A 250184-nucleotide genomic window follows, 5' to 3' on the forward strand; every position below is an offset into this window, starting at 1 on the left:
GACCCAGAGTTACCTCTGTTGCAGAGGATAAGTTCATTAGAGTTACCATACTCAGAAATGGCAGCCAAAATAAATGCTTGACAGAGTTCAAGTAACAATCACATCTCAATATCAACTGTTCAGAAGAGATTGCGTAAATCAGGCCTTCATGGTCAAATTGTTGCAAATAAACCACTACTAAAGGACACCAATAAGAAGAAGAGACTTGCTTGGGCGAAGAAACACGAGCAATGGACATTAGACCGGTGGAAATCTGTACTTTGATCTGATGAATCCAATTTTTTGATTTTTGGTTCCAACCGCCATGTCTTGTGAGATGCAGAGTAGGTGAACGGATGATATCCGCATGTGTGGTTCCCATCGTGACCGCAGAGTAAAGGAAAAGCAGCCAACAAGTGCTCAGCATATGTGGAAACTTCTTCAAGACTGTTGGAAAAGCATTCCAGGTAAATCCCAAGAGTGTGCAAAGCTGTCATCAAGGCAAAGGGTGGCTACTTTAAAGAATATATTTTGATTTGTTTCACACTTTTCGGGTTACTACATGATTCCATATGTGTTATTTCACAGTTTTGATGTCTTCACTATTATTCTACAATGTAGAAAATAGTAACAATAAAGAAAAACCCTTGAATGAGTAGGTGTGTCCAAACTTTTGACTGGTACTGTAATGTAACAAAATGTGGAGTCAAGGGGTCTGAATACTTTCCGAAGGCACTGTATATACACAGAGTGTTCAAAACATTAAGAGCACCTTGCTAATATTGAATTGCACCCACTTTTCCCCTCAGAACACCCTCAATTTGTTGGGGCATGGACTCTACAAGGTGTCAAAAGTGTTCCACAGGGATGCTGGCCGATGTTGAGTCCAATGCTTCCCACAGTTGTGTCAAGTTGCCTGGATGTCTTTATGTTGGTGGACCATTCTTGATACACACAGGAAACTATTGAGCATTGAAAACCCTAGCAGCGTTGCAGTTCTTGACACAGTCAAACCGGTGTTCCTACACCTACTACCATACCCCTGTTCAAAGGCACTTAAATCTTTTGTCTTGCCTATTCACCCCCTGAATGGTACACACATACAATTCATGTCTCAATTGTCTCAAGCCTAAAAAATCCTTCTTTAACCGGTCTCCTCCCCTTCATTTACACTTACTGAAGTGGATTTAACAAGTGACATCAATAAGGGATCGTAGCTTTCACCTGGATTCACCTGGTCAGTTTATGTCATGGAAAGAGCAGGTGTTTCTGATGTTTTGTGTACTCGGTGAACATGTTATATGTCAGCGAGGTTTTGTTGGAGAAACTATGTTTAATATAACTAAATTATGTTGCAGGTGTTTTTAATGTTGTGTATTTCGTTTCTGCTACCATCCCAATATTGAACAGAAATGCGTCTTGAGATAAGGTTGGAGAAGCACAAGGTTTTAGTTGGTTGCATAAGTTCAGAGATGTTGTTGAGATGGACCCCAGGACATCACTGCAGGAGAAGTGCTCGAACATGACCCTGTGCTAGTATTTCTAGAGTCGCTGCTCTGACTGACCCATGTAAGGCCGATAGAGCAACAGACACTGGTTCTCAGTTTGTTGATGGGATGTAACGTCTTCACATGCACTCTCAAGTTCAAACAGGATGCTTGTTGAAGCCCAACTTAGGTTCAAGTATTTCAATCATTTTCTTCAGGGGATAACAGGAAAGGGGTGTTTTGCTAGCTTGTTGAAACAGCCTTTCCCTCCCTGTGTTTTATCATGAGATTTACAGTGAACACTTTGTGCGTCTACAGGACAGGATATGACAAGAGAAGTGAAGGATTTTCATAGAGGAAACATGTACAGGAAACTTCAAGTTGAAGACATCCCTCTCAGAGCACAATGTACTGTATGTGTATCAGCAGCTGCGCTTCCACTAGGTCCTGTCCTAGTCACCTATAGATTGATGAAACTTACTCTACACTGTTTAAGTGAGAGAAACAACTTACTCACAGGCTATAGTCATCAAGGAGTAATACAAGTATTTCATTCCATCAAATACAGTGCATTTCGGAAAGTATTCAGACCCCTTCACTTTTTCCACATTTTGTTACGTTACAGCCTTAATCTAAAATGTATTATTAAATAAAAAATGTTACTCATCAATCTACACACAATTTTACATTTTAAAATGAACCTTTATTTAACAGGTGTGTGCCTTTCCAAATCATGTCCAATCAATTTAATTTACCACAGGTGGACTCCAGTCAAGTTGTAGAAACATCTCAATGATGATCAATGGAAACAGGATGCACCTGAGCACAATTCTGAGTCTCATAGCAAAGGGTCTGAATACTTACTTAAATAAGTTATTTAAATGTGCAAAAATTTAAAAAAAAAACTATTTTCGCTTTGTCATTATGGGGTATCCAGGCTGTATCACATTCGGCCGTGATTAGGAGTCCCATAGGGCGGCGCACAATTGGCCCAGCGTTGGCCGGGGTAGGCCATCATTGTAAATAATAATTTGTTCTTAACTGGCTTGCCTAGTTAATATAATGTCCCACAGTTGACAGGGAATGTCTGAGCAAAAACCAAGCCATGAGGTCGAAGGAATTGTCCGTAGAGGTCCGAGACCGGATTGTGTCAAGGAACAGATCTGGGGAAGGGTACTAAAACATTCCTGCAGCATTGAAGGTCCCTAAGAACATAGTGGCCTCCATCATTCTTAATTGGGAGTCATTTGAAACCACCAAGACTCTTCCTAGAGCTGGCCCCGCAGCCGAACTAAGCAATTGGGTGAAAAGGGCCATGGTCAGGGAGGTGACCAAGAACCCGATGGTCACTGACAGAGCTCAAGAGTTCCTTTGTGGAGATGGGAGAACATTCCAGAAGGACAACCGTCTCTGCAGCGCTCCACCAATCAGGCCTTTATGGTAGAGTGGCCAGAAGGAAGCCACTCCTCAGTAAAAGGCACATGACAGCCCACTTGAAGTTTGCCAAAAGACACCTAAAGGACTCTCAGACCATGAGAAACAAGATTCTCTGGTCTGATGAAACCAAGGTTGAACTCTTTGGCCTGAATGCCAAGCATCACGTCTAGAGGGAACCAGGCACCGCTCATCACCTGGCAAATACCATCCCTACGGTAAAGCATGGTGGTGGCAGCATCATGCTATAGGGATATTTTTCATCGGCAGGGACTGGGAGACTAGTCAGGATCAAGGGAAATATGAATTTAGTTTTTTATAAATTGATCAACATGACATTACATAACACTAATAACAACAAAAACATAACACTCAACAAGACAGCAAACAAGACAGCACCTTTCAACCATATATCAGTGGTTGGAATATTAAACAGCAAATAAAAACAAATAACAATACTTTTTTTTAAATGCAAAAAACCCCACAAATTATATATATATTTGTTCTAACTTATGCCCTAGCTTCTCACCCGCACGTCCCTTATATCATTCAAAAAGTGTTCCCATATCTTACTAAATTTCCCTTTCCTCTCCTGTAATTTTGCTATCATTGATTCATAAGATGCCGTCTCCACCATGAGTTTGAGCCAATCTGTTGATTTCGGACTATCTGCGCTCTTCCAGTTACGTAGTATGAGTCTAGCCGCAGTAAGAAAACCCACTGAGGCAAGACCAAACTCTTCTTTGCTAATACCTGGTGGTAAAATATATATATCCCCTAATAAGCACAGCTGTGGGGACTTACAGAGATATTATTGGTGAAAACTTACTCCAGAGCGCCAGGACCTCAGACTCAGACTGGGGAGTGGCTTCGGGACAAGTCTCTGAATGTCCTTGAGTGGCCCAGCCAGAGCCCGGACTTGAAACAGATCAAACATCTCTGGAGAGACCTGGAAATAGCTGTGCAGCGACGCTCCCCATCCAACCTCCCCAAATACAGGTGTGCCAAGCTTGTAGCATCATACCCAAGAAGACTCGAGGCTGTAATCGCTGCCAAAGGTGCTTCAACAAAGTACTGAATACATTTCCTTGTTTTTGAAAGAAAGTTTAAAAAATGGTCCATTAAAATAACATCAAATTGATCAGAAATACAGTGTAGACATTGTTAATGTTGTAAATGACTATTGTAGCTGGTTGAGTATCTGGAGCATCAGCATGTCTGGGTTCGATTACAGGCTCAAAATGGCCAGAAACAAATATGTTTCTTCTGAAACTCGTCAGTCTATTCTTGTTCTGAGAAATGAAGGCTATTCCATGCGAGAATTTGTCAAGAAACTGAAGATGTACTACTCCCTTCACAGAACAGCGCAAACTGGCTCTAATCAGAATAGAAAGAGGGGTGGGAGGCCCCTGTGCACAACTGAGCAAGAGGACAAGTACATTAGAGTGTCTAGTTGGAGAAACAGACGCCTCACAAGTCCTCAACTGGCAGCTTCATTAAATAGTACCCGCAAAACACCAGTCTCAACGTCAACAGTGAAGAGGCGACTCCGGGATGCTGGCCTTCTAGCCAGAGTTGCAAAGAAAAAGCCATATCTCAGACTGGCCAATAAAAATAAAAGATTAAGATGGGCAAAAGAACACAGACACTGGAAAGAGGAAGATTGGGAAAAGGTGTGTTATGGAAAGACTAATCTAAGTTTGAGGTGTTCGGATCACAAAGAACATTCGTGAGACGTAGAAAAAATGTCAAGCATGGTGGAGTCAATGTGATGCTCTGGGGGTGCTTTGGTGGTGGTTAAGTGGGAGATTTCTACAGGGTAAAAGGGATCTTGAAGAAGGAAGGCTATCACTCCATTTTGTAACGCCATGCCCTGTGGACGGTGCTTAATTGGTGCCAATTTCCTCCTACATCAGGACAATGGCCCAAAGCACAGCTCCAAACTATGCAATAACTATTTAGGGAAGTAGCAGCCAGCTGGTATTCTGTCTATAATGGAGTGGCCAGCACAGTCACCGGATCTCAACCCGATTGAGCTGTTGTGGGAGCAGCTTGACCGTGTGGTACGTAAGAAGTGCCCATCAAGCCAATCCAACCTGTGGGAGGTGCTTCAGGAAGCATGGGGTGAAATCTCTTCAGATTACCTCAACAAATTGGCAACTAATTTCATGTATGTTTTCATGGAAAACAAGGACATTTCTAAGTGACACAAAACTTTTGAAAGGTAGTGTATGTAAATGTGACATTTCAGTGATTTTATTTTATTTTATTCATTTGCAAAAAAAAAAAAAAAACTGTTTTTGCTTTGTCATTATGGAGTATTGTGTGTAGATTGATGAGGGGCAAAAAATATTTGATCAATTTTAGAATAAGGCTGTAAAGTAACAAAATGTGGAAAAAGTCAAGGGGTATGATTACTTTCCGAATGCACTGTAGCTTTGTCTAAATACTAGGCCATTGTAGGCCATTGTTGCTTTGGATAGAATGTGCTGGAAATGACTAATGACAACAAGCTAAAAGGAATGCGGCAAAAACCGAGCACGATATGCATGTGTTCGACAAATGCACCTTAGAGCCAGCTCATTTCAAGACTGAATACTCTTCCAAATAAACAACAGCAAAGATCTCATTATATGTATGGTTCATCACTACATATGTGTTGTGCATTAGGGAGATGAGATGGACATAGCTCAATTAGGATTTTAAAGAAAGATTTTGAAAAACAGACGAGCGGAACAATGGAATGCCTGTGTGGAAGTCTGTATTTGTATCAGAAAGGCATGCCATTGTGGGAAACACTAATCAACTCAAAGAGATATTGCACAATGTTTACTCTATTCATGGCGTGTTTCCCTCCTGTCGTTCTCTATTTGTGTATCTGCGGGTAAACTGAAAACACACTACATGATTATCAGACAAACTGACTTAATCTGAAGATCTGCTTCCAGTTTTCACAAATATTACAGACTGCAGACTAAACTGGACTTGTAAACCTACATGATGGATTTGGTTTTCGTCCAAGATCTGTCAAAAACATCTTAGTCCTCACCGAAAATGTAATTGACTAAGTATGCCAACCATTAGGCAGAGAGAGAATGCCTGCATATTTATCCCTGCCAATCAAATGAAAAACTCAGTGAAACCAGCTCACCCGTGTTGCCACTGCATCAGGGAACACAGAGAGAACGCAGTGCTGAACCCATCAGGGGGGCATGGGAAAAATGCAGAGACTACTTTGCTATAATCAATTCCGAGGAACGCCGCAGCTATTTATGAGCACAAACCCAAGTTTGTGGCAGGCTGCGGCGCTAATCCTGGTTGCCCAGACCCCTCTGGCTGGGTCTGGTGGTGCTGAGGCTTCCATTCGGAAGACAACACATCCCGGCCGCCAACCCACCAACGCCTGCTCTGTGTCTAGGATGCTCCCTGTCAACTGGTCCCCATGTTGGACATCACATCACTACTTCCTGTTGTCTGTCAGCATCAACCAGCCGTCCTCAGATCTGTGATGGTGAACGTGCGGAGTTCGGTTTAGCCTCAACTCCTCTGGGTCTTATGCTACACAGTGCCAACATTTTCAGCAATTTTGTGTGGCTTAAATGATCATACATAATTCATGAATAAATGAATGAACGTGTAATCCCATCTCTCATTTTCCCTTGTATTGATTTGCAGGCCATTCTCTTCAATGTCAGGCAACAGGGGCGGTCTGTTTAAGACAATGCAGTTACAGTAGAACAGCTTTTGGGGGATTCTGTGGTCCAAATCAAATTATAAATTGGAGGGCTTTTATTTCTAGACCTCATTCTGCTTTGCCTTGAAACACTCTCGCAGATGCAATGCATTTTCTTTGCAGTCTAAATGGATTTTAGGAGTTTAAGTATAAAAAAGTGAAGACATTTATGTTCCCTTTAAGCCCCAAACCTCAGTCACTGTTTGTAGAGGAACCAGCTAATGTTTGCTGGAACTCTGATGGTCTATACACACAGTGATTCTTTCTCACACACCTTGTTCTGCACCCCTGGAGTTTCCAAGTCCATTTTTGGGAGGAATCTTTATTTAGTTGCACTTATTGTTGCTTGTGATACTTCCTTGCTGCTTAAAGGTGGGGTGAAGCTCCAGCTAGTCTGTCTTTGCAGACAGCATCCGGGCCATTGTTCTGCTTCTAGGTGAGAGGAGGTGCGGACGTGACCCACAGTCCACCTTCTCGGGGCAAGGGGTCTGGGAATAGTTATTGGGCATTATTGTGTGGTGGATGGCTTCAAATGGGAACATGATAGGATTTCAAGCTGCTTTAATTTTCCCCTGATGAAGGGAATGTGTTTTGGCATGGTTTCAGAAGGCCCTCAATGTGTCGCCTCTGTTATAGTGATTAATGTAGAATTCTGCTACGAGGGGGGCGTCTGTGTTTGTGGAAGTAGGATTTCAGGGAAGGGGGGAAATTTCATAAATACAATAGTTAAAGGAAAGAAAGGAAAACAGAGCTCAATAGGTGAGGCCCTTTAATTAGAGGCAAACTGGATGGTTTTTTTTAGGGTCCGTTTTTAGTTGTTGTTGCAGAGTCCATTGGGTTACCTGGGGCAACACACAAACTGTGACTAACAGCTTGTTTTGTGTTGGCTTACAGTCAAAGCATTGTATTAATGATGCTTCATCACAAGCCCTGGGTGCTTCAGATGGCAGATTTATGTGTTTTTTTGTCATCTCTGTGTAGGTGGTTTATTAGTCATGTTTCTGATCACCAGGCAAACAATATACTCTGGTGATGGTGGGCTATGCTCACGACCTTGAGGAAAGCTGTTTTAGGGGCAACGTTCATGAGGAAAGCTGTTTTAGGGGCAACGTTCATGAGGAACGCTGTTTTAGGGGCAACGTTCATGAGGAAAGCTGTTTTAGGGGCAACGTTCATGAGGAAGCTGTTTTAGGGGCAACGTTCATGAGGAAGCTGTTTTAGGGGCAACGTTCATGAGGAAAGCTGTTTTAGGGGCAACGTTCATGTTTCACTGTACTATCAAGATGGATGTTTTCATTTGAGAGGTTCTGTTATGAAAGACCACCGCCACTCAATTTATTTGGTTTCTGTTTTAACAATGTTTTATGTCTTTACTGGCAGAGCAGTTCCAGTAATTACACATTTCTCCTAGATCTATCCACTCATTGCATCATACAGTGCATTCTGAGACTATTCAGACCCCTTGACTTTTTCCACATTTTGTTACGTTACTGTCTTATTCTAAAATTGATTTTTTTTAAAAGTCCCCTCATAAATCTACGCACAATACCCCATAATAACAAAGCAAAAACAAATTTTGGGGGAAATATCAAATTTACACAAGTATTCAGACCCTTAACTCAGTACTTTGTTGAAGCACCTTTGGCAGCGATTACAGCCTTGAGTCTTCTTGGGTATGACGCTACAAGCTTGGCAAACCTGTATTTGGGGAGTTTATCCCATTCTTCTCTGCAGATCCTCTCAAGCTCTGTCAGGTTGGATGGGGAGCGTAGATGCACAGCTATTTTCAGGTCTCTCCAGAGATGTTCGATCGGTTTCAAGTCAGAGACTTGTCCCGAAGCCACTCCTGCATTGTCTTGGTTGTGTGCTTAGGATTGTTGTCCTGTTGGAAGGTGAACCTTCGCCCCAAGTCTGAGATCCTGAGCGCTCTGGAGTAGGTTTTCATCAAATAACTCTCGGTACTTTGCTCTGTTCATCTCCCCTCAATCCTGACTAGTCTCCCAGTCCCTGCCTCTGAAAAACATCCCCACAGCATGATGCTGCCACCACCATGCTTCACTGTAGGGATGGTGCCAGGTTTCCTTGGCATTCAGGCCAAAGAGTTCAATCTGGGTTTCATCAGACCAGAGAATCTTGTTTCTCATGGTCTGAGAGTCTTAGGTGCCTTTTGGCAAACTCCAAGTGGGCTGTCATGTGCCTTTTATTGAGGAGTGGCTTCCGTCTGGCCACTTTACCATAAAGGCCTGATTGGTGGTGCTGCAGAGATGGTTGTCCTTCTGGAAGGTTTTCCCATCTCCACAGAGGAACTCTGGAGTTCTGTCAGAGTGACCATCGGGTTCTTGGTCACCTCTCTGACCAATCATGTCTCGGAGCTCTACGGACAATTCCTTCGACCTGATGGCTTGGTTTTTGCTCTGACATGCACTGTCAACTGTGGGACCTTATATAGACAGGTGTGTGCCTTTCCAAATCATGTCAAATCAATTTAATGTACCACAAGTGGACTCCATTCAAGTTGTAGAAACATCTCAAGGATGATCAATGGAAACAGGATGCACCTGAGCTGAATTTCGAGTCTCATAGCAAAGGGTCTGAATGCTTATGTAAATAAGGTATTTCAGTTTTTTATTTTTGATACATTTGCAAAACTTTCTAAAAACCTGTTTTCATTATGGGGTATTGTGTGTAGATTGCAGAATAATTTAAGCAATTTTAGAATAAGGCTGTAATGTATGAAACTGTGGAAAAATTCAAGGGGTCTGAATACTTTCCAAAGGCACTTTAGCTTATTGCAGCAATGGTGTCACATTGAATTCTGCCTGTATTATAGTGCCATCCAAGGATCATGGATGCATGTTAAAGGAATTGGTTTGTCGTATATTTTGAATTAACACAATACAACTTCCATATCCATACTGTACAGTGCACATTATGATAATATTTTTTCAATATTCTGCACATTATTAGCTTCAAATGCAGTTTTTGCAATGTCAATTGTCTTAGGAGATTCCTATTTGACCTTACTCAGAATTTCTGACTGCTTAGTACTCACAAAAGAGGCATTGTCTGTCCGGTGACCAGCCCTGAAGAAAGGCCCAGGGAGGTTTTCCTGCTTGTGTCTGTCTGTGGAAAACTACAGATGTATGATCTTAATTTGAGCCAGTTTGTTACAGCAGGAAAATAATCACACAGTAATAGGAAATGTGAACTATTACGTAAATTATAATTCATGGACATTTTTGTAGGGTTTGATACAGTTTTTGTTTGGGCAAATCAAGTCTGAAATTTAAAAGTGAAAATGACAAACTTTAGAAGCTTTTGAAAACTTTTGCATTTCCTGATCAAATTAAGATCCTACATCTGTACTAGGTGTGTGCGTAAATACGCAAACCCTGATGTGTTAAGGTCCCTAACCCCCAACATGCTTCTATGTTTGTTTACACTCTATTTTCCAGAATCAGTTTACATCAGAGCTGAACTGCTTGGCTTGAGACTTCAATTATTCACTCCGTTGGTCCTGTACATCAGGAGTGTTTTTGTTAAGCATTCTCGATCACCTATCTGTAAACACAGTGAATCTCCAGAGTGATGAGCGGAGACAGTGGAGAGCCCAACCTGTTCTGCATGGCGTTCCCAGTGGACACACCCTGTGCCAGTAACATGGGTCGGGGGGGAAGCCCCCTGCGTGGTGACGTACCAGGATGATTAAGGGCCCCTTCCTTTCCCGCTTCGAGGGGCATTGTCCCGGTGACAGGCACATTTTGCCTCGCTCAGGAAGTGTGTCTCGCTGGTCCATGGAGCAGGACGAGGGGAGAGTAGCCTACTGATGACACACACCAACGGTGGACACACGCCTCACCCATCCCCACATTCCCAGCCAGAGACAAGTTGTGCTACACACATTTTTAGAGTCTGTACCGTTGTGCTAGGTGCTCAAATAGTGTTGATGACCTGGTGCCAGGACTTCAGAGGGTAGAAAACGGTAGAATGTCCTAGAGAAAGCTGAGGGTTGATATATTAATCAATGTTAGCAACTTCAGCAACTAGCAAAAAATATCTCTGGACTAGAAGTAATGCATAAATATATCGATCTTTATTCATTTATTCACTTCTTATGCTTAGTTAATAACACAAATACATTTAGAGTACAAAAATCTATATTTGATCGAAAACAAAATCAGTGCATACACTTTTTTCCTCCACAATGGACACAAGACCCAATCAGTCCACATTAACAATACAAACATCATTTGGCAGTATTTAAGGGTGTAGAGACAGCATTCATAATAAATCTTATAGAATTACGTATTGTGCGGCAAAATATTATCTAGCAGTTTACACACACAAGCTATTCCCTCTCTCATATGTGTAACGAAACACTAGCTGGAGTGACTGGAATTTTGATTGAACCAAACATTTTGAATTATCCAAACCTTTAGACTCTTCATCCTGATCTTTTTCAGCCTTGTTTTAAAGGCAAGTACGTAGGCTAAACGTGCTAAAGGAGTCACCAGTATAGTGACCAGCCTGGTGATAACAAGGAGGATTCCTGGAGCCTGCCCTGCAAGCTTTAGTCACACTTTTAGCACAACAAAATGCATCAGTAACAGAAGATTTCCATTACAAACATTCCTGCTTACAAACAGTACATTCCTTCATCTTTACTAATGTAATTATAGTGTATTCAGCAGTGCAAACGGAATATACATCTGGAATTAAATACTGGAATGTTACATATCGGGTTGTCAAGGAGGCAGCGGGTACAAATCCTTTGGTTAAATCTTCAGTGTGAAATTAATAAGTGACATTGTAGAATATAAACCTAAATAAATATGCATTGTTTATTTCACTGGTGCTTTCATAGACACTCTTCATATGAAATTGTAACCCAAGCTCATGTTTTTAACTAGCTTTGTACACATACAAATAAACCAGTCTCTCTCGTATCATCCAATTTCCCTTTTTCCACTCGGCCATAACAATAATACACAGAGTTAGTCCCATATCGGGATAGGGGAAGGAATCCAAATATAACTTTTCATTTCAAATGGCTTCACGGTTTAGATATAGTATTAAATCCAAAGCAGTGTGGTCTTCCTCTCTGTTCTGCCCTCTCCTGTCCTCTTCATGCCTTGACCCCATTCAGAGACGCTGGGAGCTGGGATTCTATTGGCTGTTTAAGCTATTACTACTCAGACTGAGCCTAAGGGACTATGGGCCATATCCATCTACTGTAGACAACCCTGTCAACCCATGTGTCTCTCCATCTGAGTTGAAGGGGAAAAAGATTCCAAACAACAACATGTTGACTGGGAATACTGGAGATTGGAGTACTCAAGTGAAAAATCTTTTCAGACGGGCACATTCGATTATTCACAAACTGTTCCTGTAATCTGTCTGACAGGCTCTTTTTTTAAATCAGGAGCTTTAGCTCAAGTCAACCTGAGGAATATGCTTGAAAAGATCAACTTTGTGACACAAATATTTCGTCAACCGTATATCAATAATCATTACATAATAAAATAAAATAGCACATTACTTTCCAGTTTTCAATTCTATAAAATATTTGTACAGAAATAAAATAGTATCAATGAAAACACCCTAATTCTCCCATCTTATTTCCTTCTCATCTACATTTTGTATCCCCATGGTAACACATTTTTCATTTACACTACAGTATAAAATGCCAATAATACATTTCATGGGACTGTCATTCGTTACAAGTCTGGAATCGGTTGTGCTTCTTGGTGTTGTTCACAGTGGATTATAGGAATACCTGAGGCTGTCTATAGGTCTACAGAAGTCTATAGGGATCTTTCTATAGGTAGCTGTATGTGTGGCTATCAGAGTGAGCTATGGAGAAGGCCAGCAGTACATAGGCGAACCTCTGGGTCAGGCTGAGAACTTTACAGAAGAGGGCAGGCTCTTCTTCCTCCTTCCTGCAGAGTGGGCTGATGGGAAGCAGGCAGGCTAAGTGCAGATCTACAGTAAGTTGTCTCAGAGTGTCCCTAAGTAACAGATCTCACGTTGTAATAAAGCGTCTCAAACGTGTCTCTCTCTCAAGCCTCGGGGAGGAGGAGAAATGGAAGAAGTTAAAAAGAGGGAGGCAGCAGCCATTTTACAGTGCGCTGTGAGGCCCGGAGACAGAGTCAGAACAGAGGAGAACAAAGGAAAGGCCTCGAGGCATTTAGTCAGATAGATTCTCCCTGGGGCGGAGGGTGGACGGAGGGGCGTCTGCCACGGCGACGGCGTGGGGCTACACAGGTGGGGTGGAGTAGCGCACTACATAGCTGTAGTCAGGGGGCGGGCTGTGGCACTCCAGACCGGGCTCCAGGGACGAGTCGTCCAGGGTGAAGTCCAGAGAGGAGACAGGATGAGGGTACTTGTCCTTCTCTCCCTCAGTCAGCACCGACTCCTTACTCCTACTCACTGCCTTCATCCTGGAGAGAGAGAGAGAGATGCAACGAGAGAGAGAGAGAGAGAGAGACAGACAGACAGACAGACAGACAGACAGACAGACAGACAGACAGACAGACAGACAGACAGACAGACAGACAGACAGACAGACAGACAGACAGACAGACAGACAGACAGAGAGACAGAGAGACAGAGAGACAGAGAGAAAGAGACAGAGAGAGAGACAGAGACAGACAGCGAGACAGAGAGAGAGACAGAGAGAGAGACAGAGAGAAAAACAGCACATACATGGTTAATAACAGACTCAGTAAAATATAATTGACTTAGCTGCTGCCTTGGCAGGAACTAATGGGGATCCGTAAAATACAAAAATATAACAATAATGCATTTCCATGGTAATTGTTCATAAAGCATATCATCAATCACGTTCTCTGGCCTCTCTCACGGATGTTGACTTCTTCTACTCCCGTAAATGCTCCAAATATGAGTAATTGACTACTATTGTCTTCTGGTTGCTAGGAGTTTCCAGAACCTCTCTCACAGGGGCCAAGGTCGGCTCTCAGTGGGGTAAATCGCATGACTGACTGGCTGCATTGACTATGAGAGTGGTGAAATGACAGGGTGGTGTATTACAATGATTATATTCTAGAATGGATCAGTAAATGTTAGATTGGCGAGTCAAGTACTGACAACAATACTATCCCAAGCATTTCCACACATCTACAAGGAGAGAGAGAGCTAGAGAGAGAGAGATAGAGCTATAGAGAGAGGGAGCTCTACAGAGAGAGCTACAGAGAGAGCTATAGAGAGAGCTATACAGAGAGAGCTATAGAGAGCTATAGAGAGAGCTATAGAGAGAACGATAGAGAGAGCTATAGAGAGAGCTATAGTGAGAGCTATAGTGAGAGCTATAGAGAGAGTTATAGAGAGAGGAATAGAGAGAGCTATAGAGAGAGCTATAGTGAGAGCTATAGTGAGAGCTATAGAGAGAGCGATAGAGAGAGTTATAGTGAGAGCTAATGAGAGAGCTATAGAGAGAGCTATAGAGAGAGCTATAGAGAGAGCGATAGAGAGAGTTATAGTGAGAGCTAATGAGAGAGCTATAGTGAGAGCTATAGTGAGAGCTATAGAGAGAGCTATAGAGAGAGCTATAGTGAGAGCTATAGAGAGAGTGAGCGCTATAGAGAGAGCTATAGAGAGAGCTATAGAGAGCTATAGTGAGAGTTATAGTGAGAGCTAATGAGAGAGCTATAGAGAGAGCTATAGAGAGAGCTATAGTGAGAGCTATAGAGAGAGCTATAGTGAGATCTATAGAGAGAGCTATAAAGAGAGCTATAGAGAGAGCTATAGAGAGAGCTATAGTGAGAGCTATAGTGAGAGCTATAGAGAGAGAGCTATAGAGAGAGCTATAGAGAGAGTTATAGAGAGAGCTATAGAGAGAGCTATAGAGAGAGCTATAGAGAGAGCTATAGTGAGAGCTATAGAGAGAGCTAGTGAGAGCTATAGAGAGAGCTATAGTGAGAGCTATAGAGAGAGAGCTATAGAGAGAGCTATAGAGAGAGCTATAGAGAGAGCTATAGTGAGAGCTATAGAGAGAGCTAGTGAGAGCTATAGAGAGAGCTATAGTGAGAGCTATAGAGAGAGTGAGCGCTATAGAGAGCTATAAAGAGAGCTATAGAGAGAGCTATAGAGAGCTATAGTGAGAGCTATAGAGAGAGCTATAGTAAGAGCTATAGTGAGAGCTATAGTGAGAGCTATAGAGAGAGCTATACAAATAGCTATAGTGAGAGCTATAGTGAGAGCTATAGAGAGAGAGCTATAGAGAGAGCTATAGACAGAGCTATAGAGAGAGCTATAGAGAGAGCTATAGTGAGAGCTATAGTGAGAGCTATAGAGAGAGCTATAGAGAGCTATAGAGAGAGTGAGCGCTATAGAGAGAGCTATAGAGAGAGCTATGGTGAGAGCTATAGAGAGAAAGAGCTGTAGAGAAAGAGCTATAGACAGAGCTATAGAGAGAGTTATAGAGAGAGCTATAGTGAGAGCTATAGAGAGAGTGCTATAGAGAGAGAGCTATAGAGAGACCTATAGAGAGAGCTATAGACAGAGCTATAGAGAGAGCTATAGAGAGAGCTATATAGAGAGAGAGCTATATAGAGAGAGAGCTATAGAGAGAGCTATATAGAGAGCTATAGACAGAGCTATAGTGAGAGCTACAATGAAAACTATAGAGAGAGCTATATAGAGAGCTATAGACAGAGCTGTAGTGAGAGCTACAGAGAGAGCTACAGAGAGTGAGAGATATATATAGAGAGCTATAGTGAGAGCTACAGAGAGAGCTACAGAGAGAGCTATATAGAGAGCTATAGAGAGAGCTACAGAGAGAGCTACAGAGAAAGCCATAGAGAGAGCTATAGAGAAAGAGAGGGCGCTATAGAGAGAGTGAGAGCTATAGAGAGAGAGCGCTAGAGAGAGCGCTAGAGAGAGAGACAGCGCTATCGAGAGAGAGAGAGAGAGAAGAGAAAGAGAGAGAAAGAGCAGAGAGAGAGAGAGAGAGAGAGAGAGAGAGAGAGAGCTACTACAGCCCTCCCTTGTAAACCTCCAGAAGGGCAAAGGTGACAGTGATCGAGCGGCGACCCAGTGAGGGTTCTCTCCCCTCAATAAATAGATCATTCTCTGTATACCTCTGGTGACTGGTTCTCCCATGGCAGCGGCCATGGCAACATGGGTAAGGCTGTGGCTGTGCTCACAGGTTGTGGTCTTGTCGCTCTCTGCCCAGCGTTGTGCATCACATAGGGGCACAGAGACGAGGGGAGCACTGTAAATGAGTTGATGGGTGTGTGGGGGTGGATTGTGGCTGGGAGGGTACAATGGTTGCCGAGGGAGAGGATCCAGAATGTTTTTAATCAAACCAACACCTTCTGGTATGTTCATTTGGGGTTCGGAAGAGTTTCATTAATCGTGGTGAAAGCCACCGGCCGGCCCCATAAAAATGATATCAAACTCCCTTTTATTTCACGCTCCCTTTCTGTCAGTTTAGGATTATTGCATAAAAAAAAAAATCCTTTGTTAGCTGTCCTTGCTCATTTGAATATGCATTCGTACTAATCTTTTTTTTTGTCCAGGGAAGAGGTGTTTGTGAGCTGGGCATTTGAAAGATCTATATATCTATTTTTCACGCAATTCTGCTCCTTCAAGTACACAATGGATAATGTGTCATTTATGGCTGGGAGAGTATCTGCAGCCTAACCCGTCCTCAGCCCTGGTTCCTCTCTATTCCACAGGTACGACGGGTTATGACAAGGAGTGGTAGTAACTGTAAAAGTGGGTGGTTGCTCGCTGTATCACGAGAGTAAACTCTCTATAACCCGAACGCATCCCCTTGTTTACTCAGCTTGAACGCTGCTCGTTCTCTGAGCATGTTGAGGACCAGAGTGTAAGGAGAGAGAGCCCAGGGGTGTGACCTGCTACATTAACCCTGCGATTGGCCGACATTCAAAACGATAAACAATCTCTCAGACCTAAATCATCCACACAATGTACAGGCTGATCTTGGACAGTGGGTGTCCAGTACATGCATAATTGAATGTTTTCTCTATCTGAACATCAGCTCTCAGGTCATTGCATAGTGGAGCCTCAAAGACGCAGGGCGATGGTAGACGTTTCCTCAGACACCACAGTCTGTTTATACCAGACCAGATAACATCCAGGGCGATAAGACACCTGAGTCCACAACTGTTCCTCAACCAATGACAGTGTTGTTCTGACGACATCTGTTATATTGACTCTGGACAGAGTCTGTATCACAAACCTCTTATGTCATCTCAAACTATGGCGGTTGATTGACGTATGAAAGACTGCCTCTACTCTGAACCTTGACAAGTAAGCTGTCGGAGGACGTCTCAATCAGGCCCGGGCAGCCTTTTGGCGAACGCCAAAGCGAGTTTTAGTGTGTGCTCTTAAACCACCCAGGCACTGAGTCACACTTCCACTGGGCTTTTGTTCCCTGTCGTTTGGGTTGTCACCTTGGGGCAATATTCCTCCCCCCAAGTCCTTTGTCTCGCTGGGGCTATAGCACGCTTTCTTTTGACAAAAGTGAAGACCAGTCATTGAGGTTAAGGGGGTGAGAGGGACTGTGTGTGTGTGTGTGTATGAGTGTGTGTGTGTATGAGTGTGTGTGTGTGTGACAATTCCAACATCGACATTCCAGGCCAGCAGGTGGGTTTCCAGGGCAGGGCCAGCGGCCTTCCTCTCCTTTTCCCCCTGGCACTTTCTGCCTCCCCTAACTCTTTATCCTGCTTCTCTACCCCTCCCTGCCTCCAGTGCCTCTGCATGTGGCTCCTCTGCCTCTTTCTGCCTCAGCCTGTGTCTCTGGATGCTGTCAGTGACAGGGATAATGTGGACTCACGCCAGGGCCATGATGCTGAGCGGTCGGGCCAAGGACTCCAGGCGCTTCAGGGTGTTCATATCATCAGACGACAGGCCCATCCCACTGTCCGACTGGCCCCCCTGCACGTGCAGACAGAGGGAGGGAAATGGGAAAGAGAGGGATAGAGAGAGAGCGCAAGAGAGAGAGAGCGATAGAGGGAGAAACAAGGATGAGAGAGAGGAAGAGAAAGTGTCAGAGTCCACCAAAATGGTCTTACATGTCTATTCTTATAGGCCAGATGTTTCACACCTTACTAACGGGGCAGCTCTGTACGCGTGGTTCAGAGAAATCACCATGTTAGCACGGCAAACCAAAATTGGTTCTGTGAAAGTTCCCAGAACATTCATTAGGTCGCGGCAAATGTTCTCATAAGGCAAAAACTTTCCAGTCTGCTGATGATCATAGAATGTTTGTATAAAACATTCGCCCGATATTGCGAGAACGTTCCTAGAAAAACATTTAATCTGTTCTTTAAAGGTTCCCATAATGTTTCATCAGGTGAATATTTTTTGCAACCTAAAATAAACATTGTAAATTCAGCAAAAAAAGAAACATCCCCTTTTCAGGATCCTGTCTTTCAAAGATAATTCGTAGAAATCCAAAATAACTTCACAGATCTTCATTGTAAAGGGTTTAAACACTGTTTCCCATGCTTGTTCAATGAACCATAAACAATTAATGAACATGCACCTGTGGAACGGTCGTTAATAAGACACTAACAGCTTACAGACGGTAGGCAATTAAGGTCACAGTTATGAAAACTTAGGACACTAAAGAGGCCTTTCTACTGACTCTGAAAAACACCAATAGAAAGATGCCCAAGGTCCTTGCTCATCTGTGTGAATGTGCCTTAGGCATGCTGCAAGGAGGCATGAGGACTGCAGATGTGGCCAGGGCAATAAATTGCAATATCCGTACTGTGAGACGCCTAAGACAGCGCTACAGGGAGACAGGACGGGCAGCTGATCGTCCTCGCAGTGGCATACCACATGTAACAACACCTGCACAGGATCGGTACATCCGAACATCACACCTGCGGGACAGGTACAAGATGGCAACAACAACTGCTCGAGTTACACCAGGAATGCACAATCCCTCCATCTGTGCTCAGACTGTGCGCAATAGGCTGAGAGAGGCTGGACTGAGGGCTTGTAGGTCCTCACCGGACATCACCGGCAACAACGTCGCCTATAGGCACAAACCCACCGTCGCTGGACCATTCAGGACTGGCAAAAAGTGCTCTTCACTGACGAGTCACAGTTTTGTCTCACTAGGGGTGATGGTCGGATTCGCGTTTATCGTCGAAGGAATGAGCGTTACACCGAGGCCTGTACACTGGAGCGGGATCGATTTGGAGGTGGAGGGTCCGTCATGGTCTGGGGCGGTGTGTCACAGCATCATCGGATTGAGCTTGTTGTCATTGCAGGCAATCTCAACGCTGTACGTTACAGGGAAGGGGTCCTCCTCCCTCATGTGGTACCCTTTTTTTATGAGTTTATAATTATCAACACCACTGGACAGTTTTTTGTGTTTTGGGAACATATCTTTTGTGATGTTCCCACAATGTTTCCACCAGACTCTTCCCACAACCTAATGAAACATTCTGGAAACTTTTAAATTACAGATAAAATGTGTTCTGGGAACGTTCTTGCAACATCAGGCGAATGTTTTATACAATCATTGTATAATAATCAGCACGACTTGACAGTTGTTGTGTTATGAGAACATTTACCGCAACCTAACGAATGTTCTGGGTACTTTCACAGAACCAATTTTGGTTTGCTGGGAAAACATTAACACTCGGCTCCCGAGTGGCGCAGCGGTCTAAGGCACTGCATCTCAGTGCTAGAGGTGTCACTACAGACCCTGGATCGATTCCAACATTCTTTGAATGTTTTTGGGATGTTATCATGCTAATGTTAGATACAACCCTAACTAGAACTTCATGGGAATCTTAGCTAATGTTCTGGGAATGTTCCCGGTTTGCTGGGAGGTTTGGGTCACTTGGTGTTCAGCGTGAGAGTGGGATAGGGGTGATGGGTTAATTCACCTCATGGTTGTCGTTAGAACCGTTCTCCATGGTAACCTCATCAAAGGTCTTCACACTTGCTGGACGGATCTTAATGTTCCTGAAAGAAAACAATTTCTAAAGTCAGATCCTAATGTAGGAAAAATGTCCCAGTCAGGGAAATCCAAGATTACACAGGCGCCAAAAAGCATTGAAAAAACACAATAATCGGGAACATAATCAATTCAATCAACAATTACATAGTCTCGGGGGAATTGATCTTTTAAAATAAACCCTATTTTCTTGGCTTTCCAACACAGAGAGAGAATCAAATAACTGCTTAATTCAGCTTAAGGGATAACTGACATTAAAGCATTTTAATACATTCTCAATAAACCCACTCGTAGGACCTGTGAAAATACGAGGGTTTAACAAATATTATTTTAAGTGGACATGTATCCTGGTGCAGGGTCTGTGGTTTGGGAGGAAAATCTTCGAAGGGGCCACAATGCTTTGGGCTCCCTCACCATCAGACTGCCAGGGTATATAGTTCTCATCCCAATCTTTATCAGGTCTTTCATTGTCCTCAAGCAGATCTACTTGCACTTCTTTAAGAGTAAGTACCTGACCCGCCAAGCAAAGCATATGTAAAGAAAATGGAGTGTGCTTTGGACAATGTACTGTATAAAGAGTGGGGAAATGATTGGTTGTTATCTTAACACTCAGTTCAGTTAAATATAACACAGATTTAAAGAGAGATTAACGTTACCATTAAGCCAAGATGCCCGTGGAGACATTACATTTCACTGTTGAAATTTCTCTATTAAATGGTATATAATGTACATAGACTTACGGCAGAATTCTTCAACTAAGCGCTCTTCAATATGTATATCGCTGAAGCGTTACAGATTGCGTGATAGAAATGTTAAGATAATTTCCCATTGAGCCGACTTATGCAGTGTTTACCGCGAATGCAGTCTCCACTAATGCGGGAACATTGCCTTTAGATTTCAATCACGCTGCAATGCTGAACTTCCACAATGCAGATTGACTAGAGCCCTAAATTGCAATACAATAAATGTGAGAACCTTATTCAATACTGTTGTGAGCCACAGGTGTGAGTGTGATCTTGTGTGTTAGGTTGAGGGTAATATCTCTCTGTTAGGTTGAGGGTAATATAGCTGGGTAATGTAGTGTACCGACTGGCCAGCTGACAGACTCATCCTTCTTACCAGGTGCTCCCTGAGTCGCGGTAAGAGAGTGGCCTGGTGTTGGTCTCCTCTGACAGGGCCGTATTGGAGGGGTCTCCCTCCTTAGACAGCAGGGCTGCTATAGGGATGTAATGCTTTCCCTCCTGAATGGACAGAAAGAGGAGAGAACACAACATGTCAGACCAGAGGCCTAGCTTGCAGCTATCATAGACGAGAGGTCTAGCTAGCAGCTATCATAGACCAGAGGCCTAGCTAGCAGCTATCATAGACTAGAGGCCTAGGTAACTGCTATCATAGACGAGAGGCCTAGCTAACTGCTATCATAGACCAAAGGCCTAGCTAGCAGCTATCATAGACCAGAGGCCTAGCTAGCAGCTATCATAGACCAAAGGCCTAGCTAGCAGCTATCATAGACCAGAGGCCTAGCTAACTGCTATCGTAGACCAGAGGCCTAGCTAACTGCAATCATAGACCAGAGGCCTAGCTAACTGCTATCGTAGACCAGAGGCCTAGCTAACTGCTATCATAGACGAGAGGCCTAGCTAGCAGCTATCATAGACTAGAGGCCTAGCTAACTGCTATCATAGCATGACGGAAAGCACATGCGTGTGAAGCTTAGGGAGATTTGAGCTTGATACTATTCGTGTGCTTCACAAAAATCCATCCAGGACTATCAGGGAATGTTGCCAAAGAAACCAAGGTCATGCCTAATAAATCCAATGTGGAATGTCTGAGGAGGGGGTGATGATGCTGGTGGAGACAACATCGCTGACTGGCCTGTAAAGGAATTAGTCTGTATGTAACAGACCTATATTAATGAAAGGGTTGAAATCCTCCCTGTTCAGCTCTTTTCTGTACTGTCAGGATGGGTTCCCATGAGGTTGGTTTTCAGCGAGAGTGATCTGTTATGTTATAGAGTGTTTTAGTTCTGTGGTTTTATTCTGATGGGAGGTCTGGCCTGCTATCATCTCTTTACTATCCCCACCACTGTCTGGTCTCATTTTAGTCCTGTCTGTGTGTGTCTGGTTCTGTCTGCAGTTAATGAACTATCTGGACCTGGGCCCAGTTGCATAAAACATCTTTTTTTTACATTTTTTTTTACCTCTTTTTTCTCCCCAATTTCGTGGTATCCAATTGTTAGTAATTACTATCTTGTCTCATCGCTACAACTCCCGTACGGGCTCGGGAGAGGCGAAGGTCGAAAGCCATGCGTCCTCCGAAACACAACCCAACCAAGCCACACTCCTTCTTAACACAGCGCGCATCCAACCCGGAAGCCAGCCGCACCAATGTGTCGGAGGAAACACCGTGCACCTGGCAACCTTGGTTAGCCCGGCCCGCCACAGGAGTCGCTGGTGCGCGATGGGACAAGGATATCCCTACCGGCCAAACCCTCCCTAACCCGGACGACGCTAGGCCAATTGTGCGTCGCCCCACGGACCTCCCGGTCGCGGCCGGCTGCGACAGGCATAAAACATCTTAAGTGTTACCTAAGTGAATTGTTTAATGACGTTGCATAGAGCCCCTCAAATATTTCCTTAGGTAAGGGCATACTTAAGGGGTTTTACGGTAGTTTCAAGGCATGTACGGCAGAAAGAGTATCTGTTTACCATGGATACGGCCTGAGATCGCATGTATTTTGTGAGATGGCAAAAAAGTACTTCTACAATCAAGACAGGATAACCAAATTGATTCAGAAGATAATAAAGCATGTTCTTGTAGGGATTTTTTCTCTCAACTTGTTTCTATTACTTTCTAGCACATCAAGCGAACTTACAGAGTAGCTAGCTATCTACGCAGCTACTATAGCTTTGTAGCCATGGATAGTGCACCTTCCATTGTTTAGCTAAGTAGCTAACTGTTAGCTAACTAGCTAGCTGGTTGATGTTTTCCTTTTGAAACCAGGGCAGAGGAAAGCAAGATTCACCTCCATTCTGAATGAAGCACCCGTAACTTGTTAACTTCATTTAAGGGGGAAATGCACCTTACAATATTTTGTGCAACTGACTTAAATTTAAGGAAACTTTAAGTTAAAATGAAAGCTAACTTAGGGTGTTTTATGCAACCGGGCCCTGGGCCTTATGTCTGGGAGAGAGGTGAAACTGGGAGCATGGCTGTAGATATCTGAGGAAGTCTCTTCCATTCTCTCAGTGACTTTGTTTTAAACTGTCTTTTAAACTCAAAGTTTTGGGCATTATAAGGACTTGATGGGAACCTATTGTTTTGTTCTCGCTGGGGAAACAGCCAATTTTCCATCAGCACTCACAATCGCTAATTTCCTTCTCCCTCTCTTGATTCCATCCCTCATTGTCAAAATCATTCCATTACCACAAAAGCAGCCCTTTCTTTATTGATAGTGAAGGAAAGTATAGCACAAGACTATGTTTTTGTGTCATGGTTTCATGGCCTAAATGATTTAGATGTGTTCAATCTGGTCATCTTTCAGCTGGTGGTTGGGGCTGGTGATGAGGAGTGATGGTAATGTGAAATCTGTAATCCTCCAGACCTTTGAGGACGATCTGTCAGTTTTTACGATAAAAAGTGATCCTCCTCATTCCCTGCTGGGTTTGGGATGTTTCCATTGTCATAAATGACCGTTGTGCTCAAGTTCTCCAATGTTAAATCCTCCCCAAATGTACAGCCTCCCTCCCACATATACTACTGCTGCACTAAATTGACCACATTGTGAATACCTTAATACAGAGCGTATGATATTGCATCATATTAGTATTACTGTTGTTTTTCCTACAGTTTTGAAGTGTGGTTCCTCTTACGCGCTAGCTACTTTTTCAAAGGGAGCCAAGGGGGTTGTTGAGTGTGACTTCCCCTCCAAGTTCCCGTGAGCACCCCCCTGGGCCAGACTCCTTCGCATCATCTCCAGTCTGTAGTGCTTTACTCAGAGGAGCCTGAATAGTTGCAATTTGTGTGAGTCACCATCCAGAACCAGGGACTAATTTCATTGTTAAAAGTGGTTTTGTAAGGACAATGTGGCTCAAGTACTTCACTGGGTTTTAGCTTACCCCACGGAAGTGGTTTTGAGCTATTTGCCTAAACTTGACTTACTTAAACCCTTTTACTCTGTGAGGAGCATACGTCATCCACAAATGTTCTCCTCCACACTGTTTTGGCTCTTGCCTCAGCTACAGACATTTACTGGTCAGAAGAAAAACAGTACGTCACCACAAGCCTTAAGCACTTAGATGAAACAAGGCCCTTCCACAACTCTGCTGACCTCTGATCTCCAGGTCACCTTGAACCTGGTCTTCATCATGTGACACACCTTAACCCTTCATGGGTTCAACCACCTTCACCTAGTCACTCATTTCAGATTAGTGGTACCCTCACGGGTGGAAGGAATGATAGAACAAAGCCATGGGGATCTTACCTGCTGTACGCTGGCCTGTAGCAGGTCTCCTAGTCTCTCCACCAGTTCAGTGAAGGTTGGCCGGTCTCCTGGCTCAGCCTGCCAGCAGTCCAACATGGTCTGGTATCTGAGGAAAAATACACATAATGTAATTATGCTGGCTCGCAAGTGCACATTAATAACAAAGACACACTGTGTAGCTATACTGTTGAGCTAAACTCAAATAAATTATGGTAATAACATGATAATCGCAAGTATTCACATCCATATAGGTTGCTAGACTTGCTTCGCTCTGCAGTGCCTTGAGAAATTTAACCATAAGGCAAACAATACTCAATCTTTTACAATCAGGAGTGTTTTGACATTCATAGAAACCCAATGCTCTCCTCCTCCACCAGACAGGCCCTGTGTGTGTGTGGACGCTGACTGACACGAGAGATGACCTGTAGCTGGCATTCACCCAAATCAACTGTCATCTACAATACTCATATACCAAATATTTCATTTTCCAACGATCATCTGGTCTCTGGGGCTGTATCTCGTTCTCTAGGTCTCGGTGTGAACATTAGGAACCCCCACCCCTCAGCTCTTTGACGAGCTGTCAGCGTCTCTGCCCATGTGGGAAGACTCAGGGCCGTTATGTGCTGTGTTTTCACTGCAGCAGTGGCCTGTAATAATGGCCGGACTCGGACGTGGAGGAATTCAGAGACGGAGCGCCGGACGCTGCTGCTGTTTAAATCAAACCCCATAGCCAACGTGGTGAACGAGCTCGGCCGGGGTGTTGATGAATCCCTAGCTCGCTTCATACTATGGAGCGCGGCCCCCAAACACAGAGGCCCTTACGTAAACACAGCCAGGTGCCCATTAGCTCCATTATGTTCCTCTGATTGGCACCAGATTGAGTCAATTTGAGTTTGGAGAAAATTACAGTAAAAAGCAGATGGTCCATTACGCCCTCGATCCTCCCCCATACCCTCGCCTTTTGCCCTCTCCATCTGTGTTTGTATTCAGGACACCTAGACCTTGGCTTGGCAAGACGTCTCCTCTCCCCTCTGTGCGGTGGAGATTGGCTGGAGGAAGCGGCTGGGCTGTGATTCCCATGTTCATGAGTGTCCTTGGCCAGGTGGAGGGACTCCTAACATCCTCAGTGACAGGATGGAAGCCCAGAGTAGACCACCATGGCCCACATGGCCAACAAATCAAGAGGAGGGGATGTAGACAGCATTGTAGACAGCACAATTTCAACCCTGCTTCCTGTCTGCTTCGTAATGGGAAAAAATTGGTTCCACCCCTCTTCTGTCTCTTTAGGGAATACGCTGCCGTGGGGGGCCATTGTGGTGGTACGAATTCCAAAGTCCACTTCTCTCTTCCCTGCAGGAAAGCTGTGGGACGTTGGGAGGTGGACATCCGTTTTTCTTGATTCCTGCGTCTTGAGGAGCGTCTTGCACATTCTGATGAGGATGCATCAGATCGGAGCGCCGTTAGGCTGATGGAGGAAGTGGACCTTCCAATCTTCTAAACGGAGGGACACATTCCTGATGAGCCAGTGCAGCAGCAGCAGGGTAGATTTACCACCCCATATCGCCTGGCCCTACGGCCCCTTTCATCATCCATATAACGGGGGGTTGGGGTCAAGGTCAGGGGCTCTGGATCCCAGGCTCCCACACACATGATCAACATCAGGCCTGGGAGGCTCTGAGGAGAAGTGTGGGAGACAGGGGGGTATTACCCCTGTAGAATAGAGTGCGTACCGTGTGTACAATAGAGTGCGTGCGTTTCCATTTAAACTGATATCAGCAGGTTGTAGTTCATGGTTCCTTGGCATGAGCTTAGCAGAGTGTTATCTGCTCTCTCTATCTTAATTCGGTCAATGGAGCACTTTGCTTTGAACCAGAATTGAAAGGATCTTAGAGAGGAGAACTTGGCACCAGTGGGTCTGACTGGATCTACAGAGCTGCTATTTAGTTCTATTCCCAGTCCCCACGCTCTAAGACTCCAGTCTGGATCATATTTTTGCAGGTCAACTCTAATCACCATCTCCCATGTCTCCGTGATACATCCATTCAATTGGCTGCAGTTGGCACAAGATGTTTTAAACATTCTGGACATCCCGGTGGTAAAGGGTTATAAAACATAAGTACAGGATTGATCCTTTCCAAATGAATAAGACAGAGGGAGTTTAACTCCACCACGCTTTGTCACAAATTAAAACCAAACGCTACGCACAGAGACACACACACACATAGATTGAGAGCAGTGCTCAGGGTGTGAGAGCGAGGGGTCCGTTGGGAGTAGGTTGTAAAACTCGCAGGGTTGGGTGCGTTACTTTCTAACTGTAATCCGTTACAGTTGCTAGTTACATATTCAAAATAGTAATTAGTAACGTCATTTTTGGATGACAAAAACTCTGTAACATAATCTGATTACTTTCAGTTACTTTTAGATTACTTTCCCCATAAGAGGCAATATTACCAATTGAAAAACATCTATTGCGGGATACATCAGTGTTAGAGTTTACATAGCTGGCCTTAAATGGATGTTGCATGTTATTTTATGGGTTGGTTATGTAGGCTTCTTCTAACCCATTGCTTTCTACTACAGATAATAATATATTAGCTAGGTAATATCTTTACATTAAAAACCAAAGTCTCTCAGATTTACAGTCATTCCAATTAATTTAACACACCTTGATCTTCAAGAATACGAATTGGAAATAAAATAATAAATAAAATGATTTGGGGCGTGCTTATATTTCGACTATTTCACACATGTTCAAGTGTGTATTAAAGCACGTGTGAATTGGCCTTTTTTTTATTTATTTTTTGCATATTCCACTCTCCCTGAGACACCCTCGGAGAGTGGGGTCACAACCAGGGGCTGACATTATCAATGGCAGCCCTGGAGCAATTAAGGCTATGTGCCTTGCTCAAAGGCACATTGACCTATTTTCACCTTGTTGTCTTGGGGATTCTAACTAGCGGTCTGACCTTTCGGTTACTGGCCTAACTTTCTCACTGCTAGTTTACCTGCCACTACCTGGAAATATAGATTAGCCAAATTGTTTTACCGGAGCATAACCCAAAAACTAAAGACTAATTATACTACTCTGTTGTTTATGATTTTGTTGTCATGGAGCAAGGTTTCCCAAACTCAGTCCTGGGGCATCCCCTAGGAGCATGCTTTTTTTTGTTGCCCTAGCACTACACAGCTGATTCAAATAATCAAAGCTTGATGATGAGTTGGTTAATTCAAATCAGCTGTGTTATGCTAGGGCAAAAAAATAAAATATGCACCCAGGGGGGCCCAGGACCGAGTTTGGGAAACCCTGTCATGGAGGACTGATTGGGCTCATTGCTTCAAGTTGAAAAATAAATGCTGCTCTTATGGAGTGGCATGCTTTGAGCAGTACCGATATCTCAATCATTTGCAGCTGTTGAAGTCTATCAAAAGTGTGCGAATTTGAGCATTTGTCCATTAGGCCTATGGATATTAAACAAATTATATCAGCAAGAATTAGATTGAGCAATAAAAGCCCCACTCGTGGTCTTCTTAAATGAAACTTGTTGTTGACACTGTGGAGCACAATACCACGAAGGAGTTTAGAAGGGAGGAACTCCCTCAAACTTTGATTCCACAGGCTGGGATCCGCACTGTGCAGCTGTTGCAAAAGCACATTTTCAACTGTCTGTCCACTGGTCGCAAAAACAATGATTGATAGGCAGCTTAAACTTCTTGAATTCAACCATCATTAGGTTAAAATACACTTTTGTGAACAGCCATCCACAACAACCACAATTTGCAAGGCGCAAAAAATAGCTAAATGAGAGAGTAGCAGAGTGATCCACATCTTTGCACTATGTACAGTTGAAGTCAGAAGTTTACATACACTTAGGTTGGAGTCATTAAAACTCGTTTTTCAACCACTCCACAAATTTCTTGTTAACAAACTATAGTTTTGGCAAGTCGGTTAGGACATCTACTCATTTTTCCAACAATTGTTTGTTGGAGGTGTACCTGTGGATGTATTTCAAGGCCTACCTTCAAACTCAGTGCTTCTTTGCTTGACATCATGGGGAAATCAAAAGAAATCCGCCAAGACCTCAGAAAAAAAATTGTAGACCTCCACAAGTCTGGTTCATCCTTGGGAGCAATTTCCAAATTTCCAATTTACTAGGATTAAATGTCAGGAATTGTGAAAAACTGAGTTCAAATGTATTTGGCTAAGGTGTATGTAAACTTCCGACTTCAAGTGTAGATACTATATCAATAATAAGGGATATCTGTATCGGCTGCACTCTTAGAAAAAAGGGTTCCAAAAGGGTTCTGCGGCTATCCCCAAAGGAGAAGCCTTTTTGGTTCCAGGTAGAACTCTTTTGGGTCCCATGTAGAACCTTCTGTGGAAAGGGTTGTACATGGAACCCCAAAAGAGTTCTACCTAAAAAAAACTAAAGGGGTTCTTCAAAGGGTTCTCCTGTGGGGACAGTCGAAGGACCCTTTTTGGTTGTCGTGAGCATCTTCTTTTTCTAAGAGTGTACACCACTGCTGTCGTCCTTACCTCCAAGCGTTGTATAAAGTGTATGTATAATCTTTGGACGCCGACATCAGTCGTAAGACATTAGCCTAAAAAAGGCTATTCCTTCTCTTTTCACTCGATCCATCAAACGCATTTTGTGAGTCATCATAGAGGTCTCTGACTTGTGGTCACACTTGCTCAGGGGGACCAAACAAAAATGTTTGTCTTTTTCAATTACGCTATTGTCTCATCGCTGCAACTCCCCAACGGGCTCGGGACAGGTCGAGTCATGCATCCGTGACCCGCCAAACCGCGCTCCTTAACACCTGCCCGCCAGCTGCAGCAATGTGTCGGAGGAATCACCGCTCAACTGACGATCGAAGTCAGCCTGCAGGCGTCCTACCCGCCATAAGGAGTCACTAGAGCATGATGAGCCAAGTAAAGACCCCCCGGCCAAACCCAACTGTGCGCCAACCTAAGAGATTACCGGTCTCGGGCCGGTTGTGACACAGCCTGGGATCGAACACAGGTCTGTAGTGACACTACAAGCACTGCAATGCAGTGCCATAGACCGCTGTGCCACTCGGGAGGCCAATATTTTCCCTTTTTTTCAATGTTGATTTGAATGTCATTGAAAAAACAGAAAGGTGTCATAGGTTCCTTTCTGAATTTAAAAGTAATCCTAGAAGTAATCACCTAGGTTTTCAAAAGTATCTGTAATCTGAATACAATATTTTTGCTGGTAACGTAACAGATTAAAGCTGCAGTTTAAAAGAAAATCTGTTACATGTAATCCATTACTCCGCAACCCTGTAAACTCGGACGTGTGCCATAGCCTGGGACAGTGAGTGAGAGAGAACCCCAGGACTTAGTCCTCCCTGCTGAGAAGCCACCCAGTCACCTCATAAAGGCAACAACAACCCCAGATCCCCCTGTCCAGTGACCTCATAAAGGCAACAACCCCAGCTCCTCCTGTTCAGTCCACCTCTCTGCTAGACTAACAGCACTGACACCACAGGGGCAGGAGAAACCACCCTAGACTCCCCCAAAGATATTCTGTTTCAGCAGCACCGTCCACATCTGCCCTGCGTCTGATCCCCCTTGTGTGGACAAGGGAGGGGAGTCTCCCGCTCCTTGCTCTCATTACCCTGTGTCCGGCTACCCCCTGGCCACTCCCCACTCCCACAGTCTTTAATGTGGGGCTCAATTACGACCGCATCGATGTCAGTCTGAAAACGGATCCGCACCTCGCCGCCCACCACACCCCTCGGTAAACTGCCAATCAGCAGCACCTGTCTCCCCTCCGCATTCAGAGCTGGATTACCCATGATGCCTATCAAGCCCTGTCACTCATTCAGACGAATGAAGGAGCAGATACAAGCACTCTTTTCAGCTCCAGTATATCGATATGGGAGGCTTTTCTTTACTGCCCTCTAATGTGTTGCCCTGAGTAAGAGTTCCTGGTGGATAATTACCCTCAGGAGAGGTTGGGGGATACGTTGAGAGGACTAGAGGCATGCGTCGGGGTCTTTACAAGTTTCACGAGCCAAGTGAGCTCGATGCATTATGCACTGCCAAGAGGTGAGAGAGCTTTCTGACATGGGCCACTCTTCAAACTGCAAGTGTGTTCTTTTTTTTGCCCTGAGTTAGATGGTGAGATTGGGGTTTGTATGTTAAGTAATGGAGTAACAAAGATCGCTTGATCCTTACATTTCAGAGGAGGAGTATTCCGGAGCTCTCATCCTGGTCCCTTCCTTCAGTCGGCAGCAGAAGTCCTCGTCGATGTGTAAGCCGGGATACGGAGAGGCACCTGGGGGGTGGGGGATTATCAGACACTTCAATCTCCCACACAGAGAGGGCCCGGATACTTTTCACAGATTAGACAAGAAAGCTTCATAAACAGTCAGTTAAGACTTCAACTGATTGACCTTGCACATGGACAATGTCATGACTCTCCTCACGACAACAATGATATTATTCACTGAATAACATCTAGAGACAGAAATATGATTTAATTGGACTATTGGGGCTGAAGTAAGACTCTTTCTAGAATAATTTGAATTTATGCTTGGCTCAGCCGAAATGAAAACAATAATACACGACTAAGCCAACTTGCATCGAATATCCAATCCAGTTGTGGTTTTGGAAAATATTGCCCACGCCATCTAATCCATAAAAATGTCCAGACTCATGAACCAATATTTTCATGTACCCGACTGACATCCCTGACACAATATCAGATAGCATCGAAAGCTCCAGAGCACTATGTCGATACGATGTAACATCTACTAGTACGCCATGTTATACTTTCTCTCCATCACATCAACCGAACATGCTAAGTAAATAGGCAGATTACTGCGTAACACGTCTAACACAGAAACCGAAGTGTAGTTGAAGGTTTGGCACCTAAACTAACAAGACGGTGAAATCCAAAAACACAAGGCAAAACTCAAGCTGCTAGACTGCGGGTCACGTTGCGATATGCATGTTCCAGCACCTTGGGACTGCAGCAAACTTTTGACCTCTAAACACCTATCTGTAACAGATTGCCAGACTTGAGTGTTTGAATTTTTTTTGCAGTTGTTTTCGTGTCCTAATTTATCTTTCTGAGACCATGTTAACACCACCCAGATGTGTGTGTGAGTGAGTGGTTCTTTGAAGGTACAGTGGGGAGAACAAGTATTTGATACACTGCCGATTTTGCAGGTTTTCCTACTTACAAAGCATGTAGAGGTCTGTCATTTTTATCATAGGTACACTTCAACTGTGAGAGACGGAATCTAAAACAAAAATCCAGAAAATCACATTGTATGATTTTTAAGTAATTAATTTGCATTTTATTGCATGACATAAGTATTTGATCACCTACCAACCAGTAAGAATTCCGGCTCTCACAGACCTGTTAGTTTTTCTTTAAGAAGCCCTCCTGTTCTCCACTCATTACCTGTATTAACTGCACCTGTTTGAACTCGTTACCTGTATAAAAGACACCTGTCCACACACTCAATCAAACAGACTCCAACCTCTCCACAATGGCCAAGACCAGAGAGCTGTGTAAGGACATCAGGGATAAATTGTAGACCTGTACAAGGCTGGGATGGGCTACAGGACAATAGCCAAGCAGCTTGGTGAGAAGGCAACAACTGTTGGCACAATTATTAGAAAATGGAAGAAGTTCAAGATGACGGTCAATCACCCTCGGTCTGGGGCTCCATGCAAGATCTCACCTCGTGGGGCATCAATGATCATGAGGAATGTGAGGGATCAGCCCAGAACTACACGGCAGGACCTGGTCAATGACCTGAAGAGAGCTGGGACCACAGTCTCAAAGAAAACCATTAGTAACACACTACGCCGTCATGGATTAAAATCCTGCAGCGCACGCAAGGTCCCCCTGCTCAAGCCAGCGCATGTCCAGGCCCGTCTGAAGTTTGCCAATGACCATCTGGATGATCCAGAGGAGGAATGGGAGAAGGTCATGTGGTCTGATGAGACAAAAATAGAGCTTTTTGCTCTAAACTCCACTCGCCGTGTTTGGAGGAATAGAAGGATGAGTACAACCCCAAGAACACCATCCCAACCGTGAAGCATGGAGGTGGAAACATCATTCTTTGGGGATGCTTTTCTGCAAAGGGGACAGGACGACTGCACCGTATTGAAGGGAGGATGGATGGGGCCATGTATCGCGAGATCTTGACCAACAACCTCCTTCCCTCAGTAAGAGCATTGAAGATGGGTCGTGGCTGGGTCTTCCAGCATGACAACGACCCGAAACACACAGCCAGGGCAACTAAGGAGTGGCTCCGTAAGAAGCATCTCAAGGTCCTGGAGTGGCCTAGCCAGTCTCCAGACCTGAACCCAATAGAAAATCTTTGGAGGGAGCCGAAAGTCCGTATTGCCCAGCGACAGCCCCGAAACCTGAAGGATCTGGAGAAGGTCTGTATGGAGGAGTGGGCCAAAATCCCTGCTGCAGTGTGTGCAAACCTGGTCAAGAACTACAGGAAACGTATGATCTCTGTAATTGCAAACTAAGGTTTCTGTACCAAATATTCAGTTCTGCTTTTCTGATGTATCAAATACTTATGTCATGCAATAAAATGCAAATTAATTAATTAAAAATCATACAATGTGATTTTCTGGATTTTTGTTTTAGATTCCTTCTCTCACAGTTGAAGTGTACCTATGATAAAAATTACAGACCTCTACATGCTTTGTAAGTAGGAAAACCTGCAAAATTGTCAGTGTATCAAATACTTGTTCTCCCCACTGTATATGTAGTTCTGTGTGTGTGGTTCTGACAGAGAAAGATTACGGGAGAGTGAGAGAGAAAGAGAGAAAGAAAGAGAGCGAGAAAGAAAGAAAGAGAGAGAGAAAGAAAGAGAGAGAGAGAGAGAAAGAAAGAGAGAGAAATAGAGAGAGAGAAAGAACGAGTGTTTGAATGCCCCCCATGTCTTGAGGTATTTGAAATGTCACACTTTCTTTTGGACCGAAGTCTTCGAAAATGATTGGCTTCATGGCAGAGGTTGAAGTGTAGATGCCCAATGAATCCTCAAGCCCTGAATCGATGTACTGTTCTTTCCTTACACTTTTGTAACATTTACTCTGAATGTTGTCCTTGCTACCTATGGTGACATTTGAGCATACAATATGTCATGTGGAGTCTTGCTATAGAACAGCTTGGTCGGGTGAGGTGCACGGTGCATAGACAGTCATGGACCTACATACAATGGTATTTTAAAGGTGTCAGTGGTTTCACAGCAGGGGCAAACATTTACATTGATCGGCTGCTTGGATACACGGCGTTTGCATTGCCAGCTGGGAAGGCAACGGCCGGCTTAAATGGGAGGTATTCTTTCTTTTTAATGGCCCTTGCCTGTGATAGAATTCACAGTCCAAGTTCACTAATGTTTTTGCAGGAGCAGCATGAAAATAGTTTTCGCAAGCTGACAATGCGCCCCTGTTTGTCCCAGAGGCACAATTACGCAGTAGCAGAAGCCAGTTATGACCCAGTGCATCTGGAGGAGCTGCATGGCTGGGGGCACCTTGCCTCGCCTGGCTAGCTGACTGGAGACTCGTCTCCTCGCTGAACCTTGCTGGCTGATGACAGAAAGAAACCTCTCCCTCCTTTGGAAGGAATACTGTGTGCAAAACTTTAAGATTATGTGTGCAAAAAATTATACAGACAATAGTTTTTTTCAAACTATTTTGTGACTATTTGATAAAAACAAATTATAAGCAGTAACATTTTTACAGAGTAATAAAAAAATCATAAATAGGGTGATAAGAATTCTCTGATAGAAATCCATTACAGGCCAGAAAAGATCAAGTGTGCACCAAAGCAGTCTATGTTTGCAGTTTCATTAACAATCCTAAAACAATAGTCCTCGTAGACGTGATTCAGGACCTACACAACAGAGGAAATTTGCATTGAATAAGTCTGTATTGTTCCAAATGGCTGTGCACAGATGTTTGTTAATTTTTGCTCATTCATTCTGCTAACGGGGAGGTCAGGTGAGGTATTTGTTTTTGTATTTGTATTTGTTATGGATGACCATTAGTTCCTGCCAAGGCAGCAGCTACTCTTCCTGGGTGGGGTCCAGCAAAATTAAGGCAGTTATACAATTTTAAAAACATTACAATACATTCATAACAGATTTCACAACACATTAAGTGTGTTCCCTCAGGCCCCTACTCTACTACCACATATCTACAACACAAAATCCATGTGTACGTGTGTGTATAGTGTGTATGTTATCGTGTGTGTGTATGCATGTGTCTGAGGGACTACAAGGCATGGTGAGTCATTCCTGGTATGTATATTTACCCAGAGAGAAGATCTCCCACATCAGAACTCCAAAGGACCACACATCGCTCTGAGTGGTGTAGATCTTATCAAAAATGGCCTCTGGCGCCATCCACTTGAGGGGCAGTCTGGCCTGTGAGGGGAGAGATGGAGATAAGAGACGAAAGCTCTTTTAAATGAATATCTCATCTCACCTGTGTGACTGGCTGTCTCATCAATACCATCAATAACCAACCTGTCACATCTGAGGAGAAGCAGAAGGGCTTGTTGAGTAAAGTAGGGTAAATGCCCTCATGGCATAGTACTACCAAACATCCTCAACAACCAAACGTCCTCTAGTCTATGTAGACAGACACGTTTAATAAATATTCAGACAAACAGTGAAATCTGCCCAGAATATCTGGCATTTCCCAGATCTCCTGCATTTATTCGATCGCTCTTTTGTTTTTGCCAAGCCGGTAGTAACAGAACACGTGTTCTGGTTCTTTTCCATCAAGCTGAGTGTTTTTGAATGTCTCTCTCTCTCACACAACAGGCGATAATCGACGTCAAGTCGTTGGTGCGTTTCATCACGTGTAATTGACTTATTATGTCAGATGAATAGTAGCACAGCATAGCATTGTAAAAAAGATCAGATTGCTGTTCATACTTACATCTCCTTTGCGAACGTAGTCTGGGTCTTTGTAGATGTCTCTGGCCAGTCCAAAATCGCATATCTTCACAACATTATTCTCAGACAGTAGGATGTTTCTTGCAGCCAGATCACGATGAATACACTAACAAAAGGAAGAGAAATCATCCAGTTAGATTTGGATTGACATCGATGCATGACTTTACATGAACGTTTGAGTTATGTGGACATATCTCAAGTTACGATTCAGCCTAATGTGATAAAGCATGGCTAGGACTATTTCCTGACCATGTGACCTGATAGGAAACACTCAATGCCCTGTGCATGTCAGCTAAGACAACCATATGGAACAGTCATCAATTGTATTCGGAATGCGAAGTGTTCCATACCCAGGTTAAAGCCTTCTCTCTAATATTGACAACAATGGGTTCACTAATTAGTACCATCCGCTCTCTCAGAGCTTGTGACAGACCTTTAAATCTGAATGAGTTTTAGACTGATTATAGCCAATAGACTCGCAAGGAACATAGTGTTCTATGAATAAAAAATGTGAACAAAACAACTTCCCCAGCTGTCAAAATACAACAGCCTTTTATTAAATCTAAAGTCAACTGGACTGAATAAAGCTTTATAAAGTGGTATTAGATTAATACCCAACATGTGTGTCACAAGACTACCTTTAGCAAAGTATTTTGATACTGTCATTTGCCTGGAGGAGGTGCATACCTTGCGTGAAGCCAGGAACTCCATGCCTTTTGCAACTTGGAAAATGTAGCAAATCAAATCTTCCATTGTCAGCACTCTCTTGTACAGATCCTCTGGCTCTGAGGGCAAAACGGAACATAAAGTGGAAATGAATACAAACTATTTTCATGAACATGATTTAGTACGGTGTAACACGTACAGTGAGCTCCAAAAGTTTTGGCATGAAATTATATGATACAATGACTATGAGGTTAAAGTGCAGACTGTCAGCTTTTATTTGATGGTATTTTCTTTATCCATATTAGGTGAACCGTTTAGAAATGACAGCACTTTTTGTACATAGTCCCCCATTTTAATGGAGCAAAAGAATTGGGACAAATTCACTTATATGTCTATTAAAGTAGCCAAAAGTTAAAATAAAAAATGTAAATATAAAATAAATAATAAATAAATTGGTTCCACATTCCTAGCACGCAATTATCACATTTGTCACATCAAGCTTGTGACTTTACAATTTTTATGCATTTGCAGTTTGTTTTGGTTGTGTTTCAGATTATTTTGTGCCCAATGGAAATGAATGGTAAATAATGTATTGTGTCATTTTGAAGTCACTTTTACTGTAAATAAGAATATACTTCTACATTAATGTGGATGCTACCATTATTACGGATAATCCTGAATGAATCGTGAATAATGGTGAGTGAGAAAATTACAGAGGCATAAATATCATACCCACCCAAAAATGCTAACCTCCCCTGTTATTGTAATGGTGAGAGGTTAGCATGTCTTGCAGGCATGACCTTTGTGCGCCTGTAACTTTCTCACTCATCATTATTCACGATTCATTCAGGACTATCCGTAATCATGGTCGCATCTAAATTAATGTGGAAGTGTTTAGAAACATATTCTATTCTTATTTACAACAAAAGTGACTCCAAAATGACAATACATTATTTACCATTCATATATATTGTTATATATTATATTTAAAATGGCCGACGCGCCAGCAGGCAAACAGTCAGGACAGAGGAGGATGTCAACAGAGGCCTCCTCCTCCACTCATTCTTTTCCTCCAGGCCCAGTGGGTATCAGCCCGGGGTTCCTGTCCTATCGATTTAATTTATGAATAGGAGGAGGAAACGTCCCATCAGGCCCAGGGAAGAAAACAATCAGGGGGCATGGGAGTGTGGGTGGAGGTGAGAGGGAGGGGTGAAGGGGGCGGTGAGGGGAAGGAAGACGCTGTTGGCTCATTTAGTTTACCTTCCTCCTCTTCCTCTGAGTCGCAGTAGCTCTTATCTTCCACAAAGCCGGAGCTGGCCGAGCTTCCGGTGCTGGCCACGCTCTCCAGGCGCCGCTTGATGAGCTCGCTGAGGTCACAGCCCGACCCCGACGTCACCACCTTACCGTCCTGGCTCTGACATACGAGACACACACCAGATCAAAAATACAGATGCAAACCTTGAGTCACTTTAGAAAACGGTTCTTCTGACAATCTGGGGTTTTCCTATTAGGTTGAGAAATGTACTGAATCATGAAGGTTTTGACAGCTAAGTAGACTAAATCATGAAGGTTTTGACAGCTAAGTAGACTAAATCATGAAGGTTTTGACAGCTAAGTAGACTAAATCATGAAGGCTTTTGATTTGATGAGAAAACATGTCACGCCCTGGCCTTAGTTATCTTTGTTCTCTTTATTATTTTGGTTAGGTCAGGGTGTGACGAGGGTGGTTTGTGTGTTTTTGTCTCGTCTAGGGTGTTTGTACTGTCTAGGTTTTTTTTTTAGAGTTATGGGGTTGTGTTCATTATAGGTGTTTATGTAAGTCTATGGTTGCCTAGATTGGTTCTCAATTAGAGGCAGGTGTTTATCGTTGTCTCTGATTGGGAACCATATTTAGGCAGCCACGTTCTTTGGGTATTTTGTGGGTGATTGTTTCCTGTGTCAGTGTTTGTGCCACACGGGACTGTTTCGGTTTGTTCACGTTTATTGTTTTTGTATTTGTGTTCATGTTCAGTTTTCTATATTAAAACATGGACACCTACCACGCTGCGTATTGGTCTGATCCTTGCTACACCTCTTCAGAGGAAGAAGAGGAAGAGAGCCGTGACAAAGCAGGATTTCTGAAAGCTGCTGATTTACCTTATAAACGATGAAATCAGCCCTCTTGCTTCTCAAGTAGTTTGATAAGTTTCCATATTTGCAGTACTCCACTATCATCATCAATGGACCTGAGAAGAAAGAAGCACGGAATTCAAAGAAGATTCCAAACAAGTAATGATTCATAAACAGTAAAAACAGGATTTTCTCTGAGATTCCAACAATTTATAAACGTACTTCACAAATTGTATGCAAGTCATACAGTGTGACTAAGTTTAAACATAAGAGTTAGCCCTCTCTCTCTCACCTCCAGGCTTGGTGCAGGCTCCCAGCAGGTTGACCACGTTCAGATGATGACCAATGTGGATCAGGATCTTCAGCTCCGACATCAGAGCCTTGCGCTCATTTGTCGTAGCTCCTCCTGTTTCAACATAAACACAGACTATTTACAGGGATGAAGGTTAAATGTACATGTCCTACTGCGGGGATACTGTTTCATACAACTCCACAAAAGAGTGGATGTATTTTGGACTTTAAATTAAATGTCATATACATTTTTTATCTTCGTTTAAGATTACTCCAACTGATGTACGTTCATGGACGTCTGGAAACCAAGCAGTATAGATGGAAAATAAAGAACAGATTTGTACACATGCGGAGGAGATTTTAGATAGGCAAGACATTTTTCACATAAGGTAACATGATTATCTGCATGAGAACATTCAATGTGCAAGGTTAAGATGGTATGCAAAGATGGACAGCGGGAAATAAATTAAGTCATCATGGGAAAAATATAGGACTTAAAACACAAACATCAGCATTCTCTCACTTTAAATGAGATACTTGCATACACGAGGGCACAACCCAAAGCACAGCAATACATTACATCACAATAAACACTGCAGCACACATGGACAGTCAATATGACAGTAACATTATTTTTTCCCAGAATATAAAATGAAGTTTTGTTTCTCAGTTGTATAGCCAGTCTACACATCATATAAGAGGCCGATATCTTGGTCAGGAATGCTATGAGGTCAGAGGGAGGGTTTTTCTTAACCACGTAAACTAAACACCATCAAAGTGACTCATCCTTTTTGGGGGGGGGGGCATCGACGCAAAGATTAACGGTCCCTCTAAACCTCTCAGTAACATTGATCTCAAAGACTGTGGAATACCAACTAGTCAATGTTGGGTGGCAGCCTAATGCGTCCAATGTGCCTGTGTAATGTCTCTCTTTTATTATCTGAAAAGCTCTTCTGGACACAGGTGGTTGGAGTTAGCAACGGTACCAATAATGTCCCTAACTGATAAACAGAATGAAAACATTGACTGAACAAAATGGTGTTGCGAAATAATCTTGCTCTCAGCCATTACGGACTCCCTGGATGTGATTTACTTTAACGGGGATTTTGGTCGGTTTAAATAATGAATCAACGACTTGAATTTAAAAAATGAATGGAGAACTTCCGATGACCAAATTACCAAAAAATGGAGGGGAAAAAACGACCAAATTGTCCTCTAGTGGCCTCATGGGTGGAAGGTTATTCATATTTTCCATAATTTCATAATTAATAAACATGAATAAACATGTTATATTTCAGTCTTCTGTGATGTATATAAAGTGTAATATTGGGATGCAAACTCAAAACGGAATACATTTCAACTCTATATCTGACATGGTACAGGTGTCTTCTTTTTAAAGCCCATAACCATGTGTGTGAGGTGTATACTTTATTTGTTTAGAACTACCAAGAAACACTCTGTGCGACCCTGATTTAGCCCACTGCAGTAAAAGGTTTTAAACAATGAATCAATTACTTGGATTTAAATAATAAATGGAGAACTTGTGAATTGTGGGACTGTACTTCTGCTCTATCTTATGTTGGCTCATCACAGTGGTCCCAGTCTGCTCTGGAAGCTGGAGCTGACTGACGGTGAGTCTGCACGGAGGGTCAGTTTAGGGAAGTGAGCTGCTTTTCATTATGTTTGACCTGGGGGGCCTGGAGTAGAGCAGTAGAGCAGCGTAGCAGCAGCCGGCCTGGTGAGCTTGGTTCCTCCATGATTAATGGAAAGAGATGATTAATGCCTTGACACTGACAGAAATATCTAACAAATGGCCTGATTTATCATCCCCATGTAGCTAGATCTTTCACAACACCATCAGCATCCATCTGTGGTCCCATTACTCTACAGAGTTAGAGTTGAATATCCTAACAGAACCAGGAGGAAAGTTAGTTGGACCACATCAACCCTAAGGGGATACAGCCAGTGTCAGTGATATTGGGCTGAAATGTTTATTCTGCTAAGATCACTAGGTAAAATTCCTTGGACAGTCTCTCTCTCTCTTCCCCTCCCTCCCTCCCCTTCTCTCGGAGTCTCTCTCCTTCTGCATTGCTTTTTACTGCTTTTTACTCAATTGTTGATGGGATAAATATGCTCTGCCAGATTTAGAAAGACTGAAAGGACCATCATTTATGGTGAACATAAATCATATGTGGGAAGCAGGTGGGGGGGGGGGGGTCATTGTTTACAATTGTTTGTGTATCTCCAAAGCATCTGGGTTACAATTATTAATAACCACTTTTATTTTTCAAACCTTTATTTTACAACTTTTTTGTTTTTTACACTTTTAAACTTTTCAATCGCTAACACCAAATATAATGCTATCCTGATTCCTGTCATATCTGCAGACTGTCATCCTCATCAGGGACACCAAGGTCCTAATCTCACTCAGGCCAAACAGTGAGAAGCAGCCAACGCACGCCTCCTTTGAACAAATAGCCTGTGCGCGACTGTCAATTACACGCACGTGTGCTAGCACTGCTTTTGAATTCATATCATGTACGAGAAACCAAATTGTCTGCTGAAATGACAGATGGCTGTTTTACATCTGTTACACCCAAAACAATGGATATTGTGTTTGTATTTGGCGAGGAGCACCTTTATCAGTACCATTTCCACCAGGTGTAAGCAAAAGGAAGCTATGTGGAAGACTTTTCAACATGGTTTTTCAACAGAAGTGCACATGAGAGTACTGTAAATTAGCATATATAAAATGTTCAGATGAAAGTCTTGATAATAATGTTTCTTCCATACCTTTCAGCATTTTGACGGCCACAGTCTTGCAGGTCGAGAGCTTGTCAATCCCAAAAGCAGAGGCCTCCACCACTTTCCCGAAGGCTCCATGGCCCAGAGTTTTGCCTGGAACAGAGAGCAAGAGAGAGAGAGAGGGGCCAGTGGGTTACAATAGGTCTACATGTAAATGAAAGTGGCTGGCCCCTGGGGAGTAGTAAATCTGGTTGGGTACTCTATCAGGGGAATTATGGGTAATTAAAACAACCTGATGAGGTTCTGACCACTGGGCCCGTGAAGCGCTCCTCCAGGGGATTTATAGTGCCGTTAAGTCCAGGCGACAGTGGAGGGTCGCTAATGAGCAACGACGCTACACCCTCTTCACAGGGGGGTGACACCTCTGCCACATACCATCCTCTCTGGCACTATATTTCAATGTAACGGGCAAACAGGGTCACACAGTTTAAGAGGACCCAGAGTTATGGGTGCCACCTTATCACCATGACATTAACCTGTGGATGTGAAATGTAGGCTGGACAAGTAAATACGCTTACAGTAGGTGCCAATTCATGGTGCGTATAGGCCTTTGAGTTACAGCGTGGTCATGGTGAGTGACTTCTTAGACTGTACCAGTGCTGTATGGTGTAGTAAGGTACTCACCCAGTCTGAGGCGGTCTCGGGGAAACTCCCACTTGCTGCCATCGTACTGCAGGCGTTCACACTGCTCGTCCAGAGGACACTCGTCTGGGTCAATGATGATGGATGGACCCATCATGTAGTCCGGCTGGAAGGGGGGAGAATAAAATAGAATGTAATAGAATATAATAAAATGGTGATGGAGCGCATTGTGCAGTAAGTATGTTAACTAAAAGACAAGAACACATGCTCTACTATCACTGTTAACATCAATATACTATTACGGAAACTATTCAAATCAAATCAACGTTTATTTGTCACATGCACAGAATACAACAGGTGTAAACCATTCAGAGAAATGCTTCCCCCCCCCAAAATAAAATCCAGAATAGAATAAAAAAAAAGCATGGACTGGCCTCCCAAGTGGTGCAGTGGTCCAAGGCCCTGCATGGCAGTGCTAGCTGTGTCACTAGAGATTCTGGTCTTCCAGTCGCAGTCGGCCGTGACCAGGAGACCCATGGGGTGGCGCACAATTGGCCCAGCGTCGTCCATGTTAGGGGAGGGTTTGGCCGGCAGGGATGCCCTTGTACGATCGCGCACTACCGCTCCTGTGGCGGGCCGGGAGAAGTGTACGCTGACACGGTCGCCAGGTGCACGGTGTTTCCTCCGACACATTGGTAACGGCTGGCTTCCGGGTTAAGTGGACATTGCGTCAAGAAGCAGCGCGGTTTGGTTGGGTTGTGCTTTGGGGGACATACGGCTCTCGACCTTTCGCCTCTCCCGAGTCCGTACGGGAGTTGCAGCGATGGGACAAGACTGTAACTACCAAACATATTTTCCAGATGTTATCGTGGGTGTAGCGAAATGCTTACATTCTTAGCTCCAACAGTACATATCTAACAATACAAAACAATACACGCAAATCCACCAAATCTAAAGAAAGGAATTAAGAAATATATATATGTATATATGTTAGAACGAGCAATGTCAGAATATAAATACAGTATACTGTATATGTACAGTGCATTCGGAAAGTATTCAGACCCTTTTATCCCATTTTGATACGTTCAAAGGAATAGTCCATAGAGCTCCGAGACAGGATTGTGTCGAAGCACAGATCTGGGGAAGGGTACCAAAAAATGTCTGCAGCATTGAAGGTCCCAAAGAACACAATGGCCTCCATCAAATGGTAGAAGTTTGGAGCCACCAAGACTCTTCCTAGAGCTGGCCGCCCGGCCAAACTAAGCAAATGGAGGAGAAGGGCCTTGGTCAGGGAGGTGACCAAGAACCCGATGGTCACTCTGACAGAGCTCCAGAGTTCCTTTGTGGAGAAGGGAGAACCTTCCAGAAGGAGAACCATCTCTACAGAACTCCACCAATCAGGCCTTTATGGTAGAGTAGCCAGAAGGATGTCACTCCTCAGTAAAAGGCACATGACAGCCCGCTTGGAGTTTCGCAAAAGGCACCTAAGACTCTCAGGCCATGAGAAACAAGACTCTCTGGTCTGATGAAACCAAGATTGAACTCTTTGGCCTGAATGCCAAGGAAACCTGGCACCATCTCTACGGTGAAGCATAGTGGTGGCAGAATCATGCTGTGGGGATGTTTTTCAGCGGCAGGGACTGGGAGACTAGTCAGGATAGAGGGAAAGATGAACGGAGCAAAGTACAGAAAGTTCTTTGATGAAAACCTGCTCCAGAGCGCTCAGGACCTCAGACTGGGGCGAAGGTTCATCTTCCAACAGGACAATGGACAAAGCCAACAGCCAAGACAACGCAGGAGTGGCTTCGGGACAAGTCTCAATGTCCTTGAGAGGCCCAGCCAGAGCCCGGACTTGAACCCGATCGAACATCACTGGAGAGACATGAAAATAGCTGTGCAGTGACACTCCCCATCCAACCTGACAGAGCTTGAGAGAATCTGCAGAGAAGAATGGGAGAAACACCCCAAATACAGGTGTGCCAAACTTGTAGCGTCATACCCAAAAAGACTCGAGGCTGTAATCACTGCCAAAGATGCTTCAACAAAGTACTGAGTAAAGGTTCTGAATACTTACATAAATGTGATATTGAAGTTTTTTTTAACTTTGTCATTATGGGGTATTGTGTGTAGATTGATGAAAACATACATATACATATACATATATATTACATATATACAGTGGGGAGAACAAGTATTTGATACACTGCCGATTTTGCAGGTTTTCCTACTTACAAAGCATTTAGAGGTCTGTAATTTTTATCATAGGTACACTTCAACTGTGAGAGACGGAATCTAAAACAAAAATCCAGAAAATCACATTGTATGATTTTTAAGTAATTAATTTGCATTTTATTGCATGACATAAGTATTTGATACATCAGAAAAGCAGAACTTAATATTTGGTACAGAAACCTTTGTTTGCAATTACAGAGATCATATGTTTCCTGTAGTTCTTGACCAGGTTTGCACACACTGCAGCAGGGATTTTGGTCCACTCCTCCATACAGACCTTCTCTAGATCCTTCAGGTTTCGGGGCTGTCGCTGGGCAATACGGACTTTCAGCTCCCTTCAAATATTTTCTATTGGGTTCAGGTCTGGAGACTGGCTAGGCCACTCCAGGACCTTGAGATGCTTCTTAAGGAGCCACTCCTTAGTTGCCCTGGCTGTGTGTTTCAGGTCGTTGTCATGCTGGAAGACCCAGCCACGACCCATCTTCAATGCTCTTACTAAGGGAAGGAGGTTGTTGGCCAAGATCTCGCGATACATGGCCCCATCCATCCTCCCCTCAATACGGTGCAGTCGTCCTGTCCCCTTTGCAGAAAAGCATCCCCAAAGAATGATGTTTCCACCTCCATGCTTCACGGTTGGGATGGTGTTCTTGGGGTTGTACTCATCCTTCTTCTTCCTCCAAACACGGCGAGTGGAGTTTAGACCAAAAAGCTCTATTTTTGTCTCATCAGACCACATGACCTTCTCCCATTCCTCCTCTGGATCATCCAGATGGTCATTGGCAAACTTCAGACGGGGCTGGACATGCGCTGGCTTGAGCAGGGGGACCTTGCGTGCGCTGCAGGATTTTAATCCATGACGGCGTAGTGTGTTACTAATGGTTTTCTTTGAGACTGTGGTCCCAGCTCTCTTCAGGTCATTGACCAGGTCCTGCCGTGTAGTTCTGGGCTGATCCCTCACCTTCCTCATGATCATTGATGCCCCACGAGGTGAGATCTTGCATGGAGCCCCAGACCGAGGGTGATTGACCGTCATCTTGAACTTCTTCCATTTTCTAATAATTGCGCCAACAGTTGTTGCCTTCTTACCAAGCTGCTTGCCTATTGTCCTGTAGCCCATCCCAGCCTTGTGCAGGTCTACAATTTTATCCCTGATGTCCTTACACAGCTCTCTGGTCTTGGCCATGGAGAGGTTGGAGTCTGTTTGATTGAGTGTGTGGACAGGTGTCTTTTATACAGGTAACGAGTTCAAACAGGTGCAGTTAATACAGGTAATGAGTGGAGAACAGGAGGGCTTCTTAAAGAAAAACTAACAGGTCTGTGAGAGCCGGAATTCTTACTGGTTGGTAGGTGATCAAATACTTATGTCATGCAATAAAATGCGAATTAATTACTTAAAAATCATACAATGTGATTTTCTGGATTTTTGTTTTAGATTCCGTCTCTCACAGTTGAAGTGTACCTATGATAAAAATTACAGACCTCTACATGCTTTGTAAGTAGGAAAACCTGCAAAATCGGCAGTGTATCAAATACTTGTTCTCCCCACTGTATACTAAGTTGACTGTGCCTTTAAACAGCTTGGAAAATTCCAGAAAATTATGTCATGACTTTAGAAGCCTCTGATAGGCAAATTGACATCATTTGAGTCAATTGGAGGTGTACCTGTGGATTTATTTTAAGGCCTACCTTCAAACCCAGTGCCTTTTTGCTTGACATCATGGGAAAATCAAAGGAAATCAGCCAAGACCTCAGAAAAAAATTGTAGACCTCCACAAGTCTGGTTCATCCTTGGGAGCAATTTCCAAACACCTGAAGGTACCACGTTCATCTGTACAAACAACAGTATGAAAGTATAAACACCATGGGACCACACAGCCGTCATACCGCTCAGGAAGGAGACGCGTTCTGTCTCCTAGAGATGAACGTACTTTGGTGCGAAAAGTGCAAATCAATCCCAGAACAACAGCAAAGGACCATGTGAAGATGCTGGAGGAAACAGGTACAAAAGTATCTATATCCACAGTATCGACATAACCTGAAAGGCTGCTCAGCAAGGAAGAAGCCACTGCTCCAAAACCGCCATAAAAAAGCCAGACTACGGTTTGCAACTGCACATGGGGACAAAGATCGTACTTTTTTAGAAATGTCCTCTGGTCTGATGAAACAAAAATAGAACTGTTTGGCCATAATGACCATCGTTATGTTTGGAGGAAAAAGGGGGAAGCTTGCAAGCCGAAGAACACCATCCCAACCGTGAAACACGGGGGTGGCAGCATCATGTTGTGGGGGTGCTTTGCTGCACGAGGGACTGGTACACTTCACAAAATAGATGGCATCATCAGGCAGAAAAATTATGTGGATATATTGAAGCAACATCTCAAGACATCAGTCATGAAGTTAAAGCTTGGTTGTAAATGGGTCTTCCAAATGGACAATGACCCCAAGCATACTCCCAAAGTTGTGGCAAAATGGCTTAAGGACAACAATGTCAAGTTATTGGAGTGGCCATCACAACGCCCTGACCTCAATTTTATAGAAAATGTGTGGGCAGAACTGAAAAACCTGACTCAGTTACACCAGCTCTGTCAGGAGGAATGGGCCAAAATTCACCCAATTTATTGTGGGAAGCTTGTGGAAGGCTACCCGAAACGTTTGACCCAAGTTAAACAGTTTAAAGGCAATGCTACCAAATACTAATTGAGTGTATGTAATCTTCTGATCCACTGGGAATGTGATGAAATAAATAAAAGCTGAAATAAATCCTTCTCTCTACTATTATTCTGACATTTCATATTCTTAAAATAAAGTGGTGATCCTAACTGACCTAAGACAGGGAATTCTTACTTGGATTAAATGTCAGGAATTGTGAAAAACTGAGTTTAAATGTATTTGGCTAAGGTGTATATAAACTTCCGACTTCAACTGTACATATAAAGTGGGTAAAACAGTATGCAAACATTATTAAAGTGCCCAGTGTTCCATAACTATGTACATACTGTAGGCCAGCAGCCTCTATGGTGCAGGGTAGGGTACCGGGTCGTAGCCAGGTAGTAACAGTGACTAAGATCAGGGCAGGGTACAGAGCGGAGGCTAACTAGTGGTGACTATTTAACAGTCTGATGGCCTGGAGATAAGAGCTGTATTTCAGTCTCTCGGTCCCAGCTGTGATGCACCTGTACGGTCTCCTCCTTATAGATGTTAGCAGGTGAACAGGCCGTGGTTCGTGTGGCTGAGGTCCTTGATGATCTTTTTGGCCTTCCTGTGAAACCGGGTGCTGTAGATGTTCTTGAAGGCAGGCAGGCAGTGTGCCCCTGGTGATGCGTTGAGCAGACCGCACTACCCTCTAGAGAGCCCTGCGGTTGTGGACGGTGCAGTTGCCGTACCAGGCAGTGATACAGCCCAGCAGGATGCTCTCAATTGTGCATCTGTAGAAGTTTGTGAGGGTCTTAGGGGCCAAACCAAATTTCTTCAGTGTCCTGAGGTTGAAGAGATGTTGTTGCGCCTTCTTCACCATACTGTCTGTGCGGGTGGACCATTTCAAGTTGTTCGTGAAATGTATGCAGAGGAACTTGAAGCTTTTCACCCTTTCCACTGCGGCTCCGTAGGTGTGGATCAGGGTGCCTTCCTCCTTCTTTCTCCAGAAGTCCACGTTTAGCTCCTTCATTTTGTTGACATTGAGGGAGAGGTTATTTTCCTGGCACCACTCCGCCAGGGTCTCGTCGTTGTTGGTAATCAGGCCTACCACTGTTGTGTCGTCTTCAAACTTGGTGATTGAGTTGGAGACGTTCGTGGCCATGCAATCATGGGTAAACAGGGAGTTCAGGAAGGGGCTGAGCATGCACCCCTGTGGGGCCCCCGTGTTGAAGATCAGCGTAGTGGATGTGGTGTTGCCTACCTTTACCGCCTGCGGTCGGCCCATCAGGAAGTCCAGGACCCAGTTGCACAGGGAGGGGTTCACACCCAGTGCCCTGAGATTAATGATGAGCTTGGAGGACACGATGGGGGTGAAGGCTGAGCTGTAGTCGATGAACAGCATTCTTACATCAGTGATCATCTTGTCCAGATGGGATAGGGCATTGTGCAGTGTAATGGCTATTGCCTCATCCGTGGATCTGTTGGTGCGGTATGCAAATTGTAATGGATCTAGGGTGTAGGGTAAGGTGGAGGTGATATGATCCTTAACTAGCCTCTCAAAGCACTTCATGATGACAGAAGTGAGTGCTACGGGCGATAGTAATTTAGTCAAATCAAAATCAAATCAAGTGTTTTCCTCAATGCAGTCGAAGAAGGTGTTTAGCTTGTCCGGGAGCAACGCGTTCATGTTCACGACATGGCTAGCTTTCCCTTTATAATCCGTCTGGAGTCCCTGCCACATACGTCTCGAGTCTGAGCCGTTGAATTGCGTCTCCACTTTGTCTCTGTACTGACGTTCAGTTACCTTCGCTTTCTTGGGTACAGGAACAATGGTGAACATCTTAAGCAAGTGGGGACAACAGACTGGGATAGGGAGAGATGGCCAGCGGCGGCGGTGGCACTGTGTTTTCCTCGAAGTGAGCAAAGAAGGTGTTTAGCTTGTCTGGGAGCAAGGCGTCAGTGTCCGCAATGTGGCTAGGTTTCCCTATGTAATCCGTGATTGTCTGGAATCCCTGCCACCTTTGTCTGAGCCGCTGAATTGCAACTCCACTTTGTCTCTGTATTGACGTTTTGCCTGTTTGATTGCCTTACTGATGGCATAGCAGGACTGGTTGTACTTGTCCATGAGGGGGTGTGTGTGTGTGTGTGTGTGTGTGTGTGTGTGTGTGTGTGTGTGTGTGTGTGTGTGTGTGTGTGTGTGTGTGTGTGTGTGTGTGTGTGTGTGTGTGTGTGTGTGTGTGTGTGTGTGTGTGTGTGTGTGTGTGTGTGAAAGTGTTAGTGTCTGTATCGTCAGTGTGTGTATATGTGTGTGTGTGCGCGAGAGTGAGAGTATAAGTGTTCAGAATAATGGAGCTGTTTGTAACAACTTTTACGTCTGTTAAGACGAGGGGTGGGGGTGTGTGTCTATTTGTCAATAAATGCTTGTGCACGATGTCTAATATTAAAGAAGTCTCGAGGTATTGCTCACCTGAGGTAGAAAACCTCATGAGAAGCTGTATACCAAACTATCTACCAAGAGAGTTCTCATCTATATTATTCGTAGCCGTCTATTTACCACCACAAACTGATGCTGGCACTAAGACCGCCCTCAGCGAGCTGTATAAGGGCCTAAGCAAACAAGAAAATGCTCATCCAGAAGGGGCACTCCTAGTGGCCGGGGACTTTAATGCAGGCAAACTTAAATCAATTTCATTGAGGAGTATACCACCTCAGTCACCGGCTTCATCAATAAGTGCATCGACGATGTCGTCCACACAGTGACTGTACATACATATCCCAACCTGAAGCCATGGATTACAGGCAACATCCCCACCGAGCTAAAGGCTAGAGCTGCCGTTTTCAAGGAGCGGGACACTAATCCAGATGCTTATAAGAAATCCTGCTATGCCCTCAGATGAACCATCAAACAGTTTACAGTTTACAATTGGCTCATTCATCCCCCTCCTCTCCCCTGTAACTATTCCCCAGGTCGTTGCTGCAAATGAGAACGTGTTCTCAGTCAACTTACCTGGTAAAATAACGGTAAAATAAATAAATAAATAAAAACAGGCAAAGCGTCAATACAGGACTAAGATTGAATCCTACTACACCGGCTCTGTCGCTCGTCGGATGTGGCATGGCTTGCAAACTATTACGGACTACAAAGAAAAACCCAGCTGTGAGCTGGCCAGTGACGCGAGCCTACCAGATGAGCTAAATGCCTTTTATGCTTGCTTCAAGGCAAGCAACACTGAAGCATGTATGAGAGCATCAGCTGTTCCGGACGACTGTGTGATCACGCTCTCCATAGTCGATGTGAGCAAGACCTTTCAACGGGGCCAGACGGATTACCAGGATGTGTACTCAAAGCATGCGCGGACCAACTGGCAAGTGTCTTCACTGACATCTTCAAGCTCTCCCTGACCGAGTCTATAATACCTACATGTTTTAAACAGACCACCATAGTCCCTGTGCCCAAGAAACCGAAGGTAACTAGCCTAAATGATTACCGCCTCGTAGTACTCACGTCGGTAGCCATGATGTGCTTTGAAAGACTGGTCATGGCTCACATCAACACCACCATGCCAGAAACCCTAGACCCACTCCAATTCGCATACCGCCCCAATAGATCCACAGATGACGCAATCTCAATCGCACTCCACATTGTCCTTTCCCACAGTGACAAAAGGAACACCTATATGAGAATGCTGTTCATTGACTACAGGTCAGCGTTCAACACCATAGTGCCCACAAAGCTCATCACTAAGCTAAGGACCCTGGGACCAAACACCTCCCTCTGCAAATGGATCCTGGACTTCCTGACGGGCTGGCCCCAGGTGGTAAGGATAGTCAACAACATATCTACCACGCTGATCCTCAACACTGGGGGCCCTCAGGGGTCTGTGCTTAGTCCCCTCCTGTACTCCATGTTCACCCACGACTGCGTAGCCAAGCACTACTCCAACACCATCATTAAGTTTGCAATGACACAACAGTGGTAGGCCTGATCACTGACAACGATGAGACAGCCTATAGGGATGAGGTCAGGGACCTGGAAGTGTGGTGCCAGGACAACAATCTCTCCCTCAATTTGACAAAGGAACAAGACAAAAGCACAAAGGATCTGATTGTGGACTATGGGAAAAGGAGGGCCGTACAGCCCCCCATCGACGGGGCTGTAGTGGAGCAGGTTGAGAGTTTAAAGTTCCTTGGTGTCCACATCACCAATGAACTATCATGGTCCAAGCACACAAAGACAGTTGTGAAGAGGGTACGACAACACCTTTTCCCCCTCAGGAGACTGAAAAGATTTGGCATGGGTCCCCAGATCCTCAAAAAGTTCTACAGCTGCACCATCGAGAGCATCCTGACCGGTTGCATCACCGCCTGGTATGGCAACTTCTTGGCATCTGACCGTACAGAAACTCCAGCTGCTACTCGCTGCTTATTATCTATGCATAGTCACTTTACCCCTACCTACATGTCCAAATTACCTCGACCAACCTGTGCCCCCGCACATTGACTCGGTACCGGTACCCCCTGTATATAGCCTCACTATTGTTATGTAATATTCTTGTGTTACTTTTTTATTATTTTTTTTACATTATTTTATTTAGTAAATATTTTCTTAACTCTATTTCTTGAACTGCATTGTTGATTAAGGGCTTGTAAGAAAGCACTTCACGGTACACCTGTCGTATTCGGCGCATGTGAAAAATACAACTTAATTTTATTATATTTGAAGTGTGTGTGAGTGTGTGGATAGAGATCTATAAGTGTGCATAGAGTCAGTGAAGATAGAGTCAGTGCAGATAGAGTCAGTGTGTAGGTAGCAATTGATGAGCTATTCAGCAGTCTTATTGCTTGGAGACAGAAACTGTCTCTGAACCTATTATTTCTCAACATGCAGTACACAAGCACTTCTCCAATGTCAGGAAATGTGGAAATCGTAAACATAGAGATAAAATTATCCAAAGTAAATTGCATTTCGCAAGAGAAATGACTCAGTGATGGCAGTTTGTGGAATTTGTATAACGAGATTGCTTCCACTCCTGAAACACATACATAAACCTCAAAAATGTAGTGTGGGTGTTTGAATAGGTCTTGAGAAGAATTTTCTTTAAATGGCATGATGCAAAGTGCTCAGTGCAGTATCCAAACAGTTTACACTCTCAAATGTCTTCACAGTCAAGAAGAGTGAGAGACGCTAGAGAACTAGCTGTGATTGCAGGGAGATCTCTTGTTACCTTCCTCAGCTTGCGGATGAAGAGGATGAGCATGAGCCAGAGGAAGGTGGCAGCAGCTCCTGTACACACCAGGACGATCACCTCAATGTTGGGCTTCCCCTCATCACCTGGAAGGAGACCACAGGAACCGTTAGTCAACTGTTGATGCATTGGGTGTTTTATATGCTTGTTGAAAAATGAATACGATATGATAACTGGCAACAAATATATACAGGGACATACACAACAGAGGAATGGTTTTGTTTGTATTACGACATATTAGAGTAACATGACACTGACCTACTTATGCAGAACTTGAAAGTTCATTTTGCCAAGTGAATCCAAGGACGGGAATTAAACAACGCATTTCTCTGAATGTTCTTAGTTTTTTTTCTAGATTAACTCATTTCCGACAAGTTGGGTACGCACTAAAAGTCAAAACACACTCCATTGTTTATTTCTTAGTTTGTTCGGGCTATGCATCCGACATTGTTGCACATTCATCTCACATTAAACTATTTTCTTAACTATCCATCTCAACATTCACTGTCCTAGCCAGCTCACATTCATAAAGCTTTACGAAATTGTCAAAAAGGTTTGATAGAGTAATGCCACATTCTTTACATTTTCTTCTAGTAATGTAATGGATTGTGCTGACACTGGGGTTGGACGTTGAGGGAAATTGACATTTTTTAGGGGAACAGGAATTCATGTCTGGTGCCAAGTCTAGTCGTCAGAATACCGTCACATGACCTTGTCCCCCCCCCCCCTCCCAGTCTGTGTCATCATGTTTCCAGTCCCATGGTTCTTTAACGAGAGGACTTCTCCCCTGGCCGTGCCCACAGTCATTAGTGGGAACTCTTCACACACTTCTTGCAGGTCACGTCCCATGGGTGGGGACCTCAGAGCTCCATGAGCCCCCCCCCCCCCCCCAGCCAGTGGAGGAATTCGCTGGGCATTCTTGGCAGACTCTTGGCTTCTCTCTCTGGGGAGAGTTTTCATATTGAAGTCTGGCCAGAGCTATTTGTACTGGTGACAAGAAAACATAGCCCAGTTTGGCCAAGAGCTGTGATTGGTCCGGCTTTGGCTGTGCTGGTTGAGTTCATAGTGTGTTTGTTCACTGGTGTGTTTGTTCATGGTGTGTTTGTTCATGGTGTGTTTGTTCACTGGTGTGGTTGAGTTCATGGTGTGTTTGTTCATGGTGTGTTTGTTCATGGTGTGTTTGTTCACTGGTGTGTTTGTTCATGGTGTGTTTGTTCATGGTGTGTTTGTTCACTGGTGTGGTTGAGTTCATGGTGTTTTTGTTCATGGTGTGTTTGTTCATGGTGTGTTTGTTCATGGAGTGTTTGTTCATGGTGTGTTTGTTCACTGTTGTGTTTGTTCATGGTGTGTTTGTTCACTGGTGTGTTTGTTCATGGTGTGTTTGTTCATGGTGTGTTTGTTCACTGGTGTGTTTGTTCACTGGTGTGTTTGTTCATGGTGTGTTTGTTCATGGTGTGGTTAATGTACTGTAGTTGGATTCATTGTGTTTCGCTACCAGCATGACATGGATTATCGTAAAGACCATAATGACGGAAATAAAGAGGTAAGTGACTCACCCACGACAGTGACGACAGCGCTGGCTTTCACACTCCCCTCATCGTTGCTGGCCAGACACTCGTACAAGCCCTCATCATCTTTCTTCACTCTCTCGATCGTCAGCACCCCATCCTCCCTCAGAGTAATACCTGGAACACAGCATGAAGTCTACAGCTCAGATTTTATGGAGAAAATTATAATAAAACACATTTTAGGGGATGGGGGGTAGAAATATATATACGTATATACACACACACATATATATACATTCAAAAGTTTGGGGTCACTTAGAAATGTCCTTGTTTTCCATGAAAACATACATGAAATTAGTTGCAAAATGAATAGGAAATATAGTCAAGATGTTGACATGGTTATAAATAATGATTTTTAATTGTAATAATAATTGTGTCCTTCAAACTTTGCTTTCGTCAAAGAATCCTCCATTTGCAGCAATTACAGCCCTGCAGACCTTTGGCATTCTAGTTGTCAATTTGTTGAGGTAATCTGAAGAGATTTCACCCCATGCTTCCTGAAGCACCTCCCACAAGTTGGATTGGCTTGATGGGCACTTCTTACGTACCACACGGTCAAGCTGCTCCCACAACAGCTCAATCGGGTTGAGATCCGGTGACTGTGCTGGCCACTCCATTATAGACAGAATACCAGCTGGCTGCTACTTCCCTAAATAGTAATTGCATAGTTTGGAGCTGTGCTTTGGGCCATTGTCCTGATGTAGGAGGAAATTGGCACCAATTAAGCACCGTCCACAGGGCATGGCATGGTGTTGCAAAATGGAGTGATAGCCTTCATTCTTCAAGATCCCTTTTACCCTGTACAAATCTCCCACTTTACCACCACCAAAGCACCCCCAGACCATCACATTGACTCCACCATGCTTGACAGATGGCGTCAAGCACTCCTCCAGCATCTTTCATTTTTTCTGCATCTCACGAATGTTCTTCTTTGTGATCCGAACACCTCAAACTTAGATTTGTCTAAATGGACAACAATACTTAGTCTTCTACTTCCAGCTTCAGCTCCCCTCAAACCCCTCCCATCTATCTCTGAAGACCATCCAGTCCCACCCTTCAGCTCCCCTCAAACCCCTCCCATCTATCTCTGAAGACCATCCAGTCCCACCCTTCAGCTCCCCTCAAACCCCTCCCATCTCTCTGAAGACCATCCAGTCCCACCCTTCAGCTCCCCTAAACCCCTCCCATCTATATCTGAAGACCATTCAGTCCCACCCTTCAGCTCCCCTAAACCCCTCCCATCTATCTCTGAAGACCATCCAGTCCCACCCTTCAGCTCCCCTCAAACCCCTCCCATCTATCTCTGAAGACCATCCAGTCCCACCCTTCAGCCCCCCTAAACCCCTCCCATCTATCTCTGAAGACCATCCAGTCCCACCCTTCAGCTCCCCTAAACCCCTCCCATCTATCTCTGAAGACCATCCAGTTCCACCCTTCAGCTCCCCTCAAACCCCTCCCATCTCTCTGAAGACCATCCAGTCCCACCCTTCAGCTCCTCTAAACCCCTCCCATCTCTCTGAAGACCATCCAGTCCCACCCTTCAGCTCCCCTAAACCCCTCCCATCTATCTCTGAAGACCATCCAGTCCCACCCTTCAGCTCCCCTAAACCCCTCCCATCTATCTCTGAAGACCTTCCAGTCCCACGCTTCAGCTCCCCTAAACCCCTCCCATCTATCTCTGAAGACCATCCAGTCCCACGCTTCAGCTCCCCTAAACCCCTCCCATCTATATCTGAAGACCATCCAGTCCCACGCTTCAGCTCCCCTAAACCCCTCCCATCTATCTCTGAAGACCATCTAAAAACAATGAGTAGGGCCCGACCATGGAAACCTCAGGGCCCCTAATCACGAGTCATTTCCAGCAGTCCTTACCTGGACCCTCCTGTACTGGTAGCTTGTCTTTGTACCAGGTGATGTAGGGTGGCGGCACACCCAGGGCGTAGCAGGCCATAGTCAGAGTACTGCTGCTGTTTACATCCTGATTGGTCAGGTTCTGTCTCAGCCACGGCCTCTTCCTCTCTGAATCAACCACAAAAACATATCTGAATTAGATCACTCTGCTTTTCAAGACTTTCCCAGACAAACTCATCCCCTTACTGGGTTGCATAATTACGAGTGTGATTATATCCAGCATCAGTCACCTTTTACCGAAATACGATGTAATACAACCATATTACTCTTAGAAAGAGTTGAGCAATACCCGTATGACATGACAGTGGTGCGGCAATTACTGTTCTGATAGATCTCATTGATCACCCAGCAGGCAATACTCCTCCTGTCTCCTACTCACCATCCACAGTCAGCACAGTCTGGACTATGACCCTCTTGCTGTGGAGGTTACCCGCCCAGCACTGGTAGCCTGTTGTGTGACTCCTGGACACGTTGTGCAGGGAGAGGGAGAGAGAGATAGCGTAGGGGCTGAGCTGCAGGGCCGTGACGTTGTCGGGGGTGACAGTGTAGTTCTGAGAGTTGTGCCACTGCAGGTCTGTGTACAGGTACCGAGTGCCGCGACAAGTCAGAGTGACGTCATCACCCTCGATGGCAGTCTGGGGCTCGATGGCCAGGTGCTGAGGGTGATCTGGTGGGGGAGAGGGGAAAAACACATTAGGTCATAAGGAGTGTTAGAGCATCTTTTTTTTTGGGGGGGGGGGGGGTGGCACACCCCATTTGGGTACCTAGTAAAACTATCGAGCATAAGTATTGGTTAGATTATGCAATACATGAACACATTGTCCAGTATGTAAGTGGGTTACAAGAGCATCAATGTTACTACAACTCTCTCTTCTCACTCAGGGAGATAGACACGTAGCATGAGATAGTCAGCTGACTGAAGCTGTCCTATCCTGGGAAAGTACATCTCTAAAACATCAAGCTGCACATCACCATGTTAGGAATTTCAAATTTGCAGTTATTTCCTGTTTCATCACTGTGTTAATTGGAAGCAGGTTGGCGGTGTACAGCTGTCCATTAGGAGTCAGTCTGGGGGCCGGGCCTGAGGTGAGCCAGACTGCTCTGGGAAGCATTCTGTGTTCCGTAAAAGAAGACAGCTGTTATTACAATTCCGCCGTCCTCTTTTTCAGCAGCAATCCAGCGCTCTCAGTCACCTCCACCTCAGGAATGGTGGTACATTTCAGCGCTTCTTCCTGAAAATGATCTATATTCTCATCCGGGTCTTCAGAGTTTGGCATCATCAGCAGTGTCCCCAATCACAGTGTCACCACCATTCTCAATTCCAAACTATCATCAATCAGCTATCAACTTCAAATCGTTCAAGTTTGTAATTTTTCAGGACAAAAAGTGATGACTGGTTGCATGGCCTGCCAGCTGATTTCTCTTGTCATTACACAACTGGACTAGATGGAATTTTCATTTCATGAACATTTGGAACTGTTCAGATGCATATAACAAGTGAATTATGCAGCAGCAGGCTCAAAGAAGAAGATGAATGACCTGCCGGCGCTACAGTGAATGCTCAAAGCTGTTTTTAGACTGTAGCATATGGCTCAGGACGTTTGACCTCTTCCGTTCGGTCCTGAAGCCTGCCTGCTCCGGAGGAAGACGGTTTCAATTAATGTCCACCCGGAGCAGCTCTCCTTATTACACAATACATCCTGTGCATTCTAGCGATTGCCTTGCGATTCATTACAGTGCATATGTGTAAGTCATTGGAAACCAAACGTCATGTATGTTACAGCTATTCTGTACGCCTGGCCCGTAGAAATAAAAACCAACTAGCATTTTGCCTTATGCTATACAAAAAATCTCTTAAAAAAAAAGAAGATCTTTCAACCAACTCCCCATGCTTTGTAGTGTTAGGTTGACCCACTTACCGTCCACATAGAAAGGGGTTCTCAGTGTGCAGGTGCCAAGTACATTCTCGGCCACGCAGGAGTAGATCCCCGAGAAGTGAGCCACTCCCACCACTAGCGTACTCACAGTCTATGGAGGAGAGAGAATACGTCAATCATTAGATCTACAGTACAGCCAGCGAATGCTGTACCTATCTGCTGTACATGTATCTCCTGCAAAATAGATTTCACCTCAGTGAGACCAACCTGTAGAAATAAAGGTTCATTAACATTTACCAGTCAAAAGTACCAGTCAAAAGTTTGGTCACACCTACTCATTCAAGCATTTTTCTTTATTTTTGGTATTTTCTTCATTGTAGAATAATAGTGAAGACATCAAAACTATGAAATAACACATATGGAATCATGTATCAACCAAAAAAGTGTTAAACAACTCAAAATATATTTTATATTTGAGATTCTTCAAAGTAGCCACCCTTTGCCTTGATGACAGCTTTGCACACTCTTGGCATTCTCTCAACCATCTTCATGAGGTAGTCACCTGGAATGCATTTCAATTAACAGGTGTGCCTTGTTAAAAGTTAATTTGTGGAATTTCTTTCCTTCTTAATGCGTTTGAGCCAATCAGTTGTGTTGTGACAAGGTAGGGGTGGTATACCGAAGATAGCCCTATTTGGTAAAAGACCAAGTCCTTTTTATGGCAAGAACAGCTCAAATAAGCAAAGAGAAATGACAGTCCATCATTACTTTAGACATGAAGGTCAGTCAATCCAGAAAATTTCAAGAACATTGGAAAGTTTCTTTAAGTGCAGTCGCAAAAACCATCAAGCGCTATGATGAAACTGGCTCTCATGAGGACCACCACAGGAAAGGAAGACCCAGCTTTACCTCTGCTGCAGAGGATAAGTTCATTAGAGTTACCAGCCTCAGAAATTGCAGCCCAAATAAATGCTTTACAGAGTTCAAGTAACAGACACATCTCAACATCAACTGTTCAGAGGAGACTGCTTGAATCAGGCCTTCATGGTCAAATTGCTGCAAAGAAACAACTACAAAAGGACACCAATAAGAAGAAGAGACTTGCTTGGGCCAAGAAACACAAAATTTGTCCTTTGGTTCCAACCACCGTGTCTTTGTGAGATGCAGAATAGGTGAACGGATGATCAGCGCATGTATAGTTCCCACCGTGAAGCATGGAGGAGGTAAGATGGTGCTTTGCTGGTAACACTGTCAGTGATTTATTTAGAATTCAAGGCGGACTTAACCAGCATGGCTACCAGAGCATTCTGCAGCGATACGCCATCCCATCTGGTTTGTGCTTAGTGGGACTATTATTTGTTTTTCAACAGGACAATGACCCAACACACCTCCAGGCTGTGTAAGGGCTATTTGACCAAAAAGGAGCATGTAGGAGTGCTGCATCAGATGACCTTATTTAACACTTTTTTTGGTTACTACATGATTCCATATGTGTTATTTCATAGTGTTGATGTCTTCACTATTATTCTACAATGTAGAAAATAGCAAAAAAATTAAGATAAACCCTGGAATGAGTAGGTGTGTCCAAACTTTTGACTGGTACTGTACCTCAGAAGACTTTCCATCAACACCAGTGTGGTTATTTGCCATTAGCAGGTGGGTCAGAGGTCTGCCTTAAGCCTGTTTAATTCTCTTGAGTTAGTTCACATTAATGGAAGGATACATCTGGACTTTTTAAAACCTGCCGCGTCTCTCCTAGCAGCACCGCTCCACAGAACGAGCGCCTGGCCCTCCATGTCATTTCCTGAAGAGCATTTACAATGCCACACTAGATTCTATCGCCGTTGGAGTGGAACCCATTTAACGGCTTAAGTAGACATAATAGTGAGTAAGATTTGGGCAAGGGGCCAGATTGCGTGGGGTTCTGTTTTGTGTTCAGAACGACATCTGTTTTCAGAGCAGCTACATCAAAAGGTGCTGAATGCTGTGGCTGTATTGTCTAGGTGGTGTCAACTTCCTGGGTTTCTAGCGGCATTGTGCTCTGACCCTCAGAAACAGGGCTTTGGTAATGAGACTTGACTGTGTGTGACATATTTTCACTGTTTCAGTACGTTTTTAACGTCCCAGCTCATATTGTGCGGTGTTTAAACATCTTTGGATGGAAAAGCTAGCTAAGTTGTTTAAAGTTGTGTTACGTTGTCTACCCTGAGTTGCGATGACATTGGTCAGAGTATTGATGGAGTAGTTATGTGGTGTTGCGTTACTGCCATTACCAATGATAATGTAACTTGAGCTGGAAAACAGTTGTTTCAGAAAGTGCACTCTGTCCCTAAGTGGTGACTTGACCAGACGCACTGTGACCCTCTGAGGCCAGCCCTGCAGCCCTGACCAACACTTTACTCTCGTTCACGGGGCACAGCGATTTATGAGGGGTGACAGAGAGGAATTCACTCCCAACAAATCCCTCTCTTTTAAACCGCCGCTTGTTATCACTGACCCTTAGTCCTCACCCCTATAAAGCACCGGTGTTTGGGCCGCAAGCGCTTGTAAATAAGGAGAGCCTCCCTATTTATGTCAAACAGAGATTGGTAGTGCTGGAAGTGAATGAGGCCTAGGCTCTCTATTACTACTTGTGTATGTATACAATTAGCATGATTCTAAATGCCATCAACCATGTATCATCAGCCGGGGGAAACGCCTTCATAAATCTCCCTTTAGGGTAAAGCAGGAGAAATACCATTTAATAAAAGTTTACTACACCAGTATATGTGTTTGGGTAATGGCTAATTACCAGTATTTTCTTCACTGGTTGGTTTGCTTGTGCTGTTGAAATATTTATATGCTGACTGGATTTATGCCCCAATTTGACCCAGTGTGTTGGAACGGCTGTCTTTCAACTAATCCAATAGGCTTTTGGGGAAAGCAGTTGAGGCCTGCACTTAATTATGTTTGGGGTGAATGGTTTTGGTAACAAGCTCCCCTAGGATATGTGCTGCAATGTCTACAGTCTCCATGTTCAGCTTTGGGAACGCATGCCAAGATGTGGGCCATTTTCAGTGAGAGGAGATGTAACCATTACCTTCAGCTATACCATAATAATACAGATATGACAAAAACTATGAAAATAACATATTATTCCAATTTCCAAACTTAGTTTCAATATTTTCAAATCAAATCAAATGTTATTTGTCACATGCGCCGAATACAACCCTTAACCAATAATGGAGTTCAAGAAAAATTGTTTTTACTAAAGAAACTAAAGTGAAAAATCTAAAATCTAATAGTAACACAAGAAAATTACTTAACAATAACTAAGCTATATACTAGGGATACCGGTACCGAGTCAATGTGCAGGGGTACAGGTTAGTCGAGGTAATTTGCAAAGTGACTATGCATAGATAATAAACAGCGAGTAGCAGCAGTGTAAATAGTCCGGGTGGCCATTTGATGAATTGTTCAGCAGTCTTATGGCTTGTGGGTAGAAGCTGTTAAGGAGTGCTTTAGTCTTACACGGAACCCAAACCGGCTGCGCGCGTGCGCCATCGTGCATAAATGTATTTTGTCCCCCTACACCAAACGCGATCACGACACGCAGGTTAAAATATCAAAACAAACTCTGAACCAATGACATTAATTTGGGGACAGGTTGAAAAGCATTAAACATGTATGGCAATTTAGCTAATTAGCTTGCACTTGCTAGCTAATTTGTCCTATTTATCTAGCCTGCTGTTGCTAGCTAATTTGTTCTGGGATATAAACATTGAGTTGTTATTTTACCTGAAATGCACAAGGTCCTCTACTCCGATAACTAATCTACACATAAAATGGCCAACCGAATCGTTTCTAGTCATCTCTCCTCCTTCCCGTTTTTTTCATCTTTGAACTTATATGGTGAATGGCATCTAAACTTTCATAGTATTACCACGACAACCAGCAAAACATTTCGCCTTTCAATCACCCATGTGGATATAACCAATGAGGAGATGGCACGTGGGTACCTGCTTCTATAAACCAATGAGGAGATGGGAGAGGCAGGACTTGCAGCGCGATCTGCGTCAGAAATAGGAACGACTTCTATTTTAGCCCTTGGCAACGCAGACGCTTGTTGACACGCGCGAGCAGTGTGGGTGCAATAATTGAATAACATAGATTTCTAAATTTATTTTGCAACGCTCGCGCACGCGACGCTAGCGGTGTGGTCAGCCTATTAGGCTTCAGCATATTTGGTTTCAGCGTATTACAGCTGATCTGTTCACAGGTCAGTGGAGTTAGGAGGGAACCTATTAAAGGCCATTCTCCTCTGTCTGCACACGCATGGCTTGAGCCGTATGGCTGTATTGTGCCATCTACACGGAGCTCCACAGCCCTCAGTGATCCAACAGACAATGATCCAGTGATGTCAGAACAAACGCTGCTCTCTGGCTGAGCAGGCAGAGCCTTGGCTGGAGCTTTAGGCCTAGCTTCTTTAGATCCAATGACCTGCGTTTTGTCTGAGGGTGTTTTTCACTCCAGCAGGGTGAAATGAATGGTGTCTGTCAGTTGAAGGGCAGACGAATGAACGACTCAGGAGAGCAGCCCTGAAGAGAGCCAAAATGCTTTTTCTTCATGGCAGTTCTGGCGCTCAACTTGCTTTGACTATAATTGAAGGCTAAGGGGCTTCTTTTAATCAAAAGCAAATAATGACAGATTTGATGGTCTATTTGTTGCTGACTATATATGATTTGACTTGTGAGTTGCTTATAAATGCCTGGCAGTTAAGACAGCGTTAACAATAAAGTGGGATTCCTTGTCATAAATATACCTACTGATATACAGTAAATGTCCTTTACCATATATTGCTTTCCCCCTGTACATACTGTATTTTATACAACAATGTATAAATTAACTGTATTTACGATGTACTGTACTATATTTCATTATTGACCCTTGTGACCTAAATAATTATGGCCTTATTTATAAACGTTCTTGCCTAGCTAAAATATTAGAATCCTTGATTAATTCTCAGCTAAGATCTTCCTTATCTAAGAAATGTAATCATTAATGTACATCAGTCAGGTTTTAGACCAGGTCATAGCACTATCTCTGCTGCATCCCTAGTTATAAATGAAGTGGTTAACTGTGTGGATAAAAGGCAACATTGTGCTGCCCACTTCATTGACCTGTCAAAGGCCTTCGATACTGTTGATCACTCGCTGCTAATTCAGAGGCTTTCCTTAATTGGCCTAGACCAGGCTGCATGTTATGGTTTAAAAATTACTTGACAGAAAGAACTCAACCATCTACCGATGGTGTTAAATTAGGTTTCCTGAATATTACAAAAGGTGTCCCGCAGGGGTCGATTCTGGGTCCTGTACTTTTTACTGTTTACATTAACAATATCGACTTGTCTGTAAAAAATTGTAACCTGTACTTGTATGCCGATGATACTGTTGTGTATGCTATTGCCCCCTCGGTTGACTAGGCTCTATCTGAACTACAGTCTGCCTTCATTGTATTAGAGAAAAACATGATTGACCTGAAATGAGTATTGAATGCAGGTAAAACTAAGTATATGTTGTCCTCTAGAGCGCATAAAAATAACTGATTATTTCAGCATATGTACTTTGGATGGTGTCCATATTGATCATGTCCCTGCTTACAAATATCTGGCCATATGGATAAATAAAAAGCTGTCTTTTAAAAAGCACATTGATGAGTTAGTTAAGAAGCTGAGAATAAAAATGGCTTCTTCTATAGAAATAGGTCCTGCCTCTCGCTAAATAGTAGAAAGCAGATTATTCAGTCGACGTTCCTATCGGTCCTAGACTATGCCACTTCATTCAAGCCGTTAGATGCAGTTTATCATAGAGCACAGTGCTTTATTACGGGCAACAATTTTAGTACTCATCACTGCATTCTCTACCAGAAAGTTGGCCTTCTTTGATTTCATGTAGGTTGATACATTGCTGTGTTGTCATCTATAAAGCAATTGTACAAAAACTCCCACTGTACCTAACGTCATTACTAAACTTAAGACAGGATTTACCACACCTGGTCTCAGGGACGGCTGCCTCTGGACATTCCTTTGCTCTCTACTGAGTTAGGTAAATCAGCTTTTAGTTTTCTTGCACATTATTTGTGGAACAATCTTCAAAACATTCTTAAAATGTGATGTTCTGGTGCCTCTAGGGCAATTCAGAAAGATGATAGAGGACCTTATTAGTGATGAATATGTTAGTTTTTTATGCCCGTGCTTTTCTTTCTGCTTACATTTTGTATTTATATTTTGATCTGTCTATTTTCTGTCATTTACGGTGCATTCGGAAAGTATTCAGACCCCTTGACATTTTCAACATTTTGTTATGTTACACCCTTACTCTAAAATTGATTTAAAAAATGTTTTTACTCAACACGCTACACATAATACCCAATAATGACTGATCAAAAACTGTTTTTTATTTATTACATTTTTTAAATAAAATAAAACAATTATAAATGCATATTGATGTTCCTTCCATAACTTTTGGCTACATTTACATAAGTCTAAACTATTGCAGATAGAATGAACCATTATATAAAAGTGAAATAATAAGGCGTATTGTAAAGTGTAGATGTTGGCGTCTCAAAGAGAACGATCGTGGAGAATCCCACTTCAGTGTTGATCTCTCAGAGCGCTCTCTCTCTCTATCTGGACATTTAATCTAGATCCCTTTTTCATATAAATCTTAAAGTAATTGTTGTATTGACTGACCCTAAAGGACTATTTTGTCATGGAAATTGATGCTCAGTATCAAACATGCATCATATATGACAAGCACACATACATGAATCATTGTTCTATGTTGTCCAACGTTAAGAAGTGTCAGTTTCTCTGAGTATATAACAAATCTAATGACATCAAAACTATACTATAAGCATACCTTGTTTTTCCCTTTTACCAGTTCAGTTTTGTTGTATATGTTCTCAATCCAGTTGTGTGAGTAGTTCCCCTTATCGTCCATTTGAACTGGGATTGGCTCAGTGTAAAGGATACACCTATAGGACAGAGGAAACCAGTCATTACTGATCTAGATGAAACGGCTGCAGGATACCTAAAGTATAAAGTCCGTTTCGAAAATTAGTACAGAACAGTGGACAAAACAGAAGACATCCTTTCCTATATTTCATTAGTGGGAATCAGAAATGACACTATGGACCAGCGAAAGCGGTACAAACAGTTTTACAACGTGTCGCTCTGAACGGTCAGGCATTTAGCCTTATGAGGCTCTGACTAACATTATAGATTTTGTGTGGCCTTTTAGGGCGGGTAACAGCCCAGGCTGCCTAGGCTTGTTAAACCAGACAAACACCAGCCAGCCTCTCCTCCTCTCCTCGCTTTCCTCCTGTCTACTGAGGGGAACAATCAGACTGATGAGGAGTGAGGCGGCCAGGCCAAGCGGGCTGGGAGGCAGGAGGAAACGGCAGGGTGATAGGAAGGGCTGTGCTATGCGTCACCTCGCACAGGAAACCCCCTCATTCTCTGACTAGAGAAGATAAGGCTAATCCCCAGACCTTGGTGGGTCAACAACAGACAGCTGATACCTTCTTACCCTGCTGCTGATAAAGAAAGAACCCTTCCTGCCTCCTTCACCTCTTCCATCCCTCTTTCTTGCTATCTAAGACGTTACGCTTCCCCAACCACAAGGGGACTGTGATTTATACGAGGTCTGATCCTGAAATGGTAAATGGTAAATTTGCAATGACAGGTACTGTACTTGAAGGGGGTCTGAACTGTATAAACAAACATTTGGCTCAATCTGCCTCCAACTAGGCTGTGGCTGGGCTGAAACCTCTATTTGATGCACCTCCCTCATTAGCTGTTGAAAAAACAGGCCCTTTTCAGCTTCAATCGTTTATGAGCAACTTTTTCCAATGCCAGAGCTGATTATCTTTAGGGCCGCAGAAATGAGGCACCTTGACACAGCTTGAACCTCCACCATAATTTCTGTTACAAATTTGGCAACCAGGAGTGTTATTTTATTATTTTAACGATATGATGGATAATTAACAGAAGCATTTGTCAAGTTACAGCGCCTGAAGTGTAACATAATTCAGGCCCTCCATTGTGAGGCCGTCCCGAGCCGTGTTTTTCTAGCGGTGTTGGGTCCTGATAACCAACACTTGATAACCCCGCGGTAATGGCCCATTGTTTGCCTGAGTTTTCGCCTCAGAAAGGACCCCTGCTGTCACTGACAGGGGTATGGCAGCTCTGGCTCTCAGGGAATGTTCATGTTGTTTATGAAGGTTCACTAGCCACCCAATCACTCATACCACAAGCTCTGTCCCGTTCAGCTTTATAAATATGGAACGCTGTTGGGTCTTTGCATGTCAAAAAACATATACTTCAAATAAGCTTGTTGACCAATCAGAACCTGGATATGACTACACGCCACATAATCATTTAACACGTTGATAACATTTTAAAGTGGTTATTACATATTAATTACACTATCACTCGTATTTCATATGTCACAGCGATTTACCAATACGTATGCTATGATGCTGGTAAAGTTTTGTCTCACACACCTGCCGCTGCGGCACAAGCTCTGGGACAGTGCTGGTCAGAAAAAAAAGATAGCTAGTTGATGGACGCAAAAATGTTCTTCCCCAAAAACATAGCAAAACGACATAATCTGTTTCAGTAGCTATTTATTTTACCTTTATTTAACTAGGCAAGTCAGTTAATAAGAACAAATTCTTATTTTCAATGACGGCCTAGGAACAGTGGGTTAACTGCCTGTTCAGGGGAAGAACGACAGATTTGTACCTTGTCAGCTCAGGGATTTGAACTTGCAACCTTTCGGTTACTAGTCCAACGCTCTAACCACTAGGCTAGCTATAGTTAGTTAGCTGACTATCTAGCTAGGTGTCATCATCTAAAAGAGCCCTAATTTATAAAACAGTTTGTATTTGATTAATGATGGTCGGACCCACCTATGTGAAGCTAGCCAAAATAATGATTGGCCCCAAAAGTGGAATTTGCATTTCGCCTTCAAAATAAAAGTCACTCATAGAACGTGATGCAAATTAAAACAAATCGTGGAATCATGCCATAATGGAATAGATCATGCTAAACAAGGTTGGAATGTTTGTTATATAAATTCAACAAAAGACAATGATTTGTTAATTTGACAAAAATCTGTTGAAATCACACTGGATATATTAGACTTTAGAATTGCATTGGGGGCGTACTTATTTCACTGTACAGCCTTATCTATGGATTGTGGATCAATGACATGGGGTATCAGTCTTCTCAGTGACACCCACAGAACACAATTGCGAAGAGATTACACAAATATTAGCATTTTAGCTCTTATTGCAGGACTCTCCAGAGGAAAAACAATACAACGTGGATGTTTTGGAGTCTGAGAACTCTGAGGAAGACTTTGGGGAAAAAGCACTTGGGTACAGAGTAGACTGATATGCCATTTTATTGACCCCCAATCCTTATGTGAGGCTGTACAGTGCAATATGAAAGTCAATACGCACAATAGGGTGACTAGAGAGGTGATTTCCATTAGTCAAAGTCTCGCAATGAGAGCTAATATTTGTGTAAACTCTTCACAGTTGTGTTCTGTGGATGTCACTGAGTAGACTGATAACCCATTACATTGCTCCACATACCAACACCCCAACCTTGTTTAGCATTATCTAGTCTAAATATGGCATGATTCCACTATTTGTATCCATTTGCATCACGTTCAAAGAGGGACTTTTACTTGGAAGGCAAACCACAAATTCCACTATTGTGGCTTATCCTTATTGTGGCTAGCTTCACATAGGTGGGACTGCCCATCATTAATCAAATACGAACTGTCTTATAAATTGTTCATGTTGTTTATGAAGGTTCCCTAGCAGGTCGACATTCACGCTCATACCACACGCTCTGTCCCGTTCAGCTCTATAAAAGCTTGGGGAGTCTGAGACTAAAATATCCTCTCTCCCCACCCACAGAGCCACTGGCCACAAATGAGTGGGGAATTCTCCGGGGCTGCATTTCTTTGACAAATGTCTGTATTTTGGGACAGAGTCAATTAAATGGATGCAAGCCTGTTTCTGGAGAGGGAGCCTCGGGCTAGCCCGGTGGTTCTGGACTCCAGACTCACAGACTCAGTGTGTGTGTGTGTGTGTGTGCGTGTGTGTGTGTGTGTGCGTGTGTGTGTGTGTGTGTGTGCGTGCGTGTGTGTGTGTGTGTGTGTGTGTGTGTGTGTGTGTGTGTGTGTGTGTGTGTGTGTGTGTGTGTGTGTGTGTGTGTGTGTGTGTGTGTGTGTGTGTGTGTGTGTGTGTGTGTGTGTGTGTGTGTGTGTGTGTGTATGATCCAGTTCCAATACTCTGACAGCTGAGCTCAGCATCAACAAACCCTAATGTAACGCAGCAGGCGTAAAAGTCCTGATCAGAAGAAATAAACTGCCGGGGGAGGTTCTCTTCTGCACTGTTGAACCAATCCAGTAAATGTGGAGGAGGAGTTAAGATGGAGTGTTGCCTTGTTAACACCCAAAAGCGTAAGTCACGTCAAAGGCTCTCTTTCCATTTCCCCTGAACACCTAATGCATCCGCTTGTTGCCGGCCCCCCTGAGGGTGATCAAACGTAAACACTCATCCAAAACATAACCAGGATGTGCGCTGGCAGGGACAATGCTGGTCTGCTTCACTAATCATGTCCATTGATAGAGACCAGAGAGAGGACAATAAATCTCAGGGTCTGTGTGGACATATGGACGATACGAGGATGTATGACTGTCTTGCACTTCCAAGAACCAGAACAATAAACTCAGAATACCCAGTTTATGTTACAGAAATAACTAGAAATGCGCAGTGACCCTCCCCGTGATCCGGTAGTTTCTGTCAGTCAGATGATTCTAGTGACTCAGAACATTTTGATTCATAGACTGGATTTTTGAGAAAAAAGATATGACTTCATCACAGTTCGGAATTTAGTGCTTTGTTTCCTGGAAGTGGTGCCTTATGGTTATTTCTTGGAAGTGGTGCCTTATGGTTGTTTCCTGGAAGTGTTGCCTTATGGTTGTTTCCTGGAAGTGGTGCCTTATGGTTGTTTCTTGGAAGTGGTGCCTTATTGTTGTTTCCAGGAAGTGGTGCCTTATGGTTGTTTCTTGGAAGTGGTGCCTTATGGTTGTTTCTTGGAAGTGGTGCCTTATGGTTGTTTCCTGGAAGTGGTGCCTTATGGTTGTTTCCTGGAAGTGGTGCCTTATGGTTGTTTCCAGGAAGTGGTGCCTTATGGTTGTTTCTTGGAAGTGGTGCCTTATGGTTGTTTCCTGGAAGTGGTGCCTTATGGTTGTTTCCTGGAAGTGGTGCCTTATGGTTGTTTCCTGGAAGTGGTGCCTTATGGTTGTTTCCTGGAAGTGGTGCCTTATGGTTGTTTCCAGGAAGTGGTGCCTTATGGTTGTTTCTTGGAAGTGGTGCCTTATGGTTGTTTCCTGGAAGTGGTGCCTTATGGTTGTTTCCAGGAAGTGGTGCCTTATGGTTGTTTCTTGGAAGTGGTGCCTTATGGTTGTTTCCTGGAAGTGGTGCCTTATGGTTGTTTCCTGGAAGTGGTGCGTTATGGTTGTGCAAGATATTGATACTACACAGTTCTAACATATTCTTATGGTTTACAATAAATAACAGAACATATCGAAGTACATCAGGAACGAAGGAACATTGTGAAAACTTAAAACAAGAAGTGCAGAACACAGAATTGTGTAACTGGAAGGCTCAAAGGCACTGACACCGTAGGTGAATACCAACAAAATGGTCTTCACAGTTTAGTTAACGATTTAGTTAATATAACCACCTGGATTGCCCAAGATAAACAGCCTAGGATGGCTCACTCTTTGTTAGTGACTCACTCTTTGTTGGTGGGGTCAGGATGGCATGGTTGCCAGAGCCACGTGATGTCGGGCATGGGCACTCCAAAGGCGGTGCAGGTTAGCTGGTGCTGCTTGCCGAACATGTAGGGCTGCACGTCCTCCGAGGCCACCTCCTCTTCGGAGATCTTTGGCATCACTGTGGGAGACACATACACACATACAGACAAAGAGATCAGACACTGTTGCATCAACAGTTACACCTGGCCATTGGCGGTAATAATGTCTTTATAATGAGAGAGAGGTTTGTCATCATGATGAATAACCATGGAAAAGGTCCCATGGACACCAGTTGTCTTCTAACCTCTGAGAGTCGGCTGTGAAGTGCTTGAAAAAGGTTGAGTAATTACATAGCCCTGATACCCTGGGGGTTGTCCATCACATCAGGGTGTCAGTGTCTCAGAGCTTGGTCCAGTCTCTACCCAGCTGCCTTTGGGCCAGATGTGGCCCTATGCCCCGTCCCAGGTCAGTGGATCAGCAGTGTGGGAGAGCACAGCAGTAATCAAAACCAGACTGACGGACTTACTGCCTGGATGCCACCTCAAGAGGAATGCTCTGCTCACATCAGTTAATCATTCTCCACCAGTCAGTGTGTGTGTTGTGTGTGTGCGTGCGTACATGTGTGCGAATGTGCAAAGTCGTGACATGGTTTCTCTCAGTAATGTCCTCAGTTCAAGCCCCGGCTGCTGAATCCATTTGAGATCTGGAACACTGGGGCTGGACTTCAAACGCTTGATGAACGATGTTTAAAATAGTTCCCTAACTGTTCCCAGGAATTTCCTTTATATTTCTCCTTCCATTGTTTGTGTCTGTGAGAGTGAGTATTTTTTTTGTCATTCCAATAATAATGATTCGTGGAGCAAAAGGGAACGCGAGGGACTATAAATACAATTTATATGGGGCTGACCTTTACACTTTGGCAGAGTAAGGGGATTCTTGGATAATGTGCAGGGAACGGAATGGAATACTTTGTGATGCATTTTTTTGCCCCCCCATTGACAGCTTGGAGTAGTATCTGAGTGGCACATGTGTTGCTCAACACAGTTCTTAACGGCAAGCACATTGCACTCCCCGACTCTCCATCCAACACACTATCAAAGCCCCATAACATAATACCGACCACGTTTATAACCGCTAGTGATAACGACCATCAGTATTTACATGGCAATCATTACGATATATTTGTTTCAAATGCTATGCTAAATCATATACAGTACACATATAGCCCTGTATCATGTTGTTTACATGAGCGGTGCTGTAGGCTACATACACATAAATAAATGTAATAAATGTAAATAAAGGTCTAGAGTGGGTAGAGTGAAGAGACAGGGCCGTTTACACAACCCGCGAAGCCCCTTCAAAAAGAGCTTGGCTAATCAACACCAGCTGGCCCGGCTACGTCAATCCACTGCTGGAAACAACAAACCCCACAAGCCCCCAGGTTCCTGTCATGCTGGAGCTTTTGCTACCTGCAGCCCTGCACCAACCAGGGGATACACAACCCAAAGTGCTGAGACTGCTCGAAATGCTGAGGCCCAAAGTCCAGGGCATTGCTTCATTTCCTCAGGATCGCCAGTCATTTGGAGGGATAAAGGACGGATATAAGACGGGATATCATGGGGATATAAGAGCTTTACCTTGGACTATCAGAGTGTAGCTGAGATTCCTGTAGAGGCCTCTCTCTTTGTTGCCCAGGGCGATGGTGAAGACCCCGGCATCCTTCTGCTTCAAGTCCTTGACGAAGAGGTTGTAGCCTGAAAACTCGTAACAGGTGGAGTTCTCGTTGATGGGGATGCCATCCTTATACCTGGGAATGGGATACACCCACATTTACTTTAGAAGTTCAGCAAATCGTAACATACTGATATGAAAGTTGTGATGATAATAGATCAGCAACTCTACGTCTCAAATCGAACACTCCAGTTTAGTGCACACAGTCACAACAGTGCCATTATATTCATCAGGAGTTGACAATACATTCAGTGAATAGTCCCAGCAACTGAACTCAGTCTTACCATGTCATAGTGTCGGGTGGTGGCAGTGCATTGACCTTGGGTTCAAACATCAGCTTGTTTCTACCCTCGGTGTAGACCACTCTCCTGGCGTGTTCATTCTTATAGGACACATTCAGGTATGGATGTTCTGAAATCACACAGAAGACCAATAGTGAGAGCATGAAAACGACTGTTGAAAAACAACACCATAAATGTATTATAAATGAGATCATAAACTAGGTGGTTCGAGTCCTGAATGCTGATTGGCTGACAGCCGTGGTATATCAGACCGTATACCACAGGTATGACAAAATATTTATTTGTACTGCTCTAATTGCGTTGGTAACCAGTTTATAATAGCAATAAGGCACCTCGGGGGTTTGTGGTATATGGCCAATATACCACAGCTAAGGGCTGTATCCAGGCACTCCGCGTTGCGTCGTGCTTAAACACGCCTTAGCCTTGCTATATCGGCAATACACGACACCCCCTCTGGCCTTATTACTTGATCACACAATCGTTGCCGAAGATTAACATTACGATGGAGTTATGTCTGCCTCTGCCTTAGCTCAGTGAGACCTTGCCTTCACGCAGTACCAGTTCCTAACACAGTGACCCACCGTAGATGGTGACTTTGGCTGTGGCCTGCTTCTTGTTCCGCATCTCAGCGTTCCCTATATCAGCCGTGCACCTGTACACGCCCCTGTTGTCCATGGTGATGTTGGACAAGGTGATTGCTTTGTACATACTGGTGACCAAAGCTGGATCTTCTTTGGACTTGTTGATGATAGGGTTCCGATTGACCTGGGGACACAAAGGCACTCATCAACAACCCTGAAACAGCGGATTCATCGACCAGTAATCTTAAAGGATGTTGAGTGACTTAGAACTTACCATCCTCTTTGGGTATTCCCAAGTCAAGTTGATCCTTCCATTGAAGGTGGTCTCTGCAGAGCAGTTGAGGACCAGGCTATCTCCCACTAACAGCTTGATACGTCTTGGGTTGATCTTCACGTTCCTCAGCAAGATAGCTATGCAAGCAGAGATAGAAGGGAAGACACAGTGAATTAACACCATCAGTAGTTTCCCTGTCGCTCTAAGAGCTCAACAAGAAAAGGAGAAGATACTCACTAGTCCTCAGAGGGATGTATTTGGACTGGACCCGTTGGCCGTTGACGCTGGTGACACAGGTTAGGAGATGATAGGATTTGTAGGGACCGTATGGGATCTTGAAACCCATTTTGGGGTCCCATTCCTTCCCTTGTTCAACCTCCTTTGATAAGGGTGGCCACTGAAAGAAGAGACAGGTAGAAAGGTGTTTATGAAGGGGCTTATATGTTTAGTGGAGTTTCTAGTTCTGCAGTCTTTAAAAAGCACTCAGCCAGTCAGACTGAAGTACGATGCGGGCAACTGGGTTTGGTATGAAACTCCACGCTCCAATGAGCTCAGCTGGCGACGCCTGCCCGTCAGAACCGACATCTAATTCCTTTTTGCGGTTTTATGGAGTGTAACCATCGCAATTATCCACGCAGTGATGCGCGGAGCACTGTTGACTTTGAACAAAGGATGAAATGGATGGATGTGGCCAAGGCCTACTACTGCGGCTGTTTGTTCTCCAGCCAAGTGTTATGCTGCTAGGAGAGAGAGGGGAAGGAAGGAAGCAGGCAGGAAGGAGAAATGCCATAGATCTTCCAATAGCAAGGTCACACAACCCACTATCTTTGCCCTCTGAATAAGACTTGTTTGTCCATGTCCAAGGCATTGTGACACGCAGCTATATATCAACCCTGTGAATACAAACACAGCCATCTATTGTTGAGGGCGGTGGCTCTGAGCTGTGGCATCGTGAAGGAAAAGAGACACTCTGTTCACTGTTGCACGTGATTTATAGGAAGGCCGTCTCGTGTTAAAGGCTACTGCAAAAAGACAAGGAGCTTGGTCACATCGAGAGAGATTTCCTCCTAATATAATTGTATTAAAAATCACTTAACTATACCCAGGAGCATCATCGGCCTATTGTTTCCTCTGATTGGATATGGATTGTTTTTTAGATCCGCATTTCCTGGACAAGATGTTTAAAAAGAGGTTGTCTATATTTAGAGAGAAAATCTGTCTTGGAGGACCTTCCTGTTCTTAACAGGAAGCAGACAGGATGACTCCCTTTTCTGTCCCTGCCCCTGAGCCTCCCTTCTCCCTGGCCACTGTCCTCCGGCCGTTTCCGCATGTCTGAATGGCCTACCGTTTGATGGGTGTGAGAACTCCTATGTTGTCCATTGTGCAGAGGTCCTTTGTTTACCATGTCTCTTTGCAATCTTGGCTTTATAGATGTCTTTCAGACATTGTCAAGGTACACTCTGGTAAAGTAATCAATCTCATGCCCATACTATCTCATACAACTGGTCAACATTGCTAAGTCTCATAATAAATGTTAACATTTGCTCTACTTTGAAAGACAATGTGAATGATATGCCCATTTCAAATCACGTTTTAAGGTACAGAAACAAATGATCATGAAAAGTCTTACCGCTTCAAGAGTGACGATCTGGTCAGGAGAAGTTGTCCTACAGGGAATCACTAGGGTGGCTTCATGTCTGTAGCTAAACAGGGTGGATGGATTGCGGAAATGGTGCTCCACAAACGGATGTTTTTCATCTGTAGAACAAATCAGAAAATATCAATAATTATTTAAGGTCATAAGTTTTTAATATCGTTTAATTTAACTAAATTATTTTGCTGTATTAAGTTGAAAGTTGTGGTCCTCAGCCTAAAGTGAAGCAGGAGAGAACATTTTCTTTTAAAATCAGGTTTTAAAAATCAGAGTGAGGGTAATGTTAGGCCATCCATCTCACACAGAGATCAAATAGAATTTTCCAGACCAGTGAGATCCGCTCCTACCCTAAACCCCCTCCTGCTCCTCCTGCTAGGTGCAGATCTGGATAAAGAAACAGGGTGGAGACGGAGCTATCATAGCTATCACAGCTCCAGTCTTTCTCACCAGGGCAGGCATCCAGAGCCTCTCTGACTGGCTGTTCCTTCACAGACCTGCTGTGGGAACTTCGTGGTTACACAAATACTTGAGTGATTTGTGGCAGGCTGAGCTGTTTAGGCATGATAAAGGGACTAGTATTTGAAAAATAAACAGGGAAAATGATGTAATAAACAGTTGAAGGGCTTTGAAAGAGTCCTGGTTAGACTAAACACTTGGCTACCAGGCTGTCAGATCGCCAGGGGAGACAGAGAGAGGAGTCAGGCTAGGACCTCAGTAGGAAGACACTCAACCTGTCCAGTGCTTTTCTGCGTCACAGTGTTACTTTGGCCACGAATATCAGCATTTGTTCTAAAGGTCAAACATTAAGAAAAAGTAGTGCACGCACATCACAGGAGCTGGAGAGAAATATGTGCTGGACAGAAATGTGTCCTGGAGAGAAATATGTGCTGGACAGAAATGTGTCCTGGAGAGAAATATGCCCTGGAGAGAAATATGTCCTGGACAGAAATATGTCCTGGACAGAAATTTGTCCTGGAGAGATAGAAAGGACCTCTCTGTTTTTCTTCTAGAAACGGTTATTAATCAGGCTTGACATTCATATCTCTCTCTGCCCAGATATTCTCTGCCCATGAGACGTATCCCCACCACAGTCCCTCAGACTAAGACTACGATTTTTAAAGGGACACTGATGTCAATCTCAACTATGACAATGTTTTAAGATATTTAGTGTTGTCCTGCATTGCTCTCACAGAGTAGAGCCAATTCTCCACGTTTTAAGGGAGGACTAGGCCTGTAACATGGGAGAGACCATAGCCGGTATCGTGAGAGGCTCCAGGACAGACTGACTGGAAAAACAGAAGCCGGAGGGAGCAGGAAATAATAGTCAATGACCAGGGCTTCCGATGCGATCACACTCTCCTTCCCTGTTCCAGAAGGAGTCGGGCAGCGGAGGAAAGCCTTCCTCTCTCTGTTAGAAGCACAACTCCTTCTGCCTGGCTTTGACTAAACCCCCCCCCCCCCCACACTTTTACATATACTGTACTCATATACCTGTAGTGACATCCTCTTTATAACATGTGGAGAGCTTGGCTTTTGTTGCTAGGCTAAATCTCCTTTATAATTATTATTTTTCTCTTATTAAAAAACTTTTTTTGGGGGGGGGGGAAATCATGCAGGAAAACGTCAGGCTGTTCAGTGACCGTGGCCCTACCCTGGCCGTTAAGAGACTCTAAGTTTTGTTGTATTTGTTGGCTCTGTTTACATCACACTGCGCTGGAAGGTGTCGGCCCATTTAACATCACCACCCATTCTTAGAGAGAATGTCTTGAACTTATGTTGCTGTGAAACAAACCAACTCAAACAAAAAAATTATGGAGGAAAACATCAAAAATGTGAAAAAGGTCCTTATCGGCGTTAAAGTTAACAGAATCCAACAACTGATTTAATGTGAGATCCCTTTCATTTCCATTTTCACACGCTGGATTTCAATGGACTTCATTGGAGAATGTCATTATAGAACTCAACAATGATGATCTACTCTGTCAGCATGTACATGTAAAGCAATTTGGGATGCAAATACAGTATTGTATGTATGAAAGCTGCTATACCATCATCGTTACAATGTCTGAACGGTATAAAGCGGGTCTCACCTTTGACATATACGTAGGTAGAGCTGATGTTGGCGGAGGACTGGGCGTACCTGCAGCTGTAGAGCCCCGTGTCGTTGGGGATCAGGTTTCTCACCAGCAGCTTACTACAGTGGGTGTTCACCCGGGGCTCACACTCCTCCACATGAACCCCCTCCGAGGTCACGTTCCGCCAGGGCAGCCTCCAGTGCAGCTGGGCCGCACCTCTGATAAAGACAGCAGAAGTTATCCATAAGAACTGACACAGGATCAGATATTATTTATTATCCCTAATGGTTAAGATTTAGATTGAGGATAGGGACATCTGATTGGAGATCTGTGGTTAAGGGCAACCTCTAAGTCAAGTGACAAAGTAAAGAGGGTCCATCTGAGAGGGTCAGCCAGACCACCTGCATCATCACTATCTTATTACCCTCCTACACCCCCTAGAGCTCTGGGTCGTCATCCTCAGGTCAGCATGCCATCACCAGGTCAAACACCTTCATTGTCTCACCTGATTTATGCACATAAACATGCTCTTACAGGGCACAGGCACCAGCTCTCAAGATTCAATCTCAGTATTACTTAGATATAGAATTGATAGTGAAATCAGTGTTAAATGCTGGCTTTGACCTGACTTGACTTTGATAGTAGCCCCTCCCCTCTGGACCTCTCAAGTTGTGTTTATTTGGAAGTGTTCGAAGGCCGTTCCAATAACCTGGAGTCATCTTGAGAACAGGGACTTTTACATGGGAACATGGCTGGGATCTCTGGGACAATGTGTTCAAATAACACATTATCTCTAGTGTTCGTTTTTAAGGTCCCATTAAAAGCGATCCCGGTGGAGCTTGAAACATGTCTCACTGCATACCACTGCCTCTGCCTACATTGCCTGGGGTCAAGAAACTCTCATCCAGAGGCCAGAACCCATAGACAGTTATCGTCCGGGGCCTTTTTAGCACATGGCCTTGTAGGGAAGCGTTGCATTGGGCCACAGGGGTTAGCATTCCTGGCGTGCCTAGAAAATGATGCAAGGCTCTCTAAACGCTTAACAAATGTGTGAACTTCAGACAGACAGGGGTCCCACCGGCCCCCCGAAGGAAATTGGAACAGATTGATAAATTGGGTCCACACTGGTTGCCTGGCTGGGAGAGTCACTGCCTATCTGCCTCTGTGGTCTGATGCTCCAGCAATCCTTTTCATATATACTCTCTCCTCTCTTTATCCTGGCCTAGCTGTCTAACGGGGCCAAATCAGAGCCTGGGTCTTTATTGCTTCAGTGATAGTCCAGAGAACAGCCATCAACTGGAGCAGGACCAGGCCTCACCTCCTGACTGACCCTGATCTAATGAATAACGGGGGAGGGGGTTGCATGAACCTGTTGGTTTTTTGATGAAAGCCTTGCCAGGGAGTTGAGATTATTTCCTTTACCCCTGTCATCAAAATGAATGACACATTTTAACAGTCATCTCCCCCTTTGTTCTGTCCATATGACCTGACCAAGAAAAACTTGTGTGGTCAGGAACAACTCTTGTTGTTGGGGAACTTGACATTAAGTCTTTTGGTTCAGTGTGTGTGTGTATAATACCTGCAGGTGAGGTTGATTGAATTCCCTGTGTGCAGAAGGTGTGTGTCCTCAGAGGGCAGCAGCAGAGGGGCTGGAAGGCTGACCTGACCTGTACAACAGAGAAACACACACACACACACACATTCAGACATTGGCTAACACTCTGAGTCATTGGATACAAGAACACACTCTGAACACTTCAAAGTGGCGCTTCATAGTACTCTCATACAACAAATTACACCATGCCTCCATTTACAGTCAACCAGTTCCTCTCTCTCTATGAATCCTACAGTCTGACTCACCAGTGGTGTGATAAATGCATTGGGAGTTTTCTCCTGAGTACAACCCATGTGTATTCACTTAGTGCTGGTCTATTCTGCTGTGAGGGGGTGGGAGGTGTTTACGGGGCAGTCCGTGCAGAGTAGGGTGCTGGAGGATACTGGTCTGGTCTGGTCTGATAGTGATGAGTTATGTGAGTGTGTTTGAGAGGAGTGGGTGTGAGGCAGATGAGAAGGGGAGGGGGGAGTAGGGGGGACATGGGGAGCAGCTGTGCCCCTCAGCCAGAGAGGTCACTCCAGTCAGAACCGGGAAGAACTGGGCAGACCCAGATGAGCTCCGCAACATGTCCACAAGTACTTCCTCCAGCTCAATCAGTCAATCTAGTTTGGTGGGGACTCTCTCTTCCTTTCTTTTTCCATTATATAACAATGCTGACACACACTTACAGTATATGGGTAGATTCACTTTTTGATTGACCTCTGACCTTGCTGCATGCGCTGTATTCTATTATTACATTTATAGAGAAGAGGAACAAAAGGGGAAGTTGAAACGGTGGATTAAAAATCCCAGTTGTTGGTGGACCGGCTGAAGCTGTTGATAGGTGCTGCTCGCGGTGCTCAGCATAGGAAGCACTGTCATTCTCTCTGCTGTCCGTGAGTTGTGACCGTCTCACAAGTGATTTCCTTCTTTTGACTCTCTACTCCCCAAGCAGCTTGTGTACAGTCAACATGTGGTTTCCAGGCAAACACGTTTATAAAATGTTCTCTTTAAGAGCAAATGTCTGCCTGCCCAGCGCTGACAGTATCCAGAAAGACAATGGAATTACACAACAAGGCCAATTCCCTGGGTGGACTCCAGAAACATAGACACACACAAATGCAGGTGAACACACCAAACACACACGCATACACACTCAAAAGTACACAGAGTAGCAATTTGTTTTATTGTGGGGGTCTGAACAGCTGTTGTCCAAGAATGAACTGCCCATGCCAATGTTGGCACTCAATATCAACTTCCTTCCAAAATGTTGTAACATCATTGTTTCATAGTCCAAGGTTATTTGGAGGGGAAGGGATGTGGTCAAAGGTTTTCAAAGTGATGAAAACATTCCTCTCAGTATGACAGAGTACTACCAGTATAGGGTCTAAGTATACTACGTCGCTCTCTTTAATACTTCTACTTCTGCGAAACATAATCAGAGATCAGAATCTCCAGACAAACACGTTATTAATAGTCTGTAGATATTACTCAGTTGTTATTGCCCATGTGTGTATTTACATATGGATAGATCGATGTACATAAACAAAGGCCTTGAAGAACTTGCCGGTGCATCTTGAACACGAGCTGAGAAAAAAGAATGTACACTGAGATTCCTAGAAAACTTTCCATTAATGTTTATATATATATATATATATATATATATTCCTAAAAAGCTTTATTTACGGTTCACAAATTGCCTCCAGGATGTTTAGGGTTGGACATGCATGGGTCCTTATTGGTGTCTGGGACACTACTGTTGATATTACGTTACCACGCTAAGGGATGGAGCTAGAGAAATGCAACCACTATCATGGATGGTCATGGACTGAACATCCATGATATCAAAATGAGAGTTTTAACCATGTTTTGAGGTTATACAGTGTTTGTTTACATTTACATTGTTTACAAACATTGGAGTAAAACAAGCTTATATTTGGGGTTCTGATCAGGTACAACAGTTGAACTAAGCTCATGAGGCATTTATAAGTTATATTATTCAAGAATCAATGTGTATATATCATGCATTTATAAGTTCAAAAATGAAGTCCAAAAATGAATGTAGCACTTTGGAACCAAAAACAGTTTCCCCGCTCTGCACTATAACAAACTACAGATGGATGGTTCAGCAGGGGCCCCCGGCAGCCCACTTAAACCCCCCCCCCCCCCCCCCCCCCCAGCTTACCCCCTTCATCAAGCCCTCCACTCCCTGCCCTGTCCCTGTCTCTCTCCACCCACAGCCTCCCATCCCATCCTACCCCCACCTGCCTGCCCAGCGCTGACCTCAGCAGGCCCCCCGCCACAACCCCCCGCGAACAGCTGTGTGCTGCATTCCTCCAGTGGAACGCCTGAAAATGCTAGAAATTGTGCTTGTTGTGCTGGTTCAGTTCAGAGGACCTGGTTCTCATTAGGAGACATTAAAGAAGAGGACAGACATGGAACCAGACCATGCCTCCATTTACAGTCAACCAGTTCCTCTCTCTCTAGGAATCCTACATCAATGCATTGGATTTTATGGACATGGAACCACTATCTGATGTCTCTCTAGGTTGCCATACTCAGCTCACTCTGCTGGCTGGTGTTGGGCTCTTGTGCAAGGTTATCAAACAGCAGTTGACATTGTCAGAGTTAGTCTGGGACCCCCATTCATAAGTCCCAAGCCTCCTGTGCAGAGCTGGGGCACCCTCAGCAGGGTCGGTACAAACTGGAAGCATCAGATTTTCAGAAGAAAAGCAAAGAAGATGCTTCCGGTTTCATTTGACCCCGCTCAGGTGTTTCTTTTACGCCTGGTACGTTACAGATGTAGGATTTTCATTTGATTACTCTTTTGTTGCTTTTGTTGCTGAAAATTTTCAGCAGGAAATGCTAACTTGTACTATAGGTTTAAAAAGGCTTCTAAAGTTTACAATTCCCACTTTTAAATGTCAGACTTGATTTGCCCTATCAACCCCTATAAAACAAGTCCATTAACTATAATCAACATAATAATTCACATTTCCTGTTGCTGCAGGATTATTTACTGCAGCAACATTACTGCTGAAGCAAACTGGCTCAAATTAAGATCCTACACCTGTAGGTTATGTCACGTCCACCCCAGCTCCCCCTCTCCGGCGCTCGATGTCGCCAGTTTACTCGTTATTACACACACCTGCCGCCATCGTTACACGCACCTGCACCTCATGAGAATCACCTGGACTCCATCACCTTCCTGATTACCTCCCCTATATCTGTCAATCCCTTTGGATCATTTCTGTTTCTGTGTTTCATGTCTGTACGCTACTCGTGTTTCTTGTTTTGTTTTATGTTCCGTTATTTGTTACATTTAGTCTCTGTACTTGCTTCCCGATTCTTAGCGTACACGTTACAGGTTAAAGCTGGGAAAACAGCACAGGACATTGCAGTCGCTACATTTCTTGCAGTCGCTACATGACTTTTGCTCCCAAATGATGTGATTCCAAGTTCTATTCTGAAGTGTTTGTGGTCAAGCCAAACAGAAAACAAAGAACAGAGAACAAACAAGGCCTCCAAACAATGACCAATTCCAACATTGCTAATTTGACCGTTTTTAAACTAATCCAAACCCTATCTTTGTGTCTAGTCCCCATGGAAATCAGTGTGCTCTTGAAAAACCCCAAAATAGTTTCAGCTGTGCTGCCAAACACTTGTGTAATACAACAACTATCTCATGATGTTGAATCCTTTGGGTAAGAAACTGCTGAACCCAATGTGAATCTGCTTAAAGAGGAAGAGAGAGAGAACAAAAGCAAGAGCGGGTGAGAGAACAAGAGTGGGAGTCTGAATGTGGCTGTGCCAGGCAGTCCGGGCTAGCGGCCAACAGCTCATGTCTGATACTATGTAATAAAACCCTATTTATTACGGTATGAGATGACTGTACTGTCACTGTGTTTGTGAGGAAATCCCCAGTCATACCTTAAAGTGCAGGGTATAATGTACGGAATTCCCTCATCTGCGGCTGGTACACGTCTCCCTGTGCTTCCCGTCCTACCATGTACCAGCAACGCCATCTCTGGAGTGAGGAGGAAAGGATATTTTTTGGGGTCTTCAAGGCAAAAACAACAATGTGGAATAATGACTCCCTCGTTTAACCTTGCCACTCCATCTCTTTGTATGTCCAACATGGAGAACAAAGGGAGAGAGAGGATGGTGGGGGGCGCACTCCTTTATGAAAGAGAAAGGTCAGAGGCTTGTGAGTCATCTTCGCTGCAGTGTGTCCATGGATATAGCAGAGAAGCACAACAGTAGTCAGCGGTAGTCAGTCAGTGGCCACTGACATGATCACTGGCTTCCTGTATCGCACTGTGGTGCTCAGGGCCACCATTTTTACCTCAATGGAACATTACAATATTTCCACACATTTATCACAATATATTTTGGTTAAGCAACAGGCTTTAATGCTGCTGTGAATTTCCCAGAAAAGGAACTTAAAATGTTCCATTTCCAGGCTTTACTGGCTCACAGTTGGTGGGCTATACTGGTTTTGTAAGGTTACATTGGGGTTAACCTGTCCTGTACTGTTATATTCCTCATGTTCATTGCCTCATAGTGTGAGGATACAGCCATCCCGCTGAGATGTTGTTCTGAGACAGTGGTATTTCACGGTGAGTTGTCTCTAGTTTGAGTCTTTCAGAACAGAAAAACAGAAAGACAAACTCACAAGATGTTTTATGCTCTGGTGGCAGATGTACAACGGAGACCTGAAAACCATGACAAGAGTACTGCCAAAAAAAGAAGTTGCTACTACTATTTACTGTGCAGTTAAGAGTTTCTAACTGTTGTGACTGCACTCTCACGCTGGGTCCTTCAGAAAGCACTGCACTCTGCCAACAATATGGTTAAGACAACAGTAAGAGAGAGTGACTTTTTTATTAGTCCGTAGATTAGCTTTGGGAGTTTGGAGACAGAATGCCTTAGCCTCCCCTTTAAAAAAGCTGAATAAAGGAACATCTGGCCAAGATGGGTGGCCAGTCAGCTTTTCCTGGTTATATAGAATTAAACGTGGTTAACTATAGGAAGATCCTGTATATTGAGGTTCCTACAAGCTCTTCCACTGTGTAAGCCAGGAGGATTCTTGAAATTGAAATCCCATGCAGGGATTAAAACTAAATATACAGCTGGCTCAGCAAGAGAGATATATGTCTTATAGAGGGGGATGCTGATATCATCCCTGTTAACAACAGCAATAGCAACTGAACATCCAGATTCAACTGAAGTGCTTCTGCTGTGCTGGTAGAAATCTCCCAATACAAGAATCCATCATGCACAGGAGAGGTAAGAGATCTGAGGAACCTGCAAACACCAACAGCTCAGTTCATATTTCACCTTGGAATGACACTGCACTGGTGGCTATGTTGGCAGTCAATCAAAGAGAAACAGAGACGCTTGGTGTGTGTGTCAGGAGGAAAAGCAATAGGAAAAAGGATTTACCAATTTCAAGCATCTACAGTGTAATCAACGCTTCCTATTTCACCTATCACCAGCATTGCCTTACAAATCCACCAACAATCTCAATGCTAAACAAAGTAGCACCACCAATACTATAATGGGAAGGGGATACCTAGTCAGTTGCATTCAACCGAAATGTGTGTTCTGCATTTAACCCAAGGAATAGATAGATGCCTGTTATTCAACTTAGTTGGGTTTATTTCAGATTGTAGAGGACAAATCACCCCCCCATCTCTGTGGTGCTGTACCGTACCTGTCCCACTGACCAAACCTCTCCACATCTGCCTCAGTCTTGAGATGAGTTTACTACGAATGGCTCTACCATACAGCCTACCGCCATGCAGAAACAATGGTCCACCTTTGCTCAGCCTCATTGTCTTGAGATTGGGGCTTGACATACATTGGTGCTTCACTGAGAGCATAGCATGTCACGTTTCCGTGACCTCTATTGGCCAGAACAATTCCAGGGTGCCTCCTGCCCTCCCCACCCCTTGTCTGTTTCTTCCTTGTGTTTTTCCCATGCTCTGCGTGTGGACAGTGAAGGAAATCTACTTGGAAACAGTGTAGATAAAGCTAGAGGGACTGAAAAATATTTGGACATTGGGAGGAAGACATATCTGTGTTGCACACCGGGCAAGACAGAATGTGGAGAAAGTACTGCTCCATCTTGTTTAGGGACAGATCGAAATGTACAGAATGGTTACCTGGAGGAAAATGGGGGAGGGTCATGCTTTTTACATTTCAGTCAAGGGGAGGGTTTAGTATTTTTTTTTTATCTAGTCAAGGGGAGGGTCATGCCATTTTGTAATTGATGAAATGTCTATATTTCTCAGTGTTTAAAACATAGTTGCTTATTAGGCTATATATTGATGTGTGCCCAATGCCGCCCCTGATCTCTGATTTTCCGCTGGCCGCGAAATATCAAATGCGCCTATAGGATATTTAGTGTGGTCTCAATCAAACGATTACATAGCCTATAGGCTATAGGCTACGAAGTGCATGCATTTCTAAAATAGCTGCTTTGGGATGGTGTAAATAAAACTAGGCTGCATTACACACTGCAATGAGTATTCCAATCCTGGGCCCCGGCCTGCTCTGCTCATGCTGATCAAAGAAAAATGTGTGTGCTGCCTAAGCAATGTCTGTGCTGTGTAGGCCTACTGTAGCAGTTCAGGAGGAGAGTCAAAGGCTTCTTCTGTTTTTATTTTATTTTTATTAGACCTAGTCCAAAAAATGCTATTTAAGAAATAAGAGGTAGGCCTACCTCTGTGACAGACAAAATTAGGCTATAGTGCTATATCCATAGATTTGTCGGTCAATTCCTCCACCCACCATGCACTCTTTAAATAGCCTACCTCTGTGTCAATGAAGGGCTGTTAAGTTAAAACCGAGACTTGAATTTAGGCGGTATGAGAGGGTATGCCATTGGTCTACGTTTATATTAAAGAAAATGGCAAAAAAGCATTTGCTAGCTTAAGATTTGTAAGAAAATAAAACGGATCCAATTTAATGAAGTGATCTATAACAACGCTTTGGTCCGCAATACTATATTCTAGAAACAACCTGTAAAATACTCGGGAAAGACGTGACTCCGATGCATATGGGAACATATTGCTCAACATTATTGCTCAATGGGATTGACATCCAGGCTCTTCGCTGGCCATGGCAGAACACTGAGATTCCTGTCTTGCAGGAAATCACGCACAGAACGAGCAGTATGGCTGGTGGCATTGTCATGCTGGAGGGTCATGTCAGGATAAGCCTGCAGGAAGGGTACCACATGAGGGAGGAGGATGTCTTCCCTGTAATGCAGTGTTGAGATTGCCTGCAATCTCAGACCACGACGGACCCTCCACTTCCAAATCGATCCCACTCCAGAGTACAGGCCTCGGTGTAACGCTCATTCCTTCGACGATAAACGCGAATCCGACCATCATCCCTGGTGAGACAAAACCGCGACTCATCAGTGAAGAGCACTTTTTGCCAGTCCTGTCTGGTCCAGCGACAGTGGGTTTGTGCCCATAGGCGACATTGTTGCCGGTGATGTCTGGTGAGGACCTGCCTTACAGGCCTACAAGCCCTCAGTCCAGTCTCTCTTAGCCTATTGCGGACAGTCTGAGCACTGATGGAGGGATTGTGCGTTCCTGGTGTAACTCGGGCAGTTGTTGTTGCCATCCTGTACCTGTCCCGCAGGTGTGATGTTCGGATGTACTGATCCTGTGCAGGTGTTGTTACACGTGGTCTGCCACTGCGAGGACGATCAGCTGTCCATCCTGTCTCCCTGTAGCACTGTCTTAGGCGTCTCACAGTACGGACATTGCAGGGACACTGGGCATCTTTCTTTTGGTGTTTCTCAGAGTCAGTAGAAAGGCCTCTTTAGTGTCCTAAGTTTTCATAACTGTGACCTTAATTCCCTACCGTCTGTAAGCTGTTAGTGTCTTAACGACCGTTCCACAGTTGCATGTTCATCAATTGTTTATGGTTCATTGAACAAGCATGGGAAACAGTGTTTAAACCCTTTACAATGAAGATCTGTGAATTTATTTGGATTTTTACGAATTATCTTTGAAAAACAGGTTTCTTTTTTTGCTATGTTTATATAGCTAGGTGTCGTCATATAAAATAACCCTTGTTCATAAGACAGTTCTTATTTGATTAATGGTGGTCGGACCCATCTATGTGAAGCTAGCCACAATAAGGATTAGCCACAAAAGTGGACTTTGCGGTTAGCATTCAAAATAAAAGTATGGCATAATTCTACTATTTATATTCATTTGCATCACTGTCAATGACACACTTTTATTTTAAAGGCAAACTGCAAATTCCACTATTGTGCCTAATCCTTATTGTGGCTAATCAATAACCCGGTCCGGTCGAGCCTCACTAGCCAGATGAAGTTAGCTAGCTGCTTATAACGTTACCTTTGGGCAACAGGGTTAAGGAGCTGGCTAGCTATTTATTTTCATGAACTGAAGTTTAATTTCAATAGGTGAACAACAAGTGGCAACCTAGCTAATACTTACTCGCAAGGATTCCTAAATCATTGCTAAGAATAATGAAAATGACTGCAGTTTCTACTGGTCATTGTTCTCAGGCTGGTTGTATTGGTGCTAGCTAGGTACCAAGCTAAAGCTAGCTATCCCAGAAGTTGCGGTCGAACAAATAATGCTGTATTACCAACGCGTAATTGTAAACACATCTTTCGTGGCCGGTGTTGGCTTATTTGCAGACTTTTTTGTACAGCTTTGACAGTGCTACTGTATCTTATACCCAAACGGCGTTCCATAGTATGTATGTCGTGAAGCTAATAGCAGTGACGCTATTACTGTGTAACTCCGGTAGGGCAACATCTGAAAAATAGCGCACTTGGTAGTGTGTACTGGTGCTTGACCAGTCGGCAAAGGCCAACATCACCCACGACAGAGAACGGTTGATTGTCAAGGGCAATGAATTCCATTATCTTGGCTTTAATGGATTTCGACTTTGAGTTGTCTTGCTGAAATGTTCTTCCTCTTTCAAATGACTGCTCGACTTGTTGACTGCTCGATCCACACAGCAGACATTGTGGGCTAGGTTAGAGATGCTGTGTTGCATGTGTAGAGCAAAATGTTATGTGGCGTTATTACGTCATGTACCTACATTATATAAGCATGCACGGCAGCTTTGACATCGGTTTTTAACATCCGCGTTAAACTAGACATCGGGCAGATACCGATTTTGGCATTTTTAACTAATATCGTCCGATTCCAATATGTTCACCGATGTATCGTGCATCCCTAGTTTAAACCCAGACAGTTTTTGGGGAAACACTTCTCTCATTGGGTTAAGCAACGGAAGAAGAGTAGCCAGCAGTTAAAAAATTTATTTTTCTGTGTCTAGGCCTACTCTGTCTGGGGTGGAAAGGTAGGCATAACTTTTGAAAGTACCATGCACAGATTCCTAATGACATCTCAGATTTAATTATTTTTGTTGCAAACAAAATTTGGCATTAGAGAAGTATGATGAGATGAACACATAGGCCTAGCTCTCTGTTCATTCTTAGCCTGTGATTTCGGTAATTTTTGTGATATTAAAAAGATACTGCTAATATGTAAAATAATGTAGAATTGCATGAAATATTTATTAATGGTCCTGTGTTCTCAGACATGCAAATACAAGGATAGATTAATTCAATGCTTTTACAGATCTTTCCAACCCTTCTCTTGTGGTGGTCTGCGAACCCACAACCTTCTGGCCCGAAGCCCTGTGCGCTATCAAAATTCCTGCAATGCCATGTAATGCTTACAGGACAAAAAACTGTTTTTAAAACTGCATATCTAAGGCTCTGGTCTGTCCAATAAGTGAGGATAAACAGTAGGCATGTTCTTTGCTATCCAATTTATGTGTTAATTATTATTTTGGTATAGGGGAGGGTCACTTGTTTTTTTTAAGTGTTCAGGGATTGTTTGCATAAAATATATAATTTCCATTTCAGAGGTCCAATTTTCTCCATGTAAGCCTTATTATAAATAATGTTCACTCCCTTATGTGGAGACGCATCACGATCCTGGAACTGGCAAGTGATAACAATGTGGCTTACTTTGTGAAACACATTCTATTCTCAAGATGTTGAATAACCTTTCACTCTGGAGATCCCCATGACAACAATACTGAAATAAATATTTTCACCATAACTGTAAACACTGGTTCTGTTTTCAAATATATTTCACCTCCTCCAGGGGCCTAGTTAACTGTAACACATCTGAGAACTCCACCAATGTCCAATACAGATTCTTTATACACAAAAAACTACATGAACAAATTTGAGATTAAGTGGGAACAGTCAACTTAATAAGGTGTAGATAATAAACTCTTAATTATATGTAATAAACTCATAGGTAGGGTAGGTATAGGTAATAAACTCATAGGTATAGGTAATAAACTCATAGGTAAGTATAAGTAATGAACTCAGGTAGTAATAAACTAAAAGGTAGGTATAGGTAATAAACTCATAGGTAGGTATAGGAAATAAACTCATAGGTATAGGCAATAAACTCATAGGTATAGGTAATACACTCATATGTATAGGCAACAAACAAATAGGTATAGGTAATAAACTCATCGGTATATGTAATAAACTCATACGTATAGGCAATAAACTCATAGGTAGGTATCGTAATAAACTCATAGGTAGGTTTAGGTAATAAACTCATGGGTAGTTATAGCTAATAAACTCATAAATAGGTATAGGCAATAAACTCATCGGTATAGGTAATAAACTCATATGTATAGGGTAAAAACTCATAGGTATAGGTAATAAACTCGTAGGTATAATTAATAAAGTCATAGGTATAGGCAATAAAGTCATAGGTAGGTATAGAGTACAAGTCAAAAGTTTGGACACACCTACTCATTCCAGGGTTTTTCTTTATTTTGACTATTTTCTACATTGTAGAATAATAGTGAAGACATTAGAACTATGAAATAACACATATTGAATCAAGTAGTAATAAAAAAAAGTGTTTTATATTTGGATTCTTAAAAGTAGCCACCCTTTGCATTGATTGGCATTCTCTCAACCAGCTTCATGAGGTAGTCACCTGGAATGCATTTCAATTAACAGGTGTGCCTTGTTAAAAGTTAATTTGTGGAATTTCTTTCCTTCTTAATGCGTTTGAGCCAATCAGTTGTGTTTTGACAAGATAGGGGTGGTATACAGAAGATAGCCCTATTTGGTAAAAGACCAAGTCCATATTATGGCAAGAACAGCTCAAATAAGCAAAGAGAAATGACAGTCCATCATTACTTTAGACATGAAGGTCAGTCAATCCAGAAAATTTCAAGAACATTGGAAAGCTTCTTTAAGTGCAGTCGCAAACCAATAATAAGAAGGTACTTGCTTGGGCCAAGAAACACGAGCAATGGCCATTAGACATGTGGAAATCTGTCCTTTGGTCTGATGAGTCCAAATTGACATTTTTGGTTCCAACCGCCGTGTCTTTGTGAGATTCAGAGTAGGTGAATGGATGATCTCCTCATGTGTGGTTCCCACCATGAAGCATGGAGGAGGAGGTGTGATGGTGTGGCGGTGCTTTGCTGGTGACACTGTCAGTGATTTATTTAGAATTCAAGGCACACTTAACCAGCATGGCTACCATAGCATTCTGCAGTGATACACCATCCCATCTGGTTTGCACTTAGTAGGACTATCATTTGTTTTTGAACAGGTCAATGACTCAAAACACACCTCCAGGCTGTGTAAGGGCTATTTGACCAAGGAGGGTGCGTGATGGAGTGTTGCATCAGATGACCTGGCCTCCAAAATCACCCGAACTCAACCATATTGAGATGGTTTGGGATGAGTTGGACCACAGAGTGAAGAAAAAGCAGGCAACAAGTGCTCAGCATATGTGGGAACTCCTTCAAGACTGTTGTAAAAGCATTCCTCATGAAGCTGGTTGAGAGAATGCCAAGAATGTGCAAAGCTGTCCTCAAGGCAAAGGGTGGCTACTTTGAAGAATCTAAAATCTAAAATATATTTTGATTTGTTGAACACTTTTTTGGTTACTACATGATTCCATGTGTGTGATTTCATAGTTTTGATTTCTTCACTATTATTCGACAATGTAGAAAATATTAAAATAAAGAAAAACCCTGGAATGAGTATGTGTCCAAACTTTTGACCAGTACTGTACAAAATAAAATCATAGGTAGGTATAGCTAATAAACTCATAGGTATAGGCAAAAAACTCATAGGTACATGCAATAACTCATAGGTAGGTATAAGTAATAAACTCATAGGTAGTCATAGGTAATAAACTCATAGGTAGGCATAGGTAATAAACTAATATGTAGAGGTAATAAACTCATAGGTAAAGGCAATAAACTCATAGGTATAGGCAATAACTCAAAGGTTGGAAAAGGTAATAAACTCATACAGTAGGTAGGTATAGCTAATAAACTGATAGGTAGTTATAGGCAATAAACTCATAGGTATAGGTAATAATTCATAGGTAGATATAGGGAATAAACTCATAGGTAGGTATAGGTAATAAACTCATAGGTAGGTATAGGTAATAAACTGATAGGTAGTTATAGGCAATAAACTCATAGGTATAGGCAATACATTTACATTTACATTTAAGTCATTTAGCAGACGCTCTTATCCAGAGCGACTTATAAACTCATAGGTATAGGTAATAATTCATAGGTAGATATAGGGAATAAACTCATAGGTAGGTATAGGTAATAAACTCATAGGTAGGTATAGGTAATAAACTCATAGGTAGGCATAGGTAATAAACTCATAGGTAGGTATAAGTAATACAATCATAGGTATAGGTAATAAAGGCATATGTATAGGCAATAAATGCATAGGTAGGAATAGGTAATAAACTCATAGGTAGGTATAGGTAATAAACTTATAGGTAGGCATAGGTAATAAACTCAAATGTATAGGTAACAAACTCATAGGTAGGTAAAGGTAATAAATTCATAGGTATAGGTAATAAACTCATAGATATACATAATAAACTCATAGGTAAGTATAGGTAATAAAATCATAGGTATAGGTAATAAACTCATAGGTATAGTTAATAAACTCATAGGTATAGGTAATATACTCATAGATAGGTATATGAAATAAACTCATAGGTATAGGTAATAAACTCATCGGTATAGGTAATAAACTCATAGGTATGCATAGGTAATAAACTCAGGTAGGTATAGGTAATACAATCATAGGTATAGGTAATAAAATCATAGGTATAGGCAATAAACTCAAAGGTAAAGGTAATAAATGAATAGATATACATAATAAACTCATATGTATAGGTATTAAACTCATAAGTATAGTTAATAAACTCATAGGTATAGGTAATAAACTGATAGTTAGGTATATGTAATAAACTCATAGGTATAGGTAAACTCATAGGTATAGTTAATACACTCATAGGTATAGGTAATAAACTCATAGGTAGGTATAGGAAATTAACTCATAGGTATAGGCAATAAACTCATAGGTATAGGTAATAACTCATAGGTATGCATAGGTAATAACCTCATAGGTAAGTATAGGTAATAAACTCATAGGTAGGTATAGGAAATGAACTCATAGGTATAGGTAATAAAATCATAGGTATAGGTAATAAACTCAAAGGTATAGGTAATAAACTCATATAGGTAATACACTCATAGGTAGGTAAAGGTAACAAACTCATAGGTTGGTATAGGTAATAAACTCATAGGTGTAGGTAATAAACTCACAGGTATAGGTAATAAATTCACCCAGGTAACACACTACAGCAGCGTTTACTCAATTACATCCTCTCTTCAATGGAAAGTGACTACCTCTACTGGTGACAAGTTGTACTGCAATGTCCATACGTGTATGGACTCCTCACTGCCGAACCTCAACCTTGGATTGTTGGACGTTTCAATGAACTTGAATTATCATATTGACTCAATTTCAACGACATGGAATTTCAATCCCAAGAAACAACATGTGCATTCAACTTCAGCAACAGGTGACATTTTAACTCAGTTGGATTGTGTGATATGGTCATGCTTTTTAAGCAAGATTATCCTTGCCGCATCAACATCATATTTCGTAAAAGGGTACAAGTTCAAAACAAATTTAGTTAATCTCTTCAAACCATTCGAAACAAATTGAATAGAAAAACGCCTTATACTCATTAATAAGCTGCATTCCAGCATAATAACAGACCAAATGTGAATATCAATCTTAATTTATTCATACAGGAAAATAAATCACCAAATGTAGAGGCATTAACTTTAAGTGACTTCAAGGAACATAATTATACTGCGGTCCAACTCGAATAGCCAAATAATAAAAGGAGAAATCTTCTCTGGATACATATGGAATAATTCTTACCGCTTATAGTTGTGATTAAATGAAAGACGACTGAGAGTTTGACACAGTTGAGCGGGGCCATTCTATCCACCACCGATGATACCCCCAGAAAATCCCAAGAAAGAGCCACAAGTGTTGGCTGAGAATAAAAAGCGATATAGTCTCTCAGGTAACAGTCCACAAGTGATATAAATGAAAATATGTCCTTTTAGTTTTTAATCCAAAAAAATCCTTAGATCAAAATGTAAGAAACTCAGCAGTTTTCCACGTATCCCATAGCTTGTTTTGCACGACAGCTCCCCTGTGCAGTTTTGGTTCCACACTGACTAGTACTTGCAACTGAAGAGACAGATGAGTGCAGTCCCAGAGGGCAGGTGCGACCTGTGCGACGTTTTCCCTCCACTCTTTGGAACTGAGTGAAAGGAATTTAAACAAGCATTGCCACCAAGTGGGTGATTCTTAAAATATTTGGTAGAATAAAACAAAAGCCTCAGACTTCAAACAAACACAGAGCAAAATCAGCCAATTATCCTCTGAACAACGGTAGTGTAGATTAATTCATGTGCAACTGTCTGAGAATTTATTATCCCGCCCCTGTACTCAGCACTGCTTGCAGTCCACGCGCTGAGTCTTTATAGTGAAAAACAGAGGAAGGACGCAACGTCAAAGACAAACTGCAGTGACAGTGTGACGTTCTAGAATCACTTTCTACATTATTTCACTGTATATGACATGTGAATAGCCTACATTATTTTTATATTTATTGATGACGTGTTGGCCTCACCTATTCTACATCAAACATGTGTATTGTTTTATTGGTTTTGAATGACGTGAAGAACCTTTGAAAGAATTCACTGACAGGAAGAGAAAGAATTTTAATGAACCAGTCAGACACCACAAACAGATGCATTTAGTGCAACATCAACATTACAGTGAATTTCAATTCTTGAATTTACTGTTTCACAATTCACCAACTTACACAGCCCTTTATTGCCCAAAACAAGTCACAATGTTGTATAAAGTGAATGTAAAACCAGCTACTTTGGTTTTGTGCCTGCCCTTGACCTTGATCAATTGAAAATAGCAATCCTAGTATCTAAAAGTAGAGATGATCTTGTCTGGGGTACCCATCAGCATGTCAGAGGTGTTTTTTTCTTTCAAAAAGTAAACAACCATTGTCATATCTGATAGAAGGTATCGGTCCGAATGTTTACAATAAATATTTGCTGGATTTATTTTTAACTTTGGAAACAGGATATGCAGCTTTTTATATCAAATGTAAATACCGGTAACACTCTGTACATAGCAGGAGACCTCTGTTCCCAAGCAGCACCCCATGGTGTGTGGATGTGCAGCAGACTGTTTTCCTCAATCACTGCAACAAATGGCTCTGGCAGCTCTCTGTGGCAGGAACTGTAAATAAGAACATCCTGCCTCACCTTTCCGCCCATCACAACTCAAGACCTGCATGACCTACCATTCTGAGGAGTTGAGCAGCAGTGCAGTACCGCAGAGCCAATCTGGGCTGTGTTCCCTCATGGCCCCTGGACAACTGATAGGTGAGACCCACTACTTACGCCGTGATCTGTGAAGAACAACATTCTTCCTTCCCCTGCAGTGGCAAAAATGGTGATATGATACATGAGAACATGGGAAAGAATTGATAAAGCTCGAATTGTAGTGGGAGTAATGCCATTTGCTCTGCAAGTGTGTGTGATGACTTAACTCTCCCTCTAGATAGAAGGAATTAATCATGAATGTGACAGTATAATAAATGTCAAAACCCTTACCAGATTATTGAAGGTAAATAATATGTCCAGAAATGCAGGTTCAATCACTTTTACTGACGCACATAAGTCAATCATACATCAAGAATACCCTGTCCTGTGGTATGTTTTATGTCTACTTTTTCGATTTTACGTATCAATAAAAAAATCTAAAAGGTTGAAAAAAATAACTCATAGATTGGCCTACCACAAGATTATGGGCTACATAATCCTCTAAAGAGGCCATGATTATGGGCTACATAATCCTCTAAAGGGGCCATGATTATGGGCTACATAATCCTCTAAAGAGGCCATGATTATGGGCTACATAATCCTCTAAAGAGGCCATGATTATGGGCTACATAATCCTCTAAAGGGGCCATGATTATGGGCTACATAATCCTCTAAAGAGGCCATGATTATGGGCTACATAATCCTCTAAAGAGGCCATGATTATGGGCTACATAATCCTCTAAAGAGGCCATGATTATGGGCTACATAATCCTCTAAAGAGGCCATGATTATGGGCTACATAATCCTCTAAAGAGGCCATGATTATGGGCTACATAATCCTCTAAAGAGGCCATGATTATGGGCTACATAATCCTCTAAAGAGGCCATGATTATGGGATACATAATCCTCTAAAGAGGCCATGATTATGGGCTGAGTGAAGAATAAATAGAGACATCTCACTGACCACAGATAATGGAGAGAGGACAAAAAGGCAGGAGCATATATTCAATTTGTATGTAATCTGACTTCATAATATGATGAAACAATGTTATTTTCTTCATCAAACCTTTTGTTCCTGACCACATGAGAACGTGTGAGACTGGTCATGTGGTCACCATGTTCCACCCAGAGTGAGGATCTAGCTGCTATGCAGTGTGTTCACTAATATGATGGAGTCTTCAGAGAACAGAGCACATTACCCTTGGGAAAGGGAGGGCAGCAAGATAAGACTCAGGCAGAAACAATTGGTGGAAGTGGAGAGCTGAAAGGAGAGGGGTTTTAAGACGTGTATTTTAGAATCTGCGGTAGGAAACACAATAAGGCCAGCTCTACACACGCAGCTTGTAGTCTTTCCTCTGTTCCAACAATAAAAGGCTTAGTAAAATGAGCACAAGTAGCAACAAAGACTTTCTTCAGTGAGGCCCTGACCGCCGGTGACCAAATGACCATGATGGGAATAGGATGTAAATGATACCCCTCATTCAAAAAGCCTCTTTGTCATACGATGGCAAAGGAAGGTGGAAAACCTCTTGACATATGCAGTACACTGCACTATGTCCTGGCCATCGGGTTATGTTCAGTTTGTTTTGATTGATGTTTACAAAGCATCATCCAACAATCATCCCTTGATTAATATGTAACTTTTACCTGTTCTAACCTTGACCTGGAGTAATTGGGAATTGCATTTTATGTAGGCGATGTCAAGACGTTTATATTAAAGTTATATTAAAGCCATTTGATAAAAAATATAAACATGATTAAAAGGTTGTTGTTTTTTCTTAATAGTTTATTATCCTCGTTGCATCTTTATTAACCTACATAGACCATGGTGGATAGCCAGGCTCAGGGATAGGCAGCTGGTGGCCGCTGCCCCCTTTTTGTATTGCCCCCCCCCAAAATAAAAATACTTTTTTTGGAACTGAGTTGGGGTCTCAACATACTGTTGAGAGTTAGAATAGTAGAATACACAAGGTGCAATTTCAAAATTTGGTAGTGCATCAGCAGTTTTCTTGTTATGACAGTCAATTGGTGAATTAGTCTAGCGGCAAGCTACCTAAACTTGCAGTAATCATTACCGACCAGGTGGCCCCCATTGTTTTAGTTAGCCAACAAAATTTCACATATGAATGAATGTGGGTAAGAAGACCTGCGAGCCACTGCGGCCCCTCATGAGTTCTTAATTTTTGTGGCCCCCACCCCCATCAACAATGCTCATCCCTGGCCTAGCTCAATAGACTGTATTTTGAATCAGAGCAAAGATAGGCTACATTAATGACTGCCGTAGGCTGTTCAGTGCTCCAGTATATGACACCATCTTGTGGGTGTAAAATAGAATTGCACCAAAAGTTTTCACTAGAAGAGGGAAAGAACAGTATACTTTATTTTTCAGCTCTAAAACGTTTACATTCAATTTAATTTACAAAATAATTTTGACAAAAATTAACACTATTTATATAAAAAGTGAATTAGGCCTGCCTGACAATTTGATGCTTCAATCATAAAGACAAATCTAGATTTCAGTCTGGCAGGTGGCTCACCTTCATTTTGGCTACTCTCCACATCCCTGTGCAGTTCTTCATCACCTCACGAGAGTAGCTCGTGCTACGCCAAGATTACAGCTGTCATTGTGACATCTGACTGGAACATTAGCTAGCAGTTAACATTGGCTAGCGAGATAATAGTTACGTTAGCTACTTAGTTACATTATTTGTATTTTTAACGCCCTGTTACATTGAAACCTGACCCTGTCTGTCTCAAATGGGAAATGTGAGTTCATAGCTACTTTTTTCGAAATTTGAGAGCGAACTCTGGGTAGCCTAGCTAACTAGGTAGTCAGAGATGGCAAATTAGCATTTAAAGCTACCTTCACTTTTTTGCTGTGAATACATGATTCATGCCATTGTCATCATCACTGACTTCTCCCTTTGTGACGTGTTCCTCCCTCCCTTCCCCCCCTCCCTGTCTGTCGTCAGTGCTTCATGTGTCTTACAACAATATATCCCTTTATTTTAGTCACCACAGAGTGGAGGATGCAGAGAATTTGGATGATGACGTTTGGTAGCCACCCCTCCCCAGCAAGCGCCCTTTCCGGTCAAGGTCTTCACCCCCCACTGCTATGTCAATCATCCCGTCTGATAGTTCTACATCCACCACTCGACAAAGACCCCACTCCTCTTCAACCACCCCCACTGCAGGCCCTGGCACCACTCCCCTCTCTGCAAGATCATCTGGAGGTGCGGGGGCAGGGAGGAGATCTAGGCCTCAACAGAGAAGAGGGAGAGGCAGTGGAAGCAGCACAACAGAGGGAGATGAAACTGAGGACAGGTGGCATACATTCCTTGAAGATGATGAGGAGCCATAACAATTTAGGTTTAAACCCAAATGACCTGAAGGCCCAGTTGGTTAGTGATGAAACATACACCCCCTTACAGCTGTTTCACCTCTACTTTACCACCTCTGTACTAGGAACACAAATTAGTAATACCAACAAGTATGGGGACAAGAAGCATCAGGGGGGAAGGAAGATGTCCTGGAAATCTGTCACCATGGGTGACATGCTCAACTACATTTCCTTGGTGATTTACATGGGACTGGTAAAGGTATTAAGACTAGATGACAACTGGAGCAAGTCCCCACTCTATCGGTTCCAGTTCCCCACCTCCATCATGAGTGAAAACCGATTATTGGCCATCAACCGTACTCTTCACATGAGTGACCCACAAAAGGATTAGGAGAATGACCAGAAGAAGGGGACTGCAGGGTATGATCGTCTTGCAAGAGTCAAGCCCCTTTATCATGACATGGTAGAGGCATGCAAAACGTACTACCAGCCTGCTTAAAATCTATCTATCACACCCACTGGTATGGGCCTTAGTTATCTCTGTAATGCATCTGATGGACTTGCCCTTACTTGGAAGTGGGTACAAGCTCTTTGTGGACAATTTTTATACTCCTCCCATGCTTTTCATAGACCTCTCGAAAAAGAAAAAAAATAGGGGCTTGTGGCACCATTCATCCTAACAGAACCGGTTTCCCCAAGACCAAGGTAAACAACATGACACAGACATCGGAGAGGTGGACCATGTGTTGGATCAGGACTGACAAGCTGCTTTTTGTGAAATGGAAGGACACTAGGGAAGTAACCATGCTCACCACACAGCATAAGGCATTCAATAACAACCATGTCTCAAGGAGGGTGAAAAATGTCAATGGGGCATGGGTGAGGAAGAATGTCCCCATTCCTGTTTCTATGAAGGACTACAATGCCAGCATGGGCGGTGTCAACCTATCTGATGCTCTGATAGGCTACTACCAGGTCCTCCACAAGACAAGGAAGTGGTATAATACTTTTTTTTTTACCACTTTGTGGACATTGCTACAGTAAATTCAGTAGGGCTCCCGAGTGGCGCAGCGGTCTAAGGCACTGCATCTCAGTGCTAGAAGCATCACTACAGACACCCTGGTTCAAATCCAGGCTGTATCACAACCGGCCGGGATTGGGAGTCCCATAGGGCAGTGCACAATTGGCCCAGCGTCGTCCGAGTTTGGCCAGTGTAGGCCATCATTGTAAATAAGAATTTGTTCTTAACTGGCTTGGCTAGTTAAATAAATCTCCACAAGCAGATAGCCAAAGCAAAAGGTCAACCCCCTCTCCCCCAGTTGGCCTTCCGAGAGCAGTTGGTATTGGTAATGGCTGAATTGGGGGCCCAAAGCAACCTCACAAACATCACAATACCCCCCAATCAAAGTGAGCGCCACTATCCAACACACATGCCAAAAGACAAAGAAAGAACTGCAAGCATTGCACAAAACACAGGGGTAAAAAAATTGTGAAATTCGTTTTTTGTTTCTTGGCAGAGAGGGACTGCTTCAAAGACTATCACGACGTGCACAAGCTATGGTGAAAGTGAAATCGAATCATCTACACCTAAAACCAACACGAATGCCATTTGTAAATAGTTCAACTTATTTCTATTTTCAGTGAGGAACACGTGTGTAACTATCATGACACAAGGCGAGACCCAGATGCAGACACAGGAGGCAGATGGTTGGAGTATTACAATATTTATTAATCCAATAGGGGAAGGCAAGAGAATGGTCGTGGACAGGCAAAAGGGTCAAAACCAGTTCAGAGTCCAAAAGGTACCGAAGGGCAGGCAGAATCAAGGTCAGGGCAGGCAGGATGATCAGGCAAGGGGAAAGTAGTCCAGAGTCAGGTAGGGGTCAAAACCGGTCAAAACTATCAAAAAGAGAATAGCAAAAGGAGTACGGGAAAAACACGCTGGTTGACTTGACTAACATACAAGACGAACTGGCACAGAGAGACAGGAAACACAGGGATAAATACACTGGGGAAAATAAGCGACACCTGGAAGGGGGTGGAGACAATCACAGGTGAAACAGACCCAGCACCTCTCCTCCGGGCCATAACCCTCCCAGTCAACCAGGTACCCCTGCCCCGTGGTCAAACCTTCAGGTGTCTCACCGTATACGCTGGCTGGCCACCGATAACCCGGGGGGGAGGGATGGGCCTGGAAACAGAAGACAAAGGACAGTGAGATACAGGCTTAATCCTAGACACATGAAAGCTAGGGTGAATGCGGAGGGTACAGAGTAACACAAGACGGACAGCAGTGGAACTCAGGACTCTGGAGATAGGAAAAGGACCAATGAAACGAGGGGACAGTTTGCGGACTCTACCTGAAGGGGCAGGTCCCGTGTGGACAGCCATACCCTCTGCCCAATGTGGTAGTGGGGAGCTGGGGTCCGGCGACGGTCCACTTGTCGACGATACCTGGAGTTAGTCTTGAGAATAGCCGCCCGGCTCTTCTCCAGGTACGTCGACAGCGGCGGACAAACATCTGGGCCGAGGGTACGCTGACCTTCTGCTCTTGTTCAGGGAAGAGTGGAGGCTGATACCCCATGGAGCAATCAAAATGGAAGAGTCCCGTTGCAGAACTGGGAAGAGCGTTCCAGGTATACTCCACCGAGACCAGTTGACGGCTCCAGGTAGTGGGGTTGGTTGAGACCAGGCACCTTAAGGTGGTCTCCAGATCTTGGACTGACCGTTAGCTTGGGGATGGAATCCGGATGACAGGCTGGCCGACGAGAAGGCAGAATGCCTTCCAGAACTGAGACGAGAACTGAGGACCCCGATCAGAGACCATGTCTACCGTGAGTCCATAGATCCGGAAGACATGCTGCACCATAAGCTGGGCCGTCTCCTTGGCAGCAGGTAGTTTGGGGAGAGGGATGAAATGGGCGGCCTTGGAGAACCGGTCAACTACCGTCAGAATGACAGTGTTGCCATCAGACGGAGGGAGCCCAGTGACAAAGTCCAGAGATATATGAGACCAGGGACGATGAGGAACCAGTAGTGGCTGCAGGAGGCCAGAAGGAGCTTGCCGTGGAGTCTTGTTTTGAGCACACACAGTGCATGCAGTGACGAAGGCAGAGACATCAGGGACCATTGAAGGCCACCAGAAACGTTGTTGAAGGAAGGCTAGTGTACGACGAGACCCTGCCCCTCCACAGTACAGACAACAGTTATTATTCATCCTCCGTGAAGGCTCCCAAACTGATAGCCTAGTTCTTCCCAACTGCATAGGCTCAGGAGTATCCAACTCACCCGTCGAAGATTCACAAGAGAGCTCAGGTGGCTTCGACTCCTCTCGGAAGAGCTGCCTTCGGAGACTTCCGGATTCCATAGGAGGTGAACACGCCATATCGGGTGCACGAGTGTGCCCGAGACCAGACCTCCTCTCACTCTTGCGTTCCCTTAGACGTCCATAAATTTTAATGGTTAAGGCGATAAGGGAGTCGAGGTCCACCTGCTGTTCCCGAGCAGCTAGCTCATCCTTAACCTCCTCAGATAATCCGTGCAGAAAAGTATCGAAAAGAGACTCCGGATTCCAGGCATTCTCGGCGGCCAACGTGCGAAAGTAAATCGCGTAGTCTGCCACACTACGGGAGTTTTGACGTAAGTCGAGCAGTTTGCTGGCCACCTTTCTCCTGATTACCGGACTCTCAAAAACTTTTCTCACCTCTGCTATGAATTCCTCCAAATGCCCGCAAATGCCAGATTGTTGTTCCCAAACTGCCATAGCCCAGGAGGGCGCCCTTCCCGACATAAGCGTAATTATATACGCTATCTTCGATCAGTCTGAAGAAAACGAAGATGGCTATAGCTCAAAGATAAGCGAGCACTGAGAAAGAAAACCCCGGAAGGCACCAGGATTCCCCGAATATCCCTCTGGAGGAGGTAAGCGGGGTTCACAGGGAGTCAGGATAGGCTGTACCAACTCACCACAGATAGGGGAAAACTACTGGGTGATTGGGGTTTATCAGAGGTGGCAGACAGTCTCTGAGCTAGCTCCCTGATTTGCTCCATAATAGCCTTTAACCCATGGTCGTGGCGTTCCGTCAAGGAACTGAGCCCTTCCAAAAGGCTCTGTAGCAACTCCTGATGTCTCCCAATGGTGGCTTCCTGCAGGGAGACAGCGTGGCGGAGCTGGTCAAAGTCTGCTGGGTCTGTCATGGCCAGTTTGTACTATCATGACACAAGGCGAGACCCAGATGCAGACACAGGAGGCAGATGGTTGGAGTATTTCAATATTTATTAATCCAATAGGGGAAGGCAAGAGAATGGTCGTGGACAGGCGAAAGGGTCAAAACCAGTTCAGAGTCCAAAAGGTACCAAAGGGCAGGCAGAATCAAGGTCAGGGCAGGCAGGATGATCAGGCAGGTGGAAAAGTAGTCCAGTCAGGCAGGTTTCAAAACCGGTAAGACTATCAAAAAGAGAATAGCAAAAGGAATACGGGGGAAAAAACGCTGGTTGACTCGACTAACATACAAGACGAACTGGCACAGAGAGGCAGGAAACACAGGGATAAATACACTGGGGAAAATAAGCGACACCTGGAGGGGGTGGAGACAATCACAGGGACAGGTGAAACAGATCAGGGCCTGACAGTAACCAAGTTTGTGTTTGATGATGGTCAAAGATCAAAGTAAAAAAAAAAAAATTCAGGGTTCGAATCCAGGCTCTGTCGCAGCCGGCCGCGACAGGGAGACCCATGGGGCAGCGCACAATTGGCCCAGCGTCGTCCATGTTAGGGGAGGGTTTGGCCGGCAGGGATTTTCTTGTCCCATCGCGCGCTAGCGACTCCTGTGGCAGGCCGGGCGCAGTGCACGCTGACATGGTCGCCAGGTGTACTGTGTTTCCTCCGAAACATTGGTGCGGCTGGCTTCCGGGTTAAGTGGGCATTGTGTCAAGAAGCAGTGCGGGTGGGTTGTGTTATGGAGGACGCACAGCTCTCGACCTTCGCCTCTCCCGAGTCCGTATGGGAGTTGCAGCGATGAGACAAGACTGTAACTACCAATTGGATACCATAAAATTGGGGAGAAAAAGGGGTAAAAAAATTAATTAATAAATAAAGTCCAAATAAAACATAACAAAATGTAAGCTTGAATGACACTGTGTTGTTACAGTGAATGCTGGTTTGCCTGAGGCTGATGCCGTGCAGGTCTTTGTACACATGCAATATACACACTCTCATTCAAATGCACACATGTGCACATACACGGACACACATGTAAATAGTGCCATACATGCACTCAAACATATTCAGTTGGCCTTGCTGTTATGATTTTAGTTGTCCTTGATGTCTTTTGTTTTTTGCATTGTTGTTTTCTGTTTTCTCTTTGTCTTTCTCTTTTGATCATTTTGTTGGTTGTTGGTTGTTGGTGCATTGGGGGACGGTCTTGGGGGGTGGGGAATTAATTTATTTAAAAAATTCAAGGGGAGGGTGGGTCTTGGATGGTTGAGGGGCAGCTCTTGGGGAACTGTGAGGAGGATCTTGGAGGGCTGATGGATCGCTGGTTCGGGTCCCCGTTTTTGACCTTGTAGGAGATCTGTCGACGTGCCCTTGAGCAGGGCGTTGACCCTTGTTGCTTCTGTGTGTCGCTCTGGATGGGAGGCTGTTAGATGACTAATGTGATGTAGTTGTTGAGCGGCTTCACTGCAAGTATATTGTATATTTTAAATATTCAATAATATATATATATTTTTTTTAAAGATGACATTTTTATATATTTTTTTAATGTATATCTGTTACTTTTATATTGTTTTTGTAAACAGTTCATTTGTATGTGGGACTAATACATTGGATATGCATAGGCTAAAAGTTCAGGCAATTTGGAGAGGTTGAAACACTTGGATATCCCCTGTATGTCCCTGACACAACCACAATGTTTGAGAGAGGTTGGTGTTGTAGAAATTTTGTTTTTATAGTGAACAATAACTTTTAGGCACATCCAGTGTGCAAAACCAGTGCAATTACCACATTCGGACACTTTGGAGAGGTTGAAAGGACACTTGAATGTACCCTGGATACAGCCCGTAGCAGTGGCATATTGCCATATACCACAAACCCCTGAGGTACCTTATTGCAATTATAAACTGGTTACCAACTTAATTAGAGCAGTAATCTTCTCAAATTTCTGTCATAACACTCTGCCATAATACTGAATTCACATAATATATTCCATAACATTATTTGACCAGAGTTTGCAGACATTATACAGCCAACTTACATCCCGAGGCGATGGAGGGACAGACATCAACACATGGAAAGGAGATGTGGAGAAGGACCTGGTTTGAGTTATGTCTAATCAAGCAGAGGTACAACAATGTTAGGCTTATTTTTTTAACTAAAAGTGACATTTTCACACACGAATTCAGTATTATGGCAGAGTGTTATGACAGAAATTTGAGAAGATTATCAGCTCTCTTATCTACTGTAGTCATCATAGGGTATAGTTTGACATATTAAAGTTTACTTTGACAGCAAGACTTATGAAGTTATCAACTAGCGGGGTTCTTTTTTCAATCTAGCCAAGTTCTTCCTGTCTTGCTGGCCATCTGTAAAGAAACAAGAATTCGGAGTTTTAGTATAATTACAGTAACACAGACGTATGCCTTACAGCGCAGCGGTTTATTTCATGTGAGACGATTCACTGACAGGATGTTTGCGCATAGCGCCCTCTATTGGATTATCAGGCACACAGGAGCAGGGTTGCCATGTTCGCGGTTTTCTTGAAATTGGGCTACTTTGAAAATGATGTCGCGGGTGAAAATGTATTAGTTATAGGTTTTGGGCTACTTGTATGTTGCCTTTTCTCAAAAAAAAAAAGTGTATTCCACTGTGAACTGCTGCTGCTGACTATCAGGCAAGTGGACATTTCTAATGGAAGTTATGGAACTCCTTATCGTGCTTCTGTTATGGTGGAAAGTCCTCAATGAAACAGACCTTGAACGTGGAGAATGATACATCTGCATCTGTTGGCCATCAAGTAGGCTATTAATTTATATTCCATTGTAGGCTACCATTAGTGACAATAAATATGTTGAAATGACAATATCACTGGAGTCATTGCAAATCAATTTGTGCCACTTGTGTATCCTACCTGGAGCTGGCAAACTGATACAATAAATAGCCTATAACTTCAGTTTATTGCTGTTGTAGCCTTGTGTTATTATGCTATTATTAATGGCTATGTTTAGTTGATTAAATTGGAAGTTATCAAAGCTCTATCGCAATTGCCGATCAGTTGTTAGAACGCATTAGATTGAAGGTAACAGTCAATCAGATAAAACAATTAACTAGAGATGGATTCACAATCCAACAAGTACAACGTTAGGATTATTTTTGAACTAAAAGTGACATTTTCACACACCTGTGTGAGGCAGAAAATATGTATTACCCAGCTATAAGAGGAAATGTGTTTTCTGTTCACATATAGCTTTAACTTACTGATGTACTGGCACAAGATAAGTATCTCTCTCCTGCTATAACTTTGAAGTGGATTGTCCTACAATCTGTAAAAGTGTGAGGCCAGTTCCCTTTTGGTTGAGATAAATAGCATTGACTGTAAATCAATTATGTTACTACACATAAAAGGAGGCATTTTAGAAGCTCAACATCTGAAATACGTTACTTATTTTAATTACAGTATATGAGAAATATCTACACAGTTTTCCAGACAATTATGATATAGGGGAGATTAATATAAAATAGTCCTCTGGTGCTGAAGTGCAAGTAAGAGAGTACTGCAATTTATAGTTCTTTCACTAGTACTTCCTAGTTATTAGAAACAGCAACAGTTCCAATGTTTCTAAGTAGTCCTTAATTACAGTGCAGTACAGTAAATTGCTGAACCCTTTCCCCTAGTCCAAGGTCCTGAGGCTCCTTGTCACTGACTATCTAGAGTAGGGCTCTTGTTGATACTCTTTAATATTAAGCTAGATTATTTTGCTTTCTATTAATACTTTGCAATTTGACAGGAAAGTGTGAATCCCTCTGGCCTCTAGCTCGAGATCAGAATTCTACTCAGATGTGGGGCTCAGGATGATCACATAAGAGCTGGTGAGTAGGACGTTACCCTGCTTCTCTCTCTTTCTGCTCTTGAATGGCTTGGGTGGGAGTTTTATATCAATTTAAGGACTCCAAGTCCTCCATTTACAGTACTATATAATGCATTACCCTTTCATATTGCTGTCTCCACTCAGGAGTGACATAGCTGCTGGAGTCTGAGGTTCCTCTGGAAGCCTCCAAGAACTTTGGGTACAGTAGAACTGCTGAAAAAAGTGTTATGTCATAGTCTGTTTGTGTTGTGATATAAGTCATTTTCCTGTCCCAGGCTAAGAACTTCTCAGAGGCTCTGGAGTGGTATTACTACTCAATGAGTTTCTACAGATAGAGCCCAACCTGGCTAAGCTTCAGAGGAACAAAGCCTCCTGCACCTGCTGGACAAGGTGACTCAATACTGTGACAACACATACACACACAGCATATTGTAATGGTTACGTAAGAGATCATCAACGAAGGGCAATGCGTTCTATAGAAAAACATTCACGACGTGGAAGGTGCTTTCCACAACGTGGTAGCGTAGTGGAAATAACTTTCCACGGAGTTGCATTATTTTCCAGAGAACGCATAGAGCCCCGAGTTGATTATCCCTTTTATACAATGGCTACAATTTAACACATTTGTCGCTAGAAATGTGTTCATTTGTCCGTATAAATGTTCAACATCCACTGAAGTAGCTAGAAAGTTTAATAGAGAGCTGCAGTGGTTGCCGTGGTAACCAAACAAACAAACATATTTGCTAGTTTAGATAACCAAACCATCAGTCCTAGCTTGCCATTACGAGAATCGAATTCAACAATACCAATAATGTTTTCAATTCGTCTTTTGCTTTCAAAGGCATCTCAAACATAGAACATGTAAGAATGAACTATAGCCATTGAATTCTACCGTGCAAATATACCGTACATTATAGGGAAATATACGTTCTTATGCACAACGCAACAGAGTGCCTGGACACAGCCCTTAGCCGTGGTATATTGGCCGTATATCACAAACCCCCGAGGTGCCTTATGCTATTATAAACTTGTTACCAACGTAATTAGAGCAGTAAAAATATATGTTTTGTCATACCCATGGTATACGGTCTGATATACCATGGCTTTCAGCCAATCATCATTCAAGGCTCGAACCACCCAGTTTATAATGTATAGTAATCTTTCTGTGTGTACTTTGTGCATCCCTGAGTGTTCGTGTGTGCCAGGCCAAAGAAGCCACAAAGGAGGCAGAGAGACATGATCCAAACAGCATCTTCACTCAGTTCAGTGTTTACAAGACAGCATATTACATGTGTGGTGAGTTTGGGAGTTTTGGGATTAACTACATGTATCCAGGCCCTCTGTACTGCTCAGTCTGAAAACCTGTTTCTATCAGCTTCAGGGGCAGTGAAGGCCATCGGGACTCTGGCCCAAGGTCCTGTGACTAGCGAGGACAGACTGCTGGTGGCTGAGAACGCTGACTCCAACTACCATCAGTCTGGCTGCTCAGATCGCTCTGGAGGTGAGTCCCCATTAGTGACCTACCTCTGGGAAGTATGGTGATAATGTTGGTGATTATGGTGATGATAATGATGATGATGACAATTCTTGAAGGAGAACATACCCATCATCACCATGAACAACAGGACACAGCCACGAAGGCTCTGGAGAGTTTGTGTGAAAACTCAAAAGATGAAGCTCAGGTCGTCACTGCTCTCAGGACAGTTACTAACACACAAAATCAGTGAACTCTTGTCCAGCAAGATCGGAACACTTTATGTGAATCGTAATGCATACATTATGTTATCATAAACATGAGATAACCTACAATGACAGTTGATTATGGCCATTTGTGTCACCAGTCTCCCACCATAAATGCATTATAAAGCATGCAAGCATTTCGCTACACCTGCAATAACATCTGCTAAACATGTGTATGTGACAAATAAACTGTGATTTGATGACACATGGTGCTGTGTAAGGTTTCAGTGAGGTTTCACTGTCTCCCAGATCCACTGACCTACATCTTCTTTCTCCTGTGAAATATGTGCATCTCAGTACAGTGTTAGTAGGTGAAAGCAACTAGGTCCCCAGTCCTCATCATCGTTGTCTTTTATAGGCATTTGGTTCGACTGGTGCCATCAACAATAGAAGAAGCCAGTGAGGAGACAAGGCGAGATTGTATAATTCATCATGTTTAACGATATCTCATCAATGGTGTTTAAATGCTTAATTTCTACCAGGAGTGTGACATTTAAATACATTTGAGATTGTTAACGTTTAGAAAAAAATCCCTAACCCCAAATCCATTTTCTTTAAAAATAAATAAAATCAGTGCCAAAAATGTAACTACCACTAACAGGTCCCGGTCATCATCATAAAGGCAACAAAAAAAATTCTACAAATAATGCAAAAATGCTGTAAATAGGAGCAATTATTTGCCAAAGATATAAAGCGCTCCGCACGTCATCGTCGTTAACAGTTGGGAAAATGGCAGAGTGTGAGACAGGGCAGCGACAGCAGCGAAGTCCTGTAGGGAAATACGTTGAGAAGTTAAATGAGAAGAAGGTGATGAATTGCAAACTTTGTGAGGTGGGATTGAGCTACAGTGGCAGTACAGGTGCAAACGTGAAAGGGAGGCACCGCGGGACCCAACCCGTTGCTGGCTGCAGTGCGGTAAGGGACGGAGTGAGAAAATCACAGGGCTGATTACAGAAATGATTGCAGTTGATGGTAGAGGATGTCGGCTTCAATACCCTAATGGCATATCTAGAACCAGACTACAAGAGGCCATATCGAAGAAAATGTGAAGGCCCTGGTGGAGAAATTGTACAATGATTGCTCTGCAAGTACAAAGCGCAAGCTCTCAAACACCATACATGGTGTTAACAACAAACTGTTGGATGTCTATGAACACAATGTCATACATCACTGCAACGAGCCAACACATTGATGAGAACTGGGACATGAAGTCCCGTGGACTGACAACTGAGAACATGGAGGAGAGGCACACAACAGAGAACCTAAAACAGCATTAATACCATCGTTGTTGAGTGGGTGGGGGACAGCAGTAGCGCCGTCAGTTCCTCTACATATAGACATGCAAATCTGGATGTTCTGCTGTCATATCTAAAAATGGGTGAGTACAATGTATAACAATCCCACAGCTACCTTTTTTCTCTTCATATATGAGTTGCCTGAGGTAATGCTTTAGCACCGATTCTATTTTTATCTGCTGTGCAATACTTGGTTTTCACCACAACCAGTGTTTGTTGTCACCAGCACAGAAATGTAGAAAGTATCACAGCTCATCCCTGGGCCTAGCATGGCTGTGGAGCAGCAGTGCAAAGAGGGAGGCCAACTGGTTCACTAGCATGGCTGTGGAGCAGCAGTGTAAAGAGGGAGGCCAACTGGTTCACTAGCATGGCTGTGGAGCAGCAGAAAACAGAGGGAGGTCAACTGGTTCAATAGCATGGCTGTGGAGCAGCAGAAAACAGAGGGAGGCCAACTGGTTCACTAGCATGGCTGTGAAGCAGCAGCGCAAAGAGGGAGGCCAACTGGTTCACTAGCATGGCTGTGGAGCAGCAGCGCAAAGAGGGAGGCCAACTGGTTCACTAGCATGGCTGTGGAGCAGCAGCAAACAGAGGAGGCCAACTGGTTCACTAGCATGGCTGTGGAGCAGCAGCGCAAAGAGGGAGGCCAACTGGTTCACAAGCATGGCTGTGGAGCAGCAGCGCAAAGAGGGAGGCCAACTGGTTCACTAGCATGGCTGTGGAGCAGCAGCGCAAAGAGGGAGGCCAACTGGTTCACAAGCATGGCTGTGGAGCAGCAGCAAACAGAGGAGGCCAACTGGTTCACTAGCATGGCTGTGGAGCAGCAGCGCAAAGAGGGAGGCCAACTGGTTCACTAGCATGGCTGTGGAGCAGCAGAAAACAGAGGAGGCCAACTGGTTCACTAGCATGGCTGTGGAGCAGCAGCGCAAAGAGGGAGGCCAACTGGTTCACTAGCATGGCTGTGGAGCAGCAGCAAACAGAGGGAGGCCAACTGGTTCACTAGCATGGCTGTGGAGCAGCAGCGCAGAGGGAGGCCAACTGGTTCACAAGCATGGCTGTGGAGCAGCAAGGCAAAGAAGGAGGCCAACTGGTTCACTAGCATGGCTGTGGAGCAGCAGCGCAAAGAGGGAGGCCAACTGGTTCACTAGCATGGCTGTGGAGCAGCGCAAAGAGGGAGGCCAACTGGTTCACTAGCATGGCTGTGGAGCAGCAGAAAACAGAGGGAGGCCAACTGGTTCACTAGCATGGCTGTGGAGCAGCAGAAAACAGAGGGAGACCAACTGGTTCACTAGCATGGCAGTAGAGCAGCAGCAAACAGAGGGAGGCCAACTGGTTCACTAGCATGGCTGTGGAGCAGCAGTGCAAAGAGGGAGGCCAACTGGTTCACTAGCATGGCTGTGGAGCAGCAGTGCAAAGAGGGAGGCCAACTGGTTCACTAGCATGGCTGTGGAGCAGCAGCTAACAGAGGGAGGCCAACTGGTTCACTAGCATGGCTGTGGAGCAGCAGCAAACAGAGGAGGCCAACTGGTTCACTAGCATGGCTGTGGAGCAGCAGCGCAAAGAGGGAGGCCAACTGGTTCACTAGCATGGCTGTGGAGCAGCAGTGCAAAGAGGGAGGCCAACTGGTTCACTAGCATGGCTGTGGAGCAGCAGCGCAAAGAGGGAGGCCAACTGGTTCACTAGCATGGCTGTGGAGCAGCAGAAAACAGAGGAGGCCAACTGGTTCACTAGCATGGCCGTGGAGGAGCAGCGCAAAGAGGGAGGCCAACTGGTTCACTAGCATGGCTGTGGAGCAGCAGCAAACAGAGGAGGCCAACTGGTTCACTAGCATGGCTGTGGAGCAGCAGCGCAAAGAGGGAGGCCAACTGGTTCACTAGCATGGCTGTGGAGCAGCAGCGCAAAGATGGAGGCCAACTGGTTCACAAGCATGGCTGTGGAGCAGCAGCGCAAAGAGGGAGGCCAACTGGTTCACTAGCATGGCTGTGGAGCAGCAGAAAACAGAGGGAGGCCAACTGGTTCACTAGCATGGCTGTGGAGCAGCAGTGCAAAGAGGGAGGCCAACTGGTTCACTAGCATGGCTGTGGAGCAGCAGTGCAAAGAGGGGAGGCCAACTGGTTCACTAGCATGGCTGTGGAGCAGCAGCAAACAGAGGGAGGCCAACTGGTTCACTAGCATGGCTGTGGAGCAGCAGAAAACAGAGGGAGACCAACTGGTTCACTAGCATGGCAGTAGAGCAGCAGCAAACAGAGGGAGGCCAACTGGTTCACTAGCATGGCTGTGGAGCAGCAGAAAACAGAGGGAGACCAACTGGTTCACTAGCATGGCAGTAGAGCAGCAGCAAACAGAGGAGGCCAACTGGTTCACTAGCATGGCTGTGGAGCAGCAGCGCAAAGAGGGAGGCCAACTGGTTCACAAGCATGGCTGTGGAGCAGCAGCGCAAAGAGGGAGGCCAACTGGTTCACTAGCATGGCTGTGGAGCAGCAGCGCAAAGAGGGAGGCCAACTGGTTCACTAGCATGGCTGTGGAGCAGCAGAAAACAGAGGAGGCCAACTGGTTCACTAGCATGGCTGTGGAGCAGCAGTGCAAAGAGGGAGGCCAACTGGTTCACTAGCATGGCTGTGGAGCAGCAGCAAACAGAGGGAGGCCAACTGGTTCACAAGCATGGCTGTGGAGCAGCAGAAAACAGAGGGAGACCAACTGGTTCACTAGCATGGCTGTGGAGCAGCAGCGCAAAGAGGGAGGCCAACTGGTTCACTAGCATGGCTGTGGAGCAGCAGCGCAGAGGGAGGCCAACTGGTTCACAAGCATGGCTGTGGAGCAGCAGGGCAAAGAAGGAGGCCAACTGGTTCACTAGCATGGCTGTGGAGCAGCAGCGCAAAGAGGGAGGCCAACTGGTTCACTAGCATGGCTGTGGAGCAGCAGCGCAAAGAGGGAGGCCAACTGGTTCACTAGCATGGCTGTGGAGCAGCAGAAAACAGAGGGAGGCCAACGGGTTCACTAGCATGGCTGTGGAGCAGCAGAAAACAGAGGGAGACCAACTGGTTCACTAGCATGGCAGTAGAGCAGCAGCAAACAGAGGGAGGCCAACTGGTTCACTAGCATGGCTGTGGAGCAGCAGTGCAAAGAGGGAGGCCAACTGGTTCACTAGCATGGCTGTGGAGCAGCAGCGCAAAGAGGGAGGCCAACTGGTTCACTAGCATGGCTGTGGAGCAGCAGTGCAAAGAGGGAGGCCAACTGGTTCACTAGCATGGCTGTGGAGCAGCAGCGCAAAGAGGGAGGCCAACTGGTTCACTAGCATGGCTGTGGAGCAGCAGAAAACAGAGGGAGGCCAACTGGTTCACTAGCATGGCTGTGGAGCAGCAGCGCAAAGAGGGAGGCCAACTGGTTCACTAGCATGGCTGTGGAGCAGCAGCGCAAAGAGGGAGGCCAACTAGTTCACAAGCATGGCTGTGGAGCAGCAGCGCAAAGAGGGAGGCCAACTGGTTCACTAGCATGGCTGTGGAGCAGCAGCAAACAGAGGGAGGCCAACTGGTTCACTAGCATGGCTGTGGAGCAGCAGAAAACAGAGGGAGGCCAACTGGTTCACTAGCATGGCTGTGGAGCAGCAGCGCAAAGAGGGAGGCCAACTGGTTCACTAGCATGGCTGTGGAGCAGCAGAAAACAGAGGGAGGCCAACTGGTTCACTAGCATGGCTGTGGAGCAGCAGTGCAAAGAGGGAGGCCAACTGGTTCACTAGCATGGCTGTGGAGCAGCAGTGCAAAGAGGGGAGGCCAACTGGTTCACTAGCATGGCTGTGGAGCAGCAGCAAACAGAGGGAGGCCAACTGGTTCACTAGCATGGCTGTGGAGCAGCAGAAAACAGAGGGAGACCAACTGGTTCACTAGCATGGCAGTAGAGCAGCAGCAAACAGAGGGAGGCCAACTGGTTCACTAGCATGGCTGTGGAGCAGCAGAAAACAGAGGGAGACCAACTGGTTCACTAGCATGGCTGTGGAGCAGCAGAACACAGAGGGAGGCCAACTGGTTCACTAGCATGGCTGTGGAGCAGCAGAAAACAGAGGGAGACCAACTGGTTCACTAGCATGGCAGTAGAGCAGCAGAAAACAGAGGGAGACCAACTGGTTCACTAGCATGGCAGTAGAGCAGCAGCAAACAGAGGAGGCCAACTGGTTCACTAGCATGGCTGTGGAGCAGCAGCGCAAAGAGGGAGGCCAACTGGTTCACAAGCATGGCTGTGGAGCAGCAGCGCAAAGAGGGAGGCCAACTGGTTCACTAGCATGGCTGTGGAGCAGCAGCGCAAAGAGGGAGGCCAACTGGTTCACTAGCATGGCTGTGGAGCAGCAGAAAACAGAGGAGGCCAACTGGTTCACTAGCATGGCTGTGGAGCAGCAGAAAACAGAGGAGGCCAACTGGTTCACTAGCATGGCTGTGGAGCAGCAGCGCAAAGAGGGAGGCCAACTGGTTCACAAGCATGGCTGTGGAGCAGCAGCAAACAGAGGAGGCCAACTGGTTCACTAGCATGGCTGTGGAGCAGCAGCGCAAAGAGGGAGGCCAACTGGTTCACAAGCATGGCTGTGGAGCAGCAGCAAACAGAGGGAGGCCAACTTGTTCACTGGCATGGCTGTGGAGCAGCAGCAAACAGAGGAGGCCAACTGGTTCACTAGCATGGCTGTGGAGCAGCAGCGCAAAGAGGGAGGCCAACTGGTTCACTAGCATGGCTGTGGAGCAGCAGCAAACAGAGGGAGGCCAACTGGTTCACAAGCATGGCTGTGGAGCAGCAGGAAACAGAGGGAGACCAACTGGTTCACTAGCATGGCTGTGGAGCAGCAGAAAACAGAGGAGGCCAACTGGTTCACTAGCATGGCTGTGGAGCAGCAGAAAACAAAGGAGGCCAACTGGTTCACTAGCATGGCTGTGGAGCAGCAGCGCAAAGAGGGAGGCCAACTGGTTCACTAGCATGGCTGTGGAGCAGCAGCAAACAGAGGGAGGCCAACTGGTTCACAAGCATGGCTGTGGAGCAGCAGAAAACAGAGGGAGACCAACTGGTTCACTAGCATGGCTGTGGAGCAGCAGTGCAAAGAGGGAGGCCAACTGGTTCACTAGCATGGCTGTGGAGCAGCAGTGCAAAGAGGGGAGGCCAACTGGTTCACTAGCATGGCTGTGGAGCAGCAGCAAACAGAGGGAGGCCAACTGGTTCACTAGCATGGCTGTGGAGCAGCAGAAAACAGAGGGAGACCAACTGGTTCACTAGCATGGCAGTAGAGCAGCAGCAAACAGAGGGAGGCCAACTGGTTCACTAGCATGGCTGTGGAGCAGCAGAACACAGAGGGAGGCCAACTGGTTCACTAGCATGGCTGTGGAGCAGCAGAAAACAGAGGGAGACCAACTGGTTCACTAGCATGGCAGTAGAGCAGCAGCAAACAGAGGAGGCCAACTGGTTCACTAGCATGGCTGTGGAGCAGCAGCGCAAAGAGGGAGGCCAACTGGTTCACAAGCATGGCTGTGGAGCAGCAGCGCAAAGAGGGAGGCCAACTGGTTCACTAGCATGGCTGTGGAGCAGCAGCGCAAAGAGGGAGGCCAACTGGTTCACTAGCATGGCTGTGGAGCAGCAGAAAACAGAGGGAGGCCAACTGGTTCACTAGCATGGCTGTGGAGCAGCAGAAAACAGAGGAGGCCAACTGGTTCACTAGCATGGCTGTGGAGCAGCAGCGCAAAGAGGGAGGCCAACTGGTTCACAAGCATGGCTGTGGAGCAGCAGCAAACAGAGGAGGCCAACTGGTTCACTAGCATGGCTGTGGAGCAGCAGCGCAAAGAGGGAGGCCAACTGGTTCACAAGCATGGCTGTGGAGCAGCAGCAAACAGAGGGAGGCCAACTTGTTCACTGGCATGGCTGTGGAGCAGCAGCAAACAGAGGAGGCCAACTGGTTCACTAGCATGGCTGTGGAGCAGCAGCGCAAAGAGGGAGGCCAACTGGTTCACTAGCATGGCTGTGGAGCAGCAGCAAACAGAGGGAGGCCAACTGGTTCACAAGCATGGCTGTGGAGCAGCAGAAAACAGAGGGAGACCAACTGGTTCACTAGCATGGCTGTGGAGCAGCAGAAAACAGAGGAGGCCAACTGGTTCACTAGCATGGCTGTGGAGCAGCAGAAAACAAAGGAGGCCAACTGGTTCACTAGCATGGCTGTGGAGCAGCAGCGCAAAGAGGGAGGCCAACTGGTTCACTAGCATGGCTGTGGAGCAGCAGCAAACAGAGGGAGGCCAACTGGTTCACAAGCATGGCTGTGGAGCAGCAGAAAACAGAGGGAGACCAACTGGTTCACTAGCATGGCTGTGGAGCAGCAGCGCAAAGAGGGAGGCCAACTGGTTCACTAGCATGGCTGTGGAGCAGCAGCGCAGAGGGAGGCCAACTGGTTCACAAGCATGGCTGTGGAGCAGCAGGGCAAAGAAGGAGGCCAACTGGTTCACTAGCATGGCTGTGGAGCAGCAGCGCAAAGAGGGAGGCCAACTGGTTCACTAGCATGGCTGTGGAGCAGCAGCGCAAGAGGGAGGCCAACTGGTTCACTAGCATGGCTGTGGAGCAGCAGAAAACAGAGGGAGGCCAACGGGTTCACTAGCATGGCTGTGGAGCAGCAGAAAACAGAGGGAGACCAACTGGTTCACTAGCATGGCTGTGGAGCAGCAGAAAACAGAGGAGGCCAACTGGTTCACTAGCATGGCTGTGGAGCAGCAGCGCAAAGAGGGAGGCCAACTGGTTCACTAGCATGGCTGTGGAGCAGCAGCGCAAAGAGGGAGGCCAACTGGTTCACAAGCATGGCTGTGGAGCAGCAGCAAACAGAGGGAGGCCAACTGGTTCACTGGCATGGCTGTGGAGCAGCAGCAAACAGAGGAGAACAACTGGTTCACTAGCATGGCTGTGGAGCAGCAGCGCAAAGAGGGAGGCCAACTGGTTCACTAGCATGGCTGTGGAGCAGCAGCAAACAGAGGGAGGCCAACTGGTTCACAAGCATGGCTGTGGAGCAGCAGAAAACAGAGGGAGACCAACTGGTTCACTAGCATGGCTGTGGAGCAGCAGAAAACAGAGGAGGCCAACTGGTTCACTAGCATGGCTGTGGAGCAGCAGCGCAAAGAGGGAGGCCAACTGGTTCACTAGCATGGCTGTGGAGCAGCAGCGCAAAGAGGGAGGCCAACTGGTTCACTAGCATGGCTGTGGAGCAGCAGAAAACAGAGCGAGGCCAACGGGTTCACTAGCATGGCTGTGGAGCAGCAGAAAACAGAGGGAGACCAACTGGTTCACTAGCATGGCAGTAGAGCAGCAGCAAACAGAGGGAGGCCAACTGGTTCACTAGCATGGCTGTGGAGCAGCAGTGCAAAGAGGGAGGCCAACTGGTTCACTAGCATGGCTGTGGAGCAGCAGCAAACAGAGGAGGCCAACTGGTTCACTGGCATGGCTGTGGAGCAGCAGCGCAAAGAGGGAGGCCAACTGGTTCACTAGCATGGCTGTGGAGCAGCAGTGCAAAGAGGGAGGCCAACTGGTTCACTAGCATGGCTGTGGAGCAGCAGCGCAAAGAGGGAGGCCAACTGGTTCACTAGCATGGCTGTGGAGCAGCAGAAAACAGAGGGAGGCCAACTGGTTCACTAGCATGGCTGTGGAGCAGCAGCGCAAAGAGGGAGGCCAACTGGTTCACTAGCATGGCTGTGGAGCAGCAGCGCAAAGAGGGAGGCCAACTAGTTCACAAGCATGGCTGTGGAGCAGCAGCGTAAAGAGGGAGGCCAACTGGTTCACTAGCATGGCTGTGGAGCAGCAGCAAACAGAGGGAGGCCAACTGGTTCACTAGCATGGCTGTGGAGCAGCAGAAAACAGAGGGAGGCCAACTGGTTCACTAGCATGGCTGTGGAGCAGCAGTGCAAAGAGGGAGGCCAACTGGTTCACTAGCATGGCTGTGGAGCAGCAGTGCAAAGAGGGGAGGCCAACTGGTTCACTAGCATGGCTGTGGAGCAGCAGCAAACAGAGGGAGACCAACTGGTTCACTAGCATGGCAGTAGAGCAGCAGCAAACAGAAGGAGGCCAACTGGTTCACTAGCATGGCTGTGGAGCAGCAGAAAACAGAGGGAGACCAACTGGTTCACTAGCATGGCTGTGGAACAGCAGCGCAAAGAGGGAGGCCAACTGGTTCACTAGCATGGCAGTAGAGCAGCAGCAAACAGAGGGAGGCCAACTGGTTCACTAGCATGGCTGTGGAGCAGCAGGGCAAAGAGGGAGGCCAACTGGTTCACTAGCATGGCTGTGGAGCAGCAGTGCAAAGAGGGAGGCCAACTGGTTCACTAGCATGGCTGAGGAGCAGCAGCAAACAGAGGAAGGCCAACTGGTTCACTAGCATGGCTGTGGAGCAGCAGAAAACAGAGAAGGCCAACTGGTTCACTAGCATGGCTGTGGAGCAGCAGCGCAAAGAGGGAGGCCAACTGGTTCACTAGCATGGCTGTGGAGCAGCAGTGCAAAGAGGGAGGCCAACTGGTTCACTAGCATGGCTGTGGAGCAGCAGAAAACAGAGGGAGACCAACTGGTTCACTAGCATGGCTGTGGAGCAGCAGAACACAGAGAGAGGCCAACTGGTTCACTAGCATGGCTGTGGAGCAGCAGAAAACAGAGGGAGACCAACTGGTTCACTAGCATGGCTGTGGAGCAGCAGCAACCAGAGGGAGGCCAACTGGTTCACTAGAATGGCTGTGGAGCAGCAAAAAACAGAGGGAGACCAACTGGTTCACTAGCATGGCTGTGGAGCAGCAGCGCAAAGAGGGAGGCCAACTGGTTCACTAGCATGGCAGTAGAGCAGCAGCAAACAGAGGGAGGCCAACTGGTTCACTAGCATGGCTGTGGAGCAGCAGTGCAAAGAGGGAGGCCAACTGGTTCACTCGCATGGCTGTGGAGCAGCAGCAAACAGAGGGAGGCCAACTGGTTCACTAGCATGGCTGTGGAGCAGCAGCAAACAGAGGAGGCCAACTGGTTCACTAGCATGGCTGTGGAGCAGCAGCGCAAAGAGGGAGGCCAACTGGTTCACTAGCATGGCTGTGGAGCAGCAGTGCAAAGAGGGAGACCAACTGGTTCACTAGCATGGCTGTGGAGCAGCAGCGCAAAGAGGGAGGCCAACTGGTTCACTAGCATGGCTGTGGAGCAGCAGCAAACAGAGGAGGCCAACTGGTTCACTAGCATGGCTGTGGAGCAGCAGCGCAAAGAGGGAGGCCAACTGGTTCACTAGCATGGCTGTGGAGCAGCAGCGCAAAGAGGGAGGCCAACTGGTTCACAAGCATGGCTGTGGAACAGCAGCGCAAAGAGGGAGGCCAACTGGTTCACTAGCATGGCTGTGGAGCAGCAGCGCAAAGAGGGAGGCCAACTGGTTCACTAGCATGGCTGTGGAGCAGCAGCGCAAAGAGGGAGGCCAACTGGTTCACTAGCATGGCTGTGGAGCAGCAGCAAACAGAGGGAGGCCAACTGGTTCACTAGCATGGCTGTGGAGCAGCAGTGCAAAGAGGGAGGCCAACTGGTTCACTAGCATGGCTGTGGAGCAGCAGTGCAAAGAGGGAGGCCAACTGGTTCACTGGCATGGCTGTGGAGCAGCAGTGCAAAGAGGGAGGCCAACTGGTTCACTAGCATGGCTGTGGAGCAGCAGCAAACAGAGGGAGGCCAACTGGTTCACTAGCATGGCTGTGGAGCAGCAGAAAACAGAGGGAGACCAACTGGTTCACTAGCATGGCTGTGGAGCAGCAGAACACAGAGGGAGGCCAACTGGTTCACTAGCATGGCTGTGGAGCAGCAGCAACCAGAGGGAGGCCAACGGGTTCACTAGAATGGCTGTGGAGCAGCAAAAAACTGAGGGAGACCAACTGGTTCACTAGCATGGCTGTGGAGCAGCAGAAAACAGAGGGAGGCCAACTGGTTCACTAGCATGGCTGTGGAGCAGCAGCAAACAGAGGGAGGCCAACTGGTTCACTAGCATGGCTGTGGAGCAGCAGAAAACAGAGGGAGACCAACTGGTTCACTTGCATGGCTGTGGAGCAGCAGCAAACAGAGGGAGGCCAACTGGTTCACTAGCATGGCAGTAGAGCAGCAGCAAACAGAGGGAGACCAACTGGTTCACTAGCATGGCAGTAGAGCAGCAGCAAACAGAGGGAGGTTCACTAGCATGGCTGTGGAGCAGCAGAAAACAGAGGGAGGCCAACTGGTTCACTAGCATGGCTGTGGAGCAGCAGAAAACAGAGGGAGGCCAACTGGTTCACTAGCATGGCTGTGGAGCAGCAGAAAACAGAGGGAGACCAACTGGTTCACTAGCATGGCAGTAGAGCAGCAGCAAACAGAGGGAGGCCAACTGGTTCACTAGCATGGCTGTGGAGCAGCAGCAAACAGAGGGAGGCCAACTGGTTCACTAGCATGGCAGTAGAGCAGCAGCAAACAGAGGGAGGCCAACTGGTTCACTAGCATGGCAGTAGAGCAGCAGCAAACAGAGGTTCACTAACATGGCTGTGAAGCAGCAGAACGTTATTATCTGGAGATATACTGTTATCTATCTTAAAGTTGTACATTTATCTGGATCATCTTGCTATTTTACGAGTTACAGTGGCACCGTGAAAGCATCATAGTGCACTGTGCATTTTGTCTCGTTTTATTCCTGTGTGTGTGTGTGTGTGTGTGTGTTTGCGCCCACGTGCTTGTGTGTGACCATGTGTGTCTTAGTTTGGAACTCTGCGCTGCAGTGTGAGAACAGCCCTGACAGGATGAGGGATTTCTTTGTGTTACCAGACAAATCCTCTTATTAGCATCGCTGGGAGAATAGGTCTGTATCTGTGCAGGTGTAGATCAATATAACCCACAGGGAATGAGTGTTGCCATAGATAAAGAAACATAAAGCCCTGCAGCTTCAGTACAAAACAACTTGGTCAGTCATTATATCCTCACTCCCACAAACACACAGACATGGACTTTCATGCAGGCACACTCCGTTAAATGCGTTCTCTCTGTGGTCCTTAATTTTATGGTCCTCTTAATATAAATAAGAGGACCATAAATATCCTATATATATATATTAAGATATAAGATATATATATATATACACAGTGGGGAGAACAAGTATTTGATTCACTGCCGATTTTGCAGGTTTTCCTACTTACAAAGCATGTAGAGGTCTGTAATTTTTAATCATAGGTACACTTCAACTGTGAGAGACGGAATCTAAAGCAAAAATCCAGAAAATCACATTGTATGATTTTTAAGTAATTAATTTGCATTTTTTTGGGACCCCAGAGTGAAGGAAAAGCAGCCAACAAGTGCTCTGCGTATTTGGAAACTCCTTCAAGACTGTTGGGAAAGCATTCCTGATTGGCTCAAACGCATTAAGAAGGAACGAAATTCCACAAATTAACAAGGCACACCTGTTAATTGAAATGCATTCCAGGTGACTATCTCATGAAGCTGGTTGAGAGAATGCCAAGAGTGTGCAAAGCTGTCATCAAGGCAAAGGGTGGCTACTTTGAAGAATCTCAAATATAAAATATATTTTGATTTGTTTAACACTTTTTTGGTTACTACATGATTCCATATGTGTTATTTCATAGTTTTGATGTCTTCACTATTATTCTACAATGTAGAAAATAGTAAAAATAAAGAAAAACCCTTTTATGAGTAGGTGTGTCCAAACTTTTGACTGGTACTCTATGTATGTTTATGTGTGTGTGTGGTAACCCTAGCTGTCCCAGTTCTGCCCCCTGGAACGGGCTGAGTAGACGTGCCTGTTGATAGCTGCTGCTGCCTCCGGAGCTCTGTAGGAAGTCTCCACACTCTGACCAGGTGCCACCCACTCTCCCTCAATCCCTCTCTGCCTGTCGTCAACATTTAGCTCCCTCTCCATCCACATGGATGGAAATGTACCAAGACCAACGAAGAGGAGAGTTGATTAACCGTGTTATCAGTGCCAGCGTAGGTGGTTATTTTAAATCCTGCTGTTACGGGTAGCGGCCACAATGTGGCGATGATGAATACTGAATGACAATGTCACTGTGTCTTCATGTTTAGACCAAGCAGCTGACACAAGCCCTGAAGATCTGCTGGGAGGTCCGGAACACTCTTAAAGCCTCTAATTATACCTCCTCTTTCCATTCCATGCTATGCTTAGTTCTGGCATGATGTTGGATTACGTTGTGCGAGGAGAATAATCTGACATCATCCGACACGCACTCCCAGGGAACTTGTCCAAGGACTCAACGACCCCAAGGTGGAGACAGTGCTGGAGCTGGATAACATTGAGACCAAGGTGTTGGAGACGATGGCAGGTGAAGTTCTCCTCATGTTCTCCTCATCCAGGCCTTGTTTGTTGTGATGAGTTTCTTCTGTTATGGACCCTCCTGCCCACTTCCCTCTGCTGTGTGAGAAGGCCTTGAGGATTGCGCTGTCTCTGTACAGAAAATGACCACAAGCAGACCTGGCCCGCTGCAGGTGTGCCCATCTCATCTTCGATTCCATCAGGGAAAAAAAGGGGGAAAAAGCCTCACAATTTACAATTGGTCCACTAAATGGGTCCATCAGATACTGGTATATAACCCAGTCAGATATTTGCTGTGACAGAGCTCCAGTGTGTCCATGCATAGGTTGCTCTCTCTCTCGCTCTTCCCCTCTCGCCTCTCAGCCAGCGTGTGCACAGCCTGATCCAGCTGTCACTGCAGAGTGGTGTGTCTAAGGCGGTGGCCCGTGTGCTGGAGGATATGAGGGCTAATATGAGGATGGCCTGTCCATCATCACAGCCACAGTGAGTCAGCACCAATCACGCCCCCGCATCCCCCAGCACTGTCATTACCACCCCTCATCCTTTCGCCCCCCTCCGCCCACTGCTGCTGCCCTGAAAGCATCTCCTGTTTGTTTTTATCAATGGGCTTTCAGCACCACTTCAATTAGCAGATGCTTCCATTCACCATCCCCTTCCTGCCAATTTGAATGGTAATGTGCTGTACAAGCCATCACTCTGCTGTTGAACAAGCCATCACTCTGCTGTTGAACTAAGAGCTTTATTGAATGTTATTGAAGCATTACCAAGCTTTATGTTCACAGGCACATTTTCATATGCAGTTGCTACTCGAACCGTTGCCATGCATATTTTTCCATTACACCACCTTGAAATTGATACATTAAAACAAAACAATGGATGGACAAGTGCCTAAAAAGGACAAGTTTACCCAAAATCCAGAAACTCCCAAGTGATTCCATACATTTAAACTAGTTCAGTGGAGTTTGCCCTCTCCCCCTCTCTCTCCCTGTAGTGCCGTCACGTGACTCGTGACGTTGCTGGATGCAGGCCTCGCTCCGCTCCATTGCCAGTCAATTCATGATTCAGAAATCGGCGAAGTTTGGACAAATTCATTGTTTTTATAAAGCGTATGGCCGAATAAGCTATTTTTCAGATTTGAGTCAGGAAATGTGTACATTTCACCTACGACGTGTGATTATTTTATATAATTATTTCATGTAGCCGACCGCCACAGCAGTGGAGATGGATAACAACTGTGCATGTGTGCTCTCGGGGGAATCAATGCTACATAGAAACGGCACGTAATGCCCTAATTCGCAGATCGACAGAAAAGTGAATTTAACTTTACACATTATCAGTGGTGTAAAAATACTTTCAAGAACTATTTAAGTAGATTTTTTTGGTAGGTGTACTTCACTATTTATATTTTTGACAACTTTTACTTTTACTTCACTACATTCCTAAAGAAAATAATGTACTTTTTACTCCATACATTTTCCCTGACACCCCAAAGTACTCGTTACATTTTGAATGCTTAGCAGGACAGGAAAATGGTCCAATTCACACACTTATCAAGATAACATCCCTGGTCATCCCTACTACCTGATCTGGCGGATTCACTAAACACAAATGCTTCGTTTGTAAATTATGTCAGAGTGTTGGAGCGTGCCCCTAGTCAGTAAATTAAAAAAACAAGAAGATGGTACCGTCTCTGGCTTGCTTAATATAAGGAATTTGAAATTATTTATACTTTTACTTATCAGACTTAAGTACATTTTAGCAATTACATTTACTTTTGACACTTAAGTATATTTAAAACCAAATACTTTTAGACTTTTACTCAAGTAGTATGTTACTGGGTGACTTTCACTTTTACTTGAGCCATTTTCTATGAATGTATCTTTCCTTTTACTCAGGTATGACAATTGGATACTTTTTTCACCACTGCACATTATACAAAGTAAATAACAACCTACAAATATGTCTGACGATGAAAACTTGCGAGTGATGAAGAAAACTACTGGAGGGGCGCCCAGGTGTTATTGAACCATAGTTATTTGAGCCTGAGTATTCGGACGAAGAATTGAGGCAAATTGAGCTTCAGACATCTAGCCACCATAGCAGTAGCTAGACCACAGCCCCAACCCATCCCCAGGATCACCACCCTTACAAAAAGCAAGTGCAGTAACCGCATTTGACTGTGGTATTTTGCACGCTGTAATTGCAGTTATACTGCACTCTAACTGCAATAACACTGCAAAATGACTGTTATTTTGAACGCAGTATTTGCAGCATACTGCAGTTATACTGTAATCTTTTTTCGGAAGGGCACAGACTGGTGGTGCAGTTGTGGCAATTGAGCTCCAATGCCTCGAATGAGGAATCTTTGTGCTGCAGATTATTCGAATATGTGACTACAATTCTTACAGAAATGGAGAAACGTGATGATGAGTTGCAGTTAGTTTGCTTTTGTGACGACAGGGATATTGCTGCCCACATAAACCCTGATGTTCTGAAAACATGTTTACATGTTGGAGACAGCTGGGCCAAATGAACAGTTCTCTACTGGGTAAGTAGCTAAACTTTACTTTATAGAATGATCGCTTATCATAAACCTCTATGAATGGGAAGTTAGTGGATTTTATGTTTTCATATTAGCCCAAAACACTGAGTGTTCAAAACATTAAGAACATCTGCTCTTTCTTGACAGACAAACAGGGGGAGAGGGGAGTTGCAACTCAATATTAGGAATGTTTGGTAGCCTATGTTAATTTATTGCAATGTTTCTCCCCTCGTCATAAATACATAGGGCACATACGCTAACCTGTAGAGCACTTAGGCCTATGTCTACACGATATGGTGCAATGGTAAAAACACAATAAGAACACCTCGAACTTCAAGAATCAGGCTAGGCTACATACCTCCGCACGCTTGCTTTGTCGCTTTCTCTTCTCAAACGACTATTTGTATTTTGGCACTGCGCCAGATCCAGTCCATGGATCCAGTAACAACACCTGTATTTTTTGTATCCTTCGGGTTTCTGTCCCATAATTTCAGACACCATATCTCGTTCATATGCATCGTCGCTGAAGTGCTTGCTACACACGCAGTGATGCAATGTTGGCTGCAGGAGTATTTACATCGTATTTACCATTTCGAATGGCTACTAGCCATCTTCTGCATCTCTCCATATCTTTTATCGGAAAACACTGAAATGTGGTGCCTTTTCCAGCCTTTCCAGTATGTGGTGCCTTGATTTCCAGTATGTGGTGCCTTGATTTCCAGTATAAAGTGCAGCCCCGGACCAAATACCAGCTTACTCTTGCTGCCATCTCTTTATCCACTTTGCGTAACTAACTTTACCTGCGATATACCAGTGGCGACCCGTCATTCAGGGCAGGTGGGGCTGTTTTGAGCGCCACATTTTTAGCAAAAAGAAATAAATATATATATTTATTTTGAGGGGTCTTGCCTGTTTTGCATGTTATATTGGCATTAATACGTGTCACATATCTGTTTGAAAACAATGTAAAAAATATATAATTGAGTTAATAAAGCCAAATACAAACATGGACTCTTTTTTGTTTTCTTGAGTAAGGGAGCTCCAAAATGCAGGTGTTTCAGCCTAGCTCAGTGCTTTCTGTGGTGGTGGGGCAAGCCAGCAGAAAATACGGAGCGCTGAGCCGTGATTGGCTCAGTGTTCTGTCACTCATGGGGACACTACGTCACCTCCAAGTCTAAGGGTAGAGCTTGAAAATTCTAGCCCCTTGGGTGCTGCCATATAGTTATATTAGAAGTAGCCATCGAAGAAGGCTCAAGGTCATTGGTCACAGATAAAATGACGTCAAATCACGTTATATCTCAATCAATCAATCAAGTTTATTTTATATAGCCCTTCGTACATCAGCTAATATCTCGAAGTGCTGTACAGAAACCCAGCCTAATACCCCAAACAGCAAGCAATGCAGGTGTAGAAGCACGGTGGCTAGGAAAAACTCCCTAGAAAGGCCAAAACCTAGGAAGAAACCTAGAGAGGAACCAGGCTATGAGGGGTGGCCAGTCCTCTTCTGGCTGTGCCGGGTGGAGATTATAACAGAACTATGCCAAGATGTTCAAAATATTCATAAGTGACAAGCATGGTCAAATAATAATCATGAATAATTTTCAGTTGGCTTTTCATAGCCGATCATTAAGAGTTGAAAATAGCAGGTCTGGGACAGGTGGCGGTTCCATAACCGCAGGCAGAACAGTTGAAACTGGAATAGCAGCAAGGCCAGGTGGACTGGGGACAGCAAGGAGTCATCATGCCCGGTAGTCCTGACGTATGGTCCTAGGGCTCAGGTCCTCCGAGAGAGAGAAAGAAAGAGAGAATTAGAGAGAGCCAAGATTTTCAAAATGTTCATAAATGACAAGCATGGTCAAATAATAATCAGGAATAAATATCAGTTGGCTTTTCATAGCCGATCATTAAGAGTTGAAAACAGCAGGTCTGGGACAGGTAGGGGTTCCATAACCGCAGGCAGAACAGCTGAAACTGGAATAGCAGCAAGGCCAGGCGGACTGGGGACAGCAAGGAGTCATCATGCCCGGTTTGCCGTGACGTATATCTACAGTAGCTTTGATTGGACTGAGGTCAATATCATACTTAGCTAGCAGTCATCATCATGAATCAAGTCAACAAATCTACTGGTAAATCCTTTTTAATCCTTGTCATATGAAGAGAAATAATGAAGAGAAATTATAGATAAAACGTATCAGTGCTCATCGGCCATTGGACATAAACCTTACACAACAAGTTGGAAATCGTAAATTCAATGAGTGGTTTGTAAGGAATCCGTGGCTAACTGCAAGCATTGCAAAGCAATCATTAGCCTGCTATTCAGCAGAGTGGCTGTGTGGTCCCAAGTCTAAGATTAAGGGTCTCTTTTCCTAGTTTAAAATGATAAACACTCAACATTGGCCATGCTGTTAATGAAGCATGATTTGTGCCGCGCTCAAAACAACAGTAAACTCAGAACTGCAAAATCTGACTTTAGTGAGTTCAAGACAACTGAGAACTCGGGAAAAATGAGCTACGACTGGGAAAATACGTTTTGGACTTTCATCCAACTCTGAATTGTAAATCGGGAACTCTGGCCTCTTTCTAGAGCTACGACCTGAAGATCACTGACGTCATCATGATTTGATCTTTTTTTTCCTCAGAGTTCCCAGTTGACTTGAAAGCACCATAAATCCAGAGAATGCCAGACTTTGATTACAAAGTTTGATGACAAAATTTGCCCACAAAGGACCGCTGTGCCACCTTCCTGTTCAAGTGAGCACATCACAACAAGGTGAGTCCAAAAATGTATTGTATGCTGCTGCATAAATTATGTAATATGCCAGCTACTGTAGCTAAGAAAGTAATACTGAGTGTATGTTGTGTAGTAAGCTGTTAGTAGCCCATGTGCCCCACCCTAATAATTTGGTTTATTTTCACATCTTAATTTTGCCTTCTGTTCTGACTTGGTGGTGCACATGTAGCCTATAACAAGTTTTTGAGAAATGTAATCATCGAATATTCATTGTCTGCTTTTATGCCCTCTTTATTTATTTTACGGTTCTGACTTGGTGTACAGGGAGAACACTGTAGGAACGGCCCATGTTCTGAATGCTGTTGCTGTACATATCAAAAGTGCTGAACAAATAGATATTGACTAGGTCGGTCCTAGCTCGCTCATTAATGTCTTAATCGAAATTACGGATTGCCTCTTATCCGCTTGTTGTCCCCTTATGTCATAGTTTGTACATTTCAACTGTCAGTAGAAACCACATTTGTTTAAGCAAGTCAGCCATATCTGCTATGTTTTTTTAAACGGCAGTAAATGAGGCTGAATGAACTGTTTCGCTGCCAGACAAGGCTCCGCCGATAGCCAGGTGTAGCAGTGGTAAGGTGTTGGGACAGCTTTATGTAGGCCCTAACAGTTTGTGGGCACCGTTTGTCACCGTTATAGTACAATTCATGTATTGTTTAGTGTTGTGTTGTGTAGTGGCTTTGCTGGCATGCATCCCACTTTTTTTTTATTCGCCCCACCAAGATTTATTTACATGCTAAAATCGCCACTGGGTATACCTAATTCTATCAACATTCGCATCAGCTCGTCCCTCACGAGCTCCATATAAGGTAATACCGAGACGTTTCTAAGTACACATTTAATTACTCAAAACAGGTAATACTTTTGACAAAAATAGTTAATTCGGCCATATGCTTTCAATAAAACAACGAATTTGTCCACACTGCGTGATTTCTGAATAATGAATTAATTGTCAACGGAGCAGAGCACCGAGTCACGTGATCTGTTTTATCGTTGTCCAGACACTTAAACGACACACCCTATCCCCTCAGCCCTCAAATTAAGTGGACACTTCTGATGACGTATCATGACGTCTGACGAGTATACACTTGCAGGGCAAGGGAGGAAGGAATGATATAAAAATAAAAATAAAAATATATTTTTTTATTCAAATACAGATCAACAATTTATATTCTTACATCATACAAAACAGAACGCAGGTATTAATGAGAAAATACTGGAAAAAAACAAACAAATAAATAAAATTAAAAACAATTCTAATGCAATTGTAATCACTCTGAAAAAATCTTATTGTAATGATTTAGGAAAATGTTATTATTGTTATTGTTCACTAGGGTTAATGTTTTAATAAAATAGTTAAATTCAATAAAAAAATGTGTAATTTTGGTGTATAATTTTTGTTTGTGTATGAAGTATTTGGCAACAAGAATTTTAAAAAATTACAATCATTTCAGTGGTCTTGTTATCATTGCAATAGTAACATATTATATATTTCATGTCAAAAACATGGGCAGTGTTCATAATGGTAAATAAGTATTTTGGAAGGTTTTCACAAAATTCTGACACAAATTTACATTCAAAGAACAAGTGAGACAGATTCTCACCTTCTTTTTCATAGAAAATGCAGATATCATCAATAGCCACAAATTTGGATATCATAGAATTACATGGATATATCTTATGTAAAATTTTGAAGTGCACTTCCTTAACTTTGTTTGGTATACAGTATTTGTAAGGCCTTAACCATGTATTTTTCCAGACAATGTCAGGAATAAGCATGTTCCAGAAAAACTTTCCTCTCGGTGTAAGTTGGTTTTGTGAATGAAGAATTTGTCTTATATATTTATTACAACAAGATTTCTCAAGTAAGCCCACGCCTTCCAATCTGAGTTCTGGATCAACTTTGTGATCGTTACCAAAGCTAAGATGAGTTTTCATTCGTGTAGTTAGACCACTGGGAATGGCTTTGATCACAGAAATAAACTCTCTGAAAGGTATTGGAAACTCTTTCAATGTTATAAATTGTTCATATGTGAGAATATTACCCTTGTTGTCGAAAATATCAAGAACAAAGTCAATATTCCTCTCATGCCAGCTGGGGTAGAACAATGACTTATTCCTTATAGTTATGTCTGAATTATTCCACAAACAAGTTTTATGTGGGGAAAAATTGTGCAGGAAACATATTTTCCAGGCCATTAAAGCTTGTTGGTGAAACCTAGCCAATTTAGCAGGTAATCTTTCAGGAATATAATTACATTTCAGTCAAAATTGAAGACCTCCCAATTTATTAAACACATTATTTAGAATGAAATACCATATTGAATCAGTATTGATCAAACATTCTTTCAACCAGTTTATCTTGAAAGTGTTATTTATGTCAACAAAATCCAACACTTCCAGACCGCCTTCAGCTCTTTTGTTAGAAAGAACGGATTTTTTTAGTTTGTGAGACTTATTTTTCCAGATGAAGTCAAGAAAGGTCTTATTGATCTCTTTACAAGTAGCAGGATTTACACATAACGATAATGAGGGGTACACAAAACGGTACAGTCCCTCTGCCTTGAACAGAAGTACTCTCCCAAGTATAGAAAGATCTCTTTGTAGCCAATTATTAAATATATTTTTAGTTCTCTTAATTTTAGGAGAGAAATTCAAATGTTGTCTGACTAAGTGTTTTTTTGACAGATGTATTTGTAAATATTTAACACAGTCCTTTACAGGAATATTTTCTATTTCTTTATCATCCGAGTCAAATAAACATAAGATTTCACATTTAGAAACATTCAGTATTAATCCTGATGCAATAGAAAATGCAGTTATAGCATTAAGGGCATGTTTGACCTGGTCTTTGTCTCTTAAGAAAAGAGTAGTATCATCAGCCAGTTGGGAAATTTTTATTTCTTTGTTAAAAATGGTTAAGCCATACAAGATTGCATTATTCAGAATATCTAGAGATAGAAGTTCCACAACCAAAATGAATAAAAATGGGGAAATTGGGCATCCCTGTCGTACACTTCTGTTGATACTGAATCTTTTGGAAGTATTAAGGTTTTCACATTTAGAATATTTTCGACAACAAGGGTAATATTCTAATAATCACAGAACTATTTATGTCTTTGTAAAACATGCAAATTACTTTAATACAATTTTCACCAAATCCCAAAAGTTTAAGAGACCTAAAGAGAAATTCATGTTCAATTGTGTCAAAGGCTTTACAGAAGTCCAAAAATAAGACAACCGCATCTGAGTCAATTGCATCTGAATAATCTATAACGTCCAAGACTAAACGAATGTTAGAACTTATGTGACGGCCCTTCATAAATCCTGTTTGAGTCTCATTTATAATGGTATCTATTCCTTTCTTTAATCTTTTGGGATAAACCAGAGCAATCAATTTGTAATCAATATTTAAAAAGTAATTGGTCTCCAATTGCAATGAGAGAAGGGTCTTTATCGGGCTTTGGAATCAATGAAATAAGGCCCTGTTTCATAGTGGAGACCATTTCCCCATTTTTAATGCAATCTTGAAACATATTGAAAATTGGGTCTTCTATAGTAACTCCCAAAACTGTCTATAGAATTCAACTGACAGGCCATCAGGGCCAGGTGATTTCCCTTTTCTCATTGAATTCAGAGCCTCTCTAATTTCTTCAATTGACACAGGTGAATCACAAACTGAGTGGAAATCATCCTCAATTACAGGGACATAATTCTGAATGTGGCAAATGTAGCTTTCACAACCATCTTCCTGAAATTGAGAGCTGTAAAGGTTTTCATAAAAGGAATTGACAAATTATGATATTGCAATGGGATCTTTGCATAAAACATCATTAATTTTAAGTGCAGTTATAGATTTTCTTTTGTAGTTTCACTTTTCAAGTGCAAAAAAGTAACTACTGTTTCTTTCCCCCTCTTCAATACACTTTGCTCTTGACCTTACAAAGGCACCCTTTGCCAGATCTGTGTAAAGCTGTTCTAATTCTAGTTGTAAAGACTTGAATACAGACTCCTCTTCTTCAGATAGATTATCTTTCTTTAGAAAACTGTCAAGCTTGCTCATCATCTCCCTTTCTCTAAGGTTCTTTAATTGCATCAACTCGTTGGTGCGTTTAATGGCTACCACTCTGCCTTTATATTTGAAAAATGCCCATCTACTTCCATGACCCAAGTCTTTTCTTGCAAAAAGGAGGAATGATTTGTAAATGGGCCACCCTTGGCCGGAAATTCGTCACTCGTTCATCCCGCGATGATTGTGTTTTTAGCCACCGGTAGTTGTCTTTGGTGGTTGTTTTATATGCGCTAGTCAATTATGAGTGCATGTCTATATATTATAATATATAGAATCTATATATAATGAGTGCATGTCTATATATAATTATTAATATACGCCTACTGTATGATAGTTAGCTACCTAACGCTCGCCTGCATAGCTGGAACTTCTGAAGAAGGAAAATGATTTATTTCTACAATTTCCAAAATATAACCAAACAAAAACATGTACTTTGTACGAGACGTGTTTGTGCCGTCATGTGCATTAGAAGCACAATGTCTAACTTATTTGCATTCGCTTTTACTTACACTTGTATGTTGACTTCTCCATTGATGTTGTTTTTAAGTTTTCGCGGACTTTCTTAGCGGATGTACAATCGTCGCAAATTGAATTATGGGGTGTTTCAGGCCCGGAGTGAACACAATTGGACACCTGCAAAGCCGACTAAAACGAGGGCTGAGGGGCGAGGGCTGAGGGGCTTACGTTGCAAACTTCCCTTGCTTGGCTAATCATTTGGACCACCCGCCAAGATGGCGACGGGGATTTCCCCAAGGGCATAAGGCAAGAAGAGTAAGTGGACGAGGATGTGTCTTTTCAGTGTTTGGACCGCCACCCCAGTGTTCCAACACAGCACTACATCACAGCACTACAGGGAGAGAGATGGGGAAACTCCACTGAACTAGTTTCAATGTATTCATTCACTTGGAAGTTTCTGGATTTTGGGAAAACTTGTCCTTTAAATCAATATACATCAGAATCACATTTGAGTCTTCCTCAACAACTCTAACACGTGTTGTCGTGTATACAATCCTATATTTTCTGACATTGTGTCATTCCCAGACTAACTATAGACATTAAAAGCCCATTCATATGCATACCTGGACTGAGGCCATGTAGGTTATCATCACAGGTGCTTCTAGACAGATGGACTGCAGCAGCATGAATGTGTGTGTTGTCTCCTCTCCTGCCTGAGGACTTCCCTGAGATGGAGATCTTGTGGCAGCTGACCTGCTCCTGGAACACAGGCCTCCTGCTTTACAGCCTGGCCGAGTACCCCGAGGGGTGGTGTGGCCTGGGCATGAGCTTCCTCTGCCACCTGGGCTCCCTGCAGGAGAGCTACCAGACACAGGTACTACTGACTGACTGAGGGGACAGCAGTGGAGTGTGACAGGGCTGAGTCAAATGAGAGGCTTTGGCCCATGGAATACTGAATTGTATATATATATTTTTTAATGTAATCTTTATTTAACTAGGCAAGTCAGTTAAGAACAAATTCTTATTACTGATAAGATGTCTTAAGAAAAGTTTAGTTTTATACCTGTAAACAAAAAGAGGTATAGACCTAGCCATTTGTTTCTTAGATTGCTAATATCCAATATTGTTTGTCCACAGATGTCAGATCTGTACACAGGTCCTAGATAGTCTGGAGAAAGGCAAGAAGAACCTCAACGTGGAGGAGTGATTTGAGCTGGTAGAGCTTTGCAGAGCTCTTTTACTGTCTGGTACCTGATATTATTCATGTGGTAGCTGGGATGGTAGTTTACTGTATGATGTCTCACTGGTTCTTGTATGACTGGTCTCAGTTTAGTCAGCTCCTCCAGAATGTGTTGCATCCTGCCCTCCCCCAATATTTCCCTATGGAGAGTTCAGATAACCGTTTCTAGTTAATGTTTTGGTACTTCTGTACATGAATGGACTTTATTTTATGCCTCTCGCATATATTACATTCATATGAATTTTACATGTAAAATTCATATGAATGTATTTGTCTTATTGAAACAAATCATCTTAAACTGCCAATACCAGTGGACTCAAATAAAACACATCAAAATCATATAACCGAGTCACATATTTTATTATTTTCAAACAAATAAACTCTTGTCCAGTCCAAAACAAAACCCCAAACAAAATAGGTTGCAGGACTGTTCCCTCATGACTAGGACAGGGAAGACCGTTCGGCCCAGCGTCCTGATAGGCTCTACCACCTGTGGTGTGACAGGAAGGAAACTACTGTACAATCAAAGGGTTCGCAAGCACTTACTGCACAGGTGTGCTGTCAAACAACTCATCACCCAGAAGGACAAACCATAACCCGACCGACCCCACCCCCCCAGAGCTCATGTCTCTCTCACTGGAACAAAGACCCTCATCAATTATACAAACAGAGGCATTTCGGTTCAATCTTGTTCTACCGCAATAGAAATAATACAATTAAATCTAGTTCTTTGGGCTTTATTGACATGGCTGACCGAGGTATAAATACCAGACGTTAACAGTCTGGTGTATAGTTGAAACACAGCTGAGGAGCAGTTCTAAATGAGATAATGATCAATGCACCTCATGGTTTCTGGAATATCACCTTGTAGGTTGCTGCCTGTCTCATATCTTCATTTTTTACATAATTGTTTTAATCTATACACCCAGACACCATTTTCCACAAGAAATAACATGTAGACGGGCCCTACTTGAGGGAATTACATTCCCAACTGACAAACATTTTCCCAATGGGCAGCTGAAGATTTGTCTATAGAGAAATACCAACATTACAGCACATTTGTATGGAAATTATATCTCAGAATAGCTCAGTTTACTTACCTGACATTTGTGATCTATAAAACATGTTTTGCCCCAGTTTGTTTCACACATGCATGAAGCACAGGTGAGGGGGATCTGCTGGGGGCATATTTACATTTGACAGCTACCACACCCTTTGAAACAGTCTGTATGCAGTTTATAAATGGCTCTGTTCCCTTCGGTTATTCCCTGAACTCTGGTTTTGACACAGGTAATGACAGCTGGTTTAGCAGTGGTGCCTGGCAGGTGGGCACACCTGTTCAGAAAATGCTTTCAGGTACAGGTGCTTTAGGGGGAAGTAGGAGACCCAGAGGGCTAGGTGACAACTTCCTGTGGGCATATAGAAGATGGTTTGGCTCTCAGGCATCTGAGGAAAACCCTTTCCCCTCAACCAAAAAAAGGTGGAAAATCAAAATGTTCACAGGGTAGGGGGCCACAGCATTCCTTATTCTTCAACAAGTCCCCTCACATGTACACAAACACACAGTGCCAAGATCCACAAAGGGAGATGGGGCAGGTCATTTCAATCCTGTTGAATCCATACAGCCAACTCAGGCAAGGGTTTACCACAGAAGTGGTCTTCACAAAGCTTCACCGCATCATAAGATAGACATATTACATTCGCTTATTAAATAGTTCAATGCAAATGCCTTTAAAATCACTCAGATCGTTCAGTCAATTACTCTCATTCACATTTAACAGCTTTGAACTCTCCTCCTTGAAACATGGCGTTTCAGTCACAGGGGAAATTAAATCTGTGTTAGATTCCTGAGCTGACCTAGCTCGCCCCAGACATGCCATTGGGTTCATAACACAGTGGTTCAACACATGCCCAGAACTAATTCAAAAATTATTTAAAAACTTTAGATACACAGAGCATATACAGTGTATTCAGAAAGTATTCAGACCCCTTGATTTTTTTTTACATTTTGTTAAGTCACAGCCTTATTCTAAAATTTATTAAATACTTAAAATCTACACACAATAACCCCATAATGACAAATCAAAAGTTTTTTAAATGTTAGCAAATGTGTATATATATATATATATATATAAAACTTAAATATCACATTTACATAAGTATTCAGAACCTTTACTCAGTACTTTGAAGCCCCTTTGGCAGCAATTACAGCCTCGATTTTTCTTGGGTATGACGCTACAAGCTTGGCACTCCTGTATTTGGGGAGATTTTCCCATTCTTCTCTGCAGATCCTCTCAAGCTCTGTCAGGTTGGATGGGAAGCGTCACTGCACAGCTATTTTCAGATCTCACCAGAGATGTTCGATCGGGTTCAAGTCCGGGCTCTGGCCGGGCCATTCAGAGACTTGTCCCGAAGCCACTCCTGCGTTGTCTTGGCTGTGTGCTTAGGGTCGTTGTCCAGTTGGAAGGTGATCCTTCGCCCCAGTCTGAGGTCCTGAGTGCTCTGGAGCAGGTTTTCATCAAGGATCTCTCTGTACTTTGCTCCGTTCACCTTTCCCTCGATCCTGACTAGTCTCCCAGTCCCTACCGCTGAAAAACATCCCAAAAGCATGATGCTGCCACCACCACCATGCTTCACCGTAGAGATGGTGCCAGGTTTCCTTTAGGTGTGATGCTTGGCATTCAGGCCAAATAGTTCAATCTTGGTTTCATCAGACCAGAGAATCTTGTTTCTCAGTCAGTCTTTAGGTGTCTTTTGGAAAACTCCAAGCAGGCTGTCATGTGCCTTTTACTGAGGAGTGGCTTCAGTCTGGCCACTCTACCATAAAGGCCTGATTGGTGGAGTGCTACAGAGATGGTTGTCCTTCTGGAAGGTTCTCCCATCTCCACAGAGGAACTCTGGAGCTCTGTCAGAGTGACCATTGGGTTCTTGGTCACCTCCCTGACCAAGGCACTTCTCCCACGATTGCTCAGTTTGGCCGATCGGCCAGCTCTAGGAAGAGTCTTGGTGATTCCAAACTTCTTCCATATAAGAATGGAGGCCACTGTGTTCTTGGGGACCTTCAATGCTGCAGAACTGTTTTGGTACCCTTCCCCAGATCTGTGCCTCGACACAATCCTATCTCTGAGCTCTACAGACAATTCCTTCAACCTCATGGCTCGGTTTTTGCTGTGACATGCACTGTCAACTGTGGGACCTTATATATACACACACAGTTTTGTGCCTTTCTAAATCATGTCCAATCAATTGAATTTACCACAGGTGGATTCTAATCAAGTTGTAGAAACATCAAGGATGATCAATGGAAACAGGATGCACCTGAGCTTAATTTCGAGTTTCATAGCAAAGGGTCTGAATACTTATGTAAGTAAGGCATTTCTGTTTCTAATACATTTGCACCTTTCTAAAAACCTGTTTTCGCTTTGTCATTATGGGGTATTGTGTGTTGATTGATGAGAAAAAAATGATTTAATCAATTTTAAAATAAGGTTGTAATGTAACAAAATGTGAAAAAAAGTCAAGTCTGAATACTTTCCGAATGCAATGTAGGTTTTAATCAAACCCCTCTTTAGTGTTATTTTGGGTGGAGGGAAAGGGGACAATCCAAAAGCAGGTTAAATTGCCTCTTTGTTAGGACATCCAATACAAGTATTGTCTTGTTCTACCCGTTTTTAAGGCCACCTTCATGATGGCATATTCAGGACAATACCATGTGACCATTCAATCAGAAGACACACTCCTCCTGGAAGGTAGAGAGTGTAATAGGGTGATCTGCTGCTCAACGTGGGTGAGGGAGCTATGGCTGCCTAAATTGAAATCCAATCAATTCTTAAATTACAACAAGAAAAGGGTCAAAAAGAATACAGGGGGAAGATAGAAATCCACAGAAGTGCGATGCGTTTGTCTATTGCACTCACAAGTTAAGCCTCCTGGAAGTCAGGAGACAACGCAGAAAAAGTCAACATTTAAAATAAAAAGTTCATCTGTTTTTTTCATTGTCAATTAATTATAGCTTCCCTCAAAGTACAGGTAGTAATATAACAATTTGTATTTGATGTAAGGCAATTTGGTGTTTTGCAGAGAGCCCCTTTACACTTCTCTACCCCCATCCTTTACACAGAGCAGCTAAAAACCACAAGCAAAAAAATCCCCCCTCCAAACAAAATCTAACAGCCCTCCAAGTAGACAATTCTAGTGAAGTGTAAAACGTGTAGTTTTTAATATGTAGTAAAATCGCAGTAGGATTTGATAATTTACCTTGTGATTTCATTATATAAATGTAGAGATTCATAACTAATTTCTTCCATTGGTTCTGCCTCCCAAGAGGTCTGTATCAGCTGATCAAACAGCAAGCTGGTAGATCACCAGTCTGTAGGCTTCTCCACCAATTTCTTCAGTAATTACAAAGAAGAGCGATAACTCCAACAGTACCATCAGCTGGGCTTGATATTATCCAGTCCTTGTAGAAAAAAACCCTAAGTGGTCTTTGCTTCTCATCTTGCGTGTCTTTTTTAAAAATGTGATTTGATGAACATTTACAGTGTTCCAACTTGTATGATTGGTCTCCCTTCCCCTGCAACTTCTCCTGAATCCCTAACTCCTCCTCACTCCAGCGTCGTCTGTAAAACATTCTGATCTTCAACTGTCAGTCCCATTTCACAAAGAACGATTCATTTTGCCTTTCCCTTGTTTTGTTTTAAAATGACAAATTCATTTGAAATGGCATTTCCAGTCTTGAATGGATTTGCTGAGAAACTCATGCAGGGGTGTGCACAGTCACAGAAATGGTGATAAGACTTGTTTTCATTTGAGATTAACATAATGATGACACTAAAACTTGATATGAAACATATCTGCAAAAAAGGGGGAGGGAGGAGCTCTTCGGGGGACGGGCAGGGTGTCGGGAGGGGGGCTCTGCGCCGACAGAGGGGTACAGCTGGGGAGCTCAGAGCTTCTCTGAAGAAGGTATCCAGATGTAGGGGCCCGACTGTTCCTCAATGATCATCTTGATTTTGTTGTAGATCTCCTCTAGCGAATCACCCTGTACAATGGCTGTAGAGACACACACAAATACCATGAGTGCATCAATGCATTAAGATTCCTACTCACACTACAATACAAGCTCATCTAAAATATTTAGCATCTGTGAAAAAATTTAATAACTAGCGGACTTACCTGTGAAAAATTCTCCAAACTCTTGTTCAAGCTTAATTGCTTTATCAAAGACTTTATTAGCTTGTTCGTAAGTCTGTCTCTTATTCATGTCCCTGCAACACAAGACATGATTGTGCAGTACAGGAAGTGATTGTTGTATGGAGTTAACAGTAAAGTGCAATGCTTTTAACAGTTTATTAGTTCCAAAAACAAACACTTACATAAGAGCTTCAATGGATTTTGGTTTGATGAAAATTGCAATCGAATAAAGTTGTGCTTGTTGCAGTCGCTTTATAGCGTTCCCAGACACGTCCAGGATACAATGTTTTCCCTGCAGGAAGAGGAAAGAGAGAAGGAGCAGGTAAGTATGAAAATACCACATACTCTATAAGGCTCTACATCCATTAAGAATGAATCAGAAATTAACCCTGGATGCAAACCTATGAGAACCCAAAAAGGTGACAGTTTTTCCAAACAGAAACATGCAGAAACTCTGTTTCTATATAATAAGAATTTCCCTATTTTCAGAGTGGGGTTATCACAATACCAACATTTTACTAACGATGTGAACCCAGGCCAAGTATCACAATACCAAGTAGTATTGTGATACCAGATTTTGCTTAAAATTAAATTGATTAAGCATATGCATCCTACCTTTGAAGCATCTTTTTGAGTAGGCTATCACTTTTCTGTTTGTCCTGTGCCATCCAAATGTGTGCATAGCTAAGGTACCATGTTGTTAGCTAGCTAGCCAGGTAACATAACTAAACAAGGTTGTTAGTTATCAAACCAAAAATAGCCCGCGACATGGTTCCTTATGTAAAATGTGCACCAATTCGCAATAGAAAAGAGAGAAGGTAGCTCCGTTAATATGGAGCATAACGTTTGACTGGTTTGGCCTAGAAATTCATGGTTTTCAGTGATATAATAGCCAAGCATTACTGTCACTGTGCTCTGTTTTTCCTCTATGGCTGCGGGACAGCAAAGCCTAGCAGACTGGCCTGCTTGCTCTAACGGGCGAATTTAAAAGGTACGTATCCACTTTGCTCGCGCTGCGAGCTGCTCCAATAACTAGACAAATGTAACAGAAGCATCATCACTGTCTGCACACCCTCAGCTCGCCATCACGGCTAAATAACATTTCAACCTGATGGAGATGCGCAGACAGAATGGACAGAGAGAAGCAGCTGAGGAGGCTAATGGCTCGGTAGGCTGCTCACAGAAGTCACCGGTGAGACTGGATGAAGCATTCTGATATAATCTCTCGTGGACCGACTAAATGCCAAACTTTAGCGTGAGGATTTTATTTCTGGGTAACCAATATTCATTCTGATGACATATTGGACATCACGCTCTGAACTTAGTTTGATTTTCTATTTGTAGGACGCGGAGGGATGCATTCTGTGCTCAGTCAGTCATTCATTTATTTGAGAAACAAAATGTAAAAATGTAATGTAAATGTGAGTAATTTAGCAGACGCTCTTATCCAGAGCGACTTAAAAAGTCAGTGCATTCATCTTGAGATAGCTAGGTGGGACAACCACATATCAAAGGCAAGTACATTGTTCCTCAATAAAGTAGCTATCAGGGGAGACAGTAATGGGGAGAAGTCACATTTATTTAGTGATCACACAGGGAGAAGAAGACAAGATCTGTGAGTCTCTTTAATATCTCAATAGGTGCTGAGCACCTGCTGTCAGACTTATTTTATTTTGAATACGGATCTACATGATTCATGTGGATGACCTATTTTGAGATCAAACCAGCAAATATCGCAGAAAAGTGATGAGTTTGCGTCCCTGTATGCTGTACATTTATGGTGTGTGTGTGTGTGTGAGAGAGTGTGCCTCCATACCCTCTCGGCCACTGCTCTGACAGACAAGATGCTGGTCCCATAGAGGTTCTCATTGAACTGGCCCGCCTCAATGAACTTATTATCCTGAATGTCCTTCTCCATCTGCTCCCGCGAGCCCACAAAGTGGTAGTCCTGGCCGTCCATCTCGTTCTCCCGCTGCGGACGTGTCGTGTCTGCACAGAGAGAGACCAGTTCAAACAACGGTTAGAGTGGTCACTAAAACACAGCGTTTACATACACTGCTGTGACAATGTGGTGCATGTTGCGGAGTGGTCTACTCACGAGGAACGCAGGAGCCAAACTTGTGCGAGAACTCTGAAATCAGGTCATCGTTAACTCGGTCTTTCATTGGGCCTAAGATGATCACAGGCCTCGTGTAATGAACTGCAAACGAGAGGAGGAAGCAGGTCAGAACTAATGTCTGCAAACACTGGAATAAAGATAAGCATTAATGGTCACCAACCCTCTTCTACACAGAGAACAAATATATATGTATATTATACTTACTCTCCTGTCGAATCACTGGCTCGTATGAGAGAATTGTGTCTTCCTGGCCCTCTGAATAGCAGAAAGGAAGAACACAGTATGTCATCTTTATTATAATCCCATGACAATGGATGACCAGATGTGGTTGATAGTAGTTTAAAGTAGTCTTTTCATGCAGTCACATTTTCCATAACAGCACATAAGAGAAGGTTTTCCAACTAAGTGCCTGATACCACCTCAGTGGAATGCCAGCTAACTACAGCACAGAGGACTCAAATAAGTTCTGGATACGGGCGTAATGACGTGAAGCATGCTTTTCATTTAGGGGGATCATCTTAGAAACAAGGCATTAATTTTTTTGTTGAAGAAAAACACAGTTGCTTACTTGAGCTGCTTTCACTGTCGCTGGTGTTTGACGTCAGGCATTCTGCAAGGAGAGGAACATGTTTAGGGTGGGGAAAGTTTAAACCTGTCAGTGGTTGTAGTAGCCACAATCATTTTGGTGAGAAAAAAAAAAGTTCACCACCAGTCTCAGAACATCAAGAAGAAAAAAACGAATCCCCCGTTGTCCCACTGCTTATCCCCAAAGAAAACAACAGCCTTGTTCAGAGTGACATCACTCTCTATAGAGGGAAGTGGTTGGAGGTGGCAGCAATAGGAAATGAAGTGTTTCCTTTCACAAAGTCCCAACTGACCCTGCAGTCCCTTGCCTATGTTTCCTACGGAGGGGCCTGAATCTGTAACGGCACATACAATGTCAGGACAAGCAAAAGTGTGGAGGTTAGCCTGTTAGCCTGCGTGGGCACTGGGCAGTCAGCTCGGCTGGCTAACAGGGAAAAACAGGATAGGAAAAGCAAACCCTGTACAGTAAGTGAAGGGAGGGAGATACTAGGTTCTTCCAAGTAATCACTCTGACAATGCCCTGCTAAACTTTCATAGTCAAATCCCTACAGGGGAGGAGGAAGTCAGACGAGGTCTAACGCTTGTACTCTTACCCTAGGGGGTGTGTGTGTATGTATGTATGTATGTAAGCATGTAAGCAAGAGAAAGCGCATGTGTGTGTTGCAGCCATTGCCAGTCGGGTCTGCATTGAACAGGCATTTAGCTCGGCGCTCAGGGGACAGCAGCTGCAGCGTGCCAGTCCAACCACACACTTACTCAAACTCTTTGATCCATAAAAGTCATCGCTTAACCCTGGGAAGTCCTGAGTGTCCCGACAGGTGAGAGCAGAAACAGAGAGAGAAGAGGCAGACAGGAAGAAGAAGAAGAGGTTAGTGAGCGCTGGAACAGGCCGAGAGCAAGGGAGGTGTGCTGTGCTGCTCGTTGGGAGATGGGGGGGGACCAACACAAGGCACTGTGCTCCCTAAACCCTACTCTATTCCCAGTGAAAACCAATGCCCTTTTCAATTAGACACAGTCAGTCCCATTATGGATGGGATTTTGACCCGTTGGTCTTAATGCTTTTTAGTGCTGCCGTCCAGTTAATGTGATTCTAGCTCTGTGGGTCAGTGACTGTGTGGATGAGGATTGACTGGGCAGCAGTAAATAGTGGAGGTGTATCAAGGCCTCTAGAAGCAGTACACCGTTACTGTGTTAGTGCAGCCAGACACGCACATGCCCTGGCAGCCAGCAGAACACACCTGGAGTCTCCACCAGAGGACAGACAGACGGACACCAGAGAGAGGCCGACACCTGAACCCCAGGCCTGGGTCTGTGTGGGTCCTCTCTGGGTGATTAAATGAGAGCGGAAAGACAGCCACGGTCTGCTCCCAGAGGTGAGTGGAGAGATGAAGCGGAGAGGAAAAGCGCGAAAAGCAAAACCCTCTTATCACACGTTGGGTACTCACGTTCAGACTCCAACTCCTGCACAATATTCTCCTTGCTCTTGTAAAACGGGAACTTGTGTGAGAGGTTGAAGCTTTTTTTGCGCTTTATTTTGATTGACTGCTTGGAGATGTGCATGATGATGATGGGGGGGAGGGGGGGGCGCGATGGGGGGGGATGAAACAAAAAACACAACATAATGTTTTTGTTCAACGAGGACACCAAACACACATGCAAAATGAAATAAAACAGACAGAAATGTAACAATAAATTAAGGCAGATAACCAGGGTGAAATGAATGGAACACTTTTGCAAAGGGGAGATGCTACTTCATTTTTATCCTAGAAACGGTATATAGAAGCTGAAATTGCTTTCTTATATCATTACAGGAGTGAATGACAGGGTTAAAATATTACATGAACATCATGTGATAACACTTAGCCAATCAATAATTGACCAACGAGAGCCTAGATTTGTGAACCAGCTGTTTCATACATTGCCTGATGTACACGGATTATATATCACATAAACAAGAAAAACACTAATGCACTTAGATAGGACAGTTCTTATTAAGCGTTATAAACTGGGTGGTTCGAGCCTTGAATGCTGATTGGCTGACAGCCATGGTCTATCAGACCATATACCACGGGCATGACAAAACATTTATTTTTACTGCCCTAATTACGTTGGTAACCAGTTTATAATAACAATAAGGCACCTCAGGGGTTTGTGGTATATGGTCAATATACCACGGCTAAGGGCTGTGTCCAGGCACTCCACGTTGCGTCGTGCATAAGAACAGCCCTTAGCCGTGATATATTGGCTATATAGCACACCCTCCTCGAACCTTATTACATAATTATTAAGCATGAGCCGGTTTGGTAGCCTGTCTGCAATGTAATGTATTGTGAGTCTTTAGTTTCCTGCACTAGCTCCAGTGAGTAGCTTGGTCCCTGCTACCTGCTCCTGTTCCCACATTGCCTGCCTCAGGGAGGGGGAAGTGGGTCAGCTCCTTAGGTCCCCACTGCCAGGCAGGAGAACCAGAGAGCCACCGTCCACACTCACCCTGTTGGACTCGATCATGCCCGTCCTGGCATGGAACTTGACTGTTTTTAACCTCGCTCGCTCTTTCTTCTCCACCCTGCATAGAAAAGACCCATTTCAAATAGTTTACTGAGGCACTTTGAACGTCACAACAGCTGCACATTTTGGATAGTAAATGGGGGTGCTGAGGATACCTCTTCTTGCTTGGAATGACCCCGATCTGCTCGCTCTCCCCGTGGGGCGTGACCAGGCGCGCCTGCCACCACTCGTCATCGGAGGCGTTGATGACATGCAGGATGTCCCCATAGGAGAAGCTCAGGCCCTGGCTGGGCAGACAGCTGTCTCTGGTCCGGTCGTAGTCAAACAGAGCTCTACACACACACACGAGACACACAGAGAGAGCGAGAGACAGAGGGGTGTAAGAGTCAATCACTCAACAACATATTACTGCACCATACTAGTAACAGGTTATGAAGTTTAAAACCCACTGCTTCTCATGATGAAACTTGACAATGTTATTGCAAAACAGACACTGGCTTCTTTGTTGCCAGTTTCTATTGAAGACAGCTATGCTGCTGCGGGCTGTCTGTTCTCTGTCAGACAGGTCAACCACTGCTATTTTACAGGGAGGAATTCCTGCTCTACAGGTTTCACCAATCTGACCTGGATCTACAGGACACTACGTGGTCCAGTGTGGAGTTACTATTACCAGTGTGTTCTCCCTACTGGTTGCCTGGTCTGAAGGTCCAGTGTGCAGTTACTATTACCAGTGTGTTCTCCCTACTGGTTGCCTGGTCTGAAGGTCCAGTGTGTTCTCCCTACTGGTTGCCTGGTCTGAAGGTCCAGTGTGTTCTCCCTACTGGTTGCCTGGTCTGAAGGTCCAGTGTGTTCACCCTACTGGTTGCCTGGTCTGAAGGTCCATTGTGGAGTTACTATTACCAGTGTGTTCTCCCTACTGGTTGCCTGGTCTGAAGGTCCAGTGTGGAGTTACTATTACCAGTGTGTTCTCCCTACTGGTTGCCTGGTCTGAAGGTCCAGTGTGGAGTTACTATTACCAGTGTGTTCTCCCTACTGGTTGCCTGGTCTGAAGGTCCATTGTGGAGTTACTATTACCAGTGTGTTCTCCCTACTGGTTGCCTGGTCTGAAGGTCCATTGTGGAGTTACTATTACCAGTGTGTTCTCCCTACTGGTTGCCTGGTCTGAAGGTCCAGTGTGGAGTTACTATTACCAGTGTGTTCTCCCTACTGGTTGCCTGGTCTGAAGGTCCATTGTGGAGTTACTATTACCAGTGTGTTCTCCCTACTGGTTGCCTGGTCTGAAGGTCCATTGTGGAGTTACTATTACCAGTGTGTTCTCCCTACTGGTTGCCTGGTCTGAAGGTCCAGTGTGGAGCTACTATTACCAGTGTGTTCTCCCTACTGGTTGCCTGGTCTGAAGGTCCAGTGTGGAGTTACTATTACCAGTGTGTTCTCCCTACTGGTTGCCTGGTCTGAAGGTCCAGTGTGGAGTTACTATTACCAGTGTGTTCTCCCTACTGGTTGCCTGGTCTGAAGGTCCAGTGTGGAGTTACTATTACCAGTGTGTTCTCCCTACTGGTTGCCTGGTCTGAAGGTCCAGTGTGGAGTTACTATTACCAGTGTGTTCTCCCTACTGGTTGCCTGGTCTGAAGGTCCAGTGTGGAGTTACTATTACCAGTGTGTTCTCCCTACTGGTTGCCTGGTCTGAAGGTCCAGTGTGGAGTTACTATAACCAGTGTGTTCTCCCTACTGGTTGCCTGGTCTGAAGGTCCAGTGTGTTCTCCCTACTGGTTGCCTGGTCTGAAGGTCCGGTGTGTTCCCCCTACTGGTTGCCTGGTCTGAAGTATTCAGATTGCCCTGCTACTAGCTACCTGCAGGTAATGGTATTGAGTCTTACTGCCAGGTTGCATGACTGCCTCCCCTCACACAGGCATTCAGACACACCCTGGGTGTGTGTGTGTGTGTGTGTGTGTGTGTGTGTGTGTGTGTGTGAGCACTGGAGAGGCCTCCTCACATTCCAGAGGCTGCTGCAGTGGGCTAAAACAGACACAGCCTTTTCCTCCATAACTGTATGCTTAGTCACCCACACAGATGAAAGGAGAGGATGGTTCTCCCTGGCTGACAGGAGTCTTATAGAGCATTAGTCATCCTGGTTTACGCTGTCTACAGGTGGCCCAGTGAGCTACAGTCTTGCTAGGGGACAACACGAATGGTCAAATCACACAGCAGAAGAATCTTACTTTTTTCATTGACCTTTTCCCCCCCTTTAGTACATTGAACCGATTACACTAAGTATTTTGATCTGGCTTGTGTTCATAGTAAGATGCTTCTTTCTCTGTCAAGAATCTCCATCAAGTAGGATCTGAAAGTGTTCATTATTGCAGCCTACATATTGGGCTCACATGAAGCTGCTACACAGCACTTAACTTGAAATATGGTTCCAGTACTTAGGACATGAGTGTTACATCATAGATTAATCCTTTTCACCATGACCCACCCAGAGCCCTTCCTGTCCTGAATCAGGCAGCTGCACTCATTATAGCAGAGAGAGCGAGAGGCCTGCCTGCCACCTGTTGCTCTTCCTGACTGACTGGCTGGCTGGTTGGCTTACTGGCTGGGGTTCCATACAGTTTGGCTTCATGCCCACAGCGTGATAACATTATGATACCAGCAGAACTTTTGCCAGTCATAGGATGTACTATTTGTAAAATAGTTCATGTGTGGCATCCAACAGAAAAGCTTGCTCATCAAATTAATCAGATGAGCAGATATTTGGCATCCGATAGTCTAATGATGACCTACTTTGTGATTATGAAAAATCTTTGTATTTGTGAGTGATGAGCTAAATGTGATGAGTTTGGGAGCTGTGCACAGGGAGGTTTGTGTGTGTGTTCTGATACCTGATGGAGCGTTTCTCGCTGGTGCACAGGGAGGTTTGTGTGTGTGTTCTGATACCTGATGGAGCGTTTCTCGCTGGTGCACAGGGAGGTTTGTGTGTGTGTTCTGATACCTGACATAGAGGGAGCGTTTCTCGCTGGTGCACAGGGAGGTTTGTGTGTGTGTTCTGATACCTGATGGAGCGTTTCTCGCTGGTGCACAGGGAGGTTTGTGTGTGTGTTCTGATACCTGATGGAGCGTTTCTCGCTGGTGCGCAGGGAGGTTTGTGTGTGTGTGTTCTGATACCTGATGGAGCGTTTCTCGCTGGTGCACAGGGAGGTTTGTGTGTGTGTTCTGATACCTGATGGAGCGTTTCTCGCTGGTGCACAGGGAGGTTTGTGTGTGTGTTCTGATACCTGATGGAGCGTTTCTCGCTGGTGCGCAGGGAGGTTTGTGTGTGTGTTCTGATACCTGATGGAGCGTTTCTCGCTGGTGCACAGGGAGGTTTGTGTGTGTGTTCTGATACCTGACATAGAGGGAGCGTTTCTCGCTGGTGCGCAGGGAGCCCGACCCAGAGCTCATGCTGCTGTTCATCATCTGTTCCCTCAGGTCGTGGATCTTGGACTCAAACCGGCTGTACTCTGCAGGGACATACAAATGGTGTCAAGTCAGAATGTCACACACAGTTTCTCCCCCTTTAAATCTCACACACAATCGGATGTACGGTTGATGCACTTGCAGGGACAGAAAAACTGTGTCCATATCCGCAATGACACACATTAGGTTTGCAAAGGTAGGGTAAAATACTGGTAACTTTCAATGTTTACCAGTAAACTACCAGAAATGTTATAACATTGATTTGTCTATTTTCTCTTGAACTTGCTTGTGCTTCTAGTTCCGACAGTGCAGTAACATCTAACAAGTAATCTAAAATTCACAACGACTACCTTACATACAATGTAAGGGGATGGAATAAGAAAATGTACATATGAAAATATGGATTTGCGATGGCTGTGCGGCATAGGCAAGATACAATAGATGGTATAAAATACAGTATATACACACACACAAGATGAGTAATGTAGGATATGTAAACATTATTAAAGTAGGATCATTTAAAGTGACTAGCGATACCTTAATTAAATCCATTTATTAAAGTGGCCAGTGATTTGAGTCTGTATGTTGGCAGCAGCCTCTCCATGTTTGTGATGGCTGTTTAACTGTCTGATGGCCTTGAGATAGAAGCTGTTTTTCAGTCTCTCGATCCCAGCTTTGATGCACCTGTACTGACCTCACCTTCTGGATGATAGCGGGGTGAACAGGCAGTGGCTCGGGTGGTTGATGTCCTTGATTATCTTTTTGGCCTTCCTGTGACATTGGGTGCTGTAGGTGTCATGGAGGGCAGGTAGTTTGCCCCCGGTGATGCGTTGTGCAGACCGCACCACCCTCTGGAGAGCCTTGCGGTTGAGGGCGGTGCAGTTGCCGTACCGGGCTGTGATACAGCCCGACAGGATGCTCTCGATTGTGCATCTGTAAAAGTTTGAGGGTTTTAGGTGACAAGCCAAATTTCTTCAGCCTCCTGAGGTTGAATAGTAACTTGCACCGTCTTCACCACGCTGTCTGTGTGGGTGGACCATTTCAGTTTGTCCGTGATGTGTACACCGAGGAACTTACCAGTTTCCACCTTCTCCACTACTGTCCCGTTGTTGTGGATGGGTGCTCCCTATGCTGTTACATGAAATCCGCGATCATCTCATTTGTTTTGTTGACGTTGAGTGAGGTTGTTTTTATGACACCACACTCCGAGGGCCCTCACCTCCTCCCTGTAGGCTGTCTTGTCGTTGGTAATCAAGCCTACCACTGTAGTGTCGTTTGCAAACTTGATGATTGAGTTGGAGGCATGCATGGCCACGTAGTCATGGGTAAACAGGGAGTACAGGAGAGGGCTGAGAACGCACCCTTGTGGGGACCCAGTGTTGAGGATCAGCGGAGTGGAGATGTTTCCTATCTTCACCACCTGGGGGCGGACAGTCAGAAGGTCCAGGACCCAGTTGCACAGGGTGGGGTCGAGACCCAGGGTCTCAAGCTTAATGATGAGTTTTGAGGGTACGATGGTGTTGAATGCTGAGCTGTAGTCAATGAACAGCATTCTTACATAAGTATTCCTCTAGTCCAGATGGTTTAGGGCACTGTGATGGCAATTGCATCGTCTGTGGACCTATTGGGGCAGTAAGCAAATTGGAGTGGGTCTAGGGTATCAGGTAGGGTGGAGGTTATATGATCCTTGACTTGCCTCTCAAAGCACTTGATGATGACAGAAGGGGGCGATAGTCATTTAGTTCAGTTACCTTCGCTTTCTTGGGAACAGGAACAATGGTGGCCATCTTGAAGCATGTGGGGACAGCAGACTGGGATAGGGATTGATTGAATATATCCGCAAACACACCAGCCAACTGGTCTGCGCATGCTCTGAGGACGCGGCTAGGGATGCCGTCTGGGCCGGCAGCCTTGCGAGGGTTGACACGTTTAAATGTTTTACCTTGTAGGCATCGCATAAGTTAGAGTAGCAGTGGTCGAGTGTTTTGCTCGAGCGGGTACTACAAGCAATGTGCTGGTATAATTTAGGTAGGATGGTTCTCAAATCAGCTTTATTAAAATCCCCAGCTACAATAAATGCAGCCTCAGCATATATGGTTTCCAGTTCACATAGAGTCCAGTGAAGTTCTTTCAGGACCGTCGAGAGGGGGGGGTATATACGGCTGTGACTATAATCAAAAATAATTATCTTGGGAGATAATGCAGTCGGCATTATATTGTAAGGAATTCTAGGTCAGGTGAACAAAAGGACTTGAGTTCCTGTATGTTGTTATGATTCCATCACGAGTCGTTAATCATGAGGCATACACCCTCGTCCTTCTTCTTACCAGAGAGATGTTTGTTTCTGTTGGGGCAACATATCCTGAGTGAGCCATGTTTCCGTGAAACGGAGAATGTTACAATCTCTGATGTCTCTCTGGAAGGCAACTTGTGCCCAAACTGCGTCCACCTTGTTGTCTAGAGACTGGACATTGGCAAGTAATATGCTCGGAAGTGGTGGATGGTGTGCTCGCCTTATAAGTCTGACCAGGAGGCCGCTCCGTCTGCCTCTCCTGCGGCGACAACGTTGTTTTGAGGCGGCCTCTGGGATTAGATCCAATGTCCAGGGGGAGGTCTGAACAAAAGACCTGCTTCGGGAAAGTCGTATTCCTGGTCGTAATGTTGGTAAGTTGACGTCGCTCTTATATCCAATAGTTCTTCCTGGCTGTATGTAATAACACTTAAGATTTTCTGGGCTAACAATGTAAGAAATACATTAAAAAACGAATTACTGCATAGTTTCCTAAGGACTTGAAGCGAGGCGACGATCTTGCTTTATGAAGTCGACTACTAGCGTCTCCTGGCCATTGAATGTGTGGCTCAGCACTCGGGTGAGCAGTGTGAGAGTGGTGGTTCAGTAGCGGCTCTTTTCAGCCTGATTCATTACCTCAGGACCAGATGGAGCTTCATCATGTCTCTGCCTCACACATCCACTAATATCTCCTGTCAGGTCATTGATTATGCAAATTAATTAAGTACGTTCAACATGGAACTCAAACATGATTTTTTCCAAAGGAAGCTAGCCACTCCAACACGTTTGAAAGCCAGTCCAACCCGTTTGAATGGATGACCATTTGTCATGGTGTATAAATCCACTGCTTCCTGATATATGAATCCACCTAAGCCTCCTCATTAAACATGCACTCATCAAGATCAAAACCAACAGACGCTGATTGAAAAACAAGTACTTGTGATGAGAACCATGTAAACGTCAGAACCACAATGGTGTTAGTGGAGTGCCGCAACCAACGTTTGTATCTGGAGTCCCCACCACATGAGATAAGGCAAGATAAAGCAAATATACGTGGAAGCAAAACATTGATTCCAACAATATTGTGTCAGAGGTTCCACATTGACAGTAACATACTGGACAAGATGCCATTCATTCCATTGAGTGATAACCGACCACATACCATTGCCTCTGAAGTCACCACTATCAACAAACTAAGGGACATTCAGTACGTATCAACTTCAAAAGGTTATACTTTTAGAACAGAGTTGCTTTAACACAAAATATTGTTGTGCAATGAGTCTGACTCCCATCCCTGTAAGGGTTTCACTCACCTTAGAAATCAGTCGGCTGGATGGAAACACTTTCCAATATGAGAATGATCAGAAATCAATGTTCTAAAGGTAGCCTAACCTCAGAAACAACCTTTCCTCTAATGATGATTTAGGCTACTCCAGTTTATCCGTAAATAAACCATATCAGATGTGAAAAAAAGGTCATTCTCTCTGGCAGTAGGTCCCCAGCCTCAACTCTACCCCCCCAGCCGAAACCCGAAGTAGAGAGGATTCAAAGCAAACAGAAACCACTCCCGAGGCATGATGTGTAGTCTCCGCCCTGCTCCCTCTCTCTGGCTGCGGCTTAACTATACAGGAGGATGGCACAGCAAGGTGAGGTAACCCGACACCACCTGCCCGCCTGCCTGTAACTAGGGGCAACGCCCAGGCACTATCAGGAGCCACAGAGCAGCCTATGCGGAAGCAGCCAGGCAGACTAGTCCACTTGGCTCTCAGACAAGGGAGGGGAGAAAAAGGAAAACTGCCGGAAGCAAGGATATAAGAGGGCGGGAGGGACAAGAAAAAAGACCGAAGGAGAGACCCAGACATTAGTGTCCTATTTCCAAGAATATCAACACACCACATCGTTAGTCAACGCTCCCCAGAGCAATGGAGAAGAGTGTAGTGGGTGGGGGTGGTTGGGCCCTCACTCCTAAAGGTCTGTAAGCAGCGCTATATCCATTGTCAGTCATCCCTTCAGTCCTAACCACCAGAGAGAGACTGAGGGGCAGGACCACCCTGCAGCCCCCCTCCAGCTGCCAGGCTCCACAGGGAACACATTTAACAACAGAGAAAACAGCTGTAGTCTGCAGTCAGCTTGGCTTTCAGAGGGGATTGAAGCACCGCAACCTGATATGGAGCTGAGTCCATAACCAAGTCCCAAACACCATAACCAACAAGTCAAAACAACAACAGTCTTCAAATCTACACCACCAAAAAGCACAAACTCTTATTGGAATAAGTACAATAGGAGAGTACATTTTGGAATGATCCCTAAGGAAGAAGTACAGGGAGACAAGAACAGAAACTGGGTCATTTCTGCATCTCGCCATCTCCTACTGCTTGTCCTTATTAGCTGTACTGTCTTTTATTTTTTTGTCGGGGGGGGGGGCTGCCTGCTCCACTCTTGATCCTGTCATGAAACAGCCCGGGCATGTGTTTGTAATATAAGTTTACAGTGCTATGTTGCCATGTTCTCTGGGTTAGTCTAGGTTGGGACTACTTTCCCAGTGCTATAACATGAACATGTAAACCTGGACTACCCTCATTTGTGAAATGAGTTGCTGGGGTTGACATTTAGCCTAGTCTTGTCGCTGTGAAACCCCTCGCCAGGGCAGGGATAAGGTCTACTGTAATTCTACCCCAGTGACAGAGAGGGAGGGGGGGGGGGGCATGAGAGTACACTATGCACCTCTCCATTCCACTCAATGAACTCAATGTTACGATTGAGAGTTAGAGTGACATTTGGTGGCAGTCCAGTAAGTATGAAAGGGTGCAGTCTCTACTCTCTGCTGTGAGTTCAGCTCATGTATTCTTCAGTGCTGGCCTTCCATCAGAGGTCTGTGGAGTGGACGGCCGGGCTCCTGCCCCTGAGAGAGAGGAGTCCAGGCAGTGAGCCCAGCATGAAGCAGCATTTACACTCCACTTACTCCTGACTGACTGACTGACTGTCCTCTACAACGGTCCGGGTCCCTCTGAATAGACCCAGGCTAAGGACATGTCATGTCTGAGCTCAGGACGCCAGCTGAGTTATTGGCCACAGATCTTAGTGCACTCTTGACTCATCCATCTAGGTCTGGTTAAATATTGCCAGCGCTAGACTTTAACAGATACTGATCAGATTGTCCTGAAGGATACAACAGTAGACAGGCACGATACTAAAAAAGGCACTGTTGTATTGACTTGAGGCATTTTATAAAACAAGAGTTCACTCTGGCAAATACAACATTATTTCAAGATATTGTTTGACCCCTGTAGATCAAACATTTAACAGACTGGCAACATTTACTATGGTAGATGGGGCATCATTAATTATCTACTGTAAAAAGACACCCTTTGCTGTTCTTGGAGGCACATCAGCCTAGTGGGCCTGGGTCACTAGCCCAACTGGTTCCAGAGCCAGAATCCAACTCTGATTCAATGAGCTTTTCTGGCATCCATTACCTGACCTTTCTTCCCACAGAAATGCCAGACCCGTGGAGAGTAATTAAACCCTCCTTGATCCAGGTTGATGTTTTGTGTGTTATTGGAGGTATCCGGAATATGGGAGAGAACAAGCTACAACTTAGACTCCTACATTCCTGTCATAGTCCAAGCTGAGAGGAGAGCTGAGACCTAAAGCTCATATCCTTTCAATTGTTGTTACAGCGTGTGCATGCATACCAGATTCTACTTCTAAAGAACGTCATATTTACCTATGATCTGCCCTTTATGCTTTTGTTATTAGGCTGTGTTTGTCTTTGTTACCTGCATATGAGAATTGTTCTATGACATTGTATAAACTGCCTTTATTTTGCTGGACCCCAGGAAGAATAGCTGCTGCTTTGGCAAATGGTCAAGCCTCACCCTGACATATCAATCAGGTGTTTGAAAAGGTTTGTTTCCTGATGAGGTCACTTCCTGAAATGACAGGACCTGCTCCATTCTGGTCAGGGCTATAAGGATGCAGCTAATGTCAAAGTGAGGTCAAAAGTTGCATGTTACAGTCGCGGCCGGATAATTTTTGCGTTTTAATTAACGCTAAACTAATTATCCTTACCGGCTACGAGAAGCACTTCTGACATTAGCTGCACCCCATCTACTCAAAACCCTCCACTCTGACCACACCTGTGTCCACCTGTTTGTTATCTAATGAGGCATTTCTTATCGCTAAATCAATAAGAACACTGACAAGAGTAACGTTAGATTGCTAACAATCTAGTTGAGAGTAATTTACTAAGTCGTTCACTATGATGCAACATTTATAACTAACGTGACCTAGCTACTAAACCTTTAGATAACCTCTGACATTATATTAAAGGTTGAATGCTAACGTTAACACGCTAACTTTAGCTAGCTAGATAACGTCCTCAAATCATTTGACTAACTAACGTTACCGTAGTTAGCTAATTTACCTAACTGCATTTGGTGGAAACTGGCGAGCTATGGGCACATAACTACTATAGCTAGTTAGCTACAAATACAATCTAGTTTATAGATAATTCCAAACGGATCCTAGCATTTGGTTAAACTAAGAGTTTACCAAACGGCGCAAACAGGAGCTAATCCACGGCGCAGGTTTAACGTTAGCTTGGTGGCAAGATAATACTTTGTTTGCCCCGTAACTTGGTTGTGCAACAACAGAAACCCCTATAACGGCAAGTTACTGTCGTTAACCGACCCCAAAAGCTTGAGTGACTACACAAATGTTACAGTAAATGTTCCTGATTCCACTGTATTCTCTCCACCCTCTTTCCTGTAAATGGGAGCGCGCGGGACAACAATTGCTCCTGTTTATTTCCTCACCTCTGTTCAGTGCAATGCTGTGTTACTTCGCAGCCCGTGGTATCTGATCCTAACATCCAGCCGACTGTGAATTCATGCCCATCCCCCATGCACATTTGTGTGTAGCTGAAGAAGTTCAAAAGTTCCTCCACCTTTCCTTTCTTCTCCCTAGTATATCCTCGCGCACGCTCTGTAATTATGTTCGCGCCCCTCTGCCTGCCCTCACTCCAGTTTGTTTTGTTTCCGTTTTCCTTCCCTAGTACAGTGACCGCAGAGACGGAAACACTGTACACGGAGGATTGGACTCGAAACAGTGGAAAGAAGGACAACAGCCAGTCCTTCGGTTGCCCGCCTTGCAGTTGGCTCTACACTTCAGCCTGGCTGTACAGCGAATGTATTAATGTAAGCGGAGCCCCTGAACATGAATCCCGGCACAGTCAGCCAATCACAAGACGCTCTGTAGCCTACTGTCCTCATTTGCGAACCAGACTCTCTTCAAGATAACTAAGACAGACCAGGTAAGGGCTTGTATGTACCCAGATGAAGACAGCTTGGCTGTCCAAACGTTGGTTCTAAAAGTATTTCATCTGAGCTCCTAGAGGCTCTCCTTTTCTTTTTCAAGGGCTGCATGTAGCCTAGCCTACACCACTGCAGTAGTTTAAACATTTGGGACATTAACATGTCACATGGTTCTGAAAGATTGGTTTTGCTTTATTGTAAATATTTACATTAGTAGGTCTACACTTCAAAGTAAGAAATACAAATACTGTAGAGGCTGGTTTGCTTAACTAGATCACCTGTATGCCCCTCATCTAGTGCAGTCCTCTGTAAGACTGAGATGATTATTCAGCACATCTGTCCACAACATAAAGATCAAGATAAAGAATGAGCTGTTTGTGCGGTTGCTCAGCAGCCCCCTTACTGCACATAAACAGACCTTTAGTTGCTTTGGATGACAGCAACTAAAATGTAAAGTATGTGGTGTAGGTAGGTTTGGGTTGAGAGAGAGCAGAGAAACTCCTACCTTCTGGTCGGTACTGGGCGATGATGGTGACCGTCTGGCCGGCCCTCTTCAGCGCTGCAGCTGCCTGCTCGTGGGTGGCGTTCCGCAGGTTCACCCCATTCACCTGAGACACATAGCAGAGGGCAGAACCTCAACCATGGAGCCTTATTGACAGGCCAATGGACCAACCAGCACAGAGCTATTGAGCCAACAAAGGAATAAGACTACCTGGCTCTGACATAAGGATGTGTAGGAGAGCCTCATCCTGTTTATCCTCTCCTGGATCACCAGCTGGATGATTAGTTTTCAATCAGTGGAGGTATGACCTTGGCATGATGAACAGTTTTGTGACTAGAGAAAATGGCTGATTCATAATCCCACGAGGACCATTGAGCAGATGTGCCCTCCAGAAAGGTACTTATTTGTCATCATGGGGGACCTTGCATTAGCTATAAGAGATTATTGGTTTAAATGAGAGCTGTGACCTTGACTGGAAGATGGTCCAATGGTCTCTTTGGTTTACTTTGATTCCATGCTGCCCAACTTATTATACACTGCTCAAAAAAATAAAGGGAACACTTAAACAACACAATGTAACTCCAAGTCAATCACACTTCTATGAAATCAAACTGTCCACTTAGGAAGCAACACTGATTGAGAATAAATTTCACATGCTGTTGTGCAAATGGAATAGACAAAAGGTGGAAATTATAGGCAATTAGCAAGACACCCCCAAAAAAGGAGTGATTCTGCAGGTGGTGACCACAGACAACTTCTCAGTTCCTATGCTTCCTGGCTGATGTTTTGGTCACTTTTGAATGCTGGCGGTGCTCTCACTCTAGTGGTAGCATGAGACGGAGTCTACAACCCACACAAGTGGCTCAGGTAGTGCAGTTCATCCAGGATGGCACATCAATGCGAGCTGTGGCAAGAAGGTTTGCTGTGTCTGTCAGCGTAGTGTCCAGAGCATGGAGGCGCTACCAGGAGACAGGCCAGTACATCAGGAGACATGGAGGAGGCCGTAGGAGGGCAACAACCCAGCAGCAGGACCGCTACCTCCGCCTTTGTGCAAGGAGGTGCACTGCCAGAGCCCTGCAAAATGACCTCCAGCAGGCCACAAATGTGCATGTGTCAGCATATGGTCTCACAAGGGGTCTGAGGATCTCATCTCGGTACCTAATGGCAGTCAGGCTACCTCTGGCGAGCACATGGAGGGCTGTGCGGCCCAACAAAGAAATGCCACCCCACACCATGACTGACCCACCGCAAAACCGGACATGCTGGAGGATGTTGCAGGCAGCAGAACGTTCTCCACGGCGTCTCCAGACTCTGTCACGTCTGTCACATGTGCTCATGTGCTCAGTGTGAACCTGCTTTCATCTGTGAAGAGCACAGGGCGCCGGTGGCGAATTTGCCAATCTTGGTGTTCTCTGGCAAATGCCAAACGTCCTGCACGGTGCTGGGCTGTAAGCACAACCCCCACCTGTGGACGTCGGGCCCTCATACCACCCTCATGGAGTCTGTTTCTGACCGTTTGAGCAGACACATGCACATTTGTGGCCTGCTGGAGGTCATTTTGCAGGGCTCTGGCAGTGCACCTCCTTGCACAAAGGCGGAGGTAGCGGTCCTGCTGCTGGGTTGTTGCCCTCCTACGGCCTCCTCCACGTCTCCTGATGTACTGGCCTGTCTCCTGGTAGCGCCTCCATGCTCTGGACACTATGCTGACAGACACAGCAAACCTTTTTGCCACAGCTCGCATTGATGTGCCATCCTGGATGAACTGCACTACCTGAGCCACTTGTGTGGGTTGTAGACTCCGTCTCATGCTACCACTAGAGTGAGAGCACCGCCAGCATTCAAAAGTGACCAAAACATCAGCCAGGAAGCATAGGAACTGAGAAGTTGTCTGTGGTCACCACCTGCAGAATCACTCCTTTTTTGGGGGTGTCTTGCTAATTGCCTATAATTTCCACCTTTTGTCTATTCCATTTGCACAACAGCATGTGAAATTTATTCTCAATCAGTGTTGCTTCCTAAGTGGACAGTTTGATTTCACAGAAGTGTGATTGACTTGGAGTTACATTGTGTTGTTTAAGTGTTCCCTTTATTTTTTTGAGCAGTGTATTTATCCTGTTACCACTTTGGGTCTACTCCTCTCTCCATTGTTATTGTCTGTTGGTAAAGGCACGTCTTCGATGGTAAATCTTTAGTGCTAAAACACCTTAAATGCACTAATACTGTATACGCTATGCAACTTGCTATACATTTTAAAGCAATGTGTAAACCCTGCCACAGGTTGGCTGGCTGGTTAGTTAGTTGCCAGGACCGGTAAGCCACTGACCGAGAGGATGCGGTCTCCCCTTCTGAGCTCTCCGCTCAGGTCTGCTGGTCCTCCAGCCAGGATGAAGGAGACAAAAATGCCCTCTCCATCCTCGCCGCCCACGATGTTGAAGCCCAGCCCCGTGGAGCCCTTGTGCAGCAGCACCTTCCGCGGCTCCCTGCCAAACAGAGCAACAGCGTCAGGGCGCGGGGCGGGACTGGGAGAACAGGAGAGAGGCAGAGACAGACAGAAAGAGGGAGAGAAGTGTTTAGTTTATTAATTCGACCGTAAAAATAAGAAAAAAAGAACACAACTTGATGCACATCATGGAGGATAACACACAGTCTGGGACTTATTTACATTGTGGTCCTCTTGAGACAACATGGCTAGGCAAGATCGGACACGGTTGAACACAGTATGACAGCGAGATAATAAAACATGAAAACAAAGAAGAACATCTATCTCATCATTGCAGTTACATTGTAGGATACATTCATATGGGCACAGAAGACAAAACTGTTTTTTACTTTATTTTTTAAAGCTGCCCAGAGAGGACGTTATTTTTATGGGCAGCGGCAACTCATTTCACTCGGAGGCTCCAATATACAAGAAAGTACCTTTCCCAGCATTACTCCTGAACCTGTATGAGCACACATTAGCAACACCTGATCTGGTGCTGTGATTGTGTGCATCCCTAACATGGGGAAAGTAGTCATTCAGATATCTGGGTGCAGAACCATAAATCCTCCTGTAAACCAGACCCTGTCTAATCTGGGACACCCTAATTAAACCAAACCCAGTCTAATCTGGGACACCTTCATTAAACCAGACCCAGTCTAATCTGGGAAACCCTCATTAAACCAGACCCAGTCTAATCTGGGACACCGTGATTAATCCAGACCCAGTCTAATCTGGGACACCCTAGCCTGAACAGGCAGCCAGTTGATTCCTGAAAGCAGCCTCTGCCTATGTGAGTACATGGACTCACCTTCAATACTACCCTGATCAGTTTATTCTGGGCTATCTGGAGCTTCCCCTTCAGAAGCTTAGATAAGCCTCCAAACCAGGAAGTACTAGCAATGTCTAAATGGTATTGAATAAGGGCAGTGGCTAGCACTCTCATGGAGTCCTTATCAAGAAGCTTGGACATTTTAGCCAGAAACTTGGTCCTGGCATTAACCTTCCCTAGCACTTTAGTGGCCATGGTCACACCCCCCAAGCTTCCATTAAGGATGCATCCCAGGTAGCTAACAGAGGTTTTAGTGGTAGTAGGTTTTAGTAGTGGAAAGTGAGGGAGAGAATGAGAAGAGAGAAAGAGGGGGAGGAGTGAGAAAGAGGGAAGGAAGAGAGAAAGATAGAGGGGGAGACGGAGGTAGTTTAGGAAACAACCCACACCAACATCTGTTTATACATGGCGCCAACTTGTATTCTGGAAAAGGTGACACATACATCTCTTATTTTGAAGTAAATATACAATCCTTCGACTATGCTGCTGCAGAGCATGAAGAGAAGCGCTTTCTATGCATGTTTCAAAGTAAATACTTTCATATACCTTTGCAGGAAAGAAAAAATCCCAGCATATAAATGAGTAATAAACATCATTCCACAAACGGAACCAAAAAATGTGAAAAAGGAAATGAAATACTTAGACGGCACTCTCACGGGTTGAACTACACTGGCAATAGGCATGTAAGAAGAACATGTGGTGATTATGATCAGACTTCACCTCGAACAATGCTTTGAGTTTCAAGGGACAACTGGGCCCACCAAGACATGCTGTCTTTCATGAACAATTTGCCCCCTCGGGCACTGTTCCGTCTCACGCTCATGTGCTCACACACACACAATGAGCAGCCCCACGCTTGACTGCTCCTGCTGCAGCTCTGTTTTAGCTTTAGCCGCTGTGAGTCATCATCAGGCAGGCTGAATTCCAGACTGTGTCGTACTGAGGATCTTGAAGAGGCCAAACCACTGCTAGGGACCATCAAAAACCTTCTGAGAACATGCCTCAGATATAAGGCAAAGACACACTTTGCAGAGGCTCTGGAAGCTTACACAGACACACACACAGTCACCCCTCTCAGCAGAGCCCTCCGCATGGTTCCCATTAGTGGTCTTCACTCCCAGTACTCAGCCTGCGGTCCACAAGAACAATTCCTACTCAATCCCTAATGGCTTTGCTCTAAGTTGCTGAAGAGACTCTTTTTACATCAATGGAGGCCAAGACTGCATGCATACAGTATATACTTTCCTAGCATTAGTCTTAGGGCCTGACTGAAAACAACCCTGATTGTTCCAGTAAAACATGTGAAGAGGCATGGTGGTAAGTTTTAAATGGTTTCACAAAGGTTGATTAACATTAATAAAAGGTACTTAGACTGAAGAGAAATGATTGAATGGTACTTACATAAATACCTCACATTGATCTAAAACCCATATCAGCACATTCTGGATTGTTACAAGAGGGTTGGAACCAAAATGATTTTCTAATTGTTCCGTTCCGAACAGAAACCCTTATTTTTTATTTTCCATTCCAGTGTTCCAACCAGAAAATAAAGTTCTGAACTGGTTCGAACCCCCAAAAAAGTAATGGTTCCTTTGCATTCTTTTTTAACCTGTGAAATCTACATTTTTACAAAATAGCTCATTCATTTACTTGACCCATTAGTACAGATAGAGAAGCTTGCTATGGAACGTGTAAGCTACAGTAGTTGTTTGCATGTTTGATTGGTCAGATAAGTAAAGGTGCGGTTATGCGGTTAAAAATGCGGTTATTTTTCGGTTTTTAGTTCTGTTCCCTGAACCGGTTACAACCCCTGGTTACAATACCCTCCAAATATAATGCATTTCCTCTATTGAGAGTCCCTTCATTTAAGTTCATGCCCATGGCCTCAACCTAGAGCATACTGTATGACTAAAGCCTATTTGGCAGTGAAAGCCTGATGAACAATAGTAGCAGTGCAATAGGTCTGGGTCTGAATAAGGCAGTCTTTTTCAAATGACTGCATTAGGTTTGTTCCCACATGGGAGGGTGAGTCAGAGATTCATTAAGCCCATACTGACCACACACACACACTCCTCTTTCGGTCATCCATCCACAACTTTGCTTAGCAGCGGCTCTTTTCTATATATCTTTCTAAAGGATGAATACCTTTTTGTGAAAACGACATAACACTTACATACACAATTGGGTAACAGACATGAGTATAACACATGATAAATTATCTTTAAAAGACCTCATAAAATAGCAGCAAGCAGCAAAACAAGAGGACCGTTGTACCCCCCCCCAAAGTGGACCAGGAAGTATTTGATCATCCAGGGGAGCTCTATGTGCTCATTCTGAAAAGACCCTCCCATTCCAACTCAGACACCCGCATCACCATGGTTACCTGAGGTTCCTATGTTTGCTCCTGATTGACAGTCGCTTCCTCAGCCGCTCGGGGCGAGCTCTCACAAACGACATGGAGGAGGAGATGTTCACCGTGAACATGGCGGCTACTGACTGTGGCACATTATTACTCAAACCCCAGGCATTATTACTTTAACTCCAGGGAGAAGTTAGCTATCCCTCTAACACCGCTCTCTATCTCTCCCTTGCTGGTGAGAGGAGCTCTGGTTGAGTCTCGCTGTGTACCGACGGAATCGCAGGCTGTTGTGTGATGGGAAACAGCTCCACTTTGGCCTGTCAAACTCTACATCACATCATCAGCAACAGGACAAGACTTAACCCTCACCCGCCCACACAGAGCAGACCAGAGACATCTCTAAAGAACAGAACCACATCCTACAGGAAACATCCAGGGTAGGTTCCCCCGTGCCAAGCTTCCTCCTCACGTCGCCCAGGCTTCCCTTGAGTGGCTCAGAGGGCTGTGTGTCACAGCAAAAGGTGACGGGAGTGGGATGTTGTCGGGAGGACCTCATCGCTTATCTGACGGTGGTGTCCTGGGCCAGCCCACCCAGACGCAGCAACAGCACACCAGCATTCCTGTCCATCAGCCCAGCGCTCTTGAGATTAGGCAGACAGTCTCCCAGCAGCTCCCTGCTAATTTGTGATAGAATAAACAAGCTGAGGAAGTCATGAACTTAATTTACAAATCCCTGACATCACATCCTCAAGGAATTGATGACAGTCAGGACCCGGAAATAACATAGTTGTCTTTCAGTAAAACAGCAGGATACAACTGAGGAGAAAATGTGAATAACCAAAGTGACAAGGAGCTTTGCTTAAGTTATTTGAGTGTTGGTGCTCTCTAAGTAAAGGTGTGAGTTTGTTTTGTGTGCCAGCACACGTGTGTATGTAATCCTGATAACAGAGGCTTAGGCAGTGAATTCCAAAGGTTATGAACACAGGGATCAAGCACTCCCTCCCTATCATATGACCTCCTCCCCCCTCGTCTTGTCATCCACGGCAGGAATGTAAACAGTTATGGTGCTGTAAAACCTTTACTCTCTATGCCTGTCTATGGGCCTCTCTCTCCCGTTCACCCCGTCTCTCTCTACTTCTCTTTCGTTGTCTCTCTCTCTTTGCCTCACTCACTCTCTATATATATCACTGCCTCAACCATCCTCTTCCCTCAATGTTTTGGCTGAGGCTGTGAGGCTGAGGCAGCTCAGTCCTAATGCTCTGAATGGAGATGTGGGGTTCAGCAGGTCGTGCCTCCCCAGTGCTGTGCTGCTCTGCTGCTCTGCTCTGGCAGTCTCCCTCTCCTCAGCCCAGTAATTGGCTCTGCTTGGCTGATTAATAGTGGACACTGTGGACCGCCATTTTCCATGAACACAGAGAGACCAAGTCTCAGTGGAAAACATTAGCTCCCTCTCTTTCTCTCTGGCAGGATCACAAGCCCGTTGCATGCAGGGCTGGCCTAAACAGATGTAAGAAAGACTGCTCTCTCGTCCCTCTTTTAGTTCTCCCCTTCACATTCTCCAGTGGATTGTACCACTACTTCCTCCCACTCTCTCTTTCTATTTCATTCGAATTCAGTGGTGTTCAAACTTCTTCAGCGGGGACCCCCTTTTTTCCGCCAGAATTTCTGGGTACCCCATTTTTCCCGAAGGAATTTCTTGCGACCCCACCAGAAATCTAATGACACAACCTTAAATCTGTACATTTAGATTGTTAACGACAACAAATACATCTCAATTAATAGCATTTTCATCTCTTATCAAAATGAAAAAACAAACAAAAAAGACATTTACTCAATAACGTTGTATCTTTCAAATGATCTTTCTCAAAAAAGTTTATATTGTCCTATACAATAATCTGTACTCTTAATTTCTTGTTCCAAAATAAAATAAAACATGCAGTAGTGGGGCCGCGTCCCTGAATTTGAATACCACTGTTCTAATTTGACATGGAAAAGAAAGTCCTCACTGCTTAGGCAACAGACGGTTAAATATATTTCAAGCCTCTCAGAGCAGCTAAGAATAAACCAGACGCAATGAATGATTAACAGTTTACACTCACTCTGGAGTTCAACTGAACAATTTTTATTTTTATTTTTTTAATATACAAGGAACAATGATGACTTTTTTCTAATCTTCCAGCTGCCTCTGGCCAGACTCACTCCTATCTGTGCTATGAATGGTTTCCAGTGGCCATTGAAGACCCTGCTGCTAATGTGTATAAATCCCTGTGATCCTCTCTAAAAGCTTATCGGGTCAAAGGTTGATCAGAATCCCGAGTGAAGAACAATGTCAAGTTACTGATTAGCTCACCTGCTGCAGGCTCTGTGGATTCGTGTTGTGTTTACTGTAGCTAGTCTCTGGGAAAACAGTCCTGGCCCATAGCATTCTTTACTCTGATAGTGCCCAGTTACACAGTTCAGGTGGCATTATTGGTCAGCTGAGACAAACACACACACACATGAGCTGTTCACGAGTTCTCATTTAAAAAATATATTGTATCTCAACGAGGATTAATTCACCTGGATTAATAAAGCTCACATAGCCTATAGCAGGGCTCCAACCCTGTTCCTGGAGTGCTACCATCCTGTAGGTTTTCACTCCAACCCTAATCTAGCACACCTGATTCTAATAATTAGCTTTTTGGCAAACTGAATCAGGTTAGTTACTACTGGGGTTGTAGTGAAAACCTACAGGAGGGTAGCTCTCCAGGAACAGGGTTGGAGCCCTGCTATAGAAACTAAAGTGATACAGTCGTGGCCAAAAGTTTTGAGAATGACACAAATATTAATTTTCACAAAGTCTGCTGCCTCAGTGTCTTTAGATATTTTTGTCAGATGTTACTATGGAATACTGAATTATAATTACAAGCATTTCATAAGTGTCAAAGGCTTTAATTGACAATTACATGAAGTTGATGCAAAGAGTCAAAATTTGCAGTGTTGACCCTTCTTTTTCAAGACCTCTGCAATCCGCCCTGGCATGCTACCAATTAACTTCTGGGCCACATCCTGACTGAAGTCAGCCCATTCTTGCATAATCAATGCTTGGAGTTTGTCAGAATTTGTGGGTTTTAGTTTGTCCATCCGCCTCTTGAGGATTGACCACAAGTTCTCAATGGGATTAAGGTCTGGGGAGTATCCTGGCCATGGACCCAAAATATCGATGTTTTGTTCCCCGAGCCACTTAGTTATCACTTTTGCCTTATGGCAAGGTGCTCCATCATGCTGGAAAAGGCATTGTTCGTCACCAAACTGTTCCTGGATGGTTGGGAGAAGTTGCTCTCGGAGGATGTGTTGGTGCCATTCTTTATTGATGGCTGTGATCTTAGGCAAAATTGTGAGTGAGCCCACTCCCTTGGCTGAGAAGCAACCCCACACATGAATGGTCTCAGGATGCTTTACTGTTGGCATGACACAGGACTGATGGTAGCGCTCACCTTGTCTTCTCCGGACAAGCTTTTTTCCGGATGCCCCAAACAATCGGAAAGGGGATTCATCAGAGAAAATGACTTTACCCCAGTCCTCTGCAGTCCAATCCCTGTACCTTTTGCAGAATATCAGTCTGTCCCTGATGTTTTTTTCTGGAGAGAAGTTGCTTCTTTGCTGCCCTTCTTGACACCAGGCCATCCTCCAAAAGTCTTCGCCTCACTGTGCGTGCAGATGCACTCACACCTGCCTGCTGCCATTCCTGAGCAAGCTCTGTACTGGTGGTGCCGTGATCCCGCAGCTGAATCAACTTTAGGAGACGGTCCTGGCGCTTGCTGGACTTTCTTGGGCTCCCTGAATCCTTCTTCACAACAATTGAACTGCTCTCCTTGAAGTTCTTGATGATCCGATAAATGGTTGATTTAGGTGGAATCTTACAGGCAGCAATATCCTTGCCTGTGAAGCCCTTTTTGTGAAAAGCAATGATGACGGCACGTGCTTCCTTGCAGGTAACCATGGTAGACAGAGGAAGAACAATGATTCCAAGAACCACCCTCCTTTTGAAGCTTCCAGTCTGTTATTCGAACTCAATCAGCATGACAGAGTGATCTCCAGCCTTGTCCTCGTCAACACTCACACCTGTGTTAACGAGAGAATCACTGACATGATGTCAGCTGGTCCTTTTGTGGCAGGGCTGAAATGCAGTGGAAATGTTTTGGGGGGATTCAGTTCATTTGCATGGCAAAGAGGGACTTTGCAATTAATTGCAATTCATCTGATCACTCTTCATAACATTCTGGAGTATATGCAAATTGCCATCATACAAACTGAGGCAGCAGACTTTGTGAAAATTAATATTTGTGTCATTCTCAAAACTTTTGGCCACAACTGTATATTAAGATCTCTGTGTATGATTCCAGTGAGCTAGTAGTGTCATATGGAGAGGGGAATGGGTCTGTGAGGTGACTGTCTGTAGCAACACTGAGGGCGACGCATTGCGGCGCGGATGGGCACAGGGCCGACGATACCGGCCCTCTCTCTCTGACTCACCCTCACACCAGTGGAGGCTGATGAGGGGAGGACGGCTCATAATAATGGCTGGGTTTGATGTATTTGATACCATTCCACTTATTCCGCTCCATTCATTACCACGAGCCCGCCCTCCCCAATTAAGGTGCCACCAACCTCCTGTGCCTCCGCTTTACACAAGAATTCTCAAACTTCAACAAACCCTGAGAATATAACCCTATGGAAATCTCCCTGGGCTGCAGGGAGGTCTCGCTCCTATCTGAGAGCAGGGAATCTGGATTGATCTGGATGTTGATCTACTCTGACTGGACTGGAAGTCTGTTGGCATGATGTCATCCATGACAACGTCCCTCTGTTTAGGTTTGAAGCAGACGTGACATACTGCAGAGCCCCTGGAAAACAGAGCAGATCCATGGATGCGTTTTGTAGACCAGGTCCATGTGTGTTGATTTATGTGTTGTCTGGGTGGGTATGCATGTATAAGTTGCATCGTGAGGGAGCCTGCAGTAACGTGTGTGTCTATGAGTCAGCACATTATGAGGGAATGTCTGAGTAGATCAGTGTGTTTGATTGGTGCTGGCAGCGTGGGCTGCCTGTGTGAGGGGTGGAGGGGGGTGGTGGACCTGGGTGCATGGCCTGGTTTTCCCAGAGTGCAGATGAATCATGACAGCTGCAGGAATGTCCGGCGTCTGCCGCTCCTCATTTGCTGCCCCGTGCCGGATCAGCCTCTCATTTCCCAGTACATTTATGGTAAGACCACGGCCCAGTGTTTATATTTACATAAGGACAGCAGCAGGCAAAACATTCCTGTGCTGCAGAGCTGTGTGTGTGCGTGTGCGTGTGTGTGTGTGTGTGTGTGTGAGATGACAGCCTCCAGTTACCCCTCCTCCCAATACTGTCTGTTCACTTTACCCCCACAGTCTATCGACAGCAAGACCTCACAAATACAGTGGCATGCACCCAGCAACATAAAGGCCTCCATGATGGCATTGTGATTGATAAGGGAAGTGCAGACAGTGGAGTGGACATGCAACATGAATATACACTGAGTGTACAAAACATTAAGGACACCTGCTCCTTCATTTATATTTGAGTCATTTAGCAGATGCTCTTATCCATAGTGACTTACAGTAGTGAGTGCATACATTTGACATACTTTTTTGTACTGGTCCCCAATGGGAATCGAACCCACAACCCTGGCGCTGTAACTGAGCCACGCGGGACACCCCAGTATATTTCCATGACATAGACTGACCAGGTGAATCCAGCTGAAAGCTATGATCCCTTATTGATGTCACTTGTTAAATCCACTTTAATCAGTGTAGATCAGGCGAGGAGACAGGTTAAAGAAGGATTTTTAAGCCTTGAGACAATTGAGACATGGATTGTGTATGTGTGCCATTCAGAGGGTGATTGGGCAAGACAAAAGATTTAAGTGCCTTTGAACAGGGTATGGTAGTAGGTGCCAGGAGCACCGTTTGTGTCACAAACTGCAACGCGGCTGGGTTTTTCACTCTCAACAGTATCCCGTGTGTATAAAAAATGGTCCACCACCCAAAGGACATCCAGCCAACTTGACACAACTGTGGGAAGCACTGGAGTCAACATGGGCCAGCATCCCTGTGGAACGCTTTCGACACCTTGTAGAGTCCATGCCCCGACGAATTGAGGCAGTTCTGAGGGCAAAAGGGTGGGGTGCAACTCAATATTAGAAAGGTGTTCCTAATGTTTTGTCCACTCAGTGTATGACAACAGATAAAACGAATCAACTAAACAGACACAGAGACAAGTAGATGACTTAAAATACACAATCATAAACCACACAGACACACACAAAAATTCTATCCATATATCCACTGTAGAGGTTTTCAGTAGGGCAGCTAGGACAATGACAGTGGCTTGGCTGGGGACTCAGCTCTGGGTTAAACTCAGCTCCTGAAAGATGGGATTGAGCAGCATGTGGGAGCGAGCGGCTCTGTCAGTCATACTCCTGTGGAGACGTGTGTCTCTGTGAAGGGCAGGTAGGACTCTCATCTTTAACTCTCAGTTAGCCGACTCTGCCTCGACCTCGCCTCAGGACTGGAGGGATGTTACTGTTTCTAATTCATATACATGATCAGTTTGATGACTGATTAAATGTATTTAACACTATTAGCACGTAGTATTTTCACTCTTAATTCACGTGAAATGGTATTTATGAACATTTGCAATATGCAAACATTCATAGATGACCAGCAGGGTTAAATAATAATCACAGTGGTTCTAGATGGTGCAACAGGTCAGCACTTCAGGAGTAAATGTCAGTTGGCTTTTCATAGCTGAGCATTCAGAGGTCGAGAGACAGAAAGAATTTACCAAAAAACAGAGCAAACTAGAATGCTATTTGGCCCTAAACAGAGAGTACACAGTGTCAGAATACCTGACCACAGTGACTGACGCAAAATTAAGGAAATCTTTGACTATGTACAGACTCAGTGAGCATAGCCTTGCTATTAAGAAAGGCTGCCGATGTCAGACCTGGCTCTCAAGAGAAGACAGGCTATTGCACACTGCCCACAAAATGAGGTGGAAACTGAGCTGCCAAATGTATGACCATATTAGAGACACATATTTCCCTCAGATTACACAGACCCACAAAGAATTCGAAAACAAATCTAATTTTGATAAACTCCCATATCTATTGGGTGAAATATGAGTGTGCAATCACAGCAGCAAGATTTGTGACCTGTTGCCACAAGAAAAGGGCAACCAGTGAAGAACAAACACCATTGTAAATACAACCTATATTTATGTTTATTTATTTTCCCTTTTGTACTTGAACTATTTGCACATCATTATAATACTGTATACAGACATAATATGACATTTGAAATGTCTTTATTCTTTTGGAACTTTTCTAAGTGTAATGTTTACTGTATCAAATCAAATTTATTTACATAGCCCTTCTTACATCAGCTGATATCTCAAAGTGCTGTACAGAAACCCAGCCTAAAACCCCATACTGTAAATTTTTTATTGTTTATTTCACTTTTGTTTATTATCTATTTCACTTGCTTTGGCAATGTACAGTGCCTTGCAAAAGTATTCATCCCCCTTGGCGTTTTTCATATTTTGTTGCATTACAACCTGGTATTTAAATGGATTTTTATTTAGATTTAATGTAATGGACATACAGAAAATAGTCCAATTTGGTGAAGTGAAAAAAAAAAAAAAAAAACTGTTTAAAACAAAACCAAAATAAATAAAATACAGAAAAGTGGTGCATGCATATTTATTCACCCACTTTGTTATGAAGCCCCTAAATAAGATCTGGTGCAACCAATTACCTTCAGAAGTCACACAATTAGTTAAATAAAGCCCACCTGTGTGCAATCTAAGTAGCACATGATCTGTCACATGATCTCAGTATATATACACCTGTTCTGAATGGCCCCAGAGTCTGCAACACCACTAAGCAACGGGCACCACCAAGCAAGCAGCACCATGAAAACCATGGAGCTCTCCAAACAGGTCAGGGACAAAGTTGTGGAGAAGTACAGATCAGGGTTGGGTTATAAAAAAAAATCTGAAACTTTGAAGATCCCACGGAGCACCATTAAATCCATTATTAAAAAATGGAAAGAATATGGCACCACAACAAACCTGCCAAGAGAGGGGTGCCCACCAAAACTCACGGACCAGGCAAGGAGGGAATTAATCAGAGGCAACAAAGAGACCAAAGATAACCCTGAAGGAGCTGCAAAGCTCCACAGCGGAGATTGGAGTATCTGGCCATTGGACCACTTTAAGCCGTCCACTCCACAGAGCTGGGCTTTACGGAAGAGTGTCCAGAAAAAAGCCATTGCTTAAAGAAAAAAATAAGCAAACACGTTTGGTGTTCGCGAAAAGGCATGTGGGAGACTCCCCAAACATAAGGAAGAAGGTACTCTGGTCAGATGAGACTAAAATTTTGCTTTTTGGCCATCAAGGAAAACGCTATGTCTGGTGCAAATCTAACACCTCTCATCACCCCGAGAACAACATCCCCACAGTGAAGTATGGTGGTGGCAGCATCATGCTGTGGGGATGTTTTTCATCGGCAGGGACTGGGAAACTGGTCAGAATTGAAGGAATAATGGATGGCGCTAAATACAGGGAAATTCTTGAGGGAAACCTGTGTCAGTCTTCCAGAGATTTGAGACTGGTACGGAGGTTCACCTTCCAGCAGGACAATGACCCTAAGCATACTGCTAGAGCAACACTTGAGTGGTTTAAGGGGAAACATTTAAATGTCTTGGAATGGCCTAGTCAAAGCCCAGACCTCAATCCAATTGAGAATCTGTGGTATGACTTAAAGATTGCCGTACACCAGCAGAACCCATCCAACTTGAAGGAGCTGGAGCAGTTTTGCCTTGAAGAATGGGCAAAAATCCCAATGGCTAGATGTGCCAAGCTTATAGAGACATACCCCAAGAGACTTGCAGCTGTAATTGCTGCAAAAGGTGGCTCTACAAAGTATTGACTTTGTGGGGGTGAATAGTTATGCACGCTCAAGTTTTCAGTTTTTTTGACTTATTTCTTGTTTGTTTCACAATAAAAAATGTTTTGCATATTCAAAGTGGTAGGCATGTTGTGTAAATCAAATGATACAACCCCCCCCAAAATCTATTTTAATTCCAGGTTGTAAGGCAACAAAATAGGAAAAATGCCAAGGGGGGTGAATACTTTCGCAAGCCACTGTAAACATATGTTTCCCATGCCAATAAAGCCCTTAAATTGAAATTGAAATGTAATTGAATAGAAAATTCAATTGAATTGAGAGAGACTGTAGTGTGTCTGTGTAGGGAAAACAATGTTTAATATGTTAACTCTGGAAATACAAATCTAGATGTGTCGATGGAGAGGATTAAACAAACATCAGTGGAACACGTTCACACTTTGATGTTAGACAGGTAGTCAAAGCAGATAATTATCTAAGCCACTGTGGTTACCGTCATTAAATTAGGGCAGTGACACATAGCCCGGTAAAGGATTTTATAGATGTAAACTGTGAGTATGACCACCAACATAACAAGCATGAGCTGACATGGACATGGAGAGGTAAGACATGTATAGACTGTTACAGACAGACAGACAGATTCTAAGTGGCTATCTATCAGACACAGATGAGAGGCCCTCCTTTACAAGAGAGCTCTGTCAGCACAGGCAGCACTTTCCTCCTTTTCCCTCCCTCCTTCCCTCTCTCTTCATTCTGCCGTCTCTCCTCTGTTCTCAAAAGTGCAGCCACGTGCAGATGTGGCGAAGGGGGTGAAGGCAGTGCCATAGCTAATACACAGGACAAATACACAGGACAATACACAGGACAAATACACAGGACAATACACAGGACAATACACATGACAACACACAGGCCAATACACCGGACAAATACACAGGACAATACACATGACAATACACAGGACAAATACACAGGACAAATACACATATGTACGTGCACATACATAGAAACTATTACACACAAACATTGTAGAACTGCACGCCCACACGCACCATACAGTCATTGCCACGCACATCCCACATACACACACATATGCACACGCACCCTCACTCACGCACACACACAATAGCTTGGGTATTAAGGTGACTCTGCGCCTCTGGGGCTTTCAAATCAAGCTCTGTGAATGATGTTTCACTGTTTGGCCAAGAGGTCGTAAGGCAGAATGAGGGAGTATGGGATGGGCTTCTTTGAGGTATTTGGGCTATACAGTGCCACCTCAGACAGAACTGAACCCTCCTTGCACAGCTAGTCAACCAGAGACAAACACATTGCCACACCGTTGGGAGTCCCACTTAACTACATCTATCTACATACAGTGCCTTCAGAAAGTATTTAGACCCCTTGACCTTTTCACCATTTTGTTACGTTACAGCCTTATTCTAAAATTGATTAAATTGTTGTTATCTTTCTCATCAATCTACACACAATACCCCATAATCACAAAGCAAAAATAGTTTTTTATAAATATTTGCTAATGTATTAGACCCTTTACTCAGTACTTTGTTGAAGAACCTTTGGCAGCGATTACAGTCTCAAGTATACATTTGTTGATACTCTTCCCCAGATCTGTGCCTTGACAAAATCCTGTCTCTGAGCTCTATGGACAAATTCCTTCGACCTCATGGCTTGGTTTTTGCTCTGACATGCATTGTCAACTGTGGAACCTTATATAGACAGGTGTGTGCCTTTCCAAATCATGTCCAATCAATTGAATTTACCACAAATGGACTCCAATCAAGTTGTAGAAAAATCTCAAGGATGCTCAATGCACCTGAGCTCAATTCCGAGTCTCATAGCAAAGGGTCTGAATACTTCTGTAAATAAGGTACTTCTGTTTTTTGTTTTTAATACATTTGCAAACAAATCTAAAAAAACAGGTTTCACTTTGTCATTATGGGGTATTGTGTATAGATTGAGATTTAAAAAAAAATACATTTTAGAATAAGGCTGTACCGTATTTTTTTTTGAAAAAGTCAAGGGGTCTGAATACTTTCCGAAGGCACTGTGCTTATCACCAAAGAAAGCCACAACACCAACACCGGAGAATGTCAGGTAAAGCAACGGTCACCACACCAAAATCAAATAAGGAATATTCTAAAGTACACGACAAAAAGCCTTTTACTGCTCTCTCTGATGGCTCTGTTTTGTCATGAGAAAGTGACTAACCCTAGATGGTAAAAATACTATTAAACCTACATTCACATGGTGAAAACAATATAATACATTTTTGCGTGAATTTTACATTATATCATTCTGTAAAAAAGATGAATGTGCTGTACAAGAATGAGATAATAAGAAAACATGCAAAAATGGTACTGACCTGGTGAAGTCTTCTTCCCCCAGCATGTGACGGGGGTCTGGGGAGTATCTGGAGGGCGTGACCTGGGGGGGCTGGCTGTAGACGGGCTTGGGCTCCATAGCTCCCATGTAGGCCATGCCTGAGTTGTGGCTGACGTGGTTGTCCACCATGGTGGGGAAGGCTGGAGGGAGGGCGGGGAGGGCCAGACCAGTAGATGGAAAGGAGGGATGATTAAAACAGTGGTCCACTGAAGGCCGCTGAAGGCCTGGGAGCACTCTTGCCAGGAAGGATCAACTCATACCACTATCATACATGTGACGATGCCTGTTTATGGCCCATAAAATACAGTATTCTCTCTACATTAGATTAGTCAGTGTGGGTAGTGTCTATACCTGAGTCCCCAGATTTACATTCCATCATGGGGGGTTACAGTACTTATAACCCATGGGGGGCTACAGTAGTTATAACCCATGGGGGGCTACAGTACTTATAACCCATGGGGGGCTACAGTACTTTTAACCCATAGGGGGCTACAGTACTTATAACCCATGGGGTGCTACAGTACTTATAACCCATGGGGGGCTACAGTACTTATAACCCATGGGGTGCTACAGTACTTATAACCCATGGGGGGCTACAGTACTTATAACCCATGGGGTGCTACAGTACTTATAACCCATGTGGTGCTACAGTACTTATAACCCATGGGGTGCTACAGTACTTATAACCCATGGGGTGCTACAGTACTTATAACCCATGGGGGGCTACAGTACTTATAACCCATGGGGTGCTACAGTACTTATAACCCATGGGGGGCTACAGTACTTATAACCCATGGGGTGCTACAGTACTTATAACCCATGGGGTGCTACAGTACTTATAACCCATGGGTGCTACAGTACTTATAACCCATGGGGTGCTACAGTACTTATAACCCATGGGGTGCTACAGTACTTATAACCCATGGCTTTAAAAATCAACTGTAGATCATCTGACTATACTGTAGAACACAAGTGTCAATATCATTCCACGGAGCGCCGAGTGTCTGCGGGTTTTTGCTCCTCCCTTGTGCTTGATGGATGAATTAAGGTCATGAATTAGTAAGGAATTCCCCACACCTGGTTGTCTGGGTTTAATTGAAAGGAAAAAACAAAAACCTGCAGACACTAGGCCCTCCATGGAATGAGTTTGACAGCCCTGCTGTAGACAATACTGTCAGAGCTGCGTTAAGTCAGTATGAAGGGCTTGCCCAAACCATGGCAGCCATACATACTAAACAACTACCTACTATGCATTCGGAAAGTTTTCACACCCGTTGACCGTTTCCTCATTTTGTTACGTTACAGCCTTTTCTAAAACATTTTTTAAAATCTACACACAATAGCGCATAATGACAAAGCAAAAACAGTTTAACATTTTTTTATTAGCAAATGTATTCAAAATAAAAAACAGAATAACCTTATTTACATACAGTGGGGAGAACAAGTATTTGATACACTGCCGATTTTGCAGGTTTTCCTACTTACAAAGCATGTAGAGGTCTGTAATTTCTATCATGGGTACACTTCAACTATGAGAGACGGAATCTAAAATCCAGAAAATCACATTGTATGATTTTTAAGTAATTAATTTGCATTTTATTGCATGACATAAGTATTTGATACATCAGAAAAGCAGATCTTAATATTTGGTACAGAAACCTTTGTTTGCAATTACAGAGATCATACGTTTCCTGTAGTTCTTGACCAGGTTTGCACACACTGCAGCAGGGATTTTTGCCCACTCCTCCATACAGATCTTCTCCAGATCCTTCAGGTTTCGGGGCTGTCGCTGGGCAATACGGACTTTCAGCTCCCTCCAAAGATTTTCTATTGGGTTCAGGTCTGGAGACTGGCTAGGCCACTCCAGGACCTTGAGATGCGTCTTACGGCGCCACTCCTTAGTTGCCCTGGCTGTGTGTTTCGGGTCGTTGTCATGCTGGAAGACCCAGCCATGACCCATCTTCAATGCTCTTACTGAGGGAAGGAGGTTGTTGGCCAAGATCTCGCGATACATGGCCCCATCCATCCTCCCCTCAATACGGTGCAGTCATCCTGTACCCTTTGCAGAAAAGCATCCCCAAAGAATGATGTTTCCACCTCCATGCTTCACGGTTGGGATGGTGTTCTTGGGGTTGTACTCATCCTTCTTCTTCCTCCAAACACGGCGAGTGGAGTTTAGACCAAAAAGCTCTATTTTTGTCTCATCAGACCACATGACCTTCTCCCATTCCTCCTCTGGATCATCCAGATGGTCATTGGCAAACTTCAGACGGGCCTGGACATGCGCTGGCTTGAGCAGGTGGACCTTGCGTGCGCTGCAGGATTTTAATCCATGACGGTGTAGTGTGTTACTAATGGTTTTCTTTGAGACTGTGGTCCCAGCTCTCTCCAGGTCATTGACCAGGTCCTGCCGTGTAGTTCTGGGCTGATAACTCACCTTCCTCATGATCATTGATGCCCCACGAGGTGAGATCTTGCATGGAGCCCCAGACCGAGGGTGATTGACCGTCATCTTGAACTTCTTCCATTTTCTAATAATTGCGCCAACAGTTGTTGCCTTCTCACCAAGCTGCTTGCCTATTGTCCTGTAGCCCATCCCAGCCTGTTGCATGTCTACAATTTTATCCCTGATGTCCTTATACAGCTCTCTGGTCTTGGCCATTGTGGAGAGGTTGGAGTCTGTTTGATTGAGTGTGTGGACAGGTGTCTTTTATACAGGTAACGAGTTCAAACAGGTGCAGTTAATACAGGTAATGAGTGGAGAACAGGAGGGCTTCTTAAAGAAAAACTAACAGGTCTGTGAGAGCCGGAATTCTTACTGGTTGGTAGGTGATCAAATACTTATGTCATGCAATAAAATGCAAATGAATTACTTAAAAATCATACAATGTGATTTTCTGGATTTTTGTTTTAGATTCCGTCTCTCACAGTTGAAGTGTACCTATGATAAAAATGACAGACCTCTACATGCTTTGTAAGTAGGAAAACCTGCAAAATCGGCAGTGTATCAAATACTTGTTCTCCCCACTGTAAGTATTCAGACGCTTTGCTATGAGACTCGAAATTGAGCTCAGGTGCATCCTGTTTCCATTGATCATCCTTGAGATGTTTCAACAACATGATTGGAGTCCACCTGAGGTAAATTAAATTGATTGAACATGATTTGGAAAGGCACACACCTGTCTGTATAAGGTACCACAGTTGACAGTGCATGTCAGAGCAAAACCAGGCCATAAGGTCGAAGGAATTTGTCCATAGAGCTCAGAGACAGGATTGTGTCAAGACACAGATCTGGGAAGGGTATCAAAAAATGTATACAACATTGAAGGTCCCCAAGAACACAGTGGCCTCCATCATTCTTAAATGGAAGAAGTGTGGAACCATCAAGACTCTTCCTAGAGCTGGCTGCCCAGACAAACTGAGAAATCAGGGGAGAAGTGCCTTGGTCAGGGAGGTGACCAAGAACCCAATGGTAACTCTGACAGAGCTCCAGAGTTCCTCTGTGGAGATGGGAGAACCTTACAGAAGAACAACCATCTCTGCAGCACTCCACCAATCAGGCCTTTATGGTAGAGGGGCCAGACGGAAGCCACTCCTCAGTAACTCCCACTTGGAGTTTGCCACTTGGAGTTTGCCAAAAGGCACCTAAAGACTCTCAGACCATAAGACACAAGATTCTCTTTGGCCTGAGTGCCAAGTGTCACGTCTGTAGGAAACCTGGCACCATTCCTACCGTGAAGCATGGTGGTGGAAGAATCATGCTGTGGGAATTCTTTTTTGGCGGCAGTTACTGGGAGACTAGTCAGGATCGAGGGAAAGATTAATGGAGCAAAGTACAGAGAGATCCTTGATGAAAACCTGCTCCAGAGCACTCATGACCTCAGACTGGGGCAAAAGGTCACCTTCCAACAGTACAACGACCCTAAACTAACAGCCAAGACAACGTAGCAGTGGCTTCGGGACAAGTCTCTGAATGTCCTTGAGTAGCCCAGCCAAAGCCTGGACTTGAACCCGATCGAACATCTCTGGAGAGACCTGAAAATAGCTGTGCCGTGACGCTCCCCATCCAACCTGATAGAGCTTGAGAGAATCTGCAGAGAAGAATGGGAGAAATACCCAAAATACAGGTGTGCCACGCTTGTAGCGTCATACCCAGGAGGAGGCTGTAATCGCTGCCATAGGTGCTTCAACAAAGTACTGAGTAAAGGGTCTACATTATATAAATGTAATATTTCCATTTTTTTTTTATATACTGTATATATATTTGCACACATTTCTAAAAACCTATTTTTGCTTTGTCCTTATGGGTTATTATGTGTAGACTGATGAGGGAAACAATTTAATCAATTTTAGAATAAGGCTGTAATGTAACAGAATGTGGAAAAAGTCAAGCGGTCTGAATACTTTCTGAATGCACTGTATACAGTCCTTTTCTTGAGGGGGTGGATCAGATTTAATATTTAAAATAGATTGTGGCTTCTATCAATGTAATTATCTGCATTATTTCCAATCCCCCGTATATTTTTTGTAAATATATACTGTATATTATTTTAAATATATACAGTACCAGTCAAAAGTTTGGACACACCTACTCAGTCAAGGGTTTTTCTTAATTTTTACTATTTTCTACATTGTAGAATAATAGTGAAGACATCAAAACTATGAAATAACACATGGAATCATGTATTAACTAAAAAAGTGTTAAACAAATCAAAATATATGTTATATTTGAGATTCTTCAAAGTAGCCACCATTTGCCTTGATGACAGCTTTGCACACTCTTGGCATTCTCTCAACCAGCTTCATGAGGTAGTCACCTGGAATGCATTTCACTTAACAAGTGTGCCTTGTTAAAAGATAATTTGTAGAATTTCTTTCCTTTTTAATGTGTTTGAGCCAATCATTTGTGTTGTGACAAGGTAGGAGTGGTATACAGAAGATAGCCCTATTTGGTAAAAGACCACGTCCATATTATGGCAAGAACAGCTCAAGACATGAAGGTCAGTCAATACGGAACATTTCAAGAACTAGAAAAGTTTCTTCAAGTGCAGTCGCGAAAACCATCAAGCGCTATAAGAAAACTGGCTCTCATGAGGACCCACACAGGAAAAGAAGACCCAGATTTACCTCTGCTGCAGAGGATAAGTTCATCAGAGTTGCCAGCCTCAGAAATTGCAGCCCAAATAAATGCTTCACAGAGTTCAAGTAACGGACACATCTCAACATCAATTGTTCAGAGGAGACTGTGTGAGTCAGGCCTTCCTGGTCGAATTGCTGCAAAGAAACCACTACTAAAAGACACCAATAAGAAGAAGAGACTTGCTTGGGCCAAGAAACACGAACAATGGACATTAGACTGGTGGAAATCTGTCCTTTGGTATGATGATTCCAAATATGACATTTATGGTTCCAACTGCCGTGTCTTTGTGAGACGCAGAGTAGGTGAACGGATGATCTCCGCATGTGTGGTTCCCACCGTGAACCATGGAGGAGGTGTGATGGTGTGGGGGTGCTTTGACGGTTACACTGTAAGTGATTTATTTAGAATAAACGAGTTGGACAGCAGAGTGAAGGAAAAGCAGCCAACAAGTGCTCAGCATATGTAGGAACGCCTTCAAGACTGTTGGAAAAGCATTCCTTATGAAGCTGGTTGAAAGAATGCCAAAAGTGTGCAAAGCTGACATCAAGGCAAAGGGTGGCTACTTTCAAGAATCTCAAATATAAAATATATTTTGATTTGTTTAACACTTTTAGGTTACTACATGATTCCATATGTGTTATTTCATAGTTTTGATGTCTTCACTATTATTTTACAATGCAGAAAATAGTATAAAGGAAGAAATACCCTTGAAATAGGAGGTGTGTCCAAACTTTTGACTGCTACTATATATATATATATATATAATATATAATATTTTTTATGTATTTTCCTTTATTATTTTCCCCTAACCCTACCACCCCTCCCCTAATTGGAGTAAACTAATGGACAACCATACTTAGGCTTCTACTTCCAGCTTATACACACTACATACATTTTACGGACACAGTATATTTAAATTAGTTATCTTTTGTTCGTTTTAATATACAGTCCTACTGTACAGGCCCTTTGATAATAAACCACTGGTTGACATGCATATTGTTTGGTGCCATATAGTATACCTGTAATAATTACATATATTCAAGTACAGGTGTGTGTGTGTGTGTGGCTCTTCTGTAAATCGATGTGTAAGAGCCCCCGGCCGTGGGTTCTCCTGAGCAGGCATGTGGGATGTGAGAAAGCCTCCCCACTCAGTGGGAGAGAGAGACAGACAGACAGAGCTGTTGCAGTGGGCAGCAGTGTGTGCTCACCATGTAGGAGTCTGGGCACAGCTGCGCTGAGGAGAACACACTGAAGCAGCTCTACCACTCACTAGGATAATCTATAATCATCCCTGTTACAGGGACAATGACATACACCTAGAGTTAATGCTAATCAACAGAGCATTCTTCACACAATTGTTGCTGGGGTTTGTTTTTGAGGTTGAGGTATGAAATGATAATGAGCGGTGTGAATAGAGAGCCAGTGTTATTACTGCAGGGTTCCTGTGGTCTTCCATTAAAACAAACTGTGGTCCAGCCGAGTGGCACAGCGGTCTAAGGTACTGCATCGCAGTGCTAGCGGCGACGTGTTCGATACTGGGCTGTGTCGCAGCCGTCCGTGACTGGGAGACCCATGAGGGGGTGGACAATTGGCCCAGCGTCGTCCGGGTTTGGCCGGCCGGGATGTCCTTGTCCCGTCGCGCTCTTGCGACTCCTGTGGCGGGCCGGGCGTATGCACTCTGACACGGTCGCCAGGTGTACATTGTTTCCTCCGACACATTGGTGCGGCTGGCTTCCGGGTTAAGCGAGCATTGTGTCAAGAAGCAGTGCGGCTTGGCAGGGTCGTGTTTCGGAGGACGCATGGCTCTCGACCTTCGCCTCTCCCAAGTGTTGCAGCGATGGGGCAAGACTGTAACTACCAATTAGATATCACGAAATTGGGGAGAAAAAGGGGTAAAAAGTACAAACATTTTTAAAAGTATTAATAAAAACTGTGTGCTGGTACCATTGAGGCAGGGCCTGGGATATAAAAGTGTAGTTGGATGCATTATAATCAGTATGAGGGTAGGAGAGTGGGAGTGTTTAGTTTGAGCTACAGTGGACTACAGTTGCTAGCAGAAGAAGGTACGTACTGCTGGAGTAGTCCGGAGGGGCATACATGTCGTTGAGGTGCACGGGTCCGGGCTTGGCCACTTTGAGGTAGACCATGTCAGAGGTGTTCTTCAGCGCCGCCACCGCCTCCTCGTGACGCACGTCCTGCAGGATGATGTTGTTCACCTGGAGCACACAGACCACAGGGAAATCCTCAGGTCCACAACACCGAGGCTTATAGCTACCTCTCTTAGTTTGCCTGAGCCACACCCAAATCAATCATACACTACTGTTGCTGTGTCCTACTAAGATACAGCGTGTGATATGCGAGCATAAGATGGCGCCGACGGAGATGGTCCACATCTTACGTGCTCCAACCCGACTGACTCGGTACTGGTACTCCTTGTATATAGCCTCATATAGCCTCCGTATTGTTATTTATTCTGTTACTATTTCTGATTTTTATTTGCAAATTTTCTTACTTTTTTACTCTGGATTTTGGGAAAGGGCTCGTTAGTAAGTATTTCACGGTAAAGTCACCTGTATTCGGGGCATGTGACAAATAACATTGGATTTGATTTGAAAATACTTCAATGGTTTTGAAGAGAGCTGCTCTATAATAATAGAGATTGTTTACTCCAGGAGCCACCACGTCTGCATCATTGTGTCTACAGATAAAATCATGGATTTGGGAAAACACTTTAATCAAATAGCATAAATGATCAATACGGCCGTCCGCACAGCTCTCCCCCACAAAGGTTGTAGTGCCTTAATGACTTTGTTTCTATGTATGACAGCCTTAAACACATCCCATATTCTTCAAACAGTGTTGTCAATCATTCAGCCTGGCAGGTGGTCCAATTTATCTTCTGCCAGTGTGGAACAGAATATGCCCGGGGAGCAGCCGGGAAGTTTGAGCCCAGTCTGCAGCACCGTATCAGTCACACACATGGCCATAAACGCTGAAGAGTGTGTCCTGGCTCTCTTGAGAAACAGCCAGGGAAGGACACATAGAGGCATGTGTGCAGGCTATGAATGTAGATCAGTGTCCTGATGTGTGCAGGGTATGAATGTAGATCAGTTTCCTGATGTGTGCGGGGTATGAATGTAGATCAGTTTCCTGATGTGTGCGGGGTATGAATGTAGATCAGTTTCCTGATGTGTGCATGCTATGAATGTAGATCAGTGTCCTGATGTGTGCAGGGTATGAATGTAGATCAGTTTCCTGATGTGTGCAGGCTATGAATGTAGATCGGTGTCCTGATGTGTGCAGGCTATGAATGTAGATCAGTTTCCTGATGTGTGCAGGCTATGAATGTAGATCAGTGTCCTGATGTGTGCAGGGTATGAATGTAGATCAGTGTCCTGATGTGTGCAGGGTATGAATGTAGATCAGTGTCCTGATGTGTGCAGGGTATGAATGTAGATCGGTGTCCTGATGTGTGCAGGGTATGAATGTAGATCAGTGTCCTGATGTGTGCAGGGTATGAATGTAGATCAGTTTCCTGATGTGTGCAGGCTATGAATGTAGATCAGTGTCCTGATGTGTGCAGGGTATGAATGTAGATCAGTTTCCTGATGTGTGCAGGGTATGAATGTAGATCAGTGTCCTGATGTGTGCAGGGTATGAATGTAGATCAGTGTCCTGATGTGTGCAGGGTATGAATGTAGATCAGTGTCCTGATGTGTGCAGGCTATGAATGTAGATCGGTGTCCTGATGTGTGCAGGGTATGAATGTAGATCGGTGTCCTGATGTGTGCAGGGTATGAATGTAGATCAGTGTCCTGATGTGTGCAGGGTATGAATGTAGATCAGTTTCCTGATGTGTGCAGGGTATGAATGTAGATCGGTGTCCTGATGTGTGCAGGGTATGAATGTAGATCGGTGTCCTGATGTGTGCAGGGTATGAATGTAGATCAGTGTCCTGATGTGTGCAGGGTATGAATGTAGATCGGTGTCCTGATGTGTGCAGGGTATGAATGTAGATCGGTGTCCTGATGTGTGCAGGGTATGAATGTAGATCAGTGTCCTGATGTGTGCAGGGTATGAATGTAGATCGGTGTCCTGATGTGTGCAGGGTATGAATGTAGATCAGTGTCCTGATGTGTGCAGGGTATGAATGTAGGTGGGGATGGAGAGTAAAGATCACATAAAAAAGAACTCTGGCGCTGCTCTGCAAGTGGCCATGGACACGAGTGCTGCTGCTGACAAAAGTTGTTTGTTTGTTTTGTCACAAACTGGGTAAAGTAATGCGCATTATTTTGCATTTAACGCATGAGTGACTGGCAAGGATTCCTGGACTACTACTAACATGGCTGATTATTTTCAGCATCACGCAATGTTCCACTGCTACGACGCCGCACCTGGCACAGGGTGATCGGGTTTCATGGACATACACCAGGAAGGAGCTCCTAGCACTACGCGACTATGGAGATCAATCGCCGGGCGGCCTGCTGAGCGACGTGCCAGAGGAGCTGCTACACCTGGCGGGGAGCAAAGCGATGGCAGCGGCCTCCAACAGCGCTTCCACTTCCTGCGTGGACTCAGGATCTATGGAGTCAACCAGAAGATCATCTCCTCTTCTATAGATCCTCCATTAAGTTAATCCTACACTACGGCATTTTCACATGGTTTGCTAACCTGACAGCTCAAAGCCTAAACCTTGAGAATGACCAAGACAGCAGGGAAGATAATAGGCATGACCTCCAGGACATTATACAGGATACCGTCATCAGACCGGCCAGAAAGGTCAAATGGGACCCCACACCTGCACTGAACACAGAGTTCCAGCTGATGTGGAACTGCCCCTAGTCACAGCCTTGCCTGACATGAACTTATTCATGTTGGGGGGGGTCAATTGATTCTATGTACTTATGTGGAAGGAGCAGCATACTTGACGAGTCAAATTTCTCCCCGGGGACAATAAAGTACATCATAACATTACAGTAAGAGAATCAAGAGTGTTCTTGGGCATCCATCAAAGTATCTGTGTGATTGACTGGGTATGGAACAAGACTGTGTTAGGCTGCTGAGCTTAAGACAAACCATCTCCGCTACATCAAAGCAGGGCTAAACTCAGTTAATGAAGGAAGGTCCAGAGTAGATGTGTTCTTACAGCTAGCAGGCGGTCTCCGGTCTGCAGCCGTCCGTCTTTCTGCGCGGCCCCACCCTCGATGATCTTTGTGATGTAGATGCTGTTGTCTCCAGGGATGTGCTGGTTGCCGATCCCCCCAGCGATGCTGAAGCCAAGGCCTGGGGGTGAGAAGCACACAGAGGACAGTCAGTACTGGTTCACAGGCTGATCTCTAGGGGTTGGGGTCAATTCCACTTCCTTTTAGACAGCTAAGTGAAGAATAGAAACTTACATTCAGGTTCTCGGAAATAATCTCAATTTATGTTCCAATTTCATAGTTGAACTGGAATTTCCCAAGGAAACAGGGGTTTAGTTAAGTAATAGGGGCCTAGAAAATCCTGTCCCTCCCAATGAGGATTCATTCATGTACATAGTGTATATTGCTTACCTTTGGGCCCCTTGAGCAGGTTGATCTCCAGGATGGTCTCAGGAGGGGCCTGTCTTCTCCTGACCAGCAGCCTGACCACAGGGCCAGCCTCTTTCAGGGCCTCTACCGCCCGGCTGTGGACCACCTCAGACACATCCACCTCGTTCACACGCAGCACACAGTCATTCACCCTGGGGAGATGAGGGGAAACAAAGTTCATATTTGACAATGCTGTTAGTACTGTAAAAACACATGCATGCTATACATGCAACCCTAGTCAATCCACAGGCTCTACAATACGGACTGAATCAAATACATGCACCCCAGTCAATCCACAGGCTCTACAATATAGACTGAATCAAATACATGCACCCCCAGTCAATCCACAGGCTCTACAATACAGACTGAATCAAATACATGCACCCCAGTCAATCCACAGGCTCTACAATACGGACTGAATCAAATACACACACCCCAGTCAATCCACAGGCTCTACAATACAGACTGAATCAAATACATGCACCCCAGTCAATCCACAGGCTCTACAATACAGACTGAATCAAATACATGCACCCCAGTCAATCCACAGGCTCTACAATACAGACTGAATCAAATACATGCACCCCAGTCAATCCACAGGCTCTACAATACGGACTGAATCAAATACACACACCCCAGTCAATCCACAGGCTCTACAATATGGACTGAATCAAATACATGCACCCCAGTCAATCCACAGGCTCTACAATATAGACTGAATCAAATACATGCACCCCAGTCAATCCACAGGCTCTACAATATAGACTGAATCAAATACATGCACCCCAGTCAATCCACAGGCTCTACAATACGGACTGAATCAAATACATGCACCCCAGTCAATCCACAGGCTCTACAATACAGACTGAATCAAATACATGCACCCCAGTCAATCCACAGGCTCTACAATACAGACTGAATCAACTGTTAGTCAGACTGCTAGTCAAAAATGCACACACACACACACACACACACACACACACACACACACACACACACACACACACACACACACACACACACACACACACACACACACACACACACACACACACACACACACACACACACACACACACACACACACACACACACACACACACACACAGGCCAGCCCCACACCAAAAGCACTCAATATCATATACATTGTTTTAGGCTTTGGTTTCCCAGTGAATCATAATTTAGTGGAAACACAAACAGAGCCCGGTGGCAGAGATCTGTAGAGACACACATACACATACAAACACACACACACACACAGAGCTCTGGCTGCCTGGCGGGACATGGTAGAGTGACAGAGAGAGAGAGAAGGAAAGAGAGAGGGGGACTAACTTACCCCAGCCTGCCGTCCATAGCTGCAGCTCCTCCAGGGATGATCTTGGTGATGAAGATCCCTGGGTCATCTGGGATATGTGGATTGTCCATCCCCCCAGCGATGCTGAAGCCCAGGCCAGAGTTACCCTGCAGAAGGGTTATGAGGCAGGGATCTTCTTTTTTATCTTTTGTTTGTTGTGTAGTAAATATTTCAGCTTTTACTTTCATTGTTTTTTATTCGTTTTTTTCCTATGAAGAACATTGCGTTGCGTTCCATTCCATGTCTGAAATGTGCTGTGCAAATAAAGCTTGATTTGATTCGATTACACATACAGTAGAAAGGCACAATAGACACACACACATACACGCACGTGAGCGTTCAGCCGTGCACACGTTCACACACAGACACAGCTCTACTGCATAAGTGATGGGTTGCGTCCCACTCTAGGAGTGTGGACTCAAGGTCAGTGGGATAACGGGCTTCTTAATGGTATAGGAGTCTTAGGGGAACATGAGCTCTATGCAGACCGCTCAGGGGAACATGAGCTCTATGCAGACCGCTCAGGGGAACATGAGCTCTATGCAGACCGCTCAGGGGAACATGAGCTCTATGCAGACCGCTCAGGGGAACATGAGATCTATGCAGACCGCTCAGGGGAACATGAGCTCTATGCAGACCGCTCAGGGCAACATGAGATCTATGCAGACCGCTCAGGGGAACATGAGATCTATGCAGACCGCTCAGGGGAACATGAGCTCTATGCAGACCGCTCAGGGGAACATGAGATCTATGCAGACCGCTCAGGGGAACATGAGATCTATGCAGACCGCTCAGGGGAACATGAGATCTATGCAGACCGCTCAGGGGAACATGAGCTCTATGCAGACCTCTCAGGGGAACATGAGCTCTATGCAGACCGCTCAGGGGAACATGAGATCTATGCAGACCGCTCAGGGGAACATGAGATCTATGCAGACCGCTCAGGGGAACATGAGATCTATGCAGACCGCTCAGGGGAACATGAGCTCTATGCAGACCGCTCAGGGGAACATGAGATCTATGCAGACCGCTCAGGGGAACATGAGATCTATGCAGACCGCTCAGGGGAACATGAGATCTATGCAGACCGCTCAGGGGAACATGAGATCTATGCAGACCGCTCAGGGGAACATGAGCTCTATGCAGACCGCTCAGGGGAACATGAGATCTATGCAGACCGCTCAGGGGAACATGAGCTCTATGCAGACCGCTCAGGGGAACATGAGATCTATGCAGACCGCTCAGGGGAACATGAGATCTATGCAGACCGCTCAAGGGAACATGAGCTCTATGCAGACCGCTCAGGGGAACATGAGATCTATGCAGACCTCTCAGGGAAAAATGAGCTCTATGCAGACCGCTCAGGGGAACATGAGCTCTATGCAGACCGCTCAGGGGAACATGAGCTCTATGCAGACCTCTCAGGGGAACATGAGCTCTATACAGACCTCTCAGGGGAACATGAGATCTATGCAGACCTCTCAGGGGAACATGAGATCTATGCAGACCTCTCAGGGGAACATGAGATCTATGCAGACCTCTCAGGGGAACATGAGCTCTATGCAGACCTCTCAGGGGAACATGAGATCTATGCAGAAAGCTCAGGGGAACGTGAGATCTATGCAGACCTCTCAGGGGAACATGAGATCTATGCAGACCTCTCAGGGGAACATGAGATCTATGCAGACCGCTCAGGGGAACATGAGATCTATGCAGACCTCTCAGGGGAACATGAGATCTATGCAGACCTCTCAGGGGAACATGAGATCTATGCAGACCTCTCAGGGGAACATGAGATCTATGCAGACCTCTCAGGGGAACATGAGATCTATGCAGACCTCTCAGGGGAACATGAGATCTATGCAGACCTCTCAGGGGAACATGAGATCTATGCAGACCTCTCAGGGGAATTCAACATTGCTGATGACCACGGCACTTTCTCATACATGTGTGTGTGTGCATTTTCCTCCCATTCAGTGAGCTTTATACTATACTGAACACAAATATAAACACAAAATCTAAAGTGTTGGTCCCATGTTTCATGAGCTGAGGAGTATTTCTTCTGTAATAAAGCCCTTTTGTTGGCAGAAACTAATTCTGATTGGTTGGGCCTGGCTCCTCAGTGGATGGGCCTGGCTGCCTAGTGGGTGGGCTTATGCCTTCCAAGTCCCACCCATGGCTGCACCCCTGCCCAGTCATGTGAAATCCATTGATTAGGGCCTAATGAATTTATTTAAATTGACTGATTTCCTTAAACTGTAACTCAGTAAAATCTTGCATGTTGCGTTTATATTTTTGTTCAGTATACATACTGAGATCAGGTCTCTTAATTCTAAATGTAAGACAAAGCAGTCCAAATGGTGTGGGTCTAATCTTTTTTTTTTATGGACGGATTCATAAGTGGCTGAGAAGATGAGAGTCAGGGAAGTTTCATTTCTCTAAAGACTTGGCACACAACTTTCCTTTCTTCTCTCCATATATCTATGCACCCCCCTCCCCCCCACCTCTCCCTCAGCAGGACAAAGCACCCATTTGGATCCAGTGGGCCCAGGCATGCTGTTCTATCTGACAGCTGCAGAGACAGGCTCCAAACAAGACAGCTGAGAAAATACTTCGCTTTATTCTTTTCTATAATTAATGAGCAACGGTCGCAACCAATTAGGACAGAGGCCTCCCAGTGCGCTTCTCCCAATCCAAAAGGAGTGCACTGGGCCCGACCATCAACTATTACCCATCCACAGTCCTTTTAAAGTGTGATTTTATCTAGTTTATTTAAGCCTCTGCATGCAGAAATGCCACTCAGAGGGGGAGATGGAGAAAACAGCCCTGCATCTATCTGTGGGTGGAATAACGAGAGTAGGAATATACAGGATGTCTGCCCTCCACTATAGACTGAACTCTGCCACTGACAAGTGCAACTGTCAGTGTTTCTGAGAGTGTGTGTGTATGGGGAGAGGACGTAAGAAATATTTCATATGTGTGCTGTTTAAAGATGCAGTGTGAGGCATATAGGGGTCTGACGATGACGCTGCTGTTCCAAAGACTGATGTATACTGACGTCATAATCTTTATCACTCCTACGTATAGAATTACTATATGTAATATATTCAAAATGTCATATGTGATAGAGAAATTATTTGCCTTGGTTTTCTATAATATATTATACTGAACAAAAATATAAATGCAACACGTAACAATTTCAAAGATTTTATTGAGTTACAGTTTAAGGAAATCAGTCAATTGAAATTAATTAATTAGGCCCTAATCAATGGATTTCACATGACTGGGCAGGGCTTCAGCCATGGGTGGGCCTTGGAAGGCATAAGCCTACCCACTAGGCAGCCAGGCCCACCCACTGAGGAGCCAGGTTCAGCAACAGAATTCGTTTTTCCCCACAAAAGGGCTTTATTACAGACAGAAATACTCCTCAGCACCCCCCGTTGTTACACATGGTCTGCGGTTGTGAGGCTGGTGGGACGTACTGCCAAATTCTCTAAAATGACATTGGAGGCAGATGATGGTAGAGAAATGAACATTCAATTCTCTGGCAACAGCTCTGGTGGACATTCCTGCAGTCAGCGTGCCAATTGCACTCTTCCTCAAAACTTGAGACATATGTGGCATTGTGTTGTGTGACAAAACTGCACATTTTAAAGTGCCTTTTATTTGTCCCCAGCACAAGGTGCACCTGTGTAATACTCATGCTGTTTGATCAGCTTCTTGATATGCCACACCTGTCAGGTGGATGGATTATCTTGGCAAAGGAGAAATGCTCACTAATAGGAAAGTCAACTAATTTGTGTACAACATTTGAGAGAAATAAGATTTTTGTGCACATGGAACATTTCTGGGATCTTTTATTTCAGCTCATGAAACATTGGACCAACACTTTACATGTTGCGTTTATATTTTTGTTCAGTGTATATGCAACATTTACTGTACTGAGAAACCTTAAAGCCAAAGAGAGCTGCTTACTGCCATCTAGCGGGAAAAGCTGATGTGTTTAACAAAAGACTTTGAAAAGAACACATCTGATCACAAGACGTGAACATAATAAATGGTTGTAAAGGTTTTAGTGAACCTCACCCTTTCCAAGATGATCTCGTCATATTTATACATCCCATCACTGCCATTTACCTGTCAACACAGAACACATACATGTAATTTACATCACCATCATCATCATCATCATCATCATCATCCCACATGAAAACATCGTACAAATAATATAAAACAGAAAAGGATAAAAGAACATTGACTGTGATCTTTCAACTCAGTATAATCATTTTTAATTACCATAGACTTGAACACAGACATACAGGTAACTGCCAAAATAAAGGAAACACTGGCGTAAATGAGGGATACAAAGTATATTGAAAGCAGGTGCTTCCACACAGGTGTGATTCCTGAGTTAATTAAGCAATTAACATCCCATCTTGCTTAGGCTCATGTAGAAAAATTCTGGGCAGGCCATTATTTTGCCTACCATGGCTAGAAGAAGAGATCTCAGTGACTTTGAAAGAGGGGTCTCAAAGGAGCATAGGGGGTTTAAAGGATGTGTGTCTCAGTCACCTGATCTCAACCCATTTGAACAGTTATGGGAGATTCTGGAGCGGAGTCTGAGACTGCATTTTCCAACACCTTCAACAAAACACCAAATTATGGAATTTCTCATGGAAGAATGGTGTCTCATCCCTCCAATAGAGTTCCAGACACTTGTAGAATCTATGCCAAGGTGGATTGAAGCTTTTCTGGCAGCTTGTGTTGGCCCAACGCCCTACTAAGACACGCTATGTTGGTGTTTCCTTCATTATGGCTGTTACAATGCCTTCAGAAAGTATTCATACCCCTTGACTTATTCCACATTTTGTTGTGTTACAGGCTGGATTCAAAATGTATTAAATGCATTTTTTTTTCTCACCCATCTACACACAATAACCGATACTGAAACATTCATCAAGCTGTCACAGGAGGTTGGTGGCACCTTCATTGAGGAGGACAGGCTCATAGTATTGGCTGGAACGGAACAAATAGAACGCTATCAAACTCATCAAACATGGTTTCTATGTGTTTGATACCATATACTTGAAAATATGAAGAGTGGTAGTAGTATTGTGTTGTATTGGATTTGCCCCAAACATAACACTTTGTATTCAGGACAAAAAGTGAATTGCTTTGCCACATTTTATGCAGCATTACTTCAGTGCCTTGTTGCAAACAGGATGCATGTTTTGTAATATTTTTATTCTGTACAGGCTTCCTTCTTTTCACTCTGTCAATTAGGTTAGTATTGTGGAGTAACTACAATGTTCTCGTTCCTCAGTTTTCTCCTATCACAGCCATTAAACTCTGTAACTGTTTCAAAGTCACCACTGGCCTCATGGTGAAATCCTGAACTTATTTAGGCTTGCCATAACAAAGGGGTTGAAAAATGATTAACTCAAGACATTTCAACTTTTAATTTTTAACGAATTTGTAAAAATTTCTAGAAACATAATTCCACTTTGACATTATGGGGTATTGTGTGTAGGCCAGAGACAAAAAATCTAAAATTAATCCATTTTAAATTCAGGCTGTAACACAACACAATGTGGAAAAGGTAAAGGGGTGTGAATACTTTCTGAATGCCCTGTACCTGTACATAAAACATAGCATTGCTGGTTTGGGCTAATATATCCATATTTTTACAATGAACACACAAATATGATATCTAAATATGTTGCATTATTGTACTAAATGCATAACTGCATCATATTCATGCTGTAGGGGCAGTGTCAATAGAAATCATGAAATAGATCAACATGGTGAACACAGCAGGATGCTGCAACTGTGAGACACATCCATTTACAAGGAGAGAAAAAAAGAATAGATACTCCATCCACACAGAGAGACAACAGAATATATACTCCATCCACACAGAGGCAACAGAATAGATACTCCATCCACACAGAGGCAACAGAATATATACTCCATCCACACACAGAGACAACAGAATAGATACTCCATCCACACAGAGAGACAACAGAATAGATACTCCATCCACACAGAGAGACAACAGAATAGATACTCCATCCACACAGAGAGACAACAGAATATATACTCCATCCACACAGAGGCAACAGAATAGATACTCCATCCACACAGAGGCAACAGAATAGATACTCCATCCACACACAGAGACAACAGAATAGATACTCCATCCACACAGAGAGACAACAGAATAGATACTCCATCCACACAGAGAGACAACAGAATAGATACTCCATCCACACAGAGGCAACAGAATAGATACTCCATCCACACAGAGAGGCAACAGAATAGATACTCCATCCACACAGAGAGGCAACAGAATATATACTCCATCCACACAGAGAGACAACAGAATAGATACTCCATCCACACTGAGAGGCAACAGAATATATACTCCATCCACACAGAGAGACAACAGAATAGATACTCCATCCACACAGAGAGACAACAGAATAGATACTCCATCCACACAAAGAGGCAACATAATAGATACTCCATCCACACAGAGAGACAACAGAATAGATACTCCATCCACACAGAGAGACAACAGAATAGATACTCCATCCACACAGAGAGGCAACAGAATAGATACTCCATCCACACAGAGGCAACAGAATAGATACTCCATCCACACAGAGAGGCAACAGAATATATACTCCATCCACACAGAGAGGCAACAGAATAGATACTCCATCCACACAGAGAGGCAACAGAATATATACTCCATCCACACAGAGAGACAACAGAATAGATACTCCATCCACACAGAGAGGCAACAGAATAGATACTCCATCCACACAGAGAGACAACAGAATAGATACTCCATCCACACAGAGAGACAACAGAATAGATACTCCATCCACACAGAGAGGCAACAGAATAGATACTCCATCCACACAGAGGCAACAGAATAGATACTCCATCCACACAGAGAGGCAACAGAATATATACTCCATCCACACAGAGAGGCAACAGAATAGATACTCCATCCACACAGAGAGGCAACAGAATATATACTCCATCCACACAGAGAGACAACAGAATAGATACTCCATCCACACAGAGAGGCAACAGAATAGATACTCCATCCACACAGAGGCAACAGAATAGATACTCCATCCACACAGAGAGGCAACAGAATATATACTCCATCCACACAGAGAGGCAACAGAATATATACTCCATCCACACAGAGAGGCAACAGAATATATACTCCATCCACACAGAGAGGCAACAGAATATATACTCCATCCACACAGAGAGGCAACAGAATATATACTCCATCCACACAGAGAGGCAACAGAATATATACTCCATCCACACAGAGAGGCAATAGAACATATACTCCATCCACACAGAGAGACAACAGAATAGATACTCCATCCACACACAGAGGCAACAGAATAGATACTCCATCCACACAGAGAGACAACAGAATATATACTCCATCCACACAGAGGCAACAGAATAGATACTCCATCCACACAGAGGCAACAGAATAGATACTCCATCCACACACAGAGACAACAGAATAGATACTCCATCCACACAGAGAGACAACAGAATAGATACTCCATCCACACAGAGAGACAACAGAATAGATACTCCATCCACACAGAGGCAACAGAATAAATACTCCATCCACACAGAGAGGCAACAGAATAGATACTCCATCCACACAGAGAGGCAACAGAATATATACTCCATCCACACAGAGAGACAACAGAATAGATACTCCATCCACACTGAGAGGCAACAGAATATATACTCCATCCACACAGAGAGACAACAGAATAGATACTCCATCCACACAGAGAGACAACAGAATAGATACTCCATCCACACAAAGAGGCAACATAATAGATACTCCATCCACACAGAGAGACAACAGAATAGATACTCCATCCACACAGAGAGACAACAGAATAGATACTCCATCCACACAGAGAGGCAACAGAATAGATACTCCATCCACACAGAGGCAACAGAATAGATACTCCATCCACACAGAGAGGCAACAGAATATATACTCCATCCACACAGAGAGGCAACAGAATAGATACTCCATCCACACAGAGAGGCAACAGAATATATACTCCATCCACACAGAGAGACAACAGAATAGATACTCCATCCACACAGAGAGGCAACAGAATAGATACTCCATCCACACAGAGAGACAACAGAATAGATACTCCATCCACACAGAGAGACAACAGAATAGATACTCCATCCACACAGAGAGGCAACAGAATAGATACTCCATCCACACAGAGGCAACAGAATAGATACTCCATCCACACAGAGAGGCAACAGAATATATACTCCATCCACACAGAGAGGCAACAGAATAGATACTCCATCCACACAGAGAGACAACAGAATAGATACTCCATCCACACAGAGAGGCAACAGAATATATACTCCATCCACACAGAGAGACAACAGAATATATACTCCATCCACACAGAGAGACAACAGAATAGATACTCCATCCACACAGAGAGGCAACATAATAGATACTCCATCCACACAGAGAGGCAACAGAATATATACTCCATCCACACAGAGAGACAACAGAATAGATACTCCATCCACACAGAGAGGCAACAGAATATATACTCCATCCACACAGAGAGACAACAGAATAGATACTCCATCCACACAGAGAGGCAACAGAATATATACTCCATCCACACAGAGAGACAACAGAATAGATACTCCATCCACACAGAGAGGCAACAGAATAGATACTCCATCCACACAGAGAGGCAACAGAATAGATACTCCATCCACACAGAGAGACAACAGAATATATACTCCATCCACACAGAGAGACAACAGAATAGATACTCCATCCACACAGAGAGACAACAGAATAGATACTCCATCCACACAGAGAGGCAACATAATAGATACTCCATCCACACAGAGAGGCAACAGAATATATACTCCATCCACACAGAGAGACAACAGAATAGATACTCCATCCACACAGAGAGGCAACAGAATATATACTCCATCCACACAGAGAGACAACAGAATAGATACTCCATCCACACAGAGAGGCAACAGAATATATACTCCATCCACACAGAGAGACAACAGAATAGATACTCCATCCACACAGAGAGGCAACAGAATAGATACTCCATCCACACAGAGAGGCAACAGAATATATACTCCATCCACACAGAGAGACAACAGAATAGATACTCCATCCACACAGAGAGACAACATAATATATACTCCATCCACACAGAGAGACAACAGAATAGATACTCCATCCACACAGAGGCAACAGAATATATACTCCATCCACACAGAGAGACAACAGAATAGATACTCCATCCACACAGAGAGGCAACAGAATAGATACTCCATCCACACAGAGGCAACAGAATAGATACTCCATCCACACAGAGAGGCAACAGAATATATACTCCATCCACACAGAGAGACAACAGAATAGATACTCCATCCACACAGAGACAACAGAATATATACTCCATCCACACACAGAGACAACAGAATAGATACTCCATCCACACAGACCATACAGAATATATACTCCATCCACACACAGAGACAACAGAATAGATACTCTATCCACACAGAGAGACAACCGAATAGATACTCCATCCACACAGACCGGCAACAGAATAGATACTCCATCCACACACATAGACAACAGAATAGATAATCCATCCACACAGACCGTCAACAGAATAGATACTCCATCCACACAGACCGGCAACAGAATATATACTCCATCCACACAGACCGGCAACAGAATATATACTCCATCCACACAGAGAGACAACAGAATATATACCTCATCCACACAGAGAGACAACAGAATAGATACTCCATCCACACAGAGAGGCAACAGAATAGATACTCCATCGACACAGAGGCAAAATAATAGATTCTCCATCCACACAGAGAGACAACAGAATAGATACTCCATCCACACTGAGAGACAACAGAATATATACTCCATCCACACAGAGAGGCAAGAGAATAGATACTCCATCCACACAGAGAGACAACAGAATAGATACTCCATCCACCCACAGAGACAACAGAATAGATACTCCATCCACACAGACTGGCAACAGAATATATACTCCATCCACACAGAGAGACAACAGAATATATACTCCATCCACACAGAGAGACAACAGAATAGATACTCCATCCACACAGAGAGACAAAATAATAGATACTCCATCCACACAGAGAGGCAACAGAATAGATACTCGATCCAGACAAAGAGACAACAGAATAGATACTCCATCCACACAGAGAGACAACATAATATATACTCCATCCACACAGAGAGACAACAGAATATATACTCCATCCACACAGACTGGCAACAGAATAGATACTCGATCCAGACAAAGAGACAACAGAATAGATACTCCATCCACACTGAGAGACAACAGAATAGATACTCCATCCACACAGACCGGCAACAGAATAGACACTCTATCCACACAGAGAGACAACAGAATAGATACTCCATCCACACAGAGAGACAACAGAATATATACTCCATCCACACAGAGAGGCAAGAGAATAGATACTCCATCCACACAGAGAGGCAACAGAATAGATACTCCATCCACACAGAGAGACAACAGAATAGATACTCCATCCACCCACAGAGACAACAGAATAGATACTCCATCCACACAGACTGGCAACAGAATATATACTCCATCCACACAGAGAGACAACAGAATATATACTCCATCCACACAGAGAGACAACAGAATATATACCTCATCCACACAGAGAGACAACAGAATAGATACTCCATCCACACAGAGAGACAACAGAATAGATACTCCATCCACACAGAGAGACAACAGAATAGATACTCCATCCACACAGACTGGCAACAGAATATATACTCCATCCACACAGAGAGACAACAGAATATATACTCCATCCACACAGAGAGACAACAGAATATATACTCCATCCACACAGAGACAGATACTCCATCCACACAGAGAGACAACAGAATCGATACTCCATCCACACTGAGAGACAACAGAATAGATACTCCATCCACACAGACCGGCAACAGAATAGACACTCTATCCACACAGAGACAACAGAATATATACTCCATCCACACAGAGAGACAACAGAATAGATACTCCATCCACACAGAGAGACAAAAGAATAGATACTCCATCCACACAGAGAGGCAACAGAATAGATACTCGATCCAGACAAAGAGACAACAGAATAGATACTCCATCCACACTGAGAGACAACAGAATAGATACTCCATCCACACAGAGCGGCAACAGAATAGATACTCCATCCACACAGAGACAACAGAATATATACTCCATCCACACAGAGAGACAACAGAATATATACTCCATCCACACAGAGAGGCAAGAGAATAGATACTCCATCCACACAGAGAGACAACAGAATAGACACTCTATCCACACAGAGACAACAGAATAGATACTCCATCCACACAGAGAGACAACAGAATAGACACTCTATCCACACAGAGACAACAGAATATATACTCCATCCACACAGAGAGACAACAGAATAGATACTCCATCCACACAGAGAGACAAAAGAATAGATACTCCATCCACACAGAGAGGCAACAGAATAGATACTCGATCCAGACAAAGAGACAACAGAATAGATACTCCATCCACACAGAGAGACAACAGAATATATACTCCATCCACACTGAGAGACAACAGAATAGATACTCCATCCACACAGAGAGGCAACAGAATAGATACTCCATCCACACAGACCGGCAACAGAATAGACACTCTATCCACACAGAGACAACAGAATAGATACTCCATCCACACAGAGAGACAACAGAATATATACTCCATCCACACAGAGAGGCAAGAGAATAGATACTCCATCCACACAGAGAGACAACAGAATGTATAGTTACATAAGGGCCTGCATCCAGTGAGTCTGCGTTGACGATGACAGGGGGAGGGTTCGCCTGCAAAGATAGATGAAGAGATACAACATTACCTCAGTGTGTGTGTGTGGCAGCTAGGAGCCAGTAAGTGAATGCCATGGGAACAGTCTCGTGTGTGTCTCGCTGGGGATGGGTGGATGATGGCTACAGTAGGTGTGAGGACTGAGAATGAGGAGTGGGGAAAAGAGACCAGTGGTGTTATTATTGCCTGTTTCTGTGTTAGACTCCATTTGAACAAACTGTGTGTGTGTTGGGACCAGTGGGCCATCACCTAGGATATCACAATCATCTCTTCCTCTCCGCTACTTTCACTACCTGTTGTAAATCGCTGGAAATGACAACTTGAAGTCTGGCATCCAACACTACGTCTATGTTTTGATTGCCTCCCATAACGCGGACGACGCTGGGCCAATTGTGCACCGTCCTATGAGAATGACCCCGGGTCTGTAGTAACGCCTCTAGCACTGCGATTCTTTCCAGGGAAAACCAGATGTTTAAGTTATTAGTTATTGTGAAACACGTCAATTCTGGTCTTCATTTTGACAGTTCGTTGCAAAAGTGATATATTTTGGTCTTTTAGTAGTAAATCTAGCTCTTTTGGTAGTTCAACTCTACCATTGACATCATGATGTTTACGTCATCTCGAGGGGTTCGGTATGAAATACACTCCCTTCTAGATGTACACTCCCTTCGTAACAAGAAATAAACGACAACGGTAGTCATGTCAACTCGTATTATTCCCTAATGGCTATGAGTGAATTGTGGTGCAGTCCGTTAAGAAAAGTTGGCTCATAGTTCAATGGTTGCGAATTCTAATCCCACATGGGTTAGTTATCTTTTTTTGTTTCTCAAATCCTTCATTTACAATATTCATCCCGTGCCCACACACTTCTAATTCTGAAAAGTGAAAGCATACCTGTTGTAGGTTTTTATACAGTACCCCCTCCCAATCTGTCAAAAAAAGAGCTACTGCGTAAATACTGCAGTGCAGGTTGGATTGAATTGAGCCCCTAATATTCATTTTCAAGATGATGATGCACTTTTCTTCCCAACACAATACCGCAATAAATGTAAATCCACACTTCAACGTTTTTTTTTGCACACTGGGATTCCAACTTACACTGCAAGTGGCAATAGATGGCAGGAACTCGGCGCCTTATCAATGTGAGACGTATATGTTCGCGATGCACATCATTTTATTATCATAGCCTGACAGTGGACTTCTGGTAAGTATGCTTTAGTGAGAAGGTGTTGGGATCTACTACGTTTAACCACACCCAAAATGAATATTTATGAGCAATTCCCCCCACCCACAACCTCTCACTTGAAAGCATTTTTTTGTTGTTGAAGAGGTTGGGCAAGGCTGAAATCGGAGTTGAGAGTTACCCTTTAAAGCTAATTTCCTGCAATTCTAAAAATGTTGCCATGTCTTATGTGTGTTCATATAATACCAGGGGTTGAGATCTGACTGAGTTCATAAAGAAATCGTGACCCGTGGCCCGTATTGACCTCACTCTGGGTCTGGATCCGGACCACAGTCCTCCTGTTGAATATGGCTGGTCTATAAGGTCAGTAAGACACAAAAACTGATCCATTCCTGGATTTGATCAGAAATAGATCTCAATCCGACTGTTCAGGCTCCATTACGCCCCCTAGTGGCTGGCGTTCATTTCTCAACATCTCATGCATGTTGTATCAGAGGAGATGTTCTGGTCCTGTGGAGGGGGCACAAGTAAAAACAGAGTGCAGGAGAGGGCACTGCAAAGACATGCCTCTCACAGCAGCAGTTATCAACATAATTTCTTCTTAGAAAACGTCCCCTCGCAAGGATCTGATGTGAATGCTGTTCTCAGTTAAATGTTACAGAAAGACTAGCAGCTCTCAGTAGAGAAGAAGACAGAGGAGGAGCAGGACATAGCACCAGTAGACTGGAATGGACACAGAGCGTAATGGCCTCTCCTTATAAGTCTGGAATGTTGGACCACTGGCTGTTCTCTCTATTGATCTGATTGAGCTGTTGGGGATGCTGCTTCTGTGGCAGCTAGGGGACCAAGGCTGCCTGAAGTCCAGCAGAAAGGAGCTACTGGTCCCTCACTACCTCCACACCCCCCTGCCTCCCCTCAATGTCTACCTCCAGTATTCACTATTCACACATTACCAGATTCTTAGGGCTTTTTGATGTGGAGCCACTCCTATTGATCCCCATTGATTCTAATCTTGTTCCTCCAACCTCTATCGCCACACACGATGAGCACACATGCATTCTCCATGTTTTGGCTGCGTGATGTGGCAGCCTATGGCCTGTCATATTACATATACACCTAACTACTTTAAATGCGTCAAGGGGTCGTTGCAGCTACGGGCTGATTGCTTTCATGGCACAGACTCTCGTTCGTTCATTTATTTCCGTAGCGTCTCTCCACCTTAGCGACGGCATCGAAGGTTCACTTGAGAGAAGTTTTGAAAAAGTTTTCCCCTTACATACACGGCTCTTGTATTCATACCTGGCACTTCTTTCACACAGGACTCACAGGAGGTGCACGTGCGGTGCAACACTCCAATATAACAGGTCACAGCCTGAGAGAAAAGAACCACACAATTTATTACACAGCTCCAGTTATAAGTCCTTTGATGCTGGGCCATGGTATATAAATACACAGACATACAATTAGAGGTGTATGTGTGTGCATTTAAGCCTCACTCCCTTTGATTGACATCATTCATTATCCAACATGCAAGCTGCTAAACCCCAGTTTGTCTCGTTATCGTTCCAGAGCTTCGTTATTTTATTTTCACTCGGTGACTTCTCTTATCACGCAAACGCCTCTTAAAATCCAGCGTAAAAGCTACATACTGTAGACGTGACCTCTTCCTCAGATCTGCAGTATAGTTTCATGGCTCTGGCGAGCTGTGACGTCCCTCACTCGGCACAATCATGGCTTGTAACCTGCATATGGATGAACAGATACTCGCGACAGTGCTTGTGTGTGCACGTCTTTCATGTACTGCACACATTTAGGCATTTCCTATTTATCATAAAAATACAGGGCAGAAATGTTCTTATCAGACCTAAACCAAAAGGTTTAAGGTAGCAGCAGCTCCCTTTACATGCTTTTAGAAGTATGTGTGTGTGTTTTAGATATGCACAGTGTGCCACAGCACCATAGACTAGAGACACCCAGGCCTTTAAGAGGTCTATTCATCCCCCACAGCCAATAGGTCCCAGTGAACAGCCAGTGAACAGTAGAGAGACGGAGCCTGAGGGCCACAGTGGGGACTATTTCTGCTCTGTCACTGTACTGGACTAAACTAGCGAACTGAATCCAGTGCCACAGCCAAGGGACCACAAAAGACAAGCACAACAGCAGGAACAAAATTGTTTATCAAAAGCAGCAGAGAGGTTACTTCCTAGCCGGCTAATCAATGATAATAAAAAAATATATAAACCTCATAGGGTTTCAAGACTGTCCGTCTAAAAAATAAAAATTCAATCTGGGATTGAAGCGGGTAATCCCAGTATCTGTATCACCCTTAACAAGCAAACAAAAAGAAAGGGGAAAATAATCTCTGTGTGTGTAATCCTAAATCCGCCATAGAGTGGTGTGTTGTCTCTGAAGTGGGAGTTGGGTTGGAGGAGGAGAGGGCTGATGAGCAGCGTGGGCCGTGGGGCCAGGGCAACAGCGTGGGGCCGTGGGGCCAGGGCAACACAGCTTTATGACATAGCTACAGCTTGTTCTTTCTGCTGGGACTAAGAGAGCCCTGGACAGGCCACGTCCTTGAGAGAGAGGCTTACACAGTCTGATCTCTAGGCTCACAGAGGTCAAGATAAACACACATTTGCAATACCAGGGTACAGTGCCGTGTGTGTGTGTGTGTGTGTAAATATGTGAGTGTGTGTGTGCGTGTGTGTGTGTGTGTGTGCGGGTGTGTGTGTGTGTATCAGGGATTGTGGAGGTTAAATGGGGATGGCTGGTGGATGAGGTGAAAGGGCAGAGGGTAACAGGGGAGGACGTCGGTTAAAAAGGTTGGCGACCGTCCAAATGTGGTATAAGGGTGTGACTGAGCTGCATGGGGGGAATTAACCAAATCTGGATAAGATTATCATAAAATCCCTTGATTTCCTTTTAATTCAAACAGTAATCATTAAATGCTGTTTTCCCAGCCATCTGTCGCTGTTCACTTTTGTCCACCTGCAGCTCAGGACTCAGGGCAGGCTTGGAGAGGACACACACACATAAAGACAAACACATACACACACACCCTGCTCAGGCTGCTCTCCCAACAGGACTGACTGTACAACCATTACAACCAACCAATCCCAAATGACCAACATAACAGACAAAAACACTCATGTCTATCTGTATACATCCATGTGTTCACATTAGTGTCCTCCAAATTGTTATCTATCGATTTATTGATCCATCCATCCATCCATCCTCCCTCCCTCCCTCCCTCCCTCCCTCCCTCCCTCCCTCCCTCCCTCCCTACATCTCTCGTTCCCTACATCTCTCGTTCCCTACATCCACCCATCCTTCCTTCCTTCCCTCCCTCCCTCCCTCACTATTTTCATCCATCCATCATCCTTTGTTCCATCCATCCATCCCTTATTCCATCCCTCCCTCCCTCCATCCCTCCCTCCCTCCCTCCCTCCCTCCTTCCTTCCATCCGTCCATCTATTAATGTATGATTCTTGTTTCCTCATGTATTATCTCAAAACAGCACTGCACCTTACAGCACTGAGTTGGCTCGGGACTGCAAAGCTACAAAGACTCCCACTAAACCTTGGCAAGCGTAGGGCACAGGCTTCGTCCAAATTGTTAAATAATCAATGTGTTCCCATGACAACCAGTGCTCGCCCCGCATTGGCTGCACGGCCCGCTTAGCTGCCTCTCCCTGGTTCACCTCTCAGGACGCTGACTGCAGCTTATGCGTCTCTGTCACACATGCGTGGCCATGGGCTCAGCATCAGCTTGGCTGGCCTGCCTGCACACTGCCTGTCTGTCCACATCGCATTAGGACTGTAGCTACAATCCTCCCCCTGCAATGAATGAATGAAACAGCAGAGGGGCCAGCAGGAATGGTCTGGCTTGGGGAGAGACTGTCATTTACAGATCTCTACTAAATACTGGCAATCAGAGCCCACACGCCCATACACCCTCTGTCTCCACTACCTAGCTAGAGTACAACTTCAAAAAATCTTATTTTGTGAATGAAGTGAGGCTACACCTTTAAATTGTTCATCTGATTCATTCCCGATTTTTCATTACAGTTACGATTCATTCTCTGAATAATTACATGAAAATACCTATTATTATCATATAAACTCCATGTGTATACCAGTGAAAACAGTATCGTAAAATAAAGTACAAACAATATTAGCCTATATATGATGATGTCATATGTTGGCACTGCAATAGATAGCGAGGCCCTGCCTCAAATGAAATCCAAGCTCCTCCTCATGCAGCAGTATTTCTATGGTGTTTTTAACTCCTTGAGTTCCCTGGGGTACAGGAGGGTTTGGCATGTGCATAGCAACGAGATGCTGACAAGACAATAGGTTATTGTTCCTTAGCAGACATCTCCATCCTCCTTTACAGAGCACACTGATACTGTATGGCAGCCCTGTATGGCAGCCTAATGGCAACATCACAGTGAAATATGACAGTGCCTCTGATCCATTACAGGGTAATGGAGGCTGTTCTGTCTGAAGATATGTGTACCATTAGGAGATGCTTTCCCTCTGCCGTCACTCATTCGTGCTGATTACTAATATATAGACATTGTGTGCCCAAGACCAATAGAGTCAATCTTAACCTTCCCTACAGTACCTAGTAGGCTTGGGCGGTATCCAGATTGTCATACCTTCATACCGACCTTGTGCCATACCGGGATATTCGGTAATACCAGCACTGAACACAAGGGGTGCTGTTTTCAAACCTCACTAACACTACGTAATCTAATGTTTAGTAATGCTAACAAGTATATGGAAAAATAGTGAAAAAATGATGAAACTATACTGAATATATTCATGTCACAAATAATTGATTAAAACACACCGTTTTGCATTGAAGGTCTACAGTAGCCTCAACAGCACTCTGTAGGTTAGCACCATGGTGTAGCCAGAGGACAGCTAGTTTCCGTCCTCCTCTAGTACATTGACTTCAATACAAAACCTATGAGACTTGTGATTCCATAGTCTTACTCAGTAATTATGACAACTTCCAGAGGACATCCTCCAACCTATCAGAGCTCTTGCAGCATGAACTGACATGTTGTCCACCCAATCAAAGGATCAGAGAATGAAACTAGCAGTGAAAGCATAAGCTACAGCTAGCAAGCACTGCAGTATTTAAAATGTGGTGAGTAGTTGACTCAAAGAGAGAGAAAGACAATAGTTAAACTGTTTTGAACAAATACATATCATAAAAAAAAGGAGATGCAAGAGAGAGAGAGAGAGAGAGAAAGAGCTAGATATATTTCATTTCCCCCCCTTTCATTTAGCTAGCAAATGCAGCTAGCTAGCTAGTTTAGCCTACTCACCCGGCTGAAACAGAGAGGGATGCTATGTTAGCTAGCTGGCTATGGCTATCCAACACTGGAACTCTTCCAAGTCAAGGTAATCTTTTGGTTTTATTAATTTATTGCTACAGGGGCCCGCCGGTTTAACTGCTAAACTGCATGCTAACTGTACACTGTACTGCATGATTGTAGAGGGTTTACTAATGCGTTAGTTCTATTAGCTATGTTGTTGACTTGACGTTAGCTAATATGGTGACAACGATGTAAGTGGTGTGTAGCGGTTATGATATGAAGGTTTGGCTTGGAAAGTTTTTTCGCCTGGTCACAGACAGCTGATGCATTGTGCACTGAAGTCCACAAGCAAAGGGAAAAGGTGAGCGGAGGAGAGCGAGTAGATGCAAGAAGCAATTATACAATGATCTGGCTGCTTTGAAAGTGAACTGTGTTTGCATGTGATCAAGGGTGTATTCATTCCGCCAATTCTGTTGAAAAAATATCTTAAACAGATGCAAACGGAACATACCTGAATTTGACCAATATAAACTCTTGTTTGAACTGTTGGACTAATGATTACACCTTAGATCAGCTAGATGCAAGCAAGATTGTGCACGGTGGCATTGAATGTGTCAATGTCTGTCACCTTGATTACTCAAATTTATCTCGACCTGTGCATCTATGTTGTAAACTTTCATTCATAGGCTAGGTTGTAGCAACCTCGTGATGGGTATAGGGAAAACGTTTGTATCATGTAGTAAGTAGCCTAAACCTATCAATTTTACATTGAGCTGGGTGAATGGAATATGAATGACAGTCATCCAATATGCTGTAATAGAAATAATGCCATGCTCATAATTTTTTTTTAATCCTCCCTCATCTTAAACAGCACCGACCACCACTGGTATACAAGTAACAACAAAATGCTACTCACAGTATTCTGCATGCACAAAACAAATATTAGCCAGCAAGGCTCTTGATCCAGAAGGGGGTTCTCTGCTGTTACCAAGCGAATGCTTGAAATTGGAAGCTAACCACTTAGCAAATCAAATGCCCAACTGCAGAGCATTTAGCACATTTGAAACAGTTAACTTAATAGTTGTAAGATATCTAGCAGGAAAACATATAGTAGTGAATTCCATACTGTAACTAGATCACCTGGCGCATGCTGCACAACAGTGAGTGACAAGGCTCTCTTGTTGTGTGCTTGTAAACAAACACCATGTGACACGTGACTGGGGACCACCATGATCTTCATAATAATGTGACAGGTGACTGAGGACCACCAAGAGCTTCATAATAATGTGACAGGTGACTGGGGACCACCATGATCTTCATAATGATGTGACAGGTGACTGGGGACCACCATAAGCTTCATAATAATGTGACAGGTGACTGGGGACCACCATGAGCTTCATAATGATGTGACAGGTGACTGGGGACCACCATGAGCATCATAATGATGTGACAGGTGACTGGGGACCACCATGAGCTTCATAATAATGTGACAGGTGACTGGGGACCACCATGAGCTTCATAATGATGTGACAGGTGACTGGGGACCACCATGAGCTTCATAATAATGTGACAGGTGACTGGGGACCACCATGAGCTTCATAATGATGTGACAGGTGACTGGGGACCACCATGAGCTTCATAATGATGTGACAGGTGACTGGGGACCACCATAAGCTTCATAATAATGTGACAGGTGACTGGGGACCACCATGAGCTTCATAATGATGTGACAGGTGACTGGGGACCACCATGAGCTTCATAATGATGTGACAGGTGACTGGGGACCACCATGAGCTTCATAATGATGTGACAGGTGACTGGGGACCACCATGAGCTTCATAATAATGTGACAGGTGACTGGGGACCACCATGAGCTTCATAATGATGTGACAGGTGACTGGGGACCACCATGAGCTTCATAATGAATTGACAGGTGACTGGGGACCACCATGAGCTTCATAATAATGTGACAGGTGACTGGGGACCACCATGATTTTGTATTGCACAAGTTGATTGCAGGTATTTCCTTGTAAAGTAGCTACAAATACAAATAGTTTGAAGGTATTGAAAAAACATCCCGTGGCTATTTCCAAATACCCTGGTATCTGGTATATACGGTATACTGCTCAAGCCTAGTACCTACTGATGCTTACAAAACAATGGTTCCATACACTATATATACAAAGTATGTGAACACCCCTTCAAATTAGTGGATTCGGCTATTTCAGTCACACCTGTTGCTGACAGGTGTATAAAATCAAGCACACAGCCATGCAATCTTCATAGACAAACATTGGCAGTAGAATGGCCTTACTGAAGAGCTCAGTGACTTTCACTGTGGCACCGTCATAGGATGCCACCTTTCCACCAAGTCAGTTTGTAAAATGTCTGCCCTGCTAGAGCTGCCCCCGTCAACTGTAAGTGCTGTTAGTGTGAAGTGGAAACGTCTAGGAGCAACAATGTCTCAGCTGCAAAGTGGTAGGCCACACAAGCTCACAGAACGGGACCACTGAGTGCTGAAGCTCGTAGCGCGTAAAAATCGTCTGTCCTCAGTTGGGACCACCGAGTTCCAAACTTCCTCTGGAAGAAAAGTAACCACAATAACTGTTAGTCGTGAGCTTCATGAAATGGGTTTCCATGGCCGAACTGCCGCACACAAGCCTAAGATCACCATGCGCAATGCCAAGTGATGTGAAGCTCAGCGCCATTGGACTCTGGAGCAGTGGAAACGCGTTCTCTGGAGTGATGAATCACACTTCACCATCTGGCAGTCCGACGGACGAATCTGGGTTTGGCGGATGCCAGGAGAAAATTACCTGCCCGAATGCATAGTGCCAACTGTAAAGTTTGGTGGAGGAGAAATAATGGTCTGGGGTTGTTTTTCATGTTTCGGGCTAGGCCCCTTAGTTCAGCATGACAATGCCGTCCATAAAGCGAGGTCCATACAGAAATGGTTTGTCGAGATCGGTGTGGAAGAACTTGACTGACCTGCACAGAGCCCTGACCTCAACCCCATCGAACACCCTTGGGATGATTTGGAAGCCCGACTGTGGGCCATGCCTAATTGCCCAACATCAGTGCCTGACCTCAGTGCCCGACCTCACTAATGCTCTTGTGGCTGAATGTAAGCAAGTCCCTGCAGCAATGTTCCAACATCTAGTGGAAAGCCTTCCCAGAAGACTGGAGGCTGTTAAAGCAGTTAAAGGGGGACCACTCCATATTAATGACCATGATTTTGGAATTAGACGTTCGACGAGCAGGTGTCCACATACTTTTGGTGATGTAGCGTATCAATACAACGTCATCTACAATTACTTGTCTCTGTGAGCTGGTCAGTGTGTTGTAAGCCGTGCTGGGTTTGTGTGTTTCCTGCAGAAGGTGGGATGAGAGGCACAGTCAGTTGGTCGGTGGTGCCTCATTCTGTTCCTCGGGTCTTCATTGGCCTCTTGTATGCCACGCTGCAGTGCAATCAATACCTATTCAATTACCATGCACCCAACATCTTATTCACGCTGAGCTGAGGCCCCGCTCACTATCAGAAGGACCAGGGGAGAGGAGAGGAGGAGGGAAGGAGAGGAGAGAAGGAGATAGAAGGGAGAGGAGGAAGGGAGCGAGAGAAGGAGAGAAGGAGAGAGAGAAGGGACAGACAGATGGACAGTATATAGAACCTGCTCTTGTTGAACCTTAGTGTTGTATTCTCCATTAGTGTTCCATTCTCCCTTAGTGTTCCATTCTCCCTAAGTGTTCCATTCTCCCCTTAGTGTTCCATTCTCCCTGAGTGTTCTATTCTCCCTTAGTGTTCCATTGTCTCTTACTGTTCCATTCTCCCTAAGTGTTCCATTCTCCCTTAGTGTTCCATTCTCCCCTTAGTGTTCCATTCTCCCCGTAGCGTTCCATTCTCCCTTAGTGTTCCATTCTCCCTAAGTGTTCCATTCTCCCCTTAGTGTTCCATTCTCCCCTTAGTGTTCCATTCTCCCCGTAGCGTTCCATTCTCCCTTAGTGTTCCATTCTCCCTAAGTGTTCCATTCTCCCTTAGTGTTCCATTCTTCTCATAGCGTTCCATTCTCCCTTAGTGTTCCATTCTCCCTAAGTGTTCCATTCTCCCTTAGTGTTCCATTCTCCCTAAGGGTTCCATTCTCCCTTCGTGTTCCATTCTCCATAAGTGTTCCATTCCCCCTTATTGTTCCATTCTCCCTTAGTGTTGGAGGGCCAGTAGGAGGCACTATTTTCTATGGTCAAAAGGGTGCTGTTAAACGGGTGTCCTGACTCTCTGTGGTCACTAAAGATCTCATGGCACTTATCATAAGAGTAGGGATGTTAACCCCAGTGTCCTGGCTAAATTCCCAATCTGGCCCTCATACCATCATGGCCACCTAATCATCCCCAGCTTCCAGTTGTCTAATTCCTCGCCCCTCCTCTCCCCTGTAGCTATTCCACAGGTTTTTGCTGTAAATGAGAATGTGTTCTCAGTCAACTAACCTGGTAAAATACTGTATATTTATTTATTTTTAAACAAGGAAATTAATTACTTCACTCATAAAGCAGGTCTATTAAACAACATGGTTTGCATGGGAAGAACAGATTTGATGCGAATGATTGGGCATTGTGACACGCAAACAGGCATGATGCTCTTTCGCTTTCTCACAGTGCGAGAATAACACGCACACACAGTCACAGTTTTAGGAAAGGATAATTAATAGGCGGTCACAGCTGTCAGCAGCATTCCCTCCTCATCTTGATGTAATATTACTAAAGTGTGCTCAGGCTTAGCTTCCTGTTTGGTCACGGTGAACGGCTCCAAATGAGCCTCAGAGAGGTGGCTAGTCTGACCTTCAGCCCAGCAGACACAGCCACACTCTGAAATTGTATTACTTATCACATGCCCCCCACACTTCACCACTCCCAGTGGATGCTTCAGAATTCATGATCCTGTTATTACGTGGTAATCAAGTTGGGGCATGGGAATGTGTGTCTGATGACTCCATGTACTGTATCTAGGCTGGTATATAGAGTAGGTGTGTATTGTATATGAATGGACTGTGTGTGTGTGTGTGTGTGTGTGTGTGTGTGTGTGTGTGTGTGTGTGTGCGTGTGCGTGCGTGCGTGCGTGCGTGCGTGCGTGCGTGCGTGCGTGCGTGCGTGCGTGCGTGCGTGCGTGCGTGCGTGCGTGCGTGTGTGTGTGTACTAAGCCTTACATCTGAGTGTGTGTTTGGGTGTGTCAAATCAAATCCAATCTTTTTTGCCATATGCTTGGTAAACAACAGGTGTCGACTAACGGTGAAATGTTTACTGACGGGCCCTCCCCAACAATGCAGTGTATGTATGCGTGAATGTGTATGTGTTGATGCGTTCATGTAAGCTCGTATTTAAACGTGTGTTGTATTGTGGTTGTCCATGTGTTGTATTGTGGTTGTCCATGTGTTGTATTAGGCTTGTCCATGTGTTGTATTGTGGTTGTCCATGTGTTGTATTGTGGTTGTCCATGTGTTGTATGAGGCTTGTCCATGTGTTGTATTGTGGTTGTCCATGTGTTGTATTGTGGTTGTCCATGTGTTGTATTGTGGTTGTCCATGTGTTGTATTGTGGTTGTCCATGTGTTGTATGAGGCTTGTCCATGTGTTGTATTGTGGTTGTCCATGTGTTGTATTGTGGTTGTCCATGTGTTGTATGAGGCTTGTCCATGTGTTGTATTGTGGTTGTCCATGTGTTGTATTAGGCTTGTTCATGTGTTGTATTGTGGTTGTCCATGAGTTGTATTAGGCTTGTCCATGTGTTGTATTGTGGTTGTCCATGTGTTGTATTAGGCTTGTCCATGTGTTGTATTAGGCTTGTCCATGTGTTGTATTGTGGTTGTCCATGTGTTGTATTGTGGTTGTCCATGTGTTGTATTGTGGTTGTCCATGTGTTGTATTAGGCTTGTCCATGTGTTGTATTGTGGTTGTCCATGTGTTGTATTAGGCTTGTCCATGTGTTGTATTGTGGTTGTCCATGTGTTGTATTGTGGTTGTCCATGTGTTGTATTAGGGTTGTCCATGTGTTGTATTAGGCTTGTCCATGTGTTGTATTAGGCTTGTCCATGTGTTGTATTAGGCTTGTCCATGTGTTGTATTAGGCTTGTCCATGTGTTGTATTAGGCTTGTCCATGTGTTGTATTAGGGTTGTCCATGTGTTGTATTAGGCTTGTCCATGTGTTGTATTGTGGTTGTCTATGTATTGTATTTAGGTTGTCCATGTCTTGTAATAGGGTTTTCCATGTGTTGTATTGTGGTTGTCTATGTGTTGTCAGTGTTTATTTTGTGGGATGCCCAGGGCAGTGGCAGCTGCTGCCTGGTCTGTGGATTACGCTGTGTGGTAAGAGAATCAGCAGAATCTGGGTTAATAATTTAATCTACCCCCACCCCACACCTCACTGTCCGCCTGATGCCTTTGGTGCCAGGTTACTTGACCCACCGCCATCCGTCCACACTACTCTAATAATTTCCACTCGCTATTACACGGAACCTGTCGGAATTGGCACACTATTCCCTATGTAGTGCACTACTTTTGACCACAGCCGGACTGCAACAGGCTCTGTCACTCCTTGATTGACAGGTTGCTTAAAATGACCAAAAAAAGATGTTCGTCATTACATCGTTACGGGAAATTATGAAAAATAAATAGAATTAATACACATTATTATTGCTAGAAATTCGGAGAGAACGGTGGATGTCCTTTCAAATCCATTAACATGGCCCACTGATCTGGAGGGGAGACAACGTGTCATATGTACGCATCATCCTCAGTATGCTTGGTATGATCCCGCCCCCACTGCTCCGTCTACATCAGAGGTCTCTGCAGATTGCTAGCTCGCAGGCAGCCCTCTCTCGGCTGGTTGCTACCCCTTGTTGCTAAGCTGAGAGCAACACGTGTTCCTCTGTGCTGTTTGGGATTCTGCCTGTACTGAGTGAGAGCCAGCGACAGTGTACAGCCCTACGCTGCCATTTTGAAGCTATCTGACGATTATAGTGTTATAATATTGTTTTGCCATCCATAGTCAATTACATTACCAAAGAAAGGACTTTGTGTTCTGGTCATTGAACATAGTCCCTTTACGCGGGCTGTTTCTCTGGGATGCTAAGCGTCTCGTGATGTTATAGCCTTATTTTGGCACCACAGTGTGACCTTTGACCTTTGATTGTTTTGGTGTGCTGCTTTCGGGGCATTAGCCGAGCTGACAGCTTCCAAGCCATCCCACCCTTGGCTCCAAAAAACGCCCCACCAAAACAAATGATTAATTTGTTTCTTTAAAAAAAGACCATCATTTGAATCATTAAGCTGAACCTGCGAGCCATGGGGAGATGGGGAGGGAAACAGAGAGAGGCAGTTGTTCGGTAGGGAGAAGTACACTGTACAGGAGAGGCTTAAAGGTGCTGGATGGTCAATCCGAAGTCTGCACTGGCTGTGCAGCATTTACGGTGATATGGCATCTGCAGAAGTCAGGGCATTCATACTTCTTGCGCTTCGCGGAGCAGTGCAGAGCTGTTGTGAAGGAAGTTGTCAAGGAAGTGAGTTTGTGTTTATACAGGACCTCCCGTCCCCACCTACTGTCAACCAATCAGAGCTATACGCATTGTCACAAAATTTGGGAGGCGCACGGCGATGCGGTACAGAGCTCAAATTGGCTTCTGTATGCTTCCGGCGGCGCCGCGATTGCGTTACACCCTCCATACGGAGCTTCCAACCACATTTTCAGATTAAACATAAATTGGTCAGCACATACACCACAGATCCCCCTTGGAGAGCCACTGTTAAAACAACCAACGCCTATGACCCTGGTCAGGATAGAGAGAGGATGGAGAGGCTGGTTCCAGGCAGTACCCCGTGGTACTAGAAACAGCCCAGCAGCCCTCTTCCCCATCCCCTTCCTCCCCTCCAGTCATCATGGCCCACAGAGCTCAGCAAGTCGACTGTGGAACACCCACACGCAGCTCCATTCACCGCCTGCCCTCCCGAGCTCTGCCCGCGTTCACTTTGGCTGGCAAAGCGTGTAGGTGTTGAAAGTGATGAAGAATTCCAGTAAAGTAGGACAATGGCGAGGCAACAAAAAGTGTGACACTACTTTCTACTGCGCAATTATGAATACATTCATGAGCACGTTTGTCCATATGCTGGTGTATTTACTGCCAAATGAAAAAAGAAATGTCCTTTTGTTTCAAACGTTTGTATTACTTTGGGGATTGCCAAGCCAATCTGCCTCCTGTTGAGGTTCCAGACTTCCCTGTCTCTTCTTCTCCTGTAGAACACCTCAGGTTTGATCACGACACACAGGCTTCATGGAAGACCGTGTCACAGCACAGATCAGAGCACACTCAGAGCAGCCATCATTTGGGCATGGACACATGACACAAACACTGATCAGAGCAGACAGACAAGAGGCTTAAAAGTTGAAACATTTCAGCATCTAGGCCTCAGATCTGATGATAAGGCATTTGTTCATAGAGTCCTTCAGTCAGACCAAGGGAAACGACATTGGAGCATGGGGCAAAAGTAAAATATTCAAATTCAATAATATTCTAAGCTTTAAATCAAGATTTTAATATACACTGAGTGTACAAAAAATGTGGAACATAGACTGGCCAGGGGAATGCAGGTGAAAGCTATGATCCCTTATTGATGTCGCTTGTTAAATCCACTTCAATCAGTTAAGATGCAGGGGAGAAGACAGGTTAAATAAGGATTTTTAAGCCTTGAGACAATTGAGACATGGATTGTGTATGTATGCCAGTCAGAGGGTGAAGGGGCAAGACAAAAGACTGAAGTGCCTTTGAATGGGGTATGGTAGTAGGTGCCAGGAGCACTGGTTTCAGTGTGTCAAGAACTGAAACGCGGCTGGGTTTTTCACGCTCAACAGTTTCCCGGGTGTATCAAGAATGATCCACCTAACTTGACACAACCGTGGGAAGCATTGGAGTCAACATCCCTGTGGAACGCTTTTGACACCTTGTAGAGTCCACGCCCCGACGAATTGAGGCTGTTCTGAGGGCAAAAAGGGGGTGCAAGTCATTATAATTAAGGTGGACCTAATGTTTGGTACACTCAGTGTACACACAAGAAGGTTACGATAAACAAGATCATTCCTTTAGTGTGCTAAGATCAAAGAAGCCTATCGTGGTAATTTAATATCTCCCATGAAGCAACTCTGTGGTAATTACATACGGTACATGACTCCAGCAGCTCATCGCTACCTAGTTCTCTCTTGAGGACGCTTAGAGGAGAGAGGAATAAGTGGATGTTTATAATTCTTTATATTGGCACAACACAGAGGAGGGTCATGACCTAAACATGAATAACAATACTTTGGTGTATTCAATTGGAGTAGAAACATAATATGGATCTGTTATAACAGACATGAAAAGATGGCTAATACTATACTCCCTATGGCCATTCTAGCTGGGATGAGAGTTTTCGAACAGCTTTTCATCTCCTGGGCACAAGTGAGAGCAATCTGGCGTTGCGGTGTCATTGGCTTCCTTTTGATAATGCGCTGTAAATAGCAGCGCAACCACATGTAACCATGGCATTACCTGGTCAGCCTGCCTAGCGGAAACAGCATCCACAGGAGATGACATTCCAGGGTTCAAAGTGCACGGCCTGATATTGCATCATTCCTCTCACTTCCAAGCCCCCCCCCTCCTTCCACCCTCTTCTCTCTCTCTCTCTCTCTCTCTCTCTCTCTCTCTCTCTCTCTCTCTCTCTCTCTCTCTCTCTCTCTCTCTCTCTCTCTCTCTCTCTCTCTCTCTCTCTCTCTCTCTCTCTCTCTCTCTCTCTCTCTCTCTCTCTCTCTCTCTCTCTCTCTCTCTCTCTCTCTCTCTCTCGGCCCATCCGCCCATCCCTGCCAGGCACGTCATCAGGCTCAGAGATATTCCAATGAGCATATGCCTCGCTTGGATTTGTTTGATTACATCATTTGAATTTTAAATGGGGAATATTAATCCACATGAGCCCATATTGGGTTTTCTAAACTATCTGATCATGATCTGCAGCCTCTCCAGCAGCCTATTCACAGCAAGGCTCTGGGGCTCGGCTGCCTGGAAGACCTGGAAGACCTCTCTGTGTTACACAAGTGGGACGCTAGGTAACACAGGAGAGGAGAGGGAAGCAGCACCACGACTAGAACCAGAATGGCTCCTCATTCCTCCGCTATCTGCCTCTACCTAAAACAGCATCCTTCTCTGCCTGTGCAATAGTAGTGGGAGCCTATAGGATTTATACTCTACATCTTAATTTTACATGTTTGTGAAATATTTATTTTAATGAAAACATGTATGTGTGTTTACTGCCTGCCTTACTGCCTGTCTGCCTACCTTACTGCCTGTCTTACTACCTGTCTGTTTGCCTGTCTTACTGCTTGCCTGTCTGCCTGCCTTACTCCCTGCCTACTTGCCTGCCTTACTGCCTGCCTTACTGCCTGCCTTGCTGCCTGCCTTGCTGCCTGCACATAAACATTGCAGTCTCTCTCCATAATTAACTGAGCAGCAGAGCTTATGTACAGCTCTGGTTAAGATTGCACCATGGCAACACACTGGCTCCCCTCCCCTCCTCTCCCCTCCCCTATTCTTTCTTCTCAACTCCCCTCTTCTTCCCTCTCCTCCCCTCCTCTCCTCAACTCCTCTCTTCTCCTCTTCCCTCCCCCTGCCCTCCCCTCCTCAACTGCTATCCCCTCCCCTCAGCTCCTCTCGTCTCATCTCTCTCTCCCTTCCTCACCTCTCCTCAAGCTCCTCCGCCCCAGCTTAAGACACCTTATGGCTTCACGTGTGGGAAGGCAGCGCTCAACATACTGTCTTACTTATTCTAACACAGGGATATACAGTGGGGAGAACAAGTATTTGATACACTGACGATTTTGCAGGTTTTCCTACTTACAAAGCATGTAGAGGTCTGTAATTGTTATCATAGGTACACTTCAACTGTGAGAGAAGGAATCTAAAACAAAAATCCAGAAAATCACATTGTATGATTTTTAAGTAATTTATTTGCATTTTATTGCATGACATAAGTATTTGATACATCAGAAAAGCAGAACTTAATATTTGGTACAGAAACCTTAGTTTGCAATTACAGAGATCATACGTTTCCTGTAGTTCTTGACCAGGTTTGCACACACTGCAGCAGGGATTTTGGCCCACTTCTCCATACAGACCTTCTCCAGATCCTTCAGGTTTCGGGGCTGTCGCTGGGCAATACGGACTTTCGGCTCCCTCCAAAGATTTTCTATTGGGTTCAGGTCTGGAGACTGGCAAGGCCACTCCAGGACCTTGAGATGCTTCTTACGGAGCCACTCCTTAGTTGCCCTGGCTGTGTGTTTCGGGTCGTTGTCATGCTGGAAGACCCAGCCACGACCCATCTTCAATGCTCTTACTGAGGGAAGGAGGTTGTTGGTCAAGATCTCGCGATACATGGCCCCATCCATCCTCCCCTCAATACGATGCAGTCGTCCTGTCCCCTTTGCAGAAAAGCATCCCCAAAGAATGATGTTTCCACCTCCATGCTTCACGGTTGGGATGGTGTTCATGGGGTTGTACTCATCCTTCTTCTTCCTCCAAACACGGCGAGTGGAGTTTAGACCAAAAAGCTCTATTTTTGTCTCATTAGACCACATGACCTTCTCCCATTCCTCCTCTGGATCATCCAGATGGTCATTGGCAAACTTCAGACGGGCCTGGACATGCGCTGGCTTGAGCAGGGGGACCTTGCGTGCGCTGCAGGATTTTAATCCATGACGGCGTAGTGTGTTACTAATGGTTTTCTTTGAGACTGTGGTCCCAGCTCTCTTCAGGTCATTGACCAGGTCCTGCCGTGTAGTTCTGGGCTGATCCCTCACATTCCTCATGATCATTGATGCCCCACGAGGTGAGATCTTGCATGGAGCCCCAGACCGAGGGTGATTGACCGTCATCTTGAACTTCTTCCATTTTCTAATAATTGTGCCAACAGTTGTTGCCTTCTCACCAAGCTGCTTGCCTATTGTCCTGTAGCCCATCCCAGCCTTGTACAGGTCTACAATTTATCCCTGATGTCCTTACACAGCTCTCTGGTCTTGGCCATTGTGGAGAGGTTGGAGTCTGTTTGATTGAGTGTGTGGACAGGTGTCTTTTATACAGGTAACGAGTTCAAACAGGTGCAGTTAATACAGGTAATGAGTGGAGAACAGGAGGGCTTCTTAAAGAAAAACTAACAGGTCTGTGAGAGCCGGAATTCTTACTGGTTGGTAGGTGATCAAATACTTATGTCATGCAATAAAATGCAAATTAATTACTTAAAAATCATACAATGTGATTTTCTGGATTTTTGTTTTAGATTCCGTCTCTCACAGTTGAAGTGTACCTATGATAAAAATGACAGACCTCTACATGCTTTGTAAGTAGGAAAACCTGCAAAATCGGCAGTGTATCAAATACTTGTTCTCCCCACTGTATATGTACTAGGATATTATGTCATTCAGTTCAACTACAAATTAGGGCCATCTCCAAGATACGGTGCCTAACATCAGTGCTTAGACATCAGTGGTTAGTTGCCCTCAGTGAATCTTTGTTTGTAAAAGACTGGCAAGAGTGATATTGAGACACATGAATGATCAGGCCATTCAACTGATCGTTGATCATTTTCTGGGATTCATTGACACGAATAGCCCTGCACATTCAGAGACCAACGCTAGGAGCCTGAGCTCTGTGACATTACCATGGGCCAATAGACAGACTGAAACGACTGAGAGAGCAGGCAACCAACCCCAGGTTGAAGCCCATCCAGCCCTGGCTTTGCTGCTCCGAGTGTAAATGTAGCGAGCAGGCTGAGGCATCTTGCTATTTCGAAGGTTTAACGGGAGTTCACGTCTTTATTCTTGTTTCCCGAAGCAGCCCTTCTGAAAATAGCAATCACTAACGTCACATAATAAACTGCTCTTCTTCTTTTATTCTGTTTATGCCAGATGCAACATGAAACACGAAGCAAATATCTATTTTGTGCTTCTTCAAGCATCACAGCCCTTTCCTCACTTGTCACGAGTTTTGGGGGACTCAGGTTTCAAGAGGACACCATCAGCCTGAGGTTAAAGAGTCCACAGTTAAGCCTCAATACCCAACAGACAACAGGCCTGTACTGCATTCACTAGTGGTGGGCACCAATATCGATAATTTGATATGATATTGATATCGTTTGAGGGATATCAGTTTATCCTTTCTGCATGCAGGAACATGACTGTTCCTGCATGCACAAAACCCTCTCAACTTAGCAAACTTAAAAGGTTAGTGTGACATTTTAGCAACTAAGCCTTTTTTTCCTACTTACCCAGAGTCAGATGAACTCAAGGATACCATTTTGGATAGTAGCATGCTAGTTGTTCCTGTAGACTTCCAGTCATTGTACTAACGCTAGTTAGCAATGATATCGATAATGGAAACATTTTTCTGATCTCAATATGGACTTTCTATTCGGTGTCCATCACTAGTACTTACGAACAGCCGTATGGTTACACACTGTCTCCACGTCAAGGATTTTTCCCTGCAGTCTCTGAAATATCTGCCTCCAGAGAAAAACCCAAGGCTACTGCTTAAGTGAGGTTCAATTCGAGAGAGAAAAGACAGAATAAAGGTAACATTTCCACAAATTCCATCCGCATGTCACGTGCCCATGCATACCGCACGATCCCACCACAAAAGCCAGTGTTGGAAAGGGAGACGACATACACGACATACTTGTGGTGTTTCCAGGTGGTAGTCGTGTATAAGCCCATAAAGATCTGAGGCATGGCTTTCTAGTCCAGCAAAGTCATCCTAGTCACAACTCATCTCCGTGCTCCGTCTCATTAAACTAGGTCTTTATACTAGTCACCATTCAGATAGGCAAACATACATAGAATATATATGCAGTCTCTCCTAAAACCAGCTCTTCAGACCAACTCTATAACAGTAAAAAAAGACAGTCTAATCAACACTGGGATTTAGAATAATCCATGTTCACACCTCAACTACAATCCCCGACGTATTTATTTGGAAAGTGAAGCTAAAATGTTTAATTTGACTCCAGCATTTTGGATATGAGATCATATTTTTTATATGAGGCGACAGTACATAACGTCACCTTTTATTTGAGGGTATTTTCATGCTGTTAATGCATCTCTTCCCATGTGTAGCGTAGTCGCACTGAGTGCCATCTCGATAATGCATTATCCAAGCAGCCCTTCAGCCATTTGGTCTGCTGGCCTCTCCATTTTTTTCCTTCATTTTTTCTTTATTTCTGTCATCCTCCTCCTCTGCCGTCTGTCTTTCTTATACATTGTCAGAATCAAAAGTTCCATTTTAGGGTGTCGACTAGCTACATAGTGAGGGTATGTTGCAGCAGGCTGCTTCAGCTCTGTGCTTCTGTATAATTAGCACAGCTTTTCTCTGCCATTTTAAGAGGATGTGCTCAAGCTGCCGTTTCATTAAAATACAGCCGCTATGCCTTTAAAACAATCACGTCTTTAATCTTTGAAGTAGCAACTGAATACAGCTTTTTTTTACTTTCGAAATGAGGCCTTGACCAAATGTAATACATTAAAGGAAATGTTGAAGGTTGATCCGTGGTTGAAATACGTGGATTACTTTTGACAAATCTAACAATGAAACTGTGGATAGATCTTTCTGAACCTGCTGTTCATTGCACATCTGTTTAACATAGCACAATTGGTCTGGAATTATTCATGTTTTCAACGCCATTCCTGTAGTCTGTCTTATTCGTTTACATTGCCCTTTCTATTGGTCTTAGTCCATGTGTCTCTGCAAAATCAGTCGGCTCCTAAAGGGATGGACACAGTACAAGCACCATATAGCCACATATAGATGCATATGTTTTTCTGCCACTGCATTCTCCCTCCATCCCTCTCCTCCCCAGTAAAAAGACAGGATGAGTGAGAGGGTGACTCACGTTATGCAAACATTTGTCTATGCTAGAGCACAGACCACATAATATCCTTTAACAGGCCCTTGGTTCATTATCAGTCATTATTACCTAGTGGATATATACTGTGTCTACCCATTGACCTTAATGTGCTCAAGATAGTGTCTCTCTCCCCTCCTCTCTCTCTCTCTCTCTCTCTCTCTCTCTCTCTCTCTCTCTCTCTCTCTCTCTCTCTCCCCCCTCTCTCTCTCTCCCCCCTCCTCGCTCGCTCTCTCTCTTCTCCCCTCCTCTCTCTCTCTCTCTCTCTCTCTCTCTCTCTCTCTCTCTCTCTCTCTCTCTCTCTCTCTCTCTCTCTCTCTCTTCCTCCTCTCTCTATCTCTCTCCCCTCCTCACTCTCTCTCTCTCTGGGAAATGGAAACAGATATCCCAGCCTAGAGACAGAGAGGGTGAGAGAGATAAAGACAGAAAGAGAGAGCACAACCCTACCCGTTCCTGGTTACAAACAATACAAACAATCCCATCTTAATATCCTACGTCTCATAGCACTGTAGATGGGGTACACCGGCCTTGACATAGCTTATTCTGGATGTATTACATCTCTCCCTCTGTTCATCTGGGGTGTCTATGAATATGCCATATTTGAGTGGAGGTTGGATGTTTGTCTGTGTCTTGTCTACACTGTATGATTGTATTGTTGTCCCTGAGGTACGCAGCTCTCTCCCTCATATTTCCTTTCCTCCCCTGGATTTGCATTAGTTCTGTAGTATGGGTGTATTTTACTGTGTTCATTAAGACCCCTAAGACACTGGCCTGCCCAATGTCTCAGGACTACAGAGCTGTACTATGCATACGTAATATTTCCCTGTACTGTGTGGGCCTAAGTGTCATCTCTGCATCTCTCCGTCCCCTGACTGTACTGTATTTCAGATTTAACACAAGCAGAGTCTGTCCAGGTTACGTGCTGGATTACCATGGTATGTTATCAAAGTTTCTAAGTAGTACATGGTCAGCAGGCAGCAGCCCAACGTTGGAGCTGGCTGGGCTCAGTGGGCCAGACACAGCAAAACAATAAGAACTTCATTGGGCACTGATGTAATTGTCTTTATGCATCAGTGTAGCACCTCTGCTGCTCACTGCTATTGTGATCTTCTTCATGACTGGCGGCCGAGGCACGGCACTCGTGGGTAATTGGGTGTGTGGTTGATTTCTAAGCATTGGAAGTATAGAGCGTTGGCACCATGACTCAGTGTAACATTATCATGCCATCTTTATACTAACAGAACAGCATCCATTTTGGAGCCATTACTTCAATGTTGTGATGTTTATTGTTCAATATCAAAACAATGTGGTCTACTGCCAATCCTCAACGTCAACCATGGATATATACTCCCCTACGTGTTTATTTGGACAGTGAAGTTGAAACTTTTAATTTGGCTCTATATTCTAGCATTTTGGATTTGAGATCAAATGTTTGATATGAGGCGACAGTACAGAACTTCACTTATGGTGTACTCAATTGAGTCAAAAGTTGAGTAAATTGTGACTCTACAAACTTGTTGGATGAATTTGCAGTTTGTTTTGGTTGTGTTTCGGATTATATTGTGCCCAATGGAAATGAATGGTAAATAATGTATTGTCATTTTGCAGTCACTTTTATTGTAAATAAAAATTGAATATGTTTCTGAACACTTCTACTTGAATGTGTATGCTGAATAAATTGTGAATAATGATGAGTGAGAAAGTTACAGAGGCATAAATATCATACCCCCCAAAAATGCTAACCTCCTCTGTTATTGTAATGGTGAGAGGTTAGCATGTCTTGGGTGTATGATATATAATGCTAACCTTCTCTGTTATTGTAATGGTGAGAGGTTAGCATGTCTTGGGTGTATTTACATTTACATTTAAGTCATTTAGCAGACGCTCTTATCCAGAGCGACTTACAAATGTATGATATATAATGCTAACCTTCTCTGTTATTGTAATGGTGAGAGGTTAGCATGTCTCGGGGGTATGATATAAAATGCTAACCTCCTCTGTTATTGTAATGGTGAGAGGTTAGCATGTCTTGGGGGCGTGATCTTTGTGCATCTGTAACTTTCTCACTCATCAATATTCACGATTCATTCAAGATTATCTGTAATCATGGTAGCATCCGTAATCATGGTAAACAATATTTATCTTTCATTTCTATTGGGCACAACATAATCTGAAACACGACCAAAACAAACTGCAAATGCTTCCAACAAGTTTGTAGAGTCACAAGTTTATGTAGTCATTGTGTGCTAGGAATATGGGACCAAATACTTTGACTAAATGTAATACACTATAAGTGAATTTATTCAAATACTTATGACACCTTCAATTGGGGGGACTAAATACAGTACAGAAAGTGCTTTCATTTCTAAACGGTAGAACAGATATGTATGAAAATACCCTCACATAAAAGGTGACATTCTGTACTGCCCCCTCATATCAAACATTTTATCTCAAATCCAAAATATAGAGCCAAATTAAAAGTTTCAACTTCACTGTCCAAATAAACACGTAGGGGAGTATATATCCATGGTTGACGTTGAGGATTGGCAGTAGACCATATTTTTTGATATTGAACAATAAATATCACAACATTGAAGTAATGGCTCCAAAATGGATGCTGTTCTGTTAGTATAAAGATGGCATGATAATGTTACACTGAGTCATGGTGCCAACGCTCTATACTTCCAATGCTTAGAAATCAACCACACACCCAATTACCCACGAGTGCCGTGCCTCGGCCGCCAGTCATGAAGAAGATCACAATAGCAGTGAGCAGCAAAGGTGCTACACTGATGCATAAAGACAATTACATCAGTGCCCAATGAAGTTCTTATTGTTTTGCTGTGTCTGGCCCGCTGAGCCCAGCCAGCTCCAACGTTGGGCTGCTGCCTGCTGACCATGTACTACTTAGAAACTTTGATAACATACCATGGTAATCCAGCACGTAATCTGGACAGACTCTGTTTGTGTTAAATCTGAAATACAGTACAGTCAGGGGACGGAGAGATGCAGAGATGACACTTAGGCCCACACAGTACAGGGAAATATTACGTATGCATAGTACAGCTCTGTAGTCCTGAGACATTGGGCAGGCCAGTGTCTTAGGGGTCTTAATGAACACAGTAAAATACACCCATACTACAGAACTAATGCAAATCCAGGGGAGGAAAGGAAATATGAGGGAGAGAGCTGCGTACCTCAGGGACAACAATACAATCATACAGTGTAGACAAGACACAGACAGACATCCAACCTCCACTCAAATATGGCATATTCACAGACACCCCAGATGAACAGAGGGAGAGATGTAATACATCCAGAATAAGCTATGTCAAGGCCGGTGTACCCCATCTACAGTGCTGTAGGATATTAAGATGGGATTGTTTGTATTGTTTGTAACCAGGAACGGGTAGGGTTGTGCTCTCTCTTTCTGTCTTTATCTCTCTCACCCTCTCTGTCTCTAGGCTGGGATATCTGTTTCCATTTCCCAGAGAGAGAGAGAGAGGAGGGGAGAGAGAGAGACACTATCTTGAGCACATTAAGATCAATGGGTAGACACAGTATATATCCACTAGGCAATAATGACTGATAATGAACCAAGGGCCTGTTAAAGGATATTATGTGGTCTGTGCTCTAGCATAGACAAATGTTTGGATAACGTCAGTCACCCTCTCACTCATCCTGTCTTTTTACTGGGGAGGAGAGGGATGGAGGGAGAATGCAGTGGCAGAAAAACATATGCATCTATATGTGGCTATATGGTGCTTGTACTGTGTCCATCCCTTTAGGAGCCGACTGATTTTGCAGAGACACATGGACTAAGACCAATAGAAAGGGCAATGTAAACGAATAAGACAGACTACAGGAATGGCGTTGAAAACATGAATAATTCCAGACCAATTGTGCTATGTTAAACAGATGTGCAATGAACAGCAGGTTCAGAAAGATCTATCCACAGTTTCATTGTTAGATTTGTCAAAAGTAATCCACGTATTTCAACCACGGATCAACCTTCAACATTTCCTTTAATGTATTACATTTGGTCAAGGCCTCATTTCGAAAGTAAAAAAAAGCTGTATTCAGTTGCTACTTCAAAGATTAAAGACGTGATTGTTTTAAAGGCATAGCGGCTGTATTTTAATGAAACGGCAGCTTGAGCACATCCTCTTAAAATGGCAGAGAAAAGCTGTGCTAATTATACAGAAGCACAGAGCTGAAGCAGCCTGCTGCAACATACCCTCACTATGTAGCTAGTCGACACCCTAAAATGGAACTTTTGATTCTGACAATGTATAAGAAAGACAGACGGCAGAGGAGGAGGATGACAGAAATAAAGAAAAACTGAAGGAAAAAAATGGAGAGGCCAGCAGACCAAATGGCTGAAGGGCTGCTTGGATAATGCATTATCGAGATGGCACTCAGTGTGACTACGCTACACATGGGAAGAGACGCATTGTCTGCGTCGCCAAATGTCCTCCTCACAAGACACAACTCTCCAGAAAATGGAAGACATCTAAATCTGTGCATTTCAGCTCTTCATCTTTAGCATCTAGTTTTCATTCAGCAGCTAAACGCCTCACGATGCTGCATGAATAACAGCATCCCGTCAATGCTCAGATGAACCAAGCGACACCGTACTGCTACAACATTCTAGATGTGCAGGCCCTGGTCCACGCCGCTACAACACAGTACATGCATCCACTGGAGCCAGAGCTGCGTTTCTAAAATTGCGAGCCATGGAACAATAGCGCGGGGGCTGTTGAAAGCACCCACGGACACCCACAAAAAAAGAATTGGAGTCAGAAGGCTTGGGGATAGGCGCACTCTTCAGCGTTATCGATTGTGATGCATGCAGATTCTGTGGCAGCGTGGGGGTGTTCTAGTACGCTCTGGCCAGGATGTTAGTGCTGCGATCTGAAGCATACCCAGCCAAGAGCAATAGGAAAATACTGTAGAAGCACCCTACATAAATCCTACAGCACTGTTTTCTGTACATATCCTTTAGTATTCATCATAGATTACAGCAGTAGGGGGCGTGACCATGTCCCCCATCATCACCCAATAAAAGGCCTATTCCTTCTCTTTTGTCTTCCTGTCAGAACAAGGGAACGATGGTTCCATTGCTGAATCAGGAAGTACAGTCCCGTTTTCTAGGCCAGTCGCTACTGTGATCAGCAAAAACAGCGAAATAAAACAAAGCAGGCAAGCAAACAAACAGCCCTTCCCCTCGCTCCTATCGTCCCTGGCTGATTGGCTGGCTGGCTGGCTGGGAGAGGCAGAGGGTTGGGCCCAGGCAGGTGCTCTGACAAACAGCATAGAAAGCAGACACAGCTGTGTACACATACTGTACAAACAGCCCAATAAACACGTTACTCAAATTCTGCAGTATATGTTTTTATAAAGGACTCCACAAGATCGCTATGTTTTCATGATGGGTTGGTTGCATCTGAGACGCATATTTGTATTATATGCTGAGTACAATATGTATATTTACAGTAAGCCAAACGTTGAAACAAAGCAGGTCCACCTCTCTGTGAATGATGTGAAAAAGCAGCAGGTTTTACAGGAGGTATGGGAGGTGAGGTTATACCGCTCCAGTCCAGGGTCATAGTTAGACCAACACACCTGGCCGCCGTTCAGAGATTAAGCTGCAAAAAAAATGGTGAAAAAGTTGGACTTTTGTAAAAGTGCACATTAATATTGCAGCACACCTTCTGCCCTCTGTTTCATAGTGCATTTGCAGTGATTCACAGTGCTGCTCTCCTTTATGTGTCTTGTTGGTACATTTGGTTTTAGGCAAAGGTGTGTTTTATGGAGGGGTGTGTGTGTGTGTTTGTGTGTGTGGGAGAGATTGAAAGAGACAAAGAAGGGAGACATATTGATGGATAAATACAGTATTGGACAGGCAGTATCCACAGGCAATAAGTCCTTGTAAAATGACAATTGATACTGCAAGTGAGCATCAGTGTGCAGCCAGCCGCTGACAGGCAAGTCAGACAACATAGCAATTACTTACAGGGGAGAAAGTCTCGTGGCTGTTAACCAGACTAGCAGATTGTCAGAGCTAATACGATTATGGCGTAACTGTGTTACACTGGACCACATCAGCTAGCTGAACGACTCCTCTCCCATCCCCTCCTCTCCCCTCCTCTCCTCTCCCCCATCTCACAGGGCAGGGCCACTGCTGGCCATCTTGGCATGGAGGTTATACAATACCAATTTGTTTACCCAAATCCAGCTTTATGTGCATAAAGACAAACCGACAGACCTACTGTTCTTTGTTGTATCACATCAAAATGTTCAAGGCTGAGATCCCATGAGTCTCATCTATAACGTAGCACTATGTAGCAATTGCATTTCGTAAAAGCTACGATTAACACAAAAGTGTGTAGGCCTACAGTACATGTATTCCAATAACTATCAAACCAAGCACAGAACATCCCACACTGTCTGATATCAAGCGGACTTTGAACATCCAGTTCTGTAACCCCTGAGCATCCATCCAGCACTCAGCCCCAGTGATTAGTCAGAAACAGGCACACTGAGCTGTGTTTTGAAACAAGCGCGTAGACCTCCATCCATCCCTGTTTCTTCCCTGTTCATACCCCCCTTTTGTACAGACACACACAACATTTCAAATGACATCATTCTCCGGATGCCAAGATGTCTGGCCTTTTAGAGTCACCAGAGATAACGGTCAGGGAGGATGGAGGATGGGGGATGGGGGGGCCCTCTGGGATCTACCCCAACCCCATCTCTGTCTGGTGCGGCCTGTGATTAACACTCTCTGTCTGCCACCCCTGTCTCTGTCAAAAGGAGAGGCAGCACCTCACCAATCCACTCCACTCACTGACAGACAGGCTTTACCACCAGGAACCTAGCTTCTCCTGATTCTTACGGCTCTCAGTAACCTTCCAGATGTACTGTTAGAAAGCTATGCATTATTACTGACTTTACATGTCCCAGGGGTGACATCTCAGGACAGACAAAAAGCGAAAACCAACTAACCAACCCCCTCTTCTCCTCTGCTCTCCTCTTCCCTCCCATCATCTCCCTTCCATCCTATCCCATCCTCTTCTTTCTCTCCTCCCCTCTCCTCCCCTCTGCTCTCTTCTCCTCTGCTCTCCTCTTCCCTCCCATAATCTCCCTTCCATCCTATCCCATCATCTTTCTCTCCTCTCCTTTCCTATCATCTCCTCTCTACTCTCGTCCCCTCCTCTCCTTTCCTCTCCTCCATGGAGACCAGCCCAGAGAGCAGCCCACTGCCGAGGCCCCAGTGACAACATGGTACTCTGGATATCTGCTGACATATGTCATATAGATGGGACATATCTTCCCCGTCTGAGAGAGGAACAATAGCCGGCGTGTAACGTTACACGCTATATATGCAAATGACCCCTCCACCTTGATAAAGACACTTAAAAGACAACCATGAAGGAATCATCTGTAACAATGGCCAGGGTGTACGGATCTCAGCATATATGTAATGAAAGGCCATACAGCTGGTACTTATTGCGTGTTCCTGTTATAAGGATGCTACAATGCTCCAGTCCCAGTCTAGTGTAGCTGTAGTCTATCGAGCCAACATCACCTCCTCCTTGCTCCCCATTTTGAGATCAGCTCAGAGATAAATCCCTCTTGAGCTGATGAGAATATTGCTGCGTTCAGATGGAGGCTGTCTAAGTCACGGTAGGGGTCTGAGCTTAAGACATTTGGGTAAAAAAAGGCCTTTGGAAATCCTCTCCTGTAATACCCCCTGGGCTGGGCCCCCTGTTATAGGCCTGGCAAATGACATCAAAAACGGACCAAATCTTCACATGGATGTACAAACACAACAACACACAACATCAAATTGCTTTATCTACACATACTGCATTAAATGTGGTATCATACAAACACACAGATATGTGGATTTAATAAGTATCAAAGAAAGACGATCAAAAGCACAAACATTGGACCATCTGTTAATTACTGTTCCTTTCCTATTCAACTAGACGCAGCTGGTGGTTGGATAGTCTAAAATGGAGATATTGAAGAGTGATCCAAACACTTCGGTGAGTGACAATAACAGCCAAGACCACCCAGCGATAGACAGAACTATCGAGGCAAAGGGACATTTCTGATCCGACCCTAAAGGCTCTCGACAGGAGACCACCTATGGGAGTGTTAATGAGGTAAGCCCACCCAATACCCATGCATTACAATGATCCTGTACATCCACAGAGCACCAATCATCCGGTAAACAATAGACCCACAACGGAGCATGAGGGATTTGGAGAGCAGTTTGGAAAATATTTAATATCTTGCTCGTAATAAATAAAGTAAAATCCAATTAACATTTAAAGCTAATCATAGCCACAGAGCTGGAGAGCACACACAGACAGATTGGAGCCTGAGGGGGGGACGGAGCGTTCTGAGTGAAGCCCCCCCATTAGGCCAGAGTCTCCTCATCTCTCAGATGGAAATTTAACTGCTCTTGTTTAAAGGAAATGCTCCTTTTAATCCCAACTGGCTTCATGAACATCCATCCATAATTAACCTAACCAACCCCCTGACAATAGACCATTATCTTGCTTTAAAGGAGATATGGTGGGGAGGGAGGTGAACACAGACGTGCGGTTAAATGGAAGGTAATATACTGTACTTTGGTTAGTTTGGAAAAAGATCTTGGCCATTTTCGGGGAACACTTGTGTCTATCGAAATCCTTTGGAACAAATATATGATATGAAAATAGGTTACCCGACTGTAATCATGTATTACTTTTGAGAGATTATATGTCAGATGACTACTAATGACTATTTCAGTCTCCCAAAAGTCTTCAAAGAAATGCATGTATCAGAAAGATCAGTGTGGTTGAGTGGCTGTGTCTAATATGAGCATTACACATGTCCATGACCTGGTCTCTGGCCTCTTGTGAGTTCTGCAAAGGTGGTGGGGGAGGGGGAATATTCCCACCCATAGATGTCCAGTGGGGACCGAAGAGAACAGAGGCTACAGGGTCCATCCAAGGCTATGCTCTGTGTTGTGGGCGGCCACAACAAGCGGGAAGGACGGTGCTACTGTATGTTGATGCTGTACTAGAGACAAAGGGGGGGGGGGGGGTAAAACCTGACCCTGTAGAGGGCCTGTTAGGAGGCTGAGGCCTCTCTCTCTCTCTCTCTCTCTCTCTCTCTCTCTCTCTCTCTCTCTCTCTCTCTCTCTCTCTCTCTCTCTCTCTCTCTCTCTTCTCTCTCTCTCTCTCTCTCTCTCTCTCTCTCTCTCTCTCTCTCTCTCTCTCTCTCTCTCTCTCTCTCTCTCTCAGCACCTCTTACATAACCCCTCCCCCTTTCCACGCCGGCCGCCTTTTTTGGCTTATTCCTCTCTTTTTCACGACATTCGTTTTTTCACCTCTACTATCACCACTTATTCAGTCTCTGTGTTTCCGGTTCTGTTGTGCCGGTTACATGGCAGATTATCACTGTTTGGATTCGTATGCTGTATTTGACACACATTGAAACGTTTCTATGTACACCCAGACTACCTCCTAACAAAGATGTGTGATAATGTGTAACTGCCTGAGCTACAGTATGTGCAGTATGAACCATCCCAAAGATCCTCTGACAGGATGACAGAAGAGGAGCAGGACCAATCATTTTTACCTCCACTGATTTCATCTATCAAAGGCTGTGGCTAAAATGTGATGATGCATGCTGTAAATAACCCACCCTCCTTTACATGAATTAACAAGCCGCCACATAAATGAACGAGCGACCGAAAAACATCTCACATGAGATACTGGCTCCAATTAATTTGAAATCGGGACATTCAATATACGCTGGGAACGAGCAGTTGGCAGGAGGACATTTGTACTGATGATGGTAAATAAATAGTAGCCACGACAAAATGCTTACGTAATCAAAACTGCTGTGAGGTTTTAAACGTGTGAGAAGTGAAATCTGTCTGATTGGATGAGGACTGGTTAGAATACTGTAGATTATTATCACGGTACTATTATGTCAAGGGTGCAGCAAATCCTGGACTACTTCACTGTTTCTGTTACAATTCAAACCTCTCCCTCCATGGTTGTTGTAGAGCAGGGATGGGCATCTTTCACCCCTAAAAAATGTATCAGGGGGGACTCAGTCGGGATGTCATTTTACTGTTGCGAGATAGAATAGTAGAATACACCAAGAGCAATTTCGGTTACGGGTCAGCAGTTTTTCTCTTGTTATGTCAGTCACTGATAATCACTTAATTAGCCAATGTCAGCTAGATTTTTATAGATTGGTAAATTAGTCTAGCGGACAGCTATCTAAACTTGTAGTAATGTCGAATTTGAGCCCGGGGGGCCCCCATTGATTTCGTTAGTCAGTCTCATTCAGATATCATAGTAAAAACTGCAAACATGTCTCTCCACCCTATGGCAAAATGTGTAGAATTGCAAGAAATTAGCTGTAAAACTGCTAATTTTTCTCCCCACCCCATGGCAAAATGAGTAGAATTGCAGGAACTAAAAAATGTGCATGAAGTAGTTATAAAATTGCTAAATATTCTCTCTGCTCCATGACAAAATGTGTAACATTTCAGCAAACTAGCTTAAAAAAAATATGAATTGCGGCACCTCATCATCGGATTCAGATATTTTTTGTGACCCCCATCCCTGCTGTAGAGGAAGGCTAGCTAGTGATATCAGTCAGGTTGCTGTTCATCTGTGCTCTGTGTTCAGTAGAATTTCTCCAACATTGCCAGTGAGATTTCAGCCTCCATTTTACCCCCATGATGTTTCTCACTCTCTCACTCTCCTGCCATTCTATGCTCTTTGCTCAAATACACAAAGAAACACACACTGACTTCCTAGCTTAAGTCAAAAGAGATATGTCTAGACTGAGATGATAGAGGCCCCATGAAAATGAAGGAAATGTTAAATGGAGAATATGAAACGTGCCGGTTTAGATGGTCCTAGTTACGTATCATATTCACCCAGTAGGATGGATGCTTCTTCCCTTTTGTCAGTCAGGTTTTATCCAACCCTCCATCTCAGGACAAATGAACATTTTATAAGGAATAACTAGCCGCATACAGACATAAGACATCTTAATGGAGCTCTTCCTTCTCTCCTCTCTCCTCCCTCCCTCTCCCCTCTCTCATCTCCATCTCCTCTCCCTCTTTCTACTGAAAATCTGCCTGATGAGAGACAACCCTTTCATTAGTTAATCTGTGAGAAACATGCATCACATATGGGGTGTTCGTGTCAGGCAAAATGTTGTTTTTCTTGGAACGGGCCGATAGAGGAGACAAATGTCTGTCTACATTTCAGTGTAATGAGCCGGCTTTAGCATCATTTAGCTTTCAACGCATATCTCCATATCGCCTCTACACTATGGCTGTAGGATGAAAACCAATGCAGGGCTATTTTACTCTGTAATGTTAACGTAGGCCTTAGATGAAATAAAATAAATAAGCAATTTCAATCCCATCTGACCTTTATGTAAGGCATTGCATTCTTATGATGAAGTGAATGGAGAATAGTCGGCCTGTTCTGTATAGTTGAACAATGTATAGGAAACAGCCCACTACTCCCTAAATGAATGAATGAGAATGACCAGATGAACAGAGAATCTGTATTAGAGCAGAAGGCTGGGATGAAGGAGTGAATATGAGCCATCAGCGCCGGCTGCTCTCTACCACACCACAGCACAACAGGCTCCACCAAGACAGATGAGCACCTCTAAAGATGTACACACTCGTGTCTGTTCTAACCCAGCAACCTCGTATCAAATCCCATTCACCCACTTCCCATCTGCCTAATCCCTACGCTCCCAGAGGCGTGGGACAGAAGGCCATGAGCACAGCTGAGGAAGTTGAGGTAGTTACCTGGTCGTACCACTCCCGGTTGGAACAGGTGCACTCCGGCCACCAACCTGCTTGACCACCAGAATTGTTGCCATTCACCTTGGTGCCGCCCTTGGATTGGCCCTTGGGGTTTGGGCCTCCGGGACCCCCAGCAGACGTCATCTTGCCCTTACTTCTCCCCAGAGTGCCCCCTCCTCCTCCCATGCCTCCTCCTCCTCCTCCCCCTGAGACTGGAGGCTGGGGTAAGGTCTGCCCGCCTCCGGGCCCGTACCCGGCCGGGTATCCATAGGGCTCGGCCTGCCATTCTTGGTACTGAGGGGCGTCCATCCTGCGCAGGGCGGCCATGCGGGTCACCTCGTAACATTCTGGGCACTTGCAGCAGTGGTGGTGTTTGTGCATGCTGGCTGGGCTGGTGCTGGGCTGGCGCTGGGCTGGCGCTGAGCGGCGTGGTGTGGCACTTTCTCTCTGCTGCCTCCTCAGATCACACGCAGCACGCTGCGATCGGCTCGCAGAGCGCTAATACCGACGAAAATAACACTAATCACAGCAATTCGACAGATTTTCCCTTTTTCTCCAAATCTTGTTACTCTCCTCTCTTCATTCCCCTCAAATGACAAAAAAAGAGCGAGGAGGGGGAAGTAGCAACAGGAAAACAAAAAATGAGTACGTAGTCTTCCTTCCTCTTGACGTAGAAGATAAAAGAAGATAATATTGAAAATATTGTATACGATCACACAATCAGAGACCAGCCCTGATGGTACATTTTCCTCTCGCCGCTCTTGTTTCACAGTGATATGTATAGAAATTCATAGATATATTCATTTGTTTATATATATTTACACACACACACACACAAATACATATAAAAATATTAGTATAAACAGACAAGCACAAATACACAGATATATACAGAGATATATGTATATAAATATCTATATGCGTGTGTACAAATATATATATAAACAATATGTACAGGTATAAATGATATCCTCAGATGAAATCTTCCTCGGTATTTCTCTTCCCTTTTTCCAAACCCGTTTTCTTCCTCCTGTTTTTCCTCCTGCGTTGAGAAGCAGCGTTTCTATGTCTTTCTCTCTCTCTTTTCTCAGCCTGCAGAGAGGAGCTGAGCACTGGACTGGCTCTCAATCAGCTTGCCCTAGATGTGGATTATACAGAGGGAGGCGAGCAAGCGAGATGGAGAGAAAGAGAGCGAGAGGGAGAGAGAAAAGAGCGAGAGGCGGAGAGGGGGAGACAGAGCATCCCTCCAGCACCTCAGCCCTGACAACCACAGCCAATCAACTGGCAGCACTGCCATCATCAGCAGCAGCAGCAACAAGACTGAGCGCTTCACTGGCTGCTCTTAAAGGGGCCACGCCACCTACAGTACCAGTCTAAAGTTTGGACACACCTATTCATTCAATGTTTTTTCTTTACCTTTACTATTTTCTACATTGTAGAATAATAGTGAAGACATCCAAACTATGAAATAACACATATGGAATCATGTAGTAACCAAAACAGTGTTAAACAAATCAAAATATATTCTTCAAAGTAGCCACCCTTTGCCTTGATGACAGCTTTGCACACTTTGGAATTCTCTCAACCAGCTTCATGAGGTAGTCACCTGGAATGCACTTCAATTAACTTGTGTGCTTTGTTAATTTGTGGAATTTCTTTCCTTCTTAATGCGTTGGAGCCAATCAGTTGTGTTGTGACAAGGTAGGTGTGGTATACAGAAGATAGCCCTATTCGGTAAAAGACCAAGTCCATATTATGGCAAGCAAAGAGCAAAGAGTAATGACAATCCATCATTACTTTAAGACATGAAGGTCAGTCAATCCGTAAAATTTCAAGAACTTTTAAAGTTTCTTCAAGTGCAGTCGCAAAAACCATCAAGCACTATGATGAAACTGGCTCTCATGTGGACCGCCACAGGAAACGAAGACCCAGAGTTAACTGTGCTGCAGAGGATAAGTTCATTAGAGTTAACTGCACCTCAGATTGCAGCCCAAATAAATGCTTCACAGAGTTCAAGTAACAGACACATCTCAACATCAACTGTTCAGAGGAGACTGCGTGAATCAGGCCTTCATGGTCAAATTTCTGCAAAGAAACCACTACTAAAGGACACCAACAAGACGAAGAGACTTGCTTGGGCAAAGAAACACGAGCAATGGACATTAGACCGGTGGAAATCTGTCCTTTGGTATGATGAGTCCAAATATGACATTTTTGGTTCCAACCTCCGTGTCTTTGTGAGACGCAGAGTAGGTGAACGCTCAGCGCTTAGCGGGACTATCATTTATTTTTCAACAGGACAATGACCCAACACACCTCCAGGCTGTGTACGGGCTATTTGACCAAGAAGGAGAGTGATGGAGTGCTGCATCAGATGACCTGGCCTCCACAATCACCCGACTTCAACCCAATTGAGATGGTTTGGGATGAGTTGGACCGCAGAGTGAAGGAAAAGCAACCAACAAGTGCTCAGCATATGTGGGAACTCCTTCAAGACTGTTGGAAAAGCATTCCAGGTGAAGCTGGTTGAGAGAATGCCAAGAGTGTGCAACACTGTCATCAAGGCAAAGGGTGGCTACTTTGAAGAATCTAAAATCAAAAATATATTTTGATTTGTTTTACAATTATTTGGTTACTACATGATTCCATATGTGTTATTTCATATTTTTGATGTCTTCACTATTATTCTATAATGTAGAAAATAATAAAAAGTAAAGAAAAACCCTTGAATGAGTAGGTGTCCAAACTTTTGACTAGTAAACCACACCGTTCACTGCATAGGGAGGAAAGACACTCCCTCACACACGAAAGGGCTATTACCTAGTCACATGTGTCTCCTTCATATGTGTGAACTGTGTTTTGGGGGTAAAAGATAGGCCAGATCATAACCTCTGCTATTCGAAATCCATGTATTCCCTGGTTCCAATGCAGCCAAAATCCAACAGACAGCCTCCAATTTACAGCCCTGTTCCTGGGACCGGTCCCTGGGCATCTACGGTCATCTCTGGTTCAATGATAGGAGCTTTGTTGTCTTGGGCCATTGATTGACACCCTCAGGGCTAATGTCATGCTGTGGCGCTGAACATCTAGACGTGATGTAACAATGAAACAGGTGTTGTTGCGCCTCACATTCACATGACAATCCTGTTACAAATGGTATATTATCAAAAAAATACTAGGGGTTATGATACAAAAATCTATTACCATTATAGGGCTTTGCCTTGTAATAAAGGGTGCCTCTAAATCACTATATTATAGATCCCTCCCTCTTCTACCTATACCAATGTATTCCATTTTCAGCAAGCCTGGGACAATATTGAATCACGTATTACTAAACACCGAGATCAAACATAGTATGATGACCAGAGCCCTGTACTGACAGGGAGAGACTAGTATATCTATTAGAAAACAATGCTGTTCCGTGCATCTAAGACTCCATGGTACACTGAAGAACCATGGGGGAAATATCTCACATGCTCACAATGATGACATCAACACATGTGTACGCAACCAACAAGATTACACGCTTGGGCTTTCGAGTGGGTGGAGGAAGAGAGAGAGTGAGAGAGGGAGTGAGAATGTGGAAGAGAGACGGCGAGGAAGAGAGAGTATGGATGGACATGTATTTATGTGTGTGGTTACGTTTTTTAGTCAGTGATGACTGCCAGTGTACTATTTATGCAAGCTTATAAGTGTAAGTGTTGATAAGAGCTCCATCTAACAGACACCACGGCTCATGGTCTTTTGGATAACTGGAGTGTGTGTGTGTGTGTGTGTTTGTGTGTGTGTGTGTGTTACAGTATCTGCATTAAAGACCTGTATATGTACATTATTCATTCAATGTGGTGGTGAGATGGAACTGGGTGTGTGGGGGAAGAGAGTATATTTACAGTGTCTGAGTTGTGAGAAAGAGAGAAACTATCTATGAAGAGAGTACCTTAGAGCACTGGTTCCCAAACTGGGCTACTAGGACATTGGAGGTACTTGGCCCTGGAGGTACTTGGCCTATCCACAGGGGGTACTGGGGGTACCCTGGAGGAACTTGGCCTATCCACAGGGGGTACTGGGGGTACCCTGGAGGTACTTGGCCTATCCACAGGGGGTACTGGGGGTACCCTGGAGGAACTTGGCCTATCCACAGGGGGTACTGGGGGTACCCTGGAGGTACTTGGCCTATCCACAGGAGGTACTGTGGGTACCCTGGAGGTACTTGGCCTATCCACAGGGGGTACTGGGGGTACCCTGGAGGTACTTGGCCTATCCACAGGAGGTACTGGGGGTACCCTGGAGGAACTTGGCCTATCCACAGGAGGTACTGTGGGTACCCTGGAGGTACTTGGCCTATCCACAGGGGGTACTGGGGGTACCCTGGAGGAACTTGGCCTATCCACAGGGGGTACTGGGGGTACCCTGGAGGTACTTGGCCAATCCACAGGAGGTACTTGAGAAGACTCATGAGACCATAAGCCTACTGGTAAGGTGCACATGAGGGGGTACTTTGTGGGATTTACGGATAGAGCAAAATGTGATTCGGGGTACAATAACCAAAAAAGGTTGGGAATCACTGTCTTAGTGTGTACATGAAGAATATATGTATGTGTATGCACCTACGGGGACATATCTTAAGAGTAGACGTGTGTATGTGTATGTATGTATGTGTGTGTGTGTGTGTGTGTGTGTGTGTGTGTGTGTGTGTGTGTGTGTGTGTGTGTGTGTGTGTGTGTGTGTGTGTGTGTGTGTGTGTGTGTGTGTGTGTGTGTGTGTGTGTATCTAAGTGAGTGCTTACAGCCAGTACACAGCTACTGCAGCCCTACCCGGAGGCACAAACAGCAGGCTCAGCCACACTTAATTACATGCAACAGTAACTCACTTCATTATCATGATATTCTATTCCTGTAACTTCTGGAGATTCTGCAAGAGGAGCAGAAAGAAGGGGGAACGTTTACATTTTTAACGGAGAGAGCGGTGCCACAGAGTGCCCATCTCGGTTACGAAGATGCAGTCACAACTTCTGTCCAAACCAATCACTGCTTGAAGGCGCTGCTTGAAGGAGGTGCTTGAAGGCGCTGCTTGAAGGAGGTGCTTGAAGGCGCTGCTTGATGGAGGTGCTTGAAGGAGGTGCTTGAAGGTGCTGCTTGAAGGCACTGCTTGAAGGCGCTGCTTGAAGGAGCTGCTTGAAGGCGCTGCTTGAAGGAGCTGCTTGAAGGCGGTGCAAGCATATCCATCACGGCACACATGACCGAGCACATGTTGGAACCATTCTCCCTCTGCCTCTCTTGTCTCTATGTCTCTCTTACCCATCGCCTGCATCATATTTACTGTCCAGCGGTATGCAGCGAGAGCGTTTGCAGTATAAAAGGCACAATATGACAGAGGGAATGGAAATAGATGGATACAGTACAGGCAGGAGAGATGGAGGAGAGCAGCAAAGAAACAGAGATTGCCTGCACTATGAACACAGATATGTTGTGTGTGTGTGTGTGTGTGTGTGTGTGTGTGTGTGTGTGTGTGTGTGTGTGTGTGTGTGTGTGTGTGTGTGTGTGTGTGTGTGTGTGTGTGTGTGTGTGTGTGTGTGTGTGTGTGTGTGTGTGTGTGTGTGTGTGTGTGTGTATGCGAGTGCATGTGGGCGTTTGTAGTACCTCTGGGGAAAAGAATCCTATTCCTTTAAAGATTATATAATATGAAATATAAAACATTTTGCTAGTTCTCCTTAGAACCAATCAATGACCAGTACTCTCTGTGTAAGCAGGACAGGGAGATGGAATGAGAGAGAGAGAGAGGGAAAGAAGGAGAGGAAGGAAGAGGGGAACAGGGTACAGGAGGTTACCAATGGCAAATCAGACCAGAGGTTCTATGAAATAGTCTCCAACACGGCATAGTGTGCATTATATTAGCTTATACGGTAGCAAGGATGTGCCGTTAAGATTATTATTACTGACTGACATGGATGCATTGACATGGATGCACTGACTGACATGGATGCATATATACAGTCATTCTGATCAAATGCTTTACTGGTCCTTGAAGCTTGGGAATAGTGCGTATAGCAGTATACTATCCTAACAGTGGGTCCATATCCCAGTGCAGTCACACTCACACGCTGAGGGCTCAGATGCGTCTAGGAACAGATGCCTCTGCTCAGAGGGTAATTTCTAAAAGCTAAATGTGTTCACTGTGTTGTTACCACAGCTGCACTGTCAAACCAGTGGTCAGGATTCTCCTTAGTTTACAGGAGTCAAGTAGGATGTCTACAAAACACTTACACAGAGGAGCGTTTCTACTGAGATGGAACACATCTATAAAGATTGTTTACAGTATGTCATGTTTCATGCTGAGAGGGATATCATAAGCTGGATTTAAATCCAATTGGCAACAGATTTTAATATCAGCATAAAAACTACATGCACATTTTCCCACCAGAGATGTGTTTCCATCAAATTGACTTGAGACCGTGCGTGATGACGTAGGGCACATAAGAAAATACCTTTTTGCGGTGAAAAAAGTTAAACGGGTTTCCATGGCATTTTCAACTCTACTGATGCTTTTCTCACAAAAAATGTTGCGTTATATAGTGAGTGTGTGTGTCTCTGGTATGGGCACGTGCGCTCTAGCAACAGCCTGCTGTTGGCCAAAGCGCACGTATAGTCTACACGATCAGATTATTATGGACTAAAGAGAGAGATTGTTCTTACTTGTCAAACGGCAGCCAAGCATCGATCATCATGTCACCAGAATATGACCCTTGATATTTATTGAAAGGAGCATCAAGCTCATCACCGTGCGTTTTCACCACCCTGTGAAGTTCATCATAATTTATTTCATCTGTAGTCTAATAAACCACTTGCTTTCCTGACGAGTCGTAGTGGGAGGACCACAAAACGTCATCACGTGACTCCAAGTTTACTTTGATTAGATGTTCATTATATCAATATCAATATCAAATCAAATCCAATTGTATTTGTCACATACACATGGTTAGCAGATGTTAATGCGAGTGTAGCGAAATGCTTGTGCTTCTAGTTCCGACAGTGCAGTAATATCTAACAAGTAATCCACCGATCCCCAACAACTACCTAATACACACAAATCTAAAGGGGTGAATGAGAATATCTAAATGTAAGTATATGGATGAGCGATGGCCGAGCGGCATAGGCAAGGTGCAATAGATGATATAAAATAAAGTATATACATGTGATATGAGTAATGTAAGATATGTAAACATTATAAATAAAATACAGTATATACTTGTGATATGAGTAATGTAAGATATGTAAACATTATAAATAAAATACAGTATATACATGTGATATGAGTAATGTAAGATATGTCAATACTATTAAAGTGGCATTATTTAGAGTGGCATTGTATAAAGTAACTAGTGATCCATTTATTAAAGTGGCCAGTGATTGGGTCTCAATGTAGGCAGCAGCCTCTCTGAGTTAGTGACTGCAGTTTAGCAGTCTGCTGACCTTGAGAAAGAAGCTGTTTTTCAGTCTCTCGGTCCCAGCTTTAATGCACCTGCACTGACCTCACCTTCTGGATGGTAGCGGTCAGAACAGGCAGTGGTTCAGGTGGTTGACGTCCTTGATGATCTTTTTGGCCTTCCTGTGACATCGGGTGCTGTAGGTGTCATGGAGGGCAGGTAGTTTGCCCCCGGTGATGCGTTGTGCAGACTGCACCACCCTCTGGAGAGCCTTGCGGTTGAGGGCGGTGCAGTTGCCGTACCAGGCTGTGATACAGCCCGACAGGATGCTCTCGATTGTCCATCTGTAAAAGTTTGTCAGGGTTTGGGTGACAAGACAAATTTCTTCAGTCTCCCGAGGTTGAAGAGGCGCTGTTGCTCCTTTTTCACCACACTGTCTGTGTGGGTGGACCATTTCAGTTTGTCTGTGATGTGTACACTGAGGAACTTAAAACTTTCCACCTTCTCCACTACTGTCCCTTCGATGTGGATAGGGGGATGCTCCCTCTGCTGTTTCCTGAAGTCCACGATCATCTTCTTTGTTTTGTTGACGTTGAGTGAGAGGTTGTTTTCCTGACACCACACTCCGTCTGTCTTCACTTCCTCCCTGTAGGCTGTCTTGTCGTTGTTGGTAATCAAGCCCACTACTGTTGTGTTGTCTGGAAACTTGATGATTGAGTTGGAGGCGTGCATGGCAGGGAGTACAGGAGGGGGTTGAGCACACACCCTTGTGGGGCCCCAGTGTTGAGAGTCAGCAATGTGGAGATGTTGTTTCCTGTTTCCTACCTTCACCACCTGGGGGCAGCCCGTCAGAAAGTCCAGGATCCAATTGCACAGGGCGGGGTTGAGACCCAGGGCCTCCAGCTTGATGATGAGCTTGGAGGGTACTATGGTGTTGTATGCTGAGCTGTAGTCAATGAACAGCATTCTTACATTGGTATTGCTTTTGTCCAGATGGGATATGGCAGTGTGCAGTGTGATGGCAATTGCGTCGCCTGTGGACCTGTTGGGGCGGTATGCAAACTGAAGTGGGTCTAGGGTGGCCGGTAAGGTGGAGGTGATATGATCCTTGACTCAAAGCACTTCATGATGACAGAAGTGAGTGCTACGGGGCAGTAGTCATTTAGTTCAGTTATCTTTGCCTTCATGGGTACAGGAACAATGGTAGCTATCTTGAAGCATGTTGGGACAACAGACTGGGATATGGAGCTATTGAATATGTCCATAAACACACCAGCCAGCTGGTCTGCGCATGCTCTGAGGACACGGCTAGGGATGCCGTCTGGGCCAGCAGCCTTGCGATGGTTAACACATTTAAATGTTTTACTCACTTCAGCCACGGCGAGGGGGGGCAGTCCTTGTTAGCGAGACGTGACGGTGGCACTGTATTATCCTCAAAGCGGGCAAAGAAGGTGTTTAGTTTGTCTGGAAGTGTGACGTCAGTGTCCGTGACGTGGCTGGTTTTCTTTTTGTAGTCCGTGATTTCCTGTAGACCCTGCCACATACGTCTCGTGTCTGAGCCGTTGCATTGCGACTCCACCTTGTCCCTGTACTGGCATTTCGCTTGTTTGATTGCCTTGCGGAGGGAATAACTACACTGTTTATATTCAGTCATATTCCCAGACCTCTTTCCATGGTTAAATGCGGTGGATCACGCTATCGGTTTTTCGCGAATGTCGCCATCCATCAACGGTTTCTGGCTAGGGTAGGTTTTAAGTCACTGTACAACATCTCCAATCCACTTCTTTATAAACTCACTCACCGAGTCAGCGTATAAGTCGATATTGTTCTCTGAGGCTGACAGGAACATATTCCAGTCCGCGTGATTGATCAAAACAATCTTGAAGCGTAGCTTCCGATTGGTCGGACCAGCTTTGAATGGTTCTCGTCACTGGTACATCCTGTGACGAGCAAGATGGCATTGTGGTCGGATTTGCCGAAGGGTGGTCGGGGGATGGCTTTGTATATATCACGGAAGTTAGAGTAGCAGTGGTCGAGGGTATTGCCCATGCGTGTAATGCAATCAATATGCTGGTAGAATTTAGGTAGCCTTGTTCTCAAATTTGCTCTGTTAAAATCCCCAGCCACAATAAATGCAGCCTCAGGATATATGGTTCCAGTTTGCATAGAGTCCAGTGAAGTTCCTTGATGGCCGTCTTGGTGTCTGCTTGAGGGGGAATGTACACAGCTGTGACTATAACTGACGAGAATTCTCTTGGTAGGTAAAATGGCCGGCATTTGATTGTAAGGAATTCTAGGTCGAGTGAGCAGAAGGCCTTGAGTTCCTGTAAGTTGTTATGATTACACCATGAGTCGTTAATCATGAAGCATACACCCCCGCCCTTCCTCTTCCCAGAGAGGTGTTTGTCTCTGTCGGCGCGATGCATGGAGAAGCCCGGTGGCTGAACCAATTCCGACAACATATCTCGAGATTTGCGTATAATAGCATTTCCATCGACATTTCTTGCATAATTATTTTTACTGACACAAAAAGATCCCACCTTTTGTTTTATCGACATTTGGAAAGTTTACCGAAAAAAAATTCTGTTTCCATCAGGTCTGTTATGACATTTTTATCCGACATGTACTTTACCCGTATAAAAATGTTGGATGGAAACCTGGTTATAGAAATAACCAATATCCAAAATGACAATGAATTTCTCTTTTATCCTTAAAGCAGGGTCAATATCAGGTAATAGAAATGTCTAGAAGCGAATAATGAAGACATACTAATTTACCTCGCACCTGACCAACATGTGTTTGTGTTTGTTTAGGTAAACACTGTGTCCAATTAAAGGCTTGGGGACTGCTGGGAAGATTTGTATCAACAATATATGGTGATTTATCTTCTGAAATTAAATCGGTAACCCTTGACCCTCCCTTGACAAATGAAAAGGGGAGACCTGTGATTTACGGTGTCAAGGAAGGACCTTTCCTTTGGCTTATGGGAGGGCTACAGCATATCCCACCTCACAGCCTCACAGCACATCTGCCTGTCAGCGTACTGTCATCTAGCGCTCACATCCCCCATTATATAAACCCACCTGGAAGAACAAACACACTCACACTCACACACACACACATTATCACCATAGCAACACCCCCACCCCCTGCACACACAGCATGTGTAATGTGTAGAGAGCATTTCGGTCATTTCTATGCACTCTCTGAGAAGCAATGTGACTACTCCCTGGTCACCTGACAGGATGCATGCCCATGTAAGGAGAGAGGACGTCGAGGCAGTCTTAAAGGAGCAGTCACACCATAACCCATCCTGACCCTCTCCTGTTGTCTTAAAGGAGCAGTCACACCAAAACCCATCCGTAGCCTCTCCTGTTGTCTTAAAGGAGCAGTCACACCAAAACCCATCCTGATCCTCTCCTGTTGTCTTAAAGGAGCAGTCACACCAAAACCCATCCTGATCCTCTCCTGCTGTCCTAAAGGAGCAGTCACACCAAAACCCATCCTGATCCTCTCCTGTTGACTTAAAGGAGCAGTCACACCAAAATCCATCCTGATCCTCTCCTGTTGTCTTAAAGGAGCAGTCACACCAAAACCCATCCTGTTCCTCTCCTGTTGACTTAAAGGAGCAGTCACACCAAAACCCATCCTGATCCTCTCCTGCTGTCCTAAAGGAGCAGTCACACCATAACCCATCCATATCCTCTCCTGTTGTCTTAAAGGAGCAGTCACACCAAAACCCATCCTGATCCTCTCCTGTTGTCTTAAAGGAGCAGTCACACCAAAACCCATCCTGATCCTCTCCTGTTGACTTAAAGGAGCAGTCACACCAAAACCCATCCTGTTCCTCTCCTGTTGACTTAAAGGAGCAGTCACACCAAAATCCATCCTGATCCTCTCCTGTTGTCTTAAAGGAGCAGTCACACCAAAACCCATCCTGATCCTCTCCTGCTGTCCTAAAGGAGCAGTCACACCAAAACCCATCCTGATCCTCTCCTGTTGACTTAAAGGAGCAGTCACACCAAAATCCATCCTGATCCTCTCCTGTTGTCTTAAAGGAGCAGTCACACCAAAACCCATCCTGTTCCTCTCCTGTTGACTTAAAGGAGCAGTCACACCAAAACCCATCCTGATCCTCTCCTGCTGTCCTAAAGGAGCAGTCACACCATAACCCATCCATATCCTCTCCTGTTGTCTTAAAGGAGCAGTCACACCAAAACCCATCCTGATCCTCTCCTGTTGTCTTAAAGGAGCAGTCACACCAAAACCCATCCTGATCCTCTCCTGTTGACTTAAAGGAGCAGTCACACCAAAACCCATCCTGTTCCTCTCCTGTTGACTTAAAGGAGCAGTCACACCAAAATCCATCCTGATCCTCTCCTGTTGTCTTAAAGGAGCAGTCACACCAAAACCCATCCTGATCCTCTCCTGCTGTCTTAACTTCTCTAGGGTAGGGGGCAGCATTTTCACGTTTGGATGAAAAGCATACCCAAATTCAACTGCCAGCTACTCATCCCCAGAAGATAATATATGCATATTGTTAGTAGATTTGGATAGAAAACACTCTGAAGTTTCTAAAACTGTTTGAATCATGTCTGTGAGTATAACATAACTTATTTAGCAGGCGAAACCCAGAGGACAAACCATTCAGAATTTTTTTATTTTTAGGTCACTCTCTTTTCAATGAGGTTTCATTGGGAAACCAGATTTCTAAGCGACCTGCTTGCAGTTCCTACGGCTTCCACTGGATGTCAACAGTCCTGAGAAATTGGTTGAGGTTATTCCTTTGTGTAATGAAGAAGTACAGCCATCTTGACCTGTCACTCGACGTGTCAGGTTTGTTAGAGGCACGAGACCAGAAAGCTAGCTACAGTTGGTTTTAATCCTGTATTGAACACAGATCATCCCGTCTTCAATTGTATTGATTATTAACGTTAAAAAATACCTAAAGTTGTATTACAAAAGTAGTTTGAAATTTTTGGGCAAAGTTTACAGGTGACCTTTGAGATATTTTGTCATCACGTTTGAGCAAGTTGGAACCTGTGTTTTTCTGGATCAAACACGCCAAATAAATGGACATTTTGGATATATATCGACAGAATTAATCGAACAAAAGGACCATTTGTGATGTTTATGGGACATATTGGAGTGCCAACAACAGAAGCTCGTCAAAGGTAAGGCATGAATTATATTTTTATTTCTGCGTTTTGTGTCGCGCCTGCAGGGTTGAAATATGCGTATCTCTCTTTGTTTACAATGGTGCATTCATCAGATAATAGCATCGTATGCTTTCGCCAAAAAGCCTATTTGAATTCTGACATGTTGGCTGGATTCACAACCAGTGTAGCTTTAATTTGGTATCTTTCATGTGTGATTTAATGAAAGTTTGATTTTATAGTAATTATCATAGTAATTTAATCATAGTAATAGTAATTTAATTTGGCGCTCTGCATTTTCTCAGGCTTTTTGCCAAGTGAGACAGTAGCGTCCCGTCTAAACTCAGATTTTTGGATATAAATATGAACTTTACCAAACAAAACATACATGTATTGTGTAACATGAAGTCCTATGAGTGTCATCTGATGAAGGTGATCAAAGGTTAGTGATTAATTTTATCTCTATTTCTGCTTTTTGTTACTGCTCTCTTTGGCTGACTTGGCTCATACCTAACATAATCGTTTGGTGTGCTTTCGTCATAAAACCTTTTTGAAATCGGACACTTTGGCTGGATTTACAACAAGTTTATCTTTAAAATGGTGTAAAATACTTGTATGCTTGAGGAATTTAAATTATGGGATTTCTGTTGTTTTGAATTTGGTGCCCTGCAGTTTCACTGGCTGTTGACGAGGTGGGACGCTACCGTCCCACATACCCTAGAGAAGTTAAAGGAGCAGTCACACCATAACCCATCCGTATCCTCTCTTGTTATCTTAAAGGGGAATTTCACCATGGGGAATCTGGGCTTGTTTGAGGCATTTCTAGGACAGTGAGACGTGTTTCACACATAGTTGCCCAGGAGGAAGGCAGTTCAGGGCTTCGCGCACTGAATGATACACCCTAAAATCTAAAAATACATCTAAAATCTAAAAATACATGTAGTCCTGCTTTGTGGCATTTCGCGATGGCTCTATGTTCTACTGATCGTACTAAACATTTTTGTGGGTGTCGATATGGTTGTCCTTGTTCGATAGAGCCATTGGACTTCTTTCATCGATGTTGCTATCGGCGGATTCATTGCTAAATATACAAGCAGACACAATTTTCCAGTTGCTGAAAGACTACAACTTGTGTTGCTCTGGCCCCCGTCCCTCCCTCAAGGCAGGCTTTATTTAAAAGGAGGCAGACACTAACAACAATCCTTTGGGCACAACTGAAATTGGTGATATTCGACCATACATGTTTCAACCGGAATATAGCAAATAGGATTCGAAACAAAAGGTTGGATTTAGCTAACGTTAGAAGCTCAGCTACAGCCAATGCCAGCACCAAGAGGGCAGATAACAAATACGATGCCTAGCTAAGTAAGTTATGTGTCCTGCAAAGCACCGAGCTTGTCAGGACCCGGTGCTAGAAACAGTCACTAAATCGGCAGAACCCAGAAGATGAGGCAGACACAGCAGTACTAGAGATGGTGGTTTAATAAAAAATAGATAACTTCCAAAATACAAAGAAAATCCACAAAGTGGTAAAAACAGCAAGGGAAAAAACAAACCTAAAAGACTAATCCAAAATACAAAAGAACAAAACCAGAGAACCTCTGGAAAATCCAACAAGAGAAAAATATATGTTCACAACAAGGCTTGGGCTGGGGCTGGGTGCTAACATACAAACACTGAGCAAGGAACTAAGGAACACACAGGGATTAAATACTAACAAGGGAACGACATACAGGTGCAAACAATAATAGAGCAAGGGAAAAACAAAAGGTACAAAAAAGGTGCAATGGGGACATCTAGTGACAAAAAAAACAGAACAGTCCTGGCCAAAACCTGACAGAATCCCCCTCCTAGGAACGGCTCCTGACGTTCCTACCAGCCTTCTCAGGGTGGAGGGCCCTGAACTGACGAATGAGGTCAGGGTCCAGTATGTCCTTGGCAGGAACCCAGGAGCGCTCCTCGGGACCGTAGCCTTCCCAGTCCACCAGATACTGCCAGGACCGCTGCACCCGGCGGGAGTCCAGTATCCGGTGGACGGTATAAGCCGACTGGCCTCCGATGACACGGGGCGGAGGGGGAGGTCTGCCTGCCGGAATAAGGGGAGAAAAAACAACAGGTTTTAATAAAGAAATGTGAAATGTGGGATTGATTTTAAGGGATCTGGGTAAGTGCAGGCGAAAAGTAACGGGATTGACTCTCCTGGCAATCTTAAAGGGTCCGATGAATCTCTGGGACAGCTTGCGAGACTCCACCCGTAGCGGTAAGTTTTTTGTTGAGAGCCATACTCTCTGGCCGGGGTACAGGGTAGGACCGGGACGGCGACGTCTGTTGGCTTGTCGTTGGTACTGCTGAGAGGAACGCAGAAGATTAAGACGGGCCTTCTTCCACGTAAGCCGACAGCGTCTGATGAACCTCGAGGCTGAAGGCACTCTGACTTCTGCCTCCTGGTCCGGGAACAATAGAGGAGCATAGCCAAACTGACACTCGTGCGGGGATATACCAGTGGAGGAGGAGCACAAGGTGTTGTGCGCGTACTCAGCCCAAACAATGAAGGATGACCATGTGGATGGGTTGTTGGAAACCATACATCTGAGGGTGGTTTCCAGCTCCTGATTCATCCTCTCAGTTTGGCCGTTGGACTCCGGATGGTACCCTGAAGATAAACTGGCCGTGGCCCCTATGAGTTGGCAGAAGGCCTTCCAAAACCTTGAGGCGAACTGGGGACCTCTGTCGGAAACCATATCTTGCGGGATGCCAAAGACTCGGAACACATGGTTAATCACCAACTCAGCTGTTTCCTTGGCAGAAGGTCATTTGGTCAAGGGAACAAACCTGGCCGCCTTAGAAAACCTGTCGATGATGACTAGGATCGTAGTATTACCATGGGACGGAGGAAGGCCAGTAATAAAGTCCAGCGAGATATGGGACCAGGGTCGGTGGGGAATAGATAAAGGGTGAAGGAGTCCTTGAGGGCGGAGGTGAGAAGATTTGCCCTGGCAGCACACGGAACAGGCCTTGACGAAAGTGGCAATGTCTTCTTTTATGGTGGGCCACCAGAACTTACGCTGGATGAACTCCAAGGTGCGACCTACGCCCGGGTGACAGGTGAGGCGAGAGGAGTGCCCCCACAGAAGGACTTGGGACCTTGCTGCCTTGGGAACAAACAACCGATTAGCAGGACCTCCTCCAGGGCCCGGTTCGATGGCTTGAGCTTGTTTCACGGTATCCTCCACTTGCCACGAGATCGGAGCCACGATCTTAGCGGCAGGAAGAACAGTCATGTCAGTATCTTCTCGAATGGCAGGAGAGTAAACTCGTGACAAGGCATCCGGTTTGAGATTCTTCGACCCGGGTCTATAGGTGAGAATAAACTGGAATCGGCTGAAGAAAAGAGACCATCGAGCTTGTCTGGAGTTCAACCGCTTCGCCTTCTGGATATACTCCAGATTTTTGTGGTCCGTAAGCACTTGAAACGGTTGAGAAGCCCCCTCGAGCCAGTGTCTCCATTCCTTCAATGCCATCTTAACCGCTAGGAGTTCACGATCCCCCACATCGTAATTCCTCTCGGCCGGGGTAAGCCGGTGAGAGAAGAAGGCGCAAGGATGAAGCTTCTTGTCTTCACCCCTCTGAGACAGGACAGCTCCAACACCAACCTCTGATGCGTCTACCTCCACCACAAAAGGTTCATCCGCCGTCGGTAGTGTCAGGATGGGAGCAGAGAGGATGCGCTGCTTGAGTCCTTGGAAGGCCGTCTCAGCTTCTCTTCCCCACAGAAACCTTGTGTTGCCACCCTTGGTTAAAGCTGAGAGAGGGGCTGCCACCGAGCTGAAGTTCTTGATGAACTTGCGGTAGAAGTTAGTGAAGCCCAGGAAACGCTGAATTTCCTTAACGGACTTGGGGGTGGGCCAATCTGCTACCGCCCCTACCTTCTTGGGATCCATCTGGACTCGACCGGGTTCCACTACAAATCCCAGGAACTGTACTCGAGAGGAATGGAATTCACACTTCTCCGGCTTAACGTACAAATGGCTGTCTAGGAGGCGTTTGAGCACTTGTCTGACATGCTTAGTGTGTTCTTGAAGGGAGCTCGAAAAGATGAGGATGTCATCCAAGTAAACAAACACGAAAATGTTAAGCATATCCCTAAGCACATCGTTTATGAGCGCTTGGAACACAGCCGGGGCGTTGGTCAGGCCGAAGGGCATCACCAAGTATTCGTAGTGACCAGTAGGCGTGTTGAAAGCGGTCTTCCACTCGTCACCGGGTTTGATCCGCACAAGATGGTATGCGTTCCGCAGGTCAAGCTTAGTGAAGACCACTGCTTCCTGGAGCAGCTCAAAGGCTGTGGCCATAAGGGGTAGCGGGTAGCGGTTACGGACGGTTATGGCATTAAGTCCCCGGTAGTCGATGCAAGGACGTAATCCCCCGTCTTTTTTGGCCACAAAGAAAAACCCTGCTCCCGCCGGCGAGGTGGATGGACGCATGAGGCCTGCTGCCAGAGCGTCCTTGATGTAGGTATCCATAGCAGCTCGTTCGGGAGGAGATAGGGAAAAGATCCGACCCCTGGGGGGGCAGGTGCCCGGAAACAGGTCGATGGGGCAATCGTAAGGTCTATGGGGTGGTAGTTTGGTGGCCCTCTGTTTGCTAAATACCGGTTTGAGGTCATGGTAACACTCGGGAACTCGGGACAGGTCGATGGATTCTAGAGACTCGGGAGGGGAACTCGGGGAACTTGGGAAGATACAAGTGGCTTGGCACGTAGGACCCCACTGCTTGATAGTGCCCACAGACCAGTCGATGTGAGGGTTATGGCTGTGAAGCCAGGGGTATCCAAGGACGAGAGGGAACTCGGAACACGAGGTCAGATGAAAGTTCATCACTTCCTGGTGTTGGGAAACTGAAAGACGCAAGGGGGTAGTGACACGAGTGACAAGTCCAGATCCCAAAGGGCTTCCATCCAACGTAGTAACCCTTATGGGGTCACTTAGAGGTTCAGAGGGAACGCCATTCTCCTTCGCCCAGACACCATCCATGAAGTTACCTGCGGCTCCAGAGTCTACCAAGGCTTGAAGGGGAAGCTCGTGGTTGTCCCAGGAAAGGGTAACTGGAATGAGCAGGCGGGAGTTGGATGGATGGGAGGAGGTTATGTTTCCCGTTACAGTCCTCCCAGGCCTGCACGGGAGAGTGCGTTTTCCCTGGAGCCCGGGACACGTGGAGAGGAAATGGCCCGGTTTGCCGCAATATAGACAGCATCGCTCCCTCATCCGGCGGTCTCTCTCAGCCTGGGAGATGCGTCCAACCTGCATGGGTTCCGGTGGAGTCAGCGGGGATAAAGGTGGAGACTCGGAGCTGGGACCGATAGGAGCTAGGGTGAGAGATCTACGGTTGAGCTCTCTCTCTCTCAGACGCTGGTCTATGCGTGAAGCCAACTTGATCAGGGACTCGAGGTTGTCCGGTGGTTCCCGAGTGGCCAGTTCATCTTGGATGGTGTCGGAAAGACCCTTCAAAAAGCACACTGTGAGCGCCTCGTCATTCCAGCCACTCGCTGCTGCCACCGTGCGGAACTGGATGGCATAGTCCGTCACGTTGCGCCGACCTTGGCGGAGAGTCAGGAGCTGTTTGGCTGAGTCAGGACCGCTGGTAGGACCTTGAAACACTCGCTTGAATTCTTCAGCAAAGGTAGAGTAGCTGGCACAGCAGGGACTTTTGGCATCCCACACAGCAGTAGCCCAGGCTAGGGCTTTTTCCGACAGCAGGGTGATGATATATGCTATCTTGGACCGGTCGGTGGGAAATGACGAGGGTTGCAGCTCGAAGGAGAGAGAACATTGGGTGAAAAACCCCTTACAACCACTCGGATCACCTGAGAACCGTTGGGGAGGCGGCAGACGAGGTTCAGCCAGGGGGTTAACTGCCACGGGCACTTGAATCTGATGAACTGGAGCAGAAGCGGTTGCAGGAGAAAGTTGATCAGAAATCTGCTTTATGGAAGTCATCATCTCCGACAGAAGTTGAGAATGTCCAGCCATTAAGGCCTCTTGCTGAACCAGAGCAGCTTCGTGACGTTGGACAGTCCCCTCGTGATGGGACAGCATGGGAAAAAAGTCCTGGGTACTGGCTGCCTCTGGGTTCATTTTAATGGCTCAGTGTTTCTGTCAGGACCCGGTGCTAGAAACAGTCACTAAATCGGCAGAACCCAGAAGATGAGGCAGACACAGCAGTACTAGAGATGGTGGTTTAATAAAAAATAGATAACTTCCAAAATACAAAGAAAATCCACAAAGTGGTAAAAACAGCAAGGGAAAAAACAAACCTAAAAGACTAATACAAAATACAAAAGAACAAAACCAGAGAACCTCTGGAAAATCCAACAAGAGAAAAATATATGTTCACAACAAGGCTTGGGCTGGGGCTGGGTGCTAACATACAAACACTGAGCAAGGAACTAAGGAACACACAGGGATTAAATACTAACAAGGGAACGACATACAGGTGCAAACAATAATAGAGCAAGGGAAAAACAAAAGGTACAAAAAAGGTGCAATGGGGACATCTAGTGACAAAAAACCAGAACAGTCCTGGCCAAAACCTGACAGAGCTAACTTTAGTTTATCTACTGAAACCCATATTGTGTATTGCTGTTACAGTGGGGTGAAATTAAATTATTTTTCTGTTTGCTAATTTAGCTAGCTAAACAACTACCAGTAGCCATATATATGACACAAATATATATTTTGTATTAATTGTAAAACCTATTCTCTTTTTAGTCATAGGTATGGCTAGCTACTAAACAGCAAGCTCCAACTTTACAACCAGCCACCTAAAGCTAGGTTTACCAGCAAACATTAGTACATGACTGCAGTTGGCTAGCTATTTAGCCTGGTGCCTGCTAACTTGTTATTATATATTTTTTTATTTAAACTTTATTTAACTAGGCAAGTCAGTTAAGAACAAATTCTTATTTACAATGACGGCCTACACCGCCCAAACCCAGACGACGCTGGGTCAATTGTGCACCGCCCTATGGGACTCGCAATCACGACCAGTTGTGATACAGCCTGGATTCGAACTAGGGTGTCTGTAGTGATGCCTCTAGCACTGAGATGCAGTGCCTTAGACCGCTGCGCCACTTGCCTCGCATTTGTAACTTGTTAGCAAACGTGTCGCATCAGCAACTGTAAGTAATTTACTAGTTGGCTATGTAACAAAATTGACGAGGGTTGACATTGGTTATGATTATGACCTTGGATGCATTTCAATCAAAAAATTATAGGCATGATGCAAGATACGATTCCAAACAGATATTGCATAGTATTGCATAGCCATATATAGCTAAGTTTACAAGCAAACAGTGAGGAGAAACAATAATACAACAATTTACTATTGTAAATCTCTAAAACTGAAGCTGGTTTTACTTAAAAAAATTACAAATATTTGCCTAAGCATGCCTGATAGACATGGCTGTAGGTAGATACTGTCTAAAGGTTGAAGGTTATGCCCTATTTATTTTTATTAGGCTAGATATTGTTGTATGTTCAACTAGTCTACCCTAATGTTGATGTTATGCTGGCATGGTTCAACTGTTGTTCAAAGTATAATTTTGCTTGTTTTTTGTCTTACACATAATACCGTGTGGTGCCTGTGCTTCTTCCTGGACTGGATTATAGATACAGAAACAAAATTCCTTTGCCTGCGTGTGCCATTGTAGCATAACAAACTGAACCAGGTTAGTTACAACTGGGGTTGGAGCAAAAACATACAGGAGGATAGCTCTCCGGGAACAGGGTTGGAGACCCCATGTTGTACATGGTCTTAGGCCAGGAATTCCCAAACTCGGTCCTGGGGATCCCAAGGGGTGCACGTTTAGATTTTTGCCATAGCACTACACAGCTGAACATCAAGCTTTGATTATTTGAGTCAGCTGTGTAGTGCTAGGGCAAAAACTAAAATGTGCACCCCTTGGGGTCCCTAGGACCGAGTTTGGGAATCACTGTCTTATGTTGAGCCACACTGGCTGCGTTTACACAGTCAGCCCAATTCTGATCTTTTTTCCACTAATTGGTCTTAATCACATCAGATCTTTTCCAATTTGTGAAAAAATATCAGAATTGGGCTGCCTGTGTAAACGCAGAATAAGTCCTTTATCCGGCTTCGGTACACTGGCAATGGTGGGCTGGGGAAGCTGGGACTCTTTATGCTTATGGCGATGGTCTTTTCCGGTCTGCAGTGAACGGCCAGCTGGATAAGACTCGGACGAAAGTGTTGTAGGGCTTCTTAACCACCAACTGTTTTGTCCTCTTGCAGAATATTTGCTGGTACTGCATGTCTCCTGGAAAGACATGGTTGTGTTCTTAGCATTTTACACTTTTTGCGGAAGGGACGTAGGGCAACACGCCTTTGTTGGTAAAGGTGTCAACCGAATGGGACCGGATAGCGTATTGTTTAGGGACAATGTGGGGGACATTGGGAGCTGCTTTTGAGAGGAAAGATCAGTCAACAAAGTGAATGGGCTAAAGAAGGTGTGAACAGTCTTAGGAAGACAGCTCTTACACAGTATGAATGGTTGTGTATGGGAGATTGAGGAGAAATGGCACCCCAATCCCTCTCATACACAACAATGCATGTACTGTCTAAGCACAACCCTGCACAACCAAAAAACCCTTCCTCATCTCAAAGTACTGTCTGTAAACCTTCCCCAGCCCATTGACTTTGACATATCATTCTTGTCAATAGCAGTCAGCTTGTGTTTTATAGATAAGGGTGGAATAGATAGCTACCAAATTGAGACTCGTATTTGGTAACATTAGCTAGTTTACGTTAGCTAACATCAGTCGGAGATAGAACATGTTTACTCTGCTGAAGGTAGCTAGCAGTCTAACAGTGACTACCATGGCATAGGCGAAATTGATTGACAGTGTGTATACCAAAAGATAGCTCCATGATTTAGCTAATGGCTTTCAGTGTTCAATACAGGACTGTAACGTTAGCTTGCTAACTTACCCATCTAGGCTAGCAAGCTAGCTAACGCTAGGTTAACTCTAATTGAGAATCTTTTGTTTTGACAGATTTTTTTTTATGGTATCGCATCACTTCTCCGCTGTCGTCGAAATGGATTTCCCATCATTTCAGCCTGAAAATTCCTCTGATAATCTTTGGTCACTGCATCATTCGTGATAGGCGCAATGCAAGCAACTGGCAGAATCTCTGTTAATTGGGTGTGAATCTCTGGAAAGTTCATTGCCGCGCTTGTTTGTAATTAGCACAGAACACCACACAGGCATGATGACAACCATTAGTGAGAAACAAATGTTTTCAAAAATATCTTGCCTAGAGAAGTTCTGAGATTACTGTGTGTTGGTCGTTCTAAGTAAACGACGCCATTATTCAAGTTTGTGGACACGCCCCCTCTAACTACCGGGTGGTGTCAGGATTTGCTATGAATGCCAGACTTAGTGGTTCACTATGAGCAGACGAATACACAGGGGCACTTCCTGATTCTATCAGTGAAATGAAAATGTGCTAGTTGTAGCTTGTGGTTTGGATAATGTTGATGTTTATGATAAAACATAATGTTGTTAATATAGTAATGACTATATGCCATGGCAGAGCCAGGGTGAAACTCCCCTTTAATTAACTGCAGGGAACCTTGGAGATGGCTAGAGGCACAGGTCTGTCTCTCTCAGGATGAATCTCTACATCAGCACACTATCCACCTGTTTCCTCAGAAGAAGAAAAAGGATATAGCAAGACATCATATCTCAATATAGCAAGACATCATTTTCCCAGCAACATGAAAAAGAACAACCATACAGCAAATATTGTCAACATGGTCAATAGGAATGTATCCAGAGGAATTGACATAAGACATACAATTGATCAATGGTCAAAACTCTGACCTGTGGAGGTATGACACACCACACACACACACACACACACACACACACACACACACACACACACACACACACACACACACACACACACACACACACACACACACACACACACACACACACACACACACACACAGAGAGACTCTGCACTGAACCAGAATATAACCTGCCAAGGAGCCTACAGTTTGCGGAAACAAAGGCTCCACGGCTGTGACTCCTATTAATAGGCCCCAGTGGCAGAGAACAGCTGCTCCACCAACACAGCACATCCAACTGATAGAATAATGATAGAGGGAGAGAGAGAGCAAGTGAAAGGGAGGGGATAAAAGAAAGAGAGAAAAGGGGGTAAGAATAAGAGCGAGAGAGAGAGAGAGAGATGGAAGAAAACATGAGGAAAAGGGCAAGTCAAAAGAATAGTGTAGGTAAGGTATAGTGGTGGAGGGGTGTTGGATAGGTAAGGTGTAGTGGTGGAGGGGTGTTGGATAGGTAAGGTGTAGTGGTGGAGGGGTGTTGGATAGGTAAGGTATAGTGGTGGAGGGGTGTTGGATAGG

At 44.4% G+C, this 250184-nt stretch overlaps 2 protein-coding genes and 3 long non-coding RNA genes across 11 annotated transcripts; 2 read left to right on the forward strand and 3 right to left on the reverse strand.

Moving 5' to 3' along the window:
• Positions 1–10704: 10704 nt before the first annotated feature.
• On the reverse strand, positions 10705–91982 carry LOC139581277 (vascular endothelial growth factor receptor kdr-like). The gene is made up of 30 exons (XM_071410854.1): positions 91395–91982; positions 77045–77132; positions 75481–75683; positions 73367–73494; positions 71974–72133; positions 71737–71873; positions 71463–71646; positions 70864–70990; positions 70486–70655; positions 68831–68987; positions 63866–63980; positions 57009–57117; positions 55469–55756; positions 55051–55197; positions 53167–53295; positions 51590–51696; positions 41541–41664; positions 40905–41009; positions 38113–38226; positions 37848–37936; positions 36972–37125; positions 35733–35830; positions 35029–35151; positions 34397–34508; positions 30283–30382; positions 24081–24186; positions 20717–20838; positions 19527–19605; positions 17456–17556; positions 10705–13073 (listed from the first exon to the last, which is right to left on the reverse strand). Exons 1-30 carry the CDS (start codon positions 91453–91455, stop codon positions 12890–12892), a joined length of 3921 nt encoding a protein of 1306 aa, XP_071266955.1. The 5' UTR covers positions 91456–91982; the 3' UTR covers positions 10705–12889.
• Positions 91983–104671: 12689 nt separating this feature from the next.
• Positions 104672–106241, forward strand: LOC139580228 (uncharacterized). The gene is made up of 2 exons (XR_011676006.1): positions 104672–105594; positions 105674–106241. It is a non-coding gene; the product is annotated as an uncharacterized lncRNA (long non-coding RNA).
• A 17233-nt stretch (positions 106242–123474) lies between these two features.
• On the reverse strand, positions 123475–129678 carry LOC139581281 (uncharacterized). The gene is made up of 2 exons (XR_011676180.1): positions 129552–129678; positions 123475–123960 (listed from the first exon to the last, which is right to left on the reverse strand). It is a non-coding gene; the product is annotated as an uncharacterized lncRNA (long non-coding RNA).
• A 187-nt stretch (positions 129679–129865) lies between these two features.
• Positions 129866–131079, forward strand: LOC139581280 (uncharacterized). Its single transcript, XR_011676179.1, has 2 exons — positions 129866–130372; positions 130636–131079. It is a non-coding gene; the product is annotated as an uncharacterized lncRNA (long non-coding RNA).
• Positions 131080–228391, reverse strand: LOC139581278 (disks large homolog 3-like). Of its 7 annotated transcripts, none has more exons than XM_071410859.1 (21): positions 227165–228391; positions 193795–193848; positions 185889–185939; positions 181785–181909; positions 180431–180600; positions 180025–180161; positions 176950–177094; positions 169719–169878; positions 155024–155180; positions 152704–152806; positions 144523–144637; positions 141296–141472; positions 141123–141198; positions 139392–139437; positions 138619–138660; positions 138255–138305; positions 138030–138131; positions 137748–137920; positions 136114–136223; positions 135914–136005; positions 131080–135790 (listed from the first exon to the last, which is right to left on the reverse strand). In XM_071410859.1, the coding sequence occupies exons 1-21, from the start codon at positions 227540–227542 to the stop codon at positions 135684–135686; spliced, it is 2571 nt and encodes an 856-aa protein (XP_071266960.1). In that variant the 5' UTR covers positions 227543–228391; the 3' UTR covers positions 131080–135683. The 7 variants fall into 7 exon arrangements, with proteins under 7 accessions (XP_071266960.1, XP_071266959.1, XP_071266958.1 ...); XM_071410858.1 differs by having other exon boundaries at positions 155024–155219; XM_071410857.1 differs by lacking the exon at positions 139392–139437 and adding an exon at positions 140081–140180 and having other exon boundaries at positions 227165–228390.
• Positions 228392–250184: the final 21793 nt, after the last annotated feature.

This window comes from Salvelinus alpinus, chromosome 7 (assembly GCF_045679555.1).
Source record: "Salvelinus alpinus chromosome 7, SLU_Salpinus.1, whole genome shotgun sequence".
In the NCBI taxonomy this organism is placed as follows: domain Eukaryota; kingdom Metazoa; phylum Chordata; class Actinopteri; order Salmoniformes; family Salmonidae; genus Salvelinus; species Salvelinus alpinus.

Coding starts and splice junctions, on each gene's coding strand:
- LOC139581277 (XM_071410854.1), bottom strand. CDS start 91,455: ATGGCCCCGCTCAACTGTGTCAAACTCTCAGTCGTCTTTCATTTAATC. Junction 72,134..73,366: donor AGATCGTCACTCTTGAAGCG/GTAAGACTTTTC, acceptor CTCTTCTTTCAG/TGGCCACCCTTATCAAAGGA. Junction 19,606..20,716: donor CGCGACTCAGGGAGCACCTG/GTAAGAAGGATG, acceptor GTTTTCTTTCAG/GAACATTAAGATCCGTCCAG.
- LOC139581278 (XM_071410855.1), bottom strand. CDS start 227,542: ATGCACAAACACCACCACTGCTGCAAGTGCCCAGAATGTTACGAGGTG. Junction 169,879..176,949: donor CCCTCCGGACTACTCCAGCA/GTACGTACCTTC, acceptor CCCTCCCTCCAG/CCTTCCCCACCATGGTGGAC. Junction 138,306..138,618: donor CGACAGTGAAAGCAGCTCAA/GTAAGCAACTGT, acceptor TCTGCTATTCAG/AGGGCCAGGAAGACACAATT.